This window comes from Vanellus vanellus (genome assembly GCF_965231255.1).
Source record: "Vanellus vanellus genome assembly, chromosome: 1".
NCBI classification, from domain to species: Eukaryota; Metazoa; Chordata; class Aves; order Charadriiformes; family Charadriidae; genus Vanellus; species Vanellus vanellus.
The window spans coordinates 154,340,339-154,586,320 of record NC_138905.1 but is presented as its reverse complement, the minus strand read 5'-3'; the positions used below and the strand labels follow the sequence as shown (position 1 = coordinate 154,586,320).

The following is a 245,982-nucleotide window of genomic DNA, read 5'->3' as shown; positions in this document are numbered from 1 at the left end:
TTGTGTGCTTCATACCTCTTTCCTTTATCGTAGTAGCCTCAGTTTCCTCCTGTGTTTTCTCTGACATCTGCGGGCTTGTCAAAATGCAGCTTGGACTAGTCTGCAGTGTGTAAGTACTGTTAGGACAGGGTAGGGTTCAGGGCTTCCTCTCCAGGCACTGATTCTTCATAAAAGTTGCAGGAATGCACGGCAATTCCACCTCTCCTTGAATGGTTTCAAAAGTTACTGAGGAACACTGACAAATGCAGAGGAAAAAGCTGCCCTATAAGTAAAATAGTTGGATTATAATTTAACTTTGTGTCTTAACTGTGCTAGGGAGAGGAATCTTACTCTATCCACTGATCTAGCTCATAGTTTCTGCTTGAAATACAAGCTTCTCTCCCGAATGCCGCATTTTGGTTTTGAAAGATGCTTATTTCACATGTAGTTAACCACCTATGATTCGGGGAGGGGGAAGGGGGAGAGGATTTATGAAAGACCATGGTAAAGACCTCTGTATGGTTTCCATTATGTCTCTTTGTTTAACAGTTTCAAGGGCTAACTAAGTATTACAGCTGTGATGAGTAAACCTTTTGTCTAAATAAATTGCTGTGGCTAGTTGTACTTCTCTGGAAAATTCTGGTTAGGAGAGTAGGAAATATTGATGATTTGTGTCTCTTAAAGGAAACAAAATATTTTCCTGATGACCTTTTAAAGGAGTTGGGTGAAGACTCCATTTGGTACTATGTCCAAAATGAAAAGCAAGTATCTAGATACCTTACTGGTTTCCTCATCTCTGTTACTTCTTTCCCAAATAATTTTTGATTCAGTCATGACTTGGCTAGGCTCTTGGAGAACTGAGGAGAGAAAAAGGAGCCTCATCTGACTATTGATGTTCTGTGCCTCTTTGTTGACACAAACTTGGATTGCCTGATTGAATATTAGATGCAAGTTCAAATTACTAATCTTAATGGACATACGATAAGTTTGTTTACAATCAGCTGTTTGAGATTGTGTCATAGAAATCTGGAGGTATATTGCGATATTGTAAATGCTTCCTGAAATGCAAGTAATGGCTCCATGCCTAATTCCATGTCAAAATGGGGTAGTCTCATGATACAATCTCAGGGTGGAAACAACAGGCCTTATTCCTGACTGCCTGTATGGAAAATGGGGAGAATATTTCATGATTGGCCCACTTAGATATAATTTCAGCTTTTCAGGAACCTTATGCTTATATTCCAGAACATTCTTTTTCTGTGTCAAGTAGATAAAATTAAAGCAGAGAACCTGGAAGCCCTGAAAGGAAAATCTATTGATTTGCTAAAGAACAGGTGGTCTTTTCCAGAAATTTTTGTTTTAGAACCACTATCCAACAAGCTATCTCATTCATTTATCTAACGATCAGCATAATTTGAATACAGAAAAGCTGATACAGGGCAGAAATGTCAATGAGTGATGAGAGGATATTTCTGTGGTGAAGCTGAGCTTAAGGGAATTTAAAAGAAGGGTCTGCTCTGTGCTTGAGTAGCAGGTCGTTCAGCATACCTGTTTTGGGGTTGGGGTGTTTTTTTTGGTTTGGTTTTTTTTTGGTTTTTTTTTGTTTTTTAAGAAGTGGGTGTAACTTGTTTCATGTGGCTTTCTCTCTGAAAATTGGGAATTCTTGCATGTTACCCCTTAATTGCTACCTTTGGCTGTTGTTCCCTAGGAGGGTGAAGGAAGTAAAACAGTTTAAAAGCTGGTAGTGTGGGCTGTGCTTATGCTTTGAGTCATTTCCCTGTTCCCAGGGTCAGATTGGTATATATGGGCCCACAACCACACTACTTATGGATCATCCCATATAGAGCAGGCTGTGCTTCAGTAGGGAAGGTATCTAGTGGGAGCTGTGATATAGGTTCTTGCAACTGTGACTGACATGGGTCTAAGATAGCTCAGCGAATGCTGTCATTGTGGCTACATAGCTTTTTAAAAGCTTTAAGAATTTGTATTTCCTATAATCCTCAAAGATGAGGAGAAAGCAGCCTCACAATACCTTTGTATTTTACTTGTTTTACACTTGGACATCCTCTGCTTTGTGGGCAGAGAGGTGGCTGGGGTTGCCCAGTACGGCACAGTGGTGCTGTATGATGATGCTTAATGGAGGGTGTGAGAAACCTAGCAGGGTCTTGCTGCCTGTTGGAGCAAACCCAGGAACAATCTAACCACAAAAGCACTCCTGGGGTTTGTGTAGGGAAGGAATCTGTAGTTCTGCTAGGTAAGCAAACCTGGCAGTGCTCCAGCATGTGGGTGGAGGAAACTGGACCCCTGAGTGAGAGGAGGCAAGCCACGTTAATGGCATTAACATCTTCACTGGAAACACCAATAGCTTATAAGGAACAGCAAGTGCCAGACACCCACTGCTTAAGATGACCTGAACAGGAGGGAGCCAACAGAACTAGTGAAGCGAGAAGGAAGAGCAACAAGATGCCCTAAGGGCTGGGACATGGGTGGCCTACCCCACCCTAAAAGAAACAAAAGGCAGAAGAGAAAGGCATGCCTTTACCAGCTTCACTTGGTAGCTCAGGAGCTGTGCTGCTTGAGTTCTCCCACAGCCTCTGTTGAGTAATTACCACTGCTGGGCGGGAAACAATTCTTGACAATATGGGCAGTGGAGACTAGGAAAATCTCCTCATTGCTGGAGACAAATGGGACAATCATAGAATGGTTTACGTTGGAAGGGACCTTAAAGATCATTTAGTTCCAACCCCCCTGCCATGGGCAGGGACACCTCCCACCAGACCAGCTTGCTCAAAGCCCCATCCAGCCTGGCCTTTGAACGCTTCCAGGGATGAAGCCTCAACAACTTCTCTGGGAAGCCTGTTCCAGTGTCTTACCACACTCAGTAAAGAATTTCTTCCCGATATCTAATCTAAATCTACCCTCTACCAGTTTGAAGCCATTACAATGGTGCGACCAGAGTGGCTTAGGGACAACTGATCCTGCCTTGGAGGACAAAATCTAAGTCAGGGAATGGCAACACTTACAAGGTTATAGTACCAAGGTGTATTTTTTGTTTCCTAAAGTAGAGCAGAAATTTGAGAATTGGGAGATGCTAACTCCCAAAGAGGCCAGATGCTGACAAGTTTGTCAGCTGGTATTAGGTCTTTATTTAAGCCAGGAGCTCACGCAGGTTCCTCTCTTAAGATGGCATGGCTTCCAGTTCCAAAGCAGTAGGTCAAAATGTGTCCACATGCATGTCCTCTGGCATCTGTCCTAGGTTTCTGACTATAGATTAGATGACCTCTCAAAACACGGTTTCCTTATGTGGGTCACACAGTTCTGCAACACTGATGCTGTTTGAAGTTGTGATCTATTCTCCATTTCAAGCACACTTAAAAGGCCACAGAAGACAGGAATCAGCCTCTCACCACTACAAACACAAGCCTCAAGTCCTAAAAGCTCCAAAAAGCCTAGAGAAACACTGAGGGTTCTTCTACTAATACAAATACTTCAAATTAGTTGCTAAAGGAAAAGAAAAAAAAAACAAAACAAAAACATACCTGGGAGTGGGTACACTTGGGCAGTTCTTAATGTGTCAGAATAAAATGCCAGCAAACCAGGATGCCGTCCCTCCTCCTGTGTGCTTCTTCAGCAGTCTGGCAGAAAGCTCCTGGCAGAGAGGAGCTTACGGGGAAGCATGAGCAGCACAACGAAATTACCTAAGAAGCGTAAATAGAAGATTTTGAGTAACTAAAAAACATGGTCTTCAGTCACTCTTTACTGACTAGGGTCAAGGAAGCATCAATTCTGCTGTCTGCAGAGAAGCTGTGATTACAAAAGCAGGTTAGTGTCTTGAGGTTCATATTGTCTTCTTTGGTGGCCACTGCTCCTCTGTTCTGAAAGCTAGTGCAGTTATCTTGGTCCCTAGACGTCACACTTGCTAATGAATTACTTCCTACTTTCTTATTCATAAGTTTCTGTCAATTTTGTTTCATACTAGAGAAGGCAGAAGTTTTCTCTTCAACCTGAGCCTTTTTCAAAATGGCACTAGGACCATTTTGAAAAACCAGCTGAGGAAACGCTTTGTATCTTAGCACAGTCATTCGATACTACCTTTTTTAAAAGCACATTTGCTTTTTTCCCGATTCCTTCTTCACCCTGGGACAGACATACCCTGTTGAAGGTCTCCGCATTCCTTGACATGGCTGGAGCTTGTGGTAGTTGGGACAGTGGAACAGTTCTTTCTACAAGAATTAATGTAAAAAGGAGTGGGGGGTGCAGACAGGGACCTGAGAGATACAGTTTAAATCCGGAGGCACAGTATGTATGACCTGCAGGGTGGAGAGCAGCACCGTCGCCTGGAAGAGCTGCTGCCTTCTAGGAAGGATTTTTTCCTGCAGCTGACTTGGGGTGCTTCATGGGTTTTGTGTGTGAAAGTTCTTGCCTCTCTGTGTAAAGTTGTATTTTCATCATCATCTTCTTTCTTCAGTGTCCACAGCCATCAAGCTTAGTCAAGAAGAATGAAGAGATGGGATAATCATGGTCATTGTCAGAGCAGGCTACTGCATGAGCAGCCATGGAACCCCAGAGCAGCAAGCATGGGGGATTACTGCAAATGAAAAATGTCCAAGATTGCTATTTATCAAGCAAATGAAGGTAGCTAGTGTTTCCTCATCATTATAAAACACAACTCCCCCAACATCTTAAAAAAATATATAAATTGAGTAAGGTATAAAAGTAACTAAATGTGAGTCTACTCGAGTGATGATATTCTCCAGCATCTGTGCTAGGTTGTCCCGCTCCATTTCCGTATAGTGGCACTGCTGGTCGCATCTTCTGTTCCCGACGGGCCATCTTTCCCAGCCGCCATCAGGAAGCAGCGCGGTTTTAGAGAAAGAACCAGCCCTTGACTTCCTGCTCCCCTCTCCAACATCTCGTGAACAGCCTTGCACCAACGCAGGCTTGGTTGGTATGGCACGACGAGGTGGCTGCAGCTCCCTCCACCCCCGTCAGCTACTCTCATACCCAATCCTGCAAAGACCCCGGCTGCTGAGGCGTAAGGCTCTGACTTTGCTGCCGTTTCCACCATTGCAGCTACTCCTTCACAGCCCTCGCTGTGCACACAGAACGGTTTTTTGCCAAGGATTACATCATGCTTGTGCAATTACATCACACAGCCCTTGCTAATACACCCCGCTTCCACGGCTGCATGCAGCAAGCGTTAATGGGGTACACAGAGGTTTCGAGGCCCGGAGGTGCCAGAAACCATCAGCACTCCATTTTCTGGGGGCGTAGACCGGCCTAATTTGCGCTCGTGAGCAGCAGCCACCCAATGGGAAAATGTCCACCTGGATGACTGCAAAATCCTAATTTTAGCACGGGCCGCTCTAAGCAAACTTGCTCAAGTAACGGCCGGACAAGACGCAATGAGGAAAGCACCCGCAGGATGTTGTGGCAACTAACCGCGCCGCGCCGCCCGGCTCCGCCGCCTCCCGCGCCCTCAGAAACCCGCTCAACACCGACGGGGGGGTACAGCAGCGGCCCGGGCTCGCCCCTCGGCCGTGACACGGGTCTCGTCACGGCCCGGCCCGGCCCGGCCCTCCCCGCGGCGGCGGGCCAGTGTCCCGCAGCGATAAGGACGCGGCGGCGCCCGGCGCCTTCCCGCTCCCTCACGGCAACGGCACCGGCACCGGCACCCCACGGCTCGGCTCGGCTCGGCTCGGCAGGAGGCGCGCGCCGGTGACCACGTGCTCGGCGGCGGCGCCGGCGCCGGCCGGGGCCGAAGAGCAGTCTCGCGCCGATGCTTCCCGCGCGCTCGCCGCGAGCGCCCGCAGGGCGGGGAGTACGGAAGGCGCGAAAATCCCGCGCATGCTCCCTCCGCCCATGGAGCGGCGGGCGGTTGGCTTAGCCGCTCCGCGTGTGCCCGTGCAAGGCACGCTACACCCTCGTGACGTCAGCGCGCAGCGTCACGCTGGTGGGACGCACAAAAGTGTAAGTTTCAATTTTTTTTTATTATTATTTTTTTCTTCCCCCCCGTGCTACCAGGGAGAGAATGGCGGGGGGCGGCGATAGGGGAAAAGCAAAAAAAAAAAAAAAAAACCGCAGGAAAGAAAGAGCGGCGGGGTCGCGCGCGCGGGGGGCTCGGGGAGGGGCCGTTGCGCTCGCGCCCGCCCGCTCCCCGCCGTCCCCTCACCCTCAACCCCCCTACCCCCACAGCCCTCGCGGGCAGCCCCCTCGGCAGTCAGGGCAGCGCCGGCGGGCAGGTGTGCGGGACTGCGGGCGAGGCGAGGGGAGGCGGGCCAGGAGCCCGCCAGGCTGGCGACCCGGCGGGGCCAGAGGCGGGCTGGGAAGTGACAGCCCCGCCGGGCGAGACACCCTTCCCCCCCCCCCCCGCTTCTTTCCCTCCTCCCCGCACCCCCCGAACCGGAGCGCGGGGCGGTGCCTGCCGGCCCCCGCCCGAGCTGCCGTTGGGGCCGTTGGTCTCCCGCCGCCTACCCCCCTTCCCACCCCCCCGCCCCGGCTGCCTCCTCCCCTGCCCCCTCCCGCCGGGCTCGCCAAGGCCCGCGCGCGCCGCCGCACATGTGCAGTCGGGCGCCTCCGCAGCAGCGCGGCGGTGGCGGGCGGGGGGGTTGCTCCCGCTCCGCGCTCCGGGTCCCTGTGTTGGGGGCGGCGGCGGGGGATGGAGCCGGCTCTCTCTGCCTTCGGCCGCTCAGGTGCGGGCAGCCCCGGACCGGCCTTCGGCGGGAAGGAGGATGGGGAGCGGCGGGGCGGGGGATGGGATGGGAAGGTGGTGGTGGCGGCGGCGGCGGGGGTGGGGGGGAGGAGGGGGAGGCGGAGGCGCCGCGGTGTGCTGCCGCCGGCGGGGCGGGGGGGGACACCCGCCGCCGTCGCCTTCCCCCCGCCGCCATCGGTGCCGCCTGGCGCGCGGGCGCGTCCCCCCTTCCTCGTGCCCCCGCCGCCTCTGAGGCGATTAGCGCGGCCCCTCGCTGGCGAGGGGAGGCGGCGCGGGGCTTAGGGCTTCGCCCGGGCGGTGAGGCCCTGGTCGGGGGGCGCGGAGGGGGAGGCGGGCGGGCGAGCGGGTGCTGTGTGCCCGAAAGCGCGGTGGCGGCTGCCAGGCTCTGCCTCTTGGTGCAGCCGCGGCCCGTCCGCCTGGGAGGAGGAGGAGGAGGTGGAGGAGAGGGGGGTTTGCAAGGGCCCCGGGAGGGGGGGAACTGGCCCCTGAGGCCTACTTGTGCCTGCTGCTGGAAATGGGGGTGGGGAGGAGGAGGAGGCCGAGGCCGAGGGAGTGATCTCTTCCCCCGCGCTGCCGTGTTGCAAGGGGCGCAGCTGGACAGGGACCGGCCCAGCGTGGGCTGTCTGCTGCCCCGCCGGGATTGGGTACGTACCGGCGGAAGGGCGATCCTGCCAGGGGAGAGCTCATCCCCACCGTCCGAAAAAGAGCGTCTCCCACACGTGAGCGTGGGTTGGGGGGGGGGGCGCTTAGGGGATGGATTAGTGGTGGCAAAGAACTTTTTCTTCTTAAAAAAACGTTGTGGGTTTGTTTTTTTTTTTTTTTCCATAAAAAGTAAATTGTATGTGGTGGTATTCAATAATTTCAGTTGTAAAAAACTTTCCCTCCTTTCGTTTTTATAGCTGATGTTGTCTTTACTTGCTTTCTAGAAAATAGCATCATTGTCTCTGTGCCCTACAGCCGTCAAGATTTTAAGAGGACTGATTTCTAGTCTTTGGTAACATGGCAAAAGATGTAAGTATATTTGTAGCACGTCATATGTGGAAGCACAGCTCTTAGAATATTTTTGTTTTTGTTAACAAAAGCAAACCAAGTCATGCTTTATAATGGCTGGCATTAATGAATATATGAAACTTACTTTATCGATGTTGTACATCAAGTCTAGGCTATGTTTTCCTGTGAATGTAACAGCATAAACCAGCTTCAGATCTGCAGCCATTTTTTCAGAGTAATTAATCTTAAGAATTCACTGTGCTCATAAAAGCACTTTGGCTGTTGGCATTATGTGTATTCACACTGAACACTAAAACAGGTTGATTTAAAAAAACCCAGCAAATACTGTCCAGATGACGGAGTTGTCGTTGACTACTGTTGTCAACCAGCATTGCCTTTCTTGTGTTCAAGGAGGCATCATATATTCAAGGTAGTGAAGATGGTTCAGTCTCCATATTTGTTCATTGTTTTGTCTCTGTCTCCCAAACGATGCTAGTTAGTGTCCATAAAAACAGGCTTTGGGGACCTTCGTTCATAGACTTCTATTACCATGGATGTTAACGTTAGTGGCCTACATCTTGAATCATTTGCTCTTTACTGATTCCAGTACTTTTAAAAAATGAAATTGAAACAGATTCTGCATTTAAGGTGTTGTTCATTGTTAATACCTAATATAATTTGGCTTTCACATTCCCTTATTGAAAGTAAGACAGGATACTACTCCATATTCAAATTAAAATATATCTCATTTAAAAAAAAAAGGCCAAAAATGACTGCGTACAAGCTAAGGAAAAGTGATACAGTTCAAATTCTTGAACAGCAGGTTACAATCTAATGTGGGGTGTTGTAGCTTTCAAATAGTGAGAATTTAAAAAATTAATCTTGTAGAGAATTTTAGTAGTTCAGAAGCAACTGAAAAACAGCTTAATGTGCAGAGAAGCAACCAGAAATACATAGTCACTCAAAGCTTGCCTGGAAGAGATAAGGGTGGCCAAGTACGTTACAGATAGCAGAGTTCAGGGAATGACAGGCCATATAAGCGGGAAGAAAATGAAAGCGGAATGTTAGACTAGGAGATGATATTGAAACAGTTCAATGTAGTTGAGATACCAAAGTACATTTGTTTAATACTAGCTTTTGGGAGAGGGATCAACTAAGTGAAGAAGTGCTGGCACCAGGAGATACAGATGAATGTCCTAGAAGAAGGTCTAGGGGAACAGAATGAGAATAGAACATTTAAGAAAGAACTTCATTTTTGAAAGATCTAGCTTATTCTAGAAAGGAGTAGTAAAAGGAGGAATAACATTTGTGGTAATTAACCTAAGAAATGGAAGCAAGATGCTACAGATAGGAAAATAAATTGTTTTCAGTATCTTTATTACAAGAATTAATAAGCTGAACTTGGAAAAATGAAAATCTAGGTCAGGTTTTAGGTAAAATTTTAAGTGTACTTGAGCACCGGAACAAGGTAGCTAGAAAGGGTATGAAATCTTAATTGAAGGATTGTCTAACCTGTTCTTAAAAACCTCTACACATGCTTAATCCTGCCTCAGGGAAGAAAGATGAACTGCTTACCTTTTTGCAGACTATTACATACCCACCATTACATGATGTCTAAAGCGTGTAGTGAATGTTGGGAAATTTTAAATTTCCAGGTCTGATTATGGGCCCTATTAGGTTTGATTTAATGCTGGAAAATAGAAATGCTAATTGGTGTAACACTTTTGATTTTCAGAAGGGAAGACAATGATTCCCATGTTTTTTGTCCAAAATCCAAGTTCTTTTCCTAGCAAAATAATGGAATTAATCATGATAGAGACAGTATCACTAAACTTCTGGCCACTGAATCTATGAAGACCTGCATCACTGTAAATTTAAATTTCTGACATGGAAATATTGCTGTGATTAATGGCCTGTGGTTCTGCCATGTCACCTATCAAGTGCACTAACTGACTGCGAGATGTAGTGGTGAAGAAGATGGCATAGTTGATGAATGCCCCCACCCCTTCCTTCCCTTTTTCTCAGCAGAGCTGAGATGGCTAAACTGTGGTAAGGACTGCATTGCTACAATGCCAAGTCTGGGCTTCAGGTGGCATTTATGTGGCCAAGCATGCTGCAGCCTGGGACTGCAGGCTCGGCATGTGTCCCACTCTTACCCTGTGCTGCTGGGGACAGCGCTTGCTCTGGTGATGGTGACGCAGGCAGCCCTGCAGAAGAGGAAGGTGGGGAGCCTGGGCGCCACAAGATAACACGCTCCTACTTAACCCCTCCTCCCACCTGCTGCAGGAGAGCACTTTTCTTTTCCTTTTATTGCTCGCTTCCAGCTCTTCTTCTGATAACCTCTTTATAAAAACTATGATTTGAAAAGACCTGTTTGAAAAGTCAAATACTTGTAATAGTTTGCAAACTGATACTTTACTGTGCAATTGAACAAGTAGGGAGCATGATGGGGAATACTGGCAAACCCAATTAAATGTTTTTATAATGGATTAAATAATTACAAAAATACTGATCGGGTAAGCTGGCAAGATAATGCTTATGAGCTATTTGACCCAAGCCTAAATTCTATTAAATAATACTTTAAAATGTATCCCTCTAATGCTTTTCAGTGTACAATAAAGAGAAAATAAGCAACAAAGCATTGATTTTTTTTTTACAAAATACTTTCATTCCATTGGCAGTGGTCAGGAAGCTATGAGGGGGAAAAGAAAGATGTTCATATGTAGTACCTTAATTAAGAGCCTGCAGGTGGAGCTTAAGAGCACAATCACAAGTGATGTTATAGCTGGATAAGCTGAAAAATAATAATGGAAAAAAAGAAATACTAGCTTGTGAAGGCCAAAGTATCTGTGGGTATATCAATTTATTTTTTTGAAAATCTGCATGAAGGGTATGGGATCTGGAATGCAATAAATATAAAGGGGAAGAAAGGAGCAAACTCATTTTCCCGTGTCATCTGGTAATAGTAATGAGCATAGCCATTTGTGGTTTTATGTAAGTGAACGCTGTGTAGTGCTTAGAAGCAATTCTAACAGAATCAGGTAGATTGGCCATGGAATATCACATTCAATTTAGAAGATCTTAGTTACTAGAAAGACTACTTTTTCTATAATTTAAAGGAACAATGAAAAAAAAACGTGTGGACAAGAGAACACCAGTTGCAGTATCTCAAGGACTTGAGTACCTTGGGAATGGGATCATTCTGTTGCTTGTCAGAGGCTGAATGGCAAATTAAGTTGAGGTCAGTAGAGTTGGGTACAGTTTGACATGTACATTTGCACCGAATGAGAAGTTTCTATCTCTGTCTCGGACCAAGTCATTGCCTGCAGAAAATCTCTAGAAACTCCAGCTTAGCCAGTATTTCTCTTTCTGGAAAGCTCACGCGTTTTACTGTTTCATGGGTTGCTGACAGTGGCATTGGCTTTGGAACCACTGGTTCTAAAGTTAGATTTTTAATTTTTTTTAATTATGTTTTACTCTACTGTCATCTTTTGCTTGAATTACTTTGAGGGATTTTTCTCTTGATCTCTGGTTTGCATAATCCTTACTGAATCTCTTTAGTATGTCATGGTGCTTTTATTAATCTCATTGAGTAGTAGCTATGGCCAATGTATCTTCACTTTGCAAAGGAAGCCTTGTGCACATGTGTAAATTTGAGAACACTGGGTAAGAAGTTCTGCCTGCACAAAGTTTAACACCTGATCTAACATTACTGTTTAAGAGACCTCAAGGTGTAGGGATTAAGGTTAATGGTTTATTTTAATTGGGTATTCAGAATACATGCAGGTATGTAGTTTAATCCAATGAATTTATTTCACAGTATTATTTAATAAATATTTTGCTCAAAGAATATTAAAAAAAAACACACAGCAAACTAATTTCTTACAGCAAGTTTACGGGATAGGTCAGTAGGTCTGCTGGATGTGGGGAAAGAAGTAGATCTGTGTTTCTGTAACGTAATTTTGCTGGAACACCACAAAAGTTGTACTTTTTAATTGCTTTCATGTGGTGCTTCTGCATCAAACTTGAGCAAGTCTTTGTGGTCTAAAAAGGTTACATTTGGGATGGATTAAAAAAAAGAGCCTAATGGAAGTAGGAAAAGGTATATTTTGGATTTTTTTTCACATGATGTACTTTCAATGTCTAGAAAGTATTGAAAAGTCTTCAAAACATTTCTCAGACTTTTCTTAAAATACCAGCATGTGTTTCTCCTTTTATGTTTATTTTTGGTTATGTACTGGGAATTTCAGTGAGGCAGACAAGAGAAGTTAAGTCTTTAGTGGATCTCAAGTGGTTTGTGTAACTTTTTTGATACCATTTCAGTTCAGCGACTTCAGTAGCTTGATCTATTTCTATTTGCCTTTAGTGAGTTCTAACATGTTCAGAAGTTTGCAAATGGAAGATCAAATAATATTATGAAATTAGGTCTTGTAAAAAGCCATCTCAGTCTGGGATTTCAAGTGTTGTTAACGTTTTTTTGAAATATGCTTTTTAGAAGAAGGCAGAAGGAAAATGATCTTTAAGCTCTCCTTTTTACATGGCAAATACACAATGAGTTTCCTTTTTTTTCCCTATGTTGGTTTGTATGTATAAGGCAGAAAGTAGCAACTCAGAAGTTGCCTGTCATGTCACCAATTTATTTGTGTAAATAAAGCATTTTCCTGTAGCCCTCAAGTGTTTAACTTCTTTATTAATTGTATGTGACAGTTAATGGTAGTGGCTTTATGTAGATATATATTTGTAGTATTACTGAGTAAATACAATGTGCTGACAGTTTAACACGCTAAACAAAAATGCAGCTTTTAAAAAGTTACACCAGGGATCACTTATTTTAGTGTTTGTATTTGCTTCCCCGGGTATCACTTAATGGAGATTTATTGTGGCTAATTAGAAGTGGGAGGAAAAATGAGCCAATCTTTGCTAAACATTCTCTATGTTCAAGTTGTTCTCAGACGGATAGCAGGCACCTTGATTTTTAAAGGTTGACCATGGTCCATATCCCCAGAAACGCTGCTGGCTACTTGTCTTTTGTTGCATTACATTACATTTGCTCAGTGTCCCAGGTTGTACAGACTTGCTTGAAAATTATGTTGTGGGCTGCTGTAGCGTTACAATACACTGATAAGGAGGTTGGTGAGGCAAATGGTTTTGGAATGAATCCTGTTTAACATTACTTGTTGATTTCTGCTGTGATTCAGATGCTGTTGAACAAACTGCTCTGAAGATTTGGTTTCGCTGGAAAAACATAAGTCTATTTAGGTCAAATCTAAAATGGCACCAGGAGCTAGTTGTGGAAGTGGTTGCTGCTGGTACTTCTGTGTATGAGTATCTAGTCCAGGAGGACACAAATGATGATTCAGTAGAAGTGGCAAACCAGTGCTTCTATCCTGTTCACCCTAGGAATGTCGTATTCAATTTTGCTTCATTCTTACAACTTTGCGGTTAGTTTTGGGGGTGTAGCTTTAAATTTTGCAAGGATTGTATCACTTGGGCAATTAAATTATTGTAAGAAACAATCCAGTGCAATGCTTTTAACTCCTGTGGTATTTCTGATTTGTGTGGTTGCTTAGACTGGACCACTATTTGACTCACCTTCAAAATAAATTCTTTGTCTACAATTATATGATTTAATTTTTGCTGAATTCTAGATGTGTTGCTGTGTTTAGAAAAGACAACCAAAAAGCTAATGGTCTTGACGTATTCAGCAATAAGGAGACCTCGGGTGTCATTCTGTATATACTCATGTCCAGTGTATGTGTAGTATCTGTGGAGCCTATATTCAGACCAAAGATTGACAATGTTTAACTGAGCAGCTAACCTGTCTTTAGTTTTTATCTTCACAATTCTTTATGATATTTCATATCTAGTACTTTGACTATGCCTTGCTAATTAAGGTGCTAATAATTCAATTTACTTTTTGAAAAGCTATTTCTATGGTATAGCTCATTGCTGAGTGGTCGACAAACGCGTTAATCTTGAAGATGCTGCCATGAACTGAGGATGTGGTATGATCTCTGTTTCAGAAGGCTGCTACTGAGACACAGTAAAATAACACCTCTGGCAATTTTGCAGGTTCAGATTCCTACAGCCTGGCTTTAAAAGTTCTTTTATATTATTTTTTATAGTAAGGAATAGCTCTCACTGATTTCATTTGCAAAATGAAATGCAAAAGTTTTAAATTTAAGAACTTCCTTTCCTTTCCTGTAATCCTCTACTTCATATCTTAATTGCCTTTTAATTTCTGCAAAAAATGAATTGTGTGTCCCATAAAAATAGTCACCTGCATTTACATGATGATTCATTCCCAGAGCATGTTTGCTCTGGTCCCCAAATGAGATGAATCCAATGGGAAAAAAATAGTGTATTATCATCTTGTTATGAATTACATTTGTGTATGGATAGGGGTGAAATAAGAATTAAGGTTGTTTAAGCAGGGTTATTTCTGATTGTAAGCTTTTCTTCCCTTTGTAGGTTTGCTAATTTTCCATTCTGTGTGTTTGTTGCTTTCTGATATTAAAATAAGGCAAACTAAAAAACCTCCGACATTATCAATGAAGTGGCACATAGTAAAATTGCATGGCATGGAGCCTTTACATTTATCACAGAATGGTTAGGGTAGGAAGGGACCTTAAAGGCCATCTAGTTCCAACCGCCCTGCCATGGGCAGGGACACCTTCCACTAGACCAGGTTGCTCAAAGCCCCATACAGCCTGGCCTTGAACACTTTCAGGGATGGGGCATCTGCAGTTTCTCTGGGCAGTTTGTTCCAGTGTCTCACCACCCAGAGATTAAAGAATTTCTTTCCAATATCCAGTCCAAACCTACCCCCTTCAGCTTAAAACCGTTACCCCTCATCCTATCACTACAATCCCTCCCCCCTCTTTCCTGTAGGCCCCATTTAGGTACTAGAAGGCCACTATAAGGTCTCCCTGGAGCCTTCTCTTCTCTAGGCTGAACAACCCCAACTCTCTCAGCATGTCTTCACAGGAGAGGTGCTCCAGCCCTCTGATCATCTTCATGGTCCTCCTTTTGACTTGTTTCAACCAGTCCACATCCTTCTTATGTTCTTATTAATAACCTACTCTTAAGCAGTAAAATGGCTGGGGATTGTCATTCTGTATGGATCGAGTTAGGTGCAGTTTGCACAAGATGTGTGGGTGTTTGCTAGTAGGCTTTGCAAATGCCTGTAGACAGCAGGGGCATCCTCCTGAAGCCTTTGGCAAGCTCTGGAAGGAAATGTACTCCAACAGGAATACTTTTCCTTCCCAATTTCTCCATTTTCTCATTCTGTCTTTACTACTTCTTACCTGATTCATTTTGAACTTCTCAGTCTGAGTCTCAGCATATCTACCCTTTCAGTCATAGTTTAGAACACATTGCATTTGCCTTCCCAGTTCCCATGTTCTTCCCTTCTCCTCACAGGATCTGATCTCCTTGTCCTGTTAAAGCTCTGGTTTAGGTTCTCATCAGTTCTGTTGCCTGTACATTTTCAGTGACTCCCAGTTTCTCTACCTCAACCCTTAATCTGCCATCTTCCATATGATTTTCTAGCTCACTTTCTGTCTCTTTCCCAGGCAGTCCCAAAATAATCTGCTTTTTTTCCCTGTCTGTCCCATTCTCACTTCCATTCTTTAACCAATGTATATTTGGCACCCACTTCTCTTGTTTTGTTGTCAAACCCACTCCTGTGCCTTAGTCTAGGGGGCTTAATCTGCTGTTAGCAACTGAAAATTTATATTCTGAGAAATACTGTTTGGCAAATACCTCTGTTTCCACTTAAATCTACCCTTTCTGCTCTTCTTTCAACTCTTTTTCAGGGAGTATACTTAAAATGGGCTCATTACCTAGAAGCAAGATAGAAGAGAGATTTCAGTGGCACAAAAGCACCCTTCTGTTCCCCATGTTTACTTACCTAAGTGTGTTGGGGGGACCTTACTTTCCAGTTAACCTTGACAGACGTAGCACGTGTACCTGTTCAGTCTTGCTTTAGTCAAACTTCCGGATCATGCTTTTATAGGTTCCTTGTCCTTCAGTTCAAACTCAGCTTGAATCTTTTCTAAGGGCTTGGTGAATAATTTTATGCCAATTTTTATTATGAAATTGAGTTGCAAGTCTGGAAATCTGTGGAAGAAATGATACTTTTGTTGTAAGCGTGTTGAGTTTCTAGTGCATAACTTCAGAGACCACAAATATTAGCTTGTTAGTAAGGCACAAAATTATTCTGTGATAGTCTGCACTAAGGGATTTTTTTTAATAAGTTAAATTCTCTGCATTTTTAGGAAATTTTGTTTGATTTACTGTAGTCCCACCAGAAAGATATTTCCCGATTTACTGACTTTCAGGCTGAGGGCACTTGTAGTGATTTTAAGCTTTTACTTGTAAACAAAACAAAAATAGACTTCCCAGTCCTTATGACTGCTGATGATCTCATAGCAGGCCAAAGCTGACTTCAGTTTAATTTTTTATATGTTGAGCCTGTCAGTTGATTTCTTTTCCTTAGGAGTTCTGAATGATGTGATGAGACAAAGTCTCTGGTTGGGGTCTCCATTCCAGCATAGCTTCCACAGTTAAAATTACCAGATTTCCTAATTTGTCCAATAGTCTTCAACCTTCTTCCTCTGATCTGCGGAAAGGAGATCTTCAGGTATTACAGTTCAGATGCTATGTTGGGTGTCAAAAGCTATTTTTCAAAATCATTGTTGATTTTGTTGAAAGGTGAAAATGATAAAGGGTTTATCTGTATCTGTTGCCTGTTTGGGATACTAGAAGTTTCTTTATGTGGCCACAGAGAAGTATACATAGCCAACGTGTCTCTCTAAAGAGGAAAGCTATGCTGAATTGTGAAGTTGAACACACCTACAAACGTTTCAGAATGTAATACTAAGAGCATGATATTTCAAGCAGCCCTGGCATTATCATCAAAGGACCTAATGCATCTTGAAATTGAGAATCATAAGAAGATAAGAAAATGTGGAATATGAAAAAAATTACATTAGCAGGTGAAAAAAATAAAAATCAAAATACTTTGTTACAAATAGCTTGATAAGGCCTGAAAACTATGTGTATTTTCCCAGCAGAAAATAGAATTTCCTTGATGTCTAAACCCTCCCTGGCAGAAGGTTAGTTTTCCATTGGGGAAAATCAAGTACTTCCTGCTGGTGTGTTTTTTTTGTTGTTGTTGTTGGTTTTCTTCTTTTTTTTTGTTTGTTTGTTGTGAATTTGTGACTATGATATACCTAATGGGAGCTATGGTCACATTTCCCTCTATTTTCTTTCTTTCAAGTGCTGCACTATGCTAGGTAGGTTATAGAGAAGTAATCCTGGTCTCTCCTCCAAAATAACCCAGCTTGAAGAATAGCGGGAATTTCTTTGAGATACGCACCAAGAGATTTTTTTTGCCTAATATTTCCATTTTAGAACAAAGACAGCAGAATTTCACATGGGTCAGAATTTTTGCTTTTCATTTCTCTCTTGCCAAAAGCTTGTATCTATGACTTTGAGGAGACTCAAAGGTAGTGATAAATTTTGATAACCTTAGAATTTAATAGTGTATCCAGAAATGTGAAAAGCATACTGAAGCTGGAGTAACAGAATTTTCACTAGAAATCCATTTTTATCATGAATAATAGCTGCTGGGGATGCTATTTGCTGTGGGATTTGGTAGTATTCTTTTCAGGTAGTTTTCTTGGAGTCTTTCCTAGGCATACTCTTCTGAATTAGTTGAATATTTACCAGCCATTTTAACTGCTAGAGCTGAACCTTTAGTAAGACACTGGTGTGAACACATGGTGGAACTATATAACTGCTACGCTCTTCATCAGTGTCGTGGTTCCTGAGGGGATTCTTCTTGTTCAGTGATTGCTATTCCTGATTTTTCCCAAATTGTATTCTTTTGTTAATTAAATGCAGTGTTTTTCCCAAATGTTCTCCAGTTTGTCAGTGACTTGTGTAATTCCAGTCACACAAAAGCATGGTCCAGGGCATGTACTACTAACCTGACCCTTTGTAAAACTAGATTAGATTGTGTTTCTTGGAGTTGCATATTGTTTTGGGTAGTATTTTTCACTGTGTTTTAATGATGTAGAAGAAAACTGGAAGCTTGTAAGATCATTTGATACTACATTGTGGTGGTTGGTTAAATACTTTAGGATAAAATGCATTAATAGAAATGTTATATTGGAGATCATTCTAGTTTAAAAATAGGAAGAGACTAATAATTAATTGATTATTGAATTGCAATGATTTGCATTTAATACTTGAATTTACTGAATATCACAATTTAAATATTTGGGGTTGGATTTTCACTGTAACTGACATGTGAACTCTGCAAGTTTGCTTTTGCATATTAAACTGATGAATGGACTGAATAATTAAAAATTATTAAATTCATGGGCTCCTAAAATGAAAGGCATTACAGATCAAACCAGCCATTTTCTTGGTGGTCCACTAATTACACACTTAATGTATTAAATGTCTTTCCAGTCTCATTGGTGTCTTTTTGATTCTCTCAGAAAAGAGAATTTGCAGGAATCCTTATGTACAAGCCTCCCTTCTCGCTGTTGAGTAGAAACTGAAGTACTGCATTTAAAGAAATTGTGACAATGAGACTGCACTTCCTGTGTGGTTCAACACACTTGTGAAATTGAGGTAGAATGGGAGTATAATGTAACACCCAAAAATTCATCTTCATATAACACATTGGGTTCCAGTATTCTGCAATGTCATATTGCCATAGAGTGTAGTTCTGGTAATGTCTTTGTAGCTCTAAGAACATCTTTGTACGTGATACTGATTTCACGATGATGAGTATACCTTGTCTGATACAGTCTGTTGGCCTTCTGAATTACGTAGTAAGTGTGATGAGGAGTTAGGCTTATGTAAAGCTCTGCCTGGGAATAGGGCAGTAGAACTGCCATTTGTTCAAGTGGAACTTTGAATCCCTACTGCGGGCAAGATGGAGAACAGGCAGTGTTTGTATACTGGTAAGTTGTTGCAGTCTCCTTAAAACAATGCTATTTCATTACTTATTGGGGGGGACAATCAGATGAAAGAAGGGCAGACCTGCTACAGGCTTTTCATTCTACCCATCAGTTCCACTGTCTCCTCACTTCTGTTTTCCTTTGTGCCACCAGGCCCTAATTGCTACCATGCCATTACAGGCTGTTGCTCTTTATGCTTCCCTTAACAAAATTTCTCTTCTGCTCACTTCCCAGCCTGTCCCCAATGCTCGGTCATCTTCTGTCCCTCCCCCTTTCACTGAGGAGAGAAACTTTCCCTTTTTGTAAAGTTTCCTGTCTCAAGAATTCCTGTCATACACCTGAATAATAATAGCACCACAGCATCCTCTAGTGGCTCGATTGGTTTGCTGAACTTCTGACAAATCCTAAGTAGGGCTCTTCAGGTAGACTTTAAAGGGAAAAGCTTTGCTGCTGACTGGCAGCAAACCACTTAATTGTCTGTTGAAGGTCACCAGTAGCCTGCAAATACCAGCTATGCACAAAATGCAGCTAGGGATTTTTCAGCCTCTGTAACACCACATGCTGAATTATGGTTAAGTACAACTGTTGACTTTCTTGCTGTTCTTTCTAAATGGAAACAGTCTATGTGTCCTGTGTTCATACTTTTTTTGGAACTATTTTGACTGGAGACACCAAAGAATTACTGCATGGAGTGTTTTCTATCAAAAAATTAGTAGTATTTTTTTTAAAATAACTTTTACTGTGAGCTTTGTCAAAGGATGGTGATTACTTTATAAATTTGTATATAATCTTATAGCTCTTACACTTAAGAGCTTTAAAAGAATAATTGAAAAGCTGAAGGTGTGGCAGATTTGTGAGAAAATGCGAGCGGTAGCAGCAGAGACTTCTGATATGATTTCTTCCATCTTTAACAATAAAAGGCTGTTTGTGTTTTTGAATTTAATACAAGTTACTTTCTTTATCAGGCTGGACTAATTGAAGCCAATGGAGAGCTTAAGGTGTTTATAGACCAAAACCTAAGTCCTGGAAAAGGTAAGAACACAATTTTTAGTAAGACTCTCAATTTCTTGATTTTTAGTTGTTATGCTTGTTACTGGTTTTAAACAGCTTTCTTAGCATAGTTTTTCTTAAGTTTTTCTTAAGTTGTATCTTACGTAATCAGCAAGCAAACTGTAGATTTTCTGTGGTTTATAATTGTCTTTAAACTGCGTGTGAAGTTCAGTGGTGATTTGTCGTTCCATATGTGATCTTCTCGTTAGTGTAGCTTGTGTTTAAGTATAACGGCCAGAATGGTCTAAAACATCTTTTGGGGCACTATGTTTTAGTAAATGGGGAAAATGCAGGCGTGTAGCAATTTAAAATGGGTTATGACAGTTTTTACGATAGTGCATCCACACTAGTGTGAGCCTATCTGAAATAATATTTTGAACAGAACTGTTTTGGACTTGCAGATAACGGTTTTGCATGTATGATAGTGTAATCTAGCAATTTAATAAAACACAGACTATAAACTTGAATTCAATATGTGAGCTTAAAAACTGTGAGTATCTAACCATTTGGGAAGTTATGTGCTGCACTTCACAATTAGCATAGTTGGGGGAAAAAACAGAAGCACCACTGAGTTCCAGTTGTCTGCAGTTCTGGACAGCTATGTCATATAACCTCTTCTGTAAACTGGTTATGCTATATGTGAAAATTGGATTTTTGTCCCCTGTATTCTGAAGGGAGGGCTGTTTCCATAGTGAGACTGTAGAACTGTTCTCTGACTTCCAGTTAAGTATATTCTTGCCAGTTTATGCATTTTGCTGGTGGCAGTGTTATTTTTCAGCTTAATAGTTTTCTCCAGTGTTTTTACCTATTTATAAATAACAATTGTATATCTTTAACAGTCTTTAGTTTGACTGGCTAACTAGCCATCACTTCCTAGATTCCTCATCAGATGAACTCTTTGTCCTCTTAATTTTCCTTGTCATTCTTTGAGTCTGTTTGATTGCTTTCATCAGCTTTCTGGAATGCAAGTGACCAAAATAGTATATACGACTCCAAGTGAATTGTCAGTCATATTTGTATGGAGGTGTCAGTAATTTTTCTGTGCAACATCACGTTTGGTTCACAGCTATCTCACAGTAGTTGTTGATGAAATGGCCATTTTCCTTTGTTGCTTCCAAATGATGATAGTCTGTTTTATTCTTGCGTTTGACAGATGACGTGCTTTGATAGGCTGTACTAAGTAGGGTGAAATTTATTAGGACAGAGTCACCTACTTCTTGTCTGATGCTCTCATAAACCTGACTGTTGACAAATCTATTGACTTTATACATTGTTGGATTATGCTAGTACTCTCAGATTAACCTGTAGTCCAGTTCAAGTCAACTCCATTAGTATTATTGCTCTAGTCTTTTATATACCATTTCAGGAAACCGCTTTACGCATTTGTTTTCACAACTTGCAGAACTTAGGATTTCTGTCACCACCAATTTAACTAACAGTTTTTCTAGGTACATCAGGTATTTTGTTGGAATCTCAATAGGCTCTCTCTTTGACATTCCCTTCTCTAAAATACACATTGCTTTACAAAAGAGGGCTGTTTTACTAATCTGCCATGATCTACTTTTGATGGGGAATGCACTAAGGGTTGACTAACTGACACTTAGTAACTGACCCACGTGTATATTTGTAAACATGGTCACGCACTCCTGAACAAAAAAAGAGTGTAGGTAGATAACCTGATCCTTAACAGCTGTACCGTTTTCTGCTACCCACTATGGGCAGTAAAACAGATGTTTTTGTCGATTCAAGGACATTTTACACCGGTGTAGGCATCTGTGTCTAGATCTTGCTGCAGTTACTGGAGAGCTAGTCAAAACAGACAGTGCAGTGTAGACAGCAAGAACTGGAAATGTGAATCTTCCTTTATTACGTAGTTCTTAAAGTAGAACTGGGCAAAATAGAGGCCGTTTCATTGCTTGTGTAATTTCTAAAATAAATTCAAGTGATCAAATAGTTTATTATAGGTGTGCAGCTCCTCCAGTTTGGGAGTGGAGCTCTGTTTTCAGTGCATACCACCATGAATAATAAAAGTAAACTAAGTTATGCTCTGTTAATTTTTGCCCCTCACTGCGTTTGGGGGGAGTTTGTAAAGTTAATGGACAGCAACTAATTCTTAATATTGAGAAGAAACAACTGTTTCTCTTGGCTTGATTGTTTTATGTTTCTTGCCTCTAACTTGTTTGTGTTTTAATCAGAGCTTAAAATAACAAATATTTCGTCACTAAAATATTCAGATATGTATCAGAATTTATTCACTGAAGTACTAATTTTCTGTTACCACTCTTTAATATATTTTAGATTTTCTGTGTGGTCTTTAAATGTTGGAATTTTAAATGCAACTACTATACACAAAAGTACAATGTGCCTTCTAAAAGTAGCTGTCTACATTACACACCATTATATCAAAAGGTCCAGTCCTCCACTGTCTTGCTAAGTTTGTGCAGAATTTTTCTTAATTTCACAAAGAAGAGGATTCAGTCAACAGCAATAGATAAAAAACAGAGTAAGCTTTCCACAGGGTAGCAAAAGTGTATCTGGTGTACTTCTCAGCATGAATTGAAGGAAGTCAGGAAAGAATCATGTGGTCATCATAAAAGTGGGGGTATTTTCTTTTTTTTTTTCCCTCCACCTTTGAATTTCTATTTTTTAAAAGGAAGGAGTCTTTTCTGGAAGTTGCAAGTCGATCACAAGGAAAGTATGAGAATACATTGCATTATTGATATGGGATCAAATCTCCCTGCTGTGTCAGGTGAGTGGTTTGTTAGCCCAGTCTTCTGTCCCCAGCTACAGTAGTAGGGCAGGCTCTTCAGAGAGGATGCAAGAGCCTGACTACTTTTGAAGTTCATTCCCTTTATACTCTCACAGCACTCAAGGTCATTGGATTAGCAATATGCTGCATTCCAGCATCTTCTTGGAAAAGTCCAACTTTGAGAAACTTGGCAAATTAAGAATGCACCCTCAACAAGAAACTTATGACTTGCTTCAGTTTCCAGGCTGCCAGCTAGATGTGAAAGGAGGAGGAGCTCAGCTGTGAGAGAAATAAAGGCATTATGGGAGCGGCAGAGGACCAAAAATTACTTGTCTGCTGGCTCCTGAGGACATGCTTGCACAAACATTGTTTGGGAGAAAGAGAGCAGAATATTTTTCTTGAAATGGTTCTGTAACACTTCATGAAAGGTCCGTAAGGTGAATACAGGACTAAGTGGTTGGTATATGAATCAACTATGAAAGATAAGCAAAGGTTGACTTTTCTGGCCAAAACAGGTTCTCATGCAACAGTTCTTACAGCCTGAACAACTTTTGCTGCACAGAGTAGCCTGTGAATGGACTTTTGTAAATTTTTAATCTGCACTGGCAGAAATCTGGGAACTGCGAACAGGTTGTTTTTAGGCTGAGTTTTGTTAGGGTATGTAGCTGTTTCTTAGATGAAGATGATGAGAAGGGCATATCACTCATCTTGCTATGCTGACCAGTTATGTTGCACAACATCTTGCTCAAAAAGTCCTACAGCTGTAGAATCTGGGAGAGAGGTGTTAGGGAATAATCTCTGTATGCAAGTCCTGTCCTTACATTAATTCCGTGATTATCCACTAATGTCCACTGTCAGAAACAGGTTACCAACCTAGACAGACTTTTTACTTCAACTAGTGGAGACATGCTTTAGTCTGATTCATTTTGGAGAGACTGGTCCCAACTGTGAACTCCGGATTAGGATTTTTGTTTTTAAAGCAGAGACTGACTTTGTTTTAAAGGAGAAAATAGAAAAAAAAACCAATAACTGTTTAGTTTCTAATGCGTGTAATGCGTGTAATTTTGAGTAAACTGATCATGGACATAAAATACCGTTCTAGAAAATAATCTAAAAAAGTCTTTCTTCAAAAACATCTTGAGTGTGGAATAAGAGGATATCAGTCTTGATATGTGGTAGAAATGAGCTGGAAGCTTGTGCTTCCTCCAGTGCTTGTGCAACATCCAGAAGAGGTTGGATGTAAATTCACCTGTGTTCTCTGATACCTCTGTGTATTTCCATTACTGGAGTGTAACACCCCATTTAGCCCTGAAAAAACAGCATTCCATGGAGCTGCTCAGACAAGGTGCAAGTTTTCCCCTGTATGAAGATGACAAGATTATCTTTGCTCACCAGAGGAAGATTTTTCTCTCTGCCTACTTCTGTTACTTCACCACTGAGAATTTAGTTTAGAAGGCTAATTCTTAAAATTGAATCTTGGAAAAGTATCAGTGGAAGGATGCACCAGTTGTATCAACCCCTGTTTGATCTAAGGCCATATTGATTCCCAGATCTTACAAATATTTCAGAAATTGTACTATCTGATCAGTTTTTCTTCTTGATGGAAATGCATATGTAAACTTGTTTACTATTTGAATATTTGCCAGTCCTTGGATGAGGAGACCTAGGGAATGCAGGTTTTCAGTATGTTTGGCTCCAGGCTGGTGCTGTTGAAAAGCTCTTGACTTCTCCTGGGAGGAGATGAGGTATGACATTTACATCTTAGTGCAGCTTTCCTGTTTAAGTGCAAGGTCTTCTGAGTTTATAGTCTGCTAGGGTTTAAATGGCGCAAATCCCCACATTTGGTGTGGAGTGGTTTGGTTTGGTAGAAGTATGACTGTGAAAGGTTTGATGTATTTGGTTACCAGGAAGATGGTTTTCTGGTATAACCCTGTTCAGGAGAGAAGCAGTAATATAATATGAAGAGTGTGTCTGAGAGGGGAGTTTTTTGCTTCAGAAAATCCTGAGCAATGCCAGGTGCTTTCAAAATGTGGCTTTGCTAGTGAGTTAACATGTGCAGCAAAAGGTAGCTAGCTGTATATCCAAATCTCTTCTCACTGGTGAACTCTCATAAAGCTACTTGGTTTTGTATCTGCTGCTTGTCCTGTGCTGTTTTATTTACTACCAGCTTCAATTGTGACATTGTAGAGGAATGCTAAACCCATTGGAAGCAGTTGCATGTTTCCTTGGCTCATTCCAAAATACCCAATTGCATTTTTTTCCCTAAAGCCTCAATTGCTGAGAACATCATTACACAGGGCCCTTTCCTTTGCTTGTTACCCTATATTCAGGAATGGGTTTTGTGGAAATTGTGTCTAAATTAATCCCAGTAAACCCTCAAATTATAGTCAGAAGCAATGTTTATAGACATTTCAAAGGTCAAGTGAGGAAAAGCTGTAAGGACACCCAAATTGTGATTTATAGCTCCTTCTCTTTTCTAGCAATAACATAAAGAGTTCGAGTTAATGTCAGATGAGGTTTAGATTGGATAGTAGGAAACATTTTTTCACTGAAAGGGTTATTAAACATTGGAATAGGCTGCCCAGGGAGGTGGTGGATTCACCATCCCTGGAGGTGTTTAGAAAAAGGGTAAATGTGGTACTTGAGGACATGGTTTAAAAGTGGTTTTGTCAGGGTAGGTTAATGGTTGGACTTGATGATCTTAAAGGTCTCTTCTAACATCAGCAATTCTATGATTCTAAAGGGCTCTGGGAGTGCTGGTCGACAGCAGGCACAATATGAGTCATCAGTGTGCCCTGGCAGCCAGGAGGGCAAACTGTATCCTGGAGTGCTTCAAACACAGTATAAGCAGCCGGTCAAAAAAGGTGATTATCCCACTGTATTGTGTTGGTGTGGCCTCACCTTGAGTACTGTGTGCAGTTCTGGGCCCCACAGTGTAAGAAGGATGTAAAGGTTCTCAATGCCTCCAGAGGAGGGCAGCAAAGCTGGTGGAAGAGCTGGAAGGCGTGTCCTGTGAAGAGAGTGGCTAAGGACTTCGGATTTGTCTAATTTGGAGGAGAGTAGGCTGAGGAGTGACCTCATGGCTCTTTGCAGCTTCCTGACAAGGGGAAGTAGAGAGGCAGGTGCTGAGCTCTTCTCCCTGGTACCCAGTGATAGGACATGTGGGAATGGCTCAAAGGTGTGCCAGGGGAGGTTTAGACTGGACATTAGGAAGCATTTCTTTACCAAGAGGGTAGTCGAACACAGGAACGGGCTTCCTGGAGAGGCAGTCGATGCCCCAAGCCTGTCAGTGTTTGAGACACTGGGGCAATGCCCTTAATACCATGCTTTAACTTATAGTCAGCCCTGAAATGGTCAGGCAGCTGGACTGGATGATCGCTGTAAGTCCCTTCTGACTGAAAATATTCTATTCTATATTGATTTATCCAAGACAGAATAAGAGAGTGGTTTATTTGTGGAGTAAAATTCCAATGTGACTTGATTGTAATTGTTTACTTCTTGCATAACCTAGTTACAAGGCAAGGATAATCTCATTTGGATATTTTGTTATTTTAGTTCATTTCCGTTCTGGGATTTAAAAAAAAAATTAATTGTTGTTAATTCCTGGGTTTGTTTTGGGTATCCACCTGGCTTATTGCTTAAACCTGAAATTGCCAAAATTCACCCGGTACATGGACTTTGAGTGATAATTACAACAGGATTCATTTTAGAGGGTTAGAAAATACAAATGGGCTGGAAGCATGGAAAGAATTTTTAATAGGTGCTGAACCAGTAAAACTTCCTCACAAGTTTGTGTCTTCTAAAAGTTATTTCCCGATGAGTTTGAGAGACATAGAAATTTTGTTGTTCTGGGAGGCTGCATTTTGAAGAAATCCCCTACACTCTGGTCTTTGCTGTGTTCAGATTAGTGTTGATATTTAAGTATTAAATAGAACACTGTTCAATTCTAATCCTGTCCCTTGCTTGTGAAAAAATTTGGGTGAAAGAAATTATTTGCTTCAGATGAGTGCAAGGGAAAAGATAACCAATGGTGTTTAATGTTGTATTGAAATTAAAGCTCTTAAATTAATTTTAAAATTACTCGGAAAGAAAATTTGGATCTTCCGTCATGCCAGTAGGTGGCATTATTGGTATGTAACCAGAAAATACTTGTAAAAGGTGTCTTTAGCTCCTTTTACCTCTTACACTTCAAAAAATAAGGTTTCATGTTTTATGGGTGTGAAGAACTTTAGTTTTATTTTCATTTCAGATTTGGTAATTGGAAAAAGTTGAAGTGAAATACGCAAATTTTTAAGATGTATTTAGACTCTTACATTTCAACATTGCCTAACTGTAAGATTGTCTTGTTCTTTTTATTCATATGACAAGAAGATTGATGTCTTTGTAAGCATGCTCAGAATTGCTGTATAAGCATGTTTGTTGTCTTAACAGGATGGTGTGACTTGTTCAATAAGCAGAGGTATTTTTGCTTGACTTGGCACACAATTAGAGACAATCATCCGTGTGTTGTAAAGGTTGTGGTAGGTTGATAACCTCAAAAAGAGTTCAATGATTTTCTGAAAATCAGCATATAAATAACTAATCATGAAATATCTATGGTGTTTGTGAGATACACCTTTAAAGCTGCAACTTAACAGGAGTGACATCTGAGAAATCAGCTCCTAGGATAACAATTGGCACCTCTGTCTTCTTTCCCCGATCTTCTAAGTACACCCTTTATACATATTCTGTGTATGTATGTAATCTAATAATCTAAAACTGGTCAAGTTGTTGCTTTTGCAGTACGGAATTATTTTCTTTGAAGGTGACGTGGACTGGATAAAAGGCACTTTAAATGGCATCTTTAAACTAATGTTTTTATCCTAGCTGTGCCTCCTCTTGCACTTGGAAGAAAGCATCAGTTCAGGCTCAGTGATTTAGGGTAGTTTTTGTAAAGCAAAATCCATAGAAGATACTGTAAACAGTCCTTGAGGGAACTGCTTGCCATTTGCTTTCCATTTCATCTGTATCTAGTATTGGGGTTGAATGAGATTGTTGTCAAGCATTACCTTGGTCACTGTACTGAAACAAATTAATGGTTTAGAGACTTCAGTACACTATTTCCTGCTGTCATGACCCTTTGAGGTAGAGAAAGAGGTGGAAGCCTGCCCCGTTGATTCATACAGAAAACTTTTCTTGTTATGTTGATATGATACCTTGTTGTTCCAGGATGTTTCTTTTAGACATTTCTTTTGTTACCTCTTGTTTGGTGATAGTTGTGTAGATAAGTTGAGGACTTCTCTCAGCTTACTTGGTTGTGTCCTGACTGGCATACCAGCTTTCTGTAGCTCTGAAATTCTCCCTTTCTGTGCATTATTTCCCATCTTGACTGTAGATGACATTTTGAGCTCCGCTTCACTTCTGTCCAAAACAGGATTCATCTCTGTTTCAGCTTCAGAGTGTCTGCCTGTGTTTCAACTGTGTGAAGATTTGGAGCCTTCTAGTGATTCTTCCTATTAACTTTTATTAAAATTCCCCAAGTCAGGATGTAGTGTTCCAGGTGGCACTTGGCCTTCTTAGAAGGGACAACTGCAATGGAATCTAGTGTCTGTGTCACTTCCTTAAATCTTCTTGTTCATAGAAAGTCTCACTGATCTTTTTTGGTCTTCCAAAATAGACTGTTGAGCTCTTCAACTGATGTTCTCTTAGTTATGATTTTATTGGGTTATTGATAGTAATGTTATCATTTTGAGAGTGTAAGTCATATTTGACTGTATTGAGACTGGCTTAATATTGCTGCTTTGAGTTGTGGAGCTGTCGTTAAGCTTGATTCCAACTGCTCTATTAAAACCATCAATTTCAAAGCTCATTATGTAATTAAGACGAAAGTTTGTAGAGTTCATGAGTGGTTATAAGCAGTTATACTGCAAAATGTCATCTGCAAGGTTAATTTGCTTCAGGCTTTTCTTAAAATAACCCTTTGCTTAGTTCCTAACCTTTGATCACATGGAGTATTTACTTACAAATTGGTTTGCTGGACAGAGTTTGGTTGAGACTTGCGGGAGATGGTAGGAATTACTTTGTGTTCTGTACATTCTTTTTTTGGGTTGTAAGAATGCAGCAAGTGCTTGCAAAATTACCTTCTTATCAAATCCAGTTCCACCATATACAACATTGCTTCTATACTAGAAGACAGATTGACAAGACTTTGCTAGAAACTGTGTTATCAAGAAACTGCCTTGGTTTTGGTAGAATTCTGTTGATGTGTCACTCCTGTTGCTCTCTCACAAGTAAAGAAAAGATAAAGACAGATTGCATCAGAAAATGGTACAGCACCTAGAAGGAATGGGATTTCTGCTCCTGAGGCAAGGAGTACCTCAGCCCAACCTCTTTGATCTGAAACACCAAATTCAAAGTCACTAGTGTTTCATGAACTGGAGCAGTCAGCTTTTGGAAAGATCTACTGCTTTGTCTGCAGAGGGCACTCCTTTCTCTAATTTTAGATGTACTGTGTCTTTTTTCTGTGGCATCTCAAGTTATTTAAAATGTTCATAGTTGGAAGTATTACCAGTCTGTCTTACTGCTAAAATTCTGCAAGAATTTTTGGTAAATTCTTGAGTTTGTTTTCATATTCAAGCAAAGATGCGGCGCAAGAGTTCTCCCCTAAATGCAATCAGTAACCAAAGAAGGCTGTTTACCGCATACTCTGTATGAAGAGAGCACTTAACTGGAACGGTTTGTAGACAGATAAATAACAGGTTTTGTTAAAGGGTGCTGCTGCTTTTGCTGTGCAAGTTTTATACAGCATTACTCCTTTATCCCATCTGTATCATTATCTTCTGTTTGGAGGCATTCTGGAACTTCATACTGATGAAGTTCTACTTCCCTTTAGGTCTAATGATTGCTTATAAGTTACTAAGAGTAATCTTCCAAACTAGCGATGTTTGGGAGACTGAGAATTTAAGTAGAAGTTATGTCCTCCTGTGTATTTTTTTTTCTGCTTTACATGGCCTTTTTCCATGTTTTTTGAAGTCTTTAGAAGAAGAAAAAGAAAAAAGAAGTGTCAGGAACTAGCAGTATTAATAATGTGTTTGTTTTGAAAAGGAAGAAATAGTTGGTGCCAGGGAAACTGTTTGCAAACTTGTGATTTTATTTTTACATGCTGGTATGCACACTGTATATTGGCCACAAAGAATGGGATTATTTGGATTGTAGTGATTGCTGTAAGAGTAACAGTAATTAACAAATGATTGGCAAAAATTCCTTTGAGAAACTGAGCTGTCAGTCACTTGCAAAGATAAGTATGTGAGCAGAAATAATTTTATTAACAAACAAACAAACAAAAAATCCCCACATACAGAACCACTGTGAAACCAGAGCATTATGAACCTTTGATGAAAACGCGGATGGATATGAGAAAATAATTTGAATAACAGGTAAATGAGAAAATAGTACGATGCACTTGGACAGACACATGAAAAATACCCTTTAAAAAAAAAACCCACAACTCCCATTTTTTCTTTTTTTCTCCTAGTTATGCTCTTTTCTATTTAGTATGATATATTTTATAGGTTGGCTTTGGCTTGGCTTTGAACTGTGAAGTGGTTGTTACTGGTCTTCCAGTTACATTTGCATTTCCTTGCCGATCAGTTTGTTCCATAGAGACAGATGTACTTTGTACCAGTTTCTGTATAGAGCCATGTTAGTTCAGTTGCATAAATTCACTCTGGCACAGCACCACAGGAAATGTTAATGTAATTTAAAACTTGAAAGAAGCATAGTATGTACTCTTCCCTTCACGTGGATATTTTAGTTGCAAGATAGCTATTTGTGTTCATAGGATTAAGTGAATAATATAAGGATGCTGAAGTCCATCTAATCTAACCTTACAATCAAACCAGGGCCAGCTTCAAAGCACAGAGCCTTCAGTAGTTGAATTTTTCTGTGTATCTCCAGGGAACCTCCTAGACAACCCGTTGCTGTCCTTTACCTTTCACAAAAAAAAATTGTGAATTTTTTTCCCATGTCTGGCTGGAATTTGCTGTGCAGCAACTTGTGACTGTTGCCTCTTTTTCTTTTGTTGTGTCCTCTGTCATCTCTGTAACTCTCCATTTGATAGTTGAAGGCAGTGATTAGATTCCCACAAATAACACCCCTCGTTCCACCTTAATCTTTTCTTTGACAGGCTGCATGCACCAGCTTCTCCTTGTACGTCATATGCTGCAGTATCCTAACCATACTAGTGTCTTTCTGCTGGACTCTCTTCTGTTAATGCCTCTCCTGTTTGTTAATGCCTCTCTTGCACTGTTGGTCCCAAAACTGAACAGAGTAATCCAGGTATAGCTTAAAGAGTGTTGGAGTAAAAGGGAATAATCAGTTACTGCTGTACTATTCCGAATGCAGCCCAGGATGCAGTTAAGTCTTAATTAGCATAGGGGTGTACTTCTGGGTCATGTTCAGCTTGTTGTCTACCTGGATCCCCCGGTCCTTTTCTGCACAACTGCTTCCTAACCACTTAACCCCTGACCTCTGCTGTTGTGTGGAGTTACGCTATCACAAGTGCAAGATTTTTGCATTTGTCTTCGTTGACTACATAAAAGTTTTTAAGAAACAACATGGTACTATGAAGAATTACGAATTACCTTCTCTTCTAAACATACCAGAAGAATGAAGTCACTGAGTGCATCTGAAGAGTAGGTAGATGATCAAGGTGATTAGGGAGAGTCTCATAGCAATACTGTTCTTCATGAAGGTGTCCTCCTGAAGTATTGCTAGAAGTTGTTGTTAAAATTGATAACATGATTGGTTAGACATCATCGTGGCCAGAGAATTACCTACCTGTGAATTCTCAAAGGACCTAGCAGTGGTACTTCTGTCCTGCTAACTCAGTGTATGTATTAATTCATATAGTACTGGAAGGATAGAAAGCGATATTTTTGAAAGCACCGATTTTTGAAGGGCACAGATAACTGCAGATGAGTAAGTCAGGCTTCTGTTAGGCAAATCAGTTGAGTGTGTAACAAAGAAGTAGTAGACATATAGATAAATGCAATATTGGGCAGGAGTTGACAGCACTTTTCTACAGGGAGGGGAAAAGGGAAGTTAGGAAGTTACATCTTTTCAAAGTCATGCTTTGAAAGAGTCAACAACCGTGTGGATAAGGGTTATCTAATCAGTGCTATGTCCTTGGATTTCTTAAAAATAACAATAAAAAACCCTTTGATTATCAAGGTCCATAATCAGCCTGTTAAAGAAACGAAGGTGTCACAGCATGGGACGGTCCTTCCATGGGTTAATAATTCATGAAAACCAAACTAGGTACACTAAGGACCCCAAGTGAGCTATTAGCACTCAAGAAAAGAACTTGAAGTCATAGTAGGTTATATTATGAAAATGTGGTATTGGGGTTTGGTGGGGAACAAGCAAATTGAATTTTTATAATTATTTGGAAAGGAACAGGGAATAAAATAGAAAATGTGCTACGGAGTTAGACAATAACATATGGCATTCCTTTGTTATGAATAATGTGTCCATCCCTGTCCCCTGCAAATGTAAAGGATAGGAAGACTAGAAAGTGTATGGGCAAAAAGAACTGTCAAAAGTAAGGAAAGGTGATCAAATAGATGAGGCATCTTAACTTTGGAAAGCAGTTACAACTCTTATTCTATACTGGAAATGTAATCTCTAGATTGCTTTGTTGTTTTTAAAGCAATGAGGAGGAGGTTAAAAAAAGGCATGTTGACCTCCAGGAAGCTGCAAAGAAGATGCACAAGCACTAATAGCCAGAGTAGTTTATATGGCTTTACTGCATTCTGCAGAGAGGAAGAACGTGCACAAAATAGCCCATGATAGTGATGGGCGTAATTGACTTTCTGAAAGAGCACTAGAAAGGTGGTTATTAATGCAATAGTGACAGGCTGCTGCATCCTGTTCAAATTTGGGAGACTGAGAATAGGTTCCTGCATGAAGCTATCAGTTTCACATAGTGTAGTAATAGCAGCTAGGAAATACAAGCCTTTTGGAAGGCAAGGGCTTAAACAAGATTTGAGTTGTCCTCAACTTTCTGTAGACTGCCTGAATGTGTAAGAGGGATGGTAGGCATCAAGGACTCATTACAGCCCTTCCTGATAGAACTGTTGTAAAGGTGCTTACTTACTGCTTCTGTATTGGATAATGGGAAAAAGGAAGAGGAATGGGAGTTGTGCCAAGTCCTTCTGGCCCCATTGGCCCCTTTAAAAGCGATGTGAGGGAAAGAACTGCTAAACCACTTACCTGACAACCAAATGTCAGGTGTTTCAGCAAAATAAATGTCTCCAGTATTTTAAGAATTTTTGTCCCATTATTCTTTTTCTGTAGTCACTCTTTATTTCTTTTTTGTTTGGTTTGGTTGTTTGTTTTAAATCTATGACATGGAGCATTAAATTGCTAGAGGATACCTGCCTTGGTATTTTTGTAGTTGAATTTTTGTTTTACATAGCTTAAGACTTGCCTACATATCAATGCTGATTGTGGATGGCTTATGAACAGCAAGACAGCAGCTTTCCCTGTAGGGTTGGTCTACTGTGTTGCATGTATTTTGATTAAATAATGGATTCTTGAAGACTTTTGTTCTTTAATTCCCCGCCTTCAACTGGGGGACTTAGAGGAAAGCTGTGAGGGCCTGTGCTAGCCAAATTTTATCTCCTGTAGACCAGCGTGCCTCAGAAGGGTATTTCATATGCTGGGGCATTGGGCATGTTTTTCAGGTGGTGCTGGAAAAGATTTCAACAGCCACAAAGGATGGGGGTAGAAAAGAAGGGGATTATGCTTTCTGTCAGATTACCGTGCTTTGAGAGAAAAATTGGAATATAAGGAATTAAAACATGTTCATACTAGATCGCTGATGTGTAAGGTTACATAGGAGAAAGTTTGAGAGAACATATAATGAATCTTGATTTATTTTTTACTTCAAATATGTAAATGCTATGTTTATATTGATACTCAATGCAGTTCAGAGCTAGTTTCTATTAATAAGCAGTGGTAGTATAGATGAAACTGGAATTGGTAAAATAAAATAATACAGTGTGGCTGACCTGAAGCTATTTGCTTGTATTTGTTTTAGGGGTTGTTTCTCTATTGGCTGTTCATCCTTCTACAGTAAATACGCTTGGAAAACAGCTCCTGCCAAAAACATTCGGACAGTCTAATGTCAACATTGCACAACAAGTGGTAAGGAGACTTTGTGGCTTTTTTTTATTGCTTGTACTATTGCTTACACATACTGTAAATCTGACTTGTAGCATGATAGTCGGTATCACTTGTCATGGGCAGATAGTGTTTCTAATTTTATGTTAAAACAAATGTTCTTTTGCATAAGGGAAGTGCAAAGATGACTCTCAAATTGACATGCAGATACCTGAATATTCAGGTTGCTTTATCTTTTGCTAGTCTTAAATATAGCCACTTAAAATAAGTGGCTCTTTCAGGTTCTGCTTTTAACTTTGGCATAGGTAAATGTAAATGAAGTCCATCAGCACATTTTTGTTGAGGTTGTAATTAAGTGGAACAAAATTGAAAACAGCTACATTTCTTAGTGCTTAATTTAGGTATCATTTTGCTTAAATGCTTAGTGTGAGCTTTGTGCGAGGTACATGAAATTAGAGGTTTCAAATAATCTAATGCAACAGATAATACATAGGTCACTTTTATAGTGATCAAAATTAAAATTTGGTGATCTGAAAAGCGATGGTCTCAATTAATCTTCTGGAAAACAACTGTAACGTGTGAACATCTGTAATGGAATGTCTTGTATTTGGGTTTCTTGTTGATAGGAAAGCAGTTTCCCATCTGCCTTTCCCCAGCTCTAAGCTCTTAAGGAGTGTTTTATAATTGAGACTGCCTGAATGTATAAACTGTACTGCTTCAACTGTACAGATGTAGGGCAGATCATTCACTGTGCTGTATTTCTAGCAGTGGTAGTGAATTAACTAGTTCCAGCAGCCACTTGGAAGTTAAGAGTGTAGAGAAATTAGTTTAACAGAGTGAAATTGCTCCTTCAGTAGGAGGTGTTTTATCAATAAATTTCCAAACAAGGAAATTCAAAGTAGTTAGGCATTCTTTTAATTTAAAATCAGTAGCCAGCGGTAGGAGGAGAATGTTTTAACTATAGATCGTAAGCCATAATGGCACAGAGGGGATCCCTTCCGTGCATTGTTATGAGACTGTGTACATACTTGAATTTAATCTTGAAAATGAAATGTTCTTTCAGATACCTTACAAAATCTTTTCTTAAAGGACCAAAACCAGGGGATGATAATGAAATTGCAAATCATCCGATACTTTTGTTTACACTTTCAACAATAAGTAAATTAATGTTTACAGCGATGTTTATACACATATACAATAAATTCTTGTCTTCCATCATAAGTTTAAATTGACAATCCTCATCTATATTATCTATAACTAATTTTATATGTTAACATTTAAAAAAATTATTCTGCAATAATTAACTACTCTTAGTGGTGATTTTGTTAGTATGTTTGCTGTGGGAAATTTACATTTGCAATCATAATTTTCTCAGCACTTTGTCTTACTCTGAATATATTAGCATTAATTTTTTGTGAAAGAAGGGGCCCATATCAGCATATTTGTATTGCCTGTTATCAGAACAAAATTAGATGCTTAGTTGTATGTCATTAAAGAAGAGATGGAGAGTTTGGTTTGTGTAAATATAGAGAGAAATTTGGGGTAAATTTATGTTGACTTTACAATTCTGAAGGGGGTACCAAGAACTATAAAAGAAATTATCTCTAAAACCCTGAAAATTAAGAGGAGATAAATTTTCTGTCAACGTGCAAAATGTTTTTGGGAAGCAGAGTTGAGGAGTTGGCTTGTGACCCTGCTCAACTTTCTAACCTTTTACTGGTAAAACTAGATTTTTATTACTTAAGTACTTTAATTTTCTGAGCTTGTGTTCTTTGTTATGGTAGGCTGATTTCTTTTTCTTAATAGTGTGCCCAAATAAGTTTTTCTGTTGAGTACAGTGAAGTGAAGTATGTGGGCTGCCTGCTGTTTCCCATTTCCTGATCTTGTTCATTATCAAGGAGCTAAGTCTTGTTCTCTTAAGAAATCAGGAAATGTAAGAAAAACAGCAGGCACTTCTTTTTCTTCTTTTGCTTCTCTCCCCAGTCCCTCTGTTTTCTCTAAAACCATCCTTTCTTATTCTATCTGTAAGCTTTCATTTTAGGATGTTCTCAGTGACTTGATCCTGCTTAACTCTTCATTCATGCTCTTTTCATTCAAAATAATGGCTGTTTATGAACTTGTGGGTAAAAGTTAGGGGCATTAATATTTCTATTAAGGAGCCAATAATACTAAGTAATTCTGTAGAAGATTCTGAAGCTCTAGAGTGTAGGGTCTTCCTTAATAGTGATACATTAAAGCCCATAATTCTGTCTAGTTGACAGACTTTTTTGAGTTAGAATGGGAATGAATGGGTTTTGAATGTATTAAACAGACTTCACTTTCCCACTCTAGAAACAAGCCTGTGAACTTGTACATACTTCCATTTATTCCTTTGTACTGTTGAGTATTCCAAGACACTGCTGAGCACAGTAGATGGCCAGGGTTTGCTGCTGACAAAATGGTTTGTTTTTCTCCCAGCCATAACTGCACCCTCTCCCCTGTACTAGCTTGGCTCTCATCTTGCTGCACAGTTGTACAAATTCTAGATGTGGCACCAGAGTGATGGTGAGGCTGCTTGTGGAATTAGGAAGTTAGGGAATAGAGTGGGACTCCCTAATTTTAGACTCTGCGAACAAGATGTCGAATCATCTTTTGCAGTCCTCTGTAACTGCATCCTAGGGAAAAAAAACTGGCTAACAGCTTTCCGCTGTTCTCTGTATTGTCTACATTACTTGAATAGCATACACCCGGGTGGTTTTTGCAGTCTTTTCAGACATTTGGTGAACCAGACCAGTCAGTAGCAGAACTGGTAGTATTTTTTTCATGGTGAGAAAGTGAGCTGGCTCAGGTGTCCTGTGCCTGTTCAGCATCCCCCACCCTCATTCTGTTTCCCACAATCAGAAGTTTCAGTTATGAAAAGTAGTAGAGAAGATTAGTTGACTTTCCATTACAATTAGGAACATTTTAAGTATGAAACAAAGCTACTGGAAAGGGGGGAAGGACCTAAGATTTTCCATCTGTCAGAAGTGAATGTAAACAAACTTGTATGTTAACTACTCAGAGAGGTGGCATAATATAAAGAGGCAGTATTTGGGAAAAAACACAGCTGTTTGTCCTTCCAGGCAGCTGAAATCATGAACATCTAATAGTCACTAGACTACCTTTCTACGTTTAAAAGTTATTCAAATCTTGGTTCATTTTAACTTTCATGCATACAATGTTTCATTTTGGGTTTTCAGCTCTTCTGTTTTACTCTTATTGAGGCTAAATTATTGAACATAGCCTGAGGAAGAAACTTAACATTTTGTTGGTGGGGCAGAATGTGGGTACAGGAAAATACAGCAAGTTTGTGGGTGGTGATTTTAGGTTCATTTGATGTTTGTTTCACTTACCTGATGTCAGGGATGTAACCTAATGTTTCCACTGGGATGTAAATGTACCCCCGAAAAGTAGGTATATCTTCCTACAAAATAGAAATCTGTACAGTATCATTTTGTTTTCCTAAGTAAGTATTCTCTAGAATGTTACATTTATAACGTTTCAGAGATAAAAAACATCATCTGCAAAAGTCGGAGTTCTGCTTCAGCTAGTTTCACAGATAAGAAGAACATGGCTCTGTGTGCGAATGTATGTATTACTCATGAACAAATTAGCACATCTTCAGGACTGCCTACCTGTAATCTGGAAGACTTGTGATCAGCTGAGTATGTGCTCTTAACATGTTCAGAATGGAATGGTTTTGTCTAAATTGGTCTCACTCACTGCAGTAATAAAGAAAGTCAGCCCTTATTCTTCCTCACCTCTAACAGACTTGTATTTTGGTTTTGACTCTAGTGATAAAGACTGACTGCAGGAGAGAATTTGGCGTTTCTTCCAACAGCTCTTCATTTTCTCTCTGCTTTTACTGATTGTCAGATCCTCTTGTTTCATATGTTCATATTTTAACTGTAATTTACTGCACTTTTTTTATACGTTGTCTCACGGGGGGGATTCCTCCTTTTTTCTCTTTTTGTTTTGTGGGGGAGAGGGTGGGTGTGCTTTGTCTAAGTTAGTGTTGAACAGCGTTAAGAAATCCAGCAAGCATAAAAAGCTCATTTAAGAAGGATAAAACATAAATGCCTGTTACCTATGCAGTTCTCTAACTGTATAATCTGTAGTTTGAAGGTTTTTGTGCTAGTGGGTATGAATTCAATGCATCTAATAGAAATATAGAGAAAAAAAAGTATGTGTTGTTTAGATAATGCATCGTTTGAATCGTGTAACATGGAAATATCTTGGAATACTTATGATAATTTTCCAAATTATTTTATCTTTACTGTAGGTTATTGGTACACCTCAGAGACCTTCAGCACCAAATACTATCCTGGTAGGAAGTCCACATACACCTAACACACATTTTCTATCACAGAACCAGACTGCAGATTCTTCGCCATGGTCTGCTGGGTGAGCAAAATAAAAGTTAAAAAGGATTAATTAATTGTTTGAAACTTTTGCTCTAAATGTTCACTGTGATAGTGTGCATACTCTTCAGGTTAGCAGTGTGGAGAGGCAGTCTGTTTACCTTTCCATCAAGAGTGCTTCAACATTAAAGTATATTGTATTAAAATTGGGAGTAGTCACACAAGAATGAATACCCCCTTATTTATTGTAAAAGAAACTAGAATATTTTCTGTAAACTCTAGAATATTTTCTGTAAACTCTTGACAGGTATTCTCACATTACTTGCATTTAGAAAATTTAGCTCCTGAAAGGACACAGGAATTCATCTGACCTGATTCAGTTTTTAATTTGACATTACTGTTTTGCTGGTGTATTTCCAAAAAAAATACAGTACATTTCAGATTGAGCAAGTGTATCCGGAATTATCATTTGAAATAAGAACATAGTCCTTATTGAGAAAAAGTATTAGATACAATGAATGCTTGCTTTTGGTTTCTTTTTCTCATTCAAGCTTGTTTTTAAGAGCCTCTTGTTAAATGTAGTTGAATTAAGACTATTATTATCGTCAGTGTCTTGTTACACATCAATAGATTTCTACTTTGGAATTATACAGTAAAATGAGATGTAGAGAACTGAGAGTTTCCATTGCTGATACTAATTTTGTTGATACTTATATTTTTCCTCAAGTTAGAAGGAACTTTTTATTTAAAACATATGTAAAAAACTTTGTTATACTTCTGTCTTGTAACTTTGAAGTTTTCATAGCAACTTCATATACTGTATAACTTCAAATATGTGTTTTAGTAATAGTGTAATGTTTAGTGAGTTCAACCAATATCAGACTTCGTCTGATCAGTCAGTATTGGACTTGAATAGAAAAATGCTCAATCAGTCTAATTTTTTTGTGGCCAAACTAGATGGACTATTTGCATTAAAAAAAAAGACAAAAAAGTTACCTTCTGTAGTTCACTTTTCGTATTTTTGCATTTATTTCCTTATCCCTTCTTGTCTTGAAGATGTGAAGGTTTTCTTTATTGACTTCTTCAAGAAATATCCCTATTGTTAACTTACCTGCTACTGGAGCTAGCAGTTGCCAAAAGAATGAATTTGTACTGTGTTTCAGCATCAAGATATTAAAATTGTTAATTATTGTAAATTGTAGGGGAAAAAAAATACAGGAAAAAATGTTGGGAAGGGGTGAGAAACAGAAGAAAAGGGAAGGCTTTTTTTTTTTCTTTTTACAGCAATGTGCCTGTATTTGAAAAAGAGACATTAAATATTCCAAAGTTCAAATCTTCTTAAAATATATATTATACGTATATTTAGGAAGCGGAACAAAAAAGGAGAGAAGAATGGCAAGGGTTTACGTCATTTCTCTATGAAGGTTTGTGAGAAGGTACAAAGAAAAGGAACCACCTCATACAATGAGGTGGCAGACGAGTTGGTTGCAGAATTCAGTACCACTGATAATCACATTTCACCAAATGAATCAGTAAGTATATGGGAGGTCAATTACATGTGAACTGAATGGGGGAAGAGAAATTTCTTTTGAGACTTTTGTATTTCTTTTCCTACTGCTAAATGAAACAGTTCAGACATTACCTGAGTTTACCCGTTTACTGTAATAGATTTATTTTCAAATATTTTGTCACAGGTATGTTTTTGATTAATGCACTATGTCTACAGCAGGCTTATGACCAGAAGAATATTAGACGACGTGTCTATGATGCCTTAAATGTCCTTATGGCCATGAACATTATCTCTAAGGAGAAGAAGGAAATTAAATGGATTGGTCTACCTACTAACTCGGCTCAGGAATGTCAGAATTTAGAGGTATATGTATTAGGAAGCTTTGTGTTTGAGTAAATGTTTACAGCTTTAATATGTTCTGATATAACATGTGCATGTGATCTTCTGAGGTAGCAAAGTAGAATAGCGTGGTCCCTTTTGACTCTTCTTATTTTATTTGTATTCTCAGAACACGTGTGTAAACTTCCAGATTGCTTAAATACATATTTTTTAATTCTTCTGTGTCAAAAATACAGCTCTGTCACAGCTTTTCCAGTATATGTGAAATGGTTCTGAGTAGAAGTTAATCAAACTGAAAGATTCATGTGTATTTCCAACGTTGTAATAGTGGTGCTCAAGAGTCAGGAAGATTGTTTTCTCCAGATGCCAGACAAATAATACACCTGTGATGGCAGATGTTGCATGTAGATCAGTATATGTATGCATTGCTCCTTCTTTGTTGCTGCAAGTCTTACGTATTTTTGACATTTGTCTTACATGAACATGTCAGATGTTTTTACTGCATTTCTTGGGTAAGAAGTAAAATGTTTTATACTGAAGCATTTGTAAGTTCTGGCAGGATTTTTTTTTTTTAGTATCCTGAGATTTGCAGTATAATAAGTTACCGAGGTTTACTGAAGTCAATTCACTTTATCATCACAAAGTCTCATTCTAAATAAGTCTACATTCCCTTCAGTAGGACTGAAAAATCAGTGTAGAAGCTGAAAAATTGAAAAAACATGTTTTGGAATCTATCTACAAGGGGCTAATTCTATGGAGATTTTGTTTAAATATTTATAATCTCAAGTGAAAATGATTAGTTAAGGTAAGAGAGTGATAATTGAAGCAGAAATAGTAGGTTGAGTATGCAAGGTGAAGTGGTTTGAAGATGATGGTGTTGTGTGCTGAATAGGGAACTGGCTAGGTGGAGGGATTTTAAAAGTAGATCTCTTTGGACCTGTCTCACAAAGTATGGCATTGACAGTAATGTTGGAGCAAAAGAAAAAGAAGTGTGGCTCATTTAGCTGGGTTTGATTTCATGATTGATAATGTCCCAAAGAAGTGTAGGATAATACTGGTACTGAAATAAAAAAAGCAACTTAGAATGTAATAATGCACAGCTAAGGTTCATGTGTTTAAGATGGGAACAATGATAACTTCTGATGCCAATGTAAGAACTTCTTAATTGGATGTCACAAGAGAAGGAAAGAGTTCTGTTAACCAGTGAATAATTGAGCCACAAGTGTAATATAGTCTTGAAAATGGCAAAAATCTTAAGATGTGTTGAGCTTACTTGAGGAAATTGCAGGATTCCTCCCTTCCCCATTATTGCTTCATGTGTATTCTGGCTCCTGTTTCTGCAAGTTCTATTGACATTTAAATTATTAGTGACATTACCTGACAAGTTTTGCAATAAGATTCTTTTTAATAAGTTTGTGGAGGCTAATGTTTAATTTGTGAAATTCTCACACCTAATAAACTTTTTTTACTATTCCATCTGATATCACATAGCTTCACCCTTAAACTGTTGAAAAATCAAGCCAAATAGTTTTTAAGAGAACATGGGAGTTTGAGGGATTCCCCATCAAGTATTTAAGTCTTTTTAAACTTGTACTTTACTTACTTTGTGTGTAAATTAGAATACTAGGTTTGGTAAAATCTGATAATACAAAAAGAGAGGGTGTGGGGCAGTTATTAAGGTCTGTATCTTGAAATAATATGGAAAGCAATGTAATTTACATGTATGTGATAGGAAAATATCTTGGGTGAGTTGTTGTAAGTTGGGGGGAGAGGGGGAGATGGTTATTTGAGTTATTTCTTAATGCTAAATTATAAGACTTGGTTCTACTTTTATATATATATATATATATACACACACATATAAAAAACATCATCCCTTTTTTAGTTTTTTCAACTGTGTACGCTTCTGGTTTGTTTTTTTTTTTCACCAAAAACAAACGGAAAACTGCATTCATGTGAATTTTTAACTGCAGTCATTTTCTTGTTAGTTGCTTAATTTAAGGACCTAAGAACAAAAGTTGATGTTCAGGCCAGCCATCTGTATCCAGTATCTTGCCTGACAGTAGCAGTTACCTTGGAAGGAGGATAAAATTAGAGAAAGTATTTAGTGATATTTTCTCCTGTAACTTGTGATTCAGGCATAACCTGAGGCAGATATAACCTTCTATTTAATAGCCCTCAATTAAATTTTCTTCCATAAGTTTTTACTTTATACAAAGTTTGTTTTTAATATTGGGTCATTTGTGGCAGTGAGTTTCAGATGCATTAGAAGCTTCTTATGAAATAACTTTGTGTGATTTTCAACATACTATATTTAGTTGATATGCTTTGACTTTTTTGGGGTTGGAAGTGATGATGACCTGGTAATTCCTTATTCACTTACCTATAAAACCATGAATAGGACAGAGTATTGTGCATGTTCTCCTCATTATTTCATTCTACTTTCTGTAGAGTCCTAGTGTATTCATTATTCCCTTGTATGGAATCTGTTCTGTACCATTGATTATCCTGATTACTCTTTGTATGATCTTTTTGAAATGGGAACACCAAACCTACAGAATTCAAGATGTAAACGTTCTGGTTCATACACTGACATAGTGATAATTTCTATTTTGTTCCATGTTCCCTGCCTAATAATTCAATTTTTTGGCTGCTGTGGTGTACTGAGCTGATGGATTTTGTAGATACTGTAATTTAAGACCTCTCTTGAATGTCATTTTATTTTTAAATAAAAATGGGGTTGGGATTATGTTTTCTCACAAACACCACATCACATTTATCAAAAATAATTTTGATGATGTAATCACTCAATGTTACAAGACACTTTGAGTGTACTTTATGACGATCTCTCTTTTTACTATGCCAGATAACCCAGCATTGTCAGCAGTTTCTGTCCCCTTGCTGTTCATCCCCTTATTCTGTTCCTCTATAATTTGAATAACAGTCTATAAACTAAGATCTTGTGGGAGTCTGCTGGTGAGCTTCCTCCACTGAAAAAGCTGTTTATTTCCTACTCCTTTGTTTCTTATCGTATATGTTATTATGTAGTATGTATTTAATACTGTGAAGACTTAACCATGGGCTCCATAGCGGCTTCATTTCTTTAAGCATCTTTGATGGATCTTCTCCAGTACTTCCAATATCAGTAGACTACATCAAGTGGATCCTTCTGGTCTACACGCTCTTTGTCTCCTTGAGAGAATTTGGATAATTCTCTGAGGCATAACTTCTGTTTGCAAAGATGTTTTTACCTTCTCCCTGATATATTGCACTTTATTCCCCAGTGTTCTAATTCTGCTCTTTGTTACAGTTTCCATCAGTAGTACTGGGTCTTGATAGCTAGATCTCTAAATTATCTGCAGAACCTAAATGGTTGACATCATGTGTCCTACCTCCAGTTCTCTGGTATTGAAATGATTTTAAGGGGATAAAATGTTGATATAAAATGCTACTTAAAACCAACAAACTAACCCATCCTTTTTCTGTCTTAAGGTGGAGAAACAGAGAAGACTTGAAAGAATAAAGCAAAAACAGTCTCAACTACAAGAACTCATTCTACAGGTACAGTCAAGGTACTCTTGTCTATAGGGCAAGGTAACTTATATCTGCATTCCTGTTGCTTTATCCCAGTGAGGGATGGGAAATTTCTAAGAAGACTAGAGGTGAATTTCAGGATAAGATGTATGCAGTTTTAATTTAGCACTGTAGTTTAGCTGGGACAATGCTGTTGGCCATTGCTGTTGGTCAAGCCAGCAACCTTCCATAAGTTATGAATTGCTTTGCAGTTTCAAGTATGTTTAAACAGGATTTATGCTGACAGGAGCTGTAATTCATTCTGTACCCTCTGAATTTTCCAGTTCAGTTCTTGTATCTAGAATGTTTTTCTGTGTTAGAGTTCATAGATAAAATTATGTGACAGTAGAGGTCATCTTTCACAATGCTCTGTTTCTTGCCTTACTGGGAGGCCAGAAGCTGCCCCTGCTGTGTAAGTGGCTTAACCGCTGTGAAACAGTTGCTGAACTCCTTCCTATGTTTCCCTTAGTATACTGAGGGAAGCAGTAGTCTATCCCCTAAGTTGCTGTGCTGCTGGTTCACCGAAACGTATCCCTTAGTAGTTGCATTACCTACGCAGCAGGAATAAGAATGTCGGGGAAGGTATGCAGAAAGTACGTACAGACAGCTGTGGAACAGCAATTTCAACAGCCGTCTAATTTTTATCAGCCTTTGTGTTGCCTTTGGATTTTATTTTTAATTCCTGTTTACTTCATTTTGATTCTATGACCGAAAAAATACATTTTCTTAGATTGGTGTCTTACTCTAAGGTTTATTACTTGAGTTTTTAGTTCTTACAATTGCTAATCTTTAAAATGTGAACGTTCTGTTCTGAAAAGCAGTTTTGGTAAAATATAATCTTAGCTGAGTAATTCAGAAACCTAATGTCAGACATTCAAATCCCAAACGTTAACTTGTTTTTAGCATATAATTTAAGCAAAAATATGTTATTAATCATTCAGCTGTTCTTGTGAAGTGCAGTAGCTAGCAGGGAATAGTAAACAGAGCGGAAGTAGGTTGCTATATGAAAATTCTTTTTTCCAGTCATTGTTATCTCTTCATTCTGTCAAGGAGCTGTCCAAGGAACTGTCCTGATACAGTTATTAGAATGTGGTGGTTTTTTTTTTCTCAGTTAAGTTTTACTGTGTTGTATTTTTCAATACTACCATTTGCGTCTCTTCTTGCATCTTAATATGCAGGAGTATGGTGAACACTCTGTCCTTTTCTGCATTTAGTTGCTACAACCATTGCTGGTATTCTTTAACTGTAGGATTTTTTTGTTGTTAACAGGATCTTAAAGGTTTAATTCATACTTTCATATCACTATTGCTTTTTCTAGCAAATTGCCTTCAAGAACCTCGTTCAGCGAAACCGTCAAGCAGAACAACAGGCAAATCGACCACCACCTTCCAATTCTGTCATCCATTTGCCATTTATCATTGTGAACACCAGCAAGAAGACAGTGATTGACTGCAGTATTTCAAATGACAAGTGAGTTAACAAAGTTTTCTGTTTGGCTTTTGGTACAGCTGTGAGTTTTATGTCCGTGCTGAACTGTTCATCTAGATTTGTTAAAAATTAAATACAAATAAATTTACTTCTGCCTTTTGTGGATTTAGAACATGCAATTCAGACAGGTAAAGCTTAGTCACGTTGAATAGAAACAGTTTTATAGAGCTTTTAAATAAATAAAATAATTGTGTTCACATTTAATAACTTATTTTAAACTTACTACCTAGAGATGTTAGAACCAAAGTAAGGCAGCTCTGCTGAAGTTTGATATCATACTTTACCAAGTAGTGTTTTCCTTTGGCTTAAACATGATGAAATGCAGCCAGCAGAACTGAAAAACAGATTTTGCTTTCAGAACTGCAGTTCTCTACTTGTTGTTCAAACAGCTAGAGCTAGGCTTTTCATCTGTGAAATAAAAGCTGAATGTAGAAGCGGTTTCTCCTTGCACTATTAGCTTACTAGAAAAGCTTAAAAACATGAAAAAAATTACACAGTAGGCAGAGCAATGGGAGTAAATAAAAATTATCAAACATGCAAAAAGTTTAATTAAAATGCTGTATCTGTTAAACCTGTTATGATTTATGTCGTGTGTATAATCAGTTTTAGTTGCTTGCTATCAAATATGTAAATCTTGAAAAATGTGCTTGCTTAATGTGATGTATCACTATGTGTCTTACGCTTTTGAAATGCTGCAATTCCTGAAACTGGAAAGGTAGTTTAAGTAATTGAAGCTAATTGAGACATTTTTTTCCTCTTCAGATTTGAATATCTATTTAATTTTGACAATACTTTCGAAATTCATGATGATATAGAAGTACTAAAACGAATGGGAATGGCTTGTGGGCTAGAATCTGGAAGCTGTTCAGCTGAAGACCTAAAAATTGCAAGGAGTTTGGTTCCTAAAGCTCTGGAACCATATGTGACAGGTTAGTTACTCCAAGAAGAGTTGTTTTGTTTTCATCCTTAATATGGAACTTAAGGAAAAAACATGAAAATATTTGTCATTGCTGGGCCGCTCTCCATCATCTTTGATAGGTCCTGGAGAACAGGTGAGGTGCCTGAGGACTGGAGCCAATGTCACTCCAGCCTTCAAAAAAGGCAAGAAGGATGATCTGGGAAACAGCAGGCTGGTCAGCCTCACCTCCGTCCCTGGAAAAATGACGGAACAGCTTGTTCTGGGTGTCATCTCCAAGCATCTGGAGGAAAAGAAGGTTATCAGCAGTAGTCAACATGGATTCACCAAGGGGAAGTCAAGTTTGACTAATCTGATAGCCTTCTATGGTGGCATGACTAGATGGGTGGATGAGGGGAGGGCAGTGGATGTGGTCTACCTTGACTTCAGCAAGGCTTTCAACACTGTCTCCCACATCATCCTCATAGGGAAGCTTAGGAAGTGAAGGGGTTGGATGAATGGACAGTGGGGTGGATTGAACAGTGACAGATAGAGCTCAGAGGGTTGTGGTTAGTGGTGCAGAGTCTAGTTGGAGGTCAGTAACAATTGGTGTTCCTCAGGGGTCAGTACTGGGTCCAGTCCTGTTCAATATATTCATCAATGACCTGGATGAAGGGATAGAGTGTACCATCAGCAGGTTTGCTGATGACACAAAACTCGGAGGGGTGGCTGACACACCGGAAGGCTGTGCCACCATACAGTGAGACCTGGACAGGCTGGAGAGTTGGGCGGAGAGGAATCTTATGAAATTCAACAGGGACAAGTGTAGTGTACTGCACCTGGGGAGGAATAACCCTACGCATCAGTACAGGTTAAGGGCTGACCTGGAGAGCAGCTCTGTGGAAAGGGACCTGGAAGTCCCGGTGGACACCAGGATGACCATGAGCCATCACTGTGCCCCAGTGGCCAAGAAGGCTAATGGCATCCTAGGGTGCACCAAGAAGAGTGTGGCCAGCAGGTCAAGGGAGGTTAACCTCCCCCTCTACTCTGCCTTGGTGAGACCGCCCCTGGAGTACTGTGTCCAGTTCTGGGCTCCCCAGTTCAAGAAGGACAGGGAACTGCTGGAGAGGGTCCAGCAAAGGGCTACAAAGATGATTAGGAGCATCTTTCTTACAAGGAAAGGCAGAGGGAATTGGGTTGTTTTAGTCTAGAGAAAAGAAGACTGAGGGGGGATCTTATAAATACTTAAAGGGAGGGTGCCAAGGGGATGGGAACAGTCTTTTTTTCAGTGGTGCCCTGTGAACAAGAGGTAATGAGCACAAACTTGAGCATAGGAAGTTCCATCTTAACATGAGGAGGAACTTCTTTACATTGAGGGTGGCAGAGCACTAGAACAGGCTGCCCAGAGAGGTTGTGGAGTTTCCGACTCTGGAGACTTTCAAAACCTGTCTGGACGCCGTCCTGTGCAGCCTGCTGTAGGTGACCCTGTTCTGGCAGGGGTGCTGGACTAGATGATCTCCAGAGGTCCCTTCCAACCCTGACCATTCTGTGATCTAAGATCAGTTAATTTCCACTGGTTTGTGGTGAAGATTTCTAACAAATTCTCAAACATACATGCTTTTTAGTGTACTTTAGGGAACAAATAGCATAGAGACTCACAGAGAATAGGCTGTTACTCTGCACAGAACCACGTTTGGCATTATACCACACATAGAACTTTGCAGTGTAATTCTTTTAAAAGGACAATATTTACAGATGATTCACCTGCAAAGACAAAAGGTAGTAAGTGCAAACATGGTCATGGCTTCAGTTTATATTGTTTTATCATTTTAATTATATAAGAATACTAAAGACATCTGACATGCTCACTTCAAAATAATTTTTTTTTAATGTATTCTGAAATTTTGCTGTTGCACTAGCTTCTTTAATTATGCTATTTTGGATATAGTATATGAATATATTTTGTTATTTTGGTTGCAAGACTCCTTTTCTGGACTTTAAATGATTAAGCATTTCTGCTGAATTAGGTGAGTGTGTTTTGAAGTATTCTTGAAATATGTATTGTGTGTTTTGCAGAAATGGCTCAGGGATCAATCAGCAGTGTATATGTCACATCTTCATCAGGTTCCGCATCAAATGGCACAAGATTTTCAGCCAGGTGAGATGAAATTATCAAAATTTTTTTTAATTTTTTTTTAATTATTATTATTTTTTATTTTTTCTTCGTCGGAGAGGTGCTTCAGCCCTCTGATCATCTTTGTGGCCCTCCTCTGGACCTGATTCAACAGGTCCATGTCCTTCTTATGTTGGGGGCTCCAGAGCTGGATGCAGTACTCCAGGCGGGGTCTCACAAGAGCGAAGTAGAGGGGCAGAATTACCTCCATCAGCCTGCCATCCACTCTCCTTTTGATGTAGCTCAGGATACAGTTGGCTTTCTAGTCTGCAAATGCATGTTGCTGGCTCATGTCCAATTTTTTGTCCACCAGTATTCCCAAAGCCTTCTCCTCAGGGCTGCTCTTCTGCTATTCATCCCCCATCCCTAATCACCTCCCTGTCTTCCATATGCTTCAGCGTGACTTCCAGGAGGATCTGTTCCATGATTTTAGGGGGCACTGAGATGAGGCTGGAGACAAGAGGGCAAGTTCTAGATTACTTTGTCTCTTTCCACAATAATGACTGTTCTGTGTCAGAATCACTGGCAGACTCTGCCTTGTAAATTATTTGGAAAATTGCTATACCATTGAAATTCTTAGCGAAGTCCTCATTTTTAGGACATTTAAGTGTTTAAAGATAAAAATCTGTTATTGATGGGATTTCTTCAGACAAGAAAATACAGCTTTATTCTTGTTCTCTGAACACAGTCTTCTGGCAGCTTTTTCTCACCCATCTGCTTTCTGTCAGAGTTGGAAGGAAGTCCTTCTAAAGATACAGTATCTGGCTTACTTTAAAAGGCTAATGTAATTACATTTTTAAAGCATTTCTTTTTTTAAAAAAAAACGAACACCTTTTTGTAGATGATAGGCTTACTTGAATGCAAAGCAGAAAAAAAATGAAATAACTTGCAAGGGAAACAGTTAAGCGCAGGGATGTGTGAGACTAGCAATGGCAAGGAGTGTGGTTTATGCTCCAGCCCATTCCTGCTGCCCAAAAACATGTGGGGCATTCTGCCTGTTTTGTGCTTGGGAACTGAAGCTTAAGTAAGAATACTGCCAGAATATCTTTACAGAAGCAGAACTTATATGGTACGTAAAATCTCCTGTTTTCACTAAGGTTCCTTCTGTGATAATGAGCATGGTGTTAGTGAAAAAGAGGCCATGGATTTTCAGACTCAGAAATTTGAATAGACCGCTGCTAGCCAGAGGCCAGTAGAAAACCAGAGGCTGACTGTGGTTCATTATCTTGGTGAGAAGCACAAGAGCTCCTACCACTTCTGTTTCTTAGGAGGTTGGAAAAGGGGAGTGACAAATTACATTTAATTATAGTACATACATAAATATTCACGGCCATAGGAAACTACAAGATGTGTAGCTTTTCTGGTACCAAAAATTGCTGCCAAGGCGAATAAAGGCTGTAAATTTATTTAGCAAGCTCTCTAAAGAAAGTCTGCAGAAGACTGAAGATGCTGCTACCAATGCCTTTATCCCAGTTTCTTTCTCTTACTAGGATACTCAGGTTATGAAATCCAGTTCCATTCTTGTCGAAGATGTTTTTAGGTTTGTACTTTCAAAGTTCACAGGAACACAAGAATAATCTCCTTTTTTTTTTCTTTGACTTTGAAACTGCTTCTAGAGATAATTACGGAGAACCTGTTGTAAGTCATTTGACTACAGCTAGACAGATATCTGAGTATCTTCCTTTTGAATGTGTGCAGAACAGCAGAAACTCTTGAAAGTGTCTTATTGGATATGTTTTCCTTGTGAGCTTCTAGTGTGTGCCCCTGCAATTTCATTCTGTGTGATTATAGATCATTGAATTAGCTCCATACAACAACAGTGTGCATGACTGATTATGTGCATTAGCTGGATTAAAAAATGACTAGGAAACATATTTTTGAAAACAATTTTTTAATTATTAGTGTCTTTCACATTTTTCAAAATTTCGCATTTTCTCAAGAATTTGTGATCAAGTTTAATAGTTTATTACACTATTGAAAAAGTAAACAATATAAAAGATTGGCAAAGTAGCAAGTAATAATGGAAGCAGGAATGTTCTGACTCTATTAAAGTAAAATACTTGTGGATACAGTTAACAAGACATTTCAGACCGTATCTACAATGTGTGTGTGTATTTTGGTGGAAAAAAACCCAACATTAAAGTAAGAAAGTGGATACTCTCTAACTCTACTTGCTGATCCAGAAGGTGGATTTTCATTGTAGGGATGCTCTCATAGAGGGAAAAATATGAGATGCAGAAGAGGTTGTTTGGTTTCTGTTTGGGTTTGTTGTTTTTGTTGGTTTTTTTTTTTTTATTAGAAAAGAAAAGCATAATGAGAAGAAAACAATTTCAAGTTAAAAATACAGCACATGTAGCAATGATAGTTTGCCATGTAATAACAAGGAATTAAGGAGAAGCTACTAATTACTCAATTTTCCAAATCTTTAAATTAAGATTAGTGCTTCTGAAAGACATGATTCCCTGGTGATGCAAGCATCTGTTCCTACATAAAAATATTAAAGGGCTTAGATAGGTGTGTAGCCTTAACACTAAATGTACTTTAGAAGAAACCTGGAAAGCATACTTACAAGGTGCCTATGAAAGGATTTAATCTTTATATTAAACCTAAAGCAAGAAACATAATAAGAACCATTTCAAAATTACTTCAACCGTTTCTGCTTTTGAAAAACAGCTTGGACATATATTGAAGACAATTTATACAGCAGCAGTGGCAGATTCATTAAAGGAATGGAATAGATATATGATTATATTTTAGAGCTCAGTAAACTGGGAAATATCATTAAGAAATGCCAACTGGTCTTTTTTTTTTTTTTCAGTGACTTTTCCAATGGTGGAGATGGGATGTTGGCTACAAGCTCCAATGGATCTCAGTACAGTGGCTCTAGAGTTGAAACACCAGTTTCTTATGTTGGGGATGACGATGACGACGATGACGATTTTAATGAAAATGATGATGACGACTGATGCCCTTTGCTTGTAGACTACTTTTGTTAAAATTCAGCAAGCTTCAGGAATAAATTGTTCTAGGGAGAAGTGTCTCAAATTACTTTGCCCCATCCCTCAAGGAGAATATTGGTAAGCAGTTCTGAGTTTAGAAATTGCACCTCTGATAAGCAAACAAGGATTGTTTTATGTAGGATATTTTTAAATGTGGTGTGGATGTGTGTTTTTGATACCAGTGTGTTAATGCAGAGCCTTTATTTACTCTTGTTTTAGGGGTTTTTGGTTTGTTGGTTGTTTTTTTTGTTTGGTTGTTTTGTTTTTTTTTTTTTTACTTGAAGGAAAATGGATTTTGCCCCAAATGTTCTTGCAAAGTTTGCTAAAGAAAATGTAGACACATCATTGAGAAATAAAATGCTATCCTTCTGTGGAAAATGAATACACTGAATGGCAATTTATTTGGAGTGTATTTTGATTATGCCACTTTTTGAGGGATAGTGAGCTAATGTAGTAGTGTTTTTTTGTTAATCACGCAGTGTCCAAAGAACCAAACAAGAAAGATACGTCCTACTTTTTTACATGTTAAATTCCAGAAATGTTGTTGTGAACTTATTTTCCCTTAAATTATATCTAACATTATGATTCCATCAAGTTTATATACTCTTCACTGTATGTTGGGACATATGAATTACAAAGTTTTTGGCAAATGTTTACTGCCAGTTGGTGCAGCTATATAAAATGTCTTGAAGGTTTGGAATGATTTATTGCTTATGGAAAATTTGCCTGATTTCTTACAGGCAGACTTTGGAAACTTTTTATTATATAGTTGTTTACATACTTATAAGTCTATCATATAAAGACATGTACTGAAACAAATGTTTGTATTTGTTTCATAAGCATCTTCCTGTAATCTATTATAAAGTTGAAATTAAATATAGAGAATGTTTTAAGTTTTTTAACTCAAAATTTGTCAATCATTTTTAATAGTTCATTTTTATAAAAGGAATTTCAGGGCAGGTGGTAGTCTTTTTAAATTTATTCACAAACAATTAACTGCACAAATACTGTCAGCTGCCTATTCTAAGACAGTAGTCTTTTTATTGAAACACAAATAAACTTTTCTGTAATATTTTATGGAATATAAAGAGACTATAATTGTTTGACTTGTTTAACCTTGGCACTGTTAGTTTTTATTAATAAAACGCGCATGGGCATTTTTAACAAGCTCTGTGGTTTTTCTAATTATAGGATTATTTTAGAACATTTCACTTCCTCTCGTCACAAGACCTAGAATTAAGTGTCTCAGGATACAGCATCTACGCTACGGAGGGCCCAGGTTTTCTTCTTTGATTTAGTAATTTGTCCTTATAGCTCTTGGTAACTTAAGATGCAAAAAGCAATATCTTACCCTGTATACTCTCTTCTTTCATGTCTCCTTATTTCAATCATGTTGCTCTTCAGCATGTCAGGCCAATCCTAGTGCTCCAATCCAGCTTCTTGGTTTAAAATCCCACGCTTACTTACTGTCCTAACTTTTCATCCCATATTCCTCAATCCTAGCTTCCCGTCATACATTCCCATGCCCTCAAAACAGGTCTTCATCTACTTTCCGTATACTTCCACCTGAAACCTTTTTGTTAGATCACCTCCTCTGCTCTCACCAGAAAGCACAGGTTACTGAACTGGCTCAGTCACTCTGCAGGCTATATCAGAGTCAGGATTTGTTGCTTCCACAAACTTCAGGGAGTTGCTGCATGGACAACTTACAGTCTAATTACTGCTTTGTCTGTGGTGAGGGCTGCTGGATGCACTTAAAGCCTGTGGTAAATATGAAGTGTTACGTGTTTCTTTTTCTCCAAGGGATTATGCCTTGGCAAATCTTCTGTGGTAAAGGGATGTGGGTTGATATGAGCAGTTGATATGCAGTGAACGTTCTAATTGTATCAAACTTGTTGTAATGTGAGTGAGCCAAGCAAATTACTTAATTTTATGGGCCTGGGAATACCATTTGGGGGGGAGGGGCGAATCGAATGCTTTGCTTCTCACTGAAGATACCATTCTTTGCAGTGCTAATGCTAGAAGCAAGGCTCGTGTCATGGTTGAGTCAGCTGATTCAAATTATCTTTGCTGTTGAATAGCAGTTTTATCTGCACAGTCCAACAATAGTTATCAAGCAACTCTTGATAATCCAAGGGTATTATTCCACTTTTCCCTTATGTTCTAGATCTCCAGTGTATGATCCAAGATTTAGCTGTAAAGACTGAGTACAGGGATGTAGGGTAAGGAAGGCTGAAAGCATCTGACACTTTCCATTTGATTCTTATCAGTGGAATAGACCTCAGATGAGACAAGGTCAAGGTGAGAGGTCAAAGTGTGGCAAAACATGCATTTCAAGACATTAGAATCATCAGGGTTGGAAGGGACCTTTAAGATCGAGTCCAACCATTAACCTAACACTGCCAAGTCCACCACTAAACCATGTCCCTCAGCACCACATCTACCTGTCTTTTAAATATCTCCAGGGATGGTGATTCGACCACTTCCCTGGGCAGCCTGTTCCAATGTCTGATAACCCTTTCTGTGAAATTTTTCCTAATATCCAATCTAATCCTCCCCTGGCGCAACTTGAGGCCCTTTCCTCTTGTCCTGTTGCTTGGGAGAAAAGATCAACCCCCACCTCGCTACAACTTCCTTTCAGGTATTTGTAGAGATTGAGAAGGTCTCCCCGCAGCCTCCTTTTCTCTAGCCTGAACAACCCCAGTTCCCTCAGCTGCTCCTCATAAGGCTTGTTCTCCAGACCACTCACCGGCTTTATTGCCCTTCTCTGGACATGCGCCAGCACCTCAATGTCTTTCTTGTAGTGATGGGTCCAAAACTGAACACGGTACTTGAGGTGCGGCCTCACCAGTGCCGAGTACAGGGGGACAATCAGTTCCCTAGTCCTGATGGCCACACTATTCCTGGTACAGGCCAGGATGCGGTTGGCCTTCTTGGCTTGCTTTTGGTTGCTGATGAATCTGAAATGGAATTTGAGAGTTTAGGCAAGCAGCATTGGAGTGGTTTGAGGGAATGAATCTATATTATAGTTATGGTTGGAGACTTGATGATCTTAAAGGTCTATTCCAACCTAAATGATTTCGGTGTTACCTTTGTTTCAGGAGAGCTTTCTAGTAAAGGCAGCAATCAATAGCAAGAGAAGGTCTATTGACTTTTTAATGACTTGCTAGATTTCAGGCAGTTACCTGGTCATAGTGTTTAGGTGGAGGAGAAAAAAAAAAAAAGGAAAAGAGATAAATGGAGAGGAAGGAAATGGAAATGAGGCTTTAAGAAGTAGTAGTAGGAGAGAACGAACAGATTGAAACTTAGGGTCTCTACAGAGGAGAAGGTGTAAGTTGGAAAAAAGTAATGAGAAAACAAGAGAAGGCTAGTCAAAGACTACAAAAAGACTACTAGTAGAAACTTCATTAAAAAAAAAAGCAAAGAAATGCATAGGACACGTGTAATAATGTCAGGCCTGGCGTGAACAGAACTGCAAGGTGGGAGATAACCTTAAACTATATGGTTCTGATCTCTGAAAAGGGTGATACCACACGTGCAGATGGAAAAGGAAGATCGAAAGCAGGAACAAAATGTAAGAGGAAATCATAGACGGGAAAATGTTGAGGAAATCTGTGGAAGTAGGAAATACTGTAAGGAGATAGAAACTAGAATTCGGTTTCAGAAAGATAGTGTGTGAAATTGAGAGAATCCATTAAAAATAAAGCAGAGCATTAAGCACATACTTGAAGCTTAACTCTCTTAAAATGAGCAATGCAGGTCATTTATGCTGGGTAGAGTGGATCTCTGCCTTTCTGATGCTGATTTTTATTGAACCTTGAAATAATAAGTAAGTTCTTATAGACTAAAGTAATGCTAGAGTGCCAGTTTTCAAAGTCGTGGGAGGAAGTTTTGTCCAAACGTGGTCTAGACAGCCTGAGATCAGCCCAGAACCATGTATTAAAAACTGTTGAAGGAAACAGCTAAAAGAAAATTAAAAGCCTGGAAGGTTAATTATTAATGGCAAAGTACAGAATAGGTGTTATCAAATGAATAGGGGAGGAGATTGTAGCTTTTTAGCTGATTAAGGAAACGGTGGATATGTTTCAGGACCTTTAAGCCTTTTCTTTTTCATTGCATTCTGATTTTAAATACATATTTTACAGTATCACCAGATTGTACGTTAAATGTTAGGTTGTATGTTAAAGGGTTATGAACTGTTTACTGCTGAATCAAAAATAGGTTTTGTGGCATTATCATTGACTGAATAGCTGCATTGAGTAAGATTGTACTTCTATTTAACCTTTTCTTCAGTAACCCAGAAGAAAATGAAAAAATATCTTTAAGTGATACTGGTCAGAACAGAGGTAAGCAATGAAAAGGACGGATTAATGTGGATTGCTTGGCAAGCATGGCATGTCCAAAAATGTTATGGCTAAACTACATGACTTTTGAACAAAGAATTGTCCCATGGCGGGGGTGGGGGTGGGGGTGGGTGGAACTAGATGATCTTTAAGGTCCCTTCCAACTCTAACCATTCTATGATGATTCAAGGTAAGACTATATGCTGAAAATGTAGGATCGTAAAAATGATCTGGGTGTCAAGGTGGACAAGAATTGCATATGTCTCCTACACCATGTTTTAAGGAACTAGGTAATCTAATTTTGGATGTATAGGTAAAACTAATAGTGGATTGGAAAGTGATGTTACATCCAAAGACATACGGTGAGACCAATAGTAAGTAGCTATGTACTTGTTAACATCATCATTTAAAAAAAGGGTATTGGAAGAACTGGGAAAGACTCAGAAAAAAGCCCTTCCCCCAGTTCTTTGATACCCAAGGTCAAGATCTTTTAGTAAGAGATTTAAGGAACTCTATTTTGGTTTGAAAAAAACAAAACAAAACAAAAAACAAAAAAAAACCCAAACAAACAAACAGAGAAATTACTGGATTTATGTCACACAAAAAATACCATTTTAACAGGCTTATCAGTATCAGAGAGAAAGGTAACACAAGATGTAAAGACTGGAACTTGAAATCAGAACAATTAAAATTAGATGATCTAGTTCATAAAGATGGTAATAAACCCCTGGTACATATTTTGTTTGGAATGATAGAATTCCCACATTGAGTAATGGTAGGACTATGCATACATACAGGCATTAATGATGAAGGGTGCTATCTGAAGTGTCTTTCCAGAATGCAGCTTTTTCTCATTTTCGACCAAGTGAGAGAGATGTAGTGGGATCCAAAAAGGGGAATTTTCAGCCCAATTTCTGCTCTTAACTTAATGAGAAGTGCCATGTGTCTATTGTTATCATGCTGCTATCAAGAAGAAGAAATTGAAAGAGAAGTGAACAGTCTTTGTACCCAGTGAGAGAGTTTGTCAAGTTAAATTGAGGAAAAGGACACCTGTTCTTTCATGCACATTTTTATTTTGTGTTAAACAAGATAATCTTGTTTGAGCTTGAACTCTTGTATCTGAAAGAAATGAGGCTTGTGAAGGGAGTATATGTGCAAAGCATAAAATATTTTCTGCAAGCCTTATTGATGCAGCTGTTACTATACATCCAATTACTGAGAGTAGCACAAGGTTAGACAGCTTTATTTGCTGCGGAATCAATCTCTGCCTGACTTTTATTACAGGTAAGAGATTAAAACCGGTTATATGAAATGATGAGAGGAATTCCCGAGTGCAATAGCAATGACATCATGTGAGACCATAAAGCAAAGATTTAATTATTAATATATAGTACTTAGCAATTCTGAAATGCAGAGGGCAAACATTTTGAACTTGCTGTATTCTCATAGTCATAGCACAAAAAACCCTTTCAGCATCAAGGAGCTTGTATTCAGTGTTTTTCTGCACTCTGATTTTTCTTCATCCTTTTTAATAAAAGACATTGAGACTTTACACTTCAGCTATTGGTTTTACCAGTTGTATGAAAATTCGTAGGAATAGATGGAGGTGTAGGGAGGAAGATCTGTCTCAAAGCCACCACCATGTTCCTGTTCTCTCTGCACTGATCTTCAGCGCACGACTATTTTGTAACACAGCGATGGCACAGCCCAGCGCTACAAACAGGCATTTCATGTAGTGAGCAACATAACCATCAAAGCAGCAAAGACCTTTATGTATACATCTGTATATGTTCTTGCATGTATGTGTGTATTTCTGTCTCTCTCTCTCCAGAAGTTGGAGACCTGCAATGGGAGTGCTTTAAAGACTGATAACTGAGGCCAGTTTTAAACTTCAAAACAAAACTACCGAGTTCATTCCTTAACAACACACTTTGTACTAATGGTTAGTTCTTGCATATTATTATTCATTATTGCTATGTATATAAAACTGTTAGTCTGTAACACTTGTACACTAAATTAGCTATGACTATACAATAGCGTAGACCTGCTGTTGTAGAGCTAGCACTGATGGCTGAGGTCCTCGTTAGTCTCCAAGGTGAAGGTGATCAGGCTGGAGAGTTCTTCCACCAGAGGAAGAACTCCGGTTTCTCCTGTGTCATTGTTGGCGTTTTATGCATCTTGCACCCCAGCATCTAAAGCAGGATTCTGCTGCTCCTTAACTTGGTTTTGCTTTCACCAGTCGCCCCTCTTGTGCCTTGGGCAAGATGCCCTGCCGGGTTTCTTGCCCCTCTGGTTAGTTTGGTCCTTATCTCGTAACTTCTGTCACTTGGATGTCTCCAAAGTGCAGCTATGCAAGCCTGTCTTTGCCGCTTTGATGGTTATGATGCTCACTACATGAAATGCTCGTACGTAGTGCTGGACTGTGACATCACAGTATGACAAAATACTTGCATGCTGGCTGTTCTGCCATTTAAGTATGCTTATATTTGGGTTCCAGGCAAGCTAATATTAACTATACCCAGATTAATACACTTAAAGCTTTCACAGAGCTTTTCTACTTCAGCTACACTATCCACAAACCTTGCTCTGTATTATTATTATTTGTAATTCTAGTAAAGAAAGAGAATAATCTCAGATGGCTAGAAGTTGAAGAGAAATCTAAATTCAGAGTGACAATCTTTGTAATTAAAGAACCAGATCCGGTGGACCCGCATACCCTTTTTTTGACCTCAGGACGCATTGTCCTTTAGTCGAGGTTGGGATGTGAGTCTTCCCTTTCCATGTGTTTATCTCATCAAAGGTGTTTCTGTGAAGTCAGTCTAGGCTGTCCCTCTGAAGCTGTGGCTACACAGATACCTAGTCCGTGGGAAATTTCAGCATCTTCCTGTCTTGTGCTGTAAACGCACAGTGTAAAATGTAAGCTTGTAAGACCGCACTGCCTGATTCAAACATGGAAATCGTAGGCGCTAAATCAAATACAGTCAAGCAGAGACTCTGCCTATGTTAGAGAGACTAAGGGAAGATTTCTTGCTTTTCTTGGCAATATTTAAATGTTCTGTTTATAGATAACCTTGAATTACTTTTGATCATGAATTACTATGTTGTTATCAAAAATACTGTATTATTTCTTTGTTTTCTATATTATTTTGGGAAGATTCCCAGGAGGAGACTTGGTGTTCCAACTGATTTTCACTCAGTGTCTTAGAAGAGAGGCAAAGTCCCCCTGTAGAAATTGAAGCAGGAAAGGCCAGGGGTGAGGAAAATCTTATATGAGAATGCACTTTCTTATTGTTTCTGAAATGCAGAATGCCCAATTTTTCTAAGAAGGATTCAAGTAGCATTTGTGGTTTTGAAGAGGAAATACTCCCCTCCAACTGGACTCTTTCTGCAAGCCGTCTGTCTGAATGCCACTGTAGTAAGTAAGGTGTACCTGTTACATCTTCCCACTTCCTAAAATGTCCAGGCAGTGAAGGGGTAAAATGATTTATTCTCTTGAATATCTTCTTTTCTGTGCAATGTTTATTTTCCAGCTGAAGAATCCTGGGCTACATCTAGCACAAACATACTATACAGACAGAGCAATCCTGTGTATTTGTATCATAATTTGTAGAGTTAAACTTCTCAAATTTCAAATTCACTTAACATTTTAGTGTTACTTCAGCATCTTCCAGATTATTCCAAGTAACCCCAAACTCATCATTGCAATACAGGGCTATTCTACTGGAAAAGAAAACCAAAAGACTTTAGTAGTTAAATGAATGCCCTTCTCCTGGATGTAACTGGATGTTACAGTCTTACCAGTTATTTTTATTAAGTTATACACATACAGAAGTTGTAAGTGGTACAATAAAATCTGTGAGCCAGAGGACAGATTTCAAGTTCACTTGTTTTGCAGTTGTTGATCTGTCAACTAAAAAAAAAAATCTGACTTGGCTGACTAGTACAAAAAACCAATGCACTGGGATACAGATAATTTTAATATGCTTTTTATAATTAATACATCCTATACAAGAGAGATTGAGAATTATATTACTTGCTAGTATTTCAAAGTATTGGTTTTCTTTTCTAGCTATCTAATTATTTCTCACTATTGAAGATTTAGTATCATACTTCAATTATTTGTTATGGTTTGGAAAGTGACTGAAAACGATGTTTCTATCCCATACTTATTTTCTTGGAAGGCACAGCTGCGCGATTTAGAGGAAATGTGTTTTCTACCAGTAACTACACGAAGACAGCAGCATATCATGGCCCTGACTTAGTAAACTATGTACATTGAGATAATCCCTATCTCCTTCACACACTGAGTGGTATCATGATTTTTAGCTATATGGGTCATCTTTCAGTAGAAAATGTTTCTGCAACTTACACAGAAATCATAGTGAGAAAATAAATATGGATTAATATGATAATAGGTAAGTCACTCTTCGCACATATATTTCAGAAGTGTCTCTGTTGCTGCTCAGTCTTCTATTTTCAATTTAAATTCCACTTTTCCTTCATATGGATCATGAACATTGTCAAAGGTAATTCCAGCTCCAATGATTTTGCACACTATTTTAAGTTCCACGTTCCTTGTAATGTTGAGAAATTTCACAGCTACCAAAGGATTGCTGTAGCTGGGCTAGGAGGAAAGATTGAAAAAAAAAAAAAAAAGAAAGGGGGCACTTTAATTTTGTACTACCACAAGTCTTAAAAGTAGCCTTCTCTCCAGTTCTAGTAACATTGCAGAGATGCACCACACGCTTCGTCTTAGACAAAGATAAAGAAGAAAAATTATATTGAAATACATGAGCACCCACCTGTGCCTTTTTTCCGTAGTAGGGGAAGTAGTGCAGGTTGAAGGTGCCGTTCACGGGGTAGTAGTCCACCTCCAGCAGGCGAGACTCGTCACCCTGTTCGTAAAGCAAGAAAGCAGCTCTGTCGGCTGGGCAACCATAAGCCAGCTTCGGGCACGTGTTTTATGGCTGCTAAAAGCTGCACAGAGTGGGTTAAAACTCAAGGTCAGCAGCCTGTCAAGCGCCAGGTCTTATTTTTATTTTTCAAATAAAAGTGGAAGTGTTCTGCTGTTATTATTGCCAAGAAAAACAGGCACGTGTGCTTTTACAGCGGTTGTGAATTGGGTGAACGGGGAGCAGCAGCTGCTGAAATGTGCAGAGCTGCTCACAGGGGCGAACTTCATGAACAGGAGCTGAAAGCAAGCAGCAAATGTTCTTTGCAGCACAGAAAAACAAATTATCAGGTGACTTAAACATTTTGTTGTTGTCCTCTTTTTTTTCTGCTGGTGCAAGGAATTGCACAGAACTGAGAATATTCCCAGATTTTGGCCAGAATGATCCGATTTCCAGAGCTGCAGGGTAAACTTTCTGGTCGCGACTGCACTTGACTTGCCATCAGAGCTGCTGTGCTTGAAATGGTTTCGTCTCGGGCCACATACACTTACCACATATGTGCAGTCCACTCTTGGTGCAGTGCCATTGCCGGGCAAAAATTTGATAATCTGCAATCAAAAACACACGTGTGCTCATCTCGGAAATCGTTTTGAGGTAAAACCAAGCAAACAGTTAACAGAGCTTCAGGTCGTAAGGCAAACGCATCTCCTCGTCTTATGTACATGGGTGACAAAAAGCCGTGCTGTGGCCGGGTATTTAGGATGCAGGACTCGGTGCTGCCCGGGACGGGCACTGTGGGTGGGCTCTTTCCTGGCTGCTCCCCCCCCACCCGGCAAGTCCAGCTCTTCGCCTCCCTGTACTGCTTGCTCTCAGCCAGGGGTCTCTTAAAGCAGCTTAGTTGCGTGAAAATAAAGGAAAGGCCAAATCCCTGTGCTTTTTCATCATATGCCTTGCTAGAAAACCTTGGCTTTGGCAGAAACTCTTGGTCCCATTTGATCCTGTAAGAATAGTGGGGTGCTATCCTGTAGCAGCGATGGCGAAAGGAGGTGAAGACCCCTTGGGCACTATCCAGGTGCCTTTCCCCTGCCGGGGCGGGTGGGCAGCATTGCTGTAGGAGGCGAAGGCATTGTGGGGGAAAAGGCTGCATTTCACCTGCTGAAATCAGGGGTGCTGCTCTCCCCTCACAGCTGGACCTTGCACAGATTCTAAAAACTGTCCATTGCCTGAGTCTAGGGCACAAGCCCAACTGAAATTGAAGTGATTTTGTCTATGAGGAGCTGGTGGAGAATGCAAATGCTTCACTTTGTACTGAAAACGAACTAGAAAGCTCGGAACCTTACCTGAAAACAAAAATAAAATGCTTATGCCTTTGTCTCTGCCCTGAAAAAATTAAAGGAGGCATGGAAGGTTGCCTTTCTCCTCTCAAAAAAAAAAAAAAAAAAAAAAAGTTTTGGTGGTTTTCACTGAAAAAAATATCCACCAGGTTTGAATTTTGTTTTTACAGGTTCTGCTTAAGATTTTCTTTGCAGCCTGGAGGAATCAGGTGTGCAAGTAGCACCTCTCTGAAATCACTTCAGTTCCTGTCACATCTTAACGCCTTAGCTGAAGGCACAGGATTGCGGTATCGCGGAATGAAACTGTTTTACGTACTCGTTTGTCGGGTGAGAGCGCTACGGAGATGCTAACAAAACAAAATGAAACCCAAAGCTTTAGAGAGTTGGTTTAGAGATCGCTTTACCCTACGTTACTTTCCCAGGGGTGCTGACCAAGTCTCACTGTTTCTCTAGTAACTCCAGAGGTCTATCAGGAGAACCACATGAATTTGTCTTCCCAGTACAAAGCAGAGATGAGAGCCTGTGGCAGCAGAGGATGGAGCAACTCCCCAGGGGAGACTTGAGCTGTCAGAGGGATTTTTTTCGGTGAATTCTTTCCTGCTCAGCACCTTGAGCTTGTACTTACCCTGTTCATTTTTATGATAAAACAGGGTTTTCCTTCTGGAAATCCAAACGTAGGATCTGTGATGCCAGAGCAGTTTTGAAGCATATCTGAGGTAAATTTGCAGGACAGTTTTGTTTTATTTGGGCCGTCAAAGGTGTCCTGGATGAAGTATGTGTCACTGGTGCAGTTGATGTTCAGGCGCTGAGCAGCCGGCGTATATGCTACATGTGTGAAGAAAGAAAGTAAAGTTCCCCTCTGAAGCTTTTCATATATAAGTTATACATTCCAATATCATCAGGCTGGAGGTTGTATCAGGGGAGACTGTACTTCAAGTGAAATTGGGATTAGATGGAATGAGGAAAGTTTAAGTAGTTTGGGGGTTTTGTGGTTTCTTTTAGAATACTCAGGCAAAGCAAAAAAAAAAAGAGATCAAATTGAGTTAAGGCTGGTAATTTGTGTTGATAGCTCCATATAAAGTCAATTTCAAATACAATTTTTCTCAATAAATGTATGAGAAATGCAGAAATATGATATTAAGGCTCAAAAGGAATATAAACAGATACGAACAGGCAAATGGAGCACCTTACCTACTTTGACTATACTCTCTGATGACACTGTGCAATGGCTTCACAGGACTTACTACAGCACTTCGAAATTTGTAGTCGCAGACAGTATGAGATAATTTAGATGAGACTAATTTTGAAGACCTCCTTTCCTCCCTCTTCCTTCAAACTTTCCATTTGCCTATTTTATTAAGGCTATTTAGGATTAAACAAAGTAAAAGCTCTGAAAGGCTCTGCTTTAATAGACGTGTTTATGTATTTTTGATTTATGGATTCATGAGGTGATTTGCTCCTCCCTTTCAGAAGATGCATTTTGCACTCAAAACCTGTGATTTCAAAAGGACAAATAGAAAATAGCAACACTGACTTAAGGTCCTCAGACCTAATATGGGAGATATGACAGCATATTTCTTAAATATGATGCAGGAACGCTCATTTTTACCTGTCAGAAAAGTCCGAAGAGTTGTCACTAAACCTTCCCAGGTTTTGTTGTCGGACATGTTGTAATAAATTTGTAGTCCTCTATCCCCATAAACATCGGGTCGTAACGTTACACCTTCACGGGAGGAAGAGAAGGGAGGGCAAAACAGAGGAGAGGTGCCAGGCACAGATTTGTTTATTTAAGTTGACAATAGCAATTATGCTGCATCAAGACTCGTATTGTACGTGTACAAGATCCCCGGGGCTTCACCGGGGAGGGTTTAACTAACCATGTACAGAAACTTTCTCAGCTGTGAGTTGTTCAACTGAAACCCTCAAGCCTCCGCTGCTGCTAAACTCTTTCCTTTTCATGTATATCCATGCTGTTATCAGAACAGCTGCAAAATCATTCCAGCAATTGCACTGGATTTCCCCAGGACTTGTTAAAAATAACAGTTACGCTAGGCACATCAGGTTAAAGAAACAGATGGTACCGCAGTGTGAGAAACGGCTTTTGAAAAAGACATGCTTAATATTTTACAGGAATTATTCTGCCAGCAAACACCAAGCTTACTGAATACTGGGGAAAGGAAACTTCAAAATTCAGCAACAGGCAGAGAGAATAATTTTTTAGGGCTACAGCTTCAAAAAAGTCTTTTTTTCCTTCTCATTGTAAAAACAAACCATTAGAGGTGTGGAGGTTTTGCAGCGTGCAAGGATGAGCTCTCGCTGATATTGTCTTGTCCCTCCCCAGTCTCATTTGTGTCCCACGGATCTTTATTCCTAATCCCGTGTGTCTGTCTTATTTTTACTTGCTTGGCTGCTGGCACAGCACGTCCCAGCGGGGAGGGATTCCTGCTCTCCCAGGGACTTCCCATGCTTCCAGCAAACGTGGAAATACCCGCCCCGGGCTGCTCATCCCAGTGCCCCCCTGTCTTGCCGGGCACCCCAAAACCCTCCGGGATGCTTGGGGGGATGCAGCAGAAACCAGGGTTTCCCCAGGGGCTGACCCCTGCCTGTGTGGAGAGGAGGTATATATTTGTATATATTTATATATTTTTTTAAAATATCTCTATATACAAATATGTAAAAACGAATAAATGAAATTAATGTGTCAATTTCTTTTTAAAGCCTAAAAGTTTTTTCAGGCGGAGGTTGAGCTTTGCAGGGCTCGTTTGGGAACAATCTACTTGATTTATTCCACATTTGTCTCCCCTCGTGCCCGGGCTCTGCCGATGCCTCAGCCCAGCCCCGGCAGCAGCCGGCCGGACCGCAGCAGTACCTGGGGATTTCAGCTGGTCTTGGTAATCCGGTTCGTATGGATTCACTGTCCTCATTAAAGAATAAATGGAGAGTGCGAAGAGCCCCGACATCACCACGTAGAAAGCCAGGTAGTACAGGCTGATCCACACTGTGGAAAAAAATGAGGGTAAAATCCCATTTTTAGAGAGTGAGGCGGTGCAGGGATCCCTCCGCTGCCGGGACTGTGCCAGCGGCAGCGGCCGCTGCTTTCCTGCCCTTGGCCCCGGGGAGGTTTTCCCTGCGAAAGGACTGGTGCTTTGGATCTTTTTCTCTACACTCCGAAGAATATTCTTCGGCTGTAAATTGTAAAATTTGTAAAATCTGTTCGGTTTTACAAGGATTTTTGAAGTGGTTGGCGCTTAGCTCAGATTATTTAAAGCTTAAAAGATTGTGTGGCTTCTTGAAGTAACTTCACGTATTAAGACCTTATTACACGTGGACTAAGTGACACAGCCAAGGTATGTATTTGACAAAAACAAGTTGCTCCTTCTGTTATTTGGAGGACAGATCTCAGCATTTCAGGTCTGTTGATTTTAGGTCCGTATCACCTCACTGCCTTTTACATCTGAAATCACCTGCAGCAAAATGTGTCATCTCGCTATTTTATTCTGGTGTGAGATGTAGAATAACGCTGTATTTCTGTCTGCGTGTGCATAGCCATGTGTCTCACACGCCACTGGTGCCCCGCAAGCAGCCAGTGAGAATTTAGGAGGGGGCTGTCAGAAACTGCTCCCTGTAATCATTGGCGCCTCGTAGCACCTCTTCTCTCCAAAGTAGAAGGGCTCACATTTCTGTTTGATTTTCTGTAAAATTCTTATTTTTTAGAATGGCCAATAAGCTCCACTCATGGGCATCACGGCAGAGAAAAATCACCTGGAAACTTGTAGCTACTCTTACGGTCTGTGGGAAGAGCGTGGTCAGAGCCGCCCTTCCCGAAACATAGATCAGAAAACACACTGCCGTTGTAGACACAAGTTTGCGTTAGCACACGGTGGAAAGAGAGAGGATCTACTGAGCAGACAATAATTTAGAAAGGAATTTCAGAAAAGCAAAACCCGTTTCCAGAGAATTGGACAAACCCCACCAATTAAGCAAAATTCTTCGTATACCAGAACCCCCTATAGCCAGCAACGTCAGAACCATACTGTAACCATCCCCCTGAGCTATTAATAAGTTAACTGTTAATGTGTTGCGTGTTGTCCTTTTGAAGTATTTAGTCCAAAATCATTTTAAAGTCTTCTTATGTTTGCAGGAACTATTTGGATCGATGTTTCTAATGGACTCAACTTGCAGGGCCACTCTAAAAGTGGCTCAAAAGCATATATGAGAACTGATGTTTTCAATAATTATGACACATCTACCACTACGTTATATCCCATTCATTAGGATGACACCCCCCTCCCCCCCGCCCCGGATTTTTAAGCATACCAGAAGGAAGAGAAGACTCTTGCATGTGAAAACCTACCCCAGTTAATTAAGGACCTTCCCATAAAGAGCTTTGTTTCTGGATTCCAGACAAAATGACGAAAATTTTCCATCCGTTCGCTGCAGGTCTTTTTTTCATTTAAAGAAGTAATCTCGGTGACCTTCAGCGGATGAAGAAGGTATAAAAAGGCCCAAAGTGTTTTAACCAGTGCCCAAACAGTCACCCACGAAAAACACTTTGGTTTTTATACCTTCTTCTCCGCTGAAGGTCACCGAGATTACTTCTTATACCAATGAAAGCCCCTGCTCACCATTATCAACCCGCAGCAGATACAATTCTTTATAAAGGGTGTTGATAATGCTGGTGCTGAGGCCGGCAAAGAAAAAGTTAGTTCCTATCAAATGCCCTTCTCCTTCCTCTTGACTGCCTTAGCAGATCGGCAGAGTTACGCATTTTGCCGAGTGCCCGGAGAGCTTGCGATAGGCTCGGTGTGATAGCTCTTATCAGAGCAGATAAAGCGAAGGAGAACTTGTTTCTCTCTGGGTCTTTTTCTTTTCTTTTCTTTCTTTTCTTTTCTTTTCTTTTCTTTTCTTTTCTTTTCTTTTCTTTTCTTTTCTTTTCTTTTCTTTTCTTTTCTTTTCTTTTCTTTTCTTTTCTTTTCTTTTCTTTTCTTTTCTTTTCTTCTCTTTCTCTTCTCTTCTCTTCTCTTCTCTTCTCTTCTCTTTTCTTCTCTTCTCTTTTCTTTCCTTCTCTTCTCTTCTCTTCTCTTCTCTTCTCTTCTCTTCTCTTCTCTTCTCTTCTCTTCTCTTCTCTTCTCTTCTCTTCTCTTCTCTTCTCTTCTCTTCTCTTCTCTTCTCTTCTCTTCTCTTCTCTTCTCTTCTCTTCTCTTCTCTTCTCTTCTCTTCTCTTCTCTCTCTTCTCTTCTCTTCTCTTCTTCTCCCAATACAACCTGTAGCTGCCTGTTGGGATATATGGGATGGCAGCGGGAGTGAGTGGGGGGAAAAGGCTGTTTCCCAGAGCATTTGCCATGTTGCGCAGCTGGGGAAATGAAGATCAATCTTTTTCTGCTTTCTGTGGGGAACGTTTTTAGGCAATCTCTAACAATGCTAACTCAGCTTCAGAGTGTGTGCCCACCTTGTTTGCTGCCTGTCTCTGCCCCTTTTGTAGCACGCTACTGGAAAAAACAGAAGAAAGACATGGGAGAGCAAAAGAAAAAATACTGTATAATAAAACTTTTACCATACAGCTATACCATGAGGCAGAGCAGAGAACGTGCAGGTGTCATTTAACTGCCTTTTGCAGCTGCTTTACAGCCGAATGCTGCAGTGTGCACAGAGGCAGACACCCAACCCTCAGCTCGCCCTGCACGCAGAGGAGCAGGATGGCGAAGTGTCCCCAGCAGCTCACCCCGGAGGGAAAAGCGAAGAGCGCAAGGCAAGTGGCAGAGCTGATGGGGTCTCTAAACACCCCTGCTGCAAGGGGAGCTTAGGTCTTAGAATGCCCTTCCAGGCACGTTGGTGTCCTTGCTACTTGTCAAAGTTGTTCACTAATGGTCTTACTCTCGTTAGACCCCAGTAATGTCAAACCCCCAAATTGCCCAGTGAATTCAGCAGGACCAGGGTTTCATCCCTTTTCATAGAATCATAGAATGGTTTAGGTTGGAAGGGACCTTAAAGATCATCCAGTTCCAACCTCCTGGCAATGGGGAGAGATACCTCCCGCTAGACCAGGTTGCTCAAAGCCCCATCCAGCCTGGCCTTGAACGCCTCCAGGGATGGGGCCTCCACAGCTTCTCTGGGCAACCTGTTCCAGTGCCTCACCACCCTCACAATAATTTTTTTTTCCTAATATCTAATCTAAGTCTACCCTCTTCCAGTTTGAAGCCATTCCCCCTTGTCCTATCACTACATGCCCTTGTAAAAAGTCCCTCTCCAGCTTTCTTGTGGGCCCCCTTCAGATACTGGAAGGCTGCTATAAGGTCTCCTTAGCATCTTCTCTTCTCCAGGCTGAACTAGGTACAGTCGCATGTCCCGCCTTTCACTCACTTCACAGGATGCGTTGTGAGCAAAATCTTTAAAACGAGCACATATATAAGGTTAGCTGAGAGACTTTGGATTATTTGGACATTGAGACAGCTGTAACGGAGCCTGTCAGCTGGAGTAATATGGCAGGTTTATTCTGCCAGCTAAATAATGCTGAGTTTCTGAACACAGAGAGGTATTTATTGTGCTTTTCTGCCTCAGATCAAACAGTGTGATAGTTTAGCCTAATAGCCACCAATTTGGGGCAATTTAACTTGTTTTCAGATCGTGAAATGGGAGTCAGGACAAGTAAAAGAAAAATAAGATGTACAGACTTCTGACCAATTTGTATTTCACGTAGAAAGGAGAGGAGGATGAACAAAATTTGCTTTCAGTGGTTACACCGTGAGTTGGCTGATATTCAGGACAAATGTGTGGGGCTTTTTTAACGGTAAAATAGGACAAGGAGGTTGGGCGGTGGCCTGAAAATGATGAAAACGAAACAGGTGCCCAGAGGTTAAAAGGCTTGTGGAGGTTCCCACGTAGCGATTTCAGAAATGGGAAGAGAGGCATGAAGAGATTAGAGGGAGAGGCAGGGAGAGCAGTGGCAGCTCTTCAACGGGATTCAACGTTTTCTGTATTGAGCAGGAGCCCTTCGGGTGAATCTGATGGAGAGGAACAACTGGACTTGGTGAGATGTGGAGTTGGAGGCTTTCTGAGGGTAGAGCACTTTCTGCGCTGCTTGCAGGCAGGTGATAATTTAGCAGAAGAGGGCCTTCAGTAGGCAACTAAATCTGAACAATAAATTAGTTATTAATAATGAAATTAAATCCTAAATTATGTTCTAAAGGAAAATGTTGTTACATCTGTTTTGACATGGTGAGGATAAGGTAGAAATCAGCAGGGTGTGAGTGTCTGTACAGGAGGTGAAGCAGAGCCTCTCAAAACTTCGGAGTTTGTACTCTAACGAAACTGAGGGCAAGGATTTCACGTGCTCTCCTCGCTGACATTGTATCCCTCCTGATCCCATCTATCCTTGGCTGAGGAACCTACAACTCCAAGCCGAGCTCCCCCAGGTGTGGCTGTGTAGCGTGAAGGAGACCATAAAACCGGGAGGGCAGAGCCACATGCCGGAGAGCGAGTTCAACGGGATCCTGCGGGCAATGGAAGAGGAGCAGCGTCGGCTTCCGTCCCAACAGGGTCAAAGAAATTTGTCGGGGTTTGCATATTACGGAACAGGCAGGAAAATGACAGTTGAAGAAAAGGAAAGCCAGATTTCAAATGGAGGGGGAGGGCCGGGCTGCTTTTAATGCTGCCTGTGACCTGTATGTAATCTGCTAACCTAGATTCAACAGTGCCAGCTGTATTAGGCAAGAGTAAGGAAGTTAAATTATTTAAGTGGGTGATTTAAATTAAATTTCCTTATTTCTCAACTGGGGTTAGTAAAGTTCAGTGAAAACTGAAAAAGAAAATGCACCAAGTTAGCAATAAAAGGTAAGAATAAAGCAGAACAATATTATGGATGGAAATCTGCTCTGATTAGAACTCCAAAAATACAAATTAGATAAATGCATTAACCACATTAACATAAAAGCATAAATAGAATTAGTATAATTTTATTATATCCTTATTGTATAATAAGTTATGTACATAATTTCAATTGATGCAGAAATTAAATACATACATATATAAGAACCAATAAATTGCAGAAATACATTTACATAAAAAACAGAAGTAAGAAAAAATCAAGTCATATAACAGTGGGCGGTTATATTAAGATCATTTCTCTCTTAGATTTCTCTTCCAGTGTTGGAAATTGTTAATGAAAATGTCATATATTTCTCAGTGAAAATGAAAGATGTCAATGTTTGGAGAGTGATAGATCAGCAGATATGAGCTGAGAAACTTGCTCATATTGAAGAAATCACCAGGAGTTTTGAGCCAGCATCGAACTTAAAGACCAGACTTGCTTGTGAAGGTGGTGCCCTCTGTGCCACCAGCCAACTGCTTGTGGCAGTCCCCCAGTGCTTGTGAATAGGCGCTTGCTATTTAACACGAGATGGGTAATTGCAGAAACAATTTTTGTTAAAAACTGCATTTCACTTGCATTATTTCTAAATATAATTAAAGAAATGGGATAGGTAAGAAAACAAGTAACTACTCAAGTACACAGCTCCCCCTGGAAGCTGTTTGGAAGCACATAGAAGACAAGAAGGTGGTTGGATTTACCAAGGACACTCCGTGCCCACCAGCCTTGAGATAAGTGGACTGGTGGGTGAAGGCAAGAGCTTTCCAATTTGACATCATCAAATTGAAAGAGCTTTCACCGACATTCTCTGACATCAGCGGAGCTTGCGACACGGCAGGCAGACGGGGAGCTGTGCGTCAGCTCAGGGAAGACCAGGGCTGGGTGGACGGCAGCTGGGCAGTCGCAACCACAGTGCAGTGGTCAGGGGGTGGACATCCAACTGCAACCAGTATGGAGCAGTGTCCTTCAGGGGCCAGCACTGGTGCCGGGGCTGTTTAATGTCCTCATTAACTGTGTACACCATGGTGTGGTGGTCGACGCGCTGGAGGGCAGGGCTGCTACTCAGACAGATGTTAGCCAGCTGCAGAGGGGCCCTCCAGACCCTCCTGAGCTCAGCAAGGGCAGCAGGACAGCCCCATGGTACGGGACAGGTGGGACAGGACCACTGGCTGAAGGACTGTGGTGCAGGAGAGGACTTACATGGGCTGACCAACAAGTCGAACATGTCAGTAGTGCAGCCTTGCAGCAAGGAAGGTGAACCATGTACCAGGCAGCACGAGGAAGAGTGCAGCTGGAAGGCTGAGCAAAGGAGTTATTCCCCTTCATCCAGGACTCACCAGGCCACATCTGGAGCCCCGTGTCCGGGGCTTGCTCAGCGGCAGGGGAAGGCTACAGGGAGATCCTACTGCTGTCTTCAGTGGCCTGTGGGGAGGTTATAGGGTCAAGCTCTTCTCTGAGGAGCACAGCGAAAGGACAAGAGGCAGCACACACAGGTGGCAGCCAAGGAAACTCTGGCTGTTTTTAATTAGCAGGATGCAAACCAGAAAATGACACCTCACACTGAAAATCTGTGATAGTGTTGTTATATGGCAACGCTTTGCATTTCTGTATTTGTCACTTCCAGGTCTGCTGCTGGAATTCATGAAAACAAGTGTACACTGCGCTGTCTTCAATGTCATGGGAATGACCTGATGTTGGAGGTCCTACAGCTCCCGCCAGAAAGGACAGAGAACCTCTGCCACATCCCTGAGCAGCTCTGCTCCTCTCTGCCTGAGAGCTCTCCTATCACACAAACTCAACATAGCAGCAGCTGTCAAACTCTTGGTGGCTGCTCTGCATCACACCCATCGAACCTCAGCGATCACACATGCCCTACCACCAAAACCCACGTGGGCATCATTCTCCTTTCTTCCCCGTGCAGAGCTGCCAGCAGACCATGGAGAAGGATTGGTTTTTCCATCTGTGGTTTGTGGCTCCCGAGGTCTCTGTATGAATGTCTTCCAACCACTTTGGGAGAGGGAATTCAGAAAAACAGGCCCTGTGCCCGTGAGCATAAGATCTCTGCACAGGGATGAACTTTGCTGAAAAATGCTTAGAAAAAGCTTAACCTCACAGGTTTAGAAGGCAGCACATGAGGGGTACAGCGTATGTTGTTGTAGTCCTATAAGCACCATACTTGTCAATCAGTAAGCGTTGACTTAGCTATTTCTTTATTTTCTTCTTCAGCTCTAATTGAGAATACAAACACACAATATTTTATTCCAGGCTGCTTTATCCAAATGAGAAGATTATTTTTTTTTTCAGTTTTGTGTTTAATCAGGACAAATTGTTTGCTTTTGGTTCAGGATAGTTTAATTGGTACCTGCTTGCTCTGTGAAACCCCCTCAGGAGTAGTAATTCCCCCCATTTCTGAGTCCCTCCACTCGCCCCAGGGAGCAGGGCTATGCCGGGGCTCCCGTGACACAGCAGCGGGGTTGGTTGCACACGGGGACGGGGTTTTCCTCAGCAAACACCGCACTGCTTGGCCAGGGAGTCTGTCCCATTACCCTGGCCAAGGCAGAAGAGGTGCTCAAGCTTAAACCCTGAGGCGATGCGACAGTAGAGGCTAACATAGCCTGACACTGAACTGACCTGAAATGGACCATTGTAAAATTTTAGGAGTTTTTTTATTGTCTGGATATTTTGACATTTCAACCTTTCTTCCTGTCGGGTCTGGTTAAAGGCTGCAAACTGCTGCCCGGTTCTCCCCATCGTTGCTGACACAGGAGCCGCGCTCCCCCTTCTGCCCTCCTTCTCCATCCTTTCCATCTTCCCGCCCCTCTCTCAGTTCCTCCTGCCTCAGCAGGTGGGTTCCTTCCTTCTGGGAGGTGAGCCCGTCAGGGTGACCGTGCCCACGTCCCCTTGCTTGTGCGTATGCAGGCAGGTGACAGTCATTTGCAGTCACAGCCCTTCCTCCATACCCAGAGTGACTCACTGAATCGGGAGACTCTGGTGCAGACTTTGCATGAACTTAAACGCGTTTTGCAGCATCCTTCTGAAAAGTGGCACTGCTTTTGTAAAGCTTCTCTTACTGCTTTTTTTTGTAGGTGAAGGGAAGACCTGAAACTTCTGCCTGCTGCACAGCCCTCCCCTCTTCCAAGACCTAGACCTGGAAAAGCATGCAAAACTATCGATTATGTCTTCGCTGGGGCCAAAGAGGCACCATGAGGGGCTTGGAGGGGACCCAGGGCTGTGTGCTGCATGCTGTGGACATGGGCAGCCTGCTCCCGAGCCAGGCATAGCTATGTTTTCTTCATGGGCTCATCCCCTGTCCCTCTTCTGCTTCACAGCAGCAGAGACCGTGACAAGAGAAAGACCATCGAGAGCTGCACCTTCTTCCGTGCATGAGTACTGAGTGTAGAAATTTCCCACTTGGATTTTCCACCTCCCTGCACACAAAATGACTCAGAAACTGGTGTTTTCCCTGAAAGGCCGGCGGAAAAGTTTGGGATTAAAGGAGCAATGATTTGTAATGACAGACTTTTCCTTTGAGGGATTTTCTGAACAATCTGAAAATCTGGCTGTATGGAGCTGTCGCTCCTTGATGCCTTTATTTACCCACTGAATTGCACAGGAGGCCAGGGGAACCTCCCTCTTCTCCTCTCTTGTGGATGAAATACTGGAGATGTAAAGCTGTGAGCAGAGGGCACTGACACCTGCACGTTGGGATGCAGCAAAGATGGGGGGCAATTGGGGGTGAGAAACCTGCTGGAAGAGCAGGAGGGGGAAGCATTGGTGCATGGAGCTGAAACTGGAGCTCCCATGACACTCTAAATGCGTGGGACAGCTGAGCCATGGGCACAACCCACGTGCAGCTGGGACAAATACAGGATTCTTGTGGAAAGTTTGTGCTTGTGAATGAAAATGAGCACTGCCTGTCTGAAGATGTTTATCAAGGTAGGATGGAGCGATGGCTACTCCATGGGCTCTGCTGAAGGGCTCCTGGCCACTGCTGTAGTTTGTCAGGACACTTGTTACTGACCAGTGGACAACTCTACCACAGGAAGGCTGATGGTCTAAGCACCCTCTTGCTATAGCCCGTCAGGTTTCAATCAGTGCCCACTTTCCTTATCGGACCATGCAGGGCTGCCCACCAGCATCCAGCACTGCCCCAATGCCTTGGCCTTGTGGCAGTTGCAGCCAGCCCTGGTCCCTTTGCTGTGCCAACCCCGGAGCCTTTTGTCGTGTTTAATGTACCCAGAGCTGCTCGAACGGGGACTGCTGTTTGCTTTCTCCTGGCTGGTATTTAATGCTTGCATCGCTGACCTTGGGCTGGCCACTGAAGGGAAGGACGGCCAAGGGAGAAGGTCATGCAGGTGGTGAGACCACGGCCTGGCTTCCCCTCCCAGGGTGGGCAGCACCACTGGCACCAGTTTTTAGGGGAGCTTGGGACATGCTCCCAGGCATGGCGGCGGGCAGTGCGAGGCAGGTTCCATTGCATTTTCCCTCTCTTGCCCTCACCTGCAGGGCAAAGCCTGGACTCAGGGAGGCTCAGAATCACCAAAAACGTAATGAAAAATGTGTTTGGGGGAGCTGCACCACTGTGATCAGAGATAGCTGAATTTGTATGTACAAAGAGGGAGGTGAAACCCCTTCCTCTCCCATCGGTTTGCACAATTAGCAAGCTTGAAAGATAAGCTTGAAGGCCACTTTTGGAGCACCATGCCTTAAAGGTTACATCCAGCCTAGGGTGTTATCCCTGGGAGATGTCGCCCTGAGCAGACCCGATGCTGGCATACCTCGGCCAGCAGAGGCTAAGCTGGCTTTATGCAGAGCTCCCTGCAAGCCATACCTGCTCGAGCTGCTTTAGGTTTGCCCAGCACCAACTGGGAGCTCAGTGTCAATGTTAATAAAACATTAACTTTGTTCACTCATGATAACGGCACTGATTCCTCCCTCCCATGGAGGCTGTGCAGGAGGTGGTGGTGGGCAATACCAGGAGGGACAGGTCACTGCTTGCTGCCTTACTGGAGCGCCGTCAGCGCCATGTTGGGGGACCAGCCTGCAGGTTTCTGGCGGCTCCATGCTGCCACGCCTCCAAGCACCATGATTTCAGCCCAGCTCCCCAAAAGAGGTATCATGCTGGTTTCAGCTGGGATAGAGTTAATTTTCTTTCTAGTGATTGCTGTGTTTCAGATTTGGTATGAAAGGAATGTCAATAGTGCATATTGTTTTAGTTGTTGCTAGGCAATGTTTATACCATTCAAGGAATTCTTTCAGCTTCTCATAGAAACTGAGAAGGACCATAGACAGAACAATGGAATGGCCAATGGAATATTCCATACCATAGACGCTGTGCTCAGTGTATAAATGGGGGTTGGCTGAGGGGCAGGAATCTGTGATCACTGCCAGGCTGGGCAACCAATTCACTGGGCGGTAAGAGTGACTTGTGTCTTGTATATTCTTTTACCATTATTATTATTATTGTTATTTTCCTTTTCTGTTATTGTTCTATTAAACTGTCTTTATCTCAACCGATAACTCATCGGGGTTTTTTTCCCTTTCCCCTCCTTTTCTCCCTCTTCTCCCCACCCTTCTAGGGAGGAAGGGGGAGTGAACGAGAGGCTGCGTGGTCCTAATTGCTGGCTGGGGTTAAACCATGACAGCTATGCATGCTGTGCCACCTGGGTGCCTACCTGGTGTGTGTCACAGACCATGCTGGACAGGAGGAAAACCCATCCTGGTGTAGCTGGGTATGGAGGGAGGCTCCTGTAGGCTCCCATGGGCTCCTTCCCTCCTGCACCATGGGGGTCGCCGATGGGGTAAGAATGTAAGAGAATGCAGCAAAAATCATTGCCAGTACTTCAGACAGTGGAGCATGGTGAAGGGACGCTTTTCATGCCTAGGAGTGTATTTTGTTTCAGAGTTTGGTTTTGGAACTTTTTTGGTTGTTTTTTTTTTGTTGTTGTTGTTGTTGCTTTGGTTTGGTTTGGTTGTGTTTTGGTTTGGTTTTTGGTGATTTTTTTTTTTTGGTTTTGGTTTGGTTTTTTTTTTTTTTTTTATCTGGCTTGTGTGTTTCACTCGCAATCCCTCTCATTTGCTTCTCTACTGTGTTTCACAGGTTGATAACAGAAAACGTGTTGGTAGTTTTCAGACCTGGGGACACACAGTTATTCTGCATTTGAGAATAAAGACATCAGATCTGCAGCCTGAGCAATTCGGGGGAAGAAAACAGTGAAAACATTTTGGAGTTGAACTGAACTGATGTTCCCACTGTTTCTAGCCCCAGGGCGAGTGATAAGGGCAAGGTGGGGGGTTGGCAAAAACACAATGCTGGGTTTATGGTAGCACAGCATGATCAAGGCTGTGGATAAGGCAAAGCAGCCTCTCTTCAGGGCTGACCTACCACTCACCCCAGTTTTCCATAAGGAGCTTGGCTCGTCTCTGCTTTTCTGTCCTGCTGCTGTTTGTCCAAGGGCTGCTGACCCCACCACGAGCCCAGCCAGCTCCCTTCACATCCCCTCTGCCTCCTGAGAAGCTGAAGGAAATTATTGCTATGAAAACCTGCTAAATTGAACATAAAAATAAACCTAGCAAAACTCAGTGACGTTCCTTTCAGACATGGTTGAGTGCCAAAGCCTGCTGTTGTGGAGGCAACACACTACTGCTCACGGTCTCTCAGATGATGGAGAGTAATGGGGTCCCTGGGAACATTAAACATCCCATGAAACTTCTCCAGCAGTTCCGGCTTCATCAGCTTTCACCGAAGGGATTTCTCCATCTGCGCAGACTATCACAGGCCATAGAGTTTTATGCAGTGTTGCAAGGAAATAAGCCACGCATCCAGCCAAACGCCCATCTGCAAAGCTGCACCCTGGCTCTCGTCAAGCTCAAAATCTTGTCCATGGACAAAAGGAATGCTCATCAAGTAAAGCCAAGAATTTATTGTTAGTGTAATTGAAATCATAGGAGTCTAATCATTATTACTCCAAATCTAGCTGTTGCAGGAAAGAATAATGATGCAGTTAAAAGTGTACACACACTTTTTAGCCTTTACCCATTTTCCTGATGTTACGTTCCCCCTTCCCCTGCTCCCTGGGATCCTGACGGTGGTGGTGTCTGGCTGGTGGAGCTGGTGAGTCATGAGCACCTGAAGTCCTGTACCAGGAGCAAAGTGATGTCTGCGTTGATGGCTTCTTTGGCCTCACTCAAGGAACCACGCTGGGTCATTTTTATGTTTGCAACCACACTTTTGCACCTTGTTCTTTCTTCACTGCTCTGCAGCTTCATGTTGGATCTGAATTTGCTATGCATGGTGCGTACAATCTGTGTTGTTACTTGTTATTATGCCTGTTAGGCCTGATTTCTCTGCTTTCTTCCCAAGCCCTGAAGCCCCTTCTGCCCAGCTCCAGGCCACATGTCCTCATCTGCCCCTCCAGGAGCTGTTGACAGCAATGGGGGCTCTATGTAGGAAACTATGGCTATATAATATGAAGATAAAAAACAAGTAAGGCAAACGTGCCAAGGACACCTGGTCCACTAGAATAGCTGCTGCTACAACCAAACCAAGTATCCCAGAGCTGCTGTCGGGTTGAGAGAAGCCCAGACTCAGCATGCCCGAAGAACCTCGTTCCTGAGACTCATTGCCAAGCCCATGGCTAGCCAATGGTGATGGCAGCCTGTCACTCCTGGGTAGGCCAGGCACCTTGGGGACTGTGGTGCATGGCTGGGGAGGTGTTGTGGGTGACAGACACCCTTAGCTGGAAGGAGATCCCATCACATTTAAGTTATGGTGGGCTCAGCCTTCAAATCTGTCCAGGTGCTCAGGCCTGGGCTTTTCCCCATCTCTGGCCTCACCATGGCTGTAGTGACACTCCCATCTTGTGAGGTATTGCTTCCCCTCACCTTTTTCTCCTTCCTTTATGCCTCCCCGCTTCAAAGAATGTGGAGATATTGCTTAGCCACACTATTAAAAATTTACTAACTATTCAATTTTACTTCCTAAGCCAGTTCTACACTCTGTTATTGCCATTTTCCTTTGAACTTCTTCCAGTTTGTCAGTGTCTGGGGAGTAATAAGGTGGCCAAAATTGAATGGTGTTCAAGATGTGGCCTCACCAACCACAAACCCACTAAAATCAATGACAATGTGCCCATTGGCTTAAATTTACTTTGGGATCTGGCCCAAAGAGATGAACACTGCTTTTCAGCTGGGTAACATGATGTCTCAGCATGAGCCACTCAAAATGCCTTAGGGCATTTTTTTTTTTTACACAGCCCTATCAAATTGCATATTTGAGTGTACTTACTATTCAGCACATTCTCCAAACTGCTCTGAGTGCTGCTTCTTCTCACAGTCCTTCCTCCCATCAAATTTTAGCCATTCACATACTTGTCATGTGGCTTAGCATCTTGTACTTTGACACACTGAAATCATGTTATTGTCTCCCCAAGTTTCTAATCCTGCCAGAACTCCCGCTGTTCTTGCTCCATATTTGTTGCCAAAGTCTCCTGCGGACAGGCTGACCATCTCTCTCGTGTCGGTAGCAGATGCGTGCTGATTCTCAGTTTTTAATCGAGATGAAAAGCAACAATGCAGAGGCTGAGTCTTAATTTTAATGTACTTTGCTTAGTCCTTGTCCCAATATGTCCGAAGAGCCTCATTTTTAAAGGATACCCAGCTCAATCCCTACACCTGGTTTATCAGAAATTAACTCTGCACCCAGCAGAGCAAAGGCACGACACTTCATTCAACATTTGATTACATGCTAAGGATGGGAGATTGGGAAAACTGTGTGTAACAGCACTCGAGCAACAGCTGCCGTCACGCTGATGCGTCACTCCCTTGTTCTGGTGCAGCAGATCTCGGTATTGCAAACGATATCCTTCCAATTCACGACTGCACTCTTCACCCAGCCTCTGCTAGATAATTAATGACACTATTCAATAAATCCACCACTAACTCGTGTATTGCGCTACCAGTGATGGTAGGTAAGGTAAGGAGGTAATGAAGTACCAGTTCCTCACTAAACCTATAGTGTATTTTTAGGGGGAAAGATCCCTTCATTCAAGGTTACCCTCCCAGTTTACAGGAAAGCATGGATAAGTACAGATAACTGTTGAAACTCCTCTTTGGGAACAGGTTTTCAAATGCTTGTGAACTCACCTAATTGTTATTCCACCTAGATCACATTATCAAAGTTTGCTTGGAGAAATGCTATGTGACACAATTGAAAATCTTACCAAACCAAGGTATGCCAGGTTTACCATCTCTCCTCCTAAGTAAAGCAAGAAGTGAGGCTGGTCCAGCATTTTCAGCATGACTTAGATCATCCTATGAACTTGCAGGTATTTATAAACTGATTGTCTAACCCCCTTTTCCAGCCTCTTCATCTGCGTTGGAGTGGGACTGACTTATTTCCACAGGTCATAGAATCATTGAATGACATAATGGTTTAGGTTGGAAAGGACCTTGAAGATCATCGAGTCCCAACCCCCCTGCCATAGACAGGGACACCTCCCACTAGACCAGGTTGCCCAAGGCCACGTCCAGCCTGGCCTTGAACACCTCCAGGGATGGGGCCTCAACAACTTCTCTGGGCAACCTGTTCCGGTGCCTTACCACCCTCAAAGTGAAAAACTTCTTCCTAATGTTTAATCTAAACCTCTCCTCTTCCAGTTTAAAGCCATTCCCCCTTGTCCTATCACTACATGCCCTAGTAAAAAGTCCTTCCCCAGCTCTCCTGTAGGCCCCCTTTAGGTACTGGAAGGCCTCAATAAGATCTCCCCAGAGCCTTCTCTTCTCCAGGCTGAACAGCCCCAACTCTTTCAGCCTCTCCTTTTTCAGGTCCTTCCTTTCTCTCTGGTTTTAAATAAATGTGGTGTAGCCTTCCGATTCTCTCCTCCATCCCGGCATGGGGGTGTGAGCGGGCAGCTGTGTGGTGCTCAGCTGCCAGCTGGGGTTAAACCATGACACAGCCAAAGCTGGACACCCCCTGTCCATAGCGAGGCCCCGCCAGACTCAGCTGACAAGATGATTGTTTTCTTTACCACGTAAAGCTGCAATCACCTGGAGGTGTCAGGGTTTGCCTGCACATAGTGGGTTTACGAAGCCTTTGGGTGCGCTGCTTTGGACATCATTAACTCTGCGTCAGTCTGGGCAGGGAAAGGTCAGCTTCAACCAGGTGAGAAATCAATACCAATTGGAAAGCAGCATCTCAAGCTGTGGGTGTTATAATACCATTGGGGAAATCTGCTTTTACAGATGCCCCTCATACCCACTGAAAATTTCCCTCGAGTATGCATGGCTGATTCCTCCCTTCTTGATTCCTCCCAATCTGAGTAATACCATATTTGTTAAGAGCTAAATCCCCACAGGCCTTATTTCCACTACTGCTGCAAATGAAATATATGTATAAAAATAAATATGTACATTTTTTAAAAATCATATATATATAAATGCATCCAGGTTGATACAAGGAAATGAGGCCAACTAGAAAGTGTAGAATTATCTTCCAGTATAACCACAGTAGCTGTTCAGTGGGTAACGAGCTCACTTTAGCATGCAGGTGTCCTTTTACACTCCCTGTCCCTCTGGAGCTGCTCAGCCATCCTCCTGGCCTTGTTATAACAACAGACAGATGCTCTTTTAATTGACGTGGCTCCTGTTGCTGCATGAAGAGATACTTGTTTGTGTCGAATAACGTATTCTGAGCTACTGAAGAGCGTGATGTAATGGTGCTATGCTATAAGGGACCCCAAACTCAGCTCAGGTTGTTTCTTGAAGAGTCACCTCTCGCCTCCTCTTGTGGCAGGAGGGGTGATGGTGGGGTTGTGCTGCTGCTGTCCTGCACCCATACGCACAGCAGCTGGTGTACATGGTGGCATGGTGCTGGCATGGGCAGCCACTGCAGCATCCCTCCAGGGCTGCCCAAGGGGATGCAGTGTGGGGGGAACAGCCCCCAGGGTCATCTGTGGTGAGCTGCACATGACTGCACAGCTCTGGAAACCACTACAAATCTCCCTTTGCACATCTCCTGAACTGCACATGCTGAGAGGCATTTTAAAACGGTGCCTAAATGATTGAATAAACAGCAAAAATGATGCATTCAGTCTTTATCCAGACAGGGGCAGAAACATTTCTCTAATTCCAGTAAATGCTGGTAACCAGGAAAAGACAATGAGATTTTTCCTGATAGCAGGACTGTAAGTGCTACGGAGGGTTCCTCAAGAAAACAGGAGGTGAGAGAAATCTGAGGACAAAGGCTGAGCACAATCAGCTCTCAGTATCAAATAATCTCTTTGTGCCTACTTGTGGAGCTATTAAACCACTGGTGTAAGCTACACTGTCTTCTGATACAATCTTATATTTAGCAACCTGTCATTAAAAAGGTACATGGCTATGGATGAAACAGTTGCGCTTTTGGCTATTTGGGCACAAGACTTAGAAAATTGTGTCTTCAGAGAGACAAAGTGAACAGTTTTAATGGAGATGCCACTAATACAAATGCTGGCTGAATCAACGTTTAAAGGGAAGGCCAGATTGAGAAAAAATATTTTAAAACTGAGTGTTTCACTAAAATGGGTTAGGAGCATTTACGGCACGTTTATGTTTAGCTGTCATCCTGCTGAGTTGGGAACATTTCAGAATATGGCTATGCATCATAATTTAAGCATCAGTGCGTCTTTATATTGATCTGAGTGCCTGGGATCAGCATCCATAATGGATAATGAAGCTTGTGATCCCAAGGCACTGTTATGAAGTCGTGGTATTTGGAATTAACTACTGCTGCAAGCAGAAGTTGTGGAGATACCTGTGAATACTAGGCCTGGCTCTCAAAATATACCCCAGTTGCTATAAAGACCTTGTTCTGTTCCTAAACTATAAGACTGGCACAAAGATGTATTTGTTGCATTTATCAGTTGCCTTGTACCTGTAGCGAGATTTATTCCTTCCTAGAAATAAGGACTAAGATTGGCTTTGCAGGTCCATGGCAAAGATGGCTGGCCACCCTGCAAGACAGTGAGCCTGATTCTTGTCTGACTTTTAGACAACCACCAGAAAGCCAAACCTGTAAACCTGAACCATCAAGTGAAGAGAGAGAAAACGTCACATCTCATTTAGCCTTCAATTTACCCCAACGACTTGAAAGATCCTGCTTGAGATTCATGACACAATTTTCAATCGAAATTCCCCCCTGCTGTGTAGGGATCTTCTTGCAGAGGGTATTTAGTGAAGTGAGCCACAGCGAGCCTGTGGCAAGTCCAGTTTCTCAGCTGCCAGAGTCACATTTCAGCAGGTTTCTTCTACTGAAGGAACAACAAATCAAAACACCATTTGAACAAGTAAAGAGCTTTTGATGCCATTTTTAATGCACCTTGCAATGCTCCTGTGAGGATGGGGGGGAGGGTTGTCATCACCGTTTTCAGGTTGGGAATGAAGTCAAAGACAGGCTTAGCGATGTGCCCAAGGTCACACAGGTAATCAGTGGCAGAGGAGAAAACCACAAGTCCCTAAATATCACCTGCATTAATGGCTACTCTGGTTGGTCATATGGGTAGTCACGACCTTGGTTATATGTGGAGCATGAAAATGTCCTAAAATCCAAGCCCAATCTCCCTTCTTCAGCTGCGACAGCAATAGCATCATTCAGTACACAAGGGCAACAGAGCTGAGCGGGCTGCTCCTTCCCACAGCCCCAGGCCACCAGCACCCTCTTAGGTGGGGATGTACAGAGCAGAAAGGCTCGTTGATGATCTTTGCTTTCTGCCTGCTTCATGACTGCGCCCCTGTAAGCAGCTTCTTTTTCTTGACTCAATGAAGTCACCTTAATTGTCAAGATAGCAAAATGCCGTTATCGATAACTGAACTATTAGTGAGCGGCTCTGAGGATGGGTAAGGGGATACAGAGACTTTCAGTGAGAGGTCATGAGACCCGAGCTGAGGCCAGGGCACTCTCAGGGACACTTAACATTTCGTGGCCTGTGTGGCCACAAGCTGGGCTCCGAAGCTGGGCGTGGGGTGCAGCTGGGTGGGTAGGAAGGCTGTTGGCTTCCCCTGGAAAGGACAGCTGGACCCAGTCATGGTTTGTGCTGAGCGGGGGTCTGCAGTTCCCCAGTGTTTTGCTGCCCTCCTCCAGTCAGCCAGCACAACTGCACGTGAGACCGTTTCCAAGCCCTCTTCTGTCCCAATAACCCAGTTCACCTCAGTGCCTTTAATAACCAGGTTTTTCTAACTTTGGATCATTTCCACAGATGTGTTCCTGCTGGTAGATCAGGGAGTAGGCAGTATCTGGCCATTGCTGAGCAGCTGGAGAGGTGCTCCCCCTGACCCTTTGGGGCAGCAACCTGGCCTGCAGCGGTGGGGGCTGCAGCTGCTCTGTGCCCCCCGTGCTTTGGCTTTGCCAGCATTTCCTCACATCCCCTCCATCTCTCCCACCTCACCCTTCAGGTGCTGCAGAGCCACAGGGACACTTCCCCAGGGCCCCTGGTTACAATAAGTACCTACACCTGCACAGCCAAAAAATTGGGGAAATGTAGGTAATTTCCAGTTCTACCACGTCCCATCACCAGAATGCATCCTCAGGGACCCAGAGCTCTGCCACTCAGTCAGTCCTGGATGAGGCTGATGAACTTTGGGAGAGAAAGGAAAACTTTTGATGCACCTTGAGGATAGCAACGAATACAGTTTTCCTCCCTGTTGAGGTTGCTCACTTTTTCTCCCTCCTCCTCTGTCTGCTGCTCTGTTTCTCTCCTTCTACTTCGTTGCCTCTCCCCTCTGCTTTTCCGGCTGCTCTGAGGTCCTGCTGCTCACACAGTTTCCTCTCCCACCACATAGCCCGCTGCTGTTTGCCTCCCGCCAGCTTCGTCTCTCGTGCTGCTGCCTATGGGATGCTTCTGGGGGATGCATCTCCCTTGTTCCCAGACACGGCAGCTGTCTTCACCTCACAGGTGAGGTTGCCAGTTTTGGAGTTTTCCATCTCAGTCACAGTAACTGCTTGAGGGGCTGTTGTGGCCCAGACCACAAGGCAAAGTGCATTACCTGTGCTCAGTGGGCAGCATTCCCCATAAGCTGCCAGCCAAAAGCCCTGCAAAGAGGACGTGCTTGTGCTCAGCAAGTGGGCCCATGTTTGCTGGCAATGCATATGCTGAAAAGTGTTTACGAAGAGCCTGAAAAGTGTGAACTTGCTAAAACTCTGTCTTATTTAGGAAGTAATCTAAAATAATTTTTGTAAATGTCCAGCATGTTCCTAGTTGAATTCCTATTTACACCTCCACCAGTTCATTGCAGGACTCACTAACAGATACCAACACTCACCCAGAGCTCTCACTCCCCCCAGACATACTGGACAGAAATGGGGTAGCTGTGTGTATAAATATACCCCCATTACCGACTCATATGTGGTCTCATTCCATTGAAACACATAAGGTCTAGTTGTTCGGATCCTATGTTGCTGGGGGTATGGGACCGGGCAAGTGTGGATATAGGCTGACAGCACTGCTCCTCTCTGTATTTATGTCTGTGAGGAATGCATGCGCGTATGTCTGCTCCTTCCTATGCATTTCTGCAAATATATTTATAAATCGATGTCATTTCAGCCAGATGGTCAAGGGGATCAATAATCACTTGCACTCAGTACACTATACAGCATTGATCCCCTTCTACCTGCACTATATGGAGTTAAAGCTGAATGTGTGCGGTAGCTGTTAGAAGTTGCCTTTGAAGCTACACATTTTGAGGATGCGCATGTGCAGTTGCACCGATGTGAAGGACTAAGGGCTGATTTGGTCAAGGCATGCCTTCCTCCTAGACAGTGAGAACAGACGAGATGGCAGATTGTAATCTGGTGCTGTATTTCCAGAACAGCATCACGGGTGCAAAGATTCAGCGTGAAGAGGGGCAGATGGAGAAACCTGCCAGGACATTGACTGAACATGGGAGTAATAGCTGCTGTGGGAGGGCACTCCAGCAAAATCAGACCTGCTTCTGAGGGTGAGGACACGCCTGTACAGATGTCCTTAGCACAGAGCGGGAAGCAGAAAGGCAGAGCTTTTTGGTACTGGTGTGTTTGACCATTCATTATTGGTCGCCTTGCAGAACGGGCATGATTAATAGAAAAACTTCTATATTCTAAAGTAAGGTTCATTCTCAATTGAAGCTTTTTTTGCTGATACTTAGGGGACTTCACTGGCTGAAAGCTAGGGATATTAAATTTCTCCGGAGCTAGGTGTTAAGTAGTGAGTATCGACGTTTTATGTGCTTCTGCTCTCCTTGGGAACTTCATCCACAGGTTTTGAGATCAATTGTAAACAGCTTCTGAAACTGAAAACTAGGAGATCACTGTAGCAAAGACTGGGTAGAATTTCATAGCATGTGTTGTGGAGCGAGGAGCAGGAGCAAGCAGGAGGTCTTGTTCTGGCCTCCAGAAGCAGTGAGGAGCAGTGTGGAGAGGGTAAGAAGGAGTCTTTTGAGGACAGTACTGAAAGCACAACCTCTCAGCCAACAGGGCAAACACTGCCAAACACTTTCACCAGCAAGGACATAGACTGGACATCTTCTTAGGACTCTACTGCCTGTTATTTCTTAGGTTCTAAGAAACGCAAGTCATGCAGTCAATATGTGAAAGTAAAGTGTTTTTATGTTTTAGTTATTTTAAATGTATTTTTAAATATTAGAAATTAATAAATTTTCCTTGTCTTCTTCTCTCATTGGTTTAATGGGTTTGCTGTGTTCAGATGGCTAAAGACGACCCAGTTTCATTAACTCCGTTGGGACCTCCATACATGCAGCACCTGTTGACTTTGAGCAGAGTTTTACGCAATGAAGAAAAGTGACCTCAGCTAAAACATTATATTCAGGAAATTATGATTTGCTTTCCTACAATATGTCATTCTTATGTTCCTCCAGTAACAGTAACACAGCTGCTGGCTCTTACAACAGACACCCCGAAACTCCAAGCCGTGGATGCGGTTGGCTCCAGCAGGACACTTTTCAGCACTGCTTTTGCAGCATCCCTCCCTTTTGGCTCTCGGGGTTGGTCTCATACAATCTCTTCGTTTGCCACCAAACTGATGAATACATTAAATAACTTACATCTGACTATTTGAGGAGCAACCTGAGTAGGGCATATAAGGTGTCACCAGCGCACACGCGAGGTGCCAAACGAGCTGAACATGATCATGTGAGCTCGAGGCTCCAGGAGGGGGCTTGGAGGCTGGGATGAGGGGATGGTCTCCCCAGAACACATACTTTGCATTCGAATGACTTTTTTGGGGGGGTTTGGTACAAATGGTTTGCAGGACATCACAGAGCAGCTGCGGTGTGGGTTTTTCCCCAGCAAAAGTGGCTGAGCCATGGGGGGGCTGTTAGTCCAACACCCACCAGACGGGGAACTGCTCAGCATCCTGAGACCGCTCTCCCAGCAAGACTCAAGAGGGGCCCCCACTGGCCTCATCCAGCCCCACCATGTGCCATGGGGCAGGAAGCCCTGGAGCACCTCCGTGTTCAGGTGGCCACCATGGGCTGGGCTGGGGGTGGGAGGCAGCTGTGGGGCTGCTGGCAGCCTTCGTCCAGCTGCCCACCATCACGTCTGGGCACGAGGCGTTCCAAGGCACCCAAATGCCCCCGCAGGATGAGGGGACAGAGGGACACTTCTACCATCTGAACCAGTGGTGATGACTCTCTTTTCAAGAGGTCTGGGTGTCTTCTGAGCTCAGGTGACCTTTTAGCATACAAAAGGCCTCTGGCAAGGCAGCCCACAGATTAGCTGCATATTATGTACACAGGTATTTCTCTGTCCTTTAAAACTGCTGCCTGACAGGCTCACTTGCTGCCCTGTGCTTCTTGGATTAGAAGAGACAGTCAGCAACTGTCCCCTGCTAGCTTTCTTCCTGCCGTTCCTGGCCTTACTGATGTCTCTCATGCCACCCCCACTCATCTCCTCTTCCAACAGAAGAGCCCTCCTCAATTTAGTGGTTTCTGGTGCAGAGGTCACTCAGTACCTTTGATTATCCTCACTGCTGATGCACAGATGCATCCTGATGCATCTCCGCATCTTTTCCAGTTCTGCTGTAGCCATCTGGATGTGGGGAGAAGCACACATTATTCAACTTGAGAAACATCTCCTCCGCCTAAAATCAATGTATCTGTCCACCGCAATATTAACGCTGCCTATCAATCACTTACAGAGCAGAAAGCAGAATGCATCCAGGAGGGGCAGACAGCTATTCAATCCCATTACAGCCCAATAAATAAATGATAGATTGCCTGGTAGAGCAATCTGGGCTATCAGATGTCCTTTCATAATAAGGAAGCGTAAAGCCTTGTTTCCTGCTGGGAGAAGGTCCCCCTGCAAGCAGCACTAACCTGCCTGGGGAGGTATTACTGGTTGCTGCGTATCACTTTGCCGGGTTCTGATGGAAAACTTTGCTTCTCCCTTCCTATACCTGCAGTCTGCCATAATTTCCTTCAGTGGGCTTTACAATTTTTCCAGAACATTGATGAGATATTGTGACACAAATCAGCATATGTGCTTTGTATTCAGAAAACCACCCAGTATGCCACCGCTTGTGTTCAACATGACTATGCCATATGGAATGGGTAGAGAAGAAATACTGTCCTCTTCTCCATAATGACATAGACTGTGTGAGAAGCGCAATCCATGACAAGAGAGGAAGAAAGCTAGCTTGCTTTTTACTAGATATCCGTTTTCTACATGTGGTTGGCTACAAAACTCAGTTTATTCTTGAAGGGCACGGTTCCAGGGATGCCTCCTGGACACTGTCTATTAAAATCATTTGCAGAAGAAGGACAGATCTGATTCTGTAGATAAAATAAAACTGAGCTGGACTGAACTAGTCCAGCACACTTCATCTGTTTGTGAATTTATTGGAAGGCTGAAAGACGGAGAGGCAATTCATTTACATGCAGACAGGTACTTGATGTTGTCAGTGTGAACTGTACATCTGGGTTTTTGAAGCTAACACTCCTCAGGTAAGCTGACCCATGATGAGTAGAGTCAGCAGGGACTGTTTCCCATGTTTCTCTCCCCTGTGTAACTTCTCTGTTGCCCTCCGATGTGGTTGATCTGTCCTTGAAACCTTTCTGTAGTGAATGCACTAACTTACTCCCTCTCCCTTCGTTATCCAGTTGCCTCTTTGCCCAGCTGTGTTATCCTTGAGAGGTCCAGCTCACTGCCAAGTGGGATTAGGTTTGGCCGGTGGGTTCAAATGTTATTACAGGGGATTGACAGGATGCACAACTGCACAAATCTCAGCTCCAGGGGAAACAAGGATAAAAATCCCCCCAAGGGAATGAAGACAGAAAGAAAGGAGCAGGGCTTTCCCAGGCAATGCTCTTCCTCATGAACAAGTGGAATAGCATCCCTGTACTGCAGACTCACTTATCACACAAGGCTGGACCTACAGATGTTGTATGGACGGATGTGTTATCTGCATATCACTTAACAATAACCTGCAAAAGAAAAGGGCCTTACAATTATTCATAACATAGAGACTGTAAAAAACATCAGTTTGGTGCCTCTGATGTCCTCACTTAAAGGGGCCTCAACTTCAAAGGGGCCAAACCTGTCCCAGGTTTCAACAGGCAAATTAGCTGCATGGAGGATTTTCACGTGCAGCTGCCACATGCAAACCCCTGCACTTTATTTACCTCATCTAACCCAAGCTCACTGGTCCTTGAACACTGTGCATATGCATGGGTGGGCATGTGTAGATGGAGGTGTACTGTATATTCCTACATTAGAGACGTCCTTCTGCCAAGTGCTGGCTCTGGTATCACAGGCCTTGTCAGGATGCAGGGATTTCCTTCCTCAGTTCAGTAAATGTGACTCTGGAACCAGGGTCCGAAACGCCAGAACATTTCTGTAGGTGAGCTCAGCTTCTTGGCGATTGACTATTTGAGATGTAGGTGTCTCTGTTTTCACCCTGGAAAAAGGACAGATCTCACATTCTTCCTGATACGGGATGAAACCTCATTTTTTCCATGCAACCGATTCTTGCTTCGTGGCTTTATTGGCTCTCCCTGCAGTGGTGCCCTTTAGAGCGCATAATGCATTAAACCAAGTCTTTCTAAAGGAATGAGATATCACCCTGGATAGTCTTAGAGCTCCTAACTGGCAACCTAAGCAACCCAGCATTATTTATAAATGAAAGCAAAGTAATCGATAGCAGAAATACAGACTCGGTATTCAGTTTCCCTGTCTGAAATTTCCGGCACTGCTGTACTCAGCACCACAGCTCAGAGCTGGCTGCTGCTGGGTATTTAGTGAACTAATAACTCAGCCAATATGAATTTTATTTTTGTTCTGTATTTGCTATCTAACTGGGTATCATACTTGCAGTACTTAGGTATTTTGGGTGCTTTTGCTCCTCCAGAGAAGTCTGGCTCCAGTTGAACTCTTTCTTGCCTGTTTCTCAACTTCCAGACCAGTTTCTTACACACCAGGTGCTTGCCAGTTTTTCCCTTTCATGATCTGTAAGATGAATAGATGGATTTATTATCTCTTTCATTTATTCCTTTCTTCTGCTCCAGCCTCTAAGTGATGCCCTAATCATCTTCCTGGCAGGGAGGGCTGGCTGTCTCCTGGGATTTAAAAAAGGAATGTATTTACTTCAATGACTTTGAGGCAATTCCTGTCTGGCTGTGTGGAGGATTTTTCATAGAATCATAGAACGGTTTAGGTTGGAAAGGACCTTGAAGATCATCGAGTTCCAACCCCCCTGCCATAGACAGGGACACCTCCCACTAGACCAGGTTGCCCAAGGCCACGTCCAGCCTGGCCTTGAACACCTCCAGGGATGGGGCCTCAATAACCTCTCTGGGCAACCTGTTCCAGTGCCTTACCACCCTTAAAGTGAAAAACTTCTTCCTAATGTTTAATCTAAACCTCTCCTCTTCCAGTTTAAAGCCATTCTGCCTCGTCCTATTGCTACCTGCCCTAGTAAAAAGCCCTTCCCCAGCTCTCCTGTAGGCCCCCTTTAGGTACTGGAAGGCCGCAATAAGATCTCCCTGGAGCCTTCTCTTCTCCAGGCTGAACAGCTCCAACTCTTTCAGCCTCTCCTCATAGGAGAGGTGGATTTTTAGACAGCAATGACAGCATATATGAAACATTTCTCATGAGTGCATTTTACAACCTGTGCCATGCTCTGCTTACACTATGCCAATTCCTCTGGACCACAATGCAAAATCATTGCTTTACCTAACATCCGTGGGCTGGCAGCCACCGCTACGTTTTTTATTTGCCCTGTTGAAGCAGGCAGGATAGCATGGTACCAAAACTGTGATCCCCATTTTGTAGCTCACAGTACCTTAACTGTTGGGCCTGATGAGCTATTTCTAAGACTGTCACCACAAGAGATTGTGCTGGTTCAGTATCTTCATCCCCTGAGACTGAGTTTGGATCACCAGTGCCTGCAAGAACTGCTCTTGTTCTCCACCAGCGTCAGAACCCAAGAAGCCAGAGCTTCAGGCAAGAGATGAACAGCACAAGTGGAGCTGTCAAAATCTCCAAAACAATCTGTTGCACCCGAAGATGATAGGAAATAATTTGGAGCCTTGAGGCAGGTCTGTTGCAATTATGAAAAGGATGAAAAGCAGATGAGGGAAGAGATGGAGCATGATCAGAGGCAGTGGTTAATAATCAGATAGGATGCACAATTAAGAGTGACTGTTCTGCGATGCTAAGTGGAGGAGGGGAGATAATCCAATTCCAGAAGCGCTGCCAGAGCACCACAACACTCTGTCTGCCATTTATGTAGGCAGCAGGAGAGCACAATCAAACACACGTCATCATTATAGAAAAGAACTGTTCATTTTTCTCTTGTTCACTGTGCAATTAATTAAAAAGTTATCTTTTATTTGTGAAGTCACCATAAGTTTGGGGTCAATTTATGTCTTGCTGAGAGCACAGCTGCTATTTGAGGAGTTAAAATGCTGCAGCATTTATTACCTGTCTCCCTCCTGGTTCTCCCTAAATCCTTCCTCTGGCTTTCTCCTTCTTCTGCCAAGGTCTTACCTTGGCCTCTTGGTCCCGCATGACCTTCTGTCCCTCACAACGTGTGCCTATGTGCCTGCCTCTACGCTTATACATCCTAAACATCTCAGAGGGTGTCCAGCCACTTGAGTTGTGTGCTTTGAGCTGAAGTCCAGGGGTGCGCCTTTGGCCAGGGTTCAAAAGCTGTTAGTGAGACACCTCCCAGAAAACACTTGCAGGCAGCATGACTGCTTCAGCCACACTTCCAGAGGAGAAAATCAAAACAAAAGCCTCTGGAGTAACAGGACATGGCCAACCTCCTACCCAGTTAAGATTTTCATGTCCCATTTCCTATCTTTCCATTTGTGCTTCTCCTTAGGTTTAGGCTTTCTAAAGCAGGCATCCGTCCTTCTTTTACCCTTGAATGAGAAGCCAGGGCATGCTGCGCACTGCACGAACAGCACATACACAGCAGGCTAACTACACGTTCTCCTAAAGGTTTTCTTCATCAAAATGAAAAGGATAGAAGTTTCCACAAACAACTGTTATATATAAATAGATGAGGAGGTAATATTAAGATGAAAGACCTTTTCTTGGTAGGGGAAATGTAGGATGCTGTACAGCAGGCAATTTTTAACACAATAAGAAAATTGCAGCTTATAAATCAACAAGTAGTTTCTAGTTAAAAAGCAAATGTCTAAGCAAGAAGTGAAAAATGGAACAAAGTGCTCTAGGAAGGAAATGCTTCGTGTTTATTTATGGTGCACTGTAGTTAAAAGGGCAAAAGAAATAAATGGTAGGCATTTATGTCCAAAGCAGAGCTGAATACCCACACGCATGCACGTGAATGGTTTCCTGGTAATTAAAAGTCTCTGAAGGTTGGGTTAGATTAAGCTTTGTTGTCAACAGGTGGCCATAATCTCCCAGACTAATGAAGACAGTTTTGTTCAACTTTGTGGAAGTCCTCTAGATTTATAAGCATTCTGTAGTAATTAAAATTATTAAATGTTTGTGTTCAAAAAGAACAACCTAAATACACCAGGAATTAGAACGATGTGTATTTTTATTTGATTACTTTCAAAAGTTGCTTGCATTATAGCAGGAATCTTGGTCTCAGGTCTTGTTTTATTCCCATTGTTTATGCCGCTTTATTACAATTTTTCAAATCTAACACTTTTTCCAGTGAGGTGGAGAATTACCTTGTGTTTATCATGGACAAAACGCATGCACATAGGCATGGCAGGAATCTGATATATATAAAATTTGAACTCCAGTTCAACCCATAGTAAAATCCTTCCTCCATCACAGCTTTGGCCATCAGCTAGCCTCAATGTAGTTTCAGTTCCAACTCACAGGCTGTTTCTTCTCACCCTAAAACACCATGGCATTTCATAACAGTATAAACACTCAAGACCAACCTAAAATGGCCAAAGGAACAGAAAGAATTTGGCTTTGTAGGTTGGATTTTGCAGTCACCATGTCAGATGTAACTCGTAACAACTCCAGTGGTATTTCTCCTCCCTCATACTACAAATGAACCAAAATGGGGCTGAGTTTCTGCCCGGGGATGTTTGTGCTGGTGACATGTTCCAAAGGCATCCAGGAGAGAGAAGCTTTTGTATCTTTGTACTCCACCATAGTCAAAGGCCACTGAGGACCTGGATTAACGGTGCCCCCACTGCTGACGGTGAATACACACCATAGCCCTGTGACACTCAGCTGTCTGCTACTAAAAAGATGAGTATAAGATTTAAAGGAATAATTGTCAGCGGCTTGTGGGGAGAGATAATGTAGAGGTAGGCAATGATGCCTGGCAAAAGGAGCTTTTCCAAAACCAGGTCTTTAAACACACTGTGTCCTATCTGTTGATATTAAATAACCCATACTCATATTGCAGTTTATAATTGGCTCCTGTTGGTTCCAGCTTAGTTGTCTCTGAGTGTGTTCAGGGAACCCGTGTTCAGTTTGAACTCTGAATACCATCAATACTTCCCTTGTTTTTTTCTGAAATGTGTGAAGTTATGGTTTCCAAAGACTGTGACTTCAGGCTTAGCTCATTTGACTTTGCTAACTTGCACTGTGCCAAATTCTGACATCATGCATAAAAGCTTCAGTACAGATGTAGGAGGGGCCAGACTCAAAATCTTAAATTATCCTAAATGTACTGTCAGGGCAGAGAGCCCTTGGGACTGATGTCACTTCCCTCACGCACACCAGGCTGGCATCATGCTTAGCAGGAATCTAGATGCAAAGGAAATGCAACATCAAGGTCCATAAAAGCAGACAGATTAGGACATAAATGCTCCCAAGTGACCAAAAAGTGCCATTGGAAATGTACATCTGTAATCTCTGCTCAGAAAGCCCTCCAGGGACAACAGTCAAGTGGATCAGTAAACTTGGTTACTACTACAGGAGTTATGTTGAGAGAAGAATGCCATTACTTGAAAGAACCTAAATCAAAATTTAACAGCCAAATGAAGGCTCTTTTGAAAGTTTTATTAAAGGAGGAAGTAGTAAGTACCTGCAGCACTTGAAATAAGCTGCTATATATTAGTAGCTGTGATCACATCTACTGACTCATTTGGACCTTGGGGTATGTATTATTTAAAATGAAGGACATACATAGCTTGCGGAGAGCTGGTTATCCAAATGCAGAAAACAGCTATTTTTAGCTAGGTCTGCCGTCTCCTTCCTGTCTTCTGCAGCTCAACAGATACAGGGAACCACAAAACTGCACCCCTCCCCAAAGCCAGAACTCTCTTTTGTGAATATTGATGTAAAGTCCTGGTTTTGAGATCTGTTGTTTTGTTTTGTTTTTTGGTTTGTTTTGTTTTTTTTTTTTTTACAAGAATGAGCCCAGTACTAAACTAGATTCACAAACATTTCTTCTTTATAACTTCTAAATGTGTAACTTCTGTTACATGTTGTTCATAACCTTTGGGTGGGCGAGATTTTTTGTTTGCATAGATGCTCAAGAAATGGCTATTCCCTGTATAAACACATACACTGATGAGCAAACAACAGTATAGGGGGTATGTCAAATTGTTATTGAAGTTCATCTTAAGAGGTTTAGTTTCCTAGGCAAGGAGTAGAGGCAGTGGGACAGGAGCGGGTATTTTTGTGCAATGAGGGCTGAAGTCTTGGGTTTGGGAGCCATCAGGTCTCCCTCCAGCATGTCTCATGTCTCCTTGCACCTCGGTGGGCGTAATGTAAGGCTGAGGGTGTATAACACTGAGGGAGTATTCTGAGGGGAAATCCTTCATTTCTTCCTTCTGGGGCAATCCCACGCCATGACCATAGGAAAGCCTTGGAGGTAGGTGACTGATCACACACAACAAAGAGAGAAACAACGAACAGATCAAGTGAATGGCTTATTTGTCATATTACATTGTGCCCTTAGGATTAATTATGGTAACAAATATAGGTGTAAATCTTAGGATCAATGCGTGAAAAAAAAGAGTTAAAATAAATAAAAAGATTTACAATTAGCTGCAAAAAAAATATAATGTCCTACTGGCTCTGAGCCCCACTAAGGATTTACGGTATGGCTTATGTTTTTCTGAGTCCAACAATATGTTTTAATGGGACACATGAGCATGTCTGTATACAAATTTAAATAGAAATAGATATGCCTATATAAGGGAGTTTTGGCAGTGTGACAGCTTTAGCTATGTGCAATTACATTTCATTCACCAGGCACTTTTTAAAGCCTCACCTGCACCCTGTCCCACTAATCTGTACCCTGTGGGACCAGTTTGCACACTATAAATCCCTGACACTTCCAAACTCCTTCTGCCACAGAAGAGGAACAAGTTGTGCCCTCCCACTAGCATGAGCTCTCAGCAAACGTTCCCTTTCTGAAGATGGATTTTTCACCAACTCCATCTCCACAGTGCTTTCCTGCCTGTCCTCACGCCATTCCCCAAGCCTCCCAGTGACCCAGGCAGTGCAGCAATGTAGCACCTTTTCCTGAAACAGTCAGGCTTAAGACTTGAAATCTCAACATGCAACAAAGCCAGGATTGAAGGCTTTGTGCAAATGGAAATGGAGATTCCCACCTCTATAGCTGATATTGCGACAGATGGCCCGTCTCCTAAAACTAAGGAATTATTGCACATGGAAAAGCAGTTTTAAGTAACTGTCACAGAATTCAGAAACTTACCAGTTAGCTTCTCACTCTCTTCTGAGTCTGGTACCTCTGTACTAAGGCAGATGGCTACAATCTCATGTGAAAATTGTCAGTTGCATAGTTCCTTACATATCTTTGCAAAGAAGTACCTACAGCAGTTTTTCTGCCACTGTCTGGTATATATACTGTACCCTTTTGGGACTGCTTGGAGGTTGTACGTGTTAGGGATGGCCTTTCTGAAACCTTCAGGCCTTTACCACATACCAGTTGCTCAGGTATTTGCTCAGTCATGCTAATAAATCTTTATTACTGCACTTCTATCAGTTCTTTCTCTATTGGAAAAATATAAGCTTATAAATTTAGAGGAACCAAGCCTGCACTGACTTGTGTGCAAAAAGCATTTATATGTTGTAGGGACCCTCTGAAGCCCACGGACCAGGCTGCAGTGAGAAGAATTTGCTTGTGGGTTTGCAGGATCTGCCTTCTTCACGTTAGGACTGCAGTAGAGGTGCTGGGGGTGTCCATGCAAGCCAAAGGGATGAATTGTAGGGCGGGATGTTAAGCAGATGCCTACTAGGTGGCTGGATCAGGGTTTTCAGTATCTATTTCAATGGCTACACTGGTAACAACAATCATTTAAAAAATAACACTTTCAGATGTGACCTGAAAAAATATATAGGAAATCAAGATGTTACAGAACTGCACTAAGAGATACTCTCTGTTTTATCAACTCAAAGTTTCACTGAAGATGGAAAGATACAGCAAAACATAATAATAAAGACATGGTGTTGACATGCTCTTTAATGGCATTTGTGACTTATTTGTAATAATTGGATAATATCAAGGTTGTTCTTGGAAAGGGAAAGAGACGCGACTATTAGCATAAATAAATATATATTATTGTATTCTTGTTGGAAGTGGCCAGCATCTCTTTCTAAAAGTCCCTTGCATTATTTGCACAACAGATTTACAGAAAAAAAACAACCAACATAGATGTTTGAAGATGATTTTTGAAAGAATTAGGTTTCTTACAGCTTCATTAATCTTATCAAAGTAAACAAAAGCTCAAGCTGCCGATAACAGATCACACTCTTGTAGATCTGCAGGAAAAAAGGGCAAAAATCTGTGAATCACCTGTTGCTGTTGCATTTATGCTGGAACCAAGCAGATGCTGTGGCTAAGGGGAGCAACCTGAAAAATGATGTCTTGATCAATATCTGGGAAGGAACTGTAGGGGGCCTTGGAGGCAAACCCATAATGGCTACTTACCACCTAACGTTTACATTTGTTCAAATGAAGAGTCATGTGAGTGGACAAAGTTAATGTAATATCAGATGTAAACCATCACTCATAGTCTGTGAGGCAAAAGGATGGCCTCATTTTTCAAGGCATTTGTTCACTATGAACAGTCAGCTCATCTCCAAATGTAAACTATTTTTTCCTTTAAAAGTCTATGAAATCAAGAATGATGCTGGGCACCATTTGCACATTTACCTCTGCAGGTGTTTCAGTGCGTCCAACCCACACAAGCTGATTGATTTCACCTCTCACTCTTTTTTCCCCACTCCTATTTCAGTGACCATTTTTGCTACTGGACTGAAAAAGTGCATGATAAGGAGATTGGTTTCCTGCTCTCATTCTAGTTCTTTTATCTGTCTGCTTTCATCTGTCCATAGGGAAATAATATATCTCTTGTTTTTCTATCCAGTGCCGTAGCTTGTTTGCTGAGGAGGAATAAAGCAGCTTACTAAAAAGCGGCTGTCTTCAGTGGCTGCACACAGAGAGTTTGAAACTCCTCCTGGGCAACCACTTTTTGTCACCTGGGCTGTCACCCTTCAACTCCCCTGTACCACTGCCAACACTACACTGGCAGGGCATTCTTCCCAGGGTAGCAGGCAGTTCTGCATGAAGGACAGCAAGGAAGGCAGAAGGGCTTTCATGTTGTCCTACTCCTTCAGGAGCCCCTTCTTCACCCCTGCACAGCCCCTTGCATCCAGCATCTTAAGAGGGGAGGTCCACAGACAGGAAAGAAGGAGGTTTATTAACGGGGGATGCAGGCTTTGCAAATACCAGTCTGACTCATGCTTGGTTTAATCCGGTTTCAACATTTATTCATGGCTTAAATCTTTTCAGCCTAGAGAGGTTTCTCTTGGGTTCTTGTGGGTGCTGTCCTGCGCTGTGGAAAATGTCCTCGTGGTCTAACCACATAAAGCACAGGGACTCTGCTGCTTAAGTGACAGCTTCGAAGTCAGGAGAAACGTCTATGACTGACAACTGAAGGAGAGAAAAATTAGGGACAGAAGGAACCTAGGAGTGATGCATGCTTCCTAGACCAAGTTTATTGCTGTCATTAGCATCAGAATATGATGACTTCACAGAACACTTTGTTTGGACAATGAGGTCGGATGTAAAAAGAGGAAAATATGTAACATTCCCCTTGACCACTCTGAATAAAAAAAAGAGGAGTGGGTAAGGAAAATGCTTTAAAAAATCTCCATATGTAGTTCCGTTCTACGCACTTTTTCCTTTGTGAAATGCTTTGGGCTGCATTGACTCTGCACCTTTTGTCCTCTACTTGGATGTCTAAACCTCCGTGGCAGCAAGCCATAGTCAATCTCCTGGATGGTTAAACCTTCCCGGCAGCAAGTCATGGTCCACCAGCTGCTTTTCACTCTCCATTATTGAAAATTTAGTATTTTACAAAACAAAGTGACTGGAAGACTCTAAACTGCTGCTGAAAGTGTCTTGGCCCTGAGTGTAGAGAATGCATTTTAAAACCTGTCACCTTTTTTTATTTCAACCCTACATCTCCTCTTTATCTCCACAAGCAGCCCATGTCACCACAAGCACCATTAATTCTGGTACTTTCAAATCAAGCAGAAGAAATAAACCAGGCTGTAGCCCTTCCTTTGTGCTGCCGTAATGAACCAAGCTTGGAATTTGGAAGATAAAGTGGTGACATTTTAACTTTTAATTGAAGAATTTCTTCCCTACAGACGTATCAACAGGGAGCGGTGCATCATCCTTCCTTTTAAAATTAAAGGCCAAGTTTCTCTGCTGCTTTTGAGCCAGCATGGGTACAGCCACAAGTGGGATGGTGTAAAGGTGGCCCCTTCCAGGGCTGAAAGGCACAGTTGAGCTAAAGCAGTGGCCGCTCCAAGTTACTGTGATAGCTAGTGAGAGTGGTGAAGTGCCACCTCGACCCTGACAACCAGAGCCCGCTGCTGTTTGCGTATCCTGCATTGTCTCCAGCTAAATGCTGTTCACCCCATTCACTGCCGTATTCTGCCAAGTAGACAGGAATCCTCATCTCTCCTGCTAAGATCACACAACGTCCTGCAGGAGGACCCAGCCTCTGAGTCAGGTTTCATGGCCTTCTTTCTGTTACACCTGTGCATCTTCATTTAATCCTAAACACAAGCTTCTAAGAATTGGCAAGCTGCTCCTCTGCTGTGCAAAATAAATGCTGCAATTGTGGTCTTTTCGATGGATGTAGGCACTGGAGAGACACTGGATTACTACAAGCACCCATCATCCTATATCTCCGTCTAAATAATTACCCGGGTGGTTCCTAAGGACTCTCTGGGAGGAAGAGACCCACTCTACATTACTGGAATACCTCTTCATGGCTGATGCATTTCCTTCCAGGGTGAGCTTCAAATGCTGACCCACTCGTCTCAGTTCTCTCTCTCCCTCTGCTCTCTTCTTCCCAGTTGAGCCACACTACCAAACTTTGCTGTTCTCCTTACCAAGACTTTTTTGATACAGTGGAAACTGCAATGCATGTCAGAATATTACTGTAATTTCATATTTCATTGTCCAGAGTTTCTGAAGAATACTGTGAGTTATTTAAGTTTAACAAGTACATCAACAAAACAATTAGATCGGTTTGACAAATGTTGCGGTAGATTACAACTCTCGAGGGGGTTCTGAGTGTGAAACTTGGCTCTTGACTCTCCTCAGTTTCCATTAAACTGTAAAACATCCTGTCAAGGGAAAGGAGGAGAACATCGTAACTGAGGCTTTAAAACTGAACTGAGCAAAGCTGTTGAGAATATACTGAGGAAACAACCTTTCACGGGAAGAGAGAGGCGCAAGGAGACTAAGACTGTATTATACATTGTCCTTGACTTCAACAGTGTCTACTACAGCAGACATGAAGGGCACCAGACTAAATTAGGCACCAGCTCATATAAGCAAAGGTACACGATACTTCGCCTAGTTCTGGGCTTTAAAAAATCTTATAATTTGAATGGATAGTATAAATCACTGTGCTATTAAAGGAATTTTTGAAGATGCCTTGAGATGGGCAAAATAATTAAACTTTATGTTTACTACTTAGAAGTGTAATTGAAATTGAGCCTGTTATAAAAATACCATTACCACATCTGTATCGCAGATTTATTTATTCTTTTAGTGATGGCATAGTTTTGTAATTTAAGCTGCATTTTCCAGAGGAGTTTTCTCATGCATTCCAAAAACTGATGATCTGTTCCTGTTTGGACTGGTATAAATACCTCTGTATATACATTTTTACTTATGTACAAATTAATGTAACAGTTCACAACACAAACTAAGGGTTTTTTTTTGTTCAGTCACACTTTTGATGTGTTATTGTCGGTGCATTTCAAACATACCTTTATTAATCATCTTGCAGAGGTACACATACAGCTTATACAAACTTAGGCTCTATCAAGATAAGAATATTGAAAAATAAAACAGGTACTTTTCTGAAAACCCCTTTTTTACTTTAGTTTTCAAAGATTTTTTTCCAATAAAAAGCCTTTCTGTTGTGCAGTAATTACTGTAACACTGGATTATTCCTACCAATAGGAATTTCCTGACCAAGGTCTGGTATGTTATTTCTGTACCTCTCAGTCGTTGACCTACAATTACCCAAAGAAAGTCACTTTAATCTATTAAAAGAACAGTTCAGTTTTCAGAGATTTTATCTTTGTATTGAGTCAATCCTTTGGAAGGCACCTGAAAGAGAAGATATTCTCATGTTTTACTAAAACCATGTTGACTGTTCCATGAAGTAAGATCAGGGTACAGTGATTTCATTTAGTTATTACAGATTTATGCAAATCCTTAGCATGTTTCACTTTCGTACTGGCACATTCATATCATGGATTGTATGTGTTCTGATCTTTCATGTCCTCATAGTCTGTGTTAATGAGGTTGTATAACTATTAGGACCCTGAATACATTATATTTGACATCTTTGCATTTTGTTCTACCCGTCTCCAAACTACTGCAAAATACCTTCATCTCTGCCTTTCATTTACCCTTTGCGTTTTGTTTTGTCTTCCTTTCTTAAATCCTCTGAATAAGATGAATTCCCTTCTTTCAGTGATCAATAAGATTTTCCTGAAGGAAGCAGTGTTGTCATCAGCTCAGCTAAAAGACAGCTGTCAGTCTTCAGCAAAGTCAAGTCCATTTCTCACAATACTATTGCCTTGATATGGCTATGAGCTACACAAGAATGGTCTCCAGCACATCGTCCATATGACTTCTCATTATCTAGCTTTATTAAGAGATAAGTACCATAATGATTTTTTGGTATCATGTAGCAATTGTTTTTTTGTAAGGGCAATGTACCTTTCCTTACTACATTCTCCTATGACTCTAAATAGACCTGACATTTAACTTGACTTTTATCTTGCTCTTTTCAGTTTGCTTCTTGCTCCCACTGGGATATCCCACTTCTTCACACAGCACACAGATATCCATGGAGCTCCTTGTGACAACACGTTGTGAATGCTAAAAGTTTATAGAGTTCAAAAACTGACTGCACAAATGACTGGGTGAAAAGTCTACTGAAGGCAATTAAAGACCTGCTTTTGACAAACATGTACCCATGTGTCATTTGTTTATCTGAGATGCCTCTGAACAATGTTATGAATAGCTATACCTTTTCAAGTCCCTTTTTAAGCTGGCAGACAAAGTCATTTAAACCTTCAGCTTATAAAACCACACCACGCCTTGGAAACTGGCTGGCGCCAGGAAGCAGAATTTTTCAAGTGAATTGTCCAGCAATCGTCTTTTAATAGCCATCAACTGTTTTAGTCAAATAGTCAGTGGTTATTAACCTCAACCTCATGGCTAATTCTCTTGTTCCATTCACTTTCTGTATGATTTCCTTATACTGTTCAGCTAAACTAAGGCAATGTATTCCTAGAGGGATTGTACCAGTAACCATGCCAATAAATACTATTTATAAATTATGAACAAAGGAAATTACTTCCCTGACTGTCATGACCCTGTGTGACTGGGCAAGCTGGCCTATTAAGAATCCTGAGTTTGGCCTCAGCAATGACTGGCTTACCTTTCTGTTGAGTGTTCAAATAACGGGAGGAGGAGACAGGCCCCAAACTTTTTGAGGAATACAAAAGCAGTCCGAGTACTATGGTGAAGAGTTAAGAGCACTGAGGTCACTCAGGCTGCTTTACACTGGCAGTCTGTGACTGGATCCCGGGCAACAAACCCCTGCTGAGAGCAGGCGTCATGGAGGAGGGCTGGAAGGAATGTTTTTTTGCTTCAAATTTTACTAAAAACAAACAACCTTCCTCCAAATATAACACCACAACCAAGAGCCCACAAGAGATTTCCAAAAGGGCTTACTGAGAAAGTAGCTCTTGCAAGAGAATGAAGCCAATGTAACGGGACTTAGTACCAGACCAGACCCTCCTACAGAGAAACAGTGTAAAAGACAATACTACAGAAAGGATGAAAAATGTAGCTGGAGAGTCATGCCTGTCAATGGTCCTGGAAGATGGAAAGTGCTGAGTTGCTTCCATTGTCTGGTACTATTCAGTATTGTCACTGGCGGCCTTGGGATATAAGGTATATTAAATCTGCAGAGGACATAAAGTTGGGATAAACTGTTGAGTATCTTGGAGGAAGTATGCTGGTACACAGACTTAGAATTCAAAATTATTTTGAATATTGCCCAGCCATTGGGCATCACCCTTTAAGACAGATGTGGCCCGCATAGAGTGTGGTGACGTAGAGACCAGAGGGAAGCAATGGGAATGTCCACTAACCTAGAAAACATGACCTGTGAGGAAAGACCAAACAGATTGGTCTTGTTTCAAATAAAGAAAAAAAGACCTCAGGGACACACGAGATACAAATTTAATGTGTGACCAACCTCAGCTCCAAAGCATTCACCAGCATAATGACGACCCACAGGACAAAAGACAAAACTTTTCAAAGCTGCAGTGTGCCACAGGAAAGCAGCAGGAGAGATCAAGGGCATCATGGAGGCCTTCAGGCCCAGTGCTGACAGGGTACTTTTTAGGTGAGAATGATTATCCTGGCAAACAGGCCATGTTCCATGCAATACACACATTAGAAGAACTCTTAACAACTCTTGCCAGCCTGACCTTGGAGTGTGAGGACTCCTTCTGGGCACAAATCTAGCAAATGATTTAATTTTGACATATGAGCAAGGTACATGAGCCAGGCATCTGAGAAACAAAGACCTTAAAAATATTAATTAAGAAAATTCAGGTCCAAGTTAAACATCAAAATGGTGAAAAAAAATCCTTTAGACTTTAGAGACAAGCAGCAACATAAATATAAAATGAAGGTCTACCACACTAACAATGCATTGAGCTAATTAACAAGTATTAAATAATGCATCCTAGAACACATCTGTTTAGCAGCATTTGCATTTGCATCGTGCAAGCACTGTTAGTGATACACAGATCCTTCCTCAATTTCACTGAACTGGGGAGACTCCAAAGTTACAATAAAAGCTCTCATTGTTAAGTGTGAAAGCTCCACCTCAACCCACTTCAATGTGTTAGTATGCTCCTGCTCCTGTAGGCCTCATTTATAGCAATGTCTGCCAGCTTTGTGATGGTCACACACTTCATAACCATACATACACTCCTTAAACCAAACACCACCGGTGATCTTGCCTCCAGACTGGTCCCTGAGGTGCACCTCAGACAGCCTGCCTCTTTCAGTGTCTTGGGTTCCATTTAGCAACCTCCGTACCTGATGGTGACCCGTACTTTCAGCTGTCTGCTTCATGTTAAAATCGTTTTCTCTGAAGGACTCTGTTAAACATGTAGCATAATCCAGACAGATTTGCTTCACTGCATTGCTTTTGCCTCAGGAATCACTTACCTTATCAAATATCTTGTTAGTCTGATATGATCTAGCTTTGATGAACCATACTGTAGTTGAATCCATTTTTCACTGACCTCTAAGACCTTCCCTGGTCAAATTAACAGGGCATGGAGTTGCTGTTCCCCTTAATCCTTCTGCCTTTTTGTAGCAGAAGTTTTCTATTCTCCAGTAACAGTGCTTCACCTCCAACATGGCTGATTCATTGAAAATGTTGCTTAGGACTTGAAAAGATAGCTACCAATTATTCCAACATTTGGGGTGCAATTTTCCTGGGTCTTCACAAGAAACAGCCTAAGCTATGCTTCCACTTCAGATCTGCTAATGTCATCATTCACGTTACCCTCACTTGCTTTAGGTTCTCTGCCAATACCCTCATATAAATAATCTTTTGCTTGAAAACTGAGGCAATGTATTCATTCAAGATTTGGAGCAGCCAAATCTTGAGCAGCTAAATGCCCATCCCTGGCATTTAGCGACCATACACCTTCCTTCTTTGAATTGTTTTTATTCATATAGTTAAAGAATTCTTTGTTATGTGTTATCCTTTTCTTTGCAACATCTGGCTCGGGTAGATTTTTATCCATTCTTCCTCTCTGGTTGTGCAGTTTCCAACCCTGCAAACTGTAGCTCTCTTATTTTCTTTCCTGTAGGTTCACTCACTACTTTAATACCCTCTTTCAGGTAGCTACTAGGTCTACAGCTGTTCTTGACCTATTCCAACCTCTTTTAGGAGACGAGAGTGTTTTACAGGATTTTTCATTTTGGATTTAAAGTATGTCCATGATTCTTCCACACTCAAATGCTTGAGTTTTTAGGTCCAGGCAGTTTTGCAAATCATGTTTCCATAGTTTCTTAATGTTTGCCCTCTGATATCCAGGACTGTAGGACCAGATCTATTTTTGACTCTCCTGAAATTTGCAGTGAAAAACATGAGTCATTCATCAAAGGTTATTTCCTATAACCAAATTATTTTTAAAAGGATTTATAATATCCTTTTTGTTTACTGAAAAGAGTTCTAAAGCAGCTTCCCTTTGGGCTGTTGCGTCTGTTTGGTGGCTGCTGGTAGAAAAAATTTATTGCCCATCGCACCCAAGAATACATACAGTATTTGTTTTCCAAACTGTCTGAGGAATTAAAGTCTTCCCCACCCCTCCCTGTTATTTAGCGTTGATGGAAATCTTTATCTGTAGCCATCCCTGAACCTAATGGCTATGGTTCTACACCAGATTTCTTAAAGGGTGATGCCCAATGACTGGGCAATATTCAAAATCATTTTGAACTCTTAGTCAGTCTACCAGCATACCAGAATCTACACTGGATTTCGGGGCTTTTTAACCACTCTTATCCATGGTCACTTTCAAATAAGTGTTTTATTTGTACCATCACCTTTTCTGTCTTCTCAATCTATTGCTTCTTTAATTTATATTAATAATTAGTGACTAATAGGTAGTACAAATACTACCGCTGTCCTATTTTTTCTCTTTTCTTTAACCCCTCCAGGTTAGAGGATGCAAAGAGAAAAAAGTGGCTTTGTGGTTGGCCTTAGCTCCTGGCTTACTTGGCTTCATAGCCTAGGGGTGGTACCTGTGAAAGTTGTTTCTTCCCCTCTCACCATTTTCTAGGGAAATCAGCCAAAGACTGAGGAATTTAAATATGCATATACATTTAGAGGTTTGAGCAAAAGAATAACAAGAATCTTAAATAGAGCTGCGTTTGTTGCAAATGGGAGAACACACCTTAGCATAAGCAAAGCTCTTGGCAGAGTATCAAAAATATTGTCCACAAAAAAATATGTTCTTACATTCTCTGCTATGGGGGAGTCCTGCAAAAGGAACAGCAGGCACCAAAACAGGACAGTGGCTGTTGGCTGTTTCTTCTCAGTTGTTCCCAGACTCTTTCAGGCAGAAGTCATACATCCCTGCAGTTGGTAGCAGGAGGAGCAGCAGCTAGCAGCTCCTGGGTAGCAGCAGGACAAGGGGCAGGATCTGCTGTGGGAATGAAAACTGAGACAGGAGAGAGCCAGTGAAGTTCAGAAATTGATAGCCACCACATAAGAAAAAGAATAGCCCTACAGCATCTCTTGGGTATTGTTGTTGCCTGATTTAGCCTATGACTGCCTTAACCTATGTCTCCGAGATGCCTGCTTTTGTTGTTAATTTTATTAATATTTCTGGTTGCTGTGGTATTTTATTTCTGATTGATATTGATTTTTTTTTAAAAAAAAAAAAGGAAGAGGAAGGCTGAAAGGAAAGCTTGACAATTCTGATCTCCACAAGGTGACAAACTGGTCCCCTGCCATAGGCCAAGAACAAATCAAGAAGCGCAGCCAAGCCTGAGACACAGATAGAACACGTAATGAATGAAGTTATTGACCGTCACACAAACGAAGACCTAGTCCTCGTCCCTCCCTCCCCCCAACACGCTCAGAGGTCAGCCTGGACATGAGCTGCTGGTGGTGGGCAGGGGTAGTTGGGAGGAGAAGGGTGCCCAGCCCCAATACATGGGGAGCTGTGCCTTGTGAAGGACAAACCAGAAGGTGTCGAGGAGACTGACCCGCACCCGGAGCTGACCTGGGGCACTTTGTGCCACGTCTTAGTTTTTGGGCAGGGGTGCCCCGGGGAAGGCGAGGTGTGGGGGCAGCTGAGGGACCCGGGGCCGAGACACCCAGTGCCCCCATCCTGCCCACCGCGGCCACAAGCCAGCTCGCCCCTTTCCAGGCCCTGGGCCAAGAGGCACAAGTCCTGGGCCGTTCCGTTTTACACGGACCATGGAACGGCGGCTGAACATAACCCCTGCAGCCCGGGGGAGCTGTGGGCAGCCGAGGGCGGCAGGACTGAGGTGCTGTGCCGGCCGCCGGGGCCGCCTCGTTCCCTCTCCCCCCCTCACGGGGGCCGCCGCCGTTAGCCGCGGGCTTACAGGGGGCCCCAACGGCCACCGCCGTCACCGAGGGACAGCGCCGCTCGCCCCGCCCCTCCTCCGCCCCCCCCTCCCCCGCCGCGCTCCCCCGCGGGGCGGACCCGCCGGGGCCGCAGGGCCGCCCGCACCCCGCGGCCAGCGCCGGCCGCAGCGCGGTGAGGCGCGGAGCGGAGCGGAGGCGCCCGCGGAAGATGATGGCGCCGCCGCCCGGCCCCGCGGTGTCGGGTCCGCTGGCCGTGCTGGACCCCACAGGTGAGCACCGGCACCTGCCCCATCGCAACTTTCCTGCCGCCGCCGAGTGCGTGAGGCGCGGCTGGCCGGGAGAGGGGGAGCCGGCAGCCGGCGGCGGGGGTGGACGGCCGGGCCAGGCGGGAGGGGAGCTGGGGGCTTCCCCCACCCCGGGGGAGGCGCGGCTGCCTCCGCCTCGGTTGAAGGGGGCTGGAAGAGGCGCAAGCGGGGGCTTGTGCCCGGTCCGCGTCCCGGCGGAGCGGGGGCACCGGGGCGTTCCAGCCTGCCACGGCCAGCGCGGGTCACGCCGTCTCTCTTACCGAGGTGTTTAAAAATATCAATTTTTCTTCTTTTTTTTTTTTTTTTTTTTTTTGCTTTGGAGCTTTCCGCCGCGCTTAACGAATCGCCGTGCCGGCGGTTTAACGTTGGAACGAATCAGGTTTATAACGGGACGTTAATGTCTGTGTAAGCGGTGTCCGCCGCCGGCGCCGGCTGGGAACGGTGGGGGGGGGGCCGCTGGGCCGCTGGCTGGTGGCCGCGGCGGGCTGCGGGACGACCGGCCGGCGACAGGGCTCGTCGGTGGCTTCGCATACGACCCGCCGCGGGTGACGGGTGACGTTTTCCTTACTCCGGTGAAATGCGTTGAAGTCGAGATGCGGAACTTGTTGCCGGGGATTACTCTGCGTACTCTGTGTTTGAAAGGATAAACGGAGGCTTTGCTAGGTACCCAAGGCTGGTAACAGCCAGGAAAAAAAAAAATGTATTCGATACTAAATTTTGTCTTAAATTGGGAGGAGAAATGGTATTGGTGTGGAAAAGGTATCAGTGAAAGATGTGCTGTCACTTAAAAATGTTTTCAGGTAAGCAGCGGGAAAAGAAGAATGTGGATTCTAGTTTTGAGCTAGGGATTAGCTGCTCGTTAAATTATTTATTAGTGAAACAATTGCTGCCAAAGCGATGAAGTCATGGTAATACTGCATGATATCACTTACTACAGCTACACTACATAGTATAGCAGCGTTGGTGGGTTCGGTATTTTGTTTGGTTTTTATTTATTTGTGTATTTATTTATTTATTTATTTAAATAGAATTGTAAAAGAGCACGGTAGTGTTTCCTATGGCCTTGAACATGTAACACTCTCATGGTTTCTTCCTCAGCAAATTCATAAGAAAGATAAGAGATGGGCCTGATAAAAGCTGCTATCTCGTGGCTTGAAACGAATACTGTTGCCTCTGGTTTAATTAGTTCAGCACTCTGGACAAGTGAAGCATTTAATCAGAAAAGGGAAAGTAATCACCGATAGCAGGTGTGAATATCTCTTTTAAGCATCTCAGTCCATCACATTTAATTTTGGGAGGCAATGTAGGATTAATTCCATTTCACTGGCATAAACCGTTTTTGAAAACACACAATGAAAACTGTAGCCGAGAGAGATGGCACTGAAGTGAACACTGCAGTAATTAAAAATTATTAATTTATCTCTAAAGACCTCCCGTTAAATATTTTCTCAATAGCAGCAAAGGAGTGGATACCTTTGATACTAAACTCCTCTGTCTGTGGTGAATTTCTGCTTAAATTATCTTACTATATATGGTTAATGCCACTCTCTGAAACATGTCACAATTTTTAGTAATAATTCAGTAGGTATTAAAAATGCGTTTTCTCTGCTACAAAACTTTTCTCCCTTATCTTTTCTCATGTTAGGATGCTAATAAACATTGGGCTGGGGCATTATTTGAAATAAATATTTCCATTTAGATCACTGTAACTAGATCAAAGAGGAAGGTAAGAAATTCTGTGGTGCTAATACTCAGCAAATGTGATTGTGACCCCAGCAAATTGCTACAACCCGCAGCCATTCTTTCCTTGTCAAAAATCATTCCACACTTTTTAATAGACTTTATGACATCTTGAGCTGGATTTTAAAAGGAGCGGTGAAGTTAGCAAAGTATAGTTGCTTTTGTATAAATGTATACTTTTTTTAGTTAAATTGCAGATCATATGCAGGATTTCCAGAGTTGAGAGATGCTGTTTCACTTGAGTCTTTCTTTTCTTTGACCATTGGATGCATTCCATGCCATGGACATGTTTCATCATAATTTTGTTCATTCTCCTTTTAAACTCGCCCTTTGCTTCATTCAAATCCAGACCCTACCATTCATCATTAGATCCATCACTTTGCATTCTACTGGCAATCTGATCTATACCCTCTCCACAAACCCATTCGTTTTCCATAGTCTTCCTACAAATTAAATTTATCCCCTGGCCATTGTGAACAGAGCATTATAAACATAATTTTGTTTTCTGCAACTGATGAACGGACAAAAGGTTTTGCTGAGTTCAGCAGAACTTGGTCTTCAGGAGGCACTTTTTACTCTCTGGGGGATGATCTCAATTTCTCTCCTCATGGGCCTTTCTCTCTCTCAGGGGGACAGCAGTCTGGTGTCAGTCCTCCTTGTCCTGATGGCATTCTCTTTCCTTCCATTGGGGTAGTGGGGCTGAGTGGCTCAAGCAGGTACTTTGCTGACACATGTTTAGCAAGCAAAGCAGAGAGTGTTTCTGGGACTGTTCCTTTTCGGGCACAATTTAAGTCTATGCCAGAGTACAAGCCAGTGATGTGGAAGCAGCATTAGCTTTCTAATTTATCTCTCAACTTTTATTTTAGTGCCCATTGGTGCAATATCAAAACTCAGTTAATGTGTCACTGGCCAAAACTGAAGAATATTGCCGATAGAAGGTAATAACAAGTTCACACTCTCTATTGACCCTGGTCTCAAGCTAACACTAATAAGGATATGATGAGAAGATTTCTTTCTACATGCTTATTTTTGGTATGCTAGAGATAAGAATTTGAAGCTATAACTAAATTGGAGTGAGGTCCAGACCAAGAGTTTATATGTTCATACTGAATCATTGTTAAAGAAGTTAAAGGGGATAAATGACAAAGTTATTCTGAGAACCACTTCAGTATGAAAAAATTGGAAAGTCAATACCCTACGTGAACTGTCTCCTGCACTACAGGAATGTCAGTGTTGGAAGAAAATTCAGCCTAGAAATACTGACAGCAACATATCCTCTGCTCTTAATTTACCTGCTATTCCTGTATATCGTCGACCTTCGGTCCAAGCCCTGCCACCGAGAGTGTCAGGGAAGAAGGCTGGGCCAGCCCCTCTGTCTGTGCTGTGGACAGGGCTCCTAAGGTAACAGTCTGGCATTGCATTTTGACTGGTAGAGACAGTAAAAGCAGATCCAAAAAACTTCGTGGCAACTGCTACAAACACCAGTAAACAAAGACTCAAAAAATATTGGGAGCCAAGCTGACTGAAATAGCAGAAGGGAGCTAATAGTAGGAACGCTTTGCAGCTCTAGCCCTTTTTTCATCTGGAGATATTACGCTGCTTTACAAATATTACTGGGGCCTCACAATATGCGGGTGACTTATATACGTGTAATTATACAGATTTTGATAAGGATGCCAAAGATTTTTATTGATGTGACTAAGGTAATCCAGTCAGCCAGAGCAGAAACCAATTTAGCCCTGATTTCTACCCATCTTCTCTGAGCATGTGGCAGTCTCTCAGATCAAGGGCTTGTGTGTGCCAGTCTTCACTCCAGAAGGGGCCTTTCTGTGCTCCTGCCTGTAAGTCATCTCTCCTGGTGGAGCTTATAGCCGACTACATGTAGTTATGGGATTTTCGAAACTGGATTTTGAAAAAGAGATGTAATTGAATATTTTCCCCTGATTTGAGGTGGAGCTGGTGAAAGATCAATGAGCATGAGGATTGAAGGGTATCACATATGTAAATGCTTTCTAGCATATGTAAATTTCAAAGTCAAAATGCAGTTCAGTCCAAAAAATTATCCTATAAATAATGACATCCTTTTCTGTTTTGTCTCATTAAATCCACATCTGATTTACTCCAATTACAAATAAGAACATGCTTTTCCTAAGACATTTTCCAGCAAACTCACTCTGGACAATCAAACTCATGTATTTCTTTTTTGCACATCATTATTGATAACCAAAACTCTGGAGGGCAGGTGGGACCCTTAGTTTATCTCCATGCAATCTGATTAACCTTTGCCAGCACAGGTGTTACTTTGAGAAAAATGTAGAGGCTTGGCTCCTAAGGCACTTTTCATAAAAGTGGACATTCAGTGGTTTCAGAAACACTTGGCTGAGGACCATCTGTTCCCTTGATGTTCAGAAGGTTTGTATTCCTACGTCCCTTTAGAGTATGTCTACATTGCAGCCGCAGTTTCATAACAGTGGATATAAGCACACATACCCAAGCCACATTTAGTCTAGATGTCTTGAGCATCATGATTCAGGTGGGAAAGTACCTCAGGAAGTTGCTAATCCAACCTCCTGCTCAAAGCAGGGTCAACTATGAGGTCAGACCAGGTTGCTCAGGGCTTTTTCTGGTTGTGTCTTGAAAAGCTCCAAGGATAGAAGACAGCACAATCTCTTTGGGCAACCTGTTCCAATGCTTGACTGTCCTAATGTTGACTTTTTTTCTCCTTACACCCAGTCTGAAACACTTACTGTGTTTGGGTTTATGTCCACTGTCTGTTGTCCTCCTGCTGTGCACCACCATGAAAAGCCTAAGCCTATCCTCTTAACTACCTAGTAGGCACTGGAGGACTGCTACTAGCCCTGCCAAAAGCCATCTCATCTCTAGGCTGAGCAAGCTCTGTTGCCTCAGCCTCTTCTCATACAACAAGTATGCCAGCCCCCTGACTTTTTTTGGGGTCCTCTGTTGAATTCACTGCAGTTAATTGATCTATTTCCTGTACTGGGGGCCCAATACTGCGTGTAATATTACATGTGGTCTAAAAAGTGCTGAACGGAGGGGCGTAGTAACTGCTCTGATCTGCTAATGGTGCTCCTGATAATACAACCCAGGATGCTGTTGCCAGGGCATGCTTCTGGTTCATGTTCAGTTCATTGTATACCAACACCCCCAGGTCCCTTTTCATCAGAGCTGCTCCCCAGCTTGGCAATCCCTTACCTGCATCATTGCAAGGCATTGTTCCTTCCTTTGCTCAGTACTTTGCGTCTCTCTGTTGGATTCTGTAAGGTTTCTGCTGGCCCATTTTTCCAGCCTGCCTAGGTCCCTTTGAATGGCAACCCTGTCCTCTGGGGTATTGAGTGGCCCCCCAGTTTTGTGTCGTCTGCCAGCTTGATGAACAGGCATGCTACCACTTTCTCCAGGTCATTGATGAATACATTAAATGGGACGGGTCCCAACACAGACTCCCAAGGTACTGCACTTGTTACTGGCCTCAAGGTGGAGTACCATCCATTAACCACTCCCTCTGAACCCAACAATACAGCTAATTTTTTAACCATCTCAGCTGGGTTATGAGAACGTTGTGGGATATCATGTTAAAAACCTTGCTAGATTTAAGGTAAAAGACATAGAATCATAGAATTGCTGAGGTTGGAAGGGACCTTTAAGATCATCAAGTCCAACCATTAACCTACCCTGACAAAAAACACTTCTAAACCATGTCTCTAAGTACCACATCTACCCTTTTTTTAAACACCTGCAATGATGGTGAATCCACCACCTCCCTGGGCAGCCTATTCCAATGTTTAATAACCCTTTCAGTGAAAAAGTGTTTCCTAATATTCAATCTAAACCTCCCTTGACATAACTTAAACCCATTTTCTCTCATCCTTTCACTTGTCACCAGGGAGGTCAGCCCCCACCTCTCTACAACCTCCTTTCAGGTAGTTGTAGAGAATGACATCCATTGCTCCACAAGTCCAGTCATTTTGTCATAGCAGGCAGCTGAGTTGGTCAGACATGATTTGGCTCTGGTAATTTCATGCTGACTGTTGCCAATCACCTTTTCCTTATGTGCCCAGAAATGTTTTACAACAAGGTTTGCTCCATCTTTTTTGTCCCAGCCTCCCAGGAGCCAGTGAGATTGATTGGCTTCTAATTCCCTGTTTTCAAAGATAAGTGCTTCTTCAGTTAGTGGGGATTCCCCAATCTCAATGCCTTTTCAAAAGGGATTGGGTGTGGCAAAGATATCAGATATTATTTAAAATCTGGTAGATATATTGAATGGATCATTTTAGTTTATGGGAAGGGCAACTGATTTGTGGAGTTACAAGTCTGAAGTCTGCTTTCACCTCCTGGCCGTGTGAACTGGTGTCATTGAAAGAACCGCCTTTAACTTCATATACTTGGTGAAGAACTGATTGATAATGAAGAACCTCTTCATTTCCACGTCTCCAGTGACCCTCCATGGATTAGCAGGGAATTGCCAGAGGCAGACAGCTGGGGCACAGGCTGGAGGGGACATGTCTGGAGAGTCTTATGAATTATTTCTTGATCTTTAGCAGGAAGACTTTGTACATGCAGGTGAAAGAGACTTGCCTAAGCTCAATAGATGGTATTTGTCTTCAGTAAAGTTGCATGTATTTCATACTAAAAGACTGGACTCATTTTGGCTGGTTGTTCTACTGGAGAAATGTCAGCAAACATGCAGATTTTTATTATAAATTAATTAATTTATTCATTGAAAGTATTTGACTTGGTTTGCAGACATCACTAATCTAGCCTGGCTTTTGAACTGTGAATATTTAACCAAGTTACCCGACTTTAAGTTGGCCACATGACTCAAGTGACTCATTGTGAATGGTTTCTCCTCACTTTTTGACTTCGCTATATTTCCCGTGCTTTTTCTTCCAGCAGCACCATCAAGCCTCACCCACAGAGCCTGATCCACAGGCGGCTGCCTTCCCCTCCCACCTCACCATCCCTGGCGAGGGCTGTGGCCTCCAGTATCCAGTGCAACACCACAGCCTCTGCCTCGTCCCGAGGCTGGGTGTGCAGGCAGCTGCGTGAGGCTGTGGTGGGGAGAGACATTGGCCCTGTGCTGTGGACAGGTTGTGCTCTGGAGAGAGCTCTGTGCTGCCCCGTTGCAGCCTAGGACCACACGGCATCGCATGGCCCGGTGCTCCAGGGGTGATCCTGCACAGTCTTGCCTTGCCTTTCAAAGCAAAAAGGACCAGAGAGGCGGACCAAAGTTTGGTTCATTTGGGTGCCTTTTGTTAGCCAGGGTGAGGTATCAATCGCTATTATTAAATAAGTCAGTGCTACGGGCTGCGGCTCTGCTGTTAGTAACCTAGGGTTGCAGCTCAGATACGCCACCACAATAACAAGGTTAAGTGGCTTGAAGCAGGCTGAAAGCAGGACATGAGCCTAATGTTTTTCACTTTTGGGTGTCTGAATACAAATCCCAGTGAGAGGGAATGTATGTCACTGAGCAGCTACTGTTTAAAAAGGTAGTCCCTTACCTGGCACTGGTGAGGCCCCACCTCAAATACTGTGTTCAGTTTTGGGCCCCTCACTACAAGAAAGACATTGAGGTGCTGGAGAGTGTCCAAAGAAACACAACAAGGCTGATGAAGGGTCTAGCGAACAAGTCTTATGAGGAGCAGCTGAGGGACCTGGGGATGTTCAGCCTGGAGAAAAGGAGGCTGAGGGGAGACCTTATCGCTCTCTACAACTACCTGAAAGGAGATTGTAGCGAGGTGGGGGTCGGTCTCTTCTCACTAGTAACAAGTGATAGAACAAGAGGAAATGGCCTCAATTTATGCCAGGGTAGGTTTAGGATGGATATTATGAAAAAATTCTTCACAGAAAGGGTTGTCAAGCATTGGAACAGGCTGCCCAGGAAAGTGGTTGAGTCACCATCCCTGGAGGTGTTTTCAAGATGGGTAGATGTGGTGCTTAGGGACATAGTTTAGTGTTGGTTTTGGCAGCGTTAGGTTGATGGTTGGACTTGATGATCTTAAAGGTCCCTTCCAACTTAGACAATTCTATGATTCTATGACTCTATATCCTTACCTGATCGGCTGTATTACAGCTTTACTTCGGAGATACAGATCAGTTTGCTTACTTCAGTAAATATGAAGAGCACATATGTTTTCATGATAGCATGCAGAACTTCTGCTAATCTGGTTTAAAATAGAAATTTTTGTGTTCTGTCCGCATAGAGTCAAATTGGTGCTTCAAGTAGGTAAGCGTTTGAGGCATGCAGGACCTGACTTTTGGATGTGAGCAACACTTAATTATAAATGTTACTGAAGACAATGCATAATTATCATTGTCACTGACTTTCAGTTCAGCTTAATAAAAAGTCATCTCACGCATGTACCCAGTGCGTGTGCTTTAGGTTATGCTGAGCTCTAGCTAACTCTGTGGTTTTTAATTCCCTCTGTTGTCTGCCAGCTCTTTTCCTTAGTGGGAGAACAACAATGGGTTAACACCAGAAAAGATTAACTAAAGAAAATCTGTCATTATTTTGTATTTGTTCTGCCATGATTGCAATGAAAAGCTCTCTTTTTTCCCCCCTCTTCCCCATTCCCTACAGGACAATTTGCAAAAAGGAAGAAGACTTCGCTTTGGTTCACAGTTGCTCTGCTGGTAGTGTCTGTTTTCATACTGACCATAGGTCTGGCAGCTACCACAAGAACAGAAAATGTTACCGTGGGAGGCTACTACCCAGGCATCGTTGTGAGTAAAGAAACCTATTTTAGATTATTTGGTACCAACCACCTAAATTATTATCAGCTGGACATGGGAAGCTCTGATTGAATGAAAAAAGAAAATCCAGTCCTGTTGCATTTCACAGGAGACAGATGCTCCTTTGTTTTGATCTAGTTCTAGTGTGTGATAAGGTCAGGGGGTAAACTCTGTTTTGCTGTAGTGCCCCAAAATGCAGGCTGTTAGGGGGCACAGAGGGGTGAAGGCAGCACTGCACAGCAGTATGCTGGGCTCAGGGGCCTATGTGAGAACCTGGGCTTGACTTCCCACTGATCTCTGTTAAATGTGGGCATATAAGTGACTGCACAGTAGGCATGGGATAGCTTTAAATGATCTTTTAGGGGTTTGCTAAGTTGATGGCAGAAAGAGCCACTCTGCCCTTGTGTCTGTGTGCCAGGAATTCTGCTGAGTGCATTGCAGGGAAAGCCCTGCGGATGGGCATATGGAAGCTTCTCCCTGCAGCCTGCCTAACATCTTGTGCAGTCTTGCTGTCAGTCCTCTTGTATGAGATCCCCTTCCGAAATCCTTAGTCTTGTTTTTGCCTTGGGAACAGATGGCTTAAACACGTTCCTGCACTGGGCACAAGGTTGGTGTTGCGTCTGCTTCGCCCTGTGGTGCCTCTGTGACTTCTGGGCAGGGGTAACCCTGCCTGGCCCTTGCCAGTTCAACCCCCATGGCCCTTTCTGATCTCAGAAGAAGAGATCGGTCGTATCCAAAAGAGTGGAAAACCTCTGGAGTCAAAAAGTTTTTTGAGTTACCTGGGCTGAGTTTTAAAAAAGAGGAGTACGGGCAGCAAACAGAGAAAGGCCCATCTGCCTTGGCCAAGAAGAGGCAGAAGGTACAAGGTGAAGAAAGAAACTCACGTACTTAGAGTTAGGCACCTGCTTATGTATGTGGCACCACCATGACCAAAATGTGTTGTAAGGTACCATTATTTCTTGTTCTCTATGGAATGAAATGCCCAGAGAAGAGGGATACATATCTTTTAATACCGTGCATACATTTTGCACTGCCATTAATAATTTTTGAGTTAGAACTGTTCCTCCTAAGCACGTCCTCTTACATCTTAGTGTCATGCTGAGAACAGGTCTTTCAGAAAGATAATTTTGGGATAATGATCTATAAGGAGTGGTGTTTTAAAAATAGAACAAAAAGTAGTTCCAAAAATAAAACCTTAAAAGAATGAATTTTCCTTTCATTAAGCTAAAATAGATTAATACTGATAAAGGTTTCTTCTGTAATTCAAATGAAAATATTTTAGAAGACCATATTAGCTTCATTCATTCCCTTGAAAGAAGTTTCACTTTTAAACTATTGTCTTTAATAAGTTAAACTGGTTTATTTCAGCATTTAGTTTCTTTTAGAAATAACATGATGTCTATTCACTCATCTGAAAAATATAATCTACTAAAATTTTTTTTTAAATCTTGGAGTCATTAATAACCAGATGGAATAGCTAGAATTTATCAGAGGACTTTGAAAATAAAACTTATTAATAATTTTCCCCCTCAAAAGATTATTGGAGCTAAATAATTTTCATAAAATTTGGAATCTTTTTGTGCACATGTGATAGATTATTGAAGTAACTGAGAGAGAGTGATGGGTAATTGTCAGTGTAAACTTCATTAATACACTAAATATCCCAAACATTTAGCAAGAGTTAAAGGTGCTCCACAAACCTTGCATGGTATCTTACCAAAAGCCTAGTCAGAGGTGTATGACAGCACTGCTGTGTTCCTGCCTCATTGCCAGAGGTTATTGACTCCAGTGCAGCATTGGCAGATGGACTATGGGATGGCCTTTTCTCTGCCTCCGTGCAAAGTCAGGCACCTCTTTCAGAATGTGCTAAATAACCCTCAAAAGGTGCTTCTCTTCTCTGCTGACAGTAGAGGGAGCTTAGAAAACCAACATAACACTGATCCCAAACTTTTAGATACCTAAAGAGAGGGGAGTGAATTCGACGTTACATATTTAACTGTTGGGATCAAAGAAAAGAAAGATTATGAGGACAGACAGTGTTAATTACAATTAAAAAGAAGGTCTAGTTCTCATAGAATTCAGTAGTAAAATACTACTTCAGAACTGGTAGGTGAGAGCAAATCTCCACTGACCTTAGGTAAGGTATTTTGGTCTTAAAAACCATGCAGAATTATTCCCTATCTTGCAAACACCTACAAATGTGAATAAGACTATCCATTTGCATAGATTTACTTGCATATAGTAGCATTTGCAGAGCAGGGCTTTAGGGCTAGACCTATAATATAATTTCAGCTTCTGCTTAGTTCCATTGGCTTCAAGAAGAGATAGGTGCTTTGATTTTTCTGTGTACGTGGTCACTTGTAATTTATTTGGAAAAAGCTTTTTTCTGAAGACATCTTTACAGTGGTAGGTATTATCTGCATTTATGCTTCCAAAGTAATTTAACCTAAAACATTTCTGTGTGTAGACGAGTTAGCATGATGTTCCGCTTTGGAAAGTGTCTACATTTAATAGAGTACTGCTTGATCGTCAGTTTGGGTTTAGGGCTGTCTTTGTGGAATGGGCTGCAAAGCCAGAGTTGGAGCTCTTCAACCTCACTTCCTTATAAATATTGTTTATACTTAAATATTTAATGTCACTTCTCTATGACTACTGCTTGTATTATTTTCATCTGCTATTTTTATAATTTTTCAACCAGGTGTCCTACAGGGTCCAATTGTCCTGATCACCATACTGACCTGGACTCCCAGAGTTCCCAACCCAAATAGCCTATTGTCTAAACAGACAAAAAAAGCAGCACATATGGCTCTAAACCAGTCTTAGCAATGCTGTGGCTTACATTGTGATCTCTATCTGTGGTTCTGCTCCTTCTGATTTAATTGCTATTGTTCTGTATTTGCTCATTTTTTCTTCACATGGATAATGTTACTCCGCTCTGTGTCCCCTGCATCAGCCATAAATGGGGCTTTATGGATTGTTCCCATTGGGATGAAAAATGGGGCTTGGAACCAGGTGTCATTTTGACGTAGTTATCTTAATGTACAAAGTTGCTGTCCCCTGAACAGAGTGTCCTTGCTGACGGTTCCAAGTCTCTCTCCTATTCAGCTGTCAGCATGGATGAACTTGTGCACTCTTTCTTTTTCAAAGTCTCTGCTTTTAGTCCTTGTGCTTCCCTTTCACATAAATCTTCTCAAAGCACTCTATAGCAAATCTCCCTTCCCTACATTTGCTTTCTTGAGAGGCACTGACGGATTCCTGTTGTGATACTGAGCAAGTAAAGTGCTCGCAGGAGATTTGGTTTCTGCTGTAAGCAGTTGTGCATAACAGCAAGGAGTTCACGGGCATTGCTCACGCGCTTGGGTGGGACACGTAGTCCTTAAAAACTTGACTTGTGCTTGGAGGAGAGGCTCTGAACCAGATTCAGAGACCTTGCTCCAGACAGGGGCTTAGATTCCTTAGCAGAACCGTCATGCCCCGTCCATGGGGTGGGTTGGGTGGGAGCCAAGGGGGTGACTAGGGGTGCATCGGGACAGGGCAGAGTGTCAGCCCTCGTGAAGAGGGGAGCAAGGAGCATGGAAGTGATGAGGGATTGAGACTGAGGTGACCGCAGGGCAGCGTGTGGCCAGGCAAGGCAAGGAGGGAGCTCTATGGAAAGAGCCTGTTGACAGCTGCACTCCTGCTGTGGCTGCTTCTGAGCCTGTGGCCAGCTACGTCTGAGGTGTGTGGCACCAAGGAGACTCCTTTTCTCCAAACCCACGTGAGCCCAGTGGGAGTCCTGACTCCAGGAAGGTCTGAGGAAAGGCTGGTCTCACCTGTTGCCGCTTTACCTCACGTTAACCATGAACCCAAGGAGTTTCTACCTCTCCAAGCCTTCATGGGCCCATCATAAGAAGGGGGCTTTTCCTACCAGCCTGGTGTTGAAGCAGCACTGGTAGGAACAGCACGGCCAGCTTACTCCAGCCTCCCTTTCTCCTCTCCCGTGGCTGTTGGTGCTGCAGCTGTCCCATGTTGAAACTAACTGTACTGGTCCTTTAGGCATTTTATCAAGGACTTTTTCTGGGATGTGTGATAGTCACACATAGTCATTAAAGTCAAACAAACTCAACCTGATGGGTTTGAACTTGGCTCACTTGCATGGCAGCAACACATCCATTTTTTGAGCAAAACTTTGTCTGCAATTGCCTAAAGCTTTAAAGTTTTCCAAAATAGTTATGTATAGGCTAAATGTAAGCATTCTTTTCTTCTACTTTGCTTAATTTTTGTTTTACAGTGTGTAAAACTATACTTGACTATGGTAACAATGGCTAGGTTACAGACGCATATGTCTATAGAGGCACCCATTTGCTACATGACAAGTTTTCTTCTGAAATATCAAAGAGCTGCAGTTCTGGTCATTCCCCACTACATTATAAAATTTATGTCCAGCAGTAACTTCCACCCTTTCCCCTGACCCACCTCAATTAGCCCATCTCTATGATACATCAGCTCAGATATCACTGTAATGCTTTGCTATGTTGACCAAATAAGCTCTGACTTTACGTGTTTCTTTTGGTTTTGTTCTTTGCCTTAGCTTGGCTTTGGATCTTTCCTAGGGATTGTTGGCATCCACCTGGTAGAGAACAGAAGACAAATGGTAAGCAACAGCCCTTTTTGTTTTCATTTTTTTGTATCAAAATGTCTTAAAAACACAGAAAGCAGGGATGTCCAGTTGACTTAAAACTGTTGCATTTGCCTCAAAATGTTAGTCATTTGTTTCATGATTTCTGAGAAGTTTCAGAGAAGCATGAATTGGCCACTGAGTCCATCTGTACAGAGCAAGGGATGGTTTCACTTCTGACAGAAGCAGTGTGCTTTTTTTTACTGAATTACTTTCCCGCTGGTTTAGTGAGTTGAATAGACCCAGGGCAGAGTCAGATGAGTGCCAGAGCTTGGCCAGGGCCATGTAGCTGCAAAAAGGATGGGGAAAAAGACAAAATGCACAGGTCATGGCAGTTTGGCCAGCAACGAGCCCCATGATCAGCTCAACCGTAACAGGTGATCTCATCCTTCACGACAACTTTAAGTCAGGAACACTTTCCTGAAACTATATGTTTTTAAAAGAAGAAAAAACCCCAGAGCTCTTGCTGTTAAGTTTCCCTGGCTAGGTCAGACAGGATCTGATGACACTGTGTACTTTGTTTTTAGATTAGCTTGGCTTTACAAACCCCTTGCTTTTATTTATGTGAAGTCCTTGAGGCATCTGGGTAAAGTGTCTAGGACTGGATTTGTGGAAAGTCCTACACTTGCTTCACTCTTGGCAAAAAATAGCAGTGTTTTGGTTGAATAACAGCATGGCCAATGTGCACTTTACAGTAGACTAATTATAGCCAAGCATCATGAAATATGATAATTTCCTAATGCAGAGCCTTCACTGGTAGAAATCAAGAGTGGTGTTAAGCTCAGAGGAGGAAATGATGGATTTAGCTTGCTTTTTAGTAACAAGTAACTACTTACCAGTAGTCTGCTGTGATTTCCTGTTTTCTTCTTCTTAAACGCAGTCGTCTTGACACTATCTGTAGGCAAATTTCTGTCATAATATAACTTTTTTTTTCATTGCCTTTAAGTTTCAGTGATGTATTTGCAAGTATTCCTCTGTTTTTAGCTTTTATTTTTTGCTGGGATTCCCAAAGGAATGAGATTTATAAAGCCATGATGTTTGTCTGTGTCTTTCTCTGTTCCCCACTCCATTTTTTGAACGAGTTGACCAATTTCAGGCAAATTCAGCAGGGAGGTAGAGACTTCAAAGGTGTGCAGTTCCTTCAAGTTTGATAAAAATTCACAGGTGGGTAGAGGAGAGACTTATGAATTAGTTCCCCCATGGTGGTAAAGGCTGCAATGTCAGCTCACCTCTTATTAAACACTAGAGAATCCAAATGGGACACGACCTGTGAGACCAAATCTGCAGCAGGCCAGGCCTCCTTAATTTTGCTACTAACAAAACAGCTTATTTGTTTTTAAGAACTGTTGCACCTGATTCCTACAACAGAGACCAGGATGAACAGCAGGTTATAAGTTGCAGACTCAGTGGTGGGCAGATGAAAATAGCTTTGTCTTCCACAGCATTCATGCTGCTTTGCTAGAAGGCATAACATTTTAGGGTTGTTTTATCTTTCAGTTTTCCTCTAATCTGCCTTTTATTTTTCTGTCGCTTCTGTCCTTAGCAGAAGGTTAAATGGCTGAAAAAGATGTAAGGTGGGTCAGCAGCGGTTAAACTGTAATACTCAACGTGTTGTGTCATTTGTACAAGGACTGTGGACAAATAAGCGCCCAGTATGTTTGGTATTAGTGCCTGTTTGCATTTCGCAGCATGGAACAAGGAGAAGTGCTTTCTGCTAATAACACTTAGTGATGATCTGGCTGATGAAAGATTGCGTTTCTGGGGAACAGACCAATAATAACTAGAAAGTTTAATTATGCTTCATGCTTTGAGTACCGTCCATGTTGGACTAAGCCTTTTAACACTGTCTTTGCTAAGGCTGAGCTGCTTGTTTTCAAACGTTATGGAAATGGGATTGAAAGGGTTTATGTCATACTACAACTGAGGGCAGTAATTATTCCCTGGGGTGTAACTGAGAATATTTGATTTAAAGGGTTTAGAGCAGCTTTAACAAATTTGCAGCCATTAATAAGATTGTAAAGACTTATACAAGCACAGATATGTAACAGAAATGTCATATTCCTGTAACGAAAAATTCTATGCATTGCAGCAGGACAAAAGGGGGTGGGAAGGAAAAGAAATTGTTTACTCATTTGCTTCTATTTTAACTGGACTTCCTTTGAGCAGTTACTGCGGTATAATTTGAGTTTAAACCAGTGTAGCTCTGACAACTGACTGGCCCTTGTAATGGCTCAATATTTCTTTCTTTCTTTCTTTTTTTTTTTTTTAATCGAAAATGAATGTAGATTCAATTCCACTAGGAAAAAAATGTCTATTTTAAATTGACCTTTTCTCCATAAATCTATTTCTCTTTTTGTCTTGAAGTTCTATTTCATTGTGACCTATCCTCTGTAAGTCCAGATTTAGTCGTGGTTGATGAAATGCTAAGTGCAACATGAAATATGTAATGGTTAACAGAACTCGTCCAGCAAATACCCAGCACTCAATAAATGTGAGCATGGAGTTTGAGAAAGAATGAAAGCACAGTTAGGCAGAATGGACAATGGTTTGTTCTTAAAACACAACATTAATAATGTTGCACCTCTTTGACCTCGTTCTTGGCATTCCAGGGCCCACAGCAGGAGTTCAATGTGCTGACCGAGGTATAACACTTAATTCAAAGGAAGTGCTGCTTGCAGAAGCAGGCTCTGCCTCATTGACTAGCATGATTTCACTTCACCTCTTAGCATTTGTGCTTGGCTCTGCTATGCAGAACTTGGCACCAGCAGAACAAAACTTCCCTTTGACTGAAGATTTGCACTGATTTGGGATGTTTCTCACTGGCGAACAGCAGAAATTGAAGAATAATGTTTTGCTGTCCCTTTTTGCCTCTCTTGCCCCCTGCAAAGCAGGTCATGGATTGAAGAACAGAGTATAGCTGTATGTTGTTTTGCTCCAAAGGCACACTTAGTCCAGCCAGATAGGTGGAAAATATGATACTGCTCAAATCAAATGGATTTGATTGTAAGACATGAAGTGTCCTTGCTTGTTTGCTTGCTTGCCATCTCCTCATGTTACAGTACAAAGTATTTCCAATTAGAAAACGAGATGCTGGAATTGCTTACAGAAATGGGGAAGGCTGGATGTGCAGGGGGGTTGTGGCAGCAGAGCTGAGCTGAGAGCAGTAAGTAATGCTGAGGGAGTGCTGTAAAAGGTTTCTTCTCAGATTAATATTGGAGGTGGCATGAGCTAGCACCCAGAAATGAAGCGCTCTGTAAATGTGCAATGTCGATAAGACACCATGCATGTTGTTTTAGCTAACCTGATAGATAAACCAAGCAGTAGCTCACAGTTTCCACTCACACGTCTTTCCGATGCCAGTCTCATCAAGCCATACTGTTCACAAGGCTGAAAATGAGCATGCTGAATCCACGGTGCCTGCAAGAGTGATTGGGAGATGCAAAGGCACCATAGTAACTGTCTAGGTTTTCAACATTTGCAATATCACAATGCTGCCTGCAGGACCCCTCAGTAGGGTCATGGGAGTCACCCCAACAACAGTGAAGCTACAGCAGAGAGCAGCAAAAGCAGGAGGGGAGTGGGAGAAGTTACAGGAGCATATAGGGGACAGAGAGGACAGGGAGGGGTCAGAGAAGCAGGAGTGACCCCTCAGGAGGTGTGAGCGCAAAACTTCGGTACTCCTTATGATGAAGACAGTTGTCTGCAGCAGGTCTGAGACCTGAATTCATCCATTGCTGAGTCTTGCTTTTGTTTTATTCTTCATGCTAACACACAGTTAATTTTCTTGCTGACATGTCTAGGACATACTCAGATATAAATCTAACACTCAGCTGCCTAAACTTGGTCCTTGACTTGTTCAGGGAGGTGGTTGTAGTGATTTTAGCCAAGGAGACATTTTTTCTGACAAAAGCAGAATTTGAAAACATGAAGGAGGTTAAAACATGGAGCTCTGCACACAAACAGAAAAGGCAAAGCTATTTCTTCAGAATTCTCAAGGGATGCTAAATTTAGGTGCCTTAATATGCTTGCTTCCCAATTTCTGTCAACAATAGTTAGATTTTAAATTAAATGCTGAAAAGAAACTATAGCAGAAGTTGGAGAAACAAAGAAATAATTTTCTCTTTTGTTTTTAGTTGATTGACCTCCCTGACAGTGCATGTGTTCCTACCCTGTGTTGAGATGTATGTGAGGTAGTATTTCCATATTATCTCTGATTATTTTCTTGCCACTAGAATTTGCATTTATTTCAGAAGAAAAGCTGTTTTAAAGGAGTGTGAGCCAGTTTTCGGAATTATAAGAGCCAAACCTCTCACTTTTCAAAACCATTTTATCTTTAAATTGGTATGTCCATCAGAAAATGCCCACTGGAAATTTTGGGTAAAGGTGATGGTTATTAATATATACACTTAAAAAAAGATACTGGTATGGATACCTACTCTGTTCAAACATATTGTGCTTCATCAGATTTTTCACGCAGATCAAACATCCTGGAAAAAACTGGCTTTAGTGCAGATTTTGATCAAAGATGCTAATTGCTGATAGATTCCATATTGCATACTAAGCTAATTAAAGCAGCTTGTTTACATAAAGAGAAAACCCATTACGATTCTGTAGATCTCCTGAGACGTTCCTATGATGTTCCTGCACGAATAAATGGAAGAAGTCTTTACTGTAGTGCAGGGAAAATACAGATACTGTAAAGGCAGTCGTTGTCATTACCAGGGTATTATTTCTCCCTTGAACTCAAGCTTCAAAGAAAGTCAACAGCATTTCTTTTTTTCAGCGCTCTTTTTTTGTGTGCTCATATTTCACATAGTTCAGGGAAAAACAATTAATGCTGATGTAAAAATGATACTACTGGAACAAATTAGCAATCATATTTGTCTTGTTTAGCACCTTTAAAATGATTAAAACTGAAAAGACCTACTACCAGTTTTTCAGTCATAAATGTGCGCTAGATTTTGTGGTGTGATCTAACTGCACATTTCAGAATCAGACAAGGACATTTATATAAAGATACTCAATATAGGTTGGCACTGGCACTTGTATAAGCTGAAGCATGGCTCTTCTTTAGGCATCTGCATTCATTTCAAAATATAACAGCATCTTATTTGCTGGTAAGATCAAGCAGCTTATTCTTTGAGAGTGTCTTCCTGGTCTCTTATGCCTAGCTCATAGACCCCTGTAATGAGGTGCCCTTTTCAGGCGTCTCCTTCTCTCCTTAGGTTCTGGAAGGAGCCTTGATTTAGACTGGACTCTGGAGTTTTAGATAGTTAAAGTGGGGTAAGAAGAATCTCATGTTAAGTGACAATTATATTTCTCTTCTATATTATTGAGGAGATTACAAAAATATCATACTATAACTCTGCCCACTCTTGAGTTTAGAGCAGAGCAGCCTATGTACAGACTGTCCAGTCTTCTTTTATGCTATAAACTTGGATCAGCTTTGTGACCCCTTTTTAGTCCTTTTTGGGAAGGATTTTGAATGTGGTCTATCCATGGTAGGTCTGGGAAATCTGTGTTATTCATTGTAATGTAGGAGAATATTCAGCAAAGTCATGGGTAGAAGCAAGACGAACAACTGGAGATGTTTTGAAGGCTCAGTTATTTCAGCTGAAGAGGACGAGGACAGGTGTATGTCTGTGGGTATGAAAGCACCATCAAAGTGAAGTCAAGTGAAATTAAAAGAAGAAAATTTTATGGGCAATAAAGAAATGTAAATAGTAGAAATGTTGTTTATAATTTATTGTAGTTAGTTTAATATTTTGAGAGACATTTTGCTGTTGTTAGTATGACCTATGCCATGAATGAAAGACCAAGCAAAATATTTGAGATTTTTTTAATGCAATTCTTCGACCTTGTGCATTTAAAGTGAGGATTTCCAATTTATTATAGGCATAGATATCCACTGACACAGAGAGATCTTCCTTTCTCCTCTGCCCTCATTTCCTTCTTCCTCTATCTTGCTGACTCCTTCTCCTCTTCCTTTCCTCAGCCAAAAATAATTTCCACTGGATTAGTGAGCTACAAGGTTCATAGCCAAGTGAGATCAGACATAGCAAAAGTAACTGGTGGAGCTGCATGGCTGAGAGTAGAGAGCAGTCTGTGGGAGGAGGGAACAGGACTAGTCCCTTTTCACAGTATCACAGTATCACAGTATGCTAGGGATTGGAAGGGACCTCAAAAGATCATCTAGTCCAATCCCCCTGTCGGAGCAGGAACACCTAGATGAGGTTGCACAGGAAGGCGTCCAGGCGAGTTTTGAATGTCTCCAGAGAAGGAGACTCCACAACCTCCCTGGGCAGCCTGTTCCAGTGCTCTGTCACCCTCACTGAGAAGAAGTTTCTTCTCAAATTTAAGTGGAACCTCTTGTGTTCCAGCTTGAATCCATTACCCCTTGTCCTATCATTGGTCGCTACTGAGAAGAGCCTGGCTCCATCCTCATGACATTCCCCCTTTATATATTTATAAACGCTAATAAGATCACCCCTCAGTCTCCTCTTCTCCAAACTAAAGAGACCCAGCTCCCTCAGTCTTTCCTCATAAGGGAGATGCTCCACTCCCTTCATCATCTTAGTTGCCCTACGCTGGACTCTCTCCAGCAGCTCTCTGTCCTTCTTGGACTGAGGGGCCCAGAACTGGACACAATATTCCAGATGCGGTCTCACCAGGGCAGAGTAGAGGGGAAGGAGGACCTCTCTTGATCTGCTAACCACCCCCCTTCTAATACAGCCCAGGATGCCATTGGCCTTCTTGGCCACAAGGGCACAGTGCTGGCTCATGGTCATCCTGCTGTCCACCAGGACCCCCAGGTCCCTTTCCTCTACACTGCTCTCTAACAGGTAGCTCCCCATCCTATACTGGAACCTGGGGTTGTTTCTGCCCAGATGTAGGACCCTACACTTTCCCTTGTTGTATTTCATTAAGTTATTCCCTGCCCAAATCTCCAGCCTGTCCAAGTCTCTCTGGATGGCAGCACAGCCCTCTGGCGTGTCAGCCACTCCTCCTAGCTTAGTGTCATCAGCAAACTTGCTGATAGTACACTCAATTCCCTCATCTAAATCATTAATGAATATATTGAATAATATGGGCCCCAGTACCGACCCTTGAGGCACTCCGCTGGTTACCGGCCTCCAACTGGACTCTGCCCCATTGACTATGACTCTCTGGCTTCTCTCCTTCAGCCAGTTCGCAGTCCACCTAACTATCCGATCATCCAGTCCACACTTCCTCAGTTTAGCCATGAGGATGCTGTGGGAGACCGTGTCAAATGCTTTACTGAAGTCAAGGTAGACCACATCTACCGCTCTGCCATCATCCATCCACCTCGTTATTTCCTCATAGAAGGCTATGAGGTTGGTCAAGCATGACTTCCCCTTGGAAAAGCCATGCTGACTGCCCCTAATAACCCTCTTATCCTTGATATGCCTTGAGAGGGCACCAAGGATAAGCTGTTCCATCAGTTTCCCAGGGATAGAGGTGAGGCTGACCGGTCTATAGTTACCCGGGTCCTCCTTCTTGCCCTTTTTGAAGACTGGAGTGACATTTGCTTTCCTCCAGTCCTCAGGCACCTCGCCCGTTTCCCAAGACTTGGTAAAGATGGTGGAGAGTGGTCCAGCAATGACTTCAGACAGCTCCTTCAGCACCCGCGGGTGCATCCCATCTGGACCCATTGATTTATGGATGTCCAGGTTGCTTAACTGGTCTCTGACCCAGTCCTCATCAACTAAAGCAAACTCATCCATTGACTTGACTTCATCTTCATCTGGGGTCTCAGCAGAACAGGACTCCTCAGGACAGCCCCCGACAGAGTAGACAGAGACGAAGAAGGCATTCAATAGTTCTGCCTTCTCTGTATCTTCTGTCACCAGGGCACCCACCCCATTCAGTAGTGGGCCTACATTGCCTCTGGTGTTAGTTTTATCTGCCATGTATTTGAAAAAGCTCTTCCTGTTGTCCTTGACCCCTCTTGCCAGGTTTAACTCTAAGGAGGCCTTAGCTTTCCTAGTTGCCTCTCTACATCCCCTGACAGCAGCCCTGTACTCCTCCCAAGCGGTCAGCCCCTCCTTCCATGATCTATAAACTCTCTTCTTCCACTTGAGCTTGCCAAGCAGTTCCCTGTTTAGCCACACAGGTCTCCTGGCTCCCTTCCTTGACTTCCTACGTGTCGGGATGCTCTGATCTTGAGCTTGGTAGAAGCAGTCCCTGAATGCTGACCAGCTATCCTGGGCACCTTTACCTTCAAACAGCTTTGTCCACGGGATTTCCCCTAGTAATTGTTTGAAAAGGCCAAAGTTTGCCCTGCTGAAGTCCAGGGTTGCAATTCTGCTTGCTATTCTGCTTCCACCAGCTGAGATCATGAACTCCACCATCTCATGGTCGCTGCAGCCAAGGCAGCCTTCAACCTTTACTCCTTGCACCAGACCCTCCTTGTTAGTGAGGACGAGATCCAGCAGTGCACCTCTCCTAGTCGGCTCCTCCACCATTTGCATCAGAAAGTTGTCATCAATGCATTGGAGGAACCTCCTAGACTGAGGCTGGCTGGCTGAGTAGTCCTTCCAGCAAACATCCGGAAAGTTAAAATCCCCCACGACAACCAGGGCCTGTGACTGTGAGGCCACTCTCAGTTGCCCATAGAAGGCCTCATCAACTTCCTCCCCCTGATCTGGTGGCCTGTAATAGACACCCACAACAGTGTCACCCCTGCCAGCCTGTCCCTTAATCCTCACCCACAGACTCTCAACTTGCTCCTCAACTGCACGTGGACAGTACTCGGTACATTGTAGTTGCTTTCTCACGTAAAGGGCAACTCCACCACCTCGCCTGGCTGGCCTGTCTTTCCTGAAAAGGACATAGCCACCCATGATCACATTCCAGTCATGTGAGCTGTCCCACCATGTCTCTGTAATTGCCACCAGACCATAATCTCCTGACCGAACAAGAGTTTCTAACTCTTCCTGCTTAGGAAGAGTTTATTCCTTAGGAAAAGCTTATTCCTTTTGCTAGGAATAGTGTTATATCAGCTCACTATGCCGTGAAACCATCATCTAAGTACTGTCAGTGAGTTAAATGCCTGAAGTTAAATAGTATAAATTTCCCCACAGTGTCTTGAGAACTTTGAAGTTCAGGGACTCAAAGACAAAAATAGATGCTCTTACTGTGTGCGTTACCAAAGGAAGTGTGTGGGGTGTTTCAGCTTTTCTCTGCCTGGTTCCTTATGGATCAGCGTTTCATGTTACATATCTACGGGTCTATGCTTTCAGATTTACCAGTGCAGATTCATCAGCTAGTCATGCAAATATTTATTTAAATGTAAATATTATAATACACAAATGTACTATGATATTATAACCATATAATATATAACATGTAATAAATGTTCACACACATATATATATGTATTTACAGCTGACATGCTGGCAAATACCTGTCATAATGACAAAAAAGCCTATGCCACTATGCCACTGACACTATGTCTTCATTGTGCAAAGTGCTTTATGCACTCTTTATAGATGTGTCTGCCAGGATAGTTTAGCTAGTAAAGCTGTAATGGAAAGTACAGTCAGGTCTGTAATAATAGTAATCTTTCTGTTCCATCATTGATGCTGTGTCTGTCTGACATACCTAGACAGATGCCACTAAGTACATCAGCTGCACACTGGCACAGTAGTTCTTTCTCTCTTGTACAACCCTGTGCTGGTCTGTTGCTTGTACCAGTTGCAGGTCTTGCCTACTACAGGTTCCCCAGCTTATGACCCAACACAGCATTAGCTCAGTCTCAGATAAGAAACTACCATGTTTTCAGTATCATTGGTAGAAAGAAATGGGAAATTTATTACAAATGGCAAATTTTAGGACAGAGAGACTTTGACTTCTATTTGGAGAGCTTTCTTGGCAACCAGAATGGCTTCAGTTTGCTTATGGAAGCTTAACTTCTATAGAAACAGGAGGGAGATACACACATACGTACATACATATACGTATGTATGAAAATATGCATGCACCAGCACAGCTTATTTTTGACACTCCAGTCTTTAAAGGCTGGCACTGTTCTTTTGAGTCACAGACTCAAGCCACCAATTCAGTTTAAGTCCTCTGTCGTATTAAGTGGAAGTCTTTTGGGACGTGGTTCCTTTGAGGTCTGTGCTTCGAAACAGCACACAGAATTAAGTGCATTATAGGACACTTTTTAACTGCCAGTTTGTTTTCTTGTGCTGCTTATGTAATGAAAGCATTACTGTCACACAGCTGAAAACAAAATTAAACTTTATGGCCCATGAAATGTGTTTGTGGAACAATAAAGAAATTGATTACTCTTCCTAGCAAGCAGGACCAGGGGATAAAAAGCCTCAGTAAGGAATCCGGGATAAGTGCTCACGTGTGCATGGTGGAGAAGGTGAGGTGGTCTGTGCCCTATGAAAAGGACAGGTGACTTCTGATCCTCTTGTTGAAGAATGAGATCAAATTAAGCAGAAGGGTATCCCTGTTGGCCAGATACAGTCTTCCAGACTCTGCAGATAGAACTTCACTCCACAAAAGCATGTAATTTAATTGTAAAGCATTTCTGATAAAGAGTGTGTGTGTCTTGAGAAACCAATGCAGTCACTGTAATGTGTAAGAGGATTTGTAAAGACACTAACAGAATTTGGTGTAAAAAAGTTCCTGCTGCTAAATAGTGTCAGCTGTAGTAGTCTTGATCTATGTCAGTTCCACTATTTTTTACCAGGAAGCATAAACTTTTATGACACATGGTATGCTGCTATTTATCTCTGGTTTATTGTTCTCATATGGCCTGAACAGCTACCTGTGGTTAAGTGATGAAATGAGCTTGTTCCATTTTAATCAATAAAAGAGCTTCCACAGAAGGAAGTATGTGACGGATTCCTATAATGTCAGCATTGCTGATCAGCGAATCTAAATTTATATTTCACTTTTGTCCCTTTTCCTTTTAATTCTGCATTTAGTTTTTGCTTCTTGACTGTATTTGATATCCTTAAATCTCTAATTATTTTTAACCATTCTTAGATAAGTGCTTTTGTTGTTTGCAAGGGGGAATTCTCACCAGTTTGAAATGCCTACTGGACTAAGGCTTGCTTAGTCTGGTTCTGAAACCATTACCATTTTTCCAGCTGTGAAATCCAGCTGATGTTTTTTTTCTGTATAACATCACTCTGTCTTCATCAAATCCCAGGCATCCTTCTCTCCTTCCATGTTACTCCCCTCCCTCCCTTGCAAGTCCCAGGCAAATGACTGAAGGAAAATTCTGAAGTGGGGAAGAGAAAGCACAAATCAGAGCAGCCAACATCAAGAGAATAAAAGAAGTATTGACAAGATGTTGGTTTTGGCAGCACAGATGCTTCCTCATCTAGGCTCCCTCTATAGCCAGATACCATCAGAAGATAATTCATCCCGTTCTACAGTAGATGCAGAAGGTATCTGGAAGTGTCTGGCTCTCCATTGACTATAGAGGAGCATACCTGAGACAAATACTTATATTTTAAATAGCTGGAGTTATGTATGATGAAATGTGCCCCTTGGGAGAATTTTCTTAGCAGCTTCACCACATATAAAACACCACTCATGGTACCATCCAGCAGCCTGGATAAGAACTACTGCTTCACTTTGGATGGAGCAGCGCAACATTCCTGTTTCAGAAATACATACTGAGGCTTCACACCCGGTACTGCTCCTGAGCAGAGCCTAGCTGATTCCGAAACAGAGGCCCATCTGCTTTGTGAAGGCACGCTGTTCCTGTTTCTGTTATCCTCCAGTCTATACTTCTATCTGCACAAATGAATCAAGTCATGAGTATATAATACCAAATGCTCCAATAATTTTGGTTTCAAAAGTCATCTGGCATCAGATCACGTGATTTGCCACAGAATATGGCAACACACACCTATTAAATAAAATTCTAAAAACTATACAGATGTAAAAAGATGAATGAAAAAGTACATTGCCAAAAGACAGCTCTTGAAACAAAGTAATAATTTGGGGGTGCCAAGTCTGATTCTGAAAGTGACTTTGGAATAGGGAGACAAGGACTCGCAAAACCAGGGGAAGACAGCCTGGGAGCAGTGTTGCCTATAAAAGCACACTACATCTGAACCGCCCTGGGAAGCCCCAGTGCTCTTCTACCTACCAGTAAGAAGCTGAAACAGGAGGAAGGGGTTTGATCATATAGTCAGCACCCTATTCATCAGGCTGAAAGAAAAGTAGAGCAGCTATTTAAACAAACCTCTTTAAAAGCAGCTAAAACATGGGTGGAGCAGAGCGTATGTATTGCACCTGCTCGAACTAGAGAGGGTCAGTCATTTGGGTGGTTGTATCAGCCCAGACTAGGGAGAAGATACAGCAATGCTGTTTGAATGAGCTGAGTGAAGCTGAGATGCGCTGCTGCTGGAAGGAAATCAGTAACTCTGGTAATGGTTACTGGGATATGAACATGAGTCCTCAGGTGCTGTGAGGGCTTAAAAGTGCACTGATAATAAAACTAACCTTGGCCCAGGAAATTAAACAAAGAGACTTTCTTAAGTTGCCTTCTGTTTCTTGTCTCGGAAAATGTAAACCAAGTACAGTTCAGTCTTTCTTCCAAATTTGTTGTAGTAACTTCTGCTGTGCTCCAGTCGTTGGAACTCTAAAACTCTCCCAGGGGACCCGACAGGGCATCATCAGTGGTGTCAATTTTAACTGAGTCAAGACAAGCATTTACTCACCAGTGAATGAATTATCTTGAATTTCATATGTGTTCATTTACACATATAGCAAATTCATTCTCTGATTGCAATGTAGCAATGACTTCAGTTTTGAAATCTAAGTGCACAGAAACTGCTTGATATAAGTTATTTCATTCAGTAGGTTGGTCATTATAGTAAAGATTTGCTCATAAAACAGTTTGAAATAATTTCCTGGCTGTTTTAGTCTGGTTTTGTGACTAATATTAGATTATGAGAGAAGAAAGAATATATTAATGAGGTGACCCTTCTCAATAACTTTGTCTCATGTTCCATAATGGCTATTGATTTAATTCCCACCATTCTTTCATTCTTGAAGATAAAAATACAGGAAAATGCGTCTTTATTTCATATAGCATCTATCACAGAAACTGTATCTTCAAATGCTTTAGCAAGTTAGAATAAAAGACAAAATAAGTTACAGAAAGAGTAGTGCAAAGTGGTTTGGTATAAATTAAGGATTAATGCTTAAGAGGACATTTCTAAAGGGTGAAATCAACCGAGAGACCTAGACTAGGGAACTGTCAGGGTTGGTGTATGAGGGTTTTATTTGGACAGTACAATGTTAAGGCAAAACGTTGCCATGCCACTTTTCTAGTGGCAAACTGGCAAGTGGACTTGCAAAAGAGTTACGCTGCTGTACTCAACATCTGTGAGAACGGCACAGGCACTGCCAGCTGGCAGGGAGGGGGAAAGGAGGATGGGAGAGATGCTCTGTGCGTGGGTAGGTGGGCAGCTGGGGAAGCCTTCTGAGGAGCTTAACAACAAGGGTACTAAGGAGCAGTTTTGAACCATGGGCTTTCACGTCCTGAAGAGGAATGGGAAGCAAAGATGGCTGCTTGGGAGTGGCTGATGCATATAGGGTGATATCATAAAGTCCCTATTGGACAAGGCGGTAGGCCATAAAGCAGAGCTTCCCAATTTTGAAATAAAAATGAGAATTTAAAACTAATAGAGGCAGGGAGACGGTAACAAACATGCTGATGGAAGCAGAAGTAATAATAGATGGATGCTTCTGGAACAGGATGCTGGCTTGTGAAAACTATAAAGAAAGCCAAAAGTGATGGAGGAGGAAGTTGAGATGGGTTTTCCTGTGCTTCTCCTCAAGAAAATATTTGTGTTGAAAATGGAATGAGACTGAATCAAAGCCAGTTAAACATATAGTTAGTCAAAGCTTGCAGGGAAATTTGCTGGGAAGAAATCCTTGAGCGTGTACAGAGATATCCATAGTAGAGAATCCAGTGCTGATACTAGAAAAAGAGAGAAAAGCAGAGAGTATCAGTACTGCCCATTAACTCAGGTAAGTGTATTTGTAAACGTGTACAGACAATTATGTGATATTATGCATTTAGGGAGAATGCTATACAGACGCCTATTACTTTGCAGAGCTCCCTGAAGCCTCAGGTACTGAGAAGAACATGCAGCCTGCTGGTCACCAGCTCGTGCTTCCTACCACACAACATGGCACTGCTGCCTCTCCCCTGCCCAGGAGAGCCTGGGCACTGGATATTGGGTGGTTTTGGGTTGCTCAGCTGTGCCTGGTGAGAGATGTCCCAGAGCTGGGAGAGCCAATGGCCTGTGTGGCAGCCAGCACATTCTGTATCATTATGGACATTCCTCCATGGCAGCTTGGCTGTGAGCCACCTCCTATGGTGGGATCCAGCATACCTATCACGCAACCCTGGGCATGTGTCGGTATGATCAGATGTTAATTTCCCCCATCTCTATAACTAACTGTCGCAGCAAATGGCACAACTGAAGTTCCAGGTACCTCAAGAAGTCTATTTACATGACCAGTAAAGAAACAGTCCCTATCGTAAAGATCTCCATGTGTGCCTGGAGGAGCTGGAGTAAGCAGACTGAGATGCCTGTGCTCCCTTTCTTGTCTTACTCAACTGTGCTGCTTCAGCCCTCTTGGCGGGGGGGAGAGCTGGGACCATTAAGTCACCCTGTTGCGCATTTCCTGACTATGGGCACTTCTGCCATCCCTTGTTCTTACGAGTAGCCTAACTGATGAATTGTCTGGAAAAGTTCAGCATCAACACTGCTGGAAGAGAAAATGAGAAAGCAGTATGCATTGACTATACCTGCATATGATGTAAATGGAATGTGAGAATCTCAGGAGTAACAAAAGATATTGAGAATTCTGCCTTTCACTGTTCTGCCCTTCAGCATGTGGGGCAAGAAAAAAAGAGAAATTTTCTGAATGCAAATGCCACCTTTACTTTGAAAGCAGATTTTGATCTTGTTTTTTCTCCTTGGCATAATAATTGATACCTCCCCTGTGGTTTCTCTATTCTTTCCCAACATGTGTTTATCTAATTAATTTTGCCTTTTTATGCATGTGAGGTTGCTTAAATTTCTCATGGGACCTCTCCCCTGTCTGTGTTATACCAACTGGCCTTTTCATGTTGCTATTTTTCCTAATTATCCCTGACACGATACTGGAAAACAGCAGACTTCTTTACAGGCAGTAAAACAAAAGTCTCCTTGACCACAAACAGCAAAATAACCCCAGTCCTTATCATTTATTCATTACGGATAAAATCTAGCTTTTGCTTTGATAATCTCTAGGAGTGCAAATTACATGAAATAGGTGAGACAACCTAATAGTTGCTGTCAGCACTTCTGCCTCCTTCCTTTCTGTCTTGGCCACAGCGTCTCACCCTCTCATTTGCACTGAGTCTAGGGCTCACCTGTCCTTACAGTTACCTGATTTAGCTCATTTGGGGGAACAAGCAGTTTTCTGCCTCGTGCGTGACTTGCCCTGGCTTGCTCCGTATTCGGGCAAGTGCAGGAGCTGGTATGCAGGGATGCACCCTTTTGGGAGTGAGAGCAGGAGGGAGGGCTGGGCAGCAGGGAACCAAGCTAAGGACAGGAGAGCAAGACGCTGTTTCAGATGGCAGTAGGCAGTCACATAGGCACAGCTCTATGCCCTGAGGTGCTATTAACAACAGCATTGGGAAGAAAATCTGAATCAAAGATCGCAGCCCAGAAGGCCAACACTGTCCTGGGCTGCATCAAAAGAAGCGTGGCCAGCAGGTCGAGGGAGGAGATTCTGCCCCTCTACTCTGCTCTCGTGAGACCCCGCCTGGAATATTGGGTCCAGCTCTGGAGCCCACCACATAAGAAGGACATGGGCCTGTTGGAGCAGGTCCTGAGGAGGGCCATGAAGATGATCAGAGGGCTGGAGCACCTCTCCTCTGAAGACAGGCTGAGAGAGTTGGGGTTGTTCAGCCAGGAGAAGAGAAGACTGGGGAGACCTTATAGCAACTTTCCAGTATCTGAAGGGCGCCTACAAGAAAGCTGGAGAAGGACTTTTTGTAAGGCCATATAGTGATAGGACAAGGGGGAATGGCTTCAAACTGGAAGAGGAGAGATTTAGAATAGTTATTACAAAGAATTTTTTCATTCTGAGGGTGCTGAGACACTGGAATAGGTTGCCCAGGGAAGCTGTGGATGCCAGATCCCTGAAAGTGTTCAAGGCCAGGCTGGATGGGGCTTTGAGCAACCTGGTCTAGTGAGAGGTGTCCCTGCCTATGGCAGGGGGGTTGGAACTCGATGATCTTTAGGGTCCCTTCCAACCTAAACCATTCTATGATTCTATGATCTGTGTTGTTGCTGATAACTTTCAACAATGTGTCACCGGACTTGCTGAATTCAATAGGGATGATACTGTGGAAAGGCTGTAGGTTTCTAACTTGATAACTTGATTTAAATGTAAGACCTGGTCTAAACACCTGACATCATCATGTGTGCAGTCTCTGTCTTCTCTACCACACCTTTCTGGTAATGTGGGAATCTGCTGTGGGCATTGGCTACGTTATTAGGTATATTACAGTCAGAAGCAAGTTAGTGTTTATGCATGGGATCCCAGACCCAGTCCTTGTCTTCCTGAGCTGTGCCTAAACTGGTGCTCTTAAAACCAAGAGACATTTTGTGTTTATTTTTCTTCCTTCCTTCATCTGGAAGCCAGTCTAGGGAATAGTTTTTCAGGCATAGGTTGAGCAGTCAGAAAAGTCTTTCATGATTACGAATTTGTGTCATTGTAACTTGTGCTGTGATTGGAACTGTCATTAATGAATAAAAACATGATATAATCCTATCTCCTATGGTGTGGCAACCCTACAGCAGAGCCTCAATTACAGCAGTGCTATTACTGAAGAACCAACCTTTGGAAAGAATAAGTTGGCAGACCATAAATTGTGAAGCATATTACCTGGTGTAGCAAGAAACCTCCTAATTAGCCCAGTTGTGAAAACCAACGTAGTAGGAGCCTTGCCTGAGCTTAGTTTTCGTCACAGCAGTAAAACTTCTGTCCCACGGGCAGGGGAAAAATGTGGCCATTGTGGGAAGGAGCTACATAGGAAAGGACTTTCCAAATTAGAGAAAATTAACTCACAATTAAAAGTACTTTTATACTGTCCTACCTCACAAGACAGGCAGCATTTAGGTGATAGCAACATCTGAAATGTAATGCAATGAGTTTAGTTGTCTTAGTTTTGCTGGCTAGTAACCTACAGCCCTGCTCAGGTGCCGTGGTAACAGATGCAGCTCCTGGTTGAGATTGCACCAGTGGTAGAAAGCCATTCTCTGTTTTGGATTTTGTGATATAGTTTCTGTAAACTTTTGCTCTTACATTTTCATCCTCAGCATACTGAAAAAGTGCAGCAGGTTTATTTAAGCCTATATTAAGTTCTGAGCTTGGAGACATAAGGAAATCAAACCAGTAAAAAGGCCCACTTTACATTAAACTGTATTTTGGGAAATGTAATGTTAGGACAGCCTACAACACACTGAGCCATGCATAGGTGTTGGGGTTTTTTTTCCCAAATATGTTTGCTTTAACATGTGTGGGGATAAAAAGGGCTTTACAAACCTGTGGCATAACATTTACACAGCCTTTTGCAAAGCCTTCACTTTCAAGAGCAAAAAGGTATTAGATGACAGCGTTTCTCAGTTTACATTGATGAGGGTAACTGTGATTCTTCCTTTGCCTGGAAAAAAATCCCAGAGAGATTTGATGAACAGCACAATCCTTGGAGATGTTGGAGTCTGTGCAATGCAAAACTAACCATTTAGCATGAGCAAAGGGAGTCTGTTAGATATAATGTTACTTACATCTGATAGTGAGGTGATTTCAAAAACAAAAATCCATGCATTTTTCCAAAATCTCGGATCTACTTAATCTAAATCGAGAGAATGTGGGATCTCACACAGCATCTGGTGCTAGAAGTGACTGTCATTACCTGGTCAGTTGTGCCTTTCCACTGAAAGCTGGTAAGGGCTAAGTTAGAGCCATGAGGAAAGCAGGCGTGTGCGAGAACGGAGACCTGGAGCCCAGCGAGCCTCGCGGAGGTGTTTCTCAGGGATGTTGGAAACAGCCAGCGAGGTACCAGCCTGTAGCAAGTGGGTGCTTGTGCTGGGGAGCGATGTGATTTTCTGTGTGTCTGCTGGCAAACGTCAGCTGCACGCCTCCGCGTGTCACACAGTGGGGACACGGTGCCAGCAGCGTGGGATTCAGTACACAAAGTGCCTGGGGACCTGAGGTGTGGTGGGTGGTGGGTACGGGAGAGCACGGCTGCAGCCAGGGTGGACGCATCAAACTCCCTGTCGGGTCTGGTCTGTGGCCAGCTCTTAACTCCAAAACCATGCCTGGGAATCTTTGTGGGAGACTGTTGGTTGCCAAGTACCTGTGCCAGGTGCATTTCTGACGGTGGAACAGCGTGTGTGACCAGCTTCTGTGGCCACGGGGTGTCCCCTGGCTCTGTTGCCTTCATGAGGCTTGCTCGCACAGGAGGGTGACACCGTGCAGCCAGCGGTGCTGTATGCCTGCTGAAGGAGAAGAGGTTGTCTAAGACAGGTGAATTCTGCAATAAAGGGCGGCACGTAGGAATTTAGTGGTCCAGCCTTTCACTAGTTTTGCATTTTTGAGTGTTTTTTCGTATTTCTGTGGCACGACTGAAGATACCAGCTTTTCAGTTAATACTATGTGCAAAAGTCCCTCATTCCAAGTGGAATTTTGCTCTCCTTTTTTCTAAAACATCTCTGTTAAACAACTGGCTTTGGGTTTTGATTGTTAGGCCCACACAGTACAGTTTTAACTGTTTAATAACTGGCTTCATAGTTCCCATGTAAATAACCAAATTATAGTATTCTGTACCAGAACTAAGAGTAAACATGTTCTGATAATTACAGCTGTAGAGAAGCCTGGCTGCAGAGCAATGGCACAGCAAGAGCAAAACTCTTTCTTGAATAACTGTTAAAATATGTTGTTATAAACAATGAGTGGTTTTCCTGAAACAAACATACTGCTATTAAAAATGGACATGAGCTGGTGAGATGGTTCAGTATTTATTTTTTTTCAAGTGCTGTTTCGTTCACCTGTCAACAAAAATTCTCTATGTATAAATGAACTGCACCGCTTTTCACTTTTCTTTCTTGAGAGTGCTAGGCTCGTGAACTCACAACTTCAGCAATCACCTACCACTCAAGAAAATTAGCTTTTGAATTCACAACAGCTCTTCATTCGGCTGTCTCGTCTGCAGTTTTTAGCAGTAATTAATTTTGTACTTTGTTTATGTGTTTCTCGCATTCTCAACAAGCAATGGGAGGTTTGAGAGAGAATATAAATCTGTAATTTTATTTTAAGGTTTTCTTTGTGTTGTATCTTGTACCTTGTATCTTGTACTTCTTTTATCATTCTAATACATATAGAAGTCAATTTAAGTCATGCGAACCTCCGAGTGTCACATTCTACCACTTCAGCATTGTAATAAATATTACTTCAGTCAAGAAATGGTCCTCTTAATTTCAAAGGGACCACTCACTGAAGTAGTTGCTAGTAGTCATGGATAAGAACAGCAGACTCTGGCTGACGGCATTTGGCTTGCACGCAACTCCTTGAATGGGTAGATGCTCACCAGCATGATGGAGGAATGCAAAGCCAACTCCATAGCTCCTGTCTGTGCTACAATTTACTGTGCACCTGTATATGCTGTCTCATAGCTATATGGTGAAACTGAAAGGCCAGCATATTCATTAGGTCATTTAAGCTATCTCCATGAGTGGAAAATGTTGGTTTGGGGATTGTAGATCATCAATAAGTTGCTCATGTGTGAAATGAAAAGCCACCTTGAGGTCAGCTTCCAGTAAATTCGTCCTGAGCTCAGGCAGTTTGGAAACACCTGGCTAAGCCCACTAATTGTTTGATTGACTGTTATGACTTGAAAAACAGGATAGAGGTATCAGACAATAATGACTTAATCTGAACTTTTAAACACTTCTACTTTTTCAAATAAAGAGATCAGGGTCTGTAGAAAACGCAGCTGCCGCAGGGCAGCCCAGCCCACTGGTCTGCAGTGATAATAGCTCTCCCTCTACGAGGAGTCCACAGCCTTCTTGGTCTGATGAGTTGCATGCCAAGATCTTTAGACGACCAGACTCACAAGACATGACGCGCCATACTGGAGAGCCAAGGGACAGCTATGGAGGTTGAAGGGTGATGCAGCCAACGGTGCTTTCTTAGGGTTTCTGCCTCCTTACGACAGGATGGAGCAGGCTGCAGGGAGAATGCAGCAGGTTCCCAAGGTCAGCCGGTACCATCAGCCTCAGCCACTTCTGTGTGCCCCTTTCCTCCCAGTGCTGCGGATCCCGATTACACAGCAATACCTGTGGCAGTGCTGGCTTGCTTCTGATTACATCATCTAGACCCATGAGCTAATGAGAGATTAAAAGAGTGTATCAAAAAGCATTTAAAAGCTGTGATTCTTCTGCTTTTAAGTTGTACTTTTTGCTGATTCACTGCGAGCTCTTATTTCCAAATGTTTGATATTGCTTTGACGTGTGTGTCCAATGCTATGGGCTTATATGGCTGTAATTTCTTTTTTGCCCAATACGCGTGTTTTTGAGGAAGTCACCGATGCTGTGTCCCCTGTTGACACTATTGACATTGTACTGTTCTTAGCCTAACACAGGCTAAGGAGTCCAGTTTTCAAGTAGGTTTGTGATGCGTTAAAAATTTTACACATGAAAACAGTATTTAGGTAATGCAGGTATGGATTTTGTTAAGGCAAAAGGGATATATGAATTGTATGGATGTAATTTTGGTAATCTATTGATTTCATTTCTGAAATACATGTTGTGAAGGAGTAATTAATGACTGGTAAATAATGAAAAGGTGCCAGATTCTTAGCTGAAACCCTGGTCCATGTGCTCTATCAATTAAGGACGCTGTTCTGTTTTCAAGGGAATTTTTTAATCTGTTGCATTTCTTAACTATAACTTAATACTGTTGTAAATCAAAATTAACCTATCATATAGGATGTTTCAAAGAGTTCCTCTTGTGACTTTGCATGAGAAATTCCAGAGATGTGGGAGAAGTACATTAAATTATATTAAAAACATAGACAGAGAGTGCTGGTTAGGTTCACCTTTTACCCTGCAGGTACCCACTCATCCAAACTCAAGGTGCAGAGTCCTCAAATTCACAAAACCATCTAATCTGAGACAGGAAGAAGTGACGGCATCTCTTCCTCATCTGATGGTGTAGCTAATGAGTCCGAGAGGAGCACCTTGCCAGATGGACAAAGGATTTCTCTTTCAGGACTCACTTATCTCACCTCACTCACAGCGCTGCATCCTTCAGACGTGCCCTCAAAACAAAGCAGTGCTGTCTCAAGAACCACAGAATCACAGAATCACAGAATTTTCAGAGTTGGAAGGGACCTCTAGAGATCATCTAGTCCAACTCCCCTGCTAAAGCAGGATTGCCCAGAGCACATTACTCAGGACTGCATCCAGGCGGGTCTTGAAAATCTCCAGGGAAGGGGACTCCACAACCTCCCTGGGCAGCCTGTGCCAGTGCTCTGTCACCCTCACCGTAAAGAAGAGTTTCCGTGTATTTGAACAGAACTTCCTGTGTACTAACTTGTGCCCGTTACCCCTCGTCCTGTTACTTGGAAGCATTGAAAAGAGCCTGGCTCCATCCTCCTTCAACCCACCCTTTAGATACTTGTACGCCATAATAAGGTCTCCCCTCAGCCTTCTCTTCTCCAGGCTGAAGAGTCCCAGCTCTCTCAGCCTTTCCTCATAAGGCAGATGCTCCAAGCCCTTAATCATCTTAGTTGCCCTAACACTTAGTTGCTAACAGCACAACGACTGGTCTCTGATGGAGATGCATACCAGTGCTCGGCCTTTCTGAGTCCTGTTGCTCTCTTCAGAGTGAGTTGGGCAGTAAGCTTGCCATATCCGGGGTTGTGCTAGCCCTGCAGTTGCTGCTAGAGCTGCAGCTGTAGTCATCCTTGGAGATAAAGTGAGCACAGCTAGCAGGGAGCTCAGCATGCCCAAACCTGCACAGCCTTTTCCCCCGAGCCCGCTGTACCACCATCGCTTGTACTAGAGCAGTGCAGTGGCGTTATGCTATCCGCAGTCCCATTGATAAAGAATTAATAATGCTTAATGAACGAAGCAGCGTGGGAGGTAGAATGAGGTCTGAAGCTCTGTCTGGTAGGCTGTCAAAGACAGCGTGCTGTCTGCGCTGCAGCCGGGACACGTACTGAGCTCTGCTGTGCTTTGCCGTGCCCCCTCTAAGACTGAGGGGCAGGCTGGGAGCCCCAGCAAGGGCAGGGGCCAAGGCAGCACACCTCAGTCCTTCCCGAGCTACCAGTCCATGAGTCTCTGATTTTGTTGTGGCATAAGTTCTCATAAGATATTTGGGATGATAAAAGCCTTCTGAGAGTTCATGGGCTAGTTATTAACTTCCTACAGAGTCTTTATCTGTATGTGTGAACTACTACTACCTCTGTAGTAAAGCTCTAGAGATTGATGTGAGCCAACAGAAACACGGCTTTTTGCCACGCTCCCTATGGACACCGCTGCCGTTTTATTAAATAAGTTGATTTAGAAGAAATTGTTGTTGAATTTAATAAATCTTACGGCTGACCTAATTTTCTCTGGAAAGATTTAAGCTTTTCTGGTAGACTTGGTGGTATGTCAACTCAGCATCAAGAATTTCTGCCTTTTTTCTACTGTGTGACTGGCATCCTGCCACACTGATCTAAAGTGAATTGCAGCAGGGGGAAATGCTGCTTAAGAATACTAGAAAAATTAGTGTAATTGTTTTATTACTTAAAGAATTATATTGAAAACATTACTAAATCTGTTTTTCTCTCCTCAGTTAGTAGCCTCCATCGTATTTATCAGCTTTGGCGTGGTAGCAGCGTTCTGTTGTGCAATAGTTGATGGAGTGTTTGCAGCACGACACATAGTAAGTACAGTGATTTTCTGTCATCTTTCATTTTTGATCACTTATGTCATTTCTAGCAGGAAAGCGTTTTCTTTTGGTTTATGTCTAGCAGCATATTAGGTGTTTTGATAGTTCTGCTTGTTGGAGAAATGTCTTTTGGCAAAAAATTAACAGGAAAGTCTATCATGCCAATACCCAGAGATGGTGCCAGCTGCTTATTCATCTCTCAGGGAGTTCCAAATACAGAAGTGATGTAAAATGATGTAACAACAGGTGTGCTAAAATGCATACCTGCTTAGGAAAGGGAAGACATTTCAGCCACCACCAGCATTTATTTCCTTTTGCACAGAGGCTTTGTGGGCATGGTCAGGATTTGGAACACACCAGGCAGTGATGAGCACCGGAAGTCCCTATGGGATCTTTCGAGGGAGGTGGATTGCAACAGCACAAAGGGAACATTTTGTCGGAGCAAAGACAGCAGAGGAAGTGTCAGGCTTTGGTTAGAGGTACTGTGAAGGGGGAACCTACTGAATGACAAACCCAAAATTCACCATCTGCCTGCCATCTAAGGATGGGTCATTTAACCAGAGTGACTAGTTTTTCCAGCCTTCAAAACCCAGTCCTCCCTTCTTCCCCCAAACCTATTGCCGTCTCTGCTTCAGAAGGATGTTTATAGGCATTCGCAGTACTGCAGTAGCAGCAGTGTTACTCGTAGTTCATTACTGTCTATGAGCACCTAGGAATCGTTCTCATGGCCTTCTTGTGTAAGCACTAGACAAGCTTAGAACAAAGCTTTTTTATTTTGACTCACAGAGTTCAAATTAAAATATTAGACAAAAAGGATCAGTAGAAGAACAAGACAGAGTTGTGGGGTCATTTGAATATGGCAGTTTACATAATAGACGTGTTGTTTGCTGTTCTGTCTTTTGTGATAGAATACCTAAAAATCAATATAAACCTAACCTTTTAATTGAGCTTTGGTTGCCAAAAGCATCAGGAAACAATTAGTTATAAGTTTTAATAGACACTAGAACTCAGGTGTGGTGTGCTGCATAATACAGCAAGTGTGAGGGTGTATGACCCCCTCACTGCTATGAAATATTATGGGCCTGTTCATCTTTCTGCTTATGTTCATTGAGGGGCAGCGTAACACCACTGGCATCAGTAGAACTATACTTAATTTTTGGTTTGCAAATACATCAGAATAATTAGGCTTTGGCTCATTCGGAGCATAAAGCTGTAAACTGATTTCTTTTTTACTGTTATTGAAGAGGACCAAATGTGGGCTTCAGAACCTCACATGCATTGCATAAGGAAGGAGACGTCTATTGGTATAAACAACTGAGTTGTGCAATTTAAGCATGAATAAACACTCTGGATTGTAATCATGTTTTGTGGTAAACAGACCCTGCCAGATGCTGAAGTGGCCTGCTTTTACTTGGATTCGTCCTGCTGTTGCTCTGGATGACACCTGGTATAAGTTGGTCCCTGACTAGCATGAGCCCAGGGAGCCTTTCCATGGGAGCTGCTTAAAAGAGGAGGGGAGCAGATTCCTATTTAGGTTTCCTGCTCCTGAAAATTCAGTGGTTGTGCCCCAGAAAACCATTGCCACTTATCCAAATATTGGACCTGTCTCCTAATTTCCCAGGAACCAGGCTTATTTTTGTTCTGCTTTGATGTGATCATTAGGAAGTCTTCAGATGGCACTTGTACAGTCTTACACCTTATAACCACAACACAACTGTGCAGCCACAGCCCCCCACCGCTGAGGTTAGACGTGGCGTCACCTTCTCTGAGGCGAGTTACTGTGTCAGAGGACAGCGTGTGTGCTCAGTCTCAAACACAGAGACAGGCATCTCCCTGTCATCTTTCTAGGTGTTTCCTTTGTCAATTTGCACTCTTTTGGCTTTAAGTGCCTTTCACATATGTTACTTTGCTATTCTAGAAATGATGCTGCTTTCCATCTAAATCAAACAACAATATTATTGCACCCTTATATCTGAAGAAACGGCATCTCATACATAACCTAGAGTTTATATTCATCTCCTCTTTACTGTAGCATAAATAGCTGCGTGGCATTGCTTGCTGTCATGGCATGCCCTTGGTGTGTTGTTATGAACTAAAAGTGATTCAGTTCATTGCAGTGCTCTCTGGGGAGAAAGTGGGCCAGTGAGTTGTCATAGGAGAGCACCAAGGCACAGAGTCATTGCACTCACACAAGAAGAAAGCATCTTACAGTCTTGGATGCAGTTCTGTACCTGGTTAAGTCAGTGACTGGGTATGACTGTGTCGTCTGTGCAGAGCTGGAGACTGGACGGGGCTGGTTACCATCCAGCCATCCCTTAGAGTGCTGGAGATGTACAATCCAATGACATGAAGTTGCTTCAATCATGGCATGACACGCTTCATGGAAATCCGTTTCCAGCTGTATACATTTGGGCTGAGTTTTATCACATTTGTCTCTTCTGGTCTCCTTCATGTATTACAGAACAAAGAAATACTTAGTAGTACCATTTTGCTGGAAAATTGATTTTGGTATCAATATGGTCATGCTCAATCTCATTTTCCTCCTCTGTCTAATAAGGAGCTTAATAGGCTCAGGTGAAAGAGGTGTACATCACCTAATTTCTCTGACTAACACACCCAGGGAAAACTATAGGGGTGGTAGTGTAAGTACACTCCCAGTTTGATTTACAGGAGCAGTGGCGCCTTATCAAAAGAAGGTGTGTCATGCAGACTGTGGTGTCATTGCCACTGTATTACGTCCCCTTTGCATCACAGCTAGTTTCCTTCAGGGAGACAACGTTCAGTCCATTCCCCCCCGGCCAGTACCAGCTGTGTTCAGACCTGTGTTGTGCTGTTGCTACTTTGGCCATTGCCTTTGGGGGATAACTACTGGAGAATGGGACTAAACTGTTCTCCATTCAGGGAAAGGACAAACTCCTGGCATGTCAGAGCGGGTGCTCAGGACTACACGAAAGCCATAAAGTTTTCATGAGGAGAAGCTGGGCAGCATTCACTTTTCTGTCCCCGGTATCAGGGTGCTGACACCAAGGCTCCAGGTCTCTTTTCTCCTGGAGGGAGAAGAACTAGCTGGAGCCAGGCAGGCTTCAGACCAACAACAAATGCAACATCCATAAGAAATGTCTCCTGTTTTTCATTTTATTTTTAACTTCATTTGCGTTGGAAGTGATGTGAAGAGGACAAATCGCATTATTATAGATTTTTCTTAATGTGTGCTTGCTGTGGAACGGAGACTATTACTGTTGCACATTTTCTCCTGCTCTTGTAAAACTGTGGATAGAATAATAAAATACTTCCTCTGTTTTATTTTCTTCTCAAGAAGGCATAAAATTGAAAAAAAAAAGTCTTCCAGGAAAGGGATGTATTTCAGAAAAGAGATTTAAATTATTTAAGACTCATTTTAACACACTTTGCTTAATAGAAAGCTCTGGAGCACAGCACTTATAAAATTAAGAACACTGAAGGAAAGGTAGCTTGATTTAAAATAGCAGTTGCTTATTTAAAAAATAATGCAGATGTAATTTACTGTGTAAAGTTAATTTTGCCATTGTTCCCTTCAGCTGCACTTTTCACCCTAAAAAAAAAAAAGAAGCCAGAATCAAATAAAACAAATCAAAGCTGGAATTAATGTGCAGTGATGTGTCCTGGTTTGAGGTAAAACAGAACTAATTTTGTTCAGTAACTTCGCTTCTTAGCTGGACCTCTTCTAACTACTGAAATTAACAGCATATTGTGCAGACAATGTTCGCTGTCTCAGAGTGATAAGACCAATGTTTATAGCTGATGCCCAGGCATGGGATGCAGAGAGGCTCCTGCTTATACTTATTGCTGTAACACCCAAGGCCAACCAACTTTGTTGTTTGCCCCGCTGGAGGGTCGGAAGGGGAAAGCATAGTAGGGTCCCACCTACAGGGAGGAGCGGACAGGACAGGTGACCCAAAACTGACCAACAGGGTATTCCATCTGCCTCATGCTCAATATGAAAGCTGAGGGATTAAAGGGTCAGGGCTCTTCCTTCAGTGGCCGATGTCTGAAGAGGACTCTGTTTGTCTACTTGTGATCCCGATCCTGAATGCAGATCTGGAATCCAGTTCCTGTCCGTCACTGAGTCCAGCCTGGGACTGCCCCAGTGCCAGCCAGTGTCGTGATTGTCATCTCGGGAGCTTGATATGGTTTTGTATATTTTTCATTATTTCTTTTTATTTTATTATTAATATTTCATTAAAGTAGTTTAGTTCCTTCTAAACTCTTAAGTCTCTTTTTCCTCCTCTGCGTCTCTCTTTGAAGAGGGGTAGAGGGGAGCATCTGTCGGTCCCATCTGGGGTCCCCCAGGTCCCTAGTAGCCGATTTGGCCTAAACCACAACATGATGTTATTTCAGAAAAATATGATGATCACAGGTATCCCTTATCTGCATTCATGTTTGTTTGTTTGAGACATTTTGTTATTTAGCAGATAAGAATAGCCCAGTTGTGCAACAGCTAATGGAGACTGTTCAACAGCATCCTCTCACCACACAGGGAGACCCCCCTGTCCCATCTCACATACACATTCTCTGCAGCACTTACTACCTTCCTATCCATGACTGGAAGCCTTGACCATTGCCTTGTGATCCTTAGCTTTGCAGGTATCCCCTAGGCAGACCTAAAATAGCCAGCAGCAGTTATGAAGTAAGGAACTTGCCTGCAAGAGTTTCCTGAGAAGGTTAGGAAGATGACAGGTAGCAAAAGCATGGGGAGATATTTTAAGCTGTGGGGACAAGTGCTTTGTATCATCTTTTCACATGCTCAGCTTGGAGTCATGGAACATAGGTACTGACACATGGCCAGTTGCATTTTCCTAAACTATGGGATAAAAAGAGACTCTGGCATGCGTGAAAGCTCTAGGAGAAACCGAGGGCTCAGGCAGGGGAAGTCCTTTGTGCTTGACTGTAAGAACTGCTTTTTGGTCTTGTTGAGTGGACAGATTTATTAGAGGGGATCCACTAAAAAGAAAAAGCAGAGCTGAAGAGCTTGGGATAATACCAGTGAGAACACCAGAAGATACAGCAGTCAAATTGCAACTTGGGACAGTTGCCGTTATCCTTTATCTTCACATCTCTTTGGCTTTGTCTTCTCTATAACAATTCTTCGTGTAGTTCAATATAGCAATAAATAAACCCCTAAGCTGTCCTTTCTGCTCATTGAATGAGCCCAGTTCCTTCAACCCGTCCTGGTACATCCTGTCCTTCAGTCTTCTGATTATTTAGTGGCTCTCCACTGGTCATATTGTAATCTGTCAAAGTCTTTCTTATATTGGAGAAGGATTAAAATTGGACACCATACTGAGATGTGGCCTCATGAGCATTTGGCAAAAAGGAGTAATCACTTCCTCCAGCGTACTGGAGATGGTTTGCTAATACAGCGCAGTACGCAGTTGGCCATCACTTTTGCAAAAGCTCCCTGCTAACTTATGTTCAACTTGTCCACAAACACATCTGTTTTTTCTTTGCCAAGCTGTTACCTCGTCAGCTTGAACTGTTGTCTGGGGTTATTCCAGCTCAGATGCAGGATTTTACATTGTCACTGTACAAAAACTAACAGAATACAGTCAAAGAATTTAGATTCAGGTTCAACTATTTTTAAAGATGCACTACATTTCACTGCTAAGTGTCTATAACCAACAGAAAAGAATGAAAAAGTTTGGATGGTCTCTTAATTGCCATTTCATTACCATTTTTGGCTTTCTTTTAAGCATGAGCTGGGCTGAATTTTCTGTGTTTACAAAACCTAAGACTTTGATAATGACCCTGACATACCTTATCATTAATTACTGCTACATCGTCTTAGCTGAATTCTGGTTTAACAAAGTTTATGGTCCAGCAGGAACTTGCTTTAAAAGGAAGTGATTTTTAAGACAGTCTGATTATACGTGGTGCAACGAAAGGACAGCATAAATCTACAGATCAGAGCTGCTGCACATACGCACCGTCCTGTCCCCTTGTGCTTGCAGCTGGGTTTCTCTGCCATGGAGAACTGTAAGGTCTGGTGAAAAACTCAGACAAGGGCTGTGCAGCTAAAGTTTCTTAGAAGTGCTTCCAAGATGTTCCTCTGAAATAGTCACCAGGGGCCTCCTAGAAGCAGCCTCCATGTTTTTTATCTGGGTGGATTCAATGGACACACCTTTGAATGAGTGCTTGGATAGTGTAATGGATGGTGATCCTTTGAAAGGTTGTAAGCTGCTTACAACTTCTGATTGTGAACGGTGATGTGACGTATTGGCAGAATAATCAGATGCACTTCAGGTTATGTTTTACAGGCAGCCAACAACATGGCTTACTTCATTACTTTATTACTGGCAATTTGAGAAAGCACTATGGTAAGGTACTGTGTTAGGAACCGAAACCTGAAATGGACTATGCTAAGGGAAATCGTGCTAAGAGATCCTGAGGAGAAGAGCATCTTGCTCTGTTGTTTTGTGATTTCAGACCTCTATTTTTATAGAAATAGGCCCTAATCCATTCAAAACTTTTTTAAGTCTCCACAGATAATAAACTGAGAAAGTGGTGGAATGTGAAAATGTTGGGAAAATTGGTCCAGAGAAAGGAAAAAAATCTGTTTATCCATAAGATTATCTTGCCTAAGATCAGTGGGGATTTGCTCATCTTCACTAGAAAGCACAAACACAAATGATTGCTTTGGTTATGGAGATAGAAGGACTTTTTTATTCTTGCTACAGACTGCTTTGGATCATAGCAGTGAAATGGCAGAGGAATAAGAGACCATCTGTAGGTCTTTCATGATGTAGGATAATTCTGTTAACAGTAGTTATTCTGAAAGACACTAGATATGTGAATAAGGAAAAGGAGGGTGCTGTGGAAACAGAGTTGCTTGTCCATCATGAGAAGCACATCAAACCAGGCAGTGTTAGGTTGTCCCTTGGCTTCCTCTCCTCTTCTGCAAAACCACTTCTGTGTCACATTGATGTAATTTCATTTTCAGCTGATCTAGTTTCTTCCTCTTGGTGGCTTAAGGAATTAATTAAAATGGAACATATCCTCAGGCACTAAGCCCTGAAATGAACCTGTAGCTGAACTGGAGGACACTAAACCACTTATCCCTTATTCACCCGCATCGTTTAAGTGCAGTATATGGACTGCTGTAGCGTATCAGCTGGGTAATTATGTATAGATTTGGGAGTTTAGAAAGTAAACTTCAGATATTTATCTTCTTTTTATGTATGCTTACTCAAAATGCTGTTTAGTAAGGGTGGCATTATATAAACTCACTTCTGGGAAGCATACAGACCTGACAATGGGAAAATGGAGTCTTTCATCTGTGGGTGCTGATGTGAGCTGGGCTCTGGTTGGTAGAGCTCAAAGCTGTTGTACTAAGTAATATCAAGATGGCAGCCCCCACCCAGTGAACAAATAAATACATTCCAAAATTGTAGTCCTTCACTTGGCTTAGCTTAAAGCCAATGTTGAGCCGAGTTGGAAGCAGGGAACCCGACGATGACTGAAACAGTCAAACATTATGACACCTCAGCTCAGGACATGAGTTAGTCTGAGAAGTACAGTCTGAAATGCCGTGAAGATCTAATGATGTCCACTGTAAGCGCAGGACCGCAGGCAGGGAGGCCCACCCAGCTGCAGGTTCCCTGCTGCTTCCCCACGCCTTGGGCAGAAGATGCAGGTGCTGCGTGTGTGCGCTCAAGAGTTGATGGCACCATCTGGTGGTTGCACATGCAATGGCCGAGAACATCGGTCCTCTTCCCATCTTTGAAGCTTCTTGTGCAGATTACAGACGCTCGGTCAAGAATTGCAGCAGGGGTGCCCAGCAACTTCGCTGACGACCACTGCATCTTACTGCAGGGTGACTTCATTAGCTCATGGCATGTGACACGGCTAACTGTCATGTCCCAAAGCCTTGCACTCTTCAAGCCAGGTCTCCTAAAAAGCCATTTGAAAATGTTCTGAGCAAGCCTGTTGGCCTTTCCTTTGAAGAAGAAAACAAATAGTTGTATTCCATGTCTAACAAAGTTGTTACCTTGACGACTGGTGGTAGAAAACGCAAGTGAAAGAATTTCTCGTTGCAATTAAGTAAGCTGGGTTCTCTGGAGGAGAACAGGAGAACACTAAATGCTTTTTACTTTCTCCATGCTGCTACATGAGACAAAATTACAGCTAATTACTTTTAATTCCATTTCCATCCTGTATGACTCATTAATATAATAGCATGGCATAGCATATACCGTAAAGGGTTTTGCTGGTATTTTTAGCAGAGTGAGCACTAAACATTTGTAACTGAAAACTAGCGCTAATTCAGTAGTGATTTTTATATTGATGGTCCACTAAAGTGAAAACTGTTTTACTGATAAACTTCTTAAATACAAAGTGCTTAAGTTTGCAAGCAGTGCATTTTGAAGCCAATGGTCAACTATCCCACCATATTAAACATTAGTATTAGACCTTGCATCTGACACTGAGGAAGGAAGTGCAGACTGCATTCCTACAGCACTACTAAATTACAAGAAGGGATTAATTCTTTTTTATGGACTTAGTTTAGGGGTTGCAGCAAAGGAGGACTCTGGCAAGCAGTCTGCTAAGATTTCTCTTTTGTGCTGCAAGATGACCAGGCCAGGTTGGCCAGGTTGGATGGGGCTTTAAACAACCTGGTCTAGTGGAAGGTGTCCCTGCCCATGGCAGGGAGATTGGAACAAGCTGATCTTTAAGGTCACTTCCAACCCAGGCCATTCTATGATTCTGTGACCACATTCACGTAACAGTTATGTTCATGCATCCAAATGCAAGTGAGTATACTTTAAATCAAAGCACGAATACTCTTCTTTGAACATCACAGTCCAGATGGTAGAAGAGCTCCTCATGCTGGATACGTGTCCAGCTGAATGGAGAGCCCTGGAATGAGTTACAGATATCTACAGATGTCTGGTGCTTCCTGCCACATCACATCCTGGAAGCTCTGCTTTGCTGTCTGCTCTGGCAAAATCACCTACTTACAGGTGAAGATCTCCCCCATTGGTGCTGTTGTTGGTTATTGTGGTTTTGCCAGAAGAACCTTCCTGGGCCAAAGGAGGGGTTTTTGGATGCCTTTTTGCCATGCTAGTATTTTCAGCTGATGCACAAGGAGCAGAGTAGAGAAAAAGGACATCCTAGCTCTAGGATGGAGCCACTGTGTTTTGGAAAGCAGCATGTCTAACGAGGGATGAAACAACAATGTGGCAAAAAATCTGAACAGAAAGTTCACTGAGCCAGCAGTGTGCCCAGGCAGCCAAGAAGGCCAACACCATCCTGGCCTGCATCAGGAATAGTGTGGTGAGCCGGACTAGGGAAGTAATCATCCCCCTGTACTCGGCACTGGTGAGGCCTCACCTCGAGTACTGTGTTCAGTTTTGGGCCCCTCACTACAAGAAGGACATTGAGGTGTTGGAGCGTGTCCAGAGAAGGGCTACAAAGCTGGTGAAGGGTCTGGAGGACAAACCTTATGAGGAACGACTGAGGGATCTGGGGTTGTTTAGCCTGGAGAAGAGGAGGCTGAGGGGAGACCTTATCACCCTCTACAACTACCTGAAAGGAGGTTTTAGAGAGATGGGAGCTGACCTCTTCTCCCTGGCAACAAGTGATAGGACAAGAGGAAATGGGTTCAAGTTATGTCAGGGCAGGTTTAGATTGGATATTAGGAAGCATTTTTTCACTGAAAGGGTTATTAAACATTGGAATAAGCTGCCCAGAGAGGTGGTGGATTCACCATCCCTGGAGGTGTTTAAGAAAAGGGTAGATGAGGTGCTTAGGGACATGGTTTAGGAGTGGTGGTGTTTTTATCAGGGTAGGTTAATGGTTGGACTTGATGATCTTAAAGGTCCCTTCCAACCTCACTGATTCTATGATTCTATGAAAGTAATCTTCTGGGGAGATACTGTAGTTAATTGATCTAACATAACCCATGAATTAATGGACAGTAGTGTCTACTAGCAAGAGGAATCTGAGTTACCTATAATGACAAGTATTTTGTAAGGTATTAGTGGCCATGTCTACTCTGCTGCTGTGGAATAAACTCAAGCATCAGACCTCTGTCTAATGGTTAGCTGCCACTTCAGCTCAGTTTCAGACCACCCCCACAAGCTCTTGAAAACAAATCTGATCTAGAAAGATGATGCTAAGCTGTGTATATGTGAACAGTGTAGATGGGACCATGTGGGCTTAGGACTGCAGATTGGTCTCTGGCTTTTATTTGGCAATACAGGTATAGCCTGTGGGACCATTGCTAGATTACTGACTCCAGCTCTGGAGTGCTTTGGGAAGGACATTATCCACTTGGAAGGAGTTCAGAGAAGAAAAATCTGAAATTTGGAGTGGCACCATTAGCAACAGTACTTAGAAGTTTGATTTATTTTGTTTATCAAAGAAAAGGTTAAGAGGTTAATTGATCTTGGCCTCTCTAAGGTATCTACATAATCAAAGGTTATCTGATAGCACAGGGCTTTTAGTCTCTCACACCAAAGCACAAGTAAGTGCAGTGGGTTGAAATCAATGCTAAACAGATTCAAACCATGACACAGACACAGTTTTGACATAATGAACTATGGGAACAGCTTTTTCAAGAGTATGGATGGTTCTCTGTCACTGAAATATTTAAATCCCAAGCTTCTTTTTACATAATCTTACAAAGCTTATCCAAAAGTTATGAACTTGACACTGATGTCTTAGGCTGAAGTTATTTAGCCTGTGTTATTCAGAATGTCATTATAAGAGCAGGGTCTCCAAAGAAGGCTTCTGTGAACTATTTTTATGGTCAGGTGAAAACTTTATTGCCTCTTGTCAGCAGGTCTCTCTGTGCGGTGCCAGGACCTGTTCCCTGCTGGAAAACATTTAGGGGTTCACAGATTAAAAACAGTTGAAAAGCATTTATCAAGATTTCTGATCCAGGTTTGCTGGTCTTCAAATCTGCAAAGGAAATGCAATCTTTAACATGAACACAACTGAAATAATATCTCTACTAGAATTTGTCCACAAGAATCTGCAGTCTAATACTCCTCTTTTTCCAGACAGGTATGTACTGTGCATACAGCCTGAATATATTGACATTACAGAGGAGCTGGTAGGATGCTTTAATTTGGTTGCCAGATATTTTCCAGTAAGAAAAATAATAGCAACCCTTTTTTTTTGGAGAACCTCTTAAGATGCCCCTCTCCAGTTTTCACAGCCTCTCACATTGGCAGGCACAAAGCCCCTTGCTTATACAGCTTCACTTTTTTTTTTTCTCACTGAAATTCCTTTCAGGTTTAGCCGAGTTGCAAATTCTTTAAAATGCCTTTTTTCTTCCCTGCTGTGATTTGTTTTCCTGGGGGAAAAGGATTGGAATTGCACCAACCAAACACAAATGTCTCAACTATTAGGCAGCACACACATTGCGTTTGGATGCCAAAGAGCAATTTGCTTGTCGATGGGAAGGAATAAGAGAGATTCACAGTTCCTTCCCCAGTGATATCTCTCTACATCTACCACGCGGTCTCGTTGTGTTGTTCTGCGGCCCCAGGACAGGGGTAGAGAGAAGGCTGTCTCAAGCCCTCCCAGCTCTTCATCTGCACCACTGTGTAGGACAAAAGTCTTCACTGCTGGCAAAACCAAGGGCTGGTCCAGCTTCCCCTAGCCCCGTGACACAAACATTCATCCATTGGCTTCCCTTATTGAGATGTAACAGCCCACATTGATATCCCTCATTAATGTCATTAGTTTGGTCATTCAAGCTGCGGTAATACAGCTTTGAGGTAAAAATTTCATGAAGATTGTAGTAAGGGACATCTTACTACAATTGCGAGCAATAGGGAGGGAGAAAGACTACTCTTATTTTAAGTTCAGAGTTTGCACTCTGAGAAAACATTAAGGGAATGACCCACACATTGGCTAATGGCCATTTAATTATGTGATCCTGTCTCACAAAAAGCACAATGTCGATGCACAACAGGGCAGAATTTTCAGTGTGTTGGGGTAATAGCAAATCTGGCACTTCCAATTTCTTTGGCTCTGAAAATGAAATAATTTTCTTTTACCTTTGCTTCCAGTGTAATTATATAGATGTGAACTCCACTGAGTATATTGTAAATCAAATCCAGGCATATGGAGGGAAATCCTTAACATTTTGTTCACATTAATAATCATATTATTAGTGTGAGAAATAACGAGAAGTGAGAAAGTAGGCGGGATTTGATCCATGTTTAAAATGACACTGGTATTCTAGTTGCCATAGATTATAGTCTTCTGCATTTGTGCATAGATTATAGTCTTCTATAATCTACATGTGTTTCCATAGGTTATAGTCTTTGGCATCTGTGTGGCTCCTGTGCATCCAAAAGTCAGTTCAGGGGAGGGGGGAATTTATTTAGCAATGTATAACAGCAGCTTAGATCAAGGGAGATTTACTGCCTACTTCCATCTTTAACCTTGCTTTACAAAGCACTAGCCATGATGGAATTTATGCAAAGCATACAAAGCAAGTTAATTACAGTTTAATCCTAAGAAAGGTGGGCGACTGGGGCAAAGGGCTTGCAGTTTGATCTGGAAAGCACAATCTACTTCCCTCTGATGTGCTGCCAGCAGAAGATAATTACCTTCACTGTTTCCTATTCTCAGAAATGTTTCTAGACTATCAACAGATGTTTCTGTTCTATGGAAAAAAAATTCAAAGCTGCTACACAGATACATAGAGGGGAGAGGGAGTAACCACCTTCAAACTTCAGACTACAGCAAGAATACTTGGCATTTTTTTCCATCATTTGTCAAAGGAAAACAGTGCTTCGAGTTGCCCTGTGCAGAAACTAGTGGAGTTAAAAAAAGGAAAAAGTGCTGTTTATTAACATGGGTCGAAATCAGCAAAGTATGTAAAAGTCCTTAAATTCGACTAGAGTAAAAATTTAGGGTATTTAAGCACGCTGCATTTTGCCCTAGCAAAAGGCTTCACAAAGACAGAGGTTTTGTTTGTTTCATCTTTAAGAAGAAACTATGACTAGTATGAATAATAATATCATGCAGCAGTAATTTCTCCCTCTGTGGGTGGATGATTATTCAGTTGCAAATAATTTCCATGAAAAGTGTGTTCCCAGGTATTCAGTTTGATTCAGATTGATCATTATTTATGGCTCTATTAAGAGCTTATTAAAATAGATGTTGCACCAGCATTGATAGATTGTGAAAGTTAACACTTTTAATATATTTATTTAGTCTTTGTTGAGAAATTCCAAGTTTGAAAAAGTATGTTTTTAAGATATCATAGTTAAAAAAAATTTCTTATGGAACCTGCCTAGAATTTCCTTGTGTGTGTCTCAGTGCAGGTCTCTTCACACTTCCAAACAGTAGTATATGCAGTGGCTTTTTTGCCTCTGGAGCACTGAAGACCATGTATTTGACATCTCTGATCTTCTGTAATGCATGTGAGCTTCAAAACAACAAGCCGGTGGAGATAGGGAAAAGCTTATTGTCCCTGCACAATCAGGGTATGCATGAATCATTTCACTAATTGTTTAGACCATCTTAATTTTGCAACTCATGTCTTTCCATTCCTCCTGGGGCTTCTCTCATGGACTCTTACTGCCTTATATTTTGGGTCCTAGTCCTGCAGTCCCTTCCATTTGGATGAACCCTTTCAGCCTGGGCTCTGGTGTGCTGTGATGTGCGTCGATGGGGGTCTTCCCTTTACAGGCATGACAGGGAGTTTGATGGCAAATTGCTGGGCATAAACACCTACTTCGTGTGTGTTTTCTGCTCAATACCTAATATAAAAAATTCATACATAAAGTTATTACATTACCTAGCTTAGGGTGGAGATATTTAAAGGTCCCTGTCAGTGGTGTGCCATGCCCTGAAAATTAAAATCAACACTGCAACATTAATTAAGTCTCCAGCATTTTATTTGTACATTCAATATATATTGCTCAACTAGATGCATTTAATGCAGCCTCTTTTCCTTCTCTTTAATGTAAAATAAATCCAAAAGAACGTTATAAATATAAACCCCCTACATTTCAGTCAGCAGGATATTCAGTATTTCAGATGTGTAAAGGTTAGTGTGTTGCAAAATGACATTTCCTGTATTAGTATACTTAGAGACTTATGTATTTCTTCCATATTCTGATAGCATTAAGGCAAAAGAGAGGAGACGGGTTGTATTTCATGTATTTGAGTTACATTACCAGAAACAGAATAAACAGTTCTTGCATTCTTGTGGAAAAATTAATTACTCACATGGCACAACATCATTATAATCAAGACAGAGCAATCAGTTCATGTAACAAACCCTATAATCAAGGTAATGTAATCAATGTAAGTAATCAACTATAATAAGCAATTAAATATCTAACTGCATCAAGCAATAACTAAAATTACAGTCTTGAATAATATCAGCTAATTGCATCATTAGAAACTTGTGTAAAAGCCAATCGTAAATCTAAGTTTTTAACTATGTGAAAAAGCAGGTATCATGGGGAAGTCCACAGCCTCCTCCTGAGAGACATTAGCTCGCAAAACCTGACTAAAGCAAAGCAGCCATACTCCAGTGCCCGGCTTGGATTTGCCAGGGATCAGAGGTATTAAGGCAGGAGCAGGCTTCCTTGCTGGAGCCTTCTGTGGCCCCCACTTCCCAGTACAGCCAGAGTAACTGCCTCTGCTGAGATACTGGTTTGCAGCACAGCAGCCCCTGAGCAGACGGGCATGGTGTCACTCAGCAGCTCTGCGCACACCTCGTTTCTTCCTGCAACCACCTGCGCCTGCGTCGGCTAACGGCACCGGGGCTGCTGAACCTCCATGGGGATGTGCAGGGGAGTCAGCTCCCGTTTCTTCTACTTGTCCTGCTGCACCGAGCGTGCTGGTGAAGGCTAATGGGCCTCTCCTTTTGCCTTCATGACAGGCAGAGTGTGGCCAAAAGTAATTGAAAGAAAAAAGACTATTTGAAGAGGATTTAAGCTCTCCTAATAGCATGATATCCATCTGAGAACAAACCTGTGTCCACATCAAGAACAGATCTGTCTGTGCACATCATCTAGCAACGGGGTAACTCCAGCATCTGGAGGCTTTTCGTTTGATTGTTAGCAGTATTGCCAGCCCAGAAATCTCCCCCAAATAAAGGAGAGTGAGACTGAGGCTACCACTAAAAAAGTTTTACGTAGAAGAAAAATCAACGAGGAAATACAAAGTGAGACAGATGCATGTATGTGTGTTTTTCAGCCAGGACAGTATACAGGTACTCTGAGTACTTGCTGGTTTGAAAGAGTTGAAATGAATATCTACTGCTCCCAAGCATTAAGAGAAGAGGATTCTGTAGGATCTAGTCTTTCAAATTAAATAGAAATCCTAGAAAGAGCCTATTTCAGCATAGCAGTCGAGAAAGGCAGGGTCCCTAGGCTGGAGCCTTAGATTGGCTCCTAAGTTAAGTTCATTCAGGGCAGATGGAGAAGCACGAGAAAGGGTAAGTACTGACTGCAGTCTAGAGTGAAACTCTCAGCATTGCTCTCAAGGCATGACCTCACCCAATGCATGTAAACAAATACTGTCATGACCGCCTCCTAAGTATTTAAAGAAAACTGGGAATGTATTGATTGCAGCAGGGGCTCACTAATGCATTGTAGCTACAGTAGGAGTATGGCGTGGACAGAAGCATCCCGTCTCTCTGTCTCACTCTACATCACTTTGAAGGGTTTGTTCAACTTTACGTTGACTTTTAAGGCAAGGGCAATACATGTAAAAACTGAATCAACATACACTAGCCAAGTCTGCAGATTAGGTCAAATGAACATGTGAAAACCTAATTCTAGGGCTTATAGTTTCTTTATATAGTTTGCTAATTATCAGCTGAATTTTGAAAAAATGACAAAAACTTTGCAAACATTCTGTTCCTGATGGTCCAGTCCGTTGCAGCCCTTGGCAGGAGCATAACCTCAGAGCTAGGCTGCTGCACAGACGTAGGACTGTGGGAGTCCAGAAGTTGCTTAGTCTTTTTTTTTAGCATTCAACCTTCCAAATCCCAGCCAGCATGCACTGACAGCCCACGGCTTCCTATGTTTTCACTCAAGGTGATGCTCTCAAGAGTACAAACCACAGAAGAAAAAGTAGAAAACAAACACTAGTATCACAGGGGAAGAAAACTGCTGAAATGCAGAAATGGAAAGACTTGGAGGCCCACTTGATAAAGTAAAACTAAACTGACATTTGAATTCAAAAGCTGATGATGAGCTTGGTGGCAATGAGATAAAAGCTGTTAATAACTCCAGAAAAGACTCTCGGTGCATGGTCAAAATGTGAAGCAGGAAGGAATTGTCATAGAATTATTTAGGTTGGAAAGGACCTTTAAGATCATCAAGTCCAACCGTAAATTTAACACTGCCAAGTCCACCGGTACAGTTTGTTTTCTTCCCATTACTGTATTTGCCCAATGTCCTTAATTTCAAATAAAATTCAGATTTTTTTTACAATTCATGGGTTTCAGGCATCTCTCCATAGTGTTCAGGACTTTTATTTTCTAGCATCTGGATTTCCTTTCAGGGTCATAGTTTTTTGACACCTGGGGTTTTGCAGCAACCACAGCATTCCAGATTGCTGTCAGCCAAATGCTTACAGCCAATTTATTACGTGTTTTGAGTTTCTTAGTGAATGAGAGAGATGGAGATGCAGTGACTGTTTCAAGTACCAGGCTCTTTAGCATCCCTGGCACTGACAGAGAGCACAATCTGCTCAAGCCCGTGCAGCAAAGGCCAGGAGCTGATGCCTGACAGCCCCATAAAAGCAGACCCTGATGTTGAAGGGAGAGAAAAGAAGCCCACTGAGCCCCACGGTGGTGGTGGGCAGCCCCAGGGCACTGGCCTGTCCAAGGAGACACCTTTTACTGGGGAGCCCAGACGCTCCTGCAGTTGGGGAGGGACGCCTCTCTTCCCAGCTGCTCTCGGAAATGCAAAGGTTATGAAAATAATGCCATTACTTATAGAAATAAATTTAAATGAGGCATATGAGGAGTAGTATTTTAATAACTATCTGTAAACTATGGGTACAACAATTTAACATCTCAAGAATATGGATAAGGTGTTCTGTTGGTCTGCCAGGAGGTTAAGATTCTTTATAAAGCACAAGAAAAGATATAATAGGTCTGTAAGAAACTAGCCAGTTTAAAATGGTTATTGCAATTTTTTTTTTCCATCAGTTGATGTGGTTACAACATTTGGAAATCTGGAATTGGAGAGTTAAGGGGGGATTATTATTTCTGCTCTTTTCTTAAAATAGTGAAATTATGCAAGATAAATTGTTTTCTGAAAGCCTCTTTGCTCCAGGAATTGCAAACTGAAAACTGAATTGCATGTTTAGCTGCCAACAAGTAAAAGCCCAAAACAATTGTCAAAAAAACCTACCCCTGCTCCTCACTCCAGAAGGTATAACCATGTGCTTTATGTGGGAGTTGCAAGGATCAGGAGCAAACAGAAGTATTATATGTTTTGTTTCTTAAAGCTGATACTCCCTCACTGCAGTATTGAGGACACTGACCTGTACCTTAGACTCAGATGCTCCTTAATACCCATCTTGTCACAGTCAATATGGAAGCTGTGCATTTTAAAAATGCACAATTTTTTTTCTTTATGAGTGAAAGCACAAAGATGTTTGTATTGATCACTGCTATGAATCCTTGGGATCTCCTAGCAGTGGTCTTATGGAATAGAATCATAGAATGGTTTAGGTTGGAAGGGACCCTAAAGATCATCGAGTTCCAACCCCCCTGCCATGGGCAAGGACACCTTCCAGTAGACCAGGTTGCTCAAAGCCCCATCCAGCCTGGCCTTGAACACCTCCAGGGATGGGGCCTCCACAGCTTCTCTGGGAAACCTGTTCCAGTGCCTCACCACCCTCATAGTGAAAAATTTCTTCCTAATATCTATCCTAAATCTTCCAGTTTGAAGCCTTTACCCCTCATCCTGTCACTACATGCCCTTGTAAAAAGCCCCTCTCCAGCTTGCTTGTAGGTGCTCTTCAGATACTGGAAAGTTGCTATAAGGTCTCCCCAGAGTCTTCTCTTCTCCAGGTTGAACAACCCCAACTCTCTCAGCCTGTCCTCATAGGAGAAGTGCTCCATCCCTCTGATCATCTTCATGGGCCTCCTCTGGACCCCTCCAACAGGTCCATGTCCTTATGTTGGGGGCTCCAGAGCTGGACGCAGTACTCCAATGAGAGTGAAGTAGAGGGGCAGAATCACCTCCCTCAACTTGCTGGCCACGCTTCTTTTGATGCAGCCCAGGATATGGTTGGCCTTCAGGGCTGTCTTCCTTGGGAGACACCCATCTCATTGAGAATGTTTTTGAAAAAGACTGAGAAACAACTCTTGGTAAGAGAGAGAGAAATGACAAATGATGTGTAGCATTTCCTCTCCTTATTTGTACAGGGTGGGATCCAATCAGCTTTAGCTCAGGTCCCCAGAAAGTGAACCAGTCTGCCTGCTTTCCCAGCCTCCTAGTATGTTGGCACCTCCTTTCGTGAGATTCTTCGGTCTTTCATCTGAAAGCTCTTGGGTCTGTATGCTCCCATGTGCCATGTCCGGTCAAACAGTCAGTGTGAGGCAGACACAGATACCTATGCTCAATCCAGCCCTCCAGAACAGCATAAAAGCTAGTTGATAATAACATTTATTTGTTCATATTTGCATGCCTGCTTTCAGAAAGTTAGCAGAGAGCCTGATCTTGAAGGGAGTGATAATCTCCAGAACACCCAGCTGTTGGCATGAGGCTGAGCTGGCACAGAAGGGTTATGTTTCAGTTTGGTTTTAGGATTAAACTTGAAAAATCTTGGCAGCTCCCTCTCCTATTCATTGCTAGCTATGTTGTAGATGAAAACGACCTACAAAAATGTTGTAGGAAGAAAACAGAAAATGAGAAACTTCAAGTTAATGAGTGACTAAAAGCATTAGTCTGGTTTTGGACTCCTCAGTTTTATCTATATTCGTCTTTTACACGTGCCCGGGACCGTTCAGTGGTCCCCAGGCAAACTGGCATGGTGAAGCCCACGTCCTTATTCTTAAAGTCTCTTAGAGTCACAGGCAGCATGGCAGTGGCCAAGTTACTTACTGGGAATGGTTCTTGGCCCATGCTGATTTCCAAACCATGCCCAGAAATTATTTTGGAAGAGCGATAGTTTGCCTAGGCCAAAGCCATCATAGGCATAGTTCTAACAATTTAATGGGCTTGATGATCGAGTTTCAGGCTTGAGAACATTCCCTGGCAGTGATTAATCTACACTTCTATCGATGCAGCCATGGAAGCTAAGACTAAATAAATACTGTAATTGGAAAAAAATAGCCTTCACTATATAATTATTTCAATAAATTATTAGCCATGTTTTGGGTCTGTAAAGTATAGCATAAATTTCAGTCAATAGGGTTTATGCTATATCTCAGTTTTCAGAACGTTGACTTACGCATAAGGGAGATGGAATTTTCCCTATGTTATCCAAAATATATGTGTTCTCCAAGGAAACAAAAACTGGAATAGAAATATCTACTTTCCATCACTCAGTTAAAAGCCATACAGCCTCCTCCCCTGCAGACATTGTATCAAATCCACCAAAGATACTGTTCAAAGAATACTTTCCTTACACAAATAATGTATTGCAATGCTCCCACCATCAACGAGCATGTGGGTTTTTTATTCTATGCTCTTAAAAGAAAGCAACCAACCAAATCAAAACCCTCTATATTTGGACCAAATCTTCTCTTTCTTGGCATAAAGCCTTCCCTCTTAGCCGTAAGTTCATCACTCCCAGGTTCTAATACACATGCAAGCAAAATACTAAAATAGAAACTGTGCAAGAATGGGGAGAGCTCAGTTTGCTCTGTAGGGTTCAAGGATGAGCAATTCTGAGTTGCCTGAAATTAAAGGGAATTGCTGGATGTCCAGATATATTTTTTTTTGGCACCTCTGAAAATTTTCTAAACTTAGGCTGATGGCAATCTGACTGTATCTGCCCATTATACACAAACGTACTCATACATAATTAGCTAAGAAATCATCTTTTCCAGTGCTCAGAAAGATGGAATAAACCCCATCCATTTTTACTTTACATCAATAAATAAATCCAAGCATGCAACTACATTTTTATACTACACAGAATTCTTCCTCTCTTTGCCAGCCTACTGGTGTTTGTCCTCTGCATGTATCAGCAGAACTCTAACCAACAGATCTTTCCTACCTACCCATTTCCAGTTAAAAACAGTTACTCAAAGAAGCAGAGAAGGGGAATGCATCATTTAGTCTATATTAATATATAAATATTACACATTAATGGAAGGTATTGCATAGCTCTGTTCCAATAACAGTGGTTGAGGAAGTTCCTGGTATCAAAGGATATCAAATTAGTTAAACAGAATATTGTTGCTATATACTTTAAACCAACTGTTAATAGATGAAATATATATATATACGCTTGCATATATAGTATGTAAAAGTAGCTCTGTCTCTACCAGTATTGCTATAAGCAGTAAAATCAAGTAGAACCAAGGACTGGTAGGTATACTGTATTCATACACAGTCTGCAGTGAGCACTATGAAAATATCAAGTATTTTATGAGCAGGAATACTTTTATAGCTTTGAAGTATGTCTCATTTGCCTTTATTATTAGAGAGGCCAATAAAATCCAGTGGGTGCTAATACAGCATGACATTCTGTTGGATAATTTTTAAACACTTTTGTCATGGTTTAGTCTGTGTGGTGCCTTATTTATAGTAGACAGTTAGACCACAGCACCTCTGTGGGATGAAAATCTAATTCGAATGGAAGCTTTTACCAATGCAACCTTTTGGCTTCCCCGGTGTACTTCTAATTAAAAGCTGCATGCTTTAGGTGTTGAGTTCTGTGGGTGTCTGGATAAAGTCATAATTATATAATCTTTGTTATTTTTATACACTCAGTCATCGCATTTATTTTGATTTGGGGTTGCAGACTTATTGCACATACAGATGCATTGAGAAGAACAGACTGAGTGCAGCAAGCTGGCTTTACTCGTGCAGCAGGCTAGCTTTTCAAAATTAGATTCATGAAGGAAAGTACTCATTGCTCTGATTGCGCATGCAGATGTCTTAACTGTATTCCCAGTGGCTGTGCCTATTCCCTCATGTCCTTTTCCTGGGAACTACTGAGAAGAGTCTGGCTCCATCTTCTTTACTTCCCCCATCAAGTATTGATACACACTGATGAGGTACACCCAAGCCCTCTCCTTCACTTCACTAGGCTGAGCAGTCCCAGCTCTCTCAGCTGCTTCTCTTTATCACAGACACTCCGGTCTGTTAATTACCTTCACGGTCCTTTTCTGCACTCACTCTAGTATGTCCGTACTGGGGACCCCACCACTGGACCCAGCACTCCAGATGTGTCTCACCAGTGCTGAGCAGAGAGGAAGGATCACCTCCCTGGACATGCTGCTGATGCTTTTCCTAATGCAGACAAGGATACTGCTGGCCTTTTTTGTCACAAGGGCGCATTGCTGGATCACGTTTAACATGCAGCCCACTAGGACTCCCAGGTCATTTTCTGTAAAGCTGCTTTCCAGCCGGTCAGCCCTTAGCCTTTTCTGGTGCATGGGATTATTCCTCCCCAGGTGCAGGATTTGGCATTTCCCTGTGCAAAATGTCTTGAGGTTCCTATGGGGCATTTCTGAAGCCCAGGTCACCCTGAATGACAGCACAGTTCTCTGGTGTTTCAGCCACTCCTCCCAGTTTTGCATCATCTACAAGCTTGCAGAGGGTGCGCTCTACCCATCATCCGGTTCAGTAATGAAGATGTTACACAATATTGTCCCCAGTATTGACCCCTGGGGTAGACCACTATTGAGTGGCCTCCAGCTGGACTTCATGGATCACAACACTGTGACCCCAGCAGTTCTGCCAACTTTCCGTCCACCTCACTGTCCATTTATTTAGCCTGTACTTCATCAGCTTGTCTACGAGAATATTATGAGAAAGTGCCAGAGGCCTTACTGAAGTGAAGATAAACAACATCCAGAAACAGATGAGTGAGAAGCTCCACTCATCCACCAAGCCAGTCACATCCTTGTAGAAGGCTAACAGGTTGGTCAGACATGATTCCCCCTTTTGTAAATCCATGTTAACTATTGTAAATCCATGTTTATTACTCCCGATCACCTTCCTGTCCTTGAGATGTTTGAAAATGGTTTCCAAGGTTATTTGCTCCATCACCTTCCCACCAGCATGTAGTTCCCTGGATTCTTTATTTTTGCCATTCTTGAAGATAGGAGTGACATTTGCTTTCTTCAAGTCCTTAGAAATCTATCCTGAACACTATGACCTTTAAAAGATAATGGAGAGTGGCTTTGCATTGACATCATCCAGCCTCTTCAGTACTCATTGGTGCATCCCATCACGTCCCATGGAATTGTGTATCTCTAGTCTGTTTAAATGTTCCCTGACCTGATCCTCCTCCAGCAAGCATAAGTCTTTCTTGCCCTAGATTTTTGTCCTGGTCTTCATTGAAGACCAAGGCAAAGAAGGCGTTGAGTACCTTGACCTTTACCATGTCTTTTGTCACCAGGTCGCCTGCCTCATTCAGTAGTGTGCCAATATTTTTCCTAGTCTCTCTTGGGCTGCTAATATACCCATAGAAGCCCTTCTTGTTGCCCTGTGCAGCCTTCACTGGATTAAACTCCAGATGGGCTTTGGTTTTCCTAACCCCATCCCTGTATGCTCATATAATTTCTCTATTTTCCTCCCTGGTGACTTGTCCCTGTTTGCACTTCCTGTACACTTCCTTTTTGTGTCTGAGTTATATCAGGAACTCCTTGTTCAACATCTCAGGCCTTTGTTGCAGGCCTTTGGTTGATTTCCTGCTTGTTGGGATGAACTGCTTGTTTGGAGGGGGTGATCCTCAACCAGCTCTCCTGGACCCTACTGCTTTCCAAAACTGTATCCCATGGTATTCTTCTAAGCAGATCCCTGAATAGGCCAAAGTCTCCTTTCCTGAAGTCTGGAGTTGGGATCCTGCTTTTTTCCCTGCTCCCTCCTCTTCAGATCCTAAACTCCACCATCTCTTTGTCAGGGGCAAGGCTACCCCTGACCTTCACATCCCTTACCAATCCTTCCTTGTTTGTAAGTATGAGGTCCAGCAGCACTCCTCTCCTTGTTAGTTATTGTTAATGCCCTCCAGAACCCTCCTGGATTACTTGTGCCCTGCTGTGTTGTCCCTCCAGCAGATGCATTGTGCCTTCCCCAGATATTGGGGTAAAGTCCTTTACTACTTTGAAATAATAAAGTAGTTAAAGTACTCCGTGAACACCAGGGCCTGTGAGTGCAAGGCTTCTTCTAGTTGTGTAAAGAAGCCTCATTACTTTTTCCTGATCAGGTAGTCTGTAAGCAGACACCCACTACAACGTTGCCTGTCTTGGCCTGGCCTCTAATACTGACATAAAAGCTCTCAGCTGGCTCCTCATCTGTCCCTAAGCAGAGCTCCATGCATTTTTGCTGCTTTCTCTTATAAAAAGCAACTTCCCCTTTCTACCATCCTACAAGTCCTTCCAAAAAAGCCTGTATCCGTCTGTGACGGCACTCCAGTCCTGTGAGCTATCTTACCATGTCTCTCTGATCCCAAGGAGATCATTGCCCCGTGACTGCACACAAACCTCAAACTGTTTGTTCGCTATGCTGCGTGTGGTAGTGTACAGCCACTTCAAAGAGTGCTGAGCATCCCAAAAAAGGGATGAGAGCTTTCCTTGTGCTGTCCTGTGAGTGCTTCCTTATAATGTGCATACACTTGAAGCAGGCCCCATTTAGCCCTGTTATGTTGATTATGAGATTTCTCTTGTCCCCATCACCCTGTTCACTTCGCTTGTCTCATTGGTCCACTACTTTCTCACTTGATTGTTGGTTCTCATCTCCCTCCCCTGTTTCTCCTAATTTAAAGCTCTCATCACTGGTTGACTAGACTATAGGCAAAAAAGCTTTTTCCCTGATCAGTCAGGTGGATCCTGCCTCTTCCAAGAAGTCCTTGGTCATGAAAGATGCTCTCATGGTCATAAAAGTGAAAGTCCTGTTGCCAACACCAGATGTACAGACAGTTGCTGACCTGATGGATCCATCCAGCCCTCCTCAAGCCATTTGTTCTCACCAGCAGGATTGAGAAAACCACTTGGGCTCCATGCCCTTGACCATCGCTCCCATCCAGGATCTTCCGGGATCAGACTGAAACTTGTTATTGCTGTGAATATGATGGACAGCAGTTTTTCATGGATTTGCTCCTCGTGGTAGACAAAGCCATTTCTACTGCTCACTCCCCTTCTCTCTCATTTCATCCCCATGCAACAGATGATGAAATCAGGGTTGGAGTATGATACTCTGTGAAAGAAGGGCAGCACAGCCTTTAGCTGAGCCTATGCTTGTTGTGCTAGCAGAGAAACTATAATCCTGTTAGTCCTCCCAACCAGATCTGTCCCTGGAAGTCATGTCTAAAGGCTAATGCTTTCCCAGGCCTGTGGAAGAATGTTGTCCTAGTTCAAGACGCGGCATGCTGTTTGTGTGGTATTTGCTTTTCCTCTAGAGAAGAAGAATTCCTGAAGCATTTTTTTTACACTTGTGTGATATAAATAAATATTTTTGGATGCAGGAAGCTAACCTTTCCCTAACCCTTAGGAGTTGGTGTCCAAACTTCCTTGGGTTTGCCAGAGTAATCAGAAAGGCAAATAAGCTGATGGATGAACTTTATTCATTGACCTGTCTGCATTCCTGCCTAGCGCTGCAGTTTTACTGATGATGTATTTCGGGTCAGCAGATTTATACAGTTCACACTTCATTATCCAACAAGCATTGAACACTCAGAAGTGATCTTAAGTAGTACAGATCTTTCTGCAATTTCTGGGTTATTCCTGGATGGGTCATAAAGCTTTAAAATGCAGTGAAAGTTAATCAGCACAGATTTCGGCTAACAACTTAAGTAGTCCTTTGCTGGTAAGTTAGCACAGAAAGAGGGGATGGTACATAATGGTTTTTCATCTTCTGTCTTGGAAGTGGTCTGATTCACGTATTGGAGGGCACCTGAGTGCTTTTGAAGTCATTCCCACACTTTGATTTGGGATAGACATCTGATCACAGAGAACTCTTCAGTCGTCAGATCCCCCCTAGGTAAATATGGTCTAGTCCTGAAACTGGCTGAGGTGTGCACCCTCTAGCCTTCAAGTGGCTATTCACCAAGTTTGGAAACACACATCTTCCATCTGGCCAAGAATACTTCATTGTGTTCTTCCTTTATATCAACTTGCAGGGACTGTTACAAGCAAAATATGAAATATGAGCAGTGAATGCATCTTTTACAATAAGCATAGGAAAATAAGGCGAAAACAAACTTGGTGCAGATTACTTCCCCTTTATGCCTTCATTTCTTTACTATTCTTTGTTTTGCTTTTGGGGTTTGAAGTATGTGTAGGAAGTGAAATACTTAAAGTATTAGATATTTTAATTTGTTTTCACTATGGACATTGTTGAATCCTTTAAAAAGAAAGTCCCATATCTTGGAGACAAATAGCAAAGTAATTCTTTGTGCTAGGTAAGAAACTGTACCTGGAAAAAGAGTAACTGGACCATTCTCATAAAGCAGTGCTATTTGACATCGGGGAAGGAAGTGGTTAAATGCCAGGGATTATGTCTTCTTAAAAGAGGTGACTGGTACAGAGGAAAATAAACGATATTCACATACCTTAGTGGCAGAGTGAGGAAGGAAAATGTAACTCTGAGGAGAGCCATCCTTGGAAAGAAAGCCAACACGGGGGGATGTGAGCTGCTTACCCAAGTGTCTGCATTGGCTTCAGCTCCAGAGAGCTGTAAGCATCTACCAGGGGTACATGGGACATGGTGTCTTCACACTTCCTCGAGACTGAGTACTTTTTTGGCTCTTTTTCTCTTTACAGGAGCCCAGACCTTTGTATAACAAGAGGTGCCAGTTTTATTCAAGTGGAATAGGATTCCTATATGATGCCTACCAGACAGAGGTAAACAAACTCACCTCATCCCGTGTTTGTTTCTGCTGTGCTTTGAGGGCCTGGGGAGGAGGGAGGCAGGTGTTTGAGAGTATGCCTGTGCATGTTGGTCACAAGTTGATAGAAACCCTACTGTTTTTCCTCACACAAGTGACTCCCTGCTTGTTCAAACCTCTGATGATTGCAAATCCTTACAACCAGTGAGGTTTTGAGTCATCGTCAGTGTTTCTATCCAGTACATTACTCTGGGACTGGAATGATTCATAGTTCATCTATACTGTATAATAGCTGTCTGGGATGTATTTGTCACATTGGCATCTTTCTCTAAGGAGGCTTTTGTAGACTTCAAGTGGAATAGGAAATATCTAAATGAATCCTTTTGCATTGTCCAGAAGACTTCAAATCTTCTCTGTATTTATCCAGCACAGACCAAGAATGTCAGTGGTTTGAAAGCAGCTTTTTTATTATCTCAATGACATTAACATGGTCGGAAAAGTGCCCATACTGAAATGGCTAGCCTCCTGAGAAGTACAGATTTAGGTTTTTTTCCTATTTTTCATTTTATTATTGTGGTAAATTGGTGGGAGTGAGAAGAAAACCAAGCAGAGCAGGACTGAGAACAGCTAAGCAGTGGTATAACTTACAAAAAGCCAGATGTCCTTCATCACAGTTCCTTCCATGGCTAAGAAAAAGTGTATGGGGGATGTTATCGTTAATAATTCTAGACGGCTTAGCAAAGTATATTACCAGGTAAAGCAGCTAATACTTCTTAAATCTTGCTGCTAGGGCACCCCATTGTTGATTCCAAAAAATGTGTGACAAAAATATTTCATTGACCTCCTTGCCTAAAGACCTACCCAGACAAACTTACGATCTGTGACAACACCTTTTCCTGTAAGTTTTACTCCCATCCTCTTCTAACCTGTGCATGCACACTCAGACACAGACGTGGCCCAAGAAATGCTTCTAATTCCTGTAATAAGTGTGTAGCTGGTGTCACGCTGACGACAACTCTCTGCTGGTGATCCCAGCCTCGTGCTTCTGGCCAGATGGGTTTCCCCAGCTCTCCAGATTGTGGGAATGTCTAAAGAGCTCCTTGCTCTATTCTGGGGGGAAAAAAACACAAACCAAACCCAACAAAAAACCACAACATATCTTTTAAAAGTGTAGTTAGTTTGTAATAACATTCTTGTCTGGTTGTCCACTGATCTAGAGTCAGCATGTGCTAATTCAGAGTTAATGATCTGTGGTATATGAATTTGGCTTTTGCTTTTCCAAAGTTAGCCATCTAGTGAGCAGGGGACATGCTCTGCATGCCAGGCAAACACCTAACCGGGAAGACAGATTGTTTACTGAGTGCAAGTTTCCTTTTGCTTGCCATCTCTAGCCTGTGAGTGGTCTCCAGCTCATGTAGTTTGCCTGTTTCGGTTCTTCTCTTTGCTCAAAGCAGAAAGAATTTGATTTTCTTGCAATTACCATGAGGTGAGAACATCTCTTCAACTTGTGCTGAGGGGATAGACAGCCACAAAGAACCAGAACATGAAAAAAACCTAGATGTCTGGTCACTGAAATGAAATAATAGGTCTTGACATGCAGAATACCCCCAAATGGCCTGTTTTCAACACCCTTGCTCACATCACACAGTAATTTGTTTATTTTGGTTTATTCGCTATTCTCCTAAAAAGGAGTGTCTTCCTCTTTGCATGTTTTAAAAATGTAGTGATAAAAATAGTCAGCTACAGTAACTCCCTTGGCCAATAATTTAATATGCCTTTGTAGCCTAGAAGCAGCTAAAACCATGTTTAAGATCTTGCCGATCCCCCTCTTTTACACTTCTACCCTTCTGCAGTAAAGAGGAGCAAACTTGCCTTATTGATGCTTGGAGAGGGGAAAACTACTTTTATTTCCTATCAGAAGTGTCCCCAACGCCATGCATCAGAACAAACCACCTTTTTAGCAGCCCACTCCATCTTATGAAGCCCTCCGATGGGTAATGGGAAAAGGGTATTTTTTAACTCTGCGGGGCCATTTTGACCACATACAGGGGGTGAAACCCAAAGTCTTAAGTTCCGCTCTGTGCAGAGGCACTAGGGCGCCCCAACAAAATGGCTGTGGTAGCAGACACATTGGCACACTCTGCTCGAGGACTGGTTTTCAAACTGCTTTGAGAAGTAGCCAGATGTGATGTTTCAGTCACTTCTGAGCTGGATCTTGATTAAGCCGATGCAGTCGTTGATGGTAGCGTGCTCCCCTTCTGCAGTGAATTGCACCTTAGGCTGCGGACATCTGCAGCTGAATGTGACTTCAGGCCATCAAAGCCCTGATGTGAAATTCCAGTAAGTTCAGACACAACAGAACGAGGTTGGTGAAATGAGGTTCTACCTCAGGGTGAGATATTCTTGTGACAAGTGAGATGTGTCTGTATCAAGCTGTGAGCTCCATTTCCAGATTGCAACCTAGACTGAGACTGTCCTTTTATAACCTAACTTCCATTTTGGGTCAGAAGAGTTGATTTGTATGAGGCACTAACTGCAGGTATAGCTTTGTCCTGGGCAGCAAAGCAATCCCAAGGCATCATTTTAACTTCCTTTTCAACTTTAACTTTGTCACACAACTTCCACTGCTTAAGCAAATCCTCCTAAGGACAAGCACGGCAAGTCTGAGACCAGCTGCAAGATGAACTTTCTCTGCTGCTGAGTGCGTGTGTTTAAGGCTTTCCTTTTTGCTGTGAAGAAGCACGTGAGGAGTACAGACTCATCAACAGTGGCAGTTTTCACACTAAAAAGGATGCACAAATCCAGAACTCAGGAGCTGAGAAACATCTGGTTTGACATCTCCCGTGGAGGCTATCCCACAGACTAACACATTCATGGCTAAGCCGAACTATCTGACAGAAGCTTTTCGAAAGCAGGCATGTGTTCCCAAGCATGCTTCTACTTTTTCGTTATGAGGAATTTTCCATTCAGTAATTTTGTGAACAAAATACTTCTCAGTGGTTACAGTACATTTTTTCTATCAAAATAAAAACTATAGAAAGAATGTATTTCTGACCTGCTAGCTTTTAAAACCTAACAGTTCTCCAGGATTTCAAAGTCAATAAGGTAAAAATCTCAGGAAAAAAAAAAGCCTTACATATAAAATATTTCAATTGGTCTGTAGTGCCAAATAGAAGTGATTACTGCTTACCACACTTAAGGAGTCATTAAAATGATTTCTTGTCTGGATGAAGACTGGCTTACATGTGCCTACCTTTATTGTTCTAACAATTTTCCATCTCTGCAATTCCTGCACACACAAAGAAACCTTTTCAGTTTTCTATTCAAGAGCCTGCAGTAAATGGTACTTATTTGCTGGAGTGCTTGGATCTTTTCTGAGCAGTTTTGTTTGTGGGTTTGGAGATTGTTCTTCTTCTTGTTCCTAATTATTTCCTTCTTCAGGAGGGTTCTACTGAAAGGAGAGAGCTCCCATTTATTGGGAGCTGTTCAGATAGATCGGCTTCTTTGCCCATTTACCCACTATAATGGAGTGGTATTCTTACCCACTTCAGTGGCTTGCTGTGGTATATCTCTCAAGACCAATGGTCCCTGTGTCACAGCCATAGGGATCCACATCTCACAGCTGCAGGCGCTGGGTCTTAGTAAAATAGCACCAGGCACTGCAGCTTGAAAACTCTGGCAGCCCCAAGACTCAGGGGCCGATGTCCCGAGTGAAACTCCGGGGAGCTCAGGGATGTCCTTCTGCCCTTCAGTGGGGGATTTTGGAATCTCAGGATCTTTCTGCACAGCGAGTAATAGTAAAACCTGACACTGCAGTAGCTGTTTCTTTGTGGTCAGTAGGATGATTCACACAACACTGAAACACTGAGAATAAAAGTCAGTCTCTTCTTTTTTGGCAGGTGACATGTTATACCTTAAACAGCAAGTGCCAGCTGAAAGTAAAGAGTAACACGTGCTATTGCTGTGACCTGTACAACTGTGAGAAGTAAGTACCTGTGTGCAGTCAGTGGCCTCTGAGAAATCCTTGGTTATTTGTCCCTCCTCTTAAATGATGGGGGAGCCGGAGGAAGCCCTCAGGCCTGGAGAAGCAACACAAGGTGCTTGTATGCTGAGCAATCCAGTTCCTCTGCAAGTGAAGTCCTGATACCAGCAGAGAAGAAGTCAGGGGTTGCATGTTAGTGTTGGCATTGTTTTGGTTTCTTTTTCTTTAAATATGCCCATAAGCTCTTTGCTGTATGATCAAAATCGACCACTCAGTCATAGCCCTGTCAAGATTTACTGTTGATCTTGCAATGCAATTTTCCTGTTAGATTTCATGAACAGAAACATAGGTGCCCATGAGCAGAGATCATGTTGTGGGCATATGCAGAGCTCTTTTGTTAGCAACAGCCTCTGTAGGCTTGGGATTTTGCTAAATTGTCATAGGACAGATATAGAGAGTCTTGTGTTTTCTGAAGCTGTCCGTTTGACTTCATCATTACCAAAACAGGAGATGTCAGAAGATGAGAGGGGAAATGTGTGGATATGCTTATGAAGATCAGCTGAAGGTTGGCACAGGGTTGGCATGCAGCAATTTAACAGGAGTGAAAAAGGTGGTTGGGAAAACTACATCGCAGCAAAGTCCAAGGATTTATAATGTAGAAGACAGGTGAAATGAACTTGCACAAATGACTGGCCACCTGGCACATAGAGATTTCAACTGCAAGCAGCATTGTGTCTTGCCACATACAAGAAACTGGGGAGAATTTCTCAGAGGAGATATCTGCCTGACTCACCTTCTGCACACCTCAGCATCATCTTACCATGCACTCTCATGCAACCTCTGCAGCCTTCTGCAGTTCACCCACAGTCAATTCTTTCTTTCCCTCTATATATTTCTTATCTTCCTTCCTTCCTGCATCTCCTGTTTTGTTTTGGTTTTGCCTCCTTTGCACATGCTAGCAGCCCTGAATAACCCCAGTCCTCTGTAAGCCCTTGCTAGCGTGCTGCCAGACAAACATTTTAGGTGCAGGGGAATGAGGCTTCTACACAAGGCTTCTGCATAAGAGTCGTTCTTGCCCAGGTTCTGACACAACTAGAGAAGCAAAATGAAATTTGGGACTAGAGGGATTTCTGTAGCCACTGTGCGTATTTCTCATGCACATAAGAGACACAAAGTGAGTGCAGGTCTATGGAGTGGATTAAGATCCCCTGTGAATGCTAGAGTCTTCTGCTTGTGTAAGAAGTGTTAAATCTGGATGTGATGGAGGTATACAAAACAAATTACGTGGGAAAGGTAGAGTATGCTCAACTTTGGTACCTTTTCTGTGATAGACAAATAATGAAACATCATAGTTGCAATGCAGTGTGTTTATACTGAGAACGCTTTCTTCCATGGTACACAACTAACTGCTGCATGTTGACACTGAATAAAACAGCCCAATTCCATATAGAAAAGAACAGGGGTCTTAAAGGCATGAAAGCATTCAGGTTTATCAAATACAGTGATTGAAAATCTGCTGCTTAAAGCATAAGGTAACAGCAAGGAGAGATCAGGAATACTCCCCATCCAGATGGAGATCCTCAGTGCCATTTTTCTACAACATTGGGTTTGTCTGAAACACCTGGGACTGATCACCACTGTGACAGTATTCAGCGATATATTTAAACATGTGTGCTCTGCCATTGTCAGCCATCCACACTGAACAGCAACATCTTATGGCACTGGCATGGACAGATCCAGAGTAAAGCAGCAGTCTTGCTGCTCTACAGACATGGCAATTCCAGTTCATAGGACGGCTACAGAGAAGTAGGAGGAGACACAGTCACACAAAGCAACTTGGTGTCAGCCATGCAATAGACCAGTACACAGGCAGGATCACAAGTCAGATTTCCTCAGCCTCACCGCAACTGAAACTATAGGTTTATTTAGTTAAGCAACGTCTGGGCTCATGATAGGGCCCAAGTGAACTCAACGTTAATGGATCTGCAATGCCAGAACCGTGCCCCACAACAAATGATTGGGCATTTCCAGGAATTACTGTGCTTGGCTTGGTTCTTGCCAGAAATGTTGTGGATTTCTCTACACTGCTACCTTCCCCTGCAGAGCTTTCCCTAACCCCCGTCTCCACTGTTGCCCCATGTGCTGGGGATGGAGAAACAGAATAGTGAGCACCATAAGCTGAGTGCAAAACCAGACTTGGCGTTTAAAAAACCTTTCCAACTCAAATAGCTGCTCTAGGAGCTCATTAGTGGGCTAGCATTAAGGCAGGTACTGGAAGAACTGCAGGAAACTGTGGTTTCAAATTTTGCAGTAGGATATTTCTGACTTTTGGCAAGACAGTGAGGATTGACTTCGCTACATGCCTGATTTACAACAACCAATGCACTGTGGAAGTATAAACAAACAAAGATTTCTGGATAGTACAATCCATAGTGTAAAGGCACTTCTTTATACTGTACTGTTAATTTGGAACCGCAGACACCATAAACAAATGTAGCCAGCTGGAAAAATCTCCCTTCCTGTGGTTGAATTAGTGCTTAAGTAACTTGCCTTTCCCAGTTTCAGAGATGCCAGTGGATTTTCAGGTGAGCTGGGGAAAAAAAGCAGTGCTAAGCATGCTTCAGCTGGTAGTTAAATGGCAAGGGCAGCATCCCTATGCCAGAACTATGCCTGTGTTCAGAGACCCTCAGCAAAAAAAAAAAAAGAGTCCGTGCTGGTGCACAATGCCGATCTAGGGTTGGTATTAGTTGGACAGCATGTTTAATGCTGGCATTAGCAGAGCCCATTTTTTTCTACAGTAGAGCTTTCTCCAGTTCACCTGAGCAGTGTTTGGTAGGAGCATGGCAAAGAGGAAAGTAAGCAGGAGGGATTCATATCCTCTGATGCTCTGTATTATGTGCAAAACCATTCCCACAGTAGTGACGTTATCTGCATTCCCTTTCAGTTCAGAGCAGTCTTCCAGCTACTATGAATTTCTCGGCGTGAGCAGCTGTCAGGACGTGATTCACCTGTATAGGCTGCTGTGGTCCTCCACAGTCCTCAACATCATCGGGTTGTTTCTGGGGATTATTACGGCAGCCATTCTTGGGGCATTTAAAGACATGGTAAGGCTCACAGTCTTTTGCCTTATGTGAGGACTTCTGTGCTTGTTGGTGTTATCAAGTGGGTTAAAACCAAGGAAGCATAAGTGTATGAAGGAGGCACTTTAAACATGTTTCCTGTGTGATCTGGGCGTCTGGAGTCACATCTTTCAGGCTAAGCTGTTGCCAGCTGCTCACAGCTAAGTAGGTCAAGCCTGGTCTATACATGAATGGAAGGGAAAAAAACAGGCGTCTGTGTGAACAGATGCTGGCAATTCACTTAGTGGCCTCTTTTGTTTTATTCTTCTAATTCAGCACTGAACAGAGTTTGAGGGTGCTAGTTTGTAGCTAACATATAAAACTCAAGTCCTATGTGTGACTATTTAACCTTATATAGTTTGTTTCCCAAGAATGGGGATTAACTGTGAAGTATCAGTCCAGTTTTTATTTAAACAGTTTTATTCTATTCAGGTCACATTAACCTCCTCTTTTGTTTCACTAAGGAATGCCACCCTCTTAACTGCTGCCTGTGCCACACCACCATGTTGTGCTGATGTGCACCACTGCATTCGGAAGAGGCTGTGTGCTAGAAGGGATTCTGTGACACAGTGCCTCATCTGCCTCGATTTTCTGACATGTTAAAAGGGTGCAGGAGCTGTTCCTGAGATTATCACTGTCAGTGGTCATATTTGCTGACAACCAGCCAAGTGGCTCACGATTTGCTACGCACTCAGAAGAGTAGATGATCCCAGCTCAAAGAGCTTCCAAACTAAACAGGCAGAGGCATGGGGATGGAGGTGAAATGCAGGAGCAGAAGGGAGGTGCAGTAGCAGCACAGGTCACCTTAGATCCATTATGTTTCTGGTGGCTATTCCAGAGGAGAAAAGTAAATAGAAAGACAGGTGAAAGGAAATAAGAGAGGGATGGAGCAGGGAAGAGAAAGCAAGAGAGCCGGGTGAGATGTACACTGAGGGGGGCAGACTAGAGGGAAAGGGCTGCTCATAGCTGACAGTGTGCCAAGGACACAGTCAGACTGGAGGCCATCCAGGCCCTCCTCTGACCACCCAGCATCCCTTAGCAAGCATGTCCAGGCTATCTACAACATGTGTTGGGTGCTTAAAACCATGTGACAGAGCAGGGCCATATGAATTATTTGAAATTCACCTTTGTTAATAGTTGCAAAACATTTGCTGGAAATAAGCAAACAAGCACTCGAGCCTTTGCATATTAGAAATGTGCAGCTGTTCTTTATGTGAGGGGACCCTTGCAAGGAGTTGGTAACAAATTGCAGCCAGCCAGTAAAGAGTTGTGGCTGCCTGACAGGAGGGATTGGAAGCAGCTTTCCCAGCTTAATTCATCCCCTCCCTGTGAGAGGAGCAATGGCGGAAGGGCAGGAGAAACAACCACAGTGGGAAAAGAAGGGAATAGCAGCTACGTGAGGAAGGGAAGGCAGGCATCATCTACAGTAAGTCCTTGGTGGAGCACTGCAGCTTTCCAGTGCTACTAAGTATTTTCCCCTGCCTGGCGGATGGGCACAAGTGCCTCCAAGGGCAGCTGTGGGAGTTGCTAGTGCTCCTCTGAGATGGGGAATGGTGCAGAGAGCTAGCCCGAGTCCACCTAATGTGTCTCACACAAACCGAGGCTTACATGGGATTTGAGCCGATGCTTTGTAGCAGGGTGAGCTCCAACCCAGGCACCCAGGCAGGTCCTGCGTGGGGGCCATGGCTGCACTGCTAGCAAGGGATGCCAAGCTGAGGAGACATTCCTGGGACAACTGGGGTGTCCGTCACCTGCATATTCCCTGTACTGGGAGGCAGACCCTGGGTCAAACTCTGGGTCCTCTGACCAGGCGATGTAAAGCTGTGCAAGGAAATCGCAGCAGCAGTGGACATGCAGCTTCCCCACCCCAGGCTCCGGCTGGAGTGAGTCTGTTGGGCCTCCAGCTAAAAACTTGATCTGAATAAGCTGTTTAATGCCTCCTCTGCAGTGGGAGTGGAAAAAAACCCCTCACTAGCGTAAGGAAAAGATGAGTTTGTGTCGGTTGCCTCAGCACAGGAGCCATGCTATGCTTGTGAAAGAGCTACTAAAGCAGCAATCCAAAATGCAATGACTGCTCCTTGCTTCTGCCTGTGCTTTTTCAGAGTCCTTTTGAGTGACAGACCAGAGTTGGTTTGCTAATCTGCTCGCTTTCATTAGGAAGGGAGTAACTCTTGGAGGAAGATGAGGGCCAAGAAAACATCAAGCAGAAGAGGGAAAGGGGCATGGGACTGAAATAAGAAAAGAAAACAGCGAAATGTGTGGGACAACAATTTTCTTTCTTTCAGGATGTCACCTTCCCACAGAAATGCTCACTGGCATTTTGCAGGGAGAGCTGCAAATCCCGCTGAAATGCCTCAGGGCATTGCTCCGAGGTTGACTTCCAGAAAACACAGGGCCGGGCTGACTAGTCAAACTCTAGTTTATCTCTGGGGAATGCTGGCAGCCAAAACATGTTACAAATGGGAGAGTTTGCAAAATAGTGCTGTGTCCTCTAAATCCATCACGGTTCCTGGACAGAAAAAAAAAAAAAGAAGTGTTGTTTTGCTTGTTGTGGGTTTTCTTTCTTGTGACAAATTCCCTGCAGACCCTGGCACGTTCCCTGTGGTTTTGCTGCCTGCCAGAGGTCCGTGCTGGCTCAGTGGGAACATTTTATCGTCTTCTGACCCCCAAGGTGTTGGCTGTCAGTGGCCCCTGTGTCACCTGTGGGGCTGTCCGCTCTGATCTGCTGGGTGCTGGGGGAGCTGCAGCGGTCATGATGGTACCCTCCTCTTCAAATTTACTGTGTGCTTGGGTGCAGGACAATGACTAGGCAGTTACCTTAAAGTCACTTTTAACAAAAAGCAGGTTAAAATATTATGTAAATAGAAGTACACACTTGGAGTATCCAAAATGTTAAAAACCCCTGATTATTTCTTACAGAAGACAGGGGTAAAGAAATGCATGTAAAACTTCACTTGCTGGTACTAAGAGTTAATCTAGAAACTCCCGTCCCTGCCCTGGTATTCATCTGATGACTTGTAGATATTTTCGTGACACACCTTGCCAAGGAATCTGCCTGCCCTAAGTTCAGTGTTGCATTAATCAGAACTATGGCTAATCCTGTGGCGGGGTTGCTGTTTTTTTTTTAATTATTATTATTTTTCAATTAATCTCCTTTTTGGAGTCCTCAATGGAATCTGAAGAGATTATATATCATTCCCTTATCCCCTCTCTTCTTCCCTCACCCTGCTCTGAAAAGGAAAACAAAATGAACCCCTTATTACTGAACTACTTGCCAGTGCGTTCATGTCTTTTAGCATTCGTGCAGCCAAAGGTGCAGTCTGACGTTAGAGGTAGCCGTAGCTCAGAAATAAAACACTTTGGCAGGTCTGTGTCGGATCCGCGAGGTGACCTGCCTTGCTCTGCCACCACACAGGCCAGCATGCAGCAGTGTGCCTGGCCGGGTGGGGGGCGGCCAGACAGACCCTTCGGCCACCCCCTGGCTTCCCAGCCCTCCCATGGCACTGGCAGCACTCCCTGGCCAGTTTACAGCTCCTTATCTCTTTGACTTGGGTGGTGTTTCAGTTTAAAATGTCTCTACCTGCTCTTGTATTTTATGTGACTAATTTAACATAGTGCCATTGCTGGAATACTTGATAACCAGCTTCAATACCTGCAAATCATTGCTGGCTTCAGGTTGAGACCAGATCACCTGATAATAAGGTGCTTTGTTGAGTGCATTTGGGGTGGTGGCTCCCCAAACCTGTCTTCTTAGGACTATTGTGATGTTCATCCTTAGTGACTGGACAGTGTTGCTGCTTCGGGTGGAGAGAGTGGAAGAGGACTGAGAGAGGTTCTTGCGAGGACAGCAGCACCCAAAGGGACCCACACCAGAAAGCTGGTGACATGCAGAACAGGCATCTGTGCTTCACGTTGGGCAAAACAAGTGTTTCTTGCCACATTTACACCCATGGCCAGAAGGATCTGACCACACCAGGACCTCCCTCCTCCGAGGAAGGGCATGGGGTGGGCCATGTCGCTGGCCCCAAACCTTTGGGTCTGAGGCAAGCTCGTTAGCTGCTTCGCTGCTCCTGTCTGAAAGGCAGTGCCTCTCCGTTTCTCCCTACCGTATCCACCCAGCAGGGTGAGTAGAAAGGAGGTGTTTTGAGGAGAGTACCTGAAAGATGAGAGACTTGCCTTCTCCCATGAAATAGGCTCTCTGCTTTTGAGCCCAGCCTTCCTCTGCGCCAGCTTCTGGGGCGCTAAGTTTCTCCAGAGAGGTAAGGCCTAGATTGTCAGGTAGCCTCATGAGGTACGTTAGTGACCTAGACAACGTTTTCCATGTACAAACACAATTAACATACCTCTTTCTCAACCACAGAGAGATGTCACACTATCTGCAGAGGATGCAGTGGTTTATGTCTCTCACTGATAAATCTGAAAGGAAATGCCAAAAAAAAAAAAAAAATCCTGGCTGCTGCTTTTAGTATTTGTCTGGCAACCGCCATATTTTATTATTTCAGTAAAAAGAAAATTCCATGCTCTCATGTGGAGGAATCTGCTAATAAAAACAAAGAAGAGAAAAGAAACCACTGGATTTGTCTTGCTTTGCAAAGCAGAAGGACATGAAAATCTTTCACAGAGCTCTGCTGTCCTTCAGAAATGGTTATATAGCACAGGGTTTTAGGGTTTAACACAAGCCCCCTTTCACATTTAGCTTTTGCTATTCTTTTTTTCTCCTCCGGTTGTATTAGCTGGTTTAATATGAGCTATTACTTCTTCCTTCAAACCTCATCTCACATTGCAGTTAAGGGACGTGCCAATAAAACCACAGGATACGATGAAGGATTTTATGCAGTAGGAATGAGATATGCACGTGGGGGGTGGTATTGGAGAGCCAGCAGCAAACTCCATTTCACAAGGGAGAGGGAGCTGTGAGAGAAGAGCAAGTGGTCTGGAAAGGAAGATCTTTGTAGATCTGCATAGGAAAGCAGAAAGAAAAGACATGAGGGCGAGGGCACCAGGTAGTTGCTATTGGAAGGAGTCTGCAGCAAATTGTGAAGGACTGGGTGTTTGGTGCTGGAGTGAATAAGAAGAGGCGGTCACAGCTGTGTGCTGTGCTCTTCAGGGTGTCTCGGGTTGGAGTCCTGCCAGTGCTTCTGTAACTGGTGCTAGGGAAGCACCGGCAGTCTTTTTCCAAGGGAAGGAGATTAAAATAGCTGTGTATTTCTGGTCAGAAAATTTATTCCAGATACACCCTCTCATTCTGTCTGCTTCTTGTTTTTCTGTAGTACCGGTATTGTGTTGGAAAATAGAAACTTGTTAAATTGCTTACTTGCGTGTGTTAGGACCAGTTCCTGCTCCAGCCCCCTCTGCGCTGTGCTGATAGATTGTTGTCTTCTGTGCTCAACAGGTACCTCTGTCCCAAATTGCCTTCAGTGCTGCACCTCCTCCTCAGATCCTGTACAATCCTGCCCAGCAGATCCTGACATACGCTGGGTTTTGTCCTTCTGCAACAACTATTTCTACTTATCCATCCTACCCATTACCTCTTCAGGTACAGTACAAAATGGCACCCTTCTTACTCCATCCGAAAAGCATAAGCTGCTACTCAGTACAAACTCTGCAGTGGTAGATCTTGACTCCTGGGGGTTTGAAAGGAGGCAAGGAAGTTGGATCCCAACTCACAGACTCATCTCTGGGCCTCGTTCTCAAGTCTGTTCTCAGATCTCAGGCTTTCTCTGGTTGTCCTTTGCACTCTGTCTGCTGACCAGGGATCCCAATGTGGGATCAGAGCTGCGCTACAGTAGTTATGAAGATGAACACAGCCCCCATGTTGGGCAAGATAAAGCAGCGACAGAGGCATCAGGGAAGCCAAAGGAAGCATCTGATACACACAGGATTCATCAGAAAAGTTTACACACCTTAGCCCACTTTACTCTTAATATGGAGAAAAGTACATGAGGACTCATCAGATGGAAAGGAGACAAGAAAGGGGAAGAAATAAGAGTTCTGTGAAACTGATATGGAAAGAATTGTGGGTGGATATTAGTGATTACTCCTAATCACACAAAGTTTTCATTGCCTCGGTAAAGCTATTAGGTGGCAAGATAAGCCAGAAATAGGAAGTGTTTTTACACACCAGAGAAGATTCAAATGCCACAGGACGTTGCAGAAGAGTAAAAATGAGGGGTTAGGAACACTGGCTGCTGTTAAATACAGGGATTCAGGTGTCACTTGCAGCCCAATAAGTCCCCACATGGCTGCCTGCCACAAGAACGAAGGGGGGCTCATCAAAAGATGAGTGGTGCCCATTGATAGGACGAGGGGTAATGGGCACAAGCTTGAACATAGGAAGTTCCATCTTAACATGAGGAGGAACTTCTTCACTTTGAGGGTAGTGGAGCACTGGAACAGGCTGCCCAGAAAGGTTGTGGAGTCTCCCACTCTGGAGACGTTCAAAACCCATCTGGACGCTGTCCTGTGCAACCTGTTATAGGTGACCCTGCTCTGGCAGGGGGGTTGGACTAGATGATCTCCAGAGGTCCCTTCCAACCCTGACTATTCTGTGATTCTGTGATGGAGCCCTTTTTCTTTTAGCTTCCTATAAGCATCTGCTACAGGCCACTGCTGGGAGATAGGTACAGAGCTGCTGTGGCAGTTGGCAGAGGTTGGTGAGCCTTACCGACCAGAAGCAGCAGTCCTGAAGGCAGGAGAGAAAGCTGTCGGAGGTGCAGCTTTCTCCCCGTGCGGGAGGGGATACAACATGAGCTGAGTCAATGCTGCTTTGCCTCCTTCAGAAGGATGAGGTGCAAGTCATACTCCAAGCCTGTGCTGCATCCAGCCCACAGCTGGCCTGGAAGATGCAGGGAGTGGTGCTGAGGAAGGTGTTTGCTTTTTTTTTGCCCTAGAGTGAGGTGAAGAATGTAGAGCGAGCTGATAAATAACTGAATGTACTGAGACCCTGGAGCAATCATAGGAGTTTTTAGATGTTTTAAAGCACAGTAAGACTGTTTTGTTCTGTCCAATGGCTTGTTATACTTTGGCTGCGTAGTGCTAGACCAGTAGGTACCACAAGTTTTGCAATACTTAATTGAAAACACGGCATGTTTTCAAGACCAGCTCCCCACAGCCTCCTGGGCTACGTCTGTTCAGGGCAAATGAGCTACCAGGCACAAGTAGTGGGACACAATGATCATCCAGACCAGTGAATTGTTAGCATGCTCCTGGTATGGGTTTGGCCCAGACCACCTGACAGTCTCCCAAGAATGCCCAGGAAGGGGTCAGGAGATGGCAAGGGTGATGGACCATTCCTGGTAGGTAGTGTGCATACAGTTGCACTGGTTTGGTGGTAAGAGTTCAGCTGTAGGGATGTGATATGTGCTGTGCCAGTTGGCTTCACAGCCAGAGAACAGTCCTTGGCACGTCTTATTTATTAACATAAATGGGGCCAGGCACTTTTGGAGACCACGGCTTGAGAGGAAAAAAAGAGCACGCTCAGAGATCTTTTTTTGTTTGCTTTCAGCTAAAAAGCTGTGCTGTTCTGCAGAGTTCAGTTAGCACGTAGCCAAGAGTAGAGAGAGAAGGGGATAAACACAGACGAAAGCAAGCAATTAAGCTGAAAAGATGCATGTAAGTAATCATGAGGATCAGTTGTAACTGTTCAGTCCGGTGTCCAGTGAGAAACAAATACATCATGTTTACCCCAATTTTTTAACTGCGTTCCAAAATAAACACAGTTCTTTTCCTAGATTTCTGCTTTTTTTAAGTGTGTTCATTTGTCTTCTCTCCTCTTCATAACATTCAGAGGCAGACGCCACCAGCTGTCCCCAGGCCAGGAGAGGTTAGCAAGAAGCACTGGGCTCCAAAAGGGAAAACGCTTAATCCTTTTCCTGGAAAAAATACTAAAAAAAAGCAAGCTTCCTTCCTGCATGTATGAGCTCATTATGTTGTAGTTTGGAGAGAATGAATTTCTGCATTGATATATGAGTTAAAAAAATCATAATAAACTTACTCAAAGCTGCAAAGGGTGAATGTTAGAAGCAGGCCTGATTAGGAACAGCCAGAAGCTTAACTGTCATCCACTTCCATTACTTGCCACTGTGGGCTGAATCCATGGGGCTGGAGGAAGGTCTTTGTGGCCCATCTGATGCTCCAAGCAGTGCCCAGCTGCCTTCACAAGCCCTGTTCAGCTGGTCCTGGTCCTTAAGGCAACTACAGGCCCGGAGGCTGGGATTCATTTGGCTAAACACAAGGGTTGTTAGCATGTAGGGATCTAGTGCTGCCTGATAATGGGATCAGGTAGCCATCTGGCCCCTGCTGCCACTCCTGTAATCCCTATGTCACATCTATGTGGATGTCATGGCATCTCAAAAGGGCTGGACACTTACATGTGGGCAACTGAATTGAGCTCTAGCTGTCCGCAGTGTAGGAGACTCCACCTGAGCTAGTCTACCCTTCAGAGTTCACAGAGAGAGCAAGGCAATTCTCACATGTTGGTTATCTCAGGCTAAAGATGTATGATGTGAGTGATACGAATGCAACCTAAAGGCCTTTCCACTGACTAGGGGTAGGATTCAATTGCTACATGTCACTATGCTGTGTGCTCAGATATCTGTGGTCTTGAGCCTTCAAGTGAGACATCAAAATCTGAGGCTGAACCCTGTATCCTAGGGCTGCAGTTCTGTTGCTTAAAGACGTGGCATCTGAGGTGGCCTAAAGTTCACAAGACATCCATACGGGGCTGGCCGATGTAAGCCAAGGTCTATGTGAGACTCAAACCTATTTCTGGAACAGCTGGCCAAGGGTGCCCTTGGACATCTCAAAAGGCATAACTTTTTTGCTTCCATGTAGACCAAGATCCACATAAGGGCCCCAAGACACACCTCTCCTCTCAGCATTCCCTTTGGCTCGCCGAAGCTTTGGCTAAACACTGTTCCTAAGCCCCTGCATTTCACATTGCCCTGCACCTGCCCCGAGTTGGGGCAGGGTCACACACGTGGTGGTTCAGTACAACAAAAGCAGCAAAACATTCTTCAGCTAAGAGTTAGGGGAAAAAAAAGTGAATTGATGCCAGTTAATGAAGTAAAATTAGCAATCAGTTACCAGCTAATAACTCTAGTTTGAACTCTCACCTCAACCAGAGTGAATCTACACCTTAGTTCCTTCTAGGAACATATCCCACCCTGGGTTAGTCAGGCACGCAACATGCCTAGCCGAAGCGCTGCCGCTACTTGCATGGACTGAAGCTCCATTAGCTCGAAGGCTTTGAACCTGAGTTCACCTGTGGCTCCCACCATTGAGCAGATTAATTCCTAGTCCTCTGCTGAATCTGGTGTCTCACTGAATAACTGCTTGCTGGAGGGGCAAACAAAGTCTTAAAAAAACCCACAACCTGAGCTGGTGGTAAACGCTCCTCACGCTTCCTTGTCCCCAAGTAGAAATCAGCCAAATGCAAGAAAGAAAGGGTGGTAACAGGAATGCATTTTGACAGGGATGTAACCAGCATTTGGTTTGTTTACTGTGGCATGTGCTAACAAAATCATTCATCCCTTACTGGTACAGTTCAGTCACAACTAGCCTTGGTAACAGGCCTGCCAACTGGTCAGGTAAATGATTATTTGTGCAGGGACTGGGGGTGATGACAGCAGTAAGTGTTCTGCCAGTCATTCCTGCCAGAGGAGAACTGATTACAGAAGCAATTCCAGGCAGACGGATGGAAACAGTGGCTACAGTTTGAGGTGGGAGGGAAGCAACAACTCCAAAACAAATAAAAAACCCCAAACTACCCAAAATCCCAACAGCTACGTTTGGAGCTGCTCTAGCTAGCAGCTCTGTCAAGATACCTGGAGAGTTAAAGCGCAAAATCAACCTTCCTGTCACATGCCCATTCTCACTCACTAAGTCACCCTGTGGTACAAATGCAGGACAACATTCTGCTCACCGTGGGGGTTTGACCCAGGGCAGCAGCCCCCGCTGACCCGGTGCCCCACGGAGAAGCCCGGCACTGCGGCATGGGGTCTGCCAGCCCTGGGCAGCCTTCTAGATGGTGACTATTATTTTTTTTAGCAGCAGGGAGCAGCGTTTACTTGCCCGTATTTTTCATTTCCCTTGAAAAAGATCCATGATTACTATTGTTTTGTTTTGTTTTCAATTCCAGGCACTTTAGGCCTGGACCTGAGGGGGAGCTGAGCACAACTGTTCTGCTGAAGCCCATGGACTGGCATGTGCTGGCATATGAGGGCAGGAGTGAAATCCTGACCCTCTTGAAATCAATGACAAAACTTGGTTTAAAGTAGTGGTAGGATTTTATCCAGAACGTTGGTCCCTACATGCATTCCTTTTTTTTAACAAACTCTGCTTGTTCCTGAACATGGGTTGCTTCCTAAGCTCTATTTTTCGTGTCCCTTTCAGCCAAAGCCCCATTATAGATGAGACAGCCAAAATGAAAGACCTACAGGGTGATACATGCGTACCTGTAAAATTTTCTGTTCAGAGGAGTCTGCATTTGGCACAGGAATAAGACCTTGCATTTATGCAAGTATCATAACTGAGTTTAATTACATCTGAGATAATTTAAATTTCATAGTGATGCCTGGAAATGAGCAGCTACATGTAACCTAATCAGCTGGTCAGGTGCAGAGCCTCACCCAGGAAGCCAGAGCATCTTTTCCTGCAGAAATTCCTGTTCTGCTGTATGCGCAATGTCTATTAAAAATGACTTGGGTTACAGATGGAATCTTTCTTGTTTCACTAGGCACCATCATTGCTATACTTAAGCAGGTGCGTTAAAACTGAAGTGAGCGTTGTGCTGCAATGCATGACAAATTTAATCAGGGGGTTTAGCGTATGACACATGGCAAACACTTGATGCAGAGCTGCAAGTGGGGTTGTAATCCTTTACTGAAGAAAGTATTTTTCTTTGTCTACATACAGCCTGCCAGCAATTTCCCAGGAACATCATCTACTGACATTTCTTTATCAGAAGAAACTCAGCCTCCATCTCAGTCCAGCTCCAGCTATGGTCTTCCCCCCAATGCCCCAGCCCTCTACACACCGACTTACTTCTTGCCTGGAGAAAAGCCTCCACCATATGCACCGTAGAACAAAGAATTTCTTTTAGGTAGCTAGTAGGCTTTTGTTTTTAAGAAGCGTCTGGAAACTGTGCTGTGCAGGCACTAGACTTCCCCAAGAACCCAGCGCAGAGTGTGTTACGGCCGCTCTGCTTTTACCCGCATCTCACTGTGAGCAGAGCAGAACCCTGGAAACGTAAGGGCAGGCACATCACCGCTGGGGTGACCAGTCACCGCCCAGTTTGCCTGCAGTCAAATGCAGTGTTGCTTTCTGGCTACCATGAGATGTCTCCTTCTTGGTACACTACAGAATGAATTTCCTGCAAGAGGAGAAATGAAGAAGACACTCTGGATACGTGTTCTGCTTTCATCAACCAATACAGAGGGGTTTTAGCCTGTGTTGTCTGAGCGGGCAGTTGGGAGCTCTCCGAGTCAGTCCTTTTGCGTAGGAAGAGACCAGGTGTTTGTTTGCTTGTAATATTTATTTAATAACCCTTTTTGGTGAAAGTGTTGTACCAATAAAAAATGTGTGGCAATTATTTTACAATAAAATCGACTATGTATGTTTATACTGTACCTAAGACTGTGTATATTTGTAAGGACAGGAAAACAAAAGAATGGAGGAAAAAGTAGCCTGCTGAATCTTTCCCTCTTTCAAGTTTCAAACAGAAAGGCTAATTTTATTGGCACTGTTTTATCCTAACTTTGTGCCAGTCTTGGCTGGGTAGTAAGGCGTCATGTCAGTGTGCTGAAGATGCAATTTCCAGACAGGTATTTTAAGCTGCACTTTAGTGTTCAAATTAATTCCCTTCTAGTCAAAAGAGGACCACAACCAAACCCACTCTATGTTAAACCCTGGTTATTTATTTTTGAACTGATCAAGACCCGATCCAGGCATTTTACAACGACAGAAACAGAGTGGATAAAGGGTCAGAATTCTTCCTTTTTTTTTTTTTTTTTTAATTTTCTCCTATTGTATAGAGACAAGTTGGCAAGGCCAAGCAACAATACCTGTAGCGGTTCCATTGACAGGAACACAGTCTTGTCCCTGTTGTGTGCACCTTGCCCCCTCGCTGTGCATCACATTAGCTGGGATCCCTCTTAGCACATGGCTGCCATATTTCGGGGCAGGAGTGGCTACAGCAGCATGAAAACCCATCAGACTGCTGCATCCCTTCCCTGCGTTCTGCTCCTGCGGGAAGGGTGGTGGTGCTGCTTGCTCTATGGATCTTGCAGTCTAGACAGCAACGAAGCTATAGACATTTCTTGGAAGGCCAAAGAGCAAAGCAGGGAAAGGAAGGTATTTCTCATTAACTTTTTAAGCAGCTGCTTCATCTTATGACAGTATTAAAAAACCCTGTATAAACAAAACCAGCCTACTGCATAGTTTCCTCTGAAAGGAAGTGACACCATGAGACCAGCTGAAAACGGAACAAAGAATGATCATCTTTTTACATAATACTTTCCACCTTTCAAGAAATTTCTGTTAATTCATGTGTTGTACCTCTGTGTATAAAAAGCAGGTTCAGTACTAATATACATAAGATCAGAGGTTAATTTACACGGGCTGTAAAAGCCATATTTTGTTCAATTAAGAAGGTTTTTCTGAGATGCAAAGGTTGAGGCCAGTGACGTTAACATCAGTGACAAGGTGCCTTACGTGTATCGTTGACAAGGTGAGTTATGTAAACCTGGTTGAGAGTAACAGAAGTCAGAGAGGAGACTATTATTTTTCTTTTAAACATTAATTTAATGCATCCAAAATGCTTAGTTCTTATGAAAATGCATGCTGTGAAGAGCACAATGACCCTGATCATTAAATGCGTGAACCTACATGTTCACTTCTTTTTACTTACTATGAATACTACCAGGGGAACCACCTGGGTTTATTTTGGGGACTCAAAGCCCGGAACAGACTCGCTCCCTTTGAGTTGAGCACCTAGACTGCTAACAGAACAAAAATGAAATCAGTGTTTCTCTTGGGTTGAAGCACAGTGACTGAGGAGGAATGACGGAATGCTTATTGGTTTTTTTCCTCTTTTCAATGGTATGTAGAAGCAGCTGCCTCTTCCTCCAGCGTGGTACTGCTGTAGGGTCTTAAAAACAATCCAGCTTGACACAAAAGACACCCACTTTCTGTATTCTCCAGACTTACAAACTCTGGCTTTCTCTTCTAAACCACGTTTTGGGGTTGGGGGTGTTGTGGTCTATGCAAAATATCTTTGCATACGTGCACACATATGCACAGCCCGGGAGAAATTTTTGCTTTGAATTAGATTGGTTTAGAAAATGGAATTAACAGTCTTTTTTCACATAATATTAGGTCTGAAACTGTAGAGTACCATACTGTACCACAGGATTCACGTTTCCAGGATCCAAAATAATTCTGGCCTCATAAATAGTACCACTTACTTTAACACAAAGGTCAGACGTGTTTGTGATTCATTTCTGCCACATGGTAGTTTTTTGGGAACTACCACAGAAATTATACAAAAATGCAAGGCATAAGACTATTTTGCTAACATGCTTCCTTTGAAAAGAACAAAGTAAAGCAGGGTTGGTTTCATCTACTTGGTAGGTGTCTTCCAAGTTTGTCCTGTTTTCATTAGAGCTACTCCAAGTTAAAAAGATGGGAGATGTATTTTGGTAAAGGACTAAAATACCCATGAAAAACACACAAAAACAAAACACTGCAGTGTGGAAGTGCTATTAACCCCAGTATTTTCAGGATCCCTGGCTGTTTCTTGTGTTCTCCATCATATGACAAGTTGATCCAGAGTCATCAACTCTAACAGAAAGTTGGAGTGGTTTCCTTTGCTCAATGTAACAAGCAAAAACATAGCACTACTGGGTTTTCCTATCCATGCACACTCTGCCAATACGTTATTACTGCCTAGCGAGCAACTATCCTTTCAAACGTGCATCTGGTCATACCTGAGTGTAAAGAGTCTTTTGAAAGCTCCTTCTGTAAGTGTAAATGGGTAGGCTGGTTGAAAGTAATAAAGCTCTGGTTTTTTCTTCATTACTGCATTACTGCTGACTGATTTGGTCATGACATGGAGCTATGATGTCATGCTGTCTAACGGCTACCTTCCTCTTCTCTGCTAAATAAAGCAAGGATCCTTACCAGGAAATATGTTTGGGATAGTCTTCCCCCTCTCCCGTCCATTCCTCTGGGACAGTTATATCTCTACAGCTTGGTCACAGATGTTGTCACATGTGTGGATTATTTGGCTAATCTGTCATCTCCATATTTGACTAGGCAAAACATGATATAGAATGATTAGGAACAATTTATAAAATACCTTGTAGGTTTAAACATTTTCTACATTAACCCTCTGAAGCATAGTGTAACCTTAGCCACCCAGTGTTTGGATTTCCACCGCAGCATATACCTATCTCTCTCTGTTTGTCAATCTGATGCAAGACAAGGACCAAATAAAGCAAGATTGAAGTGCCTCAGAGCAGGCTAGGCAAAGCCCACCCCGACGTCACAAGGACAGCTTAAAAGCTGAATGCACTTAATGGCTCTACAGCCTCTCCTGAGTAAACCCCCACGCATATTCTCACCATACTGCAATTCAGCCTGGCTAACTCTCACGGTCTCAAGCCTCTCTGCTCCCACTAAGCTCACAGCGAATGAGCCAACCTAAAAATTAAGAAGCAAAAATATGTCATCGCCAGATGATATACTCCAATTCTTGACACCTCATCATTTGCTTCAGCAGTTTTTGACACAAAAGCCATATGGCATTCAACTTATCGAGTCTTTTCTTCTAATTGTTTCCTGCTGACCCAACTTTGTTTTCTGTTTTCTGTTGACCAAGAGTTTTGCTAAAGGTCACAACTGAGTCTTCCATCTGTGGTACCGGAAAAAGAAACTCTAGCAATAAGAAGAGCAGCACCCATTTGCCCTCCAGCCCAGAAGATATGTAAAACTGACGTAAGCACATAAAAGCCCCCACTTCCAAACAAAAACCCAAACCAACCAAAGAAAAAAAACCCACTAGTGTAATCTCCACATCAGGCATAGCCTGAGTCATTACCTCCAAATAACAGAATACAGAATAATCTCAGTACAGGTAAATTAAAAACTTGTATGTAAATATTTTATTCTCATATTTTGCAAATCAGAAAGCAGTGTTTGGTAATAAAAAATAATACAGAATTATTATTTTTCTTCCAGTCCACACTCATATATTACCAGGTTTTCCACATTAGAGATAAAACTGTCTCTTACAGTCTAAAGGTAACATTCACTTTTGGTATATTCTGTACTTTTGGCTTATTTAATATTAGTCTTCTGAACTATTTACAAATATATTACAACGTTTAATCCTCAAAGCAAAGGAGTATTTCAATAATCAATCTGACATAAGGATCAGTAGCTCCTACATAACTTCAGTGTTTAAGAGAAACTATACACGCAGTGCGGTAGGTCTGAATAATTTATATCTTAAAAAAAAAAAAAAAGCATTGAAAGTTTCTGAATACAAAACTTTCGCATTGCAGTGGTACCTACTGACCCACCTCGACTAGAGGACAGGAATGTGAGGTGATCTCACTGTGCTTGTAGAGGGCCTCATCTAAGTCCAGTGCCTTGTTGCTCAACTTGATGGTCATGCAGCCGTGGTAGGACGCTGTGACTGGAGTGGAAGTCACAGGAACATCTGTGTGAAAGGAGAGACAAACATCTCTGATAGCCGGTTTTGAATAAAGACCTGCCCAACCTATGCTCAGATGAGCATCACAGAATCATAGAATGGCTTAGGTTGGAAGGGACCTTAAAGGCCATCTAGTTCCAACCCCTCTGCCGTGGGCAGGGACACCTCCCACTAGACCAGGTTGCTCAAAGCCCCATCCAACCTGGCCTTGAACACTTCCAGGGATGGGGCATCCACAGCTTCCCTGGGCAACCAGTTCCAGTGTCTCACTACCCTGAGTGAAAAAATTCTTCCTAATATCTATTCTAAACCTGCCCTCTTCCAGTTTGAAGCCATTACCCCTCGTCCTATCGCTACATGTCCTTGCAAAAAGTCCTTCTCCAGCTTTCTTGTAGGTGCCCTTCAGATACTGGAAGGATCACTTCAATGAATTCAAACTCTCCTCCACTCTGGGATTTCCACCTCCCTCCTGCCCCTCTCACCAGAAGGCAAGAACACAATCCCAGACGTGGGCAAAACGCCATCTGCTCTCGTGCACAAAAGCCCTTCTCCCAGGCTGAACCCTTCTGCAGCTGCTCTGTGTCTCTGCAAGGCCTCCAGTACTGATTAAACTATGAGCTGCGCAGCAGCAAGGCTTCACTCCAGTTGCACGCTGTGTTCACATTGCTTTCCATCTCAACCTTTTCCCCCCCTCCATCTCTGGACCCTCTACTTTGTCTTTACCTTCATCTAATGCTCTCCCTCTCTCTCTTCAAAATATCTGCCAAAAGATTATAGGAAGAACTTCATGACAGGGAGGCTCCTCCTCTATGCGGTCTCTACCACTTGCTGCACTCATCCTTACCATTCTCTGATTATGCACAACGAGGTTGCTGGCATTCACCAGAAAGGTGCTGGAATACATCAGCTGAGTTGGTAAGATTAATGAGACTAATTTTTAATACGGAGATCCACTGGTGACATGCCTTTGATCAGTTTACCAGAGGCGGAAAACAAATAGCAAGGAAGAAGACACTAAGTACAATCCAACAGACTAGAGAAAATTAGTCAATCTTATTACTAACTTCTGTAACAGCATATAAAAACTGACCCTAAGTAAACCAAAACCCCCATATGTAATACAGTAATAACATGAAAATTTATGTGAACTGTGTCCTCTACCCTTCCCCAAAGATTATTAGTTTATTTACAACCCAAAGCCAATCCAATCAAGCTGGTTGTGCAACGGAAAGCAATGAATGTCTCAAAGATTATTAAACTTCAGAGTGCTGCAGGTAGCTAAGTAAACCGCTTATCTTTACACTGAAGCAAGGACAACTTGAACAATAGGTCGTCCTGTTAACCTGAGATTATATGCAATTCAAAGGGTTCTGCCTGGGGACATGCAGGGCCAAATTTGAAGCTGATGTGATCAAACACAGCTCAGACTGAGGACAGACTCTGGGACTGAGTGAGAGAAAGAATATTTGTGTGGGATCTGTAAGCCACAAAGAGATACTATAAATTTTTCAGCTTCCTGGCTGAAAAGTACCATTGCTTGGTAGTTGCTTAAACTAATCATTTTAGCTATTTCTTATTCCTCCCCATTTACCAAATTTTATCCAGGAAGTCTGCTTAAGAGAAGGGGGCATCTCTGTTACAGTATCTCACATGAATGTAACTTAAGTTTTGACTCAGAAGAAGTCGAGAGCGTTGGCTTAACGGCCTGAACACTCGCTAAGGAATCATGCAGATTGCTGTTACGTGTGCCCCAGGGCTGACTGAAAGACAGTGTGGGCTTTGAGATGGATTTGTAAGATACTACCAAAAACAACTAAAAAAAAAAAAGATTTTCTTCGGGTTATAATTGCAAATCAGGTCAAATATTTTTTGTTATGACTAGAATAAAAATAAAGAAACATATGAATAACAATTTTCTGTTATGACTGGAAATGGATCTGTCTGAAATGTGGTCCTGTAAAGACTCAAAAGCCTTGTTTAAAGGCTCCTTCACCTGGTAGTATCTGCATTGCCTGGAAAAACAATTATGCATTATATAAATTACATAATTTAGAACTGAAAATACTATAGAAAAGGTAGTAAATGCCTATATGTTCTCTGTTATCTCTTGAAACTCTAAATAATATTTCTTCCACATCTGCTGTACTTAGGATGGGACATACTACCTATTTTGACTCAGAATTCTTTCTTTAATTTTGGCAAATGGAATAAAGACATTAAGTGCGACCACTATACTTTGTTTTTTCCACAGGGTATGGAAGCAGGGAAAAAATAAAAACGACGTAATGTTTGCAAAATTTGAACGAGCCAAACTCACTCAGATCTGACCATTTGGTATAGTTATTTAACCCAGAGTGATGAATCCAACCAAAGTGCTGAAATGTTTATTTGTTTGGCAAATGACAAGGTTTCTCAACACAAGTGCTGGGTTCCTCTCAATGGCCAAAGCAGACCACAGGCCAAAATTCCTGTTGCTAAGCACAACAGAACAAAGCAGGAAAGTAGCTAAACCTACAGAAGCCAGCTGGGTCTAAACAACCATAGCTATGATATCTCACACTTAGTCCTACGTAATTAAAAACTGCTTCACTCAGCACGGTTAGTCTAAGCGAACCGCAGAGAACTCGGGACAGCAACAGAATGGGATTGTCTTCTGAGCTGTGAAAGTCTCTGCTGTGCATTTGAAAGCTCCTCAAAAGAAAGCAGGTGACCTCTCTTCCTTTTGCAATGGCCAGCTCGGACAATTCAATCTGACACTGGAAAACGCTGCATTTGGGGATTCAGCCTTGTACCTGCCAGTATGCGAACGTCCCAGTGTGTGTGGCCTCCCCTTTTTAGGTGTCACTAGGAGCCATTTACATCATCGGCATAAATACTCTGTAAACTCTTGTTCATGGTGGGAACAGTCACGCCATGTGTCCCAGCACACGTGGCACCTCAGCCACCCTGTTCCAGCTTGACTGCTTTAGCACCTACCAAGAGGCCAACATCGCTGCCCCTCCTTTGCTTGGGCAAGTAAGGGCAAGATTTTGCTTAGCTGCTGGCAATAAAATAGGATGTACTGCTGTGCTTCAGAGAAATAAATGTTTCCCTAATTGCATTCCTCAGCAGTAGGGACTGATAAACCAGTTCAGCCAGAACAAGAAACAAACCCCCAAACTTGGCCAAAATTCATGATTCAGATGAAAGTTTGATCTTCCAGGTTCAGAACAGAGGAGCAAACTGACCTCCCACAAGAAGCACTGTTGTTGCTGAAAAGCCGGCAAAACTATAAATTGTGGTAGCCCAAATTTATAGCACAGAGAGAGGAAATCTGTTAATCGTGGAGTGCTATCATCACTTCACAGAGAACATCAGCCAGGGAGAATCACCACACTGGGCTTCCCAAACCTCAGTCAAAACAATGCGGGGCCACCGGTACTCCCCACAAGGAGTGCTCACACGCTCTCACCTAATGAGCATTAATGAAGCACTGCAGGAGCCTGTGGTACAGCTCCTATGGATTGTATCAGGTTTAAGACAAAGACCCTGCTTACAGCTACCCTTCAGAAAAATCATTCCTATTGTTGACCCAGCAAAACATTCTATTTTTGCCTCCAGCTGTCCTCAGAAGGACACCATTGTTCAGAAAAATAAAAAATTGTCAAGCACACCCTCACGTCTGTTAGGATCAGATGCTTGCATTGCAGACGAAGCCTGCTCAAGCAGAAACAGAGGAGGCTCCCAGCTTGAATGAACTGAGACAGTTTTCCTGACTGCCAGCTCAGCAAGGTGAGTTGGGAGCTTGTAGTCCAAGCTACAAAACTGGGTGCTCACCTGGCAATCCTCCCACGTACGTCTTCACCGTTGACTGCAAAGAGCTCTCCAAGATGGACAGACTGTCCTCTAACTCTGAGATGCTTAGTTCACTCTCTCCCGCTATCCCATCTACCCTCAGGGATAAGTGATCCTTCTTGAGGAGGATGTCCACGGAGTGTTCCTTCTTATCGCAGAGATTTATTGCCAGTCTGGACACAACTGTGTTCTCCAAGGCCACAATGACAAACTGGACAGCAGGGGAAAGAAGAAAAAGGCAGTGAGCAGAAATATATGCTTATCCAAGACCAGGATAACACTACTGTCATCTTGTTTACAAAGTTTTTGCAGACCCACCAGATAATTAGCTTTATTATGATTGCTGATCGTGTTCTGAGCTCACTTGCATAGATGAAAAACCAGTGAACCAGTGGGACTGTTAGTCATAACCACTGTCTTCTCAGAGAGAATTCTTAGTGGGTCTTACAGAGGTTGTTATATTGCCCTGGCACCACATAGACTAGAGCTGCTGTACTATAAACGAAAAGTTGGCTCGTGGGTTTTAGTGCAATTGTTCCTGATTTACGCTTATGTAATGCCAGAATCTCTCTCTTTATTATGAATACCATTAAATCAGTAGCTTCAGCACTCCATGATAACTGGCCTTTCACAGCACCTGGAGTGACACCTAAGCTTGCCTCTTGACTACCTTGGGACTATTACTGATTACCTCCAGAGAATGGCAATTCTTTGCTTACGGCATTAAACAGCTTCTGTGCCAGAAAAACATAACAAAATATGCCTACATTCAAGAGACCAGTTTCAGCTTTTACCTAGACAACGTTTGCAAAGAGCTCCCTAATAGTGTCTGACACGTACCCGTATGAGGCAGAACTTCGGTGTCAGCCAAGCACCTCAGTCTCGGACCATGTTCTGCACTGGTGGGGGCAAATAAGCAGGCAGGCAGCAAACCTGACAACTTTCAGTTCCCTGGAAACAGCAAGGAACCTTCTCTAGAAAAATGCTGAAGTCTGTACCTGTTGTTTCACTTTCTTTGTGGAGTGATAATCAATCAGAGATAGTGATAAAGGGACAGATGCTTCTTCTGTAACTAGAGCAAACAACACACCAGTATCTGTTGCTGGTTGAATTGCAGCATTTACTTCTATTTCCCAACTTGTCTTGGTTTCATTTCCAGAAGAAGGTTGTACTGCAGAAAAAGAAATGCGTAGGCATGACAAACATAGGACTAAAAGGGTAGGTTGTGCAATTTCTGCCTGGAGAAGAGGGTAGATGAATGACCATATGGAGGGACTGCCACATTTCTTTTACTCAGAAAAAAAAAAATAATCCGAAGCACCTGAACACAAAATCAGAGAAGAAAATAGCATATTTCCTCTCGTTACCTTCTGCATTCTGCTGCCTTTCAGAACGTCAAAGGACAAGGTTAAGCTTCTTTATCACAAAGAGAGATTCAGATTCTCATGTCTGTCAATCCAATACATTCAAAGAACTGCTGCAAGACAGGGCACCCAATTTTTTAATTGTTCTTGACTGTCCAAAGATCACTGAGGAATTTAAGTCCAAATCTGACACACAGGAAACGTTTCTATGAAAGTCTGTGTTAAACGGAAAAAGCATATAAGCACACTACACTGATCACCTACCTGATCACTTCCTGATCACCAACCTCTCAGAAGCACTGGATGTTTTATCTCACCTGCTGAACTCTGAATTAAACTCTCTGGCATCTTTCTTATTGACTCAGTGGCTTTGTAATTTAAAAGGTGACGGCGTCTACAAAGAAAGATTTCAATCCTGCTTCTACAACCTCCCTTCATAGGAGTATTAACTTTGCTGTTCACCGCATCTTGAAACACAATAAATAAGTTCTTTATAAAGCTTACCATTACAAAGCCAAAAAAAACCCCAAACAAACCAACCAAACAAAAGGAGGATTACTGTTTGTAGAAAAAAAGAATATAAAAATGAAGGTGCTGAGGATTTATCTCTGCTGAGTGCTGTCATTTGCACTTCGGATGCTGCCTAGTCTCTACTTTGCAGCTTTTGAATTCATGTGGTAAGCAAGATGACAGACACCTGATACTCCCTAATTTACAATAGCAGAACAGAAAAATCCACATAATGATGCACAGAAGGCTTCTGCAGAGGAGGAATTGCACACAAAACTAAAATAGATGGTTGGCATTTGTATGGGCTTAAAAATACTGACAGTTGATCGCACATATAAACACACAGAATAATCCAGAAGAAAGAAAAGGTGCCTTTCTGAGTGCTAAATTAGGATGGCCAGGTTTGTCTTGAAACTTGTTATTACTGTATCTAAGCCAATTTCATGCAGCTTGTATCAGAGATACGATTAGTGTGTTTGTCCCAAGTATAACGAATACCACCCAAGGATTAAAAGTGAATCTGATCTTGGACATTTTGCTACAGACAATATTGATTTTCGGTCCACCATAAACTCAAGATATAGCACAACGGCTTGCAGCTCTCCCTCTTCAGCGGAAAACAGAGGATAGTGCTGGGAACCACCTACGCTGCTGACAGAGGGATGTGAAGCCCCTAATGCTGAGGATGAGCTGGAACCAGCCTGGATGTGAAATGCATTACTTGAGCTATACAGAGAGAACCTAATCCATCCTGATCACATTCACACTGGCTCTAGCCATCATACATAGGCCTTCCTTTGCTGTGAACCATAAGTTTAGCTATTTCTTCTCCAACCACAGCTGCCAGTCTTTTCTGCATTGATCAACGCTGGGTCTGGCACACATATAAGTTTTAAACTGTTTATTAACCAAGTACGGTTAATAGCAGGACAACAGGTCAGAAATAAAAAAAATAAAGCACTTACCGTAAGTAAGATTGAACACAGCAAAACCTCGGCCAGGATAGAAAGACCCTCGTCCTGCTACAGAAAAGCACTGCATCTTTTCATTCATCTTTATGGTCTCTTGGATAGTGGTGTCCTCCCCGTTCAGCCAGTTCCATGCCCGCATGCAACCATCCAGCCGAGGGTTTATCTATGAAGATACAGCAGTATCTCATGCCTCAAAGTACTGTTCAGTGAAGAATATCTGATTTTGGCCTCAGAGGAATACTGAATAGGAGATGATACTAAATAGGATGATACTAAATAGGAGAAATCATTTTCACGTTATGCACACGCAAACCAATTGGTGGCAACCCCAACCCCACAATCCCAAGCAAGTAAGTGATCAGTATTCTCCAGGAAACTCCCCTGAGCTCAGCTTGTCGCCACAGGACAGAAGGGCACTAGCTAATGCCGGTGCTGATTTCGTTGTATTGATTCTGTTAGCTGCTTCTACGTACTGCACATCATTAGTGCAATTTACTCCTAAAGCTCTGTAGCCAAAGCTTTTTAAACTCCCGAAATTCTGCATTGCGAATGCTGGACGCTAACTTGAAGTTAAAAAAACCCCATCCTTTGTGTCACTGCAAACAGCCTTCATGACACACAAGATGTTGGACCTGATCCTGGCATAAGTTGATGGGTTCTGGCTTAAGGGAGGAGTGCCTGAGCTACAAGATGGGCACACCACTCTGTACACACCTTGTTCCTTCCAGCTTCTAGTTACGTTACCCTGTACCAAATGTCAGCATTAAAGTGTGAGACAGTGTGTAAAGAGAAGGCTCCTTGCAAAGTATCTAAATCAGCACCATCACCCCCAATTAACTGAAGCAGAGAGAGAATTAAGTGTCTGAGCCCGGATAAAAACCTCAGGAGTTTTTGGCTCTCAATCCTATATTCAGACCACACCCCGTGCTTAATGTTTCAGACAAGCGGTGGCCCTGAATGACTTCTTGTGAGGAACAGGAGCCTTCCTCAGCTGCTGCATTCCCAGTCATAGAGCCGCAAGCTTGTCACCTCGTTTAGAAATAAGGAGATGCCAATTTGGGTTTCAAGGTGCCAACTCTGTGTGTGGTGGACATTCAAAACAGCCTGAGCAGCAGGGATTTCAGAAACACATCCAATCTCACCAAACAGTGCCTTAACTTCTACTCACATGCCCTATCTACTTGAATTAGGGGGAAATACAGAAAATAAGCTTCTGTTTTCCCTTGGGTCTTACTAAACTGAAACAGCAAATGCAAGCAGCAAAACCATGATACAATATATGTGAAGTGCAAACTTTGGTCACAACACAGAAAGTGTCCTCAGTGCTGTTTCCAGATATAGTGGGCACAATGGTACCCTCACACAGCGGTGTGTCTGTCCACTCATGGTCTCCAAGCCACCATGACCACCGTTAATTTTGTCATGTGCTTCAGTATTGCTGTGTCCTAATTCTGCAGGCCAGGGGTGGGATACACCTCACCTAAACTTAGCGATTAAAAATTCAGGAGTCTCACCTTTGCTACTGCCTTAGGCTCCCTCTATAGTCAATGGAGAGAAAGCTGTATCCAGAAGGTGTTAATTCCACCTGTTGCAGGCAGGCTGAACTGCTCTCAGGCAGAACCTACATTTCCCTAAGAAAAGACGAAATCAAGCCCTTTGGGCATGCAAAAAACCATGAGTGCTAGTGCTATACTTACCGGTAGAATAAGGTCCTTTGTTTTGAAAGGAATGCCTCCTACAGTCAAATTCAGCTGATACAGTCCTTTCTCTAGAGTAAACAGATCCCCTGGGACAGCTATTTTCATAACTGCATCTCTGTTGACCTTTATAACCAAATTTCGTTCGAGTTCTTCAACGGAGATCTGAAAAAGTAAAATTGCAAACAGAATAATTCAGGATAAAAAGAACTTAATATCTGCAGCCTCAACTAAAGGACAGATACCACTAGTGAAATCCCCAAGCTGCAGAAATATTTTCTGTCCCCAAGCCTCTTTGTCTACCTTTTAAGTTACGTTCCACCTTGATATGTAGAACTTCACTCTAGAAAGCAACCTGGGGTCGCCCTAATGTCGAAAACAACCCAGCTACTTCAAAACAGCCACACAAAAATACAAGTGGATCAACCACGTGACATTTGTAGGTTGCTCTATGCGAAATGTAAATGCAATAATGAGTTATTAATGAGAAACTTCCTATTGCAACTGCACGTGAAAGGAAAAGCTGGAAAGACAGATCAGAAGATGTCTTTTGTTGGACCAGTGAAGGATAATATGGAAGGCTTCCAGCCACACTAAGTCTAGTCTTTGAATACTGAACCCTGAAAAAAGAACAATAGAAGGTGTCATATTTGAGAGGGCAATAAAAATGGGTAACAGGCAATAATTTTTCTCTCAAAGGGTCTCTGCAAGTTTTACCTCCAAAGTCTCCAAAGAGCTACTTCTAGGAAGATTTTATCACCACTGAAATTTAAAAAAAAATCATAATTTTGATTATGATCAGGCTGCACAGAGAAGTAGTATAAAGCAGCCAGCTCTGTGCAGGGAGAGGACGAGGCAAAGCACAAAGCAGACACACAGCAGGCTGCTGAACAGCGGCATGGATTCCGCGCCTTGGGACCTTGTCCTGCTACTGATGGGGACGTTCTGTGGCCGCAGCAGAAGACAACCCCTTTCTTCCTGCAGAGAAGAAGAAAGGAGCGCGCCTCCTCTATTTTGTCATCTTCAACACAGCACTCCTCCTTCCCACTCCATGACAGACACCCCACCTACCCACTCTTCATCCGTATAGCTCTGCTCCCTGGGACACCCAGATGCTGCCACCATCAGTGAGCCGCTGTATAGAACCAAATATCTATTTCAGCGGCTGTTTAGACTTGTTCTTCCCTCTCCCTGCTACTAGACCAGGTCATGAGCATCCTTCCCTTTCCATTTCAAGAGCAGCTGCCCCAAAATTGTTTCCATCAGCCTCACTGAGCTCTCACTCTGCGGCTGTAACATAAAGGACGACAGGGTTGAGCAGGTTTATATCTGGATGCTCCCTTTGGATTGCAGTCTTCAGTAATGAAGATTAAGTGAGTTTGATAGTCGAAAAGATTATTCACAGACTATCAAACTTCTTCTCCCACGGATTCCAGTACAGTCCGGTTCATATTGCTCAAACACTGTTTACACCTGGTGTGTTGCTCAGTACTATATCCTACAGGACATGAATTTACTTGTCTGAAGCTTTCTTGTTTAAAGTGGCATCTACGCTTCCTGACTGTGTTCCATGGAGACACACAAGTCAGGCTCCAGCAGGCTTTTTTGGGCATCGGCGGGCTGTAAAGTCCACTCAGTGGGTGGGAACATTAGCCCACAGGTCCTGGCAGCCACAGCCCCACTGGCTTAGCTACACTGGCTATCTAGCTAAAAACTCCCTCGGACACCTCTGCTGGGTGTCATGGTCACCGCTGCCCTAATGCACTGAGGTGCAGAGTGCCATAAGGAGCTGGCACAGCCCCTCTCCCTGCTCCTGGCACAGATTGCGGGCAGCCGTGGAGCAAACGGGAACGGGGAAAAGCCGACTGCAGCAATGCCCGTACTGTGCTTCCTCTGGGAAGAAATCCTGCAACTTGCAGGATTGTCACCAAAATTCACAGCCTTCTGAAATTTTATTAGATTGTACAGAAGGCAGTAAGACAGAAATTTAAAAAAATTAGTCTGAGTTCTTAGCTGCTTCTGATTGTTAGTATAAACAAACCCAAATCAGTGGAAACTTGCATAGGAGAAGGAGTTAATCCCCATGGAAGCTCTTAACAAATTCCAGTTTAGGAAATTACATTCTGCCTACTTCACGCTGCCCTCTGGCAGTTTCAGCTGCGGTTCCCTATATTCAAAGCTTAATTGCTGGTGCACCACCACCACCACCACCACCTACGAGCCAAAAGGGGAAACGGGAAGCGTTTGGGTAGTTAGCAGACTGCTCTAATTCCCTCCCTGCAACTAGCTGCTGCCTGCCACAGTGTGCTCGGGGACGACCAGGCGGGCGGTTCTCGTAGCTAAGGGTTCCCATATGGTGAGCCATAAGGGCAGTCAGCTTTGTGTTTTGGATTCAAGCCCTGGATAACTCACAGCGCAGAGCCTGCCTGTCTGCTCTTGGCTGAAAAGCAAGCGGCCAGCGGTGCAAAGGGACGGGACTACGGGCAGCCGAAGGGTTAAAGCCAAATACGAATCTGTTTGCGATTGCTTAACCTTCGGTTCTGACATTTAACAGTGCAGGTAGGTTATTATTTTTGCTAACCATACCCTACTCAGAGCAGTACTAAGCTAAATATTGAAAATAAGACAAAATTATGACTTTATTTTGGAAATGCAAAACAAACAGAAGGCGAGTGTGTTCTCTACTATCACACGTGCCACTTCATCAAGCTGAATTACACACAAACAACTACTTTAGAAGTTTTTCTTGAGGCTTGCTTGTTTGTGTTTTCAACGCTGGGAATGACCATTTAAAAATAGATTAGGAGAGATCAGAGAAAATACCTAGGCTGAAATACTGGCCTGAAGTTTTGAAAATGCCTTCATATGTCCATAAAAGTATGCAGCTTTTGCTTAAGAGACCAAAAGTCATACACTGCTGGTGCTCTTTCTCATGTTTTGCTTTTAAATAGCCATTGTTTTTTCATCTGCTGAAAGTTAAGTAGTAAAATTACTACTTTCTTACGTCTCTGAAGTTCTCCCAAGTTCCAAACTCCACTGTTGTAGGTCTAACCAAAACTAAGAGCTTGATCCTGTGCGCACTGAAGGCCGGACTCAAGCTCCCAAACTGCATTTGAGTCTGGACTGTGACCTCTGAAGGTTGTTGGGGTTGTGTTTCACAGAAGATGAGGCTGAAAAGTACACACACAAGTCTGCACTTGAAATGAAATGTGTGGCTATGTGTTTTATAAAAAAGAGACAGGTAAAAAGGAATAACCCCTCCTCAATAGGATTTCCCAAATTAAAAAAAATTCCAGACAGAGGAAAAAGGAGAAATGAGGTCGGGGATTAAATGGGGGAGTAGATTTATAGTTTTATGGCTCTATCACACAGATTTAATGGCATTTAGAGACAGGGACGATCCTGGATGTTAAGCAGAAGAGAACAAAGTACCTGCAGGGTGGAATCAAGGGATAAGAAGGCAGAGCAGAGAAAGGAGAAATCACCAGTGCCCCAGCAACGCAAGCAGCATCCCAAGTCTCAGAGGTGAGTCAACCATGAAGTCAAGAGACTCCTTCCTCCTGGTGGCATTCACCTGTGGGTAAATCCTTCTGCCTTTGGCCGGTATCAGGCACAGCATTAACAGTTTCACTTTGGGAGACAGTCACCAGAGCTATGGCCATCGACCTGCTCCAAGCAGGCACTCCTGCGCCAGCACAGTGTGATGCTCTCTCCTCTGCTCATGCCATACTACGTCTCTGGCAGCTGCCAGGCCCTGCTCAGCCCAGGCTCGGGACAGCACTGCTGGCAGCAGGGACACCTCTGTCCCCACTTTGGGGTGGCTCCTGTCCACCTGCACCACACTGGGCATGTGCTGCTGTCACGGCACCCACAGCTCTGCCTGCATTGTCTCAAAAAGCCTTGGGGAAGAGTTTCCAAGGGATTTATAAAAGCTCTAAAAAAAATGCACAAAGAGTGCGTTGCTGCAGCAACCCAACCAGACAATTTGTTGGTTATGGTGGTACCTGGGGATAAGAGCCCTGACACTGCTGGCTGGCAGGAGACCAATAATTCTTGCCTAAAAATGATACTTACTTTTATCATACCGCCTTCTCTCCCTGCAAAATGCAAACACAGCCTTTGTTTACCCCCTAACTCCTACGCGTTTGAGCATCTTTGTATTACTTGAAGAAAGAAAATAAATTTCAGCTATCTCTCCCAAAACTAAGATAGGAAAGTTTGTAATTACTTCATAATGAGGTCTGGCACTTAACAAGTACGTTATTCTTCTGTGCTAAATGGTTTAACTTGGTAATGACTGCTTTTTGCGACTCCCAAGTCACCCCAGTGGCATCAACTCTGCTTTTCATGTCTTCCATCACCATCCTCCCTGTGCAGGCAATTACAATTAGAATCATAGAATCATTTAGGTTGGAAAAAACCTTTAAAATCGAGTCCAGCTGTTAACCTAACACTGCCAAAACCACCACTGAACCATGTCCCTCAGCACCACGTCTACACGTCTTTTAAATACCTCCAGGGATGGCGAATCAACCAGTTCCCTGGGCAGCCTGTTCCAATGCTTGACAACACTTTTGATGAAGAAATTTAAACCTCCCCTGGTGTAACCTGAGGCCATTTCCTCTTGTCCTATCACTTGTTACTAGTGAGAAGAGACTGACCCCCACCTCGCTACAACCTCCTTTCAGGTAGTTGTAAAGAGTGATAAGGTCTCCCCTCAGCCTCCTTTTCTCCAGGCTAAACAACCCCAGTTCCCTCAGCTGATCCTCATAAGACACGTGTTCTGGACATATTTCAGATTAGCAGAACAAATCTTACAACAAATTTAGTAAGAACTGGCTTGAGGCTATTCCTACCTTTAAAGATACAGCATGTCATACAGTTTATCTACAGCTTTTCTGAACCTCTACAGGTCTCCATTTGGAAACTAAAATTGTTTCAGTGACAGTAAAGAAACTGAATTAAACATCACCTCATCTGCTGGAAACATTACCAAATGTTAATAGTTGACATTCAATGCAGTCAAGGACTTCTTTATTTATTCATTATAAAGAAAACTTTTTCCCACCTTGCTTTTTCTTTAATGGATAATTCTGAAATTTTTTCTACTAAAAAAATTTAAACCAGAAAATTATTCAGAGTTACTGGTATATATACGAGTTAGCTCAGAACTTCCCACCCACTCCCCAAGAAACACATCAACTTAAAAGTCAAAAGATCTAACTAAGTAAGACAAAATGAAAGGGGGGAAAGGCACAAGTGAGAAGATGCTTAAATAAATTGCTAATCTAGTGTAGATCATAATACAGGATGCTTTTCCTGATCCTTCACAAGTAGTAACACCCATGATGCTTCCTGAACCACCAGGAGATGTTCTGAGAGTGTCAAGAACATGAATTCTTACAAGCTCCAGGATGACCTTGTGAGATTGCTGTGATTATGTTATTAGTAAGCAGAGATCCACTTAGCTTCTAATAGACCCCAATATCTTTACAAGCAAAATGGACTATTTTGTGTATAAACAAGCCTGAGGAGTTTAAAAGAGGATACTGTAGCATTAGAGATTTGTCAAGGGCTCAGATAATCTGAGCCCTGTGACTAAACAAACAGATGAATAAACAAAAACAACCACACACAACATACAGCAAATAAACCACCCTTGGAAACTTCCTTGAGAGAACAGCTACTGAATTCCTTCCCTCTTACTCCCTCCTAAGCCTCACCCAGAAGGCACCTTCTCGAACAAACATGAAGTCATCTTAGCACTGCTGCATCCCAGAGGCACCATGTCTGCTCGGGTCAGGCTAATGTTGTACAAATCAGTGACCCAGCCTAGTTTAGAATGGATATAAAGTATAATGCAATTTCTTCGGAAAAATATCCTACTCTCACCTTAGGATGTATAATGTACTGGCGTGCATTGAATGGATAGGTTGGAAAAGCACCTCCTCAAACCTACAAAGAATACACAAAGTCTAGCTGCACTTGACAGAGCCCATCAGGAGCAAGACAAGACAGGGTAAGATCTCAGCAGCGGTGTGGACTCACCATTTGCCACATGCCATGGTTGATAAGCGGTCCACTGCTGGTCACGCGGCCTATTCCGTTGTATTTCAGCTGCAGCTCTAGCCGTCCCTTGCGCAAAGCCAAGACTACCCATGTGCTGTCTTGATGGCCTCCAGCAAAGAAAAGGATACCTTCAGGATCAAAGGTTCTAAAGTCGAACTCAGCCACAAGTCTGACCGCACAGGTGCCAAGAAATAAATTAGTTATGCAGAGTTCAAAAACCACAGAGTACTTTCCATACAGATAGCATCAATTCTAGCAGTTATAAAGCTCCATTAAAACACACTAGCTTTTCATGCACTCCTGAAAGACTTAAGCTGTGAAGACAGATTTTAAAATAGCGTCAAAAATAAAGAATACATTATTGGACTTCAGTAATTATCTTAGGAGCTCTGTGGTGAAGGCTGCCTTTCTCTATTACTGGTTTGGGTAATGTTTCGCCTTACAGGACTCCATAATCCAAACAAATAAGGATGATCATAGGAATAATTGTTATTGTAATGGCTTAACTCCATTGCATGCATTAAAGCTGGACAACGCATTCAACTGTAATTCTAAATTGTCCTCACCTCGTCAGTTGTTTCCTTTTGAAGCGCAGCCTGATAACAGGAGTGCCGCTGAACATCCTCCCCAGGTACAAGGATTTAATACTTTTTCCAACAGCAAAAGGCACACATGGTATTATGTTCTATAATCAAAACACATTTTTGAGTGCTTATTCTCCTCATACAGCAGAAAGAGAATCAGAGAGTGTGCATCCTCTTCTCATGTAGTTGCTACACATACAGAAGGCCTCGGCACTTTAATGTTTATACTGTCAAAATACAGTTGTTTTGATACTGAGAACATTTCCTCTTTCCTTCCCTCCTCCCTCCTATCTGCCTCCAAGGAGTGTTTTCCTGTTGCAAAATGAAATCATGTTCATGATTTACAGCATAAGGTTTTCTACAGCAACATCGTGCCTGCAACAAAAGATGTGCCAAGAACTTGCTGTTGGTTGGTTTCTGCAGAGACAGCGGTTGACACTGAAGCCCGTCCACCTCAAATGAGACCTTCACACTGTCTTACTGGGTCTAACTCGGAAAAGCTTGTGCAGCCAGAGGTAACTCACAGCCAAACAGAGGGCTGGCAGGGCTATCGCTGGCATGCTCTTTTTGGAATGGGGGCAGGAGGAGCATGAGAACAGAGACTCTGAATGAACTTCCTCCCAAAAAGGCTAACGAGACCCTTCTTTTCAGGAGAGCTACTGTTCCCAGCTCACACCGCCTTGCCCATATGATTCCCTCCTGCTGGTCACTCAGCTCAAATGGCTTTGGTCCAGAGCTTCATCAGTTATTCTTAGTTGCAATGTAAAATAAAGGTCTGTTTAGCAGTTAAGGCAACAAAGACTAACATACCTCACACGTATTCATGTCCCGGGAAAGTTTCACTCCCCCTCTGCCATCGCAATGACAGGTGTAACTCCCTGGCGAGTTGACACAGGTCTGTTCACAGAGCTTTTCTTCACATTCATTTATATCTACACAAAACCAGAAAAGAAGAGGGGAGAAAACAGCGACTGAGTTTGCTTAAACACAAATCACCTGGGGGGACACAAACGGTATCAGTGCTCTTTTGTAGCACCTTTCATTCGAGCATGCCCAAGCGCTCCGCAGCCAGTACTTATCCCATGCCACACCTCTACAGGAGGGAAGAGTTAGAATTAGCATCTGCACAAATCTGTTTTCACAGGCAGATTCCAGCTGCCCAAAGATACACAGCAAGTCAGTGGGAAGGCTGGAGGCAGAGCTCAACACCTTGTCTGCTGGTTCAGACCCCTGGGCTTTAACTTCTAGGCAAGACTTCCTCCCTTCAGGCCCCGTCGGCTGCGCCTGTGTTGACCGGCTCCTGCGCCTTCAACTCAGCTTCAACTCAGGGACTGCTTGTTTCACTGCTACCCAGCAGCTGGATCCTCAGCAGACAAGGAAAAGCTGAGTTTCTCATTCATTATTTTGTTGGGTTTTTTTTTCTTCAGCTTGTTTTCATCCGCTTCGCAGTCAAATGGAGGAAAACAAATTGTGATGGCCCACAGGGATCTCTTCAGGCAGAGATAAACAGTTAGAGCCCGGCAGGGCTGGCTGGCTGGCGTGTGATTCAAGTCATTACGTTAACTTAGACAAAAGGCAGGGAACAATGCTAGTTTTGGAATACTTTCAAAACTTACTCCGTTGAGAAAGTTTGTAGGCAGTGTAGCCAGCAGACCTGTGCATGGTTCCAATGCATATTAAGCTCCTAGTTCAGAGTAATACCACAAAACAGGTTTTGAAAGCACAACAGCTACTGCTCTGTAACTTTTCTTGTCCTACAAGAGACAGCAACACACACTGATGCTCCTGAGCTTCTACCAGATCTTGTACTTGTAATAAATTCAAGAAATCTCAGTACTCGGGCTCGTGCAGCTTGATTCAAGTCATCAAAGATGACCACAAACCGCAAACTCACTCAAAACTAGGGAAAGGGAACAGAAGTCCAGTGTGTAAGCAAGATTTAAAAAAAAAAAAAAAAAGCCTTTACTGAAGCCTGAAATTAAGCTTCTGGGGTTTTATAGCTTTAAATCATATAATAAATGCTAACATGATGTTATTTTATGAGCTTACCCTGACAAGTCTTTCTCAAGTCGTCGTACTTGTAGCCTGCATCACAAACACATTCGTATGAGCTTATTAAATTTTTACAATGAGCTTCTCCACAGATATCTGTTGATGCTGCGCATTCATCTATGTCTGCAAAACAAGCAATTAAACAACACTACTTCAGATGAGTATAATCGCTTCAGTCTTGGCACACTGGAGTGGGCTCAGGGTCAAACAATCACAGTATCACAGTATCACAGTATGCTAGGGATTGGAAGGGACCTCAAAAGATTATCTAGTCCAATCCCCCTGTCGGAGCAGGAACACCTAGATGAGGTTGCACAGGAAGGCGTCCAGGCGAGTTTTGAATGTCTCCAGAGAAGGAGACTCCACAACCTCCCTGGGCAGCCTGTTCCATCCCTCTATTAATTTTGGTACCTGAAAAAACAGTATCTTTTAGAATCTACCTTTAGGGTTAGCTATAAGAAGTGACTTCAGGCTTTCAAAAAAAGTTGTTTCTTTCTTTAAGCCATTAACCAGTATTGGAAAAAACAATGCAAAGTGAGCCAGGAGAAGAACTGTAAAACAAAATAGGTCCCACAAAACCAAAAAATCCCACCCCATTCTGGGGGCTGAAACTGGGTTAAAAAGCAGTATGATTTTTACCAAAACACAGAAGGGACATGCAGCCTGTGGAGCATCACAGATTTCCATTCTCCTTCCTCAGACAAGCAAACTACCCTTTTTCATGCATTCACAAAACTAAGATCTGAATCTGCTGATCTGTAGTGGTAAAGGGGAATTGAATCAGCCCAATTTGTCACAAAGAACAAGTGATGTCTGAGAGATGTTGTGGGGTTTCACCACGAAGGCAGGCAATGGACTGGAACTGGAGGTCCATAAAAACAAGCAAGTGTTTTTCTAACATGTTAACTAATACCCAGCAAAATCCAACAAAATCCAACAATGACAAAACATTTTCACTATACTGAGAGTTTAATAATTTATTTTGCTTTCTGGTACATGTTAAAACTACAACTACATGTTACACTTTGTGATTTTCCCACGTATGAGTGAACTAGCCTATGCTTATGTCCTACATTCAGAGTGCTCTAGTAGACAGCACTAGGGTATTACACAAATAGACATACATACGAAAACAAATCTAATTGTGAGCCCACTCACCGTCCACCTGTCCATGCCAACTGGCACCAGAGGAAAAGCATCATTCAAAGGGGAAGTTGGCTCTTCTAAGCAGCTGCTCCCATTATAAAGGGATACCATGTAATCTATATAGTCATCGCTTTAAACAGTGGAAGTGACACAGAAATAAAATCCTGGTCTTTTTCTTTTTTGCTGGCAGCATTATTATGTTGTTCAGATCAGGTATGCAAACTGTTTAAAACTATGTTGTCACATCCATCTGTAAGAGGTATACACACATACTTGCCTGGTTTTTCATGAGATGATACACATAACTTTAACAGCCACCTGTGATCATTACTGAGTCTGTGTCTCAGCACGCAGTTTCTTAACACTTTTAAAATCTCAGTTGCTTAAGTTTTGGTTATGTAAATTCATTCCGCACTTTCAATCAGATACTTCAGATCCTCACTTTCTGTTCTCAGCTGTTATGTAAAACAGTTGCCAACCTTCACTAGGGCCTTTCTACAGCTATTAATATTCAGTTGCAGCGAACTTATCCATCTGTATCTATCTGAATTCATTAGCTGCTGCACATATCCAAATTTAGAAAAATAAATTCAAACAAGAAACACACAAAAGAAAAACAAACGGCTCATATGCTACGGCACCGTGAGCCTGGAAAGAATCATAACAATGCATCTGGCCAGCCCTTCCTCCTCTCAGTGTCAGGGTATCAGGACCTATCAGCTAAACCAATTCAGCACAATCCAAGCCACAAATCCTCTGTGAATCACGCCTGTGTGATGGTATTGGAGAGTAGCATGGCGACAAGCCCAGGCATGGAGCACCCAGTACAACCCCAGCAGAGCACAGCTGACAGGAGCCAGCAGCAAGGCTCTGCTGGGATAAGGGAGTAGACCAGGGCTGCCCAGTGCCACCCAGCTCTCCGAAATACAGTCACAAGTCACTAAGCATCCACCGAAGCAAACCAGGAGGCCCAGCAAAGCTTACCTTCACATGTTTTGCTGTCTTTAAGAGCGAAACCACTGTAGCATGAGCAACGGTAGCTGCCTAGCTTGTTGAGGCAGAGCTGGTTACAGCCACCGTTCTGCACTCTGCATTCATCAATATCTGCGTCAAAAGAAAGTGTTACAGTCAGCTTTTCACCTCTGTAAATAATCTGGAGGGCGAGAGTGGGATAGGAGTTGGGAAGGAGAAAGACCAAACAAGAAACTCTATTACAGCTGCAACACAATGATTACAAAAAGTACAAATATTTTATTCAAACACTTCAAGTACATTAGCTCAAGTTCATTAAACAAAAAAAAAATCCAAACAACAAAACAACAGAGAAGGAATTCTGAGCCAGCAGTGTGCCCAGGTGGCCAAGAAGGCCAACGGCATCCTGGCTTGTACCAGGAATAGTGTGGCCAGCAGGACTAGGGAAGTGATCATCCCCCTGTACTCAGCACTGGTGAGGCCCCACCTCAAATACTGTGTTCGGTTTTGGGCCCCTCACTACAAGAAAGACATTGAGATTCTGGAGTGCATCCAGAGAAGGGCAACAAAGCTGGTGAGGGGTCTGGAGAACAAGTCTTATGAGGAGTGGCTGAGGGAACTGGGGCTGTTCAGCCTGGAGAAAAGGAGGCTGAGGGGAGACCTTATCGCTCTCTACAACCACCTGAAAGGAGGTTGTAGAGAGGTGGGGGTCAGTCTCTTCTCACTAGTTACAAGCGATAGGACAAGAGGAAATGGCCTCAGGTTACACCAGGGTGGGTTTAGGATGGATATTAGAAAAAATTTCTTCACAGAAAGGGTTGTTAAGCATTGGAACAGGCTGCCCAGGGAAGTGGTTGAATCACCGTCCCTGGAGGTATTTGAAAGACGGGTAGGTGTGGTGCTGAGGGACATGGTTTAGTGGTGGTTTTAGCAGTGTTAGGTTGATGGTTGGACTCGATGATCTTAAAGGTCCCTTCCAACCCAGACAATTCTATGATTCTACTGTAACTGAGTATCTCCTTCACAGCTCTGAGAATGCAGAAGAGTATCTTTAGCCACCGTGGAGGTGAAGTTTGTTTGCAGAAGCAAACTAATTATAACTAATGTATTTTATATCACAACCAACTTTTAAAATTATACTATGACCAGTAGGTTCAGGATGAAAGCTTTAAATAAAAGAACAATACATCCTTACCACTACAGAAGTCATGAGAACACAAAAAGTTCACAGCTATTGAGCACTGTGAGCTAAAATGGTGGTCCACTGAAGTTAGCAGCAAAAGCCTATTAAATTCAGTAGAGCCTGGATTTCACCCTCGATGTGCCCTACCTGCTCATTATGTCCTGCTTGTGTATGGGACTCTAGAGCTAGCTGATGGGTAGAACAGCATATTTCATGGCATTTTATAAGAAATAGAGGGGATATGCTTCCCACTGATCAGTTGCTGAGCTCTCAAAGCTGATTGCATACTGATCAGACAACTGTCTTAAATGCTTAAATAAGCCGCTTGTGTGTGATCCTACCATCTCCCCACAATATTTACATCAGAAGCAGAGACTGTGGATCTCCTGCTGTCTTGCTTGCCACAATTCTGGACTGGCTGAATGTGGTTTCTGGCAATTACTTAATATTGGCAGGCAGAAAAGCGGTGGCCCTGACAGGAAGCCTTGCAGGCAGAAGTGAAAAAAGAAACCGGAAAACATGAGGAGGGAAGATAACTTCACTGTTTCCTAAAGGAATACAGAAAGCCCTCTCGGGGGCTAGAACTTCTTGCACAGATAATTTTACCTGAATATTATCTTTGGAGTTGGTGAAAATACACAGTGGGATGTAAGTGGACGTGGAATAAGGTCCTACTAGCGAGGAGCCTTTATTAGACTAATTTCATCAGCTGGTGCATCATCAGAGTCAGCCCCCAACTCGCCTGCTGAAAGTCACTGTTCCCATTGCAGGGGTGCCAGAAAGGAAGATGGGCCAGCTTCTCTGGCTCTGTGGCCTGTGGTCTGTCACATCAGGGTTCATAGCAGCAGTTTGAGGCAGGTCTGCTTGAAAAGCCACTACACCTCTATTTCTGCTGCCCCTTTCAAAGGGGGGGGACAGAAGGTGGGACTTCTTAGATTGCCTTGCTAAGACCAAGCTGAGATCCGTTAAAGTCATATAAAAAACGTTGATGTGAAAGAGTTACCTGATTCACAGAAGGGTAAAAACACAAGTGGTGTGTAATCCAGGTTCAATTCTGTGATTTTTGACTTGTGCAGCACAGTACCAGTGACCATTTGAGGATACAGCAAAACCCAGTACATCTTTGTTACAGGTACAAAAGATAACAAACCCCAATTACCTTTTTCACATGTTTTTCCCTGCCAGCCAAGCTTGCATTCACAATAGAAGTCCCCCTTGAGATCTTCACATTTGACGGTCCCCTCTTTGTGACAAGGATCAGGAGAGCACTGGTTTGGCAAATCTGATTTATAGAAGGAATAAAAAAACCCAAAACAAAACAGAACAATACACTGAAGTCACTGACAACCAGGTGTTTCACTCTCATTAAAAGTCAAGAAGCTTAAACAGTAATGGGGAATCACAATCATAAATACTCACACCTGGAAAAACTGGAAGCTAATTCTTAGTGCTCACATGCCAAACAAGCTGTGCCCGGAATTTTGCAGAGCACATGCAGTGGAATTCATTTCATTGCAAAAGGGAGTGAGCTACTACCCCCATGTATGAAGGGCACATAACAACTCCAAGTAGCTCATTTTTAAGAAAGCTAATCCAACTCTCCCCAGTTTTGGAGAAAATAGAAAGCAGGCAGCAACTAAAGTACTCGAGTAAGAATGGGTACTCTCTTCAATTACTTCTGGTAGTTCAATTGAGGATCTTACCAGGGCTGATAGATTTGTTGCTAGCAAAGGCCTATATCTGAAATTTTGGTCAGAGCTGTCCAACTTAGGCTCTTCTATTACGTAGAATAAGAATAAAAAAGAAATACCGATGTGTTAACAGCATAACAATAGCAAACCACTAATCCAGTTTACAGACAGCACAACGTTCCTATGGGGCCAACTGAATTACCTGAAGACTAAGTTAGATGCACACAGTGTTCCAGTTTATCCAGAGTACCATGGAGTACTAATTTCATATTTCTTTGCATTTATCGCATTGTACAATATAAAAGTTTTCATCACTCCTTCCTCTGTAGGGTATTTAATTGAGCTTTGGACATAAGGACTGTCTAGTGAAAGTTCAAAAACTATGACAAACATGCCTGTCTACTATGCATATGTTCATAATAAAGATTCCACTGTTGCTCTGAAGAGCACTAAAAGATGCCAGAAATCAGCGGATGATTGGCAATGGCTGTCATTAAATATAGTGGGCTGAACGAAGCAGGACAAAATAGATGACGTGGAGAAAGGGGCTCTATAAAAGATCACAAAGGATCACAAATCTCCACAACTTAAAGAATTTGCATTTCAAGTTGTGATTTCCTTCACCTCTATCAAAATACAGCCAAAACATATTGGTTCCAGGCAGTGTCTCTCTTTCCTCCTCCGTAAGCAGGGCAGCTTCAGCCTCTAGCTAGGGCTATGCCATTGAGAAGATAAGCATTTATCCTGAGCCTCGGCAAGGTGTTCCATCGTGGACAAGGGAGGAGAGAGCCAGAGGGCAGGTAAGGAACGGAGTGTGACATGGCCAAAGAAATGGTGATTTTCAGTATTTCACCTCGATTCTCAGAAGCTAGTGCCTGGGAAAACTCTACAGGAAAAGCACGGATACACAGCCCTAAGAGCCTCACAGAAATAACCATCCACTCACTCCAAACAAGGCCTAATTATCTTTCTCCCTCACCACACTCCAGCTGTGCCGAGCTGGGGCAAAGCCACAGCCACGGCAGAAGCCAGGCCACAGAAAACACAGCTACACGGGCTGTCTGAATGTCCACCTGCCATAATACCTCCCGATAAATCACTGCCCAGTCGACACACCGCTGGCGGTGGAGGAGTCGGGGAAGGAGAGGCCAGGTTAAGGCAGAGATGAGCCACGACAGAGCAGCTCTGATCAGCGTGTTTCTTTTCCTAGGCAGACCAGGATTTGTATACAGTAAACAGAATGGTTTAGGTACAGTAAGCCAAGTCCGGTATTTTGAAGCAGCACAAACTAAGCCTGCCAGACATGGCAATGTTTTCCAAGTCACTTGATAAGCAAAACAAGCCAGCAGGACAATGCATGATTTATCTGGTGTATCCTCAAGCTTCTGATTCTTTCTCTCAAACGGGATTCTGACGTGCCTTGCAGAGCCAGATGGAAATAACACTGCCCGGCAGAATACCACCCTATCGCCACACACAACAAATGGCAGGAACAACCATGGACATTTCTATTGCATCAACACTGTGCTGATAGTTTGCTCCTCTTATCATGAGAGTTTGAAAATATAAGACAGCTCTACACTCTCCTGGTGGCTTCACAGCTGTGTAATTCTGCCAACTTCATGGAAAGTGCTCCTGATTTAAACCATCGCAAGACAAAATGGAACTTTTGATTCCATTCATTTACATGACAGATTTTAGTAAAGTTATTAAAAGTAAGGAAGACCATGACCTTTTTGTGTGCTTTGAGCTATGTCTGATAGCACATATATGGCTCATAAACACAGACAGAAAATAGAACTACCAGTTCCATTTTTGAAGTCGGTATGGACAAAAGACTTTACCTAAGTACACTGGCTGCTGCTTCCAGTTCATTAATCTGTAGTGTGAATTTATTTTTTGATATTCACAAAATGGTGCAAATTAAAAATACATTGGGAAAATGCCAGGCTGTGAAGATTACAACACTCACTATTAAAAAGCAGACACACATGACCTAACAAAAATCCCATTGTGTTTTTTAAGCCTACATACAACTTTTTCTCCAAAAAAATCCTGTATAGTTTTCCAGACTCTTACAGAACCAACTCCCTAATTCCTAGCTGACCTATAGTATCTCTTTTAGAAAAAGATCCAGATCTGCAGACCAAAGTGCAGGTACCTATCTACGTGTAAGGCAAGCATCTATCTGCAAAGCAATTGTCTTAAATTCTCATCGCGGTCTGTGGAGATCTAGTCAGTACAATAAATGGAGTCCACAGGGTGATTCAGTTCTCCCCAGAGCAGACGCATCTTGGTCAGTGGAATCCCGCTAGAACCACTGAGTGCAGATTAACTCCCCGCTGGCTGTCATGGGAATACTGCTCACGTAGGCACCTGTGCTGGAAACGCCTGTACCGACCTCTCTGAATGCGGAGCTGAATCCTACCTGTAACCCTGATCTAAAGACCTCATGGAACTGAGAATCCTCAAATACTCTGCTAAGCTGCCTAATCACTGCCACGGTTAAAATTTGTACCTTATTTCTAGTATAAACTAATCTAGTTAATCACCCTCCAGCCCTCAGGTTGCGCAATGTCTTTGTACGCCAGATTAAAAGAGCCTTCCACTACCTTGTTCTGAGAGGAGAAAGAGTGTTAAGAAACAAAATTTAAATGTGTCTCGCAGGCACAACCCCACAGAGCTACACAGCCTTTTGGCAGCATCTGTGAAAAATGAAGAGGCACACTGGAATTGGCCAAGCACAAAGCCTGTCATTCTTCCAAGCGCGTTTCAGACTCCTTCTCCATTACTTCTCCTGTGAATTGACAATGGCTAGCCAAAACTCAGCCATTTAAAAATATTTTAATATTTTAATATTTTAATGGGGGAAAATATTATAATTTTTTTTCCAAACCACTGCATCTACAATGGGCAAAAATCCCTAAAAACAATTATTCAGCTTTTATTTTTTCAGATTTATTTCATCACTGTCCTTCAGACTGGCATTTCTAAAACACTATTAGCTGTTTGGAACAAGCGCTTCCAGTTGATACCGCTATTTTCAGCAGGAACTGCTGCCTCTTTGCTGTGCCACACACGTGAGCAAAAGGAAGCATTCAGCCTCATGTCCCACTATGAACCAGCTGGCATATCGCAGCCGACACCAGTACCACAGGTCTGAGAGTTCCCAGTTCAGAGGACTCTAACATCTGCAAGTGATGCTGCTCCATTATATCAGGGCAGTTCTTGAGATACTGCTTATTAACCTTGGAATTCACTCTTCAAAAAAGGTTGCTGTACCGCAGTTCATAAACATGAAATCTCGACTAAATTCAGTGTTTTGCTAGCACTGATATGAACACATGACTAATCAAACTTGATCGCAGTAAGAGACTGAACCACAGGGGTAAAAATGAAAATAAATATACATACATGTGACTTTCTCCCCATTTGAACTGATCTGTCCCCAGAACATATTTAGAATATTCATGCAGCTTTATAACTTCAGCACTGCTAAGACTGAAGAAGAAACTGGAAATGTACTAGAAGAGTTCATTGAATTCTGATCTCTAGTGTTAGTGGTGAACAAATACCCCTTCCCCTTCTACACAGGTATCAGTTTGACTTCCAAATTGATTGGAATTTTTAAAGGTTGCAGAAGCTTGACACAAGCTTGGGTTTACCTTCTGGTAAATCCTATTTCTTTTCCCTTCTGCTTCTCAGATTATTCAGACCTTGGGAAACTGGTAGGAAAGAAACGCCTTGCATCATAAAATACCAAAGCACCAAAAGATGACAGCGAGGTGGCAACAGGTTATAAAAGGGAAAAGGTCTTGTTTTGCTCCTCAGATAGGACCAGTGATAGGGAGTCTCAAGCCTAGAGAATAGGAGCCCAGTACTAAAATAGCAAAAAGGGAGATGGCTGAGCTGGTTCCACTCCTTCAAGTAACATGAGAGAACATTTAACTACAATATACAAAACAAAAACGCTTACTATGAACGCATGTAAGGAAATCTGGACTTCTTGTATACGGCGACCCATATTTCTGAATACAAGCTGAAGAACAGAAAATGAAATTGTCATTATTATAATGATGGCATGGCAGCTGTTCAAAGCACGTACATGATACCTATCCTGCTGATACATTAAGCAAGGATTTGGAGGGTGGTTGCAAAATCTATGCAATATTATAATCTCCCAGATGCCTTAAAATTCTTGAGTTCATTAACATTTTTTAGCTCTGATGTACAGTAGTTATAAGCCATCTGAAGAGGATGATCACTTAACCAGATGCTACTATGATTCTAAAAGCACGTTAGTAGCTACTCAAATTTGACCTACTAAATCTCTTTTAAAAAATCTAAAAAGCACACGGAGTTTTCTCAAACTGTTGGCATTTGCGATCTTAAGTACTACATATTAAACACAAATGGAAAACAATATGATGGCATGACTATGAATGACTAGTCAATAGAATAAGCCAGTGGTTCAATCAGTAAAGGCACTTTTTAAAAAAATAGAAGTAGTTAAGAGCTAAGTTAATCAAAAAGGGAAAAAGGTAGAAGACTTCAAATTATTTATTTATGCTGCAAGCTACAGGTATAAATGCAACATCAGCATTTTAACAAGCAGAAAACACATAAAGGATCTCTGTATGCAAATCTATACACAAATAAAAAACACACCTCAAAATCACATAAGGAACGTACAGTCTAGCTTAAGAGTTAGAAATGTATGTTTACTGCAATCAGATCTCCATCACTTTCCTTAGAGGACTTCAGCTGTGACAAACTCCAGTGTCAGGCACCACATACCAGCACTGCCACAAAGTGAAAGTAAAAGCTGCAACTCACCCAAGTATTTCGGGTAAAAATATTCCTGTAGGAGGGAAAAAAAAAAGGCAAAGATTTATTGACCAATATTTGTTTCTACTGTCATACTATTTAAGAGCTGCTGTTAGTTTAGTGGTCTCGCACGGCAGTTGTTTAACAAGGTCCAAACACCAACATCAGTTTTAAACTGAAAGAGGGTAGATTTACATTAGATATTAGGAAGAAATTCTTTACTGAGAGTGTGGTGAGACACTGGAACAGGTTGCCCAGGGAAGTTGTGGATGCCCCATCCCTGGAGGTGTTCGAGGCCAGGCTGGATGGGGCTTTGAGCAACCTGGTCTAGTGGGAGGTGTCCCTGCCCACGGCAGGGGGGTTGGAACTCGATGGTCTTTAAAGGTCCCTTCCAACTTTAACCATTCTATGACTCTATGATCCTCATTTGTTTTTATTCAGAGCCAGAAGCAGCACAGTATCATACATGCATTTTGTCTTTTGAAAAGGAAAGAAACGTTAGCTCCAGTCTCAAGGTATTTTTTGATGACAGCTGATCTGGTAAGTGGCAGCGGCTGAGTGTGAAGCCACTTGCCCACTACTCAAGAGGTAAAGGTGCTGATGGTGGAATGAAGTAGGGGAAGGACGAGAAATCTAGGGACAAAACCTTAGAGGGAAAGTATAGAAACATTTAGTTACCCAGTGCCCCATGGGAGGCCCTCTGCTGATGCAGGACGCAGGCAGCACCCTAACACAATTAACAACTAAAATAAAAGGGTACCTTTTGGTCTTACAACAATGAGCACCCTACAACTTACCAGCACCCATTGCCATACCACCCACTCCATCACATCATGGAGACTGCCCACTCAAAGAAGGGAATGCTGAAAGTTTGTAAGTGAGGGGAAAATTGACTTTCATTGACCTAAATCTGGGCTGCAAAAGGCATTCCCACTCCTCTCGGGGTATACGGCCAAACGTTACTGTTCCCTAGCTTGTGTCAACAAAGTGTAGCCATAGGGAGAGAGCAGAAGTTTGCTGATGTGATGTGGATCTAATCTTGCATGTTAGAAAAATAATTCAGCCCAGTGGGGCCTCGCCAGTCGCATGATTGCTTGCACCAGCACAGAGAAACAGCTGTGCTGCATGGAAGGGTGAGGGGTTGGCCTAAGATGATCATTAAACCGCATTCTTAAAAAAAATACAAAAATTCATGGCCTGGAAAAAGCATTTCTTTCCAACTTCACTTCATACTCGATTTCATAATGTGTAAGTCACTAGTTCAAGTGCTGTTAAAATTCTAACTGGGGTGTGCAATGAGGGAAAACTTATGGATTGTATCAGTGCTTATTTTTTTGTTAAAATAAACCATTTCTCAGCTAATATGAAAACATATGCACAGTAGAATTCTCTTTCATACAACTTAAGCAATTTTCATACAACACTATCTGCATTGAGATTGCGACAGTAAATATCCTGTATTCTACAAAATTAATTTGGTCTATCTTCATGCAAGATAAGAAACTATTGTATTTTCTCCTCTTATTGCAGGTGTTTGGATAAGCTCATGTATACATACAGACATGTACTTACAACAGAGACAGGCATACACCGTGATTCAACTTGACCTGGACGGTCTAATGCAATCAATTGGTTGACAAGGTCATATAAACAAAAAGTTTTGCATTGCTGTCATCCTCCAGAAAAATCAATTGCTTCTGGCAAATATGCTCCAGTTACTGAAATGCACCATGTAAATATTCAGCCTAAATCATGAGAGCATCAATAAAGAAGTAGAAGTAGCTTATACTTACTCTAATTTTCTATTCTGACCCAAGGGTAATATGCTTGGCACCTTCTGAGGTTGAGCTTTGTGGTATCTCTTTGGGTTAACATACTGAGTGAGGAGATTAGAACTCACTACTGTCCCCTTTCTCTCTTTTTTTTTTTTTTTTTACGTTTAGTTTTGGAAAAGAGAAGTAAAAAAATACAGTCAAAATAAAACTAAATCTAAACAGTCTAAGTATTCAGATGAGTGCCCAGCTGTGCTATAACCGCAAACTGAACTTCAGCCAGCACTTGAGAAAAAGATAGCAGCTTGTGATAAAATATTCCAAACGCTTTTTCATTATTTCCCCTTTATTCAATACGTCACAAGAATGTGCAGATGTGTTTAACCACCAACAGGATAATTCAGACACTGGCAAGAACAACTTTCTCTGCACTCACAGGACAAGAAATAGGAGCTTTCATATTCATGGCTACTGGCCTCATTGCTCCAAGTCAGTGATGGCAAAGGCATAAAACTTCATTTTCTCCTTGACCTCTGCTGAATGAGTTGAGTGCTAGAAAAGTTGTATAGGGTTTACGTTTGAATGAAAGATTAAGGTAACTGGTTACTTTCATTGCACAAATAACCTTCCAAATGAAAAGCGACTGTATATTGATTCAATGCCAGTTGCAACAGCAGAAGTGCGAAACTCCAAGACGCTGAACCACCACAAGCTTAATTTCACAAGGTATTTAACAGAGGTAAGTAATTTAAACGGGAGGCTATTAATAGAAATTTAACCCTTCTTTCCCTCTCTTCCTCATTTGCTTATGTTATACAAATCTACTTGCTGATCAGCGGCACTTCTCCAGGTCTACAGGAACTGCTGATAATATCATTCGAAAATAAAGCAACATGATCGCAGGTTCTAACGTTACACATTCCTGTATGATTAACTTTTCATTTTTCTCTGTAATCAATTTTCCTTACAACAGGCTTCTGGAAATACAATGACAATGTATTTTCATTCAGTGAAAAGATTAATCAAGAATGAAGGACAAATGATCTTCCACATTGAGAAAAGGAACTTGCTTTAACTGAAAGTAGCAGTCCCTTTTCAAAAAAACACTGATGAGAAGTTTTCCCAGTTAAAAATTCAAGTTGTGCCTAAGCTGCACAAAGTGATAGCCAGACATGCATTATCACCTGTGTGTGAGCCCTCAACTCTTCAACGCCTTTTCAGTCTTCTGCACTGTAGTAATACTTTATGACCCACAGATGTCAGGAAAGATGAAAACTCTATACAGAGTTAGGTCCCTGGTAAAAGTCTGAGACTCATCTTCCCTCCACCAGAAGTCTTCAATTGTATTTTCAGGATCCACCAAAAATGCCAAAAGAAATGCTTGAGGCTTGCTAACAAGGACTAGCAAAGATTCTCTGTTACTACTTTGCTGATTTCTCAACTAGTCACCTTCAATTTCAGGCTCACCAAACACCTCACCATCCAGAAAGCCACCCAGTATTCACAAGATGAAAATGCAAGTTATTTAACTGTGACCACTGTGGTTGCAAAAGTCACCACAGAATTATAGTAAGTATTAAATTTTCAGCCTGGACTCCAGTAAAAGAAGTCAACATTTAAATGTTGTCAGCTTTTGCCCTTTGGATTTACTTTCCTAAATACTGCTGAAAATAAAAGCAAGAGCAATGGGCTTTTTAAAATAAAAAGCTATAAACAAATGCATATTGGACATAAACATCCTTTGGATAATCTGTTTGACAGACGCTGATCTCACCAAGCTTTCTAACCCATCTGTCCAGTAGTAACGTCCCAGTGCATGCAAGAGGAAGACAATACCTTGCAGAAGCACCAGCCGCCACAAGAGACCAACCTTCACAAAAGTAATTTCAGCAACGCCAACCTCTATGCCTGCTCCTACCAAGAAAACCTTAACGTGTTTACACCCCTGTTTCTGGGGACCCAACACGCTTTCTGTCTGTCTGGTTCCCACATACCAACCAGTATGACCGGGACACCAGAAGCTTCAATCATCAAGGGCCGGGCACCAGGACACCCTCTGCCTGCAGCCCTGCATGGAGCATAAGTCACACACCACGTGTCACGTGCCACCAGAAGTACAGCTCAGCAGACATCTCAGGTAAAGAGGGAGGAAGAGGAGAGACTGGGAAGTGCCTCACATCTACAAGTCTCCGACCTTTCAGTGCAGTGGAAAGTACGGCACGAGGCCAGTCCCTCCAGGCAGGTCCTGGCTTGCTTATTTCAGCTCAGTTCCAGAGACCTTTCCCTTGCTGTCCAGGAGACAGGGCTGTGCTTTAACAGAAAAGATTTAAGCCCTACAGCCCCCACCCCTTCTACACGAACACATGTACATGCTAGAAGCAAGTCTTTCGATGCATTAAACAGTTATTGGTTTCCACAACAGTAGTGCAAGGCCTAAGACCGCATGCTTTTATTTCAGCGTAGAGTGGCACCAAACATTTTTGCATGGGGTTAAGAAGTCCCTCTTCCACCTACATCCAGAGCTTATTCCTGCCCTTATAACACAACCACTATGACACCTAGTGTGGATATCTAAAATGAAAAGAGAGCATAAGTTTAAAATTGTCTTCAAAAAGCCAACCCAAACAAATCCCACCCCGCAAAAAAACTCCAGGTTGTTCTTTTTTATACTTGTTTTTTTCTTCCAAATGTTAATGGTTGCAGTGAAGTAGTTAAGAATAGTTTCTGTGGAGTCCCCTCCCCCCCCAATACCCTGCATTGAAACAACTGAGGAGAACGTAAGAATTCATGGCAGGGCTGTGGAGTCAAAGGGGCAGAAGTACCTACATCAGCTTCCCTGCCAAAGGCAACCTACAATGTGACTGGGGTCACCATCTATTTTCAACTCGATGGCCAAATGGTAATGGTAAAATCCAGAAGTTCGTGAAATTATGCTGGGTATGCATTAGTCCTGCCACATTTTTAGAGAAGATGGAAGAACACCAAATCAGAACAGGCATTAACATGAGTCACTGTATAAAAATAGCCCTTCTGAAAACATAACAATGACCCTGTCTACACCAGGAAAATGTTCTCACTGTTGTTTAAAGTAATTGGCAACACTGGAAACCTCAGCCAAAAGGGCCTGCCAACTGCTTCTGTTTGTTTTGCTGGAGGACTGGGTCAGGTAAGCCTGATCAGCACTGAATCTAATCCAAATCAAGTTTGAGCTGTAGTGGCAGCAGATAAATGTAGTTTATGTGATAGGTTTAGTAGTTTATCCTCCTTACAGAAGGACTGTTAGTGGTCCTGGGCAACTGGCCATCGATGGCCCTGCTTGAGCAGAGGGGTTGGAGGAGACGACCTCCAGAGGTGCCTGCCAACCTCCACCACTCTGTGATTCTGCGATTCTGTGACTGCAGCACTGCTAACACTGGAGGATCTCACAGGCTTGTGTTAGGAATGGTAATTTCTAAAAAGCACTTTCTTAGTTACCTAGTTACCTCTTAGAGAGCAGCAACAGCTCCCACATTATGCCCTTTTCTCATTTCCATATAATGACTCTCCCTTTTCCTCTTTCCTTCAGGACTGAACGTTTTTCTTGGGCATGGCCTAACCTCCTTGTTTATAAATGTACTTCGTGTTTCCACACTGCGGGCCTGCAAAGAAATGGCCACTACCAACCATAACTGGCTACAACTTAGGGTTTGACAGTTGTTTTAACTGTTATAACCTGAGAATGTAAACCTCATTTATGCTCAAGAGGTCTCTACCTTTTTTAAAACTCAGCTCTAGGCTTTTGATGCATAGCAAATCTCATGCTGAATGATTAGGTCTTCCTCCTATACAATGTAATTAAACAGTCCTGCAATTCAGAATTTTAAATATTTGAAAGCTATAGTTACAGAATTTTTGCTCCAACCAATGCCACGTTGCTTGCACAAGCTTTCCTGCTCATTGTGAGGAAACCTACACTCAGTCAATTAGTTGGCTTCCTATTTTGCTTTTGGGCAATCTGCATTCTCCATGCAAGGATCAAAAAGGACTTCTCTCCACCATTTGGCAAGCGAGGCTTTAGAGAAGCAAGCAGGCTGTAATACAGTCCAAAAGCAGCCTCCAAGTCTCATCTCCTACCTCCTAAGTTACAGGTGCTTAGGGTAGCTTTTAGATTTTGTGTCCCTTTGCAAAGTATCCACTTCACACTGTCCAGCTATTCTGGTGCACAAAGACTCTGACTGTCCCTTCCACCAAGTTGTTATCTTTTCAAACAAGAAGCATTCAAGAGCATGGTCTCCAGCATCACGCATTTCATAGAGACCAGGCATATCTGCAGAATCCAGAAGGCTGGAAACAAAACCCATCTACTGTCATACCTTCCCTTGCCCTCTTCTGAGGGGTAGGACTATTTCCCAACAGCTTACTGAGGTGCCACTTCAGCAAAAGATGTTGCTCTGCAATGAGGACAAACCCACCAATTATTAGAATGAACAATTACAGGAAAAAAAAAAGTATGGAAAGAGAAAAAAAAAATGTTCTGTATCTCACAGCCAAGCAAAACACAGATACTTTACATTTGTGAAGATGCAGGGGGCGCACAGGGATGATTGCTACATGTGGCCTGAGGCAGGGTTTGATTGGACAGTAACGGTGTGAAATGGATGTAACTGATGCCAAGGGCCAAATATTTCAACAAAAATCATCTGTAGAGTGATTCCAATGAACTGGTTGCATGTGCTTTTAAGTTCGTCTTGACACAATCCCATCAGGAATGCATTGAGGTTTCCTCTACTGCTTCAGGATTGAAAGGCTACTTTCCTTCCAGCTGTATTAATGTGCAGTTGGAAAAGAAGATCCCAATTTGATAACAGATCTTCACTCAGTGTTGCTTGTTTGAATCATGACTTGTTGCAATAGTTACAATATTTGTATGTGTGGTTAAACTGATGCTCACTTAGAAACTTCAGTCAAGTTAAGCAAAGCAGGATCTGACAAAACACCTAGAATAAGTAAAAGGCTGTCTCCCTTCAACATCCTATATTGTGTCATTACTCTTTAATTATTTAAGCCATATTTAAAATAGAACAGATTATATATCCCATGCAACATGATTTAAATGTTTGTGATCTCTCTTACAGGCTCAGTAGCATTCTATCCACTGAAGTGACAAAATACTGTGGGTTTCCCCTTCCTGTAATCTTATGATACAGTTTCTTAGTTTTTTGCTTACCTGCAGAGGTTGCAACTCACAGGAACAGCCACTTTAAGGCATCACTGGATTTGGCCTCAGAGAGGACAGGCAAGCGAGGAATAGGGAAGTGACATCTGAGACAACACTAGGCCTTTGTGAGAGAATCTGTTCTCATACTTCCCTGTTCATTATTTTAATAACTAAGTAACTTTTCATTTTCTGTTCCTGTCCTAAATGTTTTCTGGAATTGAACTAGGACTCCCTGTTCCAGGAGTCGGCCAAATGTGGTAGCTCTCCAGATGCACGTGATTTTGTTCAGTGCAACCATGACCCGTTCTCCTTTTACCTCTTCATTTATGCACCCTTCTGCCCTGGCAGGTGTGCGGAGTGAAGACAACACCAACACTTGTCCCCCTCCCCAGGTATCCTCCTGACTTCTCAGCTTTGCTCTTCCTCTGGGTCCCACTGTTGACACTCAAATGAACAGGAAGAAAACAATAAATAAGGAAACTTTCCCACAGACGTGCATGTGTAGAGAGCCTCTCAAACAGTAGGACATAACAAAACAGTGACAAAGGTACAGATATGGAAAGGAGACCTGCTGAAAAACTTCAGTCAGATTCTCCAAGGCTTGGTTATTCATTCACTTCTTTGACAGCATGAGCTGTGACGACCCTTTCTGCTTCTCCCCTGGCACCCGGCCTTCCCATCCTAAACCTACGCTGTCATTTGCAATCTGTTGGTGCAACCCTTGTGTCCTGGACCAGGGAAATGATCCAGCTGCAAAATGATCATTTTTTTTTTTTCTCCAGACCACTTTTCTTTAGGTCAGTTCCTTAAATCGGTGCATGCAGTTGCACAAATTGCTGTACAGGCAGTGTGAACAGAACAGGCAAGGGGGTTGCTTACTCCAGCTCGATCAGCTGAGTTCCCAAATGTGAAACCAAAGCCTGAAAAGATTGTGATGTGACTGGAGTAAAATTGCTCCCCTTTCCATTCAAATCGCCAAGGTTTTAGTCATTTAGCATTTGCTGAGTTACTTCACTGGGGACTGAAGTAAGAGATAATGAACATTTTTGCTGCTTCTTTAGTAACTGTCCTGCCCCAAAGTTCTCCCCTCTTCGTACCCCAGCTCTGTGTCCCACAGTTTCCAGAGCACTCATGCTGTCTGTAGCTCCCTTGCTATGTCCATCCTCAGTTTCTTCTAAATCTCTGATGCTGATTCCATTCTTGTTCTTCACACTTACTGGAAAGTAATTGCTTGTAATTCATTAAGTTCACTTAGAGTCTGGAGCACATGTGAACCACAGCTGCCAATTTATACAGATTCAATGTTTCTCTTACCTGATTCTCCTGCAGCTGTACTAACAAACTCTGTATTCCCAGTAGACTGCTCCTCTTTTTTTAATTTAAAAAGAAAATTAAATGACCCCTTAGCCACAACACTTTTTTTTTTTAATTTTTAATTGGCTTCACCCCCTCACATATTTATTAAGACCTATTGTATTCCTCTAAAAAACTGACTTAATAACTTTGTCTTCTTTTTCCATTATCTTCCTTCTTGACCCAAACCTGTGTAATCCCCCTGCTTCAATTTACAATTCTTAGCATCTTTTTCCACCCTATCTTCAAACAGCTCCCCCCAGTGTAATATTCACCACTTTTGTTTTCTCTTGTTCCTTCCTTCGAGTGGCACAGGAGGTTTAGCATGTAGTACTTTCATGATGTGGTGTTTCAGTATTTCCAGGTCTGCTCTGAACTTTTGGGCTAAACTCACACGAGTGGAAACAGATAAAGATCAGGTAGGTATGAGTCCAGCAGAGTTGATGGAGCTGTGTCTGCTTCCACCAACAGCAAACCCTTCTCATTAACTTTTGGTAAAGCAGCATTTAGCTAATAAGCATATGACCTGCCTTCTAAGGCAGGCAGGAGTATTTTTGTCACCCTCCTGCTACTGAACTCTATCACCACAAACAAACGCTGTGTCTATACCACCAAGTAGATAGATGCATCCTGCTCCACAGTCCCAATCTGCTTGCATTCCAAATCAGTTAGACCCACTGGAGCTTGGTACAATTCTCTCCCATCCTCTGTTTCCTTTATGAGAAACCATAGGGAGAAGGAAAAAAGGGAAAGGAGAACAACTGGTGCACACCCAGACCTCATTCCAGCAGAAATCTGGGATGCCACTGTGGCATACATCTGGGCACTCAAACTTTTCTACTTCATTCTTCTCTCCTTCAAGCCATTCCTGGACAAATGTCTAAATCTCCCCTTATTTCCTTTCTCAAAATCTATTAAGCAGGTACCACTGTGCCTGGGAATCCATCCTTCCATATACTGAGTCCAGGCAGGTTAAATCACCAGCACAGAGTTCTCTGGTAATTCTTTCCTTCTCTAAGATGAATTTTGCTCCAACAAGAAGAGATACAAAAATTTATACCAGCTATAAATCTAGCCATCCCTCCACACTCTGCCAAAATGCCATAATAAATTGGTATATTGAGAAGAATTTTCACAGCCAGTAAATAAGTTTTTTTGCCTGGCTCTAGAAAAGAATATTCTATACAGGGATAACGGCATGTCTATTCAAAGATGATATCAGTATTTTTCATGTCTAGACTACACAACATTCACTAAATTACTCAAAGAAATTTTATACTGCTTAGCTCTCCCAGTAGCTCCTCTCCTCCCTCTACATGCCTTCATACTTTTCTGATTAGTATTTGCAAATGTGTTATCTACCTTGCTATTCTTAGAAATAAGATTTAAATATTGTCTGCCAAGCACCCCTCCTAAAAGATCAGCATAAAGTTTGGATGACTCTAGTCCTTGCATGCAGCTCATCTGTGTTATCATGACCATGTCACATAATGGAACAAAGAAAGAAATAAAACCAATGAGCCAGCAACGCTACGAAACACAACCAAAATGACCATTACCACACCCTATATATTGCTTCATCTGCATTTCGGCTTCTCATTAAACCCAGCCTAGCATAAAGAATGCTGACATCGCTGGATGATTTGTTAGGATCAGTAATTTTCAAGACATGACTGCAAATAGTCCAAAAAAGCTCGGTCTGGGCTCACCGCTGCCCTTGCCATGAGTGGGAGGCTGGACTAGATGAGTGGACTAGAGATCTCCTGAGCCCCTTTCAGCCCGAGTTACTTTGTGATTCTCCACCAGTGTTTTGTGTATCTGACAAGCCATAGATTTTAACAAGAGTTTGGAGGCAAGTCCCTCACAAAGTAGAGAACTTGTCACGTGGATGCCTGTAATCAGATGTTCATTCTGCACGCATGTGGAAACCAGCTGGCTTTCCATGGTACTCTATACAGGGACAAATCCATAAACAGTAAACACAGGTGGCCAGGCTGACCTACGTCAGTGCTTCTGGTGGGCCAAACAGCTTTCAAAGTATTCAGCACGGCAATTTCAATGGTGACCTGCAAGAAGACCAGCAATTCTTCAACGTTAACAACAGCAAGCAAGATGTGCAGTGGCAGATGCCATACTGACACGCTATGGTACCAAACGATAAGAGGCTGCATTCAAACACCTTTCCGTATGCTGAGCCTTTCAAAACAGAGAAACTCCTTACACAAGGACACGTTTTTGCTGTATTTATTCTTCAGTGAAATCCAACGTTTCCAAGATCACCAGCAACTACGCTCCCTTCTGCCCTTTGTTTTACACGCTTGGATGACCACATTTTTAGAACAGGTCAACCAAATTCCTGAACAGTTTATCAGTTGGTTAACAAGCTGTAATACCTTGACTGCATACCAAGGTCAAATACTTCTGCGGTACTGCTTTTTATAAGGCCTCATCAACATTTCAACTAAGGTAACATTCTTATCTCCATATCTAAGATATTTTGCAACTTCATCCCATCTATTACACCTAGTGTATCTTTTTAATAGATCACATTTAGAAACAGTCCTCATACCTCCCATTAACATGTTTTCCAACCTTATTTTTTTTCCCTCCATATTATCTTTTCATTTTTCTGTTTGGTACCTCTAGCATAAATGAAATTATAAAACAGGAACCACCCCAGAATTCTGCAATAATATCTAAGGATATTACAATCAGCTTCATAAAAAAAGATAGGCTGCAAGACTCATTAACCTAGGTTTACACTTGTTTTTACCATGTATAGTCATACAAATGGTGTGGACTGAATTTTGCTCTGCCTCCTAAAAAAAAAAAAAAACAGTCTAAAAATGTTTCAATTGATCTTCCTTCCTCCAGTCTGGACAAGCTGATATTTATATTTTCCGTAACATAAAAGACAAAAGCTGCACCGGCCTGCAAATGAATGGCTATTTAGCCCCGCCTAATACACTATTCTTAGCAGTTGATGTAAGTAATCACACATGTGGTAACACCCGCATTCGGGTTTCAGAGAATGTGTATCTTCTGCTGACGGCTTGCAGATGTTGCTTCAGAAAGCTGATCACTGAAGCAATGGAAGGCACGGAAAAAGGGTGCTCTGGTATAGGTAAACGTACATCTCATTCCTATTTACTGGATAGATCAGTAAATAGACTGTTTACCTATACCAGAGCACCTTTTTTCCGTGCCTTCCATTGCTTCAGTAGGTATCTTTCCATAAAATGTTATTCTTGGCTAGATGTTATAATGGGCTGGATCGAGCTATGGTTTTACCTGGGAAGCATCACGCAAGCTACGCTACAGCCTCGCTTCATCTTACTTGAACTTCTGGTGCTGTCTGATTGACCCAGTTAATGCAATTTCCTATCACATCTTTAAGTCACAGTTCTGGAAATTAGGCCTTGAAATTCTCTTCACACAGCCACAGGGGAGTAAAGAATGGCAAGGTTTGTAAGGAAGTCTCATACATTTCATTAGATCATCTGATGGCGGGGGGGGGGGGGACAGGGAAGAGAGACAACACATTTGTGCTCACATCGCAAGCCTTTCTTCTTGAGGACGAATAGAAGCAGCAAGCTTTTAACTAATCTCAAATTAACCTTCAATTGTCAAGGCTGCAAGACCGTTGCACCCACGGGACAGTAAATAGCCAAATACCTACATTCGTGCTCACCTGGTGCTTTAAAGCATAAAACCCGGGAGATGCAAGAGCACAGATGAGCAGCGCACTGACGTGCTCCCCACAGCTTGCTGCTGCGAGCTTAGCCACAGGGCTCAGCGCAGGGCAGAAAGTGCTGTGGCTGTTTCTTTCCCTTGTGACCTAAGTGGTTCACCTCTGTGACCAGATTCAGCAGGCAGAGACAAAAATGTCAGCCTTCCTCAACTACAAGGAATCACAGCTGTCAACAGCAATCTGTACATTTCCCCGGTCAATAAAAAGCCCTCACTTTACCAGCACGGACCAGCTGCAGGCTGACAATACGCTGAAGCGTGACTGCAGTTACTTGTAATTCCTCAAACTGCTGGGCGCTGTTTATCAAGTTTTCATCTTTCCTGAGTCAAAGCCTGTCTCAGCTAGCTTCCTTCTGCTGTCAGTCACCAGGACAGGACCTACAAGGCAGCACCGGTGAAATGACAGCATGATAACTTCCTAGCATTTAAGAAACACTGCCATGACCTCAGATGCGTATTAATACTCTTGTCCATCAAATCCACAGATACTGCCGGAGTAGTAGTCACCTATGCCTTACAAAGCACTGAAGGCTTCCAATGCATAGAGTAATAACAGCTTGCATACATGACCTCTGTCACCACGCATTAGAAAACTGCTACTGAACAGCAGCTGCTGCCTTCATGTCACACACTGATTGCAAAATGGCTAGGGAGGGCCATAAATCCCCCTGACAGGCAGCGGCACGCTTGCTTCCCAGTCAAACTGAAGCAAAGTAACAGCAAGGAGCAGGATATACTGCAGGTAAAAAGCAAGTTCACGGCTCCTGGGAGGTTTGTTGTCTCAGAAAAGGCAGGATCTTATGTCACTGCAGACCTACAAGTATTATAAAATACAGTACTTCGGTGTATAAGTGTATGTAAAATAAGCAAGGGGACACAGACACTAGAAGCTCAACTGGCCTTAATGATATTTCTTCAGGGGTTTTCAGAACTAGAGAGAGACCTAGCAGCAGTAGCAAAGGAAATGCACCAAAAAAATCAAAATAATTTGCAACAACAGAAAGTTTGTCTTGTCCTGCAAAACATGCTTAGATGGCATGACTGGATCTTAGAGAATTTATATTACACATTAAAAGATTTTAGATCAAAATTTCACTATTCTCATTACAGTAGGAGAACTGTAAATTTTTTTCCAATATACAAAATAAGTACTGAATATTGTTAAAAACTCCTGACACATTTACACAGTCTACCACCCTCTAAACTGATCTATCAATGCATCGCCTTGGGCTACCTTCTCGGCCAGAAGTCAGTTAGCAAAACTGGTGACCCCAAATCACCTTTTTTTTCCAGAGTGCTACAAAATCACATTTGGGATATTTTTTTCCTGCATTTGCTGCTATATGGTGAATATTTATACTCAGCTTAAAGTTACGCTATTCAACATGAATATGGCAATAGCTGTGCCAGCCCCTCTCACCATGTTAGTTATCCATATTCTGTATTAGCTCAGTTTTACAGGACAGAAGCAAACACTGCTGCATGCAGATGTGACTACATGTACACATAAGAGGTGTGCCGAGGGCAAGCGCTCCACATTAAGCTCTAAATCAAAGACTGTCAAAAAGAAAAGCCAGCATCACAATGTTTTTGCCTTACTTACTACTGCCTTGTGACAACAAGCTACTGCACTGTCTATCCAGCGCGGAGCCTGCTAATGCAGCACACATGTCAAGACTTGTCTGACCGAAGCATAAAACATCTCCTCTGATGAGTCCCTCCCTTGCCTGTGGTGTGTGTGTCTCTGTGTACACACACGCACACTCTCTCTCTCTGTCCTATCTTCTCCCTAGAGCATCATACCATTAACAGGAACACGCTGTGCAGTATCAAGCTTCAGTTGGACACCAAGAAAATCCACTTCCCACTGCTAAATCAGTGCCAAATAATCTCTGCAATGAGAACAGCCCATCCAAAACAGCGTAGAGAGGAGGTATAAAGTAATTGGAAGAGTAAGCCAAGCTTAGTAAAGCAACACAACTGCATCCACGTGCTGGCCAAAGCGAGAAGACGACTGCGGTGAAAATCAGCCTTGAGAAGACTGGGAAAGTCAGCTCCGCATGCGGTATGCAGGCTGGAACTGTGTGAAGCCACACTTAGTGTTAGAAGTGCAGCAGTACCACGTTCCTGTACACGTGCTCTCCTGCTGTCATAGTGACAGGTCCGGAACCTACTGATTCCAAAACGCTGACCAAGCTGAATATGGCCCAAAAGGATTAAAGTGTGTTTATGACATACTTCTTCTGAGAAAACCCTATTCAGACATATGCCACAACATTAAAAGGGCATTTTAAACACAGCTGGGCTGGGAAGGTGAAGGAAGGAGGGATGGGAAGGTGTCCAGACAGAGAAGCCACAGCACTACGTTGCACTAGTCTTGCTTCATGGATTTATTCCATGGGTCAACAGGGCCTTCCACTCTCCAGAGACAGCAGTCATGCCAGCGGCTGGGCCGCCCACCCAGACCATCCTCACGCAGACCATCCTCATGGTGGCATTTCTAACTGGACAGTGCTGGCACAGCCTTTGCGCCGGCTGTGCTAGTTACCCCGTGTGGCTCCCAGTCATTCACCTAATGGTTCTAATTCCTCCTCCTCCTCCTCCTCCTCCTCCTCCCAGCGGCTTCCCCAGCTGTGCAGGCAGCTGGCGCCCAGCCGCCGGCCGGACGGATGGAGGGAGGGTGGGAGGGCAGAGCCGCACAACCCACCCAAATCTTCCGCGGTGTCCCCAGCGCCCTTACCGTCTCGGGGTCGTTCTCAAAGACCTCCCGGGCCTCCTCCTTGCTGCAGTGCTCCTCCACGCACTCCCTCTCCAGGTGCCCTTGCTTGGTCTCCTCGAAGATCTGGTAGGCTCGCCGCTGCCGCTGCCGCAGGAACTGGGCAGCCTCCGGGGCGCGCAGCAGCACGGCTGGGCCGCCGGTCGCCGGGCCGGCGGGGGTTGGGGGGCCGAGGAGGAGGAGGAGGAGGAGAAGGAGGAGGAGGAGAGGAGCAGGAGGAAGGGGAGGCAGCGGTGAACAGCTGAGCCCGCCTGGCCGCTCGGTACCCCGCGCCCCGCACACCAAACCGCCCGGCCGGGGAGGGAGGGGGACGGACACGGACACCCCTCGCTCGGGGGCACCAACCCCCCTCTCCCCACCCGTGGGTGGCCGCGGCCCCTCACGCCGGCGACCCCGCGGCCGCCGCACCGGCATCCCCCGCTGCTACCGCCGCCGCTTTCGCCCTGGCCGTGAAGCTGCGCATCCCCCCCCCCCCCACCCCACCACCACCACCACCACCACCACCACCACCCGCTTCACCCCCATCCCCAGCAGCTGCCGACCCCGCACGCCCACCGGGGGAAGGTGGGGGAGGATGCTTTGTACTCACTCTGCCAGGAGTCCGCCGCCAGCAGGACGAGCAGCAGGGCGGCCCCGAGGGGCGCCGCGGGATGCGGCATGATGCGGCGGCGGCGGCGGCGGCGGCGGCGGCTGGGGCCGGGCCGGGCCGGGGCGGGCGCTGGCGGAGCGGAGCGGAGCGGAGCGGGGCGGGCGGGCGGCGCGACGAGCGGGGAGGGCGCTGCTACTGCGGGAGCGCGGCGGCGGGGAGCCCGGCGGGAGAGCCGGGGAGCCGCTCGCCCGTCCTACCCAATCGCTCGCCAAGTCAGGGCCGAGCCGCGGCAACAAGGGGACACACCTCGCGGCGGGGCAGCGGCCCGGCCCCGCGTACCTGCCCGAGGGAGGAGGGAGGGAAGGGGGGGGGGGGGGGGGGGGGCGGTATTTAGGGGGAGTCGGGCCGATGGGCGGACGACGGGGCCCGGGGGGGCGGTGGGAGGGAAGGCTGCTGCCGTGCCTCCCGCCGGGCTGTGCTGGAGGGCACATCCTTGTTGTGACAGACAGCTCTCGGGGGCCCGTCACCCGAGGGGGGGGAAGGTGGCACCGAACCCAACCCGGTCCTGCTTTAAATTGGAAACTCGGGTTCCCCCCGCACCCCAATACGTATTTTCTTCACAACTAAATTGTTGGTTTATTCCAGTATTTTAGGACAAACTCCTCAGGAGGGAGGTGGGAGTGATTTACACCAATATGTTGCAAGCTGTCCTTTACTGTCCCTCGTCCATCCATAGCTACATGGGTCATGTCCGAAGTGGGAACCCTGTTAGTGTAACCCAGAGCTGTAGGGTCAGGGCTCAGAGCTGCACTTAGGCTGCCTATTGCCACCGCTTTAAAGCTACCCCTCTTATCTGTACTGCCCTGCCGGTGGGTCAATGTGACAGATAGCTTGAGTGACACCAAACCTATACGTTCTTCAAGACATCTTTAATGGGTTGTGTGAAAAAAGAGCTTGCCTAGTGTAATTTTAGTATTTAGGTATATCTGATACAAACTTTGTGCGTCCACAATAAATTACTGCAAATATAATGTAAAAAATTCTAAAAATGTATTTATATTACGTATAGTTGAAGTAAATTACATGGAAACATAAAAGCCAGCCTACTCGTTCAAAGCAACTATCCCTAGGCTGGTATCTTCTGCATGACAGTGGGCAATAGTAGGTATATAGATAAGAGGTATAAAAACATATAAACCACCAAGGAGTGATATTTTCTTTCTGTTTTCAGCTTCTGAAGTGCAGAGGAAGAGCTCTCTTAGGTAAAAACTGTGTCCACTGCCATGCTAACAGCCACAAATGTACCTCTTCTCCATTCATTTGTCAAATAGCTTTTTGATCAATTGGTACTTGTGGCCTGCAGGAGTGGCAGCAAGGTCCCAGATGTGCACAAAGGCTAGTTTTAAATCCACTGCTTAATAATTTTATAGGGTACTTGAATTTTCATCATCTAAGAAACAGTAAATTATTATGCCCTATTTGTTTTTACCATGCCATTTTATAGACCTCTCTCATATGCTCTCAGAACCATCCTTTTTCATAAACTATGGAGCTTTGGTCTATTATTTGTTTCCAAACCCCTTTGAGCTGGCATTGCTCAAAGAAGCAGTCCCACCAGCCCCGTTTGCTTGTTCCCGTCCTTTGGTCACATCCACTTCTCGTGCTGGCATGCAGCAAACCCCATAAGAGTAACCCAACTGAAATGATTAATTTTAACTCAGAGCAGTTCCCCCAACTGAGTTGCTGCACAGCTGCACAAACACCAAAAGGGAAAGGCTTTCAGGGGTGGCAGTGAGTAGTCGCAAGTGAAAGGGTTGTGGGTCTGCTAATTTCAGCAGCAGAGCTGGTTGAAATGGCTTGTGAAGCTACAGCTGCAGGCAGAGGTTTCCTAGGTCTGGCTGCCACTTTCCTCCCTCCATAGTGTGTCGTAGAGTCATAGAATGGTTTAGGTTGGAAGGGACCTTGAAGATCATCTAGTTCCAACACCCCTGCCATAGGCAGGAACACCTCCCACTAGACCAGGTTGCCCCATCCAGCCTGGCCTTGAACACCTCCAGGGATGGGGCTTCCACAACTTCTCTGTCCCCCTGCCCATGTCCAGAGATGTGGCTGTGCCGTTTCAGCTTGCTCACCTGGCAGGAAACTCTTCCCAGTTTTTAGTGCGCGGGTGTTTTCTACCAGGTTGCTGTGCTGAACCTGCTCAGTGACAGGGGAGGAAGCATGGATTTGGATTGCAGCAAGAATTCCATAGGCTGTTGTGGGATTGCAGCCTGTGCCCCTCATGCAGAAGTCATTCCCCATCTTTGTTTTCCTCCTTCCCTGTATCTTTCCTATTTTACTTTTTTTCAGTCGAAGTGGACAAATTACCTGCACTATTCAAGATGTGGGTTTACAGCAGCACTGTCCTGCTTTTGTCTTACTTTTGTTTTTTCTTATTATTTCCAAACATTGCGTGGGTTCCTTTTTACTTCCTGACCTCTTCTTTTGAAACAGCTATGAATAAAAAGTCCGAGACCTCTTTCCTGAGTGGAGCTGCTATTTTACCCGTGGATACATATGGTGAGGGTTGCTTTCCATGGGTGCATCAGCTTATTAAACCAACAGAAAAGTATTTCTTTTTTAAAAAAGTCTCCTGAAATTCTTCATTGCCAGTTTAAGATTTGACTGTTCAGATGAATTTTGCATTATCTGCCAACTGTCCTCATGGCATCAAACTTTCACATAAAATGTCTGAAGATGTTGAACAGAGATTTTTAAGGGTTTTGCAAACTGCTTTATATTGTGTAATCTAATGATGAGTTCCCTTTCTTTTAGATGTTTTTTATCCTTTTCCTTCTATTCCATTCTATACACTTTGAGTGCCTATGGTGAAAGACCAGGGCAAAAGCTTTTTTTGAAAATCCAGGTATGTAATATTATGAGAACCATCCTTATCTACATAAAAATCACTCCTTGAACCTCTAATGGGTTTGCAAAACATTACATCCTACTTGATATGCAATGCTGATTCTTCTCCAACATGTCATTCAGTTTACTAATTCTATTCTTTATTATAGTTTCCAGTAAGTTGCCTGGCACAGACATCAAACACTGATTTGGGTGAGCCCAGAAGTCCGTTTAACAGTCACATTTTCCACCTTCCATTCTTCTGGCACCGTAGCATTTAAGGCAGATTTAAGCAATGAGTTGCATAAAGCAAGAGTTTCATTTTCTTCAGAATTCATGGATTTACTCCATCTGATCTCAGCCATCCCAGTGAGGTCTTAGAAATATGCACCAAATTTAAGAAATTTTGATAGAAGTGATTAAAAATATCACTAGAAGGAGTTCATTAAAGACCAAAAATCAAAAAATTATTTGCCAGGTAACAGAACTTGAGTCAGTTATTCTGAATTCTGATGAGTATATCAGTTGGTTCGTCTTCCTTAACTAATCCCAAAACAAAACCCAAGGTAGCATTTGCCTTTCAGTGCAGACCAGCATGTAATATGTAGCCAAGCTGCAGAAGTGTAGTGGAAGAAGATGTAACTGAGCAAAGTTCCTTTAGGTTCCTGCAACTAATTGTTTGTAGGTACAAAATTGTAGAATGAAGCTAAAACGTCCTAAAAAGAGTAAATAGGCCTCACAACTTTAGGGTCAAAGATATTGAGTTATGGAGAAGAGAAGGGGACTCCCAAGTGTGCCCTTCCTTCCTTCCACCCATCATTCCTCCAGCCAGGGGCACTATGGGGGGGATGGTTCTTGTTGACTTCTGAGGGAATTCAAAACTTCCGAAGGAATCCTTTCCATGTAATGTACTTGTTTGGCCTCAAGGAAAAATTGGTTAGGTTTATGTCCACATCACTGCCAAAGTAGCTCAGATTTTACGGACAAGCGACTGTTTCACACACTTAATTCCACGTTCATTTCTTATTCTTTTTCCTTCAAAAGTGCTCCAGAGATGGCATTCCTATATTTTTTTTTTTCTATTCTATGAGGGAGGAGTAAAAGGATGTGAGATTACATCAGACTATTTAAAAAAAATAAATGATTGTGGAAGGCAGCATACTTAACCAGCAAATCCCTGTGAGAGTAAGCAAGCTGATTCCACGATCCTTGACCTGAATGCACTACAGGCTGGGCACGTGCCAAATATGCTCAGCGCATTAAGATCTGCAACTGGCTGCTTAGTTGTGTGAACTACAATTCGCAGCCTGATGCCAGGAAATAAACTCAGACAGGAAGCTCTGAACTGTCGTCGTCTCCTCCGCTCCTGTCTTAGTTCCAGGTCAGTGGGATTTCCTTTCATTAGAGGTCAAAATGGTGACTGAAAATGGCTTTAGGCACCAGCAAAACCAAATTGCTCGTCTGGGCAGTGGCACTCCCTAACTGCGGCAAGCGAGGCAACGTGCGAACTCCTGGGCAGAACACGCCACCATCCTCCACAGGTGATCTCCCAGACTAAATGGCGCTGAGCAAAAGCACCGAATCTCCTGCCACAGCCTACAGTACGTTGCAGCTCCCTGTTCATTAAGTACCGCTGCAGGGGACAGAAGGGATGAGGTGGGCATGGGGGACTAGAAGGTCTGTTTTCTATGCAATCTGAGTCACCACACTGCAATTAGCACCGAGCATCTGGGGGGTGGGAAGCTCAACAGGGGGGCTGGTGTATTTGTCATGGTGAGAAGAGGTTTCAGAGAAGAAGGAGAAACTGGAAGAGGTCCTTACATAGCTGACTCTACTTTTCACTTCTTACTCCCTTTGAAAAGAATAGCTTTGAACAGAATAGCTTTGCTTTCCTCCATTTTGAAAAAGACCTCTGGATCCCTGGGATCCAAGCATTAGGTCAGGGAGTTAACTGCTTTGTTGAGGAAGCCCATTGCCTTTACTACTGCCTGCCTTTGCGTCTCTGTTATCCAGTTAAGGATATCACATTAAAGTGTCATAGATTTCTTGCTTGAGGATTAAGCACCCATCATACCATCGCTAAATGCTTCTTTCGTATCTCCTTTAGTTGCTATTTGGCATTAAAATTCTGAAGAGGTTGAAAAACATCTTGATTTTTCACCCACGTGTGAGCAGGCAGAGAAGGGAGCTCACAAACTGGAACCACTGTGGCCAGGCAGTCTATAATATAAATAGCTCTTGGACGTCCCTGACACGTAATTTACAACAAAAAAGCAGCACCCCAAATATCCTACTGTCTTCACACACACACACAAATTTTGATTGTACGGAAAAATCACACACAAAATCCTAACCAAAACAGTGTCGTTTTGAAGAAGAGCTGAGGATTTGCATTTCTGCTTCACCTAAAGATGAAAGATCTCCTGAAGCATTGTGTGGATCTTCCCCAGATGGACCGAAGTTAATGAGAAAATGTATGGGTTCCCAGACAAAAGCACCAAATTTAAGATTTCGTCTTGTCATCATCAGGAACCGAACCCGGAGTGCAAGACAGGAACCTTTCATGGTACCAATGCAATCCCTACTGCTTGGGAAATCCGCATGGTGGACCAGGCTGGACCTTCTTCTAAAGTGCTGCTGATGCAGTGCTGCTGAGCTGGGGCTTTTTGCACAGCCCACACTTTCCTTTTTAAAAACAACAGAGTTTGAAACACATCAGCTTCACTTAATGTCTGTCTGTAAAATGAATCAAAACAAATCAAATTATAAAGCGCGTATATTAATGAGAAGAGAAAGATGGAAGGGTAAAAAAAATAGGATGGAAGCCTTCTAAGAAGATTTCAAGGCACTCAACGTAGCAACAGATGGTTGTGCAGCGCTGGTGAAAGATCTTACTAACGCATGTGTGAAATCTTATTCAAAGACACAGATTGATGAAGAATGAGAATGGTGATGAAAAAGGATGGTGGTGGTAGAAAGATGAGAAATGGTGACATCAGAAAGATGAGAAACTGCAACTAAAACCAATTAGAAGCTGCGCTTTCATTCAGGCTATTTTCAGATCCCTGGATAAATATGAAAAATGACTCTCCCCTCTTCCAAATATAAATCCTTCCTGGAACCACACAAACATGTGTCTTTGTTTAGATCAGGCCAATGTTTTTGTGTGAGGATGTGAAATTTCATCAAGAGGTCTCCAATAATACTAATGGTATAAAATTCCTCTTATCCAGTATGTTTGAATTAAGCATTTTCTAATAAAACAAACACAGAAAAAGTCCTGTTATATCACTTAACTCTTTTGAGCAATTAGCATATATTGGATGAAGATGTAAAGGGTTAAATTTCAAAATATGCTTAATTTTAGTGGAGGAAGAAATGTATGAGAAGAATAAGCAAATGTAGATCAGAGAGAGAAAAAAAGACTTGGATAAAGAAATGGAGCTGGATGCAAGGAGAGAGATGTAGAAGGAAGGTTATTCATCCTTCACACATCATTTACTCAAAAAGAAATTTCATAAAAGACTCCCTAACTAGTATCTCTCTTCAATAAGGGACCCAAAACACATTTCTGACAGTGATACCTTATGCTGGAGAGAGAAAAAGAGAAAGGCTCCTTTTCCTGCGGGTATTAGTCATGCCCATGTCCATACGCTGGACTGAATGACCGGAGGAATAACCTTTGCAAGGGACCCATTTCTCGTCAGGGCCATCAGTTCGCCTGCTGAATGCTCCTCTGCAGCCAACACAACTGGATCCTGCATTGAAGCATTGCACCAACGTGGAAGGATCTGTTTCTTCTTCTCTCTCCTCTGCTCTCTTCATCCCACGGGAAGAGTGCTGAGTTAAAGCATGGGGCATCCCGCTGATGAAGAAACTATGGCAACCTGTCTGATTGCCGGGAAAGAGACAAGAGAAAAGGCAGTGTCAATGTATGGAGCCCATTTCTGACTTCACCGAGGACAAAAGTTCAACAAGACTGAATCCCAAACCAGACTCGCTGAATATAAATGAACTTTTGAGTGATCTAAGCTATTTCATAAATATTCCTAGTGGATGTGATTTGTGTTTTATTAGGCCAGCTTTGTATTAATATACTATGTATGAAGTCATCATGGTTTATATTCATATGCATTCCACATGCACTTGTTTTCTAGGGGATTTTCAGTTGCTTGACTGAAGCCTAAAATAAATATAAATAAATTCAAGGGTGGCATGAAGAGTAAAAGAACATCGCAGCAAAATAGTAAGAACATATATAAGCCCATACAGTGTTACGCCCTACAAAATTGCACCAGGGATAACATAAACACCAAGTTGGCAAGCGGACTTGCAGAGACATTACGTGTGAGCTGTCTCTTGGAGGCAGGAGGGAGTGTACTGGTCGCCATTGCTGCCTTTGAAATGGGCTTCTTACCAGAAGAGCATGATGTGTTCTTTATTGTGCTCATTAACTCAAAGCAATAAACACGTAAGTTAAAATTTGCTTGTGTATAGAAAAAAGTTGGCTTATTGGAAGTCAGTGGCTATCCTCCCAGTTATATAATGCAATACAATGGGGTGATGAGAGACGAAGCCAAAGTTTTCACAAGATGTAGCTCTTGCAAATGCTCTGAGCTCCTAGAGGGAACCCCACACTGAAGCAGCCTCCTCGGGTCAATCTGGCTTTGGAAGAAGGGCAAAGAGCTGTCACTGCAGAGCAGCTCCTACGCTCCGGTCCCTGGGGCAGCTGCTGGTGGCTGGGGAGAGGAGTTGCCTGGTAACAAGGAGCTGCTGCCTTCTCGTTTCCAGCTGTTAAATTGCATTGAAAGTAGCTGTATAATACCAGAATAGAAATCGAGCTTATCATTTAATATAACAAAATAGCAGCCATTTAACGACATCTCTGAATTGCTTACCAGGATAACATAGTTCCTTACTGGCAAAGTAAGCAAAACTGTTTCAACCTTTTGCCACAAGGACCATTTCTCCTGTGGATGTGCTTTATTTCAAGCAGGTGGAAAAGCTGGTAAGTCATCCCTGAGCACTTGTGCTGATCAGCGTGGCAATGCTTTGGTTTTGTCACTCACCTTTTTCCTATTAGCAACAGGAAACACTGACCTCCTTGCCGAAGCCAAGTGTATCCATTCTTTTTTTGTCCCCAACTAAAAGGCAAACAAAAGGGATAACATAAGTCACATTCCACAAATGTGAAGAGCCTTAAACAGAACTCAGTCACTATTTCCATATTATGTGCATCCACACTCCTGCCTTCTTGGTTGTGTGTATATATAGACATATACATACAGTTGCTGAAAATATATTTACTAAATATGACGAAGATGACATTTTGCCCTCTGGACTGCATCTTTATTACTTTGTATACAAAGGAGACAAGTCTTTGCAGCAGAGTTCTAGCAGGTCCATGGCACAAAATGAAAATAGGGCTTTCTGTAATCTTTTATTGATTAGCTCCTTGTTCCAGCAAGGTTTGTCAGTGGGATGCTGTAACCTCTGGCATGTGTGAAGGATGGGGGAAAAGGTAATAGCAGAGGGGGTTGTACCAAAGCAGGACAAGAAACAGACATAACCAAGAAATTGAAGAGTAATTTTTGGAAAGGGTATGCAAAGATATGTATTAAAATATCAAAATTTAGATTTACTTTTTGAATAGAAATTAGAATATCTGATATGATGGTTTCCCCATCCAAATGGCAATGTGCATATTTCAGTAATAATAGTAGTAGTAGTAGTAGTAGCAGCAGCAGCAGCAGTAGTAATAGTAGTATTAAAAGTAGTAATAATAGTAATCGTAATAATTCTGAGTTTAATTCTAAACCAGAAGGTGTTCTGTTTTGGCTTTTTTTTTTTTTTTTTTCTGGAACGGAAATTCTAGATGTCCGGTTTGGGAGGGAATGAGAAGTGAATGAGGCCTGTTAACATCTTTGTGGGAAACAAAAAAAAAAAAATGGAAGGGGTGGTCAGGCCAGAGCAGATGGTTGTCCCGCTGTAAGCCTGCTATCATCGAGAGAAGGAATTTCCAGATCAGCCCAATGCTGAAGGAAAGGAGAATGCCCTAAAAACTGCAAAGCAGCAAACTAAAAGGAGGTGTGAGGTACAGAGGAGGGCTCCCAAGTCCTGGGAACAAAAGGTGGCATTGATATGGGCTTGGGTGTGGGAGGCAGCCCAACAAAGAGCTGCTCCAGGAGCCTGTCCCCTCTTTGGGAGGGAAATGGAAACAGAAAGAAAAGAAGATCTGTTCTGGTTTAAATTCAAACAATCATAGTTCAGCAACATGCTATTTTAAAATTAGGGAGGGAGAGGGATATCTAGGTGAAGTATCGCTTCCCTTTTCAATTACAGATTGCTCTGAAAGAGATGGTAATGTGAAAATGCATTGCTAGTGGGAGCTGGTTTTGAGCCTGTGTTGTGCTGCTTTTATCCAACATTGGTACTTAAAATGGGCAAGAAGTGTATGTCAAGAAAACACGTTTCATTCATGTGCAAGCTGGTCTTCGGGTAGATGTCTTGATGCTCTCTTGTCTGTAAGAAAGCTTTGCATTTTAGGGAGATAGTGCTACTGCAAAGAGAAGAAAAACCAGGAGGCGTATACAAAAATAAAACCAGTCTGTATCTCCATCTGTCAATGCATACAAATATGCACATATATGTATCTCCATATCCACATATGTATTGCCATGTCCCAGCATCCTACAAACACAAATCAGTTAAACTTCTTACAATACTTCTCTGGGACAGGAAGGTATTATTCCTGTTTACAGCCTAGAAAGCTGATGCCTCAAGGTGAGGAAGTTCAAACGTAAAACCCAGGAAGAGCTGGAATTGTCTTTATTTTTTTTTAAGTCCAAGGTTGGGGTTTTTTTTTGTGTCTAGGTTTTACAATACCATCTTACCAGTGTTTGACATGATTGCAAAATTTCTATGGCAAAGAGAGAAAAACCATTGGATAGAATAGAGCTCAAATAAAAGGAAGTAATTATTGTGTCCTTTGAAGTTGAGGGAGAGAAATTGTTATGCCCATCTTAGCTTGTATCAGAACAGTAATTTAAAAATGAAGGTCTGATTCTTCAAAAAGCAATGTATTTTTGCTCTCATTCATGCCAGCTGGGTCTGCAAGCTCTACCACAGGAAGAGGTGAATAACTGGTTGAGAAAACCTCTAAAGGAATTACACTTAGACCACGATCATTAAAGCCCTTCTTGGATCTTAAGGACTGGAACCAGAACTATGGTCCAAAAGACCCAGTTCAGCACCATCACATTTTGGCATGGGCAAACCGGTGTATTGTACAAAACACAGCAGCAACACTCCTTTCAAAGGAATAAACAGGGCAAAGCAGGTCTGGAGGGGCAGCAACCTCTTTTACAGAGTGGTGCAAGGGGCAGACTAATCCATCCCCACTGCAGGGCACGGGCTGGGGCTTTGGTGCTGACCCCTTGTCCCTGAGGAGCGCACCCTCACTTCCTATAAGCAACGCTATGCAGGAGTGGAGGTGATGGAGAAGGGACCTGTGACACTGTGGTGTATGGAGAGGACACTTAGCAGGGAATAGGGTGTCTCCTATGTTAGCCTCTTTCAGTATTTTATCCAGTGACTGTATACAGGACCCAGCCTAACACTGGATACTGGGCTCTGCTGCAGATTCTTCACTACATTTACTCATAAATGACTTGTATTGACTCTCTCCAAAGAAAACACGGTCTCCCAGTGGTTGCCCTTTGTCTATAATCACTTGCTTTCATCTATGGTTTGGCACCAGCTACGCCAGGAAAAGGCATATAATTATAGTGTGCCTCTAAGTTATTTAACCAGAAATTCAAATTTCAAGTCCCAGAAATTACACATTGGTTATAACTAAGAAAAAAATTCAAGTATCCCTTTAAGGAACCAGTGTTAAGCAGAATACTCCTGAGTAAGTCAAACCTATCGCAAGAAAAACACCTGAATATCTGAAGAAAAACCCTTCAGTCGTTATCTTGCTAGAAAATTAAGTTCAGCTGTTTTCTTACTAAAGTTTTCCAGTTCTTATTTTTATTAAGTGTGCATTGTTTATACATTGTGCTCTAGAAATATTTTATTACATAAATGTTTGTATTGAGGGAGGGAGGAAAGGGTGGGAAAAAAAACCAACAAATAAATCCGGCCTATTTAAGGCTTTCAGTCTGTACATAATGCTGCGAGGAAGATCCTCACAGCATGGCTCGCTATATGCCACTGGGAACGTAGCTCAGCTTTCCATACCACTGGCAACTCTGTTAAAACTAGGAATCTTCAGTATGTCCATCGCTTGCGCAGACACCAGCTCTTAAGGCGGGTGCAGTAAATGCGCACCCAATGCAGGTTTTGGGGGCTGAAGCCCGCTAAATCCCACATGCGTTATCCTGAACGCGGGGGACTCGCTGCCTGTGGGCTGTGGGAGCTACACACCATCAGCAGAAGAGCTGCCCTCGCCGTGCAGTGTGGCGGGGTTGTAGGAAGGCCAGCCAGAGCTTTTTGAGGCGTTTGATGGGAGATGAAAGGGAAAGAAGCCGTACCCACTGCACAGCTGCTGCCCCGCGTCTCCCACGGGTGGTGCCCCACTCTGAACTTCTGCCAGAAAAGGGCTCATGAGGTCAAAGCTTTGTGTCAGGTGCAAAATGCAAAGTTAAGAGTCTGTGGCAATGTCACTGGTGGGACTTCTGCCCACAGGTTAACCCATAACACATGGTCATGTGTGGTCCCATGTGCACAGATAGATATATATATATACACACACATGTGTGGTCCCATCCTGCATAGCTATATATGTTCATTGCATGTAGTGAAGATAACTGCCCTCTGCGGAGCTTCAGGTTTCTCAACTCAAGGTACTCAGCTGTGGCCACATGCAGAGCCCTCTGATGCCCACCAGTTACAAGGGGGATGTTCAGCTCCTCCTGCTGTGCCTGGGAATGCTGCCTCCACCCCAAAAGGGGTCCCTCCAGGCGCACTCCCTTTTTCCTCCCTTGTGTTCAACTTTAAATATATATCGCTGTAGCATTGTGCAGCTTCCGACAGGGGCTGATAAGCAGATTGCAGAGGCTCATTTTTTTCTGGAAAGGCAGAAATGTAATGCAAATGACGTTCACTGGAGTTTTTGATATGTGCAACTCGATGCTTATCAGCCCAATTGTACACCAGGGAAAAAAATAGCAGGATTGTTCTCCTTGTCCTACATGGAGTTTAACAAGCAAAACTGTGAAACTCTTTGTGTTACAGTCAAGTGTAACTGGGGCCTTCACATTTCCAGAAGTAGAATGGGTTCTCTGGCCAAATTAAAGAAAGTGGAGAATTGCCAAAGAAAACATTTTTGTCCAGCTTAGCTTATCTGATGTTACCAGCATGTAGTGATACTTTATCATAGCGAGTTATTTCCTCTGTTAAACATAGAAGCAAGAGCCAGTATGGATAAACAATGCATGCAACCAAACCCCAAACATTTAACTATTTTAGCTTACCGTGGTGGGAAGCGGGGGCGGGGGGGGGGAAGAGATAAAATTAAGCATTCCTTAAAGAGCCCAACTAATGCTTTCTGTGCTGGAATTGTCTCAATCAGAGAAGAAAGCCCGAAGCACAGAGTGAGTGGCTGTCTGGCAGCCAAAAGTTCTTGCAGAGCCCAGGTCTGTTGTGAAAGAAGGGCACTCTGCGCGGGGTAGGGATGGGTGACTTGGGAAGACATATCTCAGATCTCGTGGCTTGGAAAATGCACAGGAGGAAGCAAATGCCTCACCTGCATTTAGACACGTCTGGAGCAGATGTTTGTGTCTGATCCACGCACCCCAGGCTTTCCTCATGGCAAGCAGAAAGTTGTAGACACCTTTAGGGGCACGGTTTGTGTGAGCTGTTTCAAGTGTCTGCTTTGGAATTAAATGATTCACACCCTGAATACATACTTATCAGTTAAAAAGAGATTACTCCATAGTGGATGTCTGTG

General features: G+C 42.7%; 4 protein-coding genes across 9 annotated transcripts; 2 read left to right on the top strand and 2 right to left on the bottom strand.

The window, feature by feature from the left end:
- Window positions 1–5,890: 5,890 nt before the first annotated feature.
- TFDP1 (transcription factor Dp-1) lies at window positions 5,891–52,137 on the top strand. Of its 6 annotated transcripts, none has more exons than XM_082493328.1 (12): window positions 6,586–6,671; window positions 7,618–7,702; window positions 19,626–19,692; window positions 33,540–33,646; window positions 37,923–38,044; window positions 39,368–39,533; window positions 39,731–39,874; window positions 43,343–43,411; window positions 44,742–44,893; window positions 45,674–45,840; window positions 47,883–47,964; window positions 50,798–52,137. In XM_082493328.1, exons 2-12 carry the CDS (start codon window positions 7,691–7,693, stop codon window positions 50,943–50,945), a joined length of 1,236 nt encoding a protein of 411 aa, XP_082349454.1. In that variant the 5' UTR covers window positions 6,586–6,671; window positions 7,618–7,690; the 3' UTR covers window positions 50,946–52,137. The 6 variants fall into 6 exon arrangements, with proteins under 6 accessions (XP_082349451.1, XP_082349454.1, XP_082349453.1 ...); XM_082493327.1 differs by having other exon boundaries at window positions 39,728–39,874; XM_082493325.1 differs by lacking the exons at window positions 6,586–6,671; window positions 47,883–47,964; window positions 50,798–52,137 and adding exons at window positions 5,891–5,949; window positions 45,950–47,841 and having other exon boundaries at window positions 39,728–39,874.
- Window positions 52,138–59,675: 7,538 nt separating this feature from the next.
- Window positions 59,676–76,704, bottom strand: ATP4B (ATPase H+/K+ transporting subunit beta; the record flags this gene model as incomplete). The annotated part of the gene is made up of 8 exons (XM_082493893.1): window positions 59,676–59,945; window positions 60,124–60,216; window positions 60,765–60,821; window positions 62,173–62,372; window positions 63,157–63,270; window positions 64,417–64,545; window positions 65,902–66,022; window positions 76,555–76,704. The coding sequence occupies 8 exons, from the start codon at window positions 76,702–76,704 to the stop codon at window positions 59,784–59,786; spliced, it is 1,026 nt and encodes a 341-aa protein (XP_082350019.1). The 3' UTR covers window positions 59,676–59,783.
- Window positions 76,705–105,760: 29,056 nt separating this feature from the next.
- Window positions 105,761–186,174, top strand: TMEM255B (transmembrane protein 255B; the record flags this gene model as incomplete). The annotated part of the gene is made up of 8 exons (XM_082481427.1): window positions 105,761–105,821; window positions 114,193–114,335; window positions 118,915–118,977; window positions 141,913–142,002; window positions 167,927–168,007; window positions 171,891–171,976; window positions 174,918–175,077; window positions 186,007–186,174. The coding sequence occupies 8 exons, from the start codon at window positions 105,761–105,763 to the stop codon at window positions 186,172–186,174; spliced, it is 852 nt and encodes a 283-aa protein (XP_082337553.1).
- A 4,064-nt stretch (window positions 186,175–190,238) lies between these two features.
- Window positions 190,239–233,214, bottom strand: GAS6 (growth arrest specific 6; the record flags this gene model as incomplete). The annotated part of the gene is made up of 15 exons (XM_082493781.1): window positions 190,239–190,813; window positions 194,624–194,852; window positions 195,640–195,812; window positions 197,481–197,649; window positions 199,184–199,348; window positions 205,232–205,421; window positions 205,819–205,937; window positions 206,647–206,768; window positions 207,886–208,011; window positions 210,019–210,138; window positions 212,349–212,471; window positions 216,857–216,919; window positions 217,717–217,741; window positions 232,520–232,686; window positions 233,145–233,214. The coding sequence occupies 15 exons, from the start codon at window positions 233,212–233,214 to the stop codon at window positions 190,662–190,664; spliced, it is 2,013 nt and encodes a 670-aa protein (XP_082349907.1). The 3' UTR covers window positions 190,239–190,661.
- Between the last annotated feature and the right edge of the window lie 12,768 nt (window positions 233,215–245,982).

Excerpts from the sequence above, each read along its gene's own strand:
- TFDP1 (XM_082493325.1), top strand. Across the intron at positions 19,693-33,539 it reads AAACCTAAGTCCTGGAAAAG|GGGTTGTTTCTCTATTGGCT; the intron begins GTAAGAACACAA and ends TATTTGTTTTAG. Across the intron at positions 43,412-44,741 it reads TACAAGAACTCATTCTACAG|CAAATTGCCTTCAAGAACCT; the intron begins GTACAGTCAAGG and ends TGCTTTTTCTAG.